Source organism: Leuciscus leuciscus, assembly GCF_965113295.1.
Source record: "Leuciscus leuciscus genome assembly, chromosome: 1".
NCBI classification, from domain to species: domain Eukaryota; kingdom Metazoa; phylum Chordata; class Actinopteri; order Cypriniformes; family Leuciscidae; genus Leuciscus; species Leuciscus leuciscus.
Genome location: NC_138725.1, coordinates 46,356,368 through 46,623,102, shown reverse-complemented (window position 1 = coordinate 46,623,102; position 266,735 = coordinate 46,356,368). Strand labels below are relative to the sequence as shown.

General features: G+C 38.4%; 9 protein-coding genes and 2 long non-coding RNA genes across 21 annotated transcripts; 7 read left to right on the top strand and 4 right to left on the bottom strand.

Moving 5' to 3' along the window:
* Nucleotides 1-1,495: 1,495 nt before the first annotated feature.
* Nucleotides 1,496-14,125, top strand: slc29a4a (solute carrier family 29 member 4a). Of its 3 annotated transcripts, none has more exons than XM_082167898.1 (11): nt 1,496-1,598; nt 3,421-3,638; nt 4,171-4,302; nt 6,838-6,951; nt 8,395-8,523; nt 8,639-8,713; nt 8,865-9,130; nt 11,590-11,713; nt 12,688-12,875; nt 12,974-13,214; nt 13,368-14,125. In XM_082167898.1, the coding sequence occupies exons 2-11, from the start codon at nt 3,476-3,478 to the stop codon at nt 13,499-13,501; spliced, it is 1,566 nt and encodes a 521-aa protein (XP_082024024.1). In that variant the 5' UTR covers nt 1,496-1,598; nt 3,421-3,475; the 3' UTR covers nt 13,502-14,125. The 3 variants fall into 3 exon arrangements, with proteins under 3 accessions (XP_082024024.1, XP_082024023.1, XP_082024025.1); XM_082167897.1 differs by having other exon boundaries at nt 1,509-1,691; XM_082167899.1 differs by having other exon boundaries at nt 1,510-1,691; nt 8,865-9,121; nt 13,368-14,124.
* Nucleotides 14,126-38,634: 24,509 nt separating this feature from the next.
* On the top strand, nt 38,635-109,791 carry tnrc18 (trinucleotide repeat containing 18). 5 transcript variants are annotated; one of them, XM_082167568.1, is made up of 30 exons: nt 38,635-38,793; nt 40,162-40,497; nt 60,461-60,607; nt 68,066-68,170; nt 69,707-71,455; nt 73,041-73,140; nt 79,419-79,624; nt 80,166-80,312; nt 80,483-80,667; nt 80,874-81,300; nt 82,002-82,964; nt 83,421-83,572; nt 83,798-83,931; nt 84,052-84,207; nt 84,292-84,469; nt 84,734-85,106; nt 85,783-86,043; nt 89,380-89,616; nt 90,347-90,750; nt 91,141-91,269; nt 92,623-92,764; nt 93,778-93,895; nt 100,881-100,956; nt 101,398-101,506; nt 102,043-102,159; nt 102,614-102,772; nt 103,099-104,393; nt 105,345-105,581; nt 105,718-105,792; nt 105,878-109,791. In XM_082167568.1, exons 2-30 carry the CDS (start codon nt 40,287-40,289, stop codon nt 106,082-106,084), a joined length of 8,799 nt encoding a protein of 2,932 aa, XP_082023694.1. In that variant the 5' UTR covers nt 38,635-38,793; nt 40,162-40,286; the 3' UTR covers nt 106,085-109,791. The 5 variants fall into 5 exon arrangements, with proteins under 5 accessions (XP_082023694.1, XP_082023692.1, XP_082023693.1 ...); XM_082167566.1 differs by having other exon boundaries at nt 92,620-92,764; XM_082167567.1 differs by having other exon boundaries at nt 81,999-82,964; nt 91,144-91,269; nt 92,620-92,764.
* A 15,771-nt stretch (nt 109,792-125,562) lies between these two features.
* On the bottom strand, nt 125,563-129,335 carry actb2 (actin, beta 2). Its single transcript, XM_082144946.1, has 6 exons — nt 129,181-129,335; nt 127,751-127,880; nt 127,385-127,624; nt 126,640-127,078; nt 126,357-126,538; nt 125,563-126,253 (listed from the first exon to the last, which is right to left on the bottom strand). The coding sequence occupies exons 2-6, from the start codon at nt 127,871-127,873 to the stop codon at nt 126,110-126,112; spliced, it is 1,128 nt and encodes a 375-aa protein (XP_082001072.1). The 5' UTR covers nt 127,874-127,880; nt 129,181-129,335; the 3' UTR covers nt 125,563-126,109.
* A 2,833-nt stretch (nt 129,336-132,168) lies between these two features.
* LOC309480524 lies at nt 132,169-145,858 on the top strand. 3 transcript variants are annotated; one of them, XR_014199672.1, is made up of 4 exons: nt 132,169-140,377; nt 140,909-141,065; nt 141,217-141,294; nt 142,115-145,858. It is a non-coding gene; the product is annotated as an uncharacterized lncRNA (long non-coding RNA). The 3 variants fall into 3 exon arrangements; XR_014199673.1 differs by having other exon boundaries at nt 141,217-142,603; nt 142,731-145,858; XR_014199674.1 differs by having other exon boundaries at nt 141,217-145,858.
* A 7,513-nt stretch (nt 145,859-153,371) lies between these two features.
* Nucleotides 153,372-160,872, top strand: fscn1a (fascin actin-bundling protein 1a). The gene is made up of 5 exons (XM_082164186.1): nt 153,372-154,322; nt 157,013-157,169; nt 158,543-158,664; nt 158,840-159,007; nt 159,096-160,872. Exons 1-5 carry the CDS (start codon nt 153,500-153,502, stop codon nt 159,299-159,301), a joined length of 1,476 nt encoding a protein of 491 aa, XP_082020312.1. The 5' UTR covers nt 153,372-153,499; the 3' UTR covers nt 159,302-160,872.
* A 5,381-nt stretch (nt 160,873-166,253) lies between these two features.
* rnf216 (ring finger protein 216) lies at nt 166,254-192,373 on the bottom strand. Its single transcript, XM_082189212.1, has 17 exons — nt 192,243-192,373; nt 190,997-191,137; nt 190,765-190,904; nt 188,687-189,271; nt 188,520-188,596; nt 188,323-188,425; nt 188,034-188,195; nt 187,128-187,242; nt 186,896-187,032; nt 186,706-186,756; nt 184,506-184,643; nt 182,748-182,896; nt 182,325-182,403; nt 171,450-171,547; nt 169,391-169,613; nt 166,893-166,968; nt 166,254-166,809 (listed from the first exon to the last, which is right to left on the bottom strand). Exons 2-17 carry the CDS (start codon nt 191,061-191,063, stop codon nt 166,514-166,516), a joined length of 2,496 nt encoding a protein of 831 aa, XP_082045338.1. The 5' UTR covers nt 191,064-191,137; nt 192,243-192,373; the 3' UTR covers nt 166,254-166,513.
* Nucleotides 192,374-196,249: 3,876 nt separating this feature from the next.
* Nucleotides 196,250-198,308, bottom strand: uts2r5 (urotensin-2 receptor 5). Its single transcript, XM_082178706.1, is given in 2 exon segments — nt 196,250-196,863; nt 196,865-198,308. Coding segments are annotated over 2 exon segments (1,083 nt in total). The 5' UTR covers nt 197,911-198,308; the 3' UTR covers nt 196,250-196,826.
* An 11,360-nt stretch (nt 198,309-209,668) lies between these two features.
* smurf1 (SMAD specific E3 ubiquitin protein ligase 1) lies at nt 209,669-248,224 on the bottom strand. Of its 3 annotated transcripts, none has more exons than XM_082189340.1 (18): nt 247,941-248,224; nt 225,614-225,652; nt 223,184-223,292; nt 222,885-223,018; nt 222,674-222,739; nt 222,158-222,233; nt 221,475-221,713; nt 220,636-220,720; nt 219,003-219,149; nt 218,485-218,686; nt 216,692-216,795; nt 216,289-216,403; nt 215,922-216,100; nt 215,108-215,245; nt 214,632-214,752; nt 213,113-213,314; nt 212,651-212,735; nt 209,669-212,040 (listed from the first exon to the last, which is right to left on the bottom strand). In XM_082189340.1, the coding sequence occupies exons 1-18, from the start codon at nt 247,993-247,995 to the stop codon at nt 211,941-211,943; spliced, it is 2,196 nt and encodes a 731-aa protein (XP_082045466.1). In that variant the 5' UTR covers nt 247,996-248,224; the 3' UTR covers nt 209,669-211,940. The 3 variants fall into 3 exon arrangements, with proteins under 3 accessions (XP_082045466.1, XP_082045467.1, XP_082045468.1); XM_082189341.1 differs by having other exon boundaries at nt 212,651-212,726; XM_082189342.1 differs by lacking the exon at nt 219,003-219,149.
* LOC309513973 lies at nt 239,104-240,346 on the top strand. The gene is made up of 2 exons (XR_014211578.1): nt 239,104-239,859; nt 240,001-240,346. It is a non-coding gene; the product is annotated as an uncharacterized lncRNA (long non-coding RNA).
* A 6,784-nt stretch (nt 248,225-255,008) lies between the features above and the next one.
* Nucleotides 255,009-259,355, top strand: arpc1a (actin related protein 2/3 complex, subunit 1A). The gene is made up of 10 exons (XM_082137630.1): nt 255,009-255,184; nt 256,524-256,613; nt 256,718-256,822; nt 256,919-257,141; nt 257,222-257,329; nt 257,435-257,647; nt 257,778-257,853; nt 257,944-258,137; nt 258,744-258,834; nt 258,953-259,355. Exons 2-10 carry the CDS (start codon nt 256,550-256,552, stop codon nt 258,989-258,991), a joined length of 1,113 nt encoding a protein of 370 aa, XP_081993756.1. The 5' UTR covers nt 255,009-255,184; nt 256,524-256,549; the 3' UTR covers nt 258,992-259,355.
* Nucleotides 259,356-259,736: 381 nt separating this feature from the next.
* Nucleotides 259,737-266,614, top strand: arpc1b (actin related protein 2/3 complex, subunit 1B). Its single transcript, XM_082137639.1, has 10 exons — nt 259,737-259,895; nt 260,449-260,524; nt 262,697-262,801; nt 262,892-263,114; nt 264,489-264,596; nt 264,677-264,883; nt 264,996-265,071; nt 265,149-265,345; nt 266,088-266,178; nt 266,286-266,614. Exons 2-10 carry the CDS (start codon nt 260,461-260,463, stop codon nt 266,322-266,324), a joined length of 1,110 nt encoding a protein of 369 aa, XP_081993765.1. The 5' UTR covers nt 259,737-259,895; nt 260,449-260,460; the 3' UTR covers nt 266,325-266,614.
* The last annotated feature ends 121 nt before the right edge of the window (nt 266,615-266,735 follow it).

Below are 266,735 nucleotides of genomic sequence, written 5' to 3'. Positions count from 1 at the left end.
ATATTTTTATGTATTATATATTATGTTTTGACTTTTTTTTCTATAGAGGCTAATGTAGAGGCTAATGTAGAGGCTAATGTAGCCTTCCTGTAGCTCAAACAGTAGAGCTTTGGCGGTTGCAACGCCAAGGTCATGGGTTCAATTCCCAGGGAAAGCAAGAACTGATATGAATGTAAATGTGTATCTTGAAATGCAATGTAAGCTGCTTTGGATAATAGCGTCTGGCAAATGTAAATGTAGTAATGTAATAGACCGAATAACATACTGAGCTGCAAAGCTGAATTTTCAGCATCATATCTCCAGTCTTTAGTGTCATGATCCCCAGAAATCATTCTAATATGATGATTTGATGCTCAAGAAACATTTCTGATTATTATCATTGTTGAAAACAGTTGGGCTGCTTTTTGTGTAAACCATATATATTTTCTTTGATGAAATTAAAGTTTGAAACAGATTTTTTTTTTTTAAATAGATTTGTAACAATTTAAAAGTCCTTAGCACGTTTGATCAACATCCTTAAAAGTATTAAGCTAAAAGTAGGCTATTAATTTCCTTTTTAACACTTCTATTGCATTCAGGTCCATTTTGAACTGGAAGAGGTAGGCTACATAATTTTTAGTACAAAGATGAATTTTTTTTTATAAAAGAGATATAACCATTTAAGCTAATGCCTTTGGGCTAATGCCTTTGGGAGATTCAAGCTGTTTATCATAATGTTTTCATAAAAAAGTAAATGTTTATGGAAGTAAAATGAATATATTTTGTTTGAAAACATTTCAGAGTAATATTGTTGTTGTTTTGGTGATGTTGTTTTGTTAGGAAAAGAATATGCAAGTTTAACAAATTTAGACTATTTTGAGCAGTCATGATTTATAAGTTTCAAATTAATTTAATTATATATATCTGTGCTCTGTGACATTTTACATTTCAAAGAATTTCTTGATTTTTCAATTAATAAAAAGGGGGTAAATGAATTAATGGTAAATACATTCAAAACCGTTGTGCATTCACTCATTAATGATAAGTTACTGATTAGATACATACAATATGGTTTTAGTCCAAAAATATTAATTTATGACTGTTTTATAAGCTTATATTCCACCGGGTCCAAACAGACCCGGCAATGCAAAAAGTGTGTACAGGTTTTTTTTAAGCATTAGGAGGAAAAAATGAAATCGTACTGATCCCAAACTATCCAACCAGTATATTATTATTACAAGGACTTGAATTTTTTATCTATTCAGAAATTATGAAAACAGCAACTGACCAATCAGAATTAAGCATTCCATATATAGGCATATGTATTCTAATTATTTGTTTATAGTTTTAGATTTTCCGAAAATATAAAAATTGTGAAACTGCATGATAATCATTGATTAGTTTTGCATGTATTTTTAATTGCATTATAAAATAAGTGCTCTCAGAATCATGAAGTGCACTAAAGCAGGTTTCCTTTAATAAAGCGATAATGAAAGCTGGTTTGCTAGGCAGACAGCTGGAGGCTTGTAGACCGATACAAACGCGCTGTGTGGGAGGGAGAATGACAGCGGCTCTGTCAAGGAGGATATTTACACCGGAGAACCGAAACATCACCGCACGTATGATGAAAATACTTTATATGTAAAGAAGGGTTGTGGTTACACCGAATAACATGCGAATAAGGGAGTAAAGAGACATTTAACTGCTCGGGGGTAAGATTTAACCTGTTGTCTTTCTGATAACTGTATCGCTTTTGTCTCTTTAAATGATGCATGAGCGCTGCTAGATGAATAATGGAAAATATACGCTGCGATTTGATTGTGTGACTATAACAAGTCCCGTGAGAGCAACAAAGCACCTGAAAGAAAGCAGCCTACAGATAGCAGAAAATGATTTGAGATTTTCTCGCAAGGATGGTATGTTTTGAAAAGAAGAAAGTGATTAAATTAGTGCTCACTGAAAGGTGCGTTGACTGCTGTTTTTTTCTCTCCATACTGCTAATTATAGTGCACTACTAAGTGCACGATTAGTTCATTTTTCATACGTAAGTTTTCATACTTCGTTTAGATTTAGACTTTCATAAAAAATTTGAACACAAATGTCCGAGATTTAACTTGTGCTAAACACACAACAACACTAGGCTATCTATCACAACAAAGCACGCGAGCATCAGGTCCTTTGATTGTTCCTCTTACATCATTCGTCAGCGTTCATCAGCCCATTTTCTATATTATTGCCTCTCCGCATCATTTTGGAAAGCTTTTATACATTTCTTGATATTAATTTCCTTGTTTGGGCTTATCATTATCATCTAGCCTTTAGAAAATAAGCAGAGTAAAATGAGTATCGACAGACATTGACAGTTCGTTGGAACAAGTGTTGCTCTGTGCTTTTTATTTGCATGTTTCAGCACTGTTGACATACAGTATCTTTGTTAAACAGCATGAACCACTATGATACTATGACATGACAGCTTGGTGGATGTGATGTACGTCTTTGTGTTTGGTTACAAACTCGTACGGTGTAAATTATTGACAACGAACAATTCCATTTGGTTTGTTCATCACTCACTCAATGCAACACAGTCGGATAAGGCACAAAATGAGCCTAACCGCTCTCTAGTCGGTGACGTAACACTGATATCAAAGATTGCTTTTCTTTTGATCCAGTCATGCATTGCAAGCCCAAGCCTCCTTCAAAGGATGCACTGGCAGATTTCCAAGATGAAGAAGATTTCAGTAGCACGTCCAACAGTGGCATCTTGGCCAAGGCTCTGCTCGCTAGAAGTGCCTGATTTGCATTAACAGAATAGATTTTTTTGAGATAGCCTACTGTCCCTTCCTAAAATAGAACACATGGGATGCAATATATCCCTTGACAATTCATCAGTAATGATACACAAATGCATATGCAAACAGATATAAAGAGGACGCTACTTGGACACTTGCACAAAGGCATACAACATATAGCCAAAAGTGAAATGTCACATAGCATGGTCGACTTAACAGAAAGTGGCTTGAGGCTGCTCTTCACATGCTTTTATTACACTTCACTGTTCAGTCGCTATATTTGACATCACAGGCCCCTTTCATCTCAACTGATAATGCCTATAATATTGCCTATAATGTGTGCATTGAACTTTATTTACATCAGGAATAAGTGCAAAATAAAAAAACAAAATACATGTAACTATCTTTAAGGATTATTTATTTTGTGAAGATATTGTTAAGATTGATCAGAATGTCATCATCTCATGATGTGATTATGTTACATGGGCTGTTGTATTATTAAAATACTTTAAAATGAAATATCTTAGCTACTTTACATTTTGAGGTAAAGTAAATTTTAAAAATCTATATATTGATAGTTTTGTATGTAATGTGTTGCATTTAATCTGTTTTGTAAGTTGCTGGCACATGAATAATTCTCATCCTCTTACAGATCATATTTCTTGCACTGTTAAAAAAAGGCCTTTTTGAAAGACATCTCGGGGACTATGGGCTCAAAAGGAGTAGAGAGACGTAAACAGGCCACCCCTGGCCAGACCCCTGAGGGCAATGTGGTGATGAGCTTCAGTTTCGAAAGCTATCAGCTGGAGGAAGAGGACTGCCAGGTGAAAGACATCTCTGATAAAGGAGTGCTGGCCCTTTCAGAACCTGGTGAGTCTCTGCTCAATGTAAAATTGTCACCTGAGTCACTACTTCATATTTGGTTGGGCAAGGATGAAGACTCACCTTGGTTGGAAAGGTTACATTACTTGGCATGTATGCAAGATCTAATCATGTTAGGTGGAGAGTCTGTTTTCCCCTCATGTTGCCTGGTTACAAAGGTCATGCTTATTAAATCAAAGGGATCAGGAGAACAGGTTACTCCATGATCTTTGGTAAAAGCTAAACATATAATAAGTTATATTTTACATTTGATACTATATGCACTAAAGACAGCAAGAGGCACAAAAGTGCTTCCATCAATCAGTTCCTCGTCCAGAGAGAGAGAGAGAGAGAGAGCAAAATGTCAAATGTCTCATACATATGCATACATATACTTCAAAGAGACTGCAGACAGGCTGGGAGCCAAATATTTAAAATGCATTTATTTTGAAATGTCACACAAATAAAACATAGATGGGACAGTGTTTCTAACTCTGACTTGTTGTTTGAGCATACAAATGTGTGTGATTTCTGTGCGTAGTGTTTGAAGAACCTATTCCAGACGACCGTTACCATGGGATCTATTTTGCCATGCTCCTGGCTGGAGTGGGCTTCCTGCTGCCTTACAATAGCTTCATCACAGACGTTGACTACCTGCATCATAAATTTCAAGGTACTCCATTATATTTATCCCTCATAACTTACCAAAACTGTGAAATTAATGAATTCACTTGATTTATGTTAATTTTTGTGATTTGGGACCCAGGAATACTCTTTTGTCCACTGAAGTGGACATTATGTTTTAGTGAATTTCTCTGACGCCATACATGCCACGGTTTGGATGTCCTGTAAAGATACCAAATGTTTGGAGGTTTTACCATGACAACAACTTTTACTTGGTCTTTAAATATGACTGACATTAATTTGGTGATCACATTTAGCACTCTTATGGAAATATGATGATATTTTTCTAGACTAATTTTCTAATTGTTTGCCATAAATCAACATCTCAGGAAAATGTTATGGGGTTTCTAATCAAAATATGACTTTCTGTTACAAAACAGGGCATTGATTTCATACATGTCCACTGTAGTGGACACCAGGGGCCTCATTTATAAAACTTTGCATAGGATTTGCGTCAGAAATGGCGCACGGATGAAACATAGGACGTGCGTACGCACAGAAATATTCGGATTTATAAAACCGTGCGCACGCACATCCTACGCAGTTTTCCCTTAATAAATCACAATCAATTCTAAATTTGCGGCTTCATGTCACGCCCATAGTTGCCCATAAATAGTCCGTGAAACGCCCACAAGTTAATATTCATCGATTGCGAAATCACGGCAAACACAGAGAGGAAAACCAAGAAACGTAACTTTCATTACGTCATTACGCAATGTGATGGCATCATGGCATTTTATTACCATCCATTTGATTGCATCTGACAAGCTACAGATGTGTTATGAGGATGAATTGCATAACATGCCAATAATATTGCAGGACATATTTCACTTTTCTTTTTGCAAATATGTGTTCATTTGTATTTCTGTTATAATCTTCGTTTGATTTTGTGTGTTTTACACTGCAGATCGATCAAACGGGTGTTCGTGTAGGCTGTTAATTGTAAGACTTGCTTTGTGAAGTCTTAATGTTATTTATGAGAGGCAGTATTGCCATTTCTTTTACACAACGGTCTACAGTTTCACACACTTTCCCACACTTTCATGTGTTTCTTCCATCTGCAGACGGTGTCGCCATTTCTCATTTCACCCGTTTTTGTGCGTACGCCTGGGTCAGAGTTTGCGTGAAGGACCGCACATTTTCCCGTCAAGTTTGCTTTTTATAAATACCAATTATTGCGTAGAGAGCGGCGTACGCCTTCTTTTGTCCGTACGCAACGTTTATAAATGAGGCCCCAGGACTTTAAGCATGTTTATCAGGCATATTGGGAGACACAACAAGAGAATAGCAAAATAATAATTATATGTCAGTATTCAAATGAAATATTAGATATTATTATGAAAAAGTTGCCAATTATTACTCCCATTACTACATTTCTTTTTTCATCACATGTTGCCCCAAGAACACATTAATATGCAAAATAGATACAGTCTATAAATACATGGGTTTTGAATGGGTCTACCCATGTATGGCCATTTTACCCACATATTGCATAAAGTAAAATGATATATCAATTAATTCCCTTACATCTTTCATAACATAGTTGATAATCATCTTTATACAAAATTTGGTTAAAAAAAATCCTGAAAACCTAAAAATGTATTGGTGAGTGAAAAAAGAAAAAAAAAATCCTATTGTTATTGCCTATACATGTAATTGTATTGTCCTCTACAGTCCTGGTGTCCACTACAGAGGCATAGCATAACATTTGAATAAAATATATTTAAAAAATCCATTTGTTTGTTCCATCCAATGCTCAATTCGATTTTTTTTATTTTTTTTTACAAATGTATATATACAGTACATAGTATATAATAAGATGTGTATAATATATATATATATAAAAAGTTTGGGGTCAGTATGCCTATGATTTATTTTTAAAGAAATTCATATTTTATTCAGCAATTAAATTGAACAAAAAAAAACAGTAAAGATATTTATAATGTCACAAATAAATGCTGTTTTTTTACTTTCTACAGAATCCTGAAATAATGCATCACTGCTTCCGTTTCACAGAAATAATAAGCAGCATAACTGTTTTCAGCAGTGACATTAATAACAAATATATTAAAATAGAGAAAAGTTATTTTAAATGATAATAATGTTTCACAATATTACTGTTTTTTACTGTAATTTTGATCAATTAAATGCAGCCTTTGAGAGCAAAAATCATACCGACCCCAAACGTTTGAACGTGTAGACTGTAAACATAATATAAATCAGAAGATTGGTGAATTTTGATGAATTTTAAATATAAAACAAATGATCAGCAGAAGGTGCAACTTGCAACTCAGGTTGTGAATGGGTGATTTCTTCCACAGCTCTTTTTGTTAACATTTTAATCTTACAATAACTGTTAACTTGTTATGACTATGATTTTTCTTTTAAAACAAATCCAAAAAGGCTCAAACTTCTGATTATGTTAATATTTCAGGTCTGATATCTGAAAATGCATGAATCTTCTCTTTGTGGTTTGTGCATTCAATTTGGAAGTCATTTCCCCTTTGTCTTCTGTGTCCTTCAGGAACATCTATCGTGTTTGACATGGGTTTAACATATATTCTAGTGGCCCTAGTGGCCGTGATCCTAAACAATGTCCTGGTGGAGATGCTGAGCCTGCACACCAGGATCACTGTGGGTGAGTCTGTTTATCTAGAGAACAAAGGGATGGGGGAGGAGGCCGCTGATTGACCTGAGACAGCTGCTGGCCTGAGGGGAAAGCTGCATCACTCATCTGAACCTGAAGAATAACACTCGCAAAACACAGCGAAATGCACACTAAGAAGATGGATCACATATAATGGAAACAGGACAAAAACAAAGGGAAAGTGGTTGATGACACCACAAAAACACACACTGCCACAAACCCTTCACTAGTGACCATCAAGAATGGGAGCAAACGGAATAATTTCATGCTTTTAAAGAAATAGTTCACCTAAAAATGAACGTACTTACCCTCATGTGGTTTCAGACCTGTAAGGGGACGAATAATGCTACCTATCAGATTGTGCTACCAACACTATTTGCATTGTTTTAAGGGTAGGTTTATGGTAGGGGTAGGTATGGGTGTTAATAAAGCCTCAAACCACATGAATATGATTCTGGCAGTACAATCTGAGAGGCTATCGAATTCTGCTACCTACTGTTTTAATGGGAGGTAGCGGCTAGCACAAATCATCAGAACACCCGCCCATACAGAACGTGTTTTTTTCCATTCCACTGCTAGTTTTCCATTGTTTTTCAATGTAAACACGTGCTAGTCTTTAACCATTGTGCTCGCATCTTTTGCAGCGTTTCGGCACTCAAGTTAAAATAAGTTTAACTCTTAAAATCTCTAGACTGTGCATTTTTTACTCAACTGTCCCGCGTCTCTGTGTGAATGGACCCTATGCATTTCTTTTTTCTTTTTTCTGTGGAACACACAAGATGAAAATTTGAAAAATATCTCAGAATTTTGTCTTTAGGCTCTTTGGCTAGAGAACCTTTGATTCTTGACTTTTTGGATTCTTGATTCTTTTGCCAAAAAGGTTCTATATAAGGTGAAATGTCCTTAACTATTGCATTACTTTTATAAAGTGATAAAGTATATTTACGATCTGTTTATTTCATGAAGTTTAGTTTAAAATAAAAATTAATTAAAACAAAATTAATTAATTAAAGCTAAATTCATAAAATTACCCCATGATGGGAGCCCATAAAAGGTTCTATATACAGTATATAAAGCACCTGACAGAATCCTTTAAAGGTTCTATAGAACCTTTTCTTCTAAGAGTGTACAGTGTAAGTCAGTAGAGTCCAGTATTTGTTTTGGACCCCATTAACTTTCATTACATGGACAAAAACACTAAGACATTTTTAAAAATGCATTTTTGTGTCCCACAGAAGAAAGAAAGTCATACAAGTTTGGAACGTTAGGGTGAGTCAGTGATTTTTGGGTAAACTATCCCCCCAAAAACAAATCAGGCCTGTTAAAACATCTACTAAAATATAATGAAATATTCAATGATATTACTTGCAAACATAGTTTGATTTTGAGCTGTGCTATGTCAGATTTATTTATATCTGAGTTCATCTCTTGCAGGTTACCTCTTTGCACTTGGACCTCTGTTTTTTGTCACTATTTTTGATGTGTGGCTGGAGAAGTTCACCACAAAACAGGCATATGTCGTCAATCTGATGTCTATGGGCACTGTGGCATTTGGATGTACAGGTATTAAGTCATATTTTCCTTTCCGCAGAATCATGTTGAGGTTGAGTTAGGCTCAGAACATTGTGTTCTCAACCATTTCCAGACATAACAGTCTTTTACCCTGTTGTGTCTCCAGTGCAGCAGTCCAGTTTCTATGGATACATGGGAATGCTTCCCAAGCGCTACACACAGGGCGTGATGACTGGAGAGAGTAAGAGGCTTTTTGTCATCAAATGTGGTAATGAAAAAAACCATGATGTTTGGGCAAACTGCAAAAACAAGATTCACATTGCTTGTTTTGTGTGTGTGTGTGTGTGTGTGTGTGTGTGTGTGTGTGTGTGTGTGTGTGTGTGTGTGTGTAGGCACGGCAGGAGTAATCATTTCACTCAGCCGAATCTTCACCAAACTACTGATCAAAAACGAAAGGGAGAACACCATCATCTTCTTCGTCATTTCCATCTGTATGGTGCTGGTTTGTTTTGTCCTGCACATGCTGGTGCGACGTACACGTTTTGTCCAGTACTACACGAGTCTGGCACGACAGGGCCTGTCCCATGCCAAAGACCACTCACACCATGGAACCCAGTACCAGGTCCACCATGATGTAATTACAGAAGAAGTAAGATTTGTAAGTTTTGCATGTCAAATGTGAGAAGGACATATTAAGATGAACCTGTTTGTGGCCTCTCTCCAATAGTGATTCTGTTGTTGTTCTGAACTAGCAAATGGCATTTTCATCACATCTCAAATTTTTTTTTTTTTTTTTTTTTTTTTTAGTTTGTGGTGGACATGAGATAAAAAAAAAAAAAAGAATAGTCTCAGACTCCTTTGATTTCTGTAAGGCTAACTTTTTATGAATTCTAATTAAATAACAATTTCTATCTTTTTGCATAATTTCACAAAATTACAGCTTGACTGGCAATGATGCACATTATAAACATACATTAATATTAACATATATTTTGTATTGATATGTATTGATGTAAATATATTAATTAATTAATTATAAAATTAAAACATTAAAAATACAATTTGTACATATTAGCTATATAATACATCAATACATCATAATCTAACAATATATACAAAAAATATACGAAATGCAATTTGCTAATATACATCTAAATATATATATAATACATTACATAAATAATATGTAGATATTTATATAGATAGCTTTATATTGAATTTTCATTTCAAGCATGATGTTCACTGTTTACTTCTTTGAAGCCCAAGCCAAGTGCACTAACTATTCTTAGTTAGGAACAAGGGTAAAACAATTAAATATAAATCCGACAGGATCCAAAATAGAAGCTTAGCTAAATTAAAACGTTTATTAGAAAGTAAAAAGTGAATGTGCCTGTAGTCATCAAGGCCCGTTCACATCACAACTATAACGATGACGATATCGTTGGAATAACTTTCAGAATGATTTTTTCCAGCTGATGAATGATAAAAACCTTGACAGCCAATCAGAATCCATGCTGATTTAAAGAGCTTGAGCATTTAAAGCACGACAATAGCAGACAACAAACAAAACATTATCGTCAGCTGGTGTGGACACTAATATAGTTATTGATATAGTTATCTTTATAGTTATCGTTCTTGTTATGAACGGGCCTTTAACCCAGTCATATGGTTTGAGTGTGTCCACAATGTGCTCTAGCTTTCTCATACTTTTGCTTTAAGTGTTTTGGTCACAATTACTGCTGTCCAGTCCAACATCTGAGGTCAGTTTTAGCAGGCGAAAGCCCCCAAGAACTCTGTGTAAATTAAACAACAAACTTCTCTCTTTGTAACGGAGGCCAGCTAGTGAGAGCTGTGCAGGTAAACCTCACTCCCCTGATCTCAAGAGCGACTGCCGCTAGGTCTTTAGCATCCTTGTTAGCGTGCCCACTTCCCATGCAGGAGATGCCGCTCGAAGTTTGAGTCCGCTCGAAGCAGGGCGAGTATCAGGCTCTGCTGGTAAGTTAATTGAAAGGTATAGTTCGTAAATCTATTTAACTTAGCTGGACTCTGAAAAGACTGTTTTAGTAATGCATACTCAGCAGTGTTTTCTGTAAAATCCCACATAACTTCATTCTATTTGTGCCGGTCAGTGCTCTCTGAGACTGAGAAGGACACAGGGAGAGCATGATTTAAGTGCTCACTGCTCACTCAGGTACAGGCAGTCCAGGCAGAGTAATATATGAAAGCACTTCAGAGTAACCTCATGTTTTTCCTGTGGGTGACTGAGCTCTCAGCCGTTTCTCCCCTCAAGATTTCTTCATCTTCATCCAGAAATTCCTAGTTTAGAAATCCTAAATGATTGCTATGATGGATTTCTATCATAATTTGAAATTGATCCTAAATTCTCCATAAATAGATATGTTCTAAGAATCAAAACAGATTCTAATGGATTCCTATTTTTATTCCTATTATTAATTATTTCTTACATTGATATTATTATTTTTATTATTGTTCGATCTGGTATTTAGAATTGGTCCAAATTCAAATTATGAGAAAATAATGAATGAACAATCCACTACAAATTAAATTAAAGATTTTTTTGACTGGCCAGAATTTACGGCTGATTTTTAAAGTACAGCAAAGACAAAATGACCCAAAATGAGGCTGTATTTGTATCTTAAAGATTCTCTCTGATAGTCATTGCTGTGTATTTATTTTTGATATATGCAATGCTCTTCTATGCTAGAGCTTAAAGGTGTAGCTACTCTGAAGGGGTATTTCTGCTGAGCAGTTCCCTGTCTGTGCTGCTGTGGGACCTGAACGCTCTTGTTTTATTCTCAGCAAATTAAGGAGAGTGGTTTTACTAGCTCAGCCAGACACTTAATCAAGTAATGGCCCTCCTCACAAAGCCCCTGCATTTCTGCAAGTTCATCAAAGGAAGAATTACAATATCTGAATTCAGTGCACGCTCTTACAAAGTTGCAGTAACCTGCTTGATGTGTTAGAATTTGCTGCATGTATTAGTGAATGCAAGGTTGCCATACTGAACTAAAAACAATTATTGATGGTCACTCCACTGTCCTATGCAGATATAATGTATTCAGTATGAATTGTTCAGATGTCCTGTCTGTTTTCAAGGGTAATGGTGCAGTGGGCTCCTCCCCAGCTGAAGACGGATGCACAGATTTTGCTGGAGGAAACACTTACGTAAGATTTGACGTTCCCAAACCAAAGATTAAACGGAGCTGGCCAGGCATCAAAGGTGTGATCTAATTTACAATACTTTATTTTACATATTACTCCTCATGCATGTTACAAGGAATGTATGATTTAAGGATGCATCAATATTACAATTCTAGCCCAAACTGATTATTATCAATTATTTTCATGTCATGGCCAATAACTGAGTGGTTGATATCAAAAACCTGTATTATTTTGTCTAAATAAATAAAAATAAAAATAAAACACTAAAATGCATTTTTTAAATACTACAAAATAATTAAGGCACAACAACATTATAATGTACAATTTGAAGTCATTAGAAGATCTATATTGGTTAGGTTTTTTTAAAGACTGACTATAAGTAAGCATTAGATCACCTCAAACGTAATGTAAAAATATAAACTGTAAATGTGTAAATATGTAAATGTGTATATATATGTATGTATTATTTTCAGATAACTTATGTTATTGTTAATGATATATTGTGCATTCCTAATAAGCAAAAATTTGCATATATTCTACCATTTAAAAGTTTGGGTACATTTTTGGTCACTTTTTGAAAGAAGTCTCTTATGCTCGCAATGGCTGCGTTTGAAGGTAAAAACAGTAATATTGAGAAATATTACTACAATGTAAAATCTTTTTTTTGATGTAAATATATATATTTAAAATATAATTTATCCATGTGATGGTAAAGCTGAATTTTCAGCATCATTACTCCAGTCTTCAGTGTCACATGATCCTTCAGAAATCATTCTAATATGCTGATTTGTTGCTCAAGAAACATTTCTTATTATTATCAATGTTTTTTTCAGGATACTTTTGATAGAAAGTTCAAAGGAACAGCATTTATTTGAAACATTATAAATGGCTTAACTGTCACTTTTAATCTAATGCATCCTTGCTGAATAAATCTTACTGACCTCAAACCTTTGAACAGTAGTGTAAACTGTCAAAAGCACCTAATTCTCATGTTATTGGGTTAATCGAGTAATGACCCCCCTCGGTTTGCAGACATGATCCTGCATCGCTATGTGGTTGCCCGGGTGATCTGGACTTACATGCTGTCTATTGCCGTCACGTACTTCATCACGTTGTGTCTTTTTCCTGGACTGGAGTCTGAGATCAGGAATGTCACAATGGGGGAATGGCTGCCCATCCTGATCATGGCCATCTTCAACATATCCGACTTTGTGGGCAAAGTATGTTCAGACACATGGTGACATAACAGTATTTGTCGCTTTGAACATTCCCTGAAATCATTTGCTGTCTAATCTCGTCTGTCTGTCTGTGTGTGTAGATCTTGGCAGCCGTACCGTATGAATGGAACGGAACTCGTCTTCTCTTCTGCTCCTGTGTGCGAGTGGTTTTCATCCCTCTGTTCATCCTGTGTGTGTATCCCGCTCAGAAGCCCATCTTCAGTCACCCGACATGGCCTTGCATCTTCTCTCTCTTCATGGGCATCACTAATGGCTACTTTGGCAGTGTTCCCATGATTCATGCTGCAGGCAAGGTGGCACCTGAGCAGAGGGAGCTGGCAGGTAAATGTATCACTCCGTTTAGATGCATGGAGTATAAATGCAGATGAACAGGTGCTTGTAGACAAGTCTAAACCTTCAGAAAGATGCATTTATAATCTCCTCTCTAGAGATGCAGCAGGCAGTAAATTTAGTTTGCGTGTTTTTGTCCCACAGGGAACATAATGACTGTGTCCTACATGTCTGGACTGATGTTGGGCTCTGTGGTCGCCTATGCTGCCTACAGTTTCACCGCTTCAAGCTCCATCTTCCACTCAGAGACTGGCTACAACTTCACCCAGGGGTACTAGTACCCTATAGTCCAAGCCAAAAAAAACATATCTGTTCCTGTCATCAATCTCATCAGGCAGCACCTTTGCCACACTGTGTAGCAACTCCGCAGTTCCCATAAATCAGACCTCTGCTGCAGGCTTCTTTTGGCCCACCTGCAATGCTGTGTGCCTGTGAATGTAGTCAAATAGATGAAGAAACAAGCTTTGACACTGTAAAGAGTTATATATACGTGTTCTAAGTTGTGTTGCCTCTTTTGTTCTCTGAGAGTGTTTTCTTCATGTTGCCAAATGTTCTTTGACGGCGCTTTGGTCAAGATGCCAAATGTTAGTTTTGTTGTGATAAAGCTGGCAGCACTGTGAAAATCACTGTGGGGTTTCTTCTGGGTTAAAGTCTGACTCCACATTTTGTGTTGTTATATGGTATTGACAGACAAACATGAACGTACATTCTGACAAGACTGAGGAACTGTACTAGATGAGGGTCATTATGTCTGGACGCATGTAAAAGGGATTTGCCGAAAAGAAAATCATAGTGCAATATGGATACTGGACCTTTTTGCAAAAGCTAACTGAATGTAAACATGTCTAAATAAATGTTTGTTTTTTCTTCTTTGTAAACTTTCCTGCATTTTTCTTTTAGATTTTTTTTTTTGGTAAAGTTATCTTAATTTGGGGTGTGTGACAGTATTATTTTAAAACTGCAGTCAAGTCAAGTCACCTTTGTTTATATAGCGCTTTATACATTACAGATTGTTTCAAAGCAGCTTTACAGTGATAAACAGGAAAATATTGATTCCATGATGCAAAAAGCAATGATGCTGTAAAGCAGTTCTAAAAAGAAAATAGTATCATTGTTCAGCTAAAGTCAATTCAGTGTTGATTCAGTTCTGTTCAATAGCTGATTAAAGTTCATCAATTATGGATTGAGTTAAATTCAACTATAGCTAAAAGAGCTCTGCACAAAATAGTAATGTCATCTTAAAGCCCAGTTCAGTTATCATCCAATAGTATCAGTGCATCAATAATCAAAATCAATAATATTGCTGAATATTAAGTGTCCCTAACTAAACAAGCCAGAGGCAACTGGCATGTAACCCAAACTCCATTGGTGACAGAAATAGAGAGTGAGAAAAACAACTTGGGAGAAACCAGGCTGAGTCAGGGCCTGTTCTCCTCTGGCCAAACGAACGAACAAGGTATGATTGATTCCCGGCTATATCACAAGTCAGATTATGGATTGATGTCATTCAGTATATTTCATCCAGTTCATAAAATGCCATCACAGTGACCAGAACATCCATTTTTCATATGACAAAATCCTTACATGAAAGATTAACTGTAAGATTTAATAAACCTGATTGTATTTTGCAACTGCAGTTCACTTAATGACATTAGGCCTATTCATTATAAGAAAATGTAATGCAGAAAGTAATATTATGGCTCCTTCCCACACAATTTATATGACGTTAAAATAATTTAGAATAGCATAGATTCATATTTAAAAGGATAGTTCATCCACAAATGGAAATTCTATCATCATTTATTCCCCCTCAAATTTATCCAAACCTGTATGAATGTTTTGCTTAAAGGGACAGTTCACCCACTGTCAAATGAAATTTGAATGAAAATTCTAGAATTTTCTAGAAGGAACTATCCCGTTAAGCTTCCCCTTTTTTGAGACTTGAGTTTAACTTTTTCTGTCACAAAGCATAGGCATATGTCGCTATGTGTTTGAATGTAATAATTCTCGTTGTTATATCATTCCTAGAGCAACTGTGAGCGATTTCTACATCACGCATGTTCGTTTGTTGGATGATTGGCTCACAAGAGCGGGCCGTGGTTATTTCTTCTTCTTCTTCTTTTCTTTATAGAGCCTAGGGCTATCACAGAGACATATAAAATGTCTATAATAAGACACACATTTCAGTAATATCAATTAGATATCGGGCCATTTTATGTAAGGTATTTAAACATGCAACATGTACAATCTTCAAGACAGCAGATGGCGCTGCTGCACTAAGTACGTTTTCAGACTAGCATACATTACATAAACACTGTCCAGTGTTCTTGGCAAAACACTAAGTTTTATATAATTTTGTGTTGGCTGCATGCGTTACAACTCTGTTTACTGATAAATCTGATTAAACACAAATTATAACTGGCCTATACACCACGACCAACAGCTCATGCTATATAAAAAATGCTGCTCATATCCTCATGTGCTACTGCAGAGAGAGCAGATGATTCACTGGTTAACGGCAGGACATTCTGGAGATACTCTGTACTGCGGTGATATGCTGCTATACATACAGGGATAGTGGGATAATCAGCCAAATCCATTACAATTTACAGCGACTCAGTGAGAATAAAAATGCAATTTGCAATCAAATTCTAGGCAGTAGATCCCTGTCTGGATAGCAGACACAGTACAGATTTCCTCCTAATTTATCTGACATATTCTTAGCTAATACATTCACACAAAAGCTGCTGGGTTGGTATTAGCCCTCACCCAATTATTTTTACTGAATATAATGACAGTAGTCATGTTATTAGGTTTTAATTGCATGCAGCAGGAAAAGCTTATTTCCATAATTTTTTAATATTTAGTCACTATTTTTGCAGTAGGCCAACTTTTACTAAATGGACAGGACAGCCCTCCTGTGGCAACCTGAGGCTGCTCAAGGGCACAATGGTGATGATGGGAGATCCAGGTCACTCTCCTGCGCATCAATTGACTCTACTGGGGGTTTCAAAATAGCAACCCTTAAAGGGACAGTTCACCTAAAAATGAAAATTCTGTCATCATTTACTCACGCTCGTGTCATTCATCTTCGGAACACAAATAAAGATATTTTTATAAATTCTGAGAGATTTTTGTCCCTCCATTGACAGCTATGCAAACCACTTTGATGCTTCAAAAAGTTCATAAAGAGATCGTAAAACTAATCCAAATGAATTGAGCGCTTTAGTAAAAAAATTCTGAAGAGACTTAATCGCGTAATATCATGAACAGATTGAATTTAGGCTTTTATTCACATATAAACATCATCAACTCACATGTCAGTTGGGGTAAACTTGCAAGAACCAATGACGTTCATTCTTGTGTGTTACGCAGCACATTTGAGCTTCTGCAAGAACCAATGAGGTTTGTTCTCATACGTCAAGCAAGAGTTTCTGTTTATGTTCGCTGATCAATGTTTATATGTGAGTAAAAGCCTAAATTCAATCATATTGTTCATCATATTGCCAACGTTCATCATAAAGCGATAGTGTCTCTTCAATTCATATGGATTAGTTTTATGATCTCTTTATAAACTTTTTGAATCGTCAAAGTGGTAGTTGCGTAGCTGTCTATGGAGGGGCAGAAATCTCCCAGATTTCATTAAAAATATCTTCATTTGTGTTCCAGTAACTCCATAGTAAGTACATGTAGTTAATTAATATTACTCAGTACTTATTTGAGTAAGTACAATGTAACTACATCACCTTAAAATAAAGTGTAACCAAAATGTTATACCACAATCTGACTTTCCCTCAAGTAGCCTATAAAATTACAGAAATGTCTCATGCGTGAGGATTTATCTGCTACCATTTTCCCACACACTCTTGTTTTCACAAAACCACCTGAGCGTACCGTAGAAACATTATGTATTGTAGTGTTGTAACCACGCTGGCCTAATTAACTCCATAGAGAATTAAAATAGGGTGTAGACTTGGTTACAATGAGGCTTCTAATTTTGGTCTAGCCGCTGGAGGGTTTCTGGGGTCTAATAGTACAGTTCCTGAACATTTTTCACTCTGCTCCAGTTCTCTGGCACTTTGTTTTGAGCAGCCTCCAAAACTCTAGAGGAGATGGATCAACTCGTTGAAAGTTAAACGGGCCAGGATGTGCCAACTGACGTCCAATTCATCACTGGGAATCATCTTCTATCCTTCGTTATAATCCCACTTTGCTCCCTGTCCTCCAAACTGGAAACACACCACAATGTCAGAAGCGTACCTTTTTCTGACCTTGGTTATTTTGTTTAACTACACTGCAACTCACTAAAAACATGTTTAAATAAAATATTGATTTAACTTGAAATTATTCTTTAAACAAAAATTACATTCAAAAGTTTGGAGTCTGGAAGATTTTTTTTTATGTTTTTGAAAAATGCATTTATTTAATAAAGAATTCTGTAAAAACAGTAATATTGTGAAATATGGTGGCTATTCTAGATTTCTATTCTAATATATTTTCAAATGTAATTTATTCAGCAAAGCTGAATTTTCAGCATCGTAAGTGTCACATGATTCTTCAGAAACCAATCAAATATGATGATTTGATGCTCAAAAAAAACATTTATTATTATTATCAATACTGAAAACAGTTCTGCTGCTTAATATTCTTGTGGAAACTGTAAAACATTTTTTTCAGGATTCTTTGAATAGGAAGTTAAAAACAGCATTTATTTCAAATAGAAAACTTTTGTAAAGAATATAAATGTCTTTGCTGTCACTTTTGATCAATTTAATGTATGCTAGCTGAATGAAAGTATTCATTTCTTTCCAAAAGCTTTGAGAGAGTGAGTTCACCAGAGACATGAAAGTAGTTTCAGACAGGTTTGCCATGGACGATGGTGAATATTAGGAAATATCTGACAGCAGGGTGCCACAATTGACCAATGAGAATCAAGTTTTCCAAACTGCAGTGAAATAACTCATTTCTAAATTACACTGTTGGCCAGTAACAATTCAGAATCTGTCTGTCTCATTGATTTATCATTGTTGTCATAGTTTTGTTATCATTGTTGTCACTGACTATCTAGTTTACTATGTTTCAAAGCTAAACATTATCTCATAGTAAACATGCCACTTAAGAGTCCTTCCCTTGGGAAAGTAGGTGCTTTTTATTTGTGTTTCCAAGCTGTGGTGAAATATTCTTTTTAGCTAACTTCTCAGTTAGTCAAGGACATTGCCAAAATTGCATTCATACTCTTTCTCTGACATGCACATACTCAGGACTGCACAGTATCTAATAGCGGTTTCATCTAGTACAAGTGTCAGCACACTCAAGCAAATATTAGATGTGTATGTGTTACTTTCCTCCAGGGACGATACAATAAAAATGTACACTGGCAATGGAGTTATTTTGCTTGAAGGTTAAACTCATGAAAAAGACATGTGAATGGTTTAAATTGTGAGTATGTCAGAGCGAGAGTCTCAGGCGTGACAGACATACTGATTACAAGGAGGTGCGCTCTCAAGGGATGGAGCAGATCGTGAACATCATACCAACATACTACACATTTTTCCCTCAATGAGACCTCTAATCGAGACAGTGTTGAATGTTTAATGACATGCCAGACACTGCGGCCCCAATCTTACGACTTATGCCTTCTTAGCCAGGAAGTGCACTGAGAAGTCCCATTTTAAACTGAGAGCTTTCTAAAGATCATAAGGATCTAATTCGACAGCAAATTACATATTCAAACCATTTATGCTGACCAAATTTTTTAAATGACTTGTTAGAGCGTGTAAGTCAATTGATTTATACTTTCTTTCTTTTTTTCTACACTGCATTGCAATAAGCATACTTTTACTAGTATGTATACTTCTAAACTATAGTACATTGTTAGTGATGGTGAAAATACATATATATGCACTACCAGTCAAAATTTTTAATAATTAAGTTTCTTATGTTTAATGCCATATTAGAATGATTTCTGAAGGATCATGTGATACCAAAGTCTGGAGTAATAATAGTGAAAATTCAGCTTTACATCACAGGAATAAATAAGGCTACATTTTAAAATATATTAAAATAAAAAAAAGTTAATTTAAATAGTAGTTATATGTAATTTTTCATAGTATTTCTGTTTTTACTGTATTTTCCATCAAATATTTGCAGCCTTGGTGAGCATAAGAGACTTCTTTTTTATTCTTAAGAAAGTTCTTAATTATTCCAAACTTTTGGTTGGTATTGTATAGTCCTTTATTATGTAATGAGACAGTAAGCAAGTACTGCGACATACAACATCAAATTGTAAAAGACGGTTTCTATTTCAAACTAAATAATAGTGCAAAGAAATCCATCTTTCAAACATGTTTACTCAAATACACTTTGATATATCTATAATAACAATTAATATTTTAGAGCTGTCAGGACGGATGTAGCAGGAAATAACATAGCACTGGTTGTGGGTATGGTGAAGCTGAAAGTTTGTTGTCTTTATATAAAATAAAAACTTTATTTATTTGTCCATCTGCTCTGATAAAATGTCCTATATTCATCAAACCACATTCATCTGCGTAAAACAACAGAGCCGAAGCACAACCAAGAAAATGCTCTTCTGCAAGACGCATTTTAATGGACAAAAGTTATATAGTGTAGCTTTAAACATTACCTTAACATTATTTGCCTAATATTCAACTTTTGGATTCATTTATTTAAAAAAAATGTGGATGCAGCTTTAGCCTTGCATTCCTCAGCACTTAAAAAAAAAAGAAAAAAAAAAGGACACAAACTTGTAAAAATACAATTTAAAAAAGCATGCACAGATACACACTTTGAAGATTCCAGAAAACTTTGGTATACTTATATTTAAGTGTACTATGATTTAGGACACAGACACACTACTTCTAATATTGCATACTGTTCAGGAAAAATATGTGGCAAACTGGGTCTAGAGTCATTCATTTTCGACTCGGCCAACAGATGGGGTGCTTCTGAAGTTTGTTGGGTTAGATGTCTTATAGCAGCACATTCATTTCCATGCTGGCTGGTTTGAAGTTATTGTACAGTCGTCTTGTAATAGCCACTTGTGGGTGTCTGAATTACCATGAACCAGTTAATGGCAGGGATACAGGGACTGTAATGAACAGACTTACATTTGACACAGCTGCTCCAGACAGTGCTAAGAGTCGGACTTGACTGTGAAGGTGCTAATGTGGCTACACTAGATGACTCATAGAGCAGGAGAAACACTGGGAAGGACAGATGCAGCTGAAACTGAAGACAAAAACACATTGTTTAAGAAACGGAAATATCTACACAAGCTTAATGTATCATGCTATCAGCTAAGTTTTCCCTGCTGAAAAGACCAGCTTAACATGGATTTCCATGCTGGTCCAGGCTAGTTTATGCTGGTTATTGCTTATTTTCAACAAACCGGCATTCTATGGGAGGGACCAGCGTCCAAAAGACATGGTGGTTATCAGAGTTGGGGAAAAGCATTACAAGTAACACGAGATTCAAGTTACTAGTAAAGTAACGCATTACTGTTAAATTTACAACAACATATCTGAGTTCATTTGTTTTCCTGTTTATTCCTGTCCCCATGTTGAGAGAAATCGTGAATAAGTGCAGAAGTGTTGTGTCGCTGTGTAAACATGATAGGCTACTTATTGTAGTTCTATCTAGACTACGTGTGAGCAGGCATTTACTCATCTCACTTGCACAAAAACAGAATCAGTATTCCTCAAAATTAATAAAAACTGTGAAAGGCAAACTAAGAATATTATGCAAACCTGCAATAATTCAAATGTTAAATAACACAAATATACTTTTTGTATTTAATCTCACTTTATCAACCGCTGTCTTTGCTGACCTTTGATGATACAATTCAACCATGCAAATAAGTAAAAATGACTTTAGATCAACATCACATTTGTGTTTCTTTTTTAAATTTATTTGCTGAAGTAAGAGGCTGTGTCCGAAATCACATACTCTCCTAAATAGGTAGGACTGCTTATTTTAATTACTTTACGAGATCACGACCGCTAAAAAAAGTACATTCTATAGTATGAATGTGTGTGTTGAATGTAATCTGGACGTACTACATTCGCCATGTTGTCATTATCATCATGTGACCTACCAGCGTCAGTTACGTCGCTTCACTGCCATCCATAAATCCTCTCGCGTGTCAATCGTATGCACACTTCAGAATCTCGCCAGAAGAAGTAGGTAATCCGGCTACTTTTTGCCTAATCTTTTATCAGTAGGCCTACCGTGAATTTAGACATACTTCTTTTGTCACGTACTGTTTTTCGCCAACTATATAGTAGGGAAGTATGTGATTTCGGATACAGTTATAGTATAGGATGTCCTTTCTTCTGCAATCCAGAATTGGCAGCACATAGGTTTGTTTGAACTGCGCCCTCTACTGTACAACCGTGAATTTGCATTTCCTTCAGCCTGAGGCTGAATCATTCCACTTTTGGTGTGAAAAAGGGCCTTTACATTTGGCAAAAATAGAACTTTTGTTTTGTTCGTTATTAAAATCAAGTAAGCAAGCCCAGCCCAGGTGAGAAAAAGTAACACAGAAGTAATGCAAGGCATTATTGTAAGGCAGTGTCCTTGCACTTATAGTGCAAATAGACTTATAGTGCAAATAGACATTTCGATATGGGGGGCAACTTTCCCCAAACACTGGTGGTTATCAGCAATGCTTGCTTTTTATTTATTTGTTTTCACAGGATTTGTTAAAAAAAAATATATTAGAAATAATATGAATGTGTTGTCAGTGATTAAGATGAAAAGTAAAGGCAGTCATTTCCAAGGCAGTGAAACCAATTAATTTGTTGCTTAAGAGATATTCCAGAAAGTGATCGACATTGCGTTTTTGCTCTTTGATTTTTACAGAGGAATCACACTAGAGACCACATGCTGGCTCTGTTTTCTTTTCTTTTTTATTCTTTTTCTCTGATAGCACCGCATCCTGCCTTTCTACTTCTGGATTATGAGATAAGCGCAGGCAAAATATCCACTTTGAGCAGCAAACGCAATCAGGATTATGGTTGTGTTGTATGGTACTGAATACAAATCAAGTGTCATGACTATAATTCAGGTTCCATTCTATTCGCATGCTAAACCTCTTTTACGGTTAAAAGTGGTACAAACCTGATTTGGGATATCATTTATGAAGCTCTTTTTTATAACACACAAGGCATTAGCTGTAGTTTACGGGGCTTTTTGTGAAAACCAGGCTTATATGGGATTATGCATTTACTTTTCTATGGCTTCAGTGGCAGGTTATGGATTGGATTATGATTTGACAGGAAGAGACAGAGGTACAGATTAGTATGACCTCAATTTTCACTTACACATGCACTCAATATGGGATTGAATTTCAAGTCAGGTGTTACACAGGGAGCTTTTTTTTTTTATCTGGGCCAGGGAGTGTCTGATGGTGTTGAATGAAGGCGCTGAGCATGTCCACTGACCCCTTACTTTCTCTTGGCCAATTTATTATATATACTTATATATATATATATATATATATATATATATATATATATATATATATATATATATATATATATATATATGCTATTGGTGCTTATTATTTTCAAAACAATTTTCAAAGCATTTTGTGGAACCAGAACCATTGTTCCCTCCAGAAAAAGAAAATAGGTTTCCCATTAGCTCTCAATATATAGTTCCCCATTTTACAGCAACCGGCATGACTCCACTGAAATGGCTGCTGGTAGGATTCCTGTATTGTGTCGAAAAGGAGAGCATATAAACCTTGTGACGTCCCTTTTGGTAAGCCAGCATTCAATGAAAGTCAGTTTATGAATTGAAGCTGTGCTGTAACTCTTCTCTAGTCAGGCTTCACAGTTGAGTTCAAGTGCGTTTTATTGTTCTATAAACCTGGTTTGTCAGGCCAACCACTGTTCTCTTCTTCCACTAACAGTTTTCACAATGTTAATGGTTCAAAAAAGGACTGCATGTACTGTAGGAAAACTCATATTTAATTTCTATTAAATGAGTCAGTGAAAGACTTTAGCTGTAGAGGTAACAATTGGGCAGTTTTGTTATTAGAAACAATTCTCAGTACAAAAGGAAAGTGATTCTAAATGAAAGGAACATTCTAACACAGCTCCTACATGCAATATTTTACATTATAATATTTAAAAAAATTATATTTATAGTTTTATATCAATTAAACTTTCCCTTAGTCAAAAAAAAAAAAGAATTCCAATTTCTGTCATAATTTGGAACCAAATCTAAGGGTTTCCAATAAGATTTCTTTTAGGATTAAGGCCCGATCTAAAAGCTCCTTTTTGTTCTTCATTTAGGGGTAAAAACATACATTTGCAGCCAGGGCCGTCCCATGGGGGGGTCCTTTCGTGTTCCGTTGGGGCAGCGGTATACTGTTCAATGTTTACCATCCAGAACAAACTTTTCTGGAAAGTTCACTTTGGCAAGCTGTGTCGAACTCCCAAAATGTACTTCATTTAGCCTGATTTTCATCACACCAGTTCATTCTTCGATTTTGCTTGAAGTACATCGAGGCTTTTACAGCATAACACAAAATAGAAACCTAGATATCTTAGAACACATATGGTTTCCAAAGATTATCTGGATAAAGTGGTTCTCAACCTTTTTGGCAGCAAGACCCTACAACAATATTCAAAGGCCCCATGATTTTTTTTAAATTTGTGATCTACTGTATAAGAATAAGGAATAAGGATTTTATATAGGCCTATGTTTTGTACTCAAAAATTTATTTAGAAATATCTTGATTTGTAGTTGGTTTTGCTTATTTTAATGCTTGTTTTGTCTTATTTTATTAAATCTTTTTAGGTCATCTTGAGTCCCCCTTTGTAAGTTTGCTGAGGCCTCCTTGGTTGACAACAACTGCTATACAACATCAATAGGAATTTCAATAAAACCTCTTCAGGATTGATTTTAAAGCTCATATACTTCCCATGTGGGTTTTTTTTTTTAAGTACCAACAATACGTCATTTAAAACTACTAGAAGATTTCTGATAAAGATGACACAATATCCAAAAAGAACTCTTAAGAATCAACTAGAAATCAAATAAACCTGTATATTCAGTAGATCACATTTGACTTGACCCCATTAGATTTAGAAAAAATCCTTAGGGATTATTTTTTTTTACCATAATATGAATGCTTTAAACAATCCTTGTAAGAACAGCAACAATTTCAATCTTGACAAATGCTCTGTTCAAAAGAAGACAGCCAAGTCACAGGAGTATTTAGATAATGTTGTTTCACTGAATACAGCTGGCACAGCAATTCAGACGGCATCGGATCTTGCCATGCGAATTGCAGGGTGTGTTTTCAATATCCAAGCCACATTTACTGTCACTATAAAGCACCCCCAAGGATGTCTGGGATGCCTGTAAAAAATTGCATCCATCAATGCTCCGTTCAAGCGATCACAAATCCAGGAAAAACGATTCGACAGCAAGGACATGGGTGTGGGTTTTTGTAATAAAACATGTTGATTGAATCTGTGCAAAATTATAAAAAAACATTCTAAGGTCTTCAGATGATGGGATGGCTTCTGTTTGTCATGCTCCCGGCCTCTGCTCTGTTAAAGGCCATGCAGGCTGGGCTGGTATGACCCAGATTTGCAGACAGCTGTTTCTATGCATTGGACACACCCCAGAGAGCACAGGAGATGGAGCCATTAGAAATTAAAAGGAAACAAAGTGCGATCAGCCTTGCTGGGCTTGAAATAGCATATATGTTTTACTGCTCCTTCCTGCCAATCCTTTATTCAGGTTTTATCATTTTATTCTCCCCACACAGCTGGGAATCTCGTTCTGGAGAAGGGGTGCTGGTAACAGCTTATTTGGTCTGAGCCAGAAAGCTCATAAGGCAAAATGAGTAATGAAGGTTTCCACCCATGCGGTATGACTAACATTTTAGAGACATTACATCTTTGGAGGAAAAACACTGCTTGCATGTAGAATTCAAACATGGCAAGGGCTGCTTCACAAGGCTGAAGTAAATGTGTTTGACAGTCAATCCCTGCAGACATGAGCTGCAATTATATAATGTGTTGCTTGAGCTTAGAACCACACAATGCCAAAGGTAGTTGAAATTCGTGGTTTGCGTTCACCACACATGCTACATTTTAAGCGAGAACATTATTATCCAGCCGACATATTTTCTACTGCAGCCCAGCAAAACAATTACGAGTGTGATAATGCTTTTGTACAAGTTCTAACTAGGAAACTAGAAGTTAATGTGAGTACACTTTAAAAAAATAAAAAAAAATAATCTGTGAATTTTACAGTAAAAAAGGCAGCTGTCGTTGCCAGAACTTTCTGTACAAATACGGCAGATACATTTTACATTTTGACCTTAAATTTACAGTAAAAACAAAACAAAAAAACATGCATTTCATCAACTGAAGTCATGTTAACTACCAAATCACTCAAATCAGTTTTTTTTTTTACTTTTATAATACTGACAACCATCATTAAAAAACAGGTGGTTAGACAAAAGAAAGCCAAAGTTCATCACATGTAGCTTTTACTCAAGCTGAGGTAAAAGCTGACGCACACAGTGTCATACACACAAACACAAAACACCATCATGGTAACACACACGACACTAAAATAATGCAATAAACATGAATTTAAGTAACAACATAAAACGTAAAATAAAACCCTATATAGATGATTAGAAAAAACTAAGAAAAGAAACTTCTTAGTAGAGTATTCTCTGTATAGAGTAAAGTCCCATTAACAGGTTTTTACTGTAGCATTTTTACGGTCTTTTACCATTCAAATTACAGTAATTTTTTAGAGTGTAACTTACATTTTAGACACAATATTGACAGTTACTAAGTGTTTTTTGCTTCATCAAAAAAAATTTACAAACAAAGCTACAACAGAATGAACTGTTGAGTCTCTGTGGACAGACAGTAACATTTCTTTTCCAAATGAATCAGTGGCTGTGTCCGAAATCACCCCCTATACCCTTATCCACCTTATTTTTCAGATAAGAGCGGGCGCGGCCATTTGTAATTTTAATGTGTCTGGCTTCTACTGTCATCCGCTTCCAGTTATTTTTAGATAAGTGTTTTTAAGATCAGAAAGTGTTACAGAAAATCCCTGCTTTCGCAGTCACACAGACAAAACACAGTGAAAAGTCTCTGTGATTTCTGTCTGTGTGTATCAGCACTTTTGAAGCAACAAAAAGGTATATACTATTATAGCCTACACCTTAATCAAATAGAAGTTATCGTGAGAAATGTGACTCGAGAGTCTTTATAAAAGCCAACAGGATTTCGGCAAACAGCAATGCCATCATTCATCTGAAAGTGTTGTTAGCAACATGCACATGTTTCCTGAGCATTAGCACGACACCGTCAGCTGGATATAGAACATCTACAGTGACAGTTTCATTAAAGTCTTTCAAACATTTGTCTCTCATTCTTGTAATATGAAGTTGCTTTTGTGCCAAAGCGGCAAAGCTTCTCTCTCATCTGCGTGCACTTGTCTACTTTGTGGAGTGACACGAGCAGCTGCATCTGGGCGCCTTTTCAGAGTAGGAAGCCGATACTCATGATGTCATGATTAAAAGAATGCTGAAAAGACCGAGTGTAACTGTAAGGTATTGTTTGGCATGCTAAGTCTCGGCTCCTGGGGTGAGCTGTGGTTTTTCATGCCCTGAAATGGCATGCATGTTGCGGTTGATAGAGGCTGACGCCCGCACTCTAGAGGCCTCAGATTCACAGACTACGCAAACCACACACGGGTAGATGAAAATGGAGTGTGGGTGCATTCAGAACGAGAAGACGGTGCATATTAACGGGAGTTTGTTTTTGTCATGCTATGCTATTTTTGCACAGTCGCTAGCAAACTTCAAAGCCACTTCCACGCAGGGTTTTTGCACACGGGTACAATGCACATTGCTCTTTGTTGCATAAAACCTAACTTCCTTTTATTCCAGCAGCTGCTGAACATGATGATTACTGTGATTTAGTAATGAGTCAAACGTTCGACTGTTGTTGATTTCAGTGGTTTTGTGCAGCAATGTAGCCTGTTTGTATTAAGCCATCATCCTCTTTCTGTCAAGCTTTATGCTGACTTCCTTAAGTATATATGTCAACATTTCACGACACATTTACCAAACCGAATAAAATATATAAAAATAATAACCTTGATCGTGGTCAGGAGCAATGAAATATTCATTTTTATCCCTAATGCATGCACTTGATATTTGTCAAATCCATGCAGGTTTACAGAAATTTAGGCATCCATCATCCCGGTCATAGTTTCCTAGATCAATAATGCAAAATGACACTTTTTATATGCAGGCTCAAAGCGAAAGCCTTCCATTTTCTGTGTGATTTATTTCTGTGCTAGAAGCTGTCACCTTCCATCACAGCAGCTTTTATCACTAAATAAAAAGCTGTGCTATAAATCGCAAGCATCGTGGGTCAATGTATCACAATGCACTGATGCTCACGCTGTGCCACAGCAATCCTGCTCTTCATCTGACCAATTTATTCAAAGCATCAGGCCTTTATTTAACACAGGAGAGGTCAGATGATCTTCCAAGGTAGGTGCGCCTGGGTTAATGGCAAACAGCTGAAGCACATCACATTGTATATCCCAGAATTCATGGCCAGCTACACTTACCATCCAGCTCTGAGTCACCTTCATGCACATAAAGACTATTCAGAGACTAAGCATCACGGTAGCACAAAATCAATATTGTGTTTTTGTTGTTTTTTGATAAACACTCATTTGTGGCACAGTCTTTGATTGCATCACTTGAAGACATCATGCTGAATGTTTATCTTTGTATCTTTTAGAATGTAGCTTAAGGATGACATAAAAAGTCCACACCTGTTCATTTATTTACGTACTGCTCTTGTATTACTATCATGCATTTATAACCATTGGCATTTATAATGAACCATTTAATGTGACTAGGTTCCCATAAACTGTTTATTTACGATACCATGCTGCATTCGGCAGCAGTTTTAATCTTCTATGTATTGACACAGAAAGCAAATGCATCAAACAAAATTATTTCTATTGTATGTGATTGATGACATGAAGCAAAATGAGAGCAAGTCTGATGGAGTCCAGTAACAAAGCAGAAAATGACTGTCATTTGTCCCTCTTCTATGGATCAATATGAATACAATGAATTCTGAAAATGTCATAGGAGGGTTTTGTTCCACCGCTTGTTTGTCACGGCTCTCATAACCAAATAAAATAAGCCGATTAACACTTTAATAGCATCTCATGCTCCTTTTTTAGGGTCTCTATGCTGTTAGTACATTCCACTTTTCAACCACAGTCAGTTCTACTACAGTAAGAAGTCCATCAAGAGTGGGAAGCTCTAGCGATGGCATGCAACACTGGCATGTATGCACATTTAAGCATTATAAAGGCAAAAACAACATGTTTTGTGGTAAATTGAATCATAAACGGGTTTTGCTGAAACTCTATCCCAGTGTACAAATGTACATGGTCTGGAAATGTAAATAAACAGATCTAACTCGTATTATAAGCCATTATAAGACAATTCCAAACCTATATTTAAAACTTCAAACTTATATTATTGTATGAAAACAATATAAGCAGCAGTGGCAGAGCTTGTGGGTACCTGAATAGGTGAAATGCCAGGGAATAAGTGAAAACTAAAAAAATTATTTCACTTTGTGATTATTTGGTTGTTTTCAATCAGGTGCAGGTTCCCCTGTTTAATATAACATTTAGTTTTTACCTCAGCGTTTTATGTAATTGTTGAACATTTCATCCAACTTTTTTGCTGTTTTAAAAGACTTTTTTTTTACCCTTTTGAATTAAAGGGTTAGTTTATCCAAAAATGTGTAATTAATTACTCACCTTCATGTCATTCCAAACCCGTAAGACCCAAGTGGTTTAACCTAAATTTTATGAAGCGAATCGAGTAGTTTGTTTGCACAAAATAAACCCCACGTTATTTACCACTTTATTTACAAAGTATTTATCTTCAACGCGCGTTCACGAGAGCACAGCGAAACATGCGTGTTGTGTTGACGCGAGAGCAGGGGCCTGCACCATGATGGTAGTTGAACAAACTCAGGATTGCGGGATTGGTTTCGAGTTGACAAAACCAAACCAATCCAACCAGGCTTTGTTGGTACCATGATGTTGATCATCAACTCTGTCAAGTCAGGCTTTGATTCTTAGTTTAGGAGTTTAGGTGTGACATCAGTAGCGAATGGCCAATCACATGCTGAGAAAGAGTGAAACTGCGATTCATTTCTCGCGAGAGAAGCAGCGCAATTCACTTATGTAAAAAAAGTATAAAAATATTAAGAACTTAAACAAATTTACACAGCAAGAAGAAAATAGCTGTCTATGAAAGAGGACAACTAAAAGAAAGTCTCGCAACTGTATATCAGTGCAAGTAAAAGTTGTGAAGTTAGTTTATACAGGTGATAAAGGTATAGAGAGAATTGAACATTTAAGCTCACATGTAGTCATTTTATAGCTTCATCTATTGATTCTAAAGCGTATTTATATTACCTTTATTTATTCATTTAAACTCTTCGTAATAATAATTGATGAACTAAAATTGTACATGTGTGATCGATTAAGGGTATAATAATTACATAAATAATATCTAATTCATTCAAATGTATTATTCTAAATAAACATTACTAAAAGCCAGACGATTTTGTCTTTAAAAATCATTTGCTATGTAATGATTTACATAATTTGGAGTAGAAACAGGTGGAGTGACTTTATCGCATCAGACATGCTTCACTTTGCTCACAGCTGATTGGTCTAAATTCGGTTTGCAACCTCTTACCTGGAACATAACCTGACCCGCACCAGGGTAGCTGTGGAGCGTATTACTATGGCAATGAACACAGCTAAAAGCCAAACCACTTTCATGGTGCCTAAAACCCAGGGTTGGCCCAAACTAAACTGAAACCTGGCTTGCCACCTAAACCGGCTTCATGGTATAGGCCCCAGGAGTTGGAGATTAATATTTTGTAAATAAATTGGTAAATTATGTTGTTTTTGTGTTTGTTTTGCGCAAACAAAGCACTCCCGTCGCTTCAGAAAATGTAGGTTAAACCACTGCATTCACATGGATTACTTTTACGATGTAGCCTATCTACCTTTGAAAGTGTGTCGCTGTCAATGGAGGGACAGAAAACTCTCAGATTTCATTAAAAAGATCTTCATCTGTGTTCCGAAGATGAACAAAGGTCTTATGGGTTTGGGTGAAATATCCCTTTGAAAAATGAATTGGGTGGAATTGGGGGAAGGGCCTGAAGGGGGTTGGTTTAAAAACACAACTTTTTATATTTAAATTGTAATTTAAAAAAAATAAAGTAAAGTAAAATAACTGCGTTACAGACATTAAAGCAAATCATTTTACAACACTCCCTGGTCTCCCCTATTTAAGACCTGTAAAGTAACCTAGAAAAAATGGCTCATGGCATTTATTTAATTAGCTATAGCTATTTTTCCCCAAAATAATATTTCTATTCAAAAGCCATGTTCACTTAATTGACTGTGACACCCACTAAAACTCCACCATAGATGAGCAACAGAGATAAAGCATGTTTTTTTCCCTGAAAATCAACCTCTTTCTTCAGAATCTTTCATGCGTCTATTTACGGTTATGTTGTTCCCATGACTTATTTTTTTCAACCATCGCCGTCCTCAGAACACAGTGCCAGCTTTGTGCTATTTAAAGATGGTGGGAACAACAAAGTGCGTGAACATTCTGATTTTGTGTACTTTTCATTATATTCCCTTTGTACCTAGCAGCTGTTTAAAAGTAACAAGATCTTTTTCCCATCAAAGATAAAGCAAAATAATTCCCCCATATCACGGAAACATACGGTCCAGGCGTTGAAAGATACAATAGCATACAATTAAAATCAGAAGCACTAGGAACATAAATATGCATGGTTGTATTCTACAACATCATCTCATCTCTAATCCACATCAGCAAGCATGTAATCAACTAGTCTTTCTGTGGAGTTTGTTAAATAAATAAAGAAATTACTTTAAAATGATACTATTCTCAACTCCGAAGCCCTAAAGAACTCTTTTGATATTAAGGTTTAATTGCAGCTCTGATGTGCATCAGATCAGAGTGTTATTTGCATATAACAAAACACAAACTTGCATAAACGACATCATTACAGCAACAGTGCATTTAATCTCGCTATTAAGCGTCGGAACCCAAGCACACTTACAAGAGGGGGAAAAATGGCTTAAAAAGCCAATCTGTCGTGATATGTTTATGATCACAGAGCTTAAATCAAAGCACGTCGAGGGACTCCAAATGCTCCGTGCTGTATTGTGAATAATGAATGGTCAGATAAGTCGCAGCCTCTTGAAACTGGCGGGGTGCGAACATTGTGGCTACGACAGTTGTGTTGCGTGAGGGCCTTTTTTCACCATGCTGAGGACTGAGTGTCATGTGTGTGCGAACTCAGCCAACGCTCAAGGGGAGAAGATGGACTTAAATTCTGCTCTGGCAACAAAATTCTATTCTGACTGACACTTGAGGACCAGAAGTCAGTTGAAGCTGGCAGAAAAAGAGAGCGGGAAGGTCACGGGAGGTCAGGCGTGCAGGGTTATTGGGGAAGAGCTCATGTATGTGCGTAGTTCGGCTCCGGCTCAAACGTCTGAAGCATTGCCCTTTTGAAAGTCTGCATCTCAACTACTGAGGTACACTGCTGGTTTGTGATGAACCCAGGGATAATACAAAGCCTGAGTTAATTAAAAATGTCAAACGCTCTCCCACCCACATTGAACACCCCTTCAATAGGGGCTGATTTGAACTGCGTTTAATTTTTCATTGCAATAAGTTTAATTTCCTGAAAGCTCTCTCTGACCCTCAGTCTGATAGACGCTTTGTGTTAAGTCCCTGATTGGATTTCACTGTAAAATGTTTAAGCCACAACAACATTCTTATTCACAACGTTTCTTTCCAGAGGAAGATTAAGGTTTTACAAATGGATTTGCTGTAGTCCTTGTACTAAAAACTGGAAACTAAGAAATATTTTGAAAAATAAGTCATGAGTTATAGATGAATTTCTTTCTCTTAGTCTTTATATATTAGATTATTTTCTTGATCATTTCTAAAATTATATAAAAAAATATATTAAAAAAATGTAAATGTATGAATGTCCAAAAAATGTAGTCTAAAGTTTTGAGGACTTGGAATTTAAATATAATATAACTGTCATTAATAGCTTTCATTTAATGTTTATTTTCATGGCTGTTGGGGCAGATATAATGCTAGTAATTAAATACAATAATTTACAATAAATACAATAATTCAGAAAATTAAACTGTAGGCTATATGTTCCAAAAGAAATAAAAAATGTGTGATTCCAAAGAAAAATTATATGATGCAGGTTTAAACAATACATATAGACTTTGGCTTGTCTAAAGAATGAGACTGTAGTAGAAAGGAAAACCTTTTCACTAATATTAAAAAGTATCAATGGTAAGCCCTTACAAGATTATTTTCATTTTTTATATTATATATTTTTTTTTTAAATCCATTTTTGCAATTGCCCTCAACAACTGTTAAAAAAATGCATGAATGTCCAAATTCAGTATTCTGAAATTCTTATTATAAGCCTGTCAAAAGTACAGCTTTTGACACATTTCTTGAACCACAAGTTGGCAGTTAAATATAGTTTGTGAGTTATCAAAAGAAAATGATCTCACCTATTGATTTCCTTTTAAAATAAAAATACGATTATTAGATCTAGTGAAATATGCACCATGAATATCACATCTCACTGTATGATTTGATGTGTAATTCTTTTTTGCGCGTTTAGATCAGTCTGGTCTACCGGCCGTTCTCTTGTCACTCACAGACAGACGCTGCACAGGGGAGAGAGCAGTCTGACAAAAGGCAAACAAACTCATGAATAAAAGAGCCATGAATATATGTGATGGTGTAAAGTGGGTTGGGACACGCTGGCTGGAATGTGAATATCCTGGGGTATATTTGATCCAGCGCCCATAGCACACACAGACAGTGCATGATGAATGTTGCCCAGTGAGAATTAAAAGCTGTCATAGGAGCGGCCCACCACACTGAGATTAAGCCCCAGAAGGGCTCGACATCCTGGGAAGGTCTCTGAGCTCTGTGGCAGGTTGTCTCACTCGCCTGTCAAGCGCTGAGTTGTCACTGCTTATAAGACCGAAGGCACAGGAAGGCAGAAAGCTATGTTCCCTGAGGATTTCTACCAAGGATCTCTTTTTAAAAAAATGCGAGTCTGTAAAGCGCAATAAATTCCGTATCCAAACATATATTTCACATTAATGCTATTCAGAAGACAAGCAGATTTTCTCTTGTTAAGTGATGTAAAATAGGGTTGTCTTTTTTTCAAATTTTTTTTTTTTTTCAGTAGAGATCTCTAAGCTGTTTATTTACCTTTGGATGCACTGGAGTATTTTCCCAGTAAGCAGTTGTGCCTCCATAAAGTGCAGATAAAGCCGTAAAGTAGATTACATCTGCCCCAGGCAACCAATGTAAAGCATTTGTGTGACTGAAATCACAGATATAGGAAAACCAATGGAATCAAACAGGCACGACTGAACTTAAGGGCATCATTTTTACTTCTGCATGCCGATTCTTGAAAAAAATTTTTTTTATAGGTTTAGCTCTGCCAGATGTAAGTGGTCAAACAACCACAGAAAAATACCTCTCTTAAAATATCATGCTGGCATTCCCCTTGCACTGCCCATCTCTGCTTCATTTTCCAGTCGTTTAACATAGCTGTCAGCAAATATGATTAAATATATATTTAAAGAGAAGGTTTTCATCTTTTACACAAGCAGAAATAATAGCCGGCTTCATGTATGACATCATCATTATAATAACATGCCTGCTGAAATATATAAAAATTTGGATTTTTTTATTAAATTTTTTGCTGTGAATGATTTTTTAGTATAATTTCAAACACGTATGGCTTTATTTGTCCATGTAATAGTGAACATATGACTTTTAAATAATTAAATATATAAATGGGGAAGGTTATCACAACATCTTTACAACACTTAGTGCACAGCACTGGCATTACTTTGCCCTTGACTGTAAATTATATCTGTTGATAAACAGTAATCTTTATTGCTGATGGAGTAGAAAAGATTGCACTTTTGGCTAGCATTCACAGCACTGAGCTTTTCTGTTTATTGCAGAGTTAGTGCAAAAGTAGATTCTTTGGTTTGTCTATTTTATGGAGGTTTTTCCCCATCCACACTTTTATGAATAGGGAGGTCTTACCTTCCCTGAAAGAGAGGTGAATTTCTTTTGCATGTATTGTATGAAAATTATAGGGTAATAAGTTAAAAAAAATTAGTTTAGCCAGCTGTTAAAATATCAAGGTTAGATACAAGTATGTTGAATTGCATGGCTGGCTAAGGTCAGCTTTCTCCTCCCCCCCCTTTTTCAGGACCTTGAGAACTGAAGCCCACTGACATACACTACAGTGTGTGGCCGCTACCTTTAGATGGCGCTGTTTCTCATGACACGTTCACATTTTTGCGTTGAATCACGATCTTTTCATCCTAATAAAGGGCGTATTTTATCCACAGTAATCATTAATGAGCTGGTGACATAATAATAGTGCAACAATTTCGACTCAATAGTATGACAGCAGGCAGGGTGAAATCATCACGAGTCGGTCTTCTTTACCTTCCACAAGCCTGTGATCGATCATCAATGAGGTGTTTGCTAAAGCTAGCAATTATTTGCCATTTTATGCATAATTATCCACTGAATTTACACACAGTGTACCAAACACTCCCATTCTATAAAAATCCATTTATTAGTATTCCACTTTTCTCAAACCACCCGAAAGCATGTAAAACAAAACATCTACGGAATCAGATATGTTTGAGATTGTTAGAGATTGCCACAACAATCTTTTATCTCTCTCTCTCGCGCGCGCACGCACGCAAGCACACACACACACACACACACACACACACACACACACACACACACACACACACACACACACACACACACACACAGTGGCTGCTATGAGTCATCTGATTCAAAAGCAACAGAGGCTGTGGGAGGCAGATCTTATCTTTATTTTATAGAATTGACCTTTTGCTAAACTGGCAGAGGCAACATTATACTATCATATCTTTGGTTACAATAAGTTAGGGCTTTTGTTACTTTTGGAACCTCTTTTGATAAAAATGTGTCTGCCAAGAACATAAAGTCTATTGTTTTAGGAAACTGATCCCTCATGATTGTAGGATATTTTCCCAGCATGCTTAAAAATAATAATAATAATACAAATTAAATAAATAAATAAAAATTCACCCCAGTCGAGATTGTTTGTTTACCTAACATGCATACTTTTCGGCTATATATAATATGCCATATATATTCCTCATAAAAATCCTGCCAAAGGGAGTAAATTGAAAAACACTCGGACATCAGCCATTTTTAATAATCATCGAATATACTTTCTGCGCAGTAACGGCTGGCATATTTACTAGAAATTTGATTATTCATAACATTTATTTTCGTGGAATTGTGAACACATACCATATTTCAAATGAACTACAGTAGTCAACATTTTAAGTGGATCAAAAAAGTTAATTAAAGTCGTCATAAAACAAGAACGGTATATTGTTCAAAATTGATGTATAACTTTGCTGAAAGGTTTTGCTCCACTTCAAATGTTTATATGTAGTACATGATGCCTCAAGTCAGATGTCAATAGTGTCCAATACTAATAATGTTTGCTTATTCACAAATGTGTATGTATCTATTTATATATAGGCTTATATAACGGTATGGCTTGTCGATGGTGATTGTGTTTCAATACTTTAATCCTGTCATGAATTTTCTGGGAATTTGCTTTATAATTACAAACACACCATCCATTTCATTGTACAAAGGAAGTACAAACCAGTCTGACTTGCAAATTCAGGGCATTAGTTGCTTATATTTGCAAATTTCAGGAATAAGGCCTGTTACGCACATCATGCAAAATGTGTGTTTGTTTACATCTGCACTTTGCTTATTAAATTATTTAGTTCCCTTCTGATCTGAATAAACAAAGATTTGCATCGCTCAAAAGTCTTCATATAAGCCCTGCATTACAATGCTCATTTGATCTGAGAATTGTATAGACTTAACCATTTACTTATTTTAATTAACTAACTTGACGAGGAGAGGATGGACAATGAAACTGGCGCAATTCTCATATAATTTTTCATTTTATTTTTGCCCTCATCTGAAGCATTCAAAGACTCAAACATGTTGTAAACTGACTACAAGTTGAAGCAAAGCGTGTTAGTAAATTAAATACACCAGACATTTATCTTTTTAAATGTATTTAATAACTTTTTGTTTGGATACATTGCACTTTGCTTTGAATCATATCAAATATTCTGATCAAATATAAATATTTGTGTAATAAAATAATGGGTAAAATCCAATAGGCTCATGCGAGTCCCTCAACATATTTTACATAATATAATATACTACTAAATGAACGCCTACCCAGCTTAAATGCTTCAAAATATTTAACAATTATACATTTCCTTTAAACAATAACCATGAAAGGCAGAACCATTAAAAACATAAGCCTGGTATGTGTCAAATGTTTATTTCCACGACACGCATTCAACACCCACCTTAACAATAGAGATGATGGGTCTTCGAGAACAATGGACGAAAGAAAGGATCCTAAATCAACAATCCATGCTGATATTAGGTAAAGGCGCAAGTATGCAACCAACATCCAAAGGAAAACAGGTATTTTATCAGTAGAGTTAACATTGCCAACACGAACAAACCCGACTGCGTCTGCCATTTACTGTCGCTCCGCTGCTCATTAATAACAAACGCGTTCAGAAAGCCATGAAGCTGTAGGGCTGCACTGATGACCATGCATCGTCTCGAGACCAACGGTTTCCACAGCAAATCAGCGCTATTGTTCCCGCTGGTCCTTGGAGAAAACCACCAGTCCTGAAGCTCAGCTTTTCCAGAAAGCGTTGTCATTTTGGTAAGCCTTGCAACTGAGGCATGGTCTTTTAAAACCTGACAATTAACGTAGGTCTTTTCCTCCTGTGTGACCCGTTTCCACTGCCTTCACGAGGACGCCTTGAAACCGCCTCACTGGTGAGGCGCACCAAGGGGCGGTTAGAAACCGCACCAGTTTTTTTTTCCTAATCATCTTCTTTTTTTCTTCTTTTTTTTCAGTGTGGAAAGGTCTCGTGAACTTATCGATTGATCACCTAGAGTTTGCGGTTCAAGTTCAGATGAAATCGTGATGTTATGCTTCAATGACTGACTTTGGAAGTGAATGGGTGGTTCAGAAAGCTGGAAAAATAATCTTTGATATTTATTTCTTGCTTGTTACACAGGCGGTGATTTGTCGTATGCAAACCATCACACCCGGTTAATTAAAATTAAATAAATAACACGCCTTCGGTAAAGTGGGTTAAGGAATCTCATATGTGTTCACATTATGGATTTTCAAACTTTTTATTGCCAAGATAGAACCTTCAAATAAGATTATATTTTCATGTATAAAAAAAAAACATTTATACTTTGTGAAAAATATATTAAGCTAGTGATAAATTAAATAATAAAAATTGCATGGCCATTATACAAAAGCCAAAGCTTTTAACAAAAGCTAAAAACATTATCTGGAGATATGGTTTGACAGGTTATTTTTCCGATTGTCTTGCATCCTTAATGTGAAGACGACAGAATGAAGAGACACTCGATAGAAATTTAAACCTATTACAAACTATTCTTGAATGTATGTGTCGCTAAACTAAATAGGCTATACATTTATTCATTTAAAAACTAAGGCTGTCAGTAGGCTATAATAAATTATTTTTGCGATACCGGAATGGACCGGTAATAAGATCAGTTAATAAAATATAAAGTGTTGAACATAATAAATATATGATTAACGTGTAACTTTGGCTAACGCGGAACCCCAAGCCCCCATTGCGATACACGGACCCAACTTCGAAAATCCCTGGTTTGAGCCTACTACTAGGCCTACTACTACTACAACTCATGAATGCTTTAGATAGTGTGTGTTCATTGAGTTAGCTATAACCCAAGTCCGCATCCGTCTTTTTTTAATGAGTCGAATTTGAGCGGCCTTGAAACTGCCCTACAAAAATTCTTCGCTTGTTTTTGATCATCGAAGTCTTGAAGGAAGGGGAGCTTGAAACAGTTCAACCTCCTTGTTCCATAATTGGTTTTATAGAGCTGGAGAGGAGCCAAAGTGTTTACATGGAGTTGATTGACACGTCTGTAGACCAATCATATGCTTCGCCGTAGAACGTGTCGGGTGAGATTCGCGGAGGCGGAGCTTGTTAAACAATGCTTGTTTCATTGCAGAAGAGTTTACCGAGAGCTACAGTGGTTTGAACGCAGGGCCTTCCCCCCCGTATGTGCTTTCGCTCTGCGTAACTACGGATGGTTTGTAAATGGAGTCTAAGAAATTTTCCACCACACGTCTCACGGATTTTGCGAAGAAACTGGATTTTATAAACTGAGTCGCCATTTCAAGTAAGATGTCGCCAGCCTTATCTCCGCCACACAGTAACATGATGTTTATGAAGCAAAATCGGAGACACTTTTAAAAAGAATGAGCTGCTTTCGCGATGAAAAGGCGGGGGATAGTTTGACTATCAAGCTTTAGTACTGCTTTATCTTCAACGCATTAAACCGTGTTTTCGAGCGATTAACGTTTGGGCGTAAAAGTTTCGTTGCTGGAAATGGAAACGGGAAAGTTTGAAACGTGGCTGTCGATCGGCTTGGTGTTGCCATCATGAAGCATGGCTGTATAACATACGCGTATTTAAACTTTAATTCGTCGTGATTTTCATTCGTGTTTGTTTTCGTACCGATTACTTAACCTTGCCATTTGCAGCAACGTTCAAGCTACTAAAAGTTGCCGTGCGAAAAGGTCAGTCGAATAAGGCGTTATTACAATTCCTTAAATAAAAACACTACAACTTCATAACGTAATGCGTTTAAATCATAATAGGAAAGGAAGAAGTGGAACCGCACAAATTATATTTTAGTAGCTAACGTTAACGTTACCTGTTTGAAGTTAATAACGCCTAAAATTACGATGAGGCTGCAATGACATACTGTTCAGCAGGGTATTACATGATTCAAACTGTTTGTATCTGCATTCAAATCTAGTCATTAGTTTTCTGGGATACTACCGTCATAATTTATATATTTATATATTACATACGTATGTGCATTATGCCGTAGCAGCCTATTTGCAGTAGACAAACCTGGTTTGTTTTCATAAACCTTTCGCAGAGGTAAACAACAGTCCGTTAAAAGGTAGCCTACAATAAGCAAAAAAAGAAAATAATAGCCTAGGGTTTTATAAGCATCAACATGTTTAGTTTACCTAAATGGACACCAACCAGACATTCGTAAATGGTGGTTGTTACATACGTCCGTTTTCTCGAAATATTTTGTTTTTGCTATTTCGTGCGCGTTGAAGCGCATACACAGACTGTTCTTGGCCGTTACTAGCCTACGAAGAATATGTTTGTAATGCGTTTAAATGAGCCTATAGTTCACTTATTGCGCGAATAATCGGCCAAGTCCCCACCAAAAGGCTTGGTTTTCGCCCAATATACTGCCTTCATGCAGATTACGCGAGGCATTGCCGTCTGTTGATCCTAAAACAGACTTTTCGAGAGTGATATTAAACGTTTTTTTGATGCCTGTTTGCAGCCTCACCACTCGCACTTGAGAAGATTACTCTCTTTTTCCAATGATCTAGTTGAGAATAAAACTGCGTCATTATTACAGCACTGCTTGTGTTCATCTCCCATGTAATTTTGGATTCAGTTCGGTAGTGATCCGCAGCTATCAAGAATATTTTCTTCTTCTGTTTTGTTTTTGTAGGTCGGCAGAATGCCGGATAAGGACACTGATTTCCCTGGGAATCTAGGGACATTATAGCCATTAAGACTGGCTCATTCGGATTACCCTGATCGGACTGTTTCTTTGATCAAGTTGGGTCATTGTGGATGATGGATGGCCGAGACTTCGGACCCCCCAGATCTGTTCACGTACCGCCGCCCCATCTCTCGGGGCTGCCCATGGAGTCACACCGACTCGGCGCGGCCGTTGCGGCCGGCAGAATACAACCGTCTCCCGGTCATCTGGGCGCGGGCCACCCGGCGGCTCTACACACTGGGAAATATCTCTCATCGGCCATGAACCTACATTCTCACCACAGTAAGTTCAGTTTTAATTGTCCTCCTTTCAGTAAACAGCATTTTATTTGTTTTTAAAGTTAAAACTATAACGTCGCTTTCTAACTTTTCTAGCGTCTTGTAAACAATTTGCTGTGCTGTTCATATCTTCGCATTTTTATATCGCTTGCTAAGACTTTACCGTAAAGTCTAGTTTACGTAAAGTTTACGGAAATATTGGAAGGAATAAATAATGTTTAATAGTGTTAATGATTATTTAATGCATTTTTTAAGATTATGCGGAGGGTAACGTTATATGTGCGCTAACACTTGTGTAAAATACGTACAATAATGAATATTCACAAAGCAATACTCGCGTTCGGCTACAGATAAGCTCTTTCTCATTAGCGTTCAGCTGGCGTTAAACATTTATGCGAACAGTAACAGTTGTTTTTAAAAGCAGTAGACTAGCAGCGTTTAAATCACCCTTGTAATAATTCTTCTCTGTTCGCTCGCAAACATAAAAAAAAATACTAAAACCACGGAGAGTAGCCTAATGCATTTTGTCATGACTTCAAATTCAGCTGTTTGAGTAAAGCACGAGGTGTGTGTTGTGCAAAAGACCTAATGTTTTAACTAGAAAATAAAAAAAATAGCAAGTATAGATTTATGACTGAAATTGCCCCATTTGTTTTCCATCACTCCCCCTCCACTGGCTGGGGCAAACACTACAATTATTGCTCTTCTCGAGTGAACTATTGCCTTCCCTGTCACTCATTTAAGGCGCAGTGTCTGACCATTGTGTTTAGAAATGCTCTTTGAAGTCCACCCTGTATATTATGTTTGCTGAGATGCATTTTGTTCTGTAAGTGTTATGAAGAACTTACGCAGAATGTATGGGGCTGAATTTACTGTTGTAACATGTTGATATGTATAATCATATGGGATTTAGTCCTGATATTTGTTGTAGTTCTTTATTAGGGGAAACATCTGTGTGTTGTGGACATTATAAGATGCCTAAAGAGTAACAAATTATTTTTGAAGTTAAAATGTCATACCTAATGATCCTATTCTGGCAAAATCCACTAATTTGTACTGCATATAGACATAGTTTACTGTGTTTAATTGGGTGGTGAGGAGAACATTGTGTTTTAATGTCCCTTCAAGGATGCAAAAAAGCTTTATTGTGAGGATATTGAGTTCAGAGAAAGACCTCATGGTGTATTATGTATTTCTGCATAGATTTGTGTTTCTGTTACTGTCTCTGAGTTATTGTAAAATGGTGGCTTCTGTCATGTGCACTAATTGAAATGAATGTGTTATAGCTTATATCGCTAAAATAATTCAGTAGCTATTGTTGTTTATTGTTATAGTTGTTAAATTCTAAATTGTAGGTCTTCATTAAACAAAGAACAGCGTTAATGATGCAACATAGAATAGCTGCCTTGTGTCCCGGGGCTGGACCCAATGCAAATTACTTGTAACAAATGTAGAAGAAACCTCCATAAGGCTGTCACAAATGACAACAATGCTGGGATTGTTTGGGGAAGAAGAAAAAATCAGTGATGTTCCAGTTTTAAAATAAAAAAGGTGTTCTGTGTTGTATCACTGTATCTCTTTTTATATAGTGATTAATGAAGTATCAGACTTTCTTTTCCTTTTACCCCCATCCACTAGATGTTACACTCTGCAGATGTCAAAGAACCTTTAGATCTCTTAAGAAAGGAGATTTCATTTTGTTTAGGGGCGTGTATTAGATGTCGACAGTTTACCCATCTACCGAGAGAGCTTTGTATTAGTTTTAGTCACCCTCACCCTAACCTTCGACTACAATGACATTTTTACATCATGTTATTGGATGCATTATACTGATAAGATTTGGGTAGTGTAATAAATTATATCACTGCATCTGACAACACCTTACCATTGGATGATTAACTTTCAGAGATTATGGTTTTATTATTATTGCCTTGAGCTTTGAGTCATCTATTTTTTTTAAGAATTAAAAAAAAAAGAACTTTGTTGCATTGTACAAATACGCATCTAACTTTTTCTTGCAATTTCTTACAATAATCATTAGAAACAAGACCTTTAAAGGGCACGTGAAGCTCTTTGCTCGCAAGCCCAACTATATGCTCTTGTTTATTTTTTGATCTTGCCATTATGGGTGCTAAAACTGCATATTGAAACTTAATATGTTGTAAGTTGTAATAAAAAAATACAACTGAAACTGTTTTTGGCACTAGTCTACCACACAATGTCTTTGTAATTGTAATTCTGTATAAAAAAACATAATTCTGACAACATTATATAAGAGCATTTATTTTATAACGTACCTCTTCCAAGTGGACATCACACTGACTTCTTTCTCACTGAGATGTTTGTTTGTATTGTATGACCCCTCCCCTAGTCATCTTGCGTAGTTGTAATAAGTGTCGGATACATCATGTGTTTATAGAATGACTCAGTTTCCTGGGAACTGCCTGGACATTCCATTCTTTCCAATAATAACTGTTCAATAGCCAAATTTCCTCTGTTTGAAAGAGAAAACAGATTTCAGTCTCTTGTTCTGCCCTTCACCAGATTCTATGGAATATGTTGTTTTTTCGTGACTAGATACATTAGTTACTGAACAGGATAGATGGAAGAATTAAGAGCAGTATGTAAGCATGCTATAACTCAAATTTGTTCAATGTTCAGTATGCTGCGCAGTGTCAGGAAGTGAGGTTTTTAAATTATATTTTCAAGCGCTTTATACACGGACATGTTGAAGTTGTAAAGGAAGGCTGCTTTTGAACCCCAGTCTCAGTGCCAGGTTACGAGTAGGGTGGCTTCTGGTTTGTTGGATTTAAACCAAGTCACATGGTGGGACTTGAGGAGGCATGTGAGCAAAACTTCATGCCTGAAATTTCATGTGGAATATATGAAAATATGTAATTTGAGTTTTGAATGTACATGACCTTGTACATGAGGGGTGGAAAGAAAGAAGCAATCTCATTTTGTGTCATGTGTGCTTCCCAACAGATTCAGAAGTATACTGGTTTTAACCCAGCCGTTGGTAATGCTGCATTACTTACTACTGCTCTGCTGTTTGATTCTGTAAAACTTTGTAGAATTTTCCACTGTTCAGATTCAGAAGAAAGAATAATGCAGTAGTTCTGGAGAGGATAGAACCGTGTAAATTAGTCATTTAGTTTGTTATATTGTTTGTCTCTTACATGAGGAAAGTAGCTAAAGCTATATTAAATGTAAGTGTCGCTCTGTTTTTAGAAAGGGGTGGTTGAACCTTTAGGAGTTTTTGCACCAGCTTGTGAAGCTAACATGCACGACATTGAACACTCGTTCCAAAAATTTCACGCGTGAATCCAAGTCACCAGATGGTTGTTATTCTTGGATTTCAAAGTGACAACATTCTGTCCCTTAACTTTAATGCTTTACATTGCTGTGATGGAAACCTTTTTACTGAAATGTAGTTGCAGAGCATTTCTATAGGAAATGCTTTTTTCCCACCACAGATTTTATCTGTAATATGTCCTAATAGCAACCAATTTGTTTTTTGCAATCTGACAAGGACCCTATGCATTATGAACTGTAAATCATCATAATGTTAATAGAACTAGTTATTTTCTTTCCCTTTTTTTTAGATGTATTAAAATGGGAAAATGTTAATTTAATGGCCTTTTCTCTTTTTTTTTACTGAGCATGTTTTTCTGTGAGTAATGTTTAGATTCTTAGAACATTGCACATTTATCTACTCGTTTGATTGGCTTCTAAAGATCAATTGATTCAAATATGTTTTGAACACCTTGATATTTACAGTGCAGCAATTTAAAAGCATCCCGTAAATACTGCAGAAATTATATGAATCATCACCCAAAGGGCCGTGTTTTTGGGCGTCTAGAAGGAAATGCCAGCGGATGTTGAGAGCTTAAAGTGATGGTTTGAGAAACATGAATCCTGGAGCATTTTATTGGTATGAATCCTGCCCATCTGCTGGTCTTCACATTTAACAATGAACATCACATTGAAAGAGGAATGTAGCAAAGCATTATGCATAGCACTATATGAGTCCCCTTTATTTTATATATGATACAATATGACAGTGTAATTAATGCAATTGAAAGTGATTTGCATGGGCACATTGGAACTTAGTGAATTTACTCACCTTCATAACTGTAGTTTAGGGACAGGAGCATTAACATGGTTTTTCTGGAAGGCGGATGAAGGAGAGCAAGCTTAAATTGTGTAATACTCAATTTCTGGGCAATGACTGACATGTTCAGAGATTGTTAAAGGATGTTAATCTACCTGAAGATTATCTGGCTTTCTAAACTTCAGAGAATGATTCACTAAGTTCGTTTTGACTTGCATTTTCTGGTTGATGGTTTTTCCTTTCTCATTGTCTTGGAGTCACTAGTTGTCTATTATTCAGATTAAACAATCATCCATTAATTTTTAATTTTTTTTTACTTCCTTGTCTTATATTAGTAATGCTAGCTTTAGCATTTGTAATAATCTTACTAATAGGGGGATGTTAATGTTTGTTCGACGTGCTGAACATGAAATGTATTGCATGATGAAGCCTTTCTACTCCACAAAGCACTCGTTTAACAGGGTTCCCATGCAACTTGAATTACTGAAGCATCATGGGAAAATGCAAATCTTTGCTTGATATGCCTTTGAAGTGCGCTGCCTTTTGGAATGTATGATTGATCGATTTTCATATGCCGCATCAGAGGATCCTGGAGTTGCAGCCCTACTGGTGGTTTATGGGCTGTTTTTAATAGAGGACCCTGGTGTTTGGCCTCAAGATAGGAATGACTGCCTCCACATGGTTCACTCCCCTTTAGATTTTGGGGTTGGTTTTATTGATTCCATTTGAGCACCCTCTTTTTGCTAAACCCCCAAATGGCAACTCAGTTTTCTGTAAAATTTTCTATTTTTGAAGAACTATCTTTGCACTTTCCTGTCGTTCCACTAGCTTGCGGGTATCCAGAGCTGAGCATGAACGTTCCTGTTGTGTTACATTTGTTATTTCAGCCTTTTCTGTTTAATAAGCTATACATTATACCGTCGTCTTGATGACTTCACCAGAAATGGCTGCGCTGCCTTAATCAGGAAGAGAACAAACCCTTATTTATACCCTGCGGCTGCTTTTAGGGGGGAAAACCACTTGTAAAAATGGCCTTTGCCATCCAGGTGTTATCCTTTCCTGCTCTGTATGCTGAGGTTTCAAGGTTACAGGAACCTTCCTATGAAGTGCTGAGAGGGGGAAGGAGCTAAACCAGTGATTTGTTGCTGTTTATTTAGCAATGGGATGCGGCGAGAGCCGAATTAATGTGTGACCGTCCTCTGTGCTGTCTGGTTCTATCACTGCAGTGGAACTTACTCTGTGGTCTGCCTGCAGCGTGGGCCGGTAGCGGGCCGTAGTAGACAGTATGAGACCTGTCCTTCATTGTGATCTGCTGTGACAGGCGAGGAGCTCGGCTGAAAGAGTGAATGGTAAAATGCAGGAGTCCAACCCCCTCTTGTCCTGAGTGGTATGGAAGGAGAGAAGGGACTGATGGAAAGAGAGCAAGGGGGGAGGATGTGTGTAAACGTCCTGCAGCCTTGACTTTCCTCTGAATTAAACATAAAGTGTTTAGTGTCCTGCCGCGTAGACCCCATTTGCTCATCCTGCATGGGTTATGCGCTGCGCACATTTGAAATAAAATGCCCCGGCTGTTAGACATGCTCACATGAACGTGTTTTATGAGGAGTGCTGAGAGTCTCACTGGAGGGTGTTTGCCGCTTTATTTTTCTGTTTTAAGTGTCCGGATGGTTCTGAATTTTCCTTTTTTTTTCTCATTATTTGAAGCTCTTCTCCCTGAGTGTTTGATCTTTAGTCTTTCTTCATAATGCGACCCAAAAAAAAAAGCAGAATTTCCTTTTAGAATGATCCTATTGTACAGCAAGAGTGGGAAATGGAACGTCCTTGATTTAAAATCTGCAAGAAGTGGGAAAAATGTTATTAAAATGTGATTTGACGTGATTGGAAGGGTGATTATGGGGGCTTTCACACGTTTGACAGGGTCCAATCCCGAGTGCGTTTGTTCCAGGCACACCCTGCAGCGTTGGTCTGGTTTCACACTCTCTTGATTCTATCGAACCCCGGGGCATTTGCGATCATCTTACGTCATCACAAACATGATTACAGGACGTGGGTCAATATAAAGTTGTTTTTTTGGGTGCTGTTATACGCAGCGGAGTGAATGACACTTGCATCTGTGTGTTGCAAGAAGGTGTCTTTCTGCTGCTTGTAACTGACTGTTTTGAGGAGACTGCAGATTGCGAGCCATTCATTTGCCTCTCAGATTGCACTCATGCGCGATTACACTGCACGCTCATTCTCGCTCGTATCCCAGGGAAATTATCACCATTGTCATTCCCTACATGTGTTTTGTTGAACTAATGAAGCCGTCATCGTCTAAAACACATGTGCATGTTATTTTACTTCCCATGTCCGAGTTGCTTTCACATTCACCCGAATTGCACCACGGTTCTGATGTATCCAAACTCCTATAGGTAGTCTCGGGTTCGGTACCCCGATGCACTCCGGGGTCCGTATGACCGCTTTCGCATTACCAATTTTTTATGCAAACTGTGCTGCGTTTCGAACAAAACTGCCAATGTGAGCACCACCCTAGATCAAGGTTTTTTTTTTGCATTTTATAATATAATATTTCTCATTATTTATTATTATTGTGAGGGTTATATTATACTTTTATATTTCTTTTATATTTCTCACATTTTTTGTGCAGGTTTGATTTTCAAACCTTTGCCCCAATGAATGCTTTGCTGGAAGTTCTTTTGTAAATTGGTATCTAAAAATTATTTTATAGGCTGATAATGACATTTTACAGTACATTGAGTCACTAGCAGTAATAATTAGTGTTCTCATTTGAAGTTGCTGAGGCTGCATGTGCACACGTGTCTGAAGGATGGGCCAAAGGGCAGTGAGGGTGGTGTCGAGACCGGTCTGCATGAGGATGGGGTAGTTTGTGTCGGGGGAAGGGCCATACAGGGTAGCAGTGACCTGACCTCGGATTAGGCCGTGCCTCTGAAAAGCTAACAAAGGATGTGAAATGAAAGCCAGCACTACAGCCCTGCTCTCATATCACTGACTCCAGTTACAGTGCCTGGAAATAAGTGCTGAAGACGCTTGTACTATTTTAGCTTGCCCAGCTATGGCAAAAATTTGCCAAATGCATACTGTTGTATTCATTTTAGTTTCATTTACATTAATTATTTGGTACTTTGTTCTTTAAATGTGCAGTTTTGGGTTATGTAACTACTTTTACATTGAGTAATCTTGATAAAGCCATCCATTTATTAGTATTATTTATTAGTTACATGGCTTCTGATCAGCTGTGAAGTCTAAGAAAGAAAAAAGAAAATTCCATTTATATTGTATTAGAACTTCTAGAATGTTTTCCTGTTACTTACTGTAAATGGTCGTTTTTATTTGTTTAAATAATTGTTATTTTTATTGAATTCATTTGTTTTTTAAATGTGATCATCTCATGAAGAAATGTGCTATTTTGCCTTTTTCTATGTATTTTTATTAACTATGATTAATAATAATAAAAATGGTGAAATAAAAATAAACCCTTTGTTTACTGAGGGTTTTTCTCCTCAGGCATGTGCCATCATGTGCTAATTTGTCTGAGGAAAGATGAAAGGGTCAGGTGAAATCACAGCTCCCTGTGTAATGTCTGAAATGGTGGGATCTTGAATTTGGATACAAAGCCTTATTTTCCATGTCACTGAAGATGTACAATGTTGTTCTTGTGTAATGAAAAGGTGATGAGCAGCTTTTCTTCAGTGCAGATATTAATGTTAGAAGGGCAGTGCGTCACATCGCACAGCTGTTTGAAGTAGATATGATGAGAAAGCTGTCGCATACTACTACAGAGCTGCCTCTGTGTGTGTTTCATGCTGGGTTTTTTCATGTTTCATTGTGGGCAAGTAATTTCAAAGAATTTCATCCCATGCGTACACCGTTCATTGGCCACAAGGTCACGGCTCTGTTCGCTGACAGTACCTTAAAAAGACACACTGTGAACAAATGCTACTTTTGTAACTTTAACAGCTTTCTGTCTTGAAAGGAAGGATTGAATGCTGGTGGTCATAAATGTGCTTGACCTTTCTATTGCTGGCTCATGTTTCTCCCTCTCCTGGTAACCAATCAGGCGTTGGGTGGAGCTCAAAGGCAAATCCTCTGACAGCAATAGAATTTTTTTTTTTTTTTTTTAGATGATTTACTTGAGTCTTTGTATTTCAAGTCTGCTTAAATAGTAAAGAAAAGTACCTTTTGTCCTGAATCATTTACTTCCCAAGTGCTTTGACTAGGCCTGTCATGATTATGAAATTTGGCTGACAATTAATTGTCTAAAAAATAATTGCGATTATGCCGATTAATTGCCAGTTTTAAGGGCTTTGACGATTAATTGTCTGTTTTAGGGCTTTGTCATACATTTTTTGTGCTTCATTCAGTAATTGTGATGAATTTAATGCTTTGTAAGTTATAATTTTGCAGTGTAAGTTTACAGTTAACACCTTAAATATTAAATAAATATATTCAATAGCTATGACAAATTTTTTTTTTATTAAACTTGGTGTATAAATCAGCAGCAAAAAGTAATTCTTGAAAAAATCTGCACAGTAATTTTATAAAAATCTAAACGCGTTAAAGGGGTCATCGGATGCCCATTTTCCACAAGTTGGTATGATTCTTTAGGGTGTTCATGTAAAGTTTGTAATTCCTCAATTGTTGTGTAAAACAGCCTTTTTACCTCCTCAAAAACAGCTCTGTTCACAGTGACCCGTTTCGGTGCATGTCTCTTTAAATGGTAATGAGCAACTGATCACCCCACCCCTCTCTTCCATGGGGGGTGTCGAATGTCTGAGGGCAGAAATATGCTAATACAGGACAGTCCTGCCCTTTTTCAAAATTAATCAAAAGTGCCCTTCTCAACAAATATCAATGATAATTAGGGATGGGACGATTACCGGTTTCACTATAAACCACGATAAAATGTACTGACGGTTAGTATTATCGATCAAATTTTAATTATCATTAAAACCGTGTTTGATTATCGCGATTTTAATAACTCACTGTAAATCCGCTCCAGCCAGCAACAGTGTGACGCAGGCGCAGCGCGCAATGTTGTTTTTTCTATTCGAGAAGGAATGGCGAAAGGCAATGACCGTACTCGGGAGATTTTTCAGCGTTTTAAGAGGACCAAATCTGAGGTGTGGTCATATTTCGGCTTTTGGGCCAGTGACAAATAAGGTTTTCAACTGATAAAAAATTCAAAAAGGTTAAAACTGCACATCAAAGTAGTTATTATCTTTATGGGGATGTTTTTTACTTATTACTAAAATCTCAATTTTAAACAATGTATTTTAAGCGGTTTAACTGAGAATCATGTGACGACACCAGTCAAAATGTCATACGGGATAACGTTAATGCATTTTCTAAATATTACGATATTAAAACTTTTCAAATCAATAATACTTAATTAATATATAAAGTGATGCAGTAAACAATATTTGGAGCACAGAAAAAAATGTTTTGCACAACAATTTTTTCTCATTATATTGTGATTTCTTTAAACGTGACCCTACTTGTTCAAGTTCTTTACTCACATTTTAACACTGCAATGTGATTTAAAATGTGAAATGTCTGAAAATGTTTTACAGGACTTGGTAACATGTTATTATTGTTTCCTCAACTCCATGAAGTGAAATAATGCATTTCAATGGAAAAAAACAGCGTTATCCCGCCTGACTTAAGTTGTTACTCGGTATGACACCATATGAGTTAACACATGAATTGTCATTTTTACAACACTTAATAATGTTCATAAATAATTAATGTTTATGTTATGCAATGTTTTTCCAAGGAAATTAATTAGGCTCCACTGTAAAGAAATACAGATGTGGTTTTCAGTGTGTAAACTGTTACACACAAACTCAGTGTAGTTTCTTCCCAGATTTGGCAAGTATACAAATACATTTAAAATTTTTTTCATGTTTATGAATATCAGAACAGCACAACTTTTCAACATTAGGTTTAATTTAGTACTGAAAAGTACCCTGAATCATTTTATTGATGATCATAGTCACTCTACATCAATATTCATAAATAATGTAAAGGGTTAAAGTAGGCGATCTTCACTCATTTCACTGAACATCATTTATTTGAACAACAAATTTACAAAAGCATGTAATTGAACAACATAGGCCTATTTATAAAGAAAAATCTTATTAATGGGTTGAAGTACCTTGAATCACTAAATTTCATTAGTTTCATTAAATGAACACTATATTTTTATAGACTTAAAGGGGCTGATTCCCCAATATGACAGGTTGGACAATAATTAAGTGTAATTGAATATTATTATGAATTATATAATTTGCTAATATTTAACTAAACAATGTTAATGATATGTTAATATCACAATTTTAATGGAAATTATACAAATTAAAGCTGAAAACTGTATAATAAAATATTGTCAAACAGAAAGTAACTGTTATCCTATATGACAAAATTGTTATCCGGTATGACAAAACTCAGTTTAAATCTTAATCAGGCAGTATTTTTGGCTACCTATAGAAATCTGCAACCTTTACCTTCAACTTCCAAATATGTAAATTCATGCTAAATAAACATATTTACATAAAATCCACATTATATATGTTATTTTAGCGTTATCCCATATGACAGGATTTTACTACATAGTGTGCTAGTGAAGAAAAAGGGTAAGTTAAACACATTTTATGAAAGACATACTTACCTTTCACCATTGTTTGGGGGTCCATCAGGGTCTTCCTGATTGGGTAACATGCTATCTCACATCGTGTCAAAATAATATTCACAATAAAATTGCTCCAGTTTGCTTGTTATCCCGGATGACATTGGCTGACAACCAGTTTTGGGACAGAATGCTCCAAAGCATAACAATCAACTGGATGTCATATTCTTTGTAATATTTAAATATATTGTTGTCAAGACTCATACAATAATGCCTGTGGCAGAGATGTTAGGGTTTATTAGATTTTTTACAGTTTGTTTGGCTTTTTTGTATGTCACTCTAAGGTCCGGACAGTTATCCGGTATGACATTATGTGACTATAATGTCTAATAATTCTTACACTTTGTAATACCCTCAATATATGTTTATATCATTTGATAAACAGAGATCAATAGATTCAATAAATGTGCTTTTTATTAAACATTTCCTTATTTTGACTTCATAAAGGGGTTTGGACATCAAAATTGCACGTCACGTCATTGGGCCTTTTACAAAAGTGTTGAGTGAAACTTAATCGAGGATGGTCACTACAATAGGGGGGAAACACTTCAAATCTGCCGAGTCCTCTTGTGTGACCATCACCCACTGTTTATAGCGAACGCAAGGCAAGTTAACTTACCAAAAACTACGTCTGGGAAATAATTGGGCACAAATGTTGTTTTGAGTTGAAATATTTGAGCTCACTCACTTGAAATAAACGTGAAGCTTCCGCGAAGAAAAGTTCGCAGCAAGTGGCTTTGAGCCAAAAACGAACAAGTTCAAACAAGACTATCATTGTACACTTATTACACCAAATTTTTTTATTTTTTTTTTACCACACAATTACAGGGACATATTGAATTGAGATTAACGTTTTAAATCTTACCTGTTTATAAATCAGTTTTGTACAGCGTACAAAACAATCGCCCAAGAATTGAGATGCAAGACGGCAAGTTGTATTTGAATGAAACGAGAGAGCGCGTGCGCGTCCGTTGCGATACATGGATGTGCGCTGTGTTATAATGCGTTGCTATTGACGACGGTCATTATAAGGAAGGAAATGCCTTTAAAGCAAGCTTTAAATATGCTTTTAAGCATATCTTGCTTAAAAAAGTGCATAGAGCTGCTTGTTTTATTTGTTGTTTGTTGATTTTCAAATACTAAACTGTTTTTAGTGTGAGCATCAGTTCTTTTTGAACACTTTAATCTCGTTTTAACAAAACCGTGATAATATTGATAATCACGATAATTTTGGTCACTATAATCGTGATATGAAATTTTCATACCGTCCCATCCCTAATGATAATATATTGGTCAATAAAACAAAATGCATTTGATTATAATTAACATGACCATGTATACAAAACTAAAGTAGCCTAAATTCACGTTTATTTTTACGTTTCTGTCAGTCTGAGGTGTCGTTGCCATAATGCGTTGCGTCACTTGCGTGTGACTGTCTTGCTTCAGACTTGACTGAAGAGGTCAGTCTCCGTTTTCGAGGGTCGGTTATGCGTTTTAAAATGTAAATGCACTGGTGTAAACGTATAGGTATTATACGGTCTGCTCGGGAACCGATGCTCTCGACCCAAATATGGTTCTTTCAGTGAGTAACTTATATGGCTCGACGGCAATAAAATTGCTTTTTTCAATAATAAAAGATAGTGTGTCGATTCAATTAAATATCAACACATGACATTTTAAAATATTACATAATTCATTGAAGCCTGTTTGTCATGTAGAATACACTGACCAATCGTCATCTGGCACAACAAGTTCAAATTTCATTGGACAATGTGAAGTGGAGCAGTAATTTCATAAATCGTTGGAAAATTACATGGACAGACGAATTTACATTTATGAAGCGATCTGAATCTGCGTCGTTGAACTAATGGATGTTAATTGACTACAAAGCACTGCACAAAACCAGCACCAAAAGTAGCATTAATAGTAAGTAGTATTCAAGTCACTTGTTTTTTGTCTTTGTATATTGATACACCGTTTACTATGCAGTAAACATAATTATGCTAGCATAGATAATTATGCAGCAATAGTATAATAGTACAGTACTATTGGTCAAATGTTTTTTTTTAAAGAAGTCTCTTATGCGCATCAAGCCTGCATTTATTTGATCAAAAAGACAGAAAAAATTATTAATGTTTTTAAACTTTTTTTTTTATTTACTTTAAAAAACAAAAAACAAAAAAAAAACATTTATTTCTGTGATACAAAGCTGGATTTTCAACAGCCATAACTCCAGTCTTTAGTGTCACATGATTCATGAAATCATTCTAATATGCGGATTTATTATCAATGTTGAAAACCGTTTTTTAATTTTTTATTGAACCTGTGATACTTTTTTTTTTTTAGGATTCATTGATGAATAAAAAGTTAAATGGAACAACATTAAATTAAAATTCTTTTATAAGTCTTTACTGGTTTTTAGAAAATAAATAAATTTAGCACATCCTTGCTGAATACAAGTATTAATTTATTTTTTAAAAAAGAAAAGAAAAGAAAGAAAGAAAATTATTGACCCCAAACTTTTGAACGGTAGTGTAGGCTTATATTGGTACAAAATATTTCTATTTTAAGATGCTGTTCTTTTTTTAACTAAGAATCCTGAAAAAAGTATTAAAACAATTATTTCAAATTGTAGTAATATTTCACAATATTACAGTTTTTTTTCTGTATTTTAGATCAAATAAATGCAGCCTTGATGAGCATAAAATGCTTCTTTCAAAAACAAAAAAAATAGTTGTTCAAACTTTTGGCCAGTAGGATACATTTATGCCCCTGAGGAACTCTCTGCATGTCCCTGAATATGACACGGAGGAAGCATGATAATTCGCTTCAAAACAGAACTTTTGGTCCATGACTACCCCTTGTGCCGTAGGCCTATAAAAGAGCGCAATAATCGTGGTTAGATCAAATAATCGCGATCAGACGGTTATTTAATTATCACGACAGGCTTAGCTTTGACTACATCATATTCTGCTCAAACCAAAGGACAAACTCTGCATGCAAAACTAAACATTCACTATTGTATACAACAAAGGGCTATGTATAATCCTTGCCATTTTCTAGGATGAATTGCTGCCCAGACACATTGTTTAACACAGTTGTAGGCTCGGTTGTTGAATAGGCAGTGATGCCTAAACTTGACGCTTAGAAGCTAGTTTATTAGACAAAGATTACCTCGGTATGTTGGATTTACCACTATAGGTAGCAATTATATTGTCACTCTTATCTTGTCAAAACATCTGAACAAAAATTTCAGTTTGAGCCCTGCAGTGCAAGAGAGATGCGGGAATTCAGTGTATTATATAAGATCCAGGTTGACTTGTTAGAACTGGTACAGTTTGACATGTTTTTGTTTCTTTGCAGGTGATGCATTGAGCTGAGATAGAATCCCAAATTACTCGTTTTCCATTGGGCCATAAAAATACAACAAACTTCGTGGATAGGAATGCTTCCAAAAATAACTCTTCAAAACATCTTAAATGTATACTTTTCCCAAGTGAATGTTACATTGCTCAACAAGGATGGTGTTTTATTCTTAATAGTAGGCTAGTTGTAAAAGTTGAACAGCTGTTTTCCACCATAATTATTGGCTACCAGTAGGGTTAGTTAAAAGGAACTGGCATGTAAACCTTTTTTTTTTTTTTTTTTTTACATAACAAAACTAGTGAGGAGCTTGTTAGATCGCTGTTTTGATTTTGTTTTTGATTATATACTTCTGTTATATATTTGGGTAACAGAAAAAATAATTCCCTGACCATGTTTTAAAAAGCCACATGCTTGAGTGGAAGATGATATTATAAGACATTAGGGTGTGGTGTATAAAAAAGTAATTTCAGGTCCACTAGTGTCTGCTATTGGTCAATAAAAAGATGTTTCAATATTTTCGCACCTGAGGAAAGTTTTCATAGTCCCTAAAACGAATGGTGGAAGTACCCGCTTTATGCCGTGTTCGCAGCGCAGGAACCGGGAACTAAATTAGCTGAGAGAAGTGTCAGAACTACCAGTGACTTGTAAGTGTAAGCTGATTGGCCGAATGCACGCGAAACACCAGCACCTGCCATTAAAAAAAAAAAAAGAAGCAGTGTACACAGAGTTTATAGCCTATATATTTACTTCTACGAACATGGAAAACCGTGATTGATGGACCTCTCAACCTTTAAGGAGAAAATCCAAGGTGACCATGATTATTTCTGCTCAGCTAGCGACATTGGGCATCATACACATGGCAAACGCTAATACGGTTTCAAATACGGTTTACTTTCTTTGTATAACAGTTCTGTCAAGTAATAACAGTTCTGTCTAATAACGTATTAGACAGGACTGGTAAACAGATCGTAATCTAATGAAGACGGAGAATGGGAGCACTATGTGCTCAGGCTCTGGCGTTCTCAGCGCCGTCAAAATAAATGTCAGCCACGCCGTCAAAATAAGTCACAACAATGAACGCGGTTTACGTCACTTCAGAGATCCTACTGCCGGTGTGAATGCAACCAGGAAAATGGCTTTAGGGGAACCACTTTAGTGGCTAGTTCCTATAACTAAGTTCCTATAACTACCCGGTGCGAAAGTCCCTAATGTTGCTATGTTGGACTAATCATTGCATGTTATTGTACTTAATTACTTAGTTAATTATTTTTATAAATTGAGACCAACTTCCGTATTTTAATGAATTGAGTGAAACCATGTATAAATGGGTTAAATTTAGATTTTATGACTATGAAAAAAATTTATTTAGGTAAGAAATTATTTTAACTTAAATATGCACTTCACCATAAATTTTTTTTGTATTGTGTATATTCACGTTTTGCATTCTTGTGTAATTCCGTCATGGTTTTTGCTTTAAATGACACTAAATCCAGTTTCAGTTCCCCTTGATGTGTGAATTGGTTGACTTGAGCATGCTTTGTCTACAGCATTGCAATGTCTATCATAATGTCATCTTTTGTCGTGTGGGAGTGCTCTTTATGTTTTTCAGAGCAGGTGGTGTGCTTTGAAGGACCAGTTAAGAGCGGCTCTGAGTATTTTAACGGCCCCGTTTTCTTTGCCTCAGTTTAAGGCCTTATTCTAATTAGTGTCTCTCTTTTCTCTAATTTACAACAGTTCTTTCTGAATTGTTTTTAAGAGTCTGGCTTTAATTATAAGGGGTGTTGGTTGGGGAATTGCGAAAGCTCAGTGCAAGGCCTGTTGGGTTGCAGTTAAGTTGAGCAACGAGCAATTAGGAAATTCCTGTGTCCTATTCAGCTGGTCTTCTGACAGTGGCCATTTCGTTTGGAGGAGGGAAATAGTTAAACTCTTCTAAAAATGTTGTTCACATCTCATGTTAAGGAACTGAACTTTTTTTGACCTACTGAACCCCTTATGTTTTTCTTCATGCATCCTAAATGACGACTGAGCGCTATAAAGCTGAATGATTGGAAACAATTAACATGCCCTGCAAACTCTGGGTTCACAGGGATTATATGGCATTGGGAAATGTTTGCAGATGGGATATGAATATTTCAGAGATAATGTGAAACAAGTGACTTCGTAAATTCCCATTGAGACCTTCTTGGATGTACTTCTAGGTAAACGATCTTGTGGCACTGATCAGGGCAACAGTTTTATGGTTGCTGTTGTGTTGTGGTTTTCACACTGCGCCTGGAAACTACACAGAAATGATGCTGGCTTTGAGGATTTAGTTATATTTATTTGACAGGAGCTGCTGCTGCTGCTTATGTTACAGGCTGTGGCATAGGCATAACTGTGATTCCTTTTGAGTGGAGCATTCACCCTACATAAACTTAAAGGATACTTGTACTCAGTCAAAACTCAATTTGCATGAATGTATCTTTGCATGATCAAAAGTCTGGACAAACTTGTGATTCAGTTAATCCAGCCTTACCCAGCAGTGAAGTACACAGCCATAGACAAACATTGCCAGTGGACCATACTTTAGGATGTGACTTGGATAGGGTGGACAGACAGGGGATAGCAAATAGCAGACATGTTACAGGACAGTCATGTCAGCATACAAGGGTTAGATAGGTGAAGTGTCGATTTTTCTTCAGAAAAATTTATTAGTTTTGGATAAAAAAAAAATATATATACTGTAAACCCTAATAAGTTTGCAAAACTTTGAGGTAAAAGTTTTGCTCTTAACTCAAAATATTTGCGTAAGCTAACTCATGCATTTAACTTGAAATATCATGTTATTTCAACTTAAATATTTTAGTAGAGGAAACGCAACTAGCTAATTCAGTAAATGCTGACTTGCCAAATGGCAACACAATGCTTTGACTAGCATTAGCATATCATTGCAATTGCTGAATGAGTAAAGCAATATAGAACACTTAACATATACCTGTTCTCAAACCAAGCTCATGCTCCATTTGTCACCATGATGGTAACCCCCACAAAAAACCCCAACATTACTGAAACTTTTCTAAATTAGCATAGCAAAACATTAAACGCCACTAGAAATCCCAGCTCAGATGTTTTAGACTTTTTGTACTTTTTGAAAGAGTTCAGACAAGTCCCTTTTCTGTTTTGATGTCAGTACACACATTTACAAAACATAGCCAGTGCAGTTGGTTTGTTGAGGTGGGAATTGAATAGCTTGATTTACCTGCACAGAGCATTGAACTGAACACCTTAGGGATAAAGCTGAATGCCAGCATGACTGCCCCATATCAATGCCTGACATTAATGTTATTGAGCTGAATGGAGCCAAATCCCATTCCTACTTCTAGTGCAAAATAGCCATTAATAGAACATAGGCATGCAAAAATTCATTGTGATTTTATTTATTATGCATATTTGGAGAATATACTTAAACTACTTTTTATGCATGTCTTGGGATTATTTTTTTATTTTGTTGCATTCCATTTTTTTATTGTTAGTTATTTGTATGACCCTGCATGAATTCAGTCATTGAGACATTTGTATAGCCTGATGTATTTTGTTAATATTCGACTGTAGTGCAAACCAACTCTCCAGTTACAATTAGTATTCAGCTTATTTTTGCAAATAAATATGAATCGTTCCAAAACAATCAAATCAGACTAAATCATGACTTGGTTTCAGATTTCCCTAACTTTAATATCAATGCTTATTATTTTATATAAGCTGTTTGATGAACAAGTACCTTCATACTTTTGAAAATCTTCAAAGGAGTGTTGGCGTAGACCCTAAAGGTTCTTTATTCAAACCACATACGGAATGAACTGTAAACTGGACAATTGCTGAGTTACCCAGTAACCATTGCACTCTCGATGAGAGTATGACCCTGTAGTAAAAATGTACCGCTCTTTGCTTTGGATTAGAAGCATCTCCTAAATGACTCCTCTCTCATTCTTTGCATTATAGGACTGGACTCAAATGGGTTAAAAAAAAAACATGACCTCTTGTCTCATGAACCATGCCATAGTCCAGATCTTCTGTTTGAATAAATAAAGCAGTGCCCTTGCTGTGTGTTTGAAGGAAAGGCTTAAGAGCACCCCTGGCCCGGCCAATAGACCCAGAATCACAAGCTCAGTGGTGTGCAATCCTGCATTTAGAAAAACTTTTTTTGAAAAACTTTTTTCTTTCTTTCTTTCTTTTCAAAGCAATGTGGTGTTGCAAATGCAATCGGTTATAGTGTTTGTCTTGCATACTGCACTATATCCTTCCACATCTCCCAAGTATGGATCTCCTCCTCCTCTACTATCTCCTCTCCTCCATTTGCACCCCATCCAGAGGTCTAATCTGTCCTGTGGTTAATGTTTAGATGCAGTCCAAAGGGTTCACATCTGCTGTTAGCGATGTGCAATACAATGGCCCAACGGTTCATCAGCAGAGCAAGACTGCTTCCCTCCTAGGTTAATCGCATGCTAACCTCTTCTACAAAAGGCTCATGTTGCCGTTGATGCCTTGTTGTTCCTCCTCCTCTTGTCATGCTAATGCTCTATTTACACATGCAAAAAATGGACCCATTGTGCCAAGGTGTCTGCGGCACAGGAGGAAGTGCTGTGTGTATGTGTATCTGTGAAAGTGTGTCCGAGTCCATCTCTGGTTTGAGTAATAAGTGTGAAGTGCCCCTCCCACGCTGGATTGAGGAAAGGCATGTGGGAACGGAGAGCGGTTGAATTGAATTGGGGGAAGGGCTCATTAATTTCCACTGCCATCCGTTTATACGTCATGCTTGAATAGTTTGGCATATGGGTTTAATTCGCTGATTTAAAGGGATAGTTCACCCAAAAATGAAAATTGTCATCACTCTCCCTCATGCAAACCAATCTTTGAAACACAAATTTAAATTTAACGTCCATTGACAAGTCCAGGTAACCAAAATGTAAGAGTTTTATTTTTAAAAAGTATTGTGAAGAGATATAGTTCCTTAATATGATGAACAGATTTAATTTATACTTGTATTTACTGTTATGAAAATATCTGTTGTGTTTTTAATATTAACCTCATGGATTTGGAATGACATGAGGATGAGTAAATGATCATAGTTTTCATTTTTGGGTGAACTATCCCTTTAAATTCAAGCAATATCCCCACTAGGGGGAAATTTGAACAATTCCCATGGAATTTTAGTGACCCGTCCAGAGTCGTTATGGACTTGAACTGCATTTATAAACATTTCTGCAGATCTCAGTGGGGAAACCGCATGTCCTATCGCTGTTGTTTTTATCTATTTGACTTTAAAAGCTCCAGGAAGGCAGTGGACCGAATACCATACGCGCCTCTGCGTCGTCTCCTGCTCCAATGTCAAAGCTGGCAAAAAGAAAACACACTTATTTAGACATTCCCCCTTTTGAAGCTGCACATCTGGTGGCTATTGTAATGACAGTTAACATAACATTTAGGATGAGTAATAATTATTCATGACATTTGTTTACAAGCAAAAGCAATTCGTGTTTGTGGTTTTTCTCTGCCTCTCGGTAAACAATCTTCTTTTGAAGGGAATTAAAAGGCTGTCCGGCAGTCGGAACAGGTTTGTGACTGTGGTTCCTGAATTTCAAAAGAAAACCGCAGAGCTTCACAGACTAATCATTCCACTTTTGCCAAGGCTATTCTCCTGAGTGGAATGTCATCATATCAAATGACAGCGCTTACTTTTTTTTTTTAATGGCCTCATTTTATGCTGTCACTTCATAAGCAAACGTTTGATCCTCTCTTTTGCAGGTGATGCCTTCCCAGGTGCCTCGAGCCCATTCCTTGGCGGATACGTCAGCGCCTCCGGCGCTCACGGGTCGTCGGATCCGGCCTTCCGAGCTCCCAGCCAAGCCAGCCTGCAAATGGCCCAACTCTGGGCCTCTCACCCTCATGAAGGTAAGAATCACTGCATGTTTTTGTGCCGCAAAAGGAAGGTAGAAACGTCAAAGCATGTCACTGCTTCAAGCGAAGCGGGACCTGCATTTGCGCACGGCATCTTGAGCGTATTGGGTTTAACGATTAGGTTTGTTGGCAGATCAGTGAACTCAGACAAAGGCTGTAGTCAGAGGTCTGTGTGACAGGCAGGGCCGGGTGGACGGGCTAATGGAAAAAACACACCCTCTATGATACAACCCACAGGGACTAGTCGGCTTTATATTTTAAGTTAATGGAAATCGACTTGGTATTGGGAATACGAGCATGTGGTGTGGACTGTGCTTAACCAGATAAAGGTGCAGTATTTTTTTTTGATAAGTGAGTGTGTGGCCGGTTAAGGCTGTCGGCTGGTGATGTGTAATATGCAGTCATGTCTGAGATGGATCTCTCTCTCTCTCTCTCTCTCTCTCTCTCTCTCTCTCTCTCTCTCTCTCTCTCTCTCTCTCTCTCTCTCTCTCTCTCTCTCTCTCTCTCTCTCTCTCTCTCTCTCTCTCTCTCTCTCTCGAAGTCAATAAACTAGATTTGCGTGAATGGTGTGCAACGACTGTAGAAAAGACAATAAAAAATCAATTTCAACCCTGCAGTCCTAATGTAGAATAGTCCACATCTGACAGCTACTCTGCTGCAATGTAATTGTAACCAATTCCTTTCTTGAAATAGCTGGTGTCAGTCAATAGTCAATATCCAAGAGCTTTGAGAGAGCTTAAGACCGATATTAGTGCTGCTGTCCTTTGTATAACAGTACTATGTATATTATAGCATTATGTAACTAAGTTTTCTAGCAGCTTATAAGGTCTCAAAAATAAGATTTAAAAAATTATTTATTTTCCTCAGCCATTAGTCCAGTCTTCAATCACATGATCAATCAGAAATCATTCTAATAAATCCTTCAGAAATCATTCTAATATGCTTTTGCTGCTCAAGAAACATTTCTGATGCATTGTTCTTTTTCGGGATTCTTTAAAAAATAGACAGTTCAAAAGAATAGCATTAATTGGAAATTGAAATCTTTTATAAGCCATAGAAGCTGGAATGGTGTTAAGAAAGGAAAGAAAAAAAATATTTTGTAACAAATGTCTTTACTATCACTTTTGATCAATTGAATGCATCCTTGCCGAATAAAAGTAATAATTTCTTTTAAAAAATAACATTGTGTACATTTTTGAAACATTAAATTTAGGTTTATAAATGGCAATAAAATCTGGAACTATACAAGTATAATGCAACTCTGTGGCACGGATGGCATATGATGATTAATGTTTTTTTCCAATCCATTTTAACCAATGCTTCTAAGGCTATCACAAATCATTATTGCAGTTTTTATAAAATCTCATCTATACCTATTGTCTCAATCCAAGTAAAAAAAAAAATACACAAACAATATCTTATCTTAAACAATATCTTAAAAACATAAAAAATAAAGCAGTGTGGTAGTTTGTGCATGCCTGACTGAATGAATAAATCAACTTTTTATTTATTCATTCATCCACCACAAGCAAAGTTTTATGCACATTCGGGAATTTATTCATATCTCGCTTTTATCCAGCATTTCCTGAAATTCACACAAAAATATGTGGATGAAAACCTGGCTTATATTAGCTGGCTAGATAACTTTACCTGATATATAATATAATGAAATATTATTTCAGTTTGCACAAGACCTGAATGTGATCAACCACTGTAAGCTTTAGTGTCAATGGAGTAATAGTTCAACAGGGCCAATGACTATTACGTCAGCTGGCTTAAAAGTCAGCCATACTTGTTGAGCCTTGAAGACTTTTGAGATTCTGTAATTTTTGCCCTGCAGTTGCATTACACATTTCCTTCATATTCTCTGGTCCTCATCTTGGTGTATAAAGTCAAGACCTTATCTGTGCTGTATCTTCAAACTTGCATGTTCAAACAAGATGATTCATTCGGCACTGAAGCCGTTCCAGCCCCTGCCATTTTGAGAAGATGGAGATTTCAGCTTTCAAAATGGTTCACGTGTATTCCAAACAATCGAAAGAAAAGCAACGCTAGCTCTGTAAAAGGGCGTGGGTGGATTATTAACATGGTTTGTTGAAGGGCCTTGTACCCATAGGCCTTTGTTTCAAGTCCCCACAGAGAAAGTACAAATGAATTGTCTAAAACCTTGGCACAGATCATAACAAGCCTGCCTCGCTCTGCCTGTGTAGAAATGCGATGAATAGCTGACATTGAAGTGTACTCTGTCTCTGCAGCCTGTGAAAATATTTGAACATGCCTGTTTATTCTGAAGGGTGCACCTGGCTCTTATTAACTGAAGGAAGTCGAAGTAGCAGCTGTGGAATTTGGCTATTTTTGCACGAAATGTGTGAAACAATCAAGCATGCCGCGCTCGCCCCACTGTGGATTGTAAATATTCCATAATCAGAAGGAAAAACCACTGCCTTGCTGTCAGTTTTTCTTTGAAGTTAAATTAATAAACATGAATTGCAGCGAACTGTGAAATGTTACAGTTTGTTTGACGTGGGGCTTGTATATGCGCTGGGTCTTTGCGCGATAACCCCTTGAAGCGATGGTTAACTTTAAAATACACAATCTCTCTATACGCTGAGATTTGAGGATGAGGCGTTCCACAACACTTTTGTGGATCAGGCGAGCGCAGATGACGGTTTGAACCAGTTTATATTAGGCAAGAATCAGTATCCCTGGAATGTGTCCTCCCTGGTCTTAATTCACGGGCTGCTGTGGCTTCGCAGCTGCACTTTATATTATTATTATTTATTTATTTTTTTGTGCAAGCATGTGTCTGTGGACGTTATCTGCAGCGGTTTGTAATCAGATGCGTGGCCCTCGAGGTCTGCTCACCTTTGGACTGTGCAGGAGATGGTTGTGGCTGCAGGGCGGCGCTCTGTGATTGATAGAGCGTCCATGCCTGTTGCTCCTGTCACACGTTGGGCTCGGCTCAGAAAGGAATGCCCCTCTTTGACTGATGATGGATTTGCGGGCGCAGGTAGCGCTTTGATGTTCTGCTGTGCTTCCTGTGGCGTCCCTGGGGTCCAGATGACGGTTTTGAATGCTGATGTGTTTGTGAAATTGGAGATGTATAATAAATATAATAAAAAGAGGGAGAGTGGAGGCAGATGTATGTTGACCGAAATTCTGGTAGGTGCCTCCTTCTGGTGCACATAAATGGGTTTGTTGAATTTGGTGCAGCTTCTTCTGACCTTTTGCAGGCCCTCTGTGTCTAAATACAGGTCTTGAACCACATCCTCTCCTTCAAAGCCTTTTCCATGACTTTTATATAGTCCGAACCTCAGGGAACAGTTTTTCTTTTTTATGTCAGCAAGGGTATGTCGTAGCATCTTTGCTTTTGAATGTTAATGGCCTGCTTTTTTTTTACTGTTCCTTTCTGAGCTTTTTACACGTAACCTTCCACTGTCCTTCGTCATAGATCCCTAAAGAATGAGCTAGGTTAAATGGTTCCTGTGCTCCAGATACACACACACCTCTTTCCCCTTTACAGTCAACCAAATGTAATGGGAAAATGGCATTTTCTCTTTCTGGTTTTCATTTCATTGGATTATATTTATTTTAAGTATTTTTAGGATGTTCTCTTATCTACATTAAATCCCACATCTGTGGAAAACCTGAACTTTTAAAATTGACTGGAAACTTCATGGAAATTAATAATCTTAAATAAAAAATTCATGCATGGGGAAAAAAACAAACATCATTATTATTATAGTTTGCGCTTTTTGCGTTTAAATTGGCTTGATATTGCTGTTTTGAACTGCTTGGGTAGAGTGCTGTAAACAATTGTGTTTGTCCAAATGTTTATTAGAGATAAAAAAAAAAAACCTGACAATTATAATAGTTATATTCCTTTTATTAAAAAAACTGCAGACCTTGTATACAAATGGATATTCTGTCCAGCCACCCATATAAAATTATTCTGAATGATTCTTTCCAGTAATCATGAACACATGGAAATGGCACTGAGAATTCATTGGTCAACTGTAGGAACTCTTTATCTAGCTTCCTGGTTTGTCAGGAAATTTCTCTGCATTAGGCACATTGTGTTGCAGAACTGTAGGAAATGGCAGTGGCAATCAAAACTAATTAGTCACCAGATATCATGTAGGTTGAGACTTTCTCTCGATTTCACATGAGAGAAACTGAGATTAACTGAGATTTAGATGTGCTGTACATTGAGAGCGTTCCTGCCTCCACCACACCCCTCCCGAGGCATGCAAAAAAACACAGAAATAAATGTGGCACTGCAGTTCTAGCCCTGTTGCTAAGAGTAGGACGCCTTCAATCATCTCTCGGTATGGTGTGGGAATGCAATCAACGGCATAGCACTACCCGGTTACCTGAGATGTACTAAATAAAGTGACAGCCTTTGAACCACCACTCTTCTTACTTGTAGTGCCATGAAGAATCACATTGTGTTCTTTAAAACAAGGTTGTATTTTTAGTAGGGCTGGGGGAATTAACGCGTTAATCTTTGCGATTAATTTGAGATGTTTAACACATAAAAATAAAAAAAAATAACACAAGTGACGCAGCACCTTTTTTTTGTGCCTCGTTTTAATGATTTCCTGTTGCGGCTGCTATTGAAAAGGCAGAAAATATGCCTTTTCGGCGATCAGGTTTCATTCTCGCGCAGCTTGTTTAGTAACTTCACGAGCGTGTCTTTTCCGCTCCGTGTGTGCGCCGTTCTCTTTGTTCCGTGTGTGTCGGCGCGCTGCGCTCTCTGCTCAATGTTCCGCTCCGTGTTTGCGCTGCGCGTTCTGCTCTGTCGTTAACGGCCCAAATGCTCGAATCATGTACCGATAACGCACGGGAAAGTCCACTCAAATAACGTGAAATTTCTCAGTAGTAGACTTCTGTTTGCTGAGCTGGTATAGCCATGCTGAGTAACAATGGTAAAATTACCTGCTCTGATCACATGCTCTGGTAATAATAGCTTTGTATGACTATACTTTATTTTGATAATTAGTCAAAAAATAAATCTGTCAAATCTGAGTATGTTGCATAGAACTGAATGAAGAATAATGTATTGATATATTGACGTTTAATATTTTTAATATAGGGCTATTTTCTGTCCAATTTGTGTGGACATTTTTCTTTGTGTGTTGTTTAATTGAATTAGTGATTCTACATTTAAATATGGATGATTGCAAGTTTGGGGGAAATGCGATTAATTGCGATTAATCATTTTAATTATTAAAAAAAAAAAATGTACTCGATTCCCAGCCCTAATTTTTAAACGTTTTGTTTTTGGACTGTCGATAACACTTAATGTTCTCATGTTACCGTTATCACTAATTACAAAGACTTTGCTTTGACTGCGAGGCTGTGATTGTAGGTAAGTGTTGAGTAACCCTGGTGTTTTATGTACAATGTTTGTCTCTGACTCTCAATGAATGCAGTTTTTCCGTGTGAATGTAGTTTATTTAGACAGATAGACAGAAGGAGGTCTTTGCCACTCATGCAATGCATAAATAAACATCTCAACCACTGGCATTTTGGCAAACATGTGACTAGATAATATTACCACACTAGCTTTGTGGGCTGACTCAGCCCTTTATTTAGCATGCTGTTGACACTACTTGTTTTAAGCAGCACTGTCTAGTCTATCTCAGGAATTTAATCAATGGCATATGAGATCCACAGTTAGACCACGTAGAGGCTGAAGACACTGCTTCCTTTTTTTGAGGTTTTGAGACCGTTTCAATGTGCCCCCAATAAACCTTGCTTTAGAGCTCTGGTAACACTCATTGAAATGGTGCCGACCTTTGACCCTGCCCCTCCAGGACCCTGTATCTGCTATCGCTCTCTAAACATTGCTTTGGAGAACTGACTATTCCAGGCCCTTGCAAGTCAATCCATAATGGTTGATGTGACCTGATTTAAATGGCATTGACGGTAAGAACTAATCCATTACACCCAAGACACTCTTGCTGTTGTTCATAAACTCAACTTGTCAATATCCTAACACAGAGGAGACTGTTCATTCAAATTTGAATGCCAAGAATGAACAGTTTGCTATGCATGGACAGCTGTGTTGTAAGTATTCTCCCTTAATCTCTGTTTATTTGGACATTATTCCTAACCCTCTGCTTTCTGGTTGTCTTCAGTTGCATTCATTTGTTGTGAAATCATAAAAAGTGTTTCAGCAGCCATGTGCCCCTGTAGCTTGGCCAATATAATGGCTGCTTGACCTTTCTCCAGCAAAGCCTCTCTGATTTTGTTGCAATTTTGCCAAAGGGATGGGAGAAGTGCACATTCCAGCTTCAATTTGCTCAATTCATTTGCAGTAGAAGCCGCTCGTCTCGTTTTCAGTAGTTCGCATTAAGCGCGAACACATTGTTTACTTTGCGTGGTTACTCATTTGTTCTTATGAGTCCTTCTAGCACCACCTGACCTCTTGCCAAACCGCCACGCCTGCATGACGTAGCTGCTAGTGTTCTGAGTAACTGCGTGCTTTAAGACGCAGCCATCTGAAAACAAACATTTCAGTTGCCTGTCCTCATGCAGAGTCTTTCTCGGATCAGCATGCACCGCGGGCCAGGGTGGTACATGCCTGCCAAGCCGCTCTGTAAAAGCAGCAACAGGTCTTGAATGCACCTTGGGTCTTGCTGGTTTTAAATGCAAGCATACCCCACCCACAATCAAAGTCTCACAATGGAGGTTCTGAATGAAGGATTTGATCCACTCCCATTTGAATGTATCTTTTACAGCTAGGAATGATGAATGCACTTACTTGATCCTCTACTCCAGAGGATAATGCTGTAAATATTTCGTCCTCCCCTTTCAATGTCAAGCATTTCTATCTTTAGAGGGCTGTTTGTTCTTGGCTCTGACAACCCTTTTGTCTTTCATTAAATTTTTTTTTTTGTAATGTTATGTGTCAGCACTATTTGTGTGTGCCTTTTGTGATTTTGTTTAATGGATGTTTGTGGTTATGAATGTGCATTTGTGCTCTTGGTGAAATCTTAGATGGAATTCATGACTTTGCATGTGTGAATGGCCGCTCTACGGTTACCAGATGTCAGATGTGAGAAATATTTCTCTCCATTTGCTTTGGGTGGTGGTAATAAGTCAATTTTATGATTGGATCGAGGTGAGCTGTTGCCCTGGCTATGAAGCAGATTCATGAACTGATAAGATAATAAATCGTCAAAACCATGTGTTTGTAAATTAATGACACAGGAAAAATTTTGTTCAGCTGGAGAAAGGTATTGTGGACCGATGTGCAGTCAATGACTCAAGTGCCACTGTCATAAACTATTTTCAAAGATTATTGTACTATCGTTCCTTCTACCTGATGATGGCCAGATAGAGATTCTACATTAAATACTGGAAGCAGAACTGACGGTGTGGGCTACTGTCTAATTCTCTTGAATAGTAAAACCCTGACATGGCCATACTCTCTCTCCTTTTTAGGTTTTTCTCACTTGCCAAGCAGTTTGTACCCCAGCCCTTACATTTCCCTGGGCCACATTGAGCATCCACAGCTCAGCCAGCATGCACTCTTTGACTCCCAAAAAGGTCTGTATACGTCTGTAAAATCATGTTTAACCATTATCTCTGTGATTTATGGGTGTGTGTGACAACCATCATAACATTTATGCCTAATGTTTGTATATAAAGTGAATCTCTCTAAACTGTGCAGAAATAGCCAGGTCAGATTTCACCCCAAAATTGAAGGGGGAATTGTGCAAAGAAAGTGAAGCCTATTATAGGACTCTTGATGAATAACAACAACAACAACAGTCGGTTAGGTCTTAAGTGAAAGTAAATGGTTAAGAAAGAAATCAGATGTGTATCATTATATCGGATCTGTGCTTAAAGTGACGGCAACCGTAAATATCTGCTCTTGTCATTGTTAATCAACAAAACACCGCTTTATAAATTTAAGATAGCTGAATCTTTGTTAAATTAGTAAGGGATAATGTATAGAGAGGCGGTCATTATAGCGAATAACAACCCCGACAGGCTGAACGGGACCGGAGGGGTCTTGAATCAGCCTGAAGGGGGGGTTGTTCGCTATAACGACCGCCTCTCTATACATTATCCCGCTTATTACATGGCTACCTACAAAATAAATAATTTGACACACATTGATTTAAAAAGAAGTTTATTGATTTAAAAACGATTGTATTGCTTCCGCCAAAGAAAATAGTTCGTTCCGCGTCCATAGCAACGCGCTGTTTTTCATGGCAACGGTGTGTTATAGTTCGCAGCGGTCTGTTATCAAGAAATAACAGACCGCATTCTACATTGGAATTCAACCAAGCCATGTAATAAAAACCTATAATTTTCTTTTACTTTTAATTATTACTTTTCTTTACCTGAAATTAATACTACTGTTAGACCTTACTTTTATTTGTAACTTTGTTATATTGTATTTATCTATGCTTTAGTGTATTTGTTCTTATTTTTTACTGACTGTTCATTTGCCTTTAATAATGTTTGAACTTTATTAGTTAGGCAAGTACTTTTTGCTGTGGTATCATAGTACTTTAAGTGTGCGTCACATAATAAATGGAAAGCAAAGTTACCCCATCCCAAAATGTTTTTTTCTTGCTGATCCGAAAAATTATCCGATCTGTGGCTTAAACGTAATATCAGTTGAACCACTATTTAGAACTAAAGTGTATGAATGAGTGATTTGATTGATTGCTAGCTATAATACTAGGTGGGCTACTTAAAGCAATTGCAAAAATTGCATGGTTTTAAAGAAATAGCTCCATGTCTAAAGCCCTGTGTAATTTACCTGTGTCTCAGTAAAATATTACCAAGTAAAACTTTAGACTTTATTCTGCCTCGGAGCTGAGGGAAAAGGGCAGCACTTTGTTTTTGTTAGCATTCACCAACTAGCACATGAACTTTTCAAGTCCTTTGATTTCTGTTCTGCTGTACTCGCAGATAGTGCCTTATTTAGAGTGTTCTAACAAGTTAGTTTATGGTCCATATTTTTATATACTTTCTGCAGTTTAGGGCCTTTGAGCAGTCTTATCTTTTACACCAGATGTCCTAAGCTTTGTCGGGCTCACTCTTTCTACTTTGTTCTTATTCTTTCAGAGGGGTTTTACCTGCCAGGTTCAGTGCACTCCCAGTCTGCACTGGCCAGGAGCCCAGTGGCTCACATGCCCTGCTCCTTCTCCAGGGAAAAGGAGGCCCTACCTCCTCACAAAAGCTCTAAAGACTCGAGCAGGGATCTGGGAAAAGAGAAACCCTGTAAGAGTGACCTAGGCCACTCCCTTCCAAGGAAGGAACGAGAAAGGCCAAAAGAGGAGTCACGGCCCCACAGCGTGGTGGACCTCACCTTGGATGTCAAGGCAGAAGATGAGCGCAGAGCAGGCAACTCAGAAAGGTCTTCAAAGACTACGGAGCACGCTCGGCCTTTCTTTCACCAGCACTCTCCTGCTCTGAGCACCACGGACACTAAGCCCAAACAATCTCACCAGAGTTTACTTGGAAACTGCGGGACAAGTAGTGGCACGCCAGCCAGACACCTGAGTACAGAACAGGACAGGAGGGACAGAGACCGGGATGACGAAACCAGCCGGCCAGGGGGCCACCTTTCCACTGACAAGCAGAAAAGATGCGATTCAGTTGCTACATCATCTGGCACGCTGCATGTGTCGTATGCCAGTCCCTCTTCCCTGCAGCCGAACCCGTCCCATCTCCCGCCCAGGCTGGTGTCCTCTGGCACCTACCCTCCCCCTCACCACATGCCGCCCAACATGTACCCGCTCTACTCTACAGCGAAAGAGCCAGGAAAAGAACAGAGAGTGATAGCTCCTACTTATGTGCCTTCTGTCGAGGTTTACGATGAGCGAAAAGGGCCAATTCAAATTGCCTCCCAAGCTCGAGATAATAAAAATGACAAGAGCAGGGAGAGGGACTTGCACAGATCAGCCCTGCAGGTGGGGAATGAGAGAACACAAATGGACCATGGTCGGTCCTCCATTAGGAGTGAGTCGCCCCCTCATGGGGACGTCAAGAGAGACATTTTACGAGAGGAAGGCTCGATAATTAGGTCAAACGGTTTGGCCATGAAAAAGCCCTTGCATTTAGAAATGTGCACGAATAAATCTGGAAACAGCCCAGATGCCAGAGACTTAACCAACACTACATCTAAACACATAATTAAAACGGGACTCGAAACTGAATCCCGCAGCCAAGAGCGGGATAGGGTTCAAAGGTCTGCCCATCCGTTCTCTGGAATGGATACAGGTACACTTCACTCGGAGCAGCATCCGTTGAAGGGCTTGGGTTCTGCTGAGCCCAAATGGAAGCCTTTCGAGATGGGCAATTATGCTACCAGTCACATCGCCACATTGGCGGCCCAACACAACCATGGCCCCCGAGGTGAGGAAGAGGGCAAGCGAATGTACCTAGATACTACTGGCTTGCACAGACCGGTAGGCAGCGGCAGAAGTCCTGAGGGCCACAGGGAGGTTTCAGCCATGCAAAGCCTCATAAAGTACAGTGGCAACTTTTCCAACGAGTCTGGCTCCAGGCACGGATCCGATAGCCATAGTCCATTTGGAGGACTGGGCAGCATGAAACTGGAGGCTGGTTATCCCGGAGTGTCTAGAGTTCAGCACCTTCCACCCCAGCAGCCTGGAAAGCAGTTGAAGAAGGAGCCTGAGAGACCAGAGAGTGCTAAATCCTTTGGCAGAGACGGAAGCTCTTCTCAGGGTGAAGCTGAGGTTCGTCATCCCCCGGTGGGCATAGCGGTGGCTGTTGCCCGTCAGAGGGACAACAGCAGCAAGCACAGCTCCGTATCAGACAGGGACAGGCCAATTGGAGGATCCATCAAAGGTGCGTTGCCTCATATCTTTGCATGCTTTGTTCTTAAAGGTATAGTTCACCCGATAATTAAAATTCATTTAAATTCACCCCCATGTTTTTCTAAATTTTATAAATCTTTTCTAATTCTGAACTTGCTTTCTTCTGTGGAACACAAAAGGATATATTTTGCTAAATGACTTGTCATTTTCTCTCCATACAATGAAAGTCAGTGGGGTTCAGTGTTGTTTTGGGCACTATTGACTTTCAGTTTAACAGTTGCAAAACAGGCAAAAACAGTTGAGACATTGTTCAAAATGTCTTGTGTTCTGCAGAAAAAAGAACAACTAACCCTACAAGGTGCGTAAATTGTACATTTCTGGCCCCTGTTGGTATGCATTCGCGCCTTTAATGGAATCGAAGAACAACACACTGTCTTATTTTCCGTTGTTATAGCCCATTTACATTGGCCTGCTCAGCAGCAAGGTTTCTCCCACTTTTGTTTTTGTTTCTTAAACAGCATGAGCTTTGCTATTGCTTTGGCCCACAGTGTTTCCTGTTAGCCTAGGGAGTGTGTTAAACCTTTCACTAAAACACCGCATGCCTGACTGCTTATAAACATAATTTACCAAGCTCTACTAAAGGTGGCAAACAAGCAGTGCATTCTAATATGACTTTAGTTTTGTTGCTTAGCAATCGAATCAGCTTCAGAAAGGGGCAGAAAGAGAGGTGGGGAGAAAGGCATTAATTTATGTCCTCTTGTGTGCAAGGAAATTGCTGTAATAACATTAGTCTACACACTGAGTTTGAATTTACATTTAAAACAAGTGTTAGGGACAGAGCTTTGCTTGACTAATTTGCCCTCTTTTTGATGCAAACGGATAGCATGTCCGACAGGCTTTTGGTAACCTTGGAAACAGACTGAAACCTTTTCCCTGGAGCATGACAGAGATCTGTGTGCACTTTCGTCCCCCTCCTCTGCTTAAAAGAACGCAATCTCTTCTCAGCCACTGTCAGTACTGAAAGGTTCAATACACTACTAACTAAATCCCGCTCGGATAAGTTCTACGCGTTTATCTTTTACAGGGCTGTGTTGTTGAAGTATTTTGAACACAAACTTCAAAGGCTCTTTTAGTTTAGTTCGGTATGTGACATACTGCTTGTTTTGTCTGATGATTCTCCAAATGGCTGCTACTCTATGAAGAGCAATTTGAACCATGGATGACGCCACAGTGGTGTTGAAACATTGATAAGTGATTGATGGGCCTCAACGGGTTCTTGTAAATGTGATATGTTACTCTGCATATGTTCTCAGTGTTTTTTCTTTTTCCTCTACACAGTCTCTCTGTAATCTCATAGATGTGTAAGACACTGAATATGACTGGTGCTGAGTGTTAGGACTGATAAACACCCTTAGAGTTTGGGCTATTTATGGAGAAATGTATTTATAAAGAGAAAACGGTAACATTTTAAGCCTAAGAAAGGTCTGAAATGTGTAAATTGGGATTAAACATCTGAAATGGTTCAATTGTATATCATTGGCTAACACTGAAGTTAGCTCATTTATAAAAAACTGTTTGTCAACATCTGTAATTAGTGTAATGTCGTAACCTTGCAGGCCCAATCCACACAGTGGAAGAAGGAGACGAAAGGACGCGCCACCGTGACGAGCGCCTGCTGTCAGGACGTGTGGAGCGTGAGCAGGAGAAAGTATTAAGGTAAGATGAGTTTATAACCGCTGACATAAAGCACCCTGTTTTTTGTAACTTGCAACTTGTAAAATGATATGTGTATGTATGTATGTGTATATATATATATATATATATATCTATATATATATATATATATATATATATGTGTGTGTGTGTGTGTGTGTGTGTGTGTGTGTGTGTGTGTGTGTACACACAATATATACGTACACATAATAAATATAACATACATATATATATATATATATATATATATATGTATGTGTGTGTGTATATGTATATCCTCATCTGTCAGTCATCTCTCCTTACTCTCGTCGTGTGATAAGTGAAATCTTACTCCTGCTGCACTGTACTGCGACTCTGCAGCTCGTGCTGTATGGAGCAGAGCAGACGCTTTCAATTTATAATGGTAGCATTTGTTGTACAACTGAACTAAATGTTTTTGTTTGTTTGTTTTTTATATAAAAAAACATTTAGCGAAAATCCTGAATTGTTTATGTGCCAAAATAGATGTTATCTTTGTTCAGGTAACTCTAAAAAGATGTTAGAAGCCTGGATGAAAGTCTGCTAATTAAGGCACCCTTTTATTAAAATCATTCACCTTGTAGTAAGGACTAAGCATATCCATCCAGTGTGAAAGGATTCTTGTTTCTTTGATTCCACATACTGGCTAAACGGAGCAACATTTTACTTTCATTGGTCACACTCTCAGCGTGGTTTTCTTTAGAGTGGACAGATTTATGGCAACAGTTCTCTGCAGATATGAGCCTATTTTCAAAGTGTGGCTCTCATTTCGAGGACTAGAAAAAGTCAGTCTTCCCCACTGGGGAAATTGGTGCTTATAAAAGTGACTGGCTCTCTCAGCAGGATTCCGCCCTCAGTGCCTGTCCTTAAGTGTAAGGCAGAATAGAAGTCATAGACTGGGGAATTTGTGTCACAGTTGGGGCTAAATGGCCACCAGTCCTACTTTTGGCCTTAAATAAGCATGAATTTTGCAATGTCGAAGCATCTATGTCATACATTTTTCTGGTTGTCAAATGCGGGCACCTGGATATTGGGCAGACTTTTAAAGAAATAGTTAAGCCAGAAGTGAAAATGATTTGCCCACCCTCATATTGTTCCAAACCGTTTATTTTATTTATTTATTTATTTATTTATTTGGAAGATTTTTAAGTTGGTCTTTGTTGAGAATAACTAACCAAATTCTAAATATTTTATCATTTTGTTCTTCGTTCAGGCAGCATTACTACCATAACATTAAAGGTAGGGTAGGTAATCCTTTTTCTAAAAAAAAAACATTCCAAATTTGTTTAAACTGTCTTTATATACCAATACATAATTAAAATGTAAGTACTCTGAAAAAGAAAATATAAAAATCGAGTGACTGTAGACCTTTTAATCTGCAATAAACACAGCTCATTATTTCCATTCACTCCACCCCCTCCCTTCTGAGCTCCTTCCAAAGCCACGCCCCCAAAACACATGAACGCGCGACGCCAAACGCTCAGGCTGGAACAAGACGCATTTATTACCTGAGACGAGTGGAGAGGAAGGAGCACAGTACATACAGTGACATCATGTCAGAATCACATGTAATAAAATACCTAACTTTATCACTATGAATATAAACAAATAAGATTTATTTTAGTACTCACTATCAAGCTAGCATATCGATAATGGTAAAGTTTGATTCGGTAACGAGCTATATTTATAAGGCAAAACTAAAAACAGGTTGCATTGATACACGTTTTTCCATTACCATCAGTTACACTGTGATGAAGGTGAATTTCGTGTAAGATTCATAACATATACGGTGTTTTGCATGTAAGAGTTTCCATGATGAAAACATTGTTGACTCTAATGAAGACTAACGTACACTCCGAGTCTGGAGACAAGTACCGCATCGTCGGTTCGAGGACAGGTCCGGGGTCGAGGGCGAAGCAGAGGAGGTCGTTCAAGAGTGCGGGCAGGGTCCGAGGAAGTAGTTTTTGCCTTGTTTGCCTTCGCTGACTGCATATGCAGGTGCTTTGAGCTGAATATTTCCGGGAACGGTGACATGTGATGAGTGCACGCAGGGCAGCGCGCGCAGTGGGGCTCGGGCACGAGACATGAAGGCATCTGATTGGTTCTTTACATTCGCACCGAATGGCAGTGATTGGTCAGAGTTTTTACTGTCCTGCAGCTGCTACAGAGGTCTGATTTTTTTCATTCCTTTTTCTAAACACATAATGTATTGACTACTATCAGGATGGAAGGACCATTTCACCCAGTATAAAAAAAAGTGTTTCTGAACAGGATTACCTACCCTACCTTTAAGGTTCTACCTCATATTGGGGGGGGGGTTGTTTGAACCTTAAAGGTAGGGTAGGTAATCCTGTTCAGAAACACTTTTTTTTATACTGGGTGAAATGGTCCTTCCATCCTGATAGTCAAGTGTTTAAAGGTGCCCTAGAATGGATTATTTTATTATTTTATAATGTTTCCTAGTGTGCCCTTATAATGTTAGTATGTTTTTTAGATCAAAATTTGTTATAATTTAGAAATAAAAGGCATATTTCCTAGCCTGATTTTATCCTTTGATTTGAACACTCAGTTTGAAGGGGCGTGTCTGCTGTGAGACTTCAGTGTAAACGCCCTCTGCTGTGATTGGCTGACATGCTTGCATATGAAATATATGGCATTAAATGTAGAGCTATCAGGAAAACTTTTACTATTACAGCTTTTATACGTTTTTACTATTACAGCTATCGGGATTAATAAATCGTGAGAAGTTTAAGTATTTAGATCTATTCCCATCACATAAAAGGTTGCAGTGAGCATTGAGCAGATGACAGTCTGTTGATCGCGTGAATGAAGATCTTATCACTGCAACGCGATTTACTGATGCATAAATAGTGTTGAACGACTTTGAGAGAAAGATTATCTGTCTGAATTTGAACAATTACACATCAGAAATTCACATAACCCACTGGTTCTCCAGAGGCTCGGATGAAGGAGCTAAAAAATATATGTTTGTGTTCATTTGTACATCCAAACACTGAGCAACTGCCATGCTTCGTTCGCTCGTTTGCAAGCCACAATGTCTCTCGAGTAAAAAAACAATATCGCGCTGGATCTAAATAACACAGTGTAAATTACCGTTAGTAAAATCACTACTTACCGCTTGCGGGAATATAACGTTAGTTGAAATTGCCCCCTTCGTCAGTTTGAGACGCCGAGAGAAGCCTGGCTGCTTGATATTGTTCCAGGTTAGAAAAAAAGTCCGCGGTGAAATGGGCAGAGCAACTAACAACTTCGAATTAAACTGTAGCGGTATCCGATTATATATAGATAGATTATAGATAGATCTGCCATTTTCCCTATGATCCTCCTCCTGCTTGTTTCTTCACCTGCAGAACTTCTGATGATTCGGCTGTGCAGTTTCGCCTGGCACTGAGCATGGGCTAGCATATGCACATTTTTGGAGGCGTACATATTAATGATCCCAACTGTTGCGTCACAGTTGGTGTTATGTGGAGATTCGCCTGTTTTTCAGGGGTGTTTTTCAAAAACGAGATTTAAATAAGAAAGAGAAAACTATGGTGTTTGAGACTCACTGTATGTCATGTCCATGTACTGAACTCTTGTTATTTAACTATGCCAAGATAAATTCAATTTCACATTCTAGGGCACCTTTAAGGAATACACAGCAAAGCTTTGCCTATGGAAGTAAAATAATGTCAAATGTTTTTGAAATAAAAAGCCTGTTGAATTGCACTACTTGAAAAAAAATAGGCATTGCATTAACCATGCTTGCTTTTTAATGCATTGTATTTTTAGAGCTTGCATTTTTATGGGCTGAAATTCAACATGGTTGAATATTTAAGCTGTGAATATTTCAATTAAAAACATTTCAAACACCTTTTCATTATTAAAAATTCAATAATCCATATTCACCTTTCATATTTCACTTCCAAAATATTCAAACTGTTTAAAAATACAACCAATAATATTCAACAGGCAATTTTCGGTCCATTTTATTTCGCTTTGCAAATTCGCTTGCACAAATTCAGTGGTTCAAATTCGACAGTAAATTCAACATTGACGTCCAGGAACTGCAGGAAAAGCAGTAGATTGCCGAGCATACTCTCCATCTGCTGTTAGTCTACCTCGCCAGCAGATGGTGCAAAAGCGCTTGTTGTAGACGAAGACCAGCAAAATTAGAGCAAGTCATTCATTAATAAAACTAATTTACAGCAATGTAAGTGTATTTGTGATTATTATGAAAGCTGTTTTATGTTAAATTCAGTGCCTTCAGTTCACGGTTACTTTTCCTGTGTAGCCTACATGCATCTTTCTCTACCGTGAACGAAATTAATGTTATACCCCAATGCGGATGTACAGATCCAATGTTACATTTTTGAGGTTGACATATATTTCTCTTGGTTGTTTAGTTGCCTTAACTTTATATTGTGGCAATGTGCTGCATGCAGGGTTTCCCTCAATACTTCAGGATTCCCCTGCTGGACATACAACGCTTAACGTAGCTTAATGGACTACAGTGATGTAAAAGACCAAACTCGCAGGCAAGCAGATGGACTCAGAATAACGCGCAAAGCTTAATGCTGAGCGTTTCCCAGTGATAGACTGGCATACAGATGGCTTGATGTTGGACATTCGGACATTTAGGGACCGTCTCTAAAGTGTATACGACTTTGGTATACACGTTTCTAACTCCGATAGCATTTGAAAAGAACGACTTACAGTCATAAAACCAACTGTAAAGTGTTCATGTAGTGTCAGGCATAATGCGCACCCTTTGGATTTTTGATATTTATTCAAATAAATTTAAGTTTGCTATTGAAGTTAGAAACATGTATGCCAATGTTGTATGCAACTTTAGAGACGGTCCCTAAATGTGCGAATGTCCAATGTCAAGCCAATTTTACATTTAGTCATTTAGCAGACGTTTTTACCCAAAGCAATTTACAGTTAAACTAACAATAGGAGGACAATATGCAAGTGCTGTGACAGTTTAAGCTAATGCAATACACGTAGGCATACTATATATATATATATATATATATATATATATATATATATATATATATATATATATATATATATAGACCTATATAGAGAGAGAGAGAGAGAGAGAGAGAATAGAATAGAATAGAATAGAATAGAATAGAATAGAATAGAATAGAATAGAATAGAATAGAATAGAATAGAATAGAAGAGAAAGTGTTAGTATTAATTGATCAAGTGTTTTATGTCAGTATATCACGAAACGCTCAGCATGAAACTTTGCGCGTTAAGTTCATATTCTGAGTCCATCTTCTTGCCTGTAGCCTATATAGTAGCCTACATCCCCAATAAGGAGCAAGATTGGTCTTTCATATCACTGTATTAGTCCATTAAGCTACGTTAAGCGTTTTGTCCCAACGGAAGGGGAATCCTTGAGTATGAGACATATTGAGGGAAACCGATTATAATCCCGTTCATGGTAGAGAAAACTGATGACATGTAGGCTACTGGGAAAGTAACAATGAAGTTATTGAATGAAACATAAACACAGCTTTTGTGTGTTTATCATCTTTTCCGCATATACTGACACAGATAATCATTTTCATTTTATGAATGAATGTCTTCGTCAACAGCAAGCGCTTTTGCACCATCTGATGGTGAGGTCGACTAACAGCAGATGGAGAGTATGCTCGGCAATCTACTGCTTTTCCTGCAGTTCCTGGACGTCAATGTTGAATTTACTGTCGAATTTGAACCACTGAATTTGTGGAAGCGAATTTGCAAAGCGAAATAAAATAGACCGAAAATTGCCTGTTGAATATTATTGGTTGTATTTTTAAACAGTTTGAATATTTTGGAAGTGAAATATGAAAGGTGAATATGGATTATTGAATTTTTAATAATGAAAAGGTGTTTGAATTTTTTTTTATTGAAATATTCACAGCTTAAATATTCAACCATGTTGAATTTCAGCCCATAAAAATGCAAGCCCTAAAAATACAATGCATTAAAATGCAAGCATGGTTAATGCAATGCCTATTTTTTTTCAAGTAGTGCAATTCAACAGGCTTTATATTTCAAAAACATTTGACATTATTTTACTTCCATATTTGCCCCCCAAAAAGCATGTTTTCTTTTTTTTTTTTAAGCAAAGGCAAAAAAATTATAATTACAGAAAATGTTATGGAGATTGACACTTTAATGTGTAATTAGGAAATGCAAACTAACTGACATTGCCATAGATTGGTTAATCACTAATAAGTAAGTCTCTTCATTCACAGAGAGAATAAAGAGTTGGCAGACTACACTCAGATGCATCCACCTATGGTGTCTGCTAGTGGACTGAACCCCAACCTGATGGTGACTGGTGGACCGAATCTGGCTGGTGCGGGCCGCTGGCCTGCTGACCCCGCCTCCCACCTTGCCTCCCACCCGTGGCTGCCCCGACCAGGAGCCCCCTCCATGTGGTTGTCTGGCTCTCCATATGGTACCCACATTTTTTTTTATGCCTATGGTTGTAGTGTAAGAATTATGTCATGTTACAACAAGCAAATGATCAAGGGTCATGCAGTCTGGAATGCTGCAGAACTGGGTTGTGAATGGGATTTGGACACCAAATTATTTCCTTGAGGCAGTCTGTTGACCCTGCCAGACGGCCCAAGCATTTTGTCTAGGCTGAGTGTTTTAGTCATTCTTAGAAACAATCTCACTCCACAACTTCCATCCAAGAATAACAGCAAACAGCACTGTCAGTTCAATTCTCTGACGTTCGAGTTTCTGTCTAGACTTTACTTTTAAAACAAAAATGTCCTATAAGAAAATAGCTGTAGTTAAAGTGCTGTGCATCTTGGCAGGAATTCAACTAGGTCTGTGCTCCATGCACAGGGGTGAGATTATGCAGGGAATGGTGTTTCTCTTGGGGATTAACTCTTGAGTGTTCACAAAGCTGCCAGAATGCAAGTGCAAATGGACCATCAACTACAAATATGGTGAACCCAACCATTTCTTGTCCCTCTGTTGTTGAACAGGACTGGGTCCCCATTCCCTTCATCAGACGCTGCCTCCAGGATATCCTCCTGCCTTGACGGGTTCCATCCCCCCACCTTACCAGTTTGCCCGAGATCCACAGACCGGACAGGTGGTTGTTATTCAGACAGAGCATCTGCCACACTATGGTAGGCCCCGTATATTCACCACAATTTCTGTTCATATTTTACCATCTTTCCATTAACACATAAAATACAATGTGCATTTATAAAAGTGAGTGGTAGTAATATTCCTGACGTGTAGCAGAATAAATATACTTGATTCGTGATGCTCAAATATTTCTCTTGTTCTTTAAAAGCTGAGATGTTAGAGCGAGGCCCCCCGCTGTGGTCGGCCATGTATCCGCCGGCAGGAAGCTCTCTGCAGCATGCCCATCAGCTCCAGCTCCTCTCCCACCAGCAGCTCCTGCGGCAACAGGAGCTTTACATGATCCAGCATCAGACCGCACAGGTCATGGAACTGCAGAGGAACGCACAGTTAGTGGTATGAGATTCTTTCTGTCAATGTCATTATATTCGTGGGAAGACTCTCCTGTATTTTCCATTTTGTAGTCCTTAAGGTCTATTTGCACCAACTCTGAATGTTCAGCATGGAAAACAGGCATAAAACCAAATGCATAAATAATGCCTTCCAATCAAGTTCATAATAGAATTCAGATTTTTTTATTAATACATTTTTTTCTGGTGCAGGAGAGATTAAATGCAAGTCACTCTAGGACTGATTTGGACGAAAAACCAGACAAGAGAGGAGCTGAAGGGGCCAAATCCAGTCTCTCGGGCATCCCCACTCAAGTCCTGCACTCACGCAAGCCTCCTCCACGCTCTCCAACCCCCTCCACCTCGTATAGAAAAGCCCTGACGCCGCTGCCCGTCCCACCGTTGCCTTCACCTGTCACTGCACTGAAGTCTGAGGAGAGACCCAAAGTGGAGAAGTCCCTCCCTCAACAGCCCTACTCCCATCCATCATCTCCTGTCCCTCATTCAGTCAGCCCCGTTTCGGCATCGCCTCTTCCTACATCCCCCATCCAGACCAAAGAGGAATCTGTGGAAGTGCCTGAGAAAGAACCACTCAGTCTACTGAAGCAAACTTCTACTCCGTTCCCATCCATGTACCATGGTAAGTGGGAAGGTCCGCTTTCACTAATGAAATGTCCACGATTGAGCTTGCTTAATTTGTCAAAATTGCAACAACTATGAATTTGCTTGATCATATGGAGTAATTATTGTTTATTTGCATATTGCACAATAAATGAGAAGGAAACTAAACAAAATGAAAGGAAAGCGTTTTAATAATGTAAGGCCATTAATCTCCATATTGCTATTTTTAAGGAAATATGTTTGGGAGGGGACCGAGTATACTCACAGGACAGCAATCAAATGCAGTGCGCTATTCTTCATGTCAGAATGTGCAGGGTAGTGCAGTCTTAATGAGTAGTCTGCAAATATCTCCACATATGGGATTACCAGCTGTCTCTTCACTGGAATAGAGACTTATGACAGCAGCCCTTTTGTACCTGTATCCCCTGGCGGTTTCCCTTTAAAAATGTTCAATGCTCAGGATAAATAGATTTTCTGCTCATGGTGCATTCTGAATGTATGAGTATGCATGAGCGTGTTGGCCTATGTGTATATAAGGGCTTTTGGGATGCTTGTGCTGGGGCCATTTGGTTCATGAAAGTTTCATAAAGCCCCTGTGCCGAAGAACATGTGGGGTTATTAATCACTTTGTCACTCTGTCGCAGGGAACTAAAGGCTTTCTAGTCTTTGCATAAGCACTCCTAGTCCCTCAAATTGTTCTCTCTTCTGTTTCTTCAGCAGAAATTCCTCCTGGCTACCCATACCAATCGATAACAGCACCGTTTGGCAGCCATTACCCCTACCTCCTCCAGCCAGCCGCTGCCGCAGATGCTGACGGCCTGGCACCAGATGTGCCATTGCCGGCTGAGACATCCGAGCACTTGGCGACCACCGCAGATGTCAAACCCCAGCACTTGTGTTCTCCAGTGGTCGTGGAGTCACTTCAGGCATCCAGAGAGAAAGAGTCCATGGATGAGGGCAGCACTGTGTTAAAAAAAGAGCCAAACCTGGACGACAACAAAGACGTCCTGAGCCAGGACAGCCTGAGGCTTGCACCCATAACCACCCAAGACCCTAGAACCCCCACAGAGGCTGAGGCCGGCCCTAGAGCCACAGCCACACCATTGCCAGAGGATGAACCAGACCAGGGAGATGGGGAGGCTGTCAAAATGGAAGCTGCCACCTCAAGCCATCCAGGGCTGTATGAGACAGATACTGAAAGAACGACCAGAGCAGAAACTGCAGAGGACTCAATTGGTCTGGTAGACCAAGTTTACAAATCTTCATCAAGTTACACTGACACACACCTTGTGGCTTGTGACATCCAGCCAGCAAAACCACCCTCCGGTCTCTCTGATAGTTTGAACCCAGTAGACCTTAGAGATCCTGTCCCTGACGCTCCACACCTGGAATCCAAACTTGACAATCTTTTCCTGCCTAACAGCAGCCCTCCTCACCTTCAGCCCTCTTCCGTACCGGTGGCCATCCTCCCTGAAGACCCCATGGCAGGCATGTTCGCCCTGGTCACGGCCAGCGAGCTTCCGCAGGCCGGAGCAGTGTCCATCCTGGCAGATGCGTGTACCTCTAGGTCTGAGCTCTGCAAGGGCGTCAGTCCCCTAGAGTCCACTGCTCTGGAAGGCATGGCCCTGCTTAGTCAGATGGCAGAGCTGGAGATGCAGAGGCAACCCAGAGATGACACACAGGGTGAGTCTGATTTCAGAGAGAGGAACGGTAATCTGAAGGATGTGGGACCTGATGTAGCATGCTCTAACAGTTCAAATGGAAGTGGTGATTAGGGAGGAAGGTTTGCTCACTGTAGTGTGCTGTAAAGTAAAATGTGCTGAAACAAGCTCAGGACTTGTTTCAGATCTAGTGAGTATATTCAGGAATTGTTTCAGATCTATTGAGTATATTCAGAATTTGCTGGAGTGATGAACAGTGTGCCAGTGCTGTTCATCTATGAATCTTTTAGAGTAAATACGTTTGTTTAAAGTATAAATAAATGCATCTATCTGGTATTTTGGATGTATCTGTATGTCAAATGCGTTATTGCACTGACACAAGAAACACCCATATACTGATGTATTGGAGAATGCGGGGCTGTCCCATGCTCCCTAGAGGTAATTAATGTTGGTATCGATCGTGTGTTTGTGTGTGCAGCTGTAATACTCTGTGGACTGGAGAGTCTACTGGAAGCTGGCAGGCAGGTTCTTCTGGAGGCCATCGAGTGTCAGCCTCAGATTATCATCCGCCTCCCCCGAGAGCTCAACCCTAATAAGAAATACAGCTGGAGACAGAAGAAAGATGAACCTGTATGCTTGCCTATTTATGACTTCTTTTCTTCTCCCTCTTAAACCAGTGCTCAAGAAGTTAAGATTTCTGTTATCAGAATGGTAATTCTAGGATGTTTGTCCAGCCTCTTTACACTCAGATGCATGTGCACTTGATTTCAGCCAGATGTCCATAGCCAGTGTTAACAGCTGCTGAGAGATCTATAGAAGTTAAACCACAGATGCTAATCTTGTTCTTGCTCTTAGATGTTCTCCAAATCCTCTTTGGAGGGAATGGACACTGTAGAAGTGGACTACCGTGTGAGACTCGCTGAGCTGCAGCAGCGCTACAAAGACAAGCAACGAGATCTTGTCAAACTGCAGAGACGGAGAGACAAAGAGTGAGTCTCTCAATTAGCATTAAATCCCTTAACATCACTTTATTAAGACCAGTAATGCCAATCTACCTCACTTAATCCTACTAACAATCAAACAATTTATGATCCCTGTGTGATTCACAGAGAGAAACGTCAGCAGCAGCAACAACAACAACAGATCCAGCAGCAGGAGAGGAACAGAAGTTTAGCCCGCAGGGGCCCGGGGCGTCCCCGAAAGAGGAAACATGCCCTGTGTGCATTGTCTCCACCTCTCAGCAAGCTGGATTCGAAGTGTGCAAAGTGAGTGTGTAGCTCAGGCACCGATAAGGCCCAGCTGTGCTCACCACAGCCTGCCCTGCAGCTGAACGCTCTGTTGTTTTGCAGGTTGGGCAGAAGCGTGCTGTACTCAGAGGACTCTGAGAGTGGGGAGGTGCTGAGGAAGCGCTTTCGGGCATCTAACAGAGATGAGGAGGAGGAGGAGGAAGATAGCAGTGCGTTGAGATTGAAGAAGAAAAAAAAGAGCTGGGGCGAGCAGGAGGCATCTTCAAGCTACTCTCATGAGGTCTGTCTGTATTATACTGGAGTTGAACAAAAGCCCATAAATATCTGAAAATGTGAGTTTTTGTTAAACAAACATGTTCCAGTTGGAGCCATGGTGCAATGGTAAGTGCACATGCTCCAAACATGTTGAACCCACATCACTCGTATGTGCAGCACAGCTCAAGTCTTGCTTGCAGCGTGTCTGATCCCATTCCTGCTCTTTCTTTCAGTTCCCTGTCCTATTTGTTTAATAATATACATTCAATGCTTTTATCTCTTTGAACAGGCACCTAAAATGGTCGTAAAGAAAAGCCGAGTGAGCGAGCAGGAGCAGTTGGCATCCAAACTCGACAAGGCCTTGTCTCTCACTAAGCTCAGTAAACTCAGCAAGTCCTCTTGTAAGTTCATAGAGGGTTCCTCAGGGAAGTCCAGGGTTAGCTCTGGAAGCAGAGTCCCCATGCTCACCGATTTAGACATGAGAGTCAAGATGGGAAAATCCAGCCTGTCAAAAGATCTCAGCACCTTTCACAAGTCTTCCAAAGGAGGTAAAAGCAAAATGGCTGCCAAAACGAAGCCTTCAGATCCATGCCTTAAGGGAAAAGGCCAGCGAAAAGCACCTTATTCTCCAATGAGGTCAGAAATCAGCAGCTTTTCTAACAGTAAGTCATGCTTTTTGTTATGACAGTATTTATCACAATATAGGAATTTTTGTTGTGTAAAAATAACAGAAAGCTGTCTTGATATCAAGACATGCATTTATTTGATCAAAAATAGGATACAAATATTTAATATTTTAATAATTTTAAACTTTAATTTATTCCTGTAATAGTAAAGCCTTCAGAAATCAGTCTAATATGCTGATTTGCTGCTCAAGAAACAATTTCTTCTTATTATTGATGTTAAAAACAGTTGTGTTGCTTAACATTTTTGTGGAAAAGGTCATACAATTTTTTCCCCCCCAGGATTCTCTGATGAATAGAAAGTTCAAAAGAACAGCATTTATTTGAAATGGATTTTTTTTTGTAACGTATGTCTTTTGTTGTCACTTTTTTGCTTTTTATTGTTGTTTAATTAAAGGGTTAGTTCACATCAGAGTTATATTAAAATGTATCCTGGCTCTTCAAAGCTTTATAATGGGAGTAAAAAGTAACTTTAAAGCTCTTTAATGTGTCCTTGCAGAATAAGTATTAATAAAAAAAATACTGACCCCAAACTTTGGATTTGTATTGCAGTGTAGTGCATCATGGATTTAAGTATAATTGTTTTAAATCAGTTTTTAGTTCATCATGCTTTTGGTCCTCCATCCTGAGTGAAGTGTTTTGTGATTTGTGCCAGACACGGATTCAGAAGAGGAAGATTCCCTGAAGGATGGCTGGCCTCCCAGCTCCTTGTTGGGGAGAACAGTGTCACGTCCACAGCTCCCCGGCCTGTGCAGCACTCCAACCAAGAAAAAGCGCTCATCGTCCAAGAGAGCCTCTTCATCTTTGTCTTCATCACTCAAGTCCAAGCAGGCGGCCAAAGAGAGGAAACATAAGCACTTTGCTTTATTGCTACAGGAGGCAGGAGTCAGCTCCTCTGAGGACTCATTTGACCAAGGTTAATAAAGCATACCTCACTATGCACAAAATCGAGATGGCAGCTGCTCGGTTTTAGCTTTTTTATTTTTGGTCTGTCTTGTATTTTTAACCATGACTATCGGTCATGGTGAAAATGTTTCATTGCATCAGAATTTGCTACCTCACATCCTGTATATAATTTAATCGGCTCTTGTTAGAGTCCCTTTTAAATGGTTACTTTTATAGGAATGTCTTGCCATTGTGCATTAAAATGTGTGTGGCTGTGTGGAAAGTGTTCTTTATTGTATTGCAGTTTGGTACCCAAGCTTTATTAAACATGCTGATTTCATTTTTACTGAAAGTAAAGAAACGCAGTGTTCTCTGTCTCTTTCGCTACATCTCCTGCTGTAGAGTGTTAGATTGCAACGCTCCACACTCCTGATTTCCTCTGTTGTTCAAATATCCCTTTCATTAGTGAAGAGCTGTCACAAGGAGATCTCTGCATAAATTCAGCGCTCCTGAGCAGTGCTGATGAGATTCGTTAGGCCAAATGACTTTGAGAAGCATAACTAACTTGTTAGGTTCTCCCAAGAGATCAGATTTTTAACAGATGAGAAAATGCTTAATTGATATTAGACAGATGTTGGATAATGTTTATCTGCATTTACGATATTGTATACATTATCGTTCTGCTTGGTGCCATAAACCAAAGTGAAACTAATGGCAGTAGAGCGTACTACCATTATAACAAAGTTTTAGTCACTAAATCAACATGTACACAACCAGAATTTGTAGAACTTTAAAGCATAAATCTTGAACCATTCCAGCAATGTTTTTTTAACTATGACGAGTGAACAGGCAATGCATTGTGGGATATTTGAAAAATAGGGAGATCCCTGATTTACTAAAAAAAAAACAAAAAAAAAACAATGAATAACCTAGCTTCTCCAGACTGCTCGCTCTCTCCCTGCAGCTGCTTGGCCACCCCTCCACCTCTGACCCCTTCTCCTACACATGATGCTTTTGAATGTCTATCGGTCTGTCCATTTGCTTGTCCTGCCGCAACAAAATAAGAAGCAAAGGGCTTGGCTGGGAGTAGGGCAGCCAGCTGTTCAGCGTGAGGTCACTATCCATGTCACCTGAGCCTTGAGCATTGTTCTGTAAGTAGGCCACCATCCTCTTTTGCTGTGACTTCTCCATAATTTTTACTAATTTGTGCTTACACTGTTACAGAACCAAAAAGCAAACAAAAAAGACTGGATAACAGATTTAGGTGTTGAAAATGCCTTTTTAACATGCTCACCTCCTGTTACATGACCTCAAGCCATGGTTATGTTTGTATTTGGTAGGAAAAGTGTTTTTATTTAAATTTTTGATAAAGTTCAGGATAATCTTCTCCCTCCTCATTTTCCTTCTTGGCCATATTAATATTATTTTGTTCGTATTAATAATTTAAGGTCTTCTACAGCTGCTGTTTGTTTATATATTTGCCATTGTTGCACAATACATAACTGAGTAATATTTCTCGTTGATGTTGAAACCAGTTATAATTAAGATTTTGTTAGTTTCTATATATAAGATTTACTTATTCATTTGATTTATTTTTTCTTAATGAAGACAGTCTATTCATTTTTTTTAAATTATTTACTGCTAAGGAAGTAAGAGGATTGAATTGAAAGAGAAGAACATAACCATGGCTGAAGTGGTGGATGGTCTGAGTTGCGTCCAGGCCAGACTGAGTCTCAGGAGCCATGGAGGACTGTCCTCACAGAGCCTGCTTTGTTGTTCTTCAGCTTCTTCCTGTACACATCCTTTGCTTGCTGTCAGTCCATGTAATACATGCTTCAGGTCTTAACGCTGTGGCATCTTTAAAGTTATGTTCACAACATAACCAATTGAAGTCCTTGTCTGCTACACAGTCCTTGTCTTTAACAAACTCACCTCTGGCTTTGGCTACTCACAACTGCACTCAAACATCCTGTGTGTCTGTTTACATCAAACTTGTTCCTCACCCTCCAGAGAATGGGAGAAAATGGGGTGTTGCTTAAAGTGGGTACCTACTGTCTTATAGTTAGTCCTTGAGAGGTTTATTTTTTATTTTTATCAGTTTAGACAAGCTCCGAGCTGAAGAGACTTTTAATAATTGATGACTTTCTTAGTCAGGGATTCTGCCAGCAACCTTAACTTTCTGCAGCGCTTGTGGCTTATTCTATTCCCTTTTTTCCTTCAGTGATTCAGCTCATTCAGCACATTGGGCAAGGCCACTTTACTGGCTTCTCTTATTTGGTTTGGGCTTTTGCATTCCCTGCCCCTCTCAATTTGGAGCGAGCCAGCAGCCATGCTGATTTTAAATCCTGCCCTAAAGCTCTGAAGGTTTGAAAGCTACGCTTGCGAGATCCTGCCTACCCAGCTTAGTATTTGCTGCCCGCATGAAACTAGGCTTTGTCCCCCACCAGTAATCTTATGTAGCAGTGGGTGGGCTGCAGTATTTGAGCAAGAACACATTAATCTAGAGAAAGTCTGCTTCTGCGGTGCTAGATTACAGTGGATACGTAAAAGTGAGAAAACACTACAGCTGGCAGAATGATTGATTAGGGCTAGTCATTTAGAATTCATCGCTATGCCCATCGAATTCAATGGGTTTATTGTTCTATGGAGATAGCTAGTTGGGAAAATGGTATTTAGATGTTGGATATTTTTTTTATTTAATTGCATGGGATTGAGGTTTTAGTTTTAACAAGGTATGGTTGAAAGTAGTAGTTCACCCAAAAATGAAATGTAATCATTTACTCACCCTCATGTCTTTCCAAACCTGAGTAGATGACAGAATTTTCATTTTTGGGTGAACTATCGCTGATTCTGGGCTCTTCAACTCCAGTCCTGGAGGGCCAGTGTCCTGCAGACTTAAGAAACAATCCCAAATTTAACCCTCCTGTCTGTACACTCTTTAAAATAAAGGCTCTTTATTGGCATCTGTGGTTCCATGTTGAAACCTTAACATCCATGGAACCTCCACAGCACAAAAGGTTATTTATATTATTCAAATGTTCTTCACACTAAGAATTTTTTTTTTTTTTTTTTTTTTAAACTGTTCACTGAAAGGTTATTTGGTGATCCCAAAAGTGTTCCTCTGTGGCATCACTATGAAAATACCTTTGTTTTAAGAGTGTAATTTAGTTGTCAAGTAGTTCTGAACGCCTTTATTAGTTTGTTTGGGGTTAAAGCTTAACTCAATAGGACACTGGTCCTCCAAGACTGGAATTGAAGAGCCCTGCTTTAAGTAATGGGTCGTGTCACAGGCTTCATTTTCATTCATTTCTGAACCTTATATATTTTGTCAAACATCCTAAATGATTTGTCTTCCCATTGTTAACAGAGTATTTCACCGAGCGGGATGATTATGAGGATGACGAGGATGAAGATGGGTATGATTATGAGCTTGATGAAAGTGACGGCCTGTGTTCGTCATCTGTAGAAGAGAGTGGGCTGGGTCTTCTGGCCCGCTTTGCCGCCAGCGCTATCCCAAGCCCCATTGTCACCAATCCGCTCTCCATCGTCCAACTGGAGGCTAAACAGAAAGCCAAGAAAAAAGAGGAACGGCAGAGTCTACTGGGTAAGGAAGTGCTCTTCCAGAATGGATTGCATCTTTTTCTACACTCTTAGACTCCTCTTTTATCTCTCTGTGACATCAGCTGCTTTTCCAAGTCCGCTGGGACTTAAATTCCCTGGTGACAAGGTGATGCATTGTTATTGGCTGTCTTTTGTTGAGCTGTGTCGTGCATGTGCATCGGCGAGTGAGGGAATTGAAAGGTGCTGGCAGATGAAAACACATTGTGCTTGGAGCATTCACTCAGTAGGGGTGTTATTCAATATAGACACCCATCAGTTGAGCCCCACCTTGAGAATGGAGTGTCATTATCCCCTAGCCGCGTTTGTGTTTGTGTGTTTGCTGCGCCGCTTGCACTCACTGAGAATGTGATGCTGACAGGCCTTGCTTTGATGAGGTTGGGCTGTGATCCTGAGCGGGTACCCAGCAGAGCACACGACAGGCCTGCCAGCGGAGACCAACAGCCCCCTTCATTAACTATTCCAAGGCCCTGCAACAATGTTCAGACTTAATTCTGCTCCCACATCTGGCCCTGTTTATTTCTTACATGTGCACATTATATTGTCGTTCTTTGTTGGCAAATGAGTTGACCACATGTAGATGGTTTAAATTATTGCAGATGGCCTAGTATTTACATTACTGTTGTGTTTTTCATAAAAGACGCTTTGCGTTTGTGCAAGTGCATTTCGTTTGCATGCCTTATTAATAACCGAAGGTTGTATCTTCTGGATTGTAGGTACAGAGTTCGAGTTTACAGATTCGGAGAGCGATGTTAAGATGAGAAAGAAGTTTCCGTCACTGTTGCACGGCAAACGGTCAGCTCCTGAGCTCCCTCTCTTGCCGCCCGCGAGCGTCAGGCGTGACGACTCCAGCCCCAGCAAGCGTGGACGCAAACCGAAGAAACCCAAGTCTCCGCGGGAGTTCAGTTTCGACCTTACCGTCGACGGGAGCGAAGACGAACAGTGGACACGGCGGAGGAGTGAACGCATCTTCCTCCATGATGCTGCCCAAGCCACCCCCATCTCCCCGTCTGGCAAAACTCCTCTTCCACTCACTCCCAAACCTGCCCGTGGCCCCAAAGCGTCTCCGCAAAGCCCCAAAGAGCTGACCAAAGCCAAGGAGGTGAAAGACCCCAACAAGGTAAGCCCTTGTTTTATTGATGTAGATTGAGTCCTCTGTGCCAGCCCCAATGAAACAGTGAGGGCGCTTGATACCAGCTGGTGTCCTGCTACATTTGTCGGACAAGAAAGCCTCCCGCTGTGAGTGTCATGTTGTTGGACAAGAAAGGATGGCTGCCGCTTGCCAGGCTACAATTACCAGCCATCACCGTTCCTCACTCCGAATCCTCTATTGTTTTTTTTATAGTGTTCAATACATGACTGCCTATTAATGTTTACTTGTCTATCCAATGTTGTTGAATGGCTCTAATGTCTGGGAGGACTGAGCCCGTTTGTGTCATGCATTTGTATGAGGCTTTTCACTCTTGTCCATGCTGATGGTTTGGCTTTGTATCTGGTGTGAATGTTTCAGAAGAAGAGGATTAAGGAGACCCCCTTGTGTCTGCCCCCACCCCAGCTCTCCAGCACACCCTCGGAAAGTGCCGGAGCTCTGCCTGTCAGCCCAGGCCGCAAGAGCAAGGTGAAGGCCAAATCCAGAGAGGTAACCTAACTCAGCTGACATTGCAGTGCTAATTAGTGATGAATTGGCCAATATTTTACAATATTCTGGCTGATGAACAGAAATTATATTTACCCCTTGAGCAAATTCCAAGATCTATCAACATCCATCAACTGGGATAGTAATTTTTTTAATTGTTTATTAAATATCATTAATAAAAAGCAAGTGTTCAATACATTTTTATTTAAACTCATAAAATTATATTTTGTAGCAAGTATGGTATTATAGCAATCTTGTGCCTAAATTGATTAAAAAAATATATCATATTAACCCTCAAAAGTTTGGGGTCAGTATATATATTTTTTAATAGAGAAATTACTTTTATTCAGCAAGGATTCATTAAATGGATCAAAAGTGTCTGTAAAGGCATTAATGTTATTTAAAATAGAAATATTTTGATAGATGCTTTTATTTTAAACTTTCTATTCAAAGAATCCTGGAATTTTTTTTTTTATTGGTTTCCACAAAATGATTATATAATGATAAAATGATAATACTAATCAAATGTTTCTTGAGCAGCAAATCAGCATATTAGAATGATTTCTGAAGGATCGTGTGACACTGAAGACTGGAGTAATTTAAATAAAAGTATTTTAAATTCAAAAAAATTCTGACCAACCCCAAACTTTTATATATTAAATTTACTTCCATTTTTAGCATGCTACATAATAAATATTTGAAACAGACCTAGTGTTGAGCAGCCATTTTGTGCTACACTGTGACTCTAAGGAGAAACACCGAAAGGGATTAGAATAATTTTACCTGGCAGGCTCAAGGCCTGTTGGGAGAAGCCTTGCATTTAAATGAGCTGCCCCTTCCTGCTCCCCTGTCCCATTCTGTATGGGCCTGCTCTCAGTACCCACCATGACCGAAGGGAGGGAGGTGAGGGGGAGAGAGAAAAGGGGAGAGCGCAATAGAGCAGCAAGCCTAATTAGACTGCACACTCAGCGGGAAAGAAGTGAAATTAACCAAACGACATCTCGCTCCATCCATTTCTCCGCCCCTTATGCACAATTTATTTTTTCTTCTCAAGATAAATCTCCACTGCATTTTAAAACTCTCCACCGCTGCTGTTTTGTCATTGTATGTATAAATCATGTTATAATGCACAGTGCAGAAGCTCTGGAACTCCTCTGGGTATTTGCCCCATTCGAAATCAAGAAATCCTACATCTCGCGAGCCGAGCTTGTCAGTCATCTAAATAGGTTTTACTGAATCAATTCTCTAGGAAGCACATGGGTCTCATCTTTAGAACTGAACCAACTATGGCTCAGTGTTCAATATTTCATATTGTCACTGGAATTGGGGCAAAATGTGCTTGAATTCCCCCAGCAGGCTCGAGGGAAGGGCGGTGCTGTCAGTAAACTGATGGAAAGTATGGCTGCTGATGAGGACTTTGAGCCCAACCAGGACAGCAGCTTCTCCGAGGACGAGAATCCCCCTGTGAGCGCTCAGCCCGAAAGACCCTGCACCCCCGGTGAGACTCTTTTCTCATTCCCTCTTGTCATCAAGGCCGTGGAGCTCTTTTCCTTCATTACCTCCCCATTTATAATTGCTGTTTAATGACTAAACCAGACTTCATTTTCTTGGCCATGCATGCAATTAAAAGTGAATGTCTTTTGAATGACGTGAGGGAGAGATCATTTCACAGCATATCTTATCTTAATCCAGCATTAAAAATCAGAAAATTGATTCGGCCTGATTGCATTCATACGTTAATGGGACGAGCTGAGAGGTATTGCACGCATTAGCTCCGTTTCAAAACCTTGTGAGCTGCTTGCTACCTACACTGACAGCATCGTAACCGTCATGAAACCTCATAAATGACAGATTTTGAAGGTTCTACGCAGAACAGCACACATAGACTAGGGGGAAAAATGGACAGGGCATCTCTGCTTCCTTCCACTGTAGAAAGATGAAGCCAAAATATTGGCTTTATTATGTAGATTAGATTATGTAGTTTGGAACCCGAGTCTTCACAGTTGTGGAGCCGCAACTTCAAGGTCCAGCCCACACAATCTTTGGACAAAATTTTTTTTGAAGTGTAATTGGATTTTTTTGTTTGGCTTGCATCCCTTTCGATTACATGGAGAGGGCGGGGTTTATGACCTATACTGCAGCCGTGTGTTCTGGTATTGCCTTCATCGAGATACGAAGTACATTTATAATTGACATTCATTTCATTCACCATATTTTTTTTACTGATCTGGTCGGATTAACTTCTCCACGATTAACATATGAAGTTGTCTTAGAATTTGGCTATAATTGGGTATCTTGGAAAGCAGCATAATTAAGCTAACCTGTGGGAACCGTTTTCACATTAAAATGCTGAATCCATAAGCAGCTCCCTGTCTTTTGGAACACAGCTATTTTCTCTAACATTTGCAGCTTTAAGGTGGCGATGAGAATTCTCATGTTATTTAGGAGCACAAGTTTCGACATGTCTCTTTCTAACACTGCTTATCTCCCTCTGTTCTGTTTTTCACCAAGCCCCTCGGAACTGTGTCATCAACAAAGATGAACTGCAGGATGGATTACGGGTCCTCATCCCAATGGATGACAAACTCCTGTATGCCGGCCACGTCAGCACGGTTCACTCTCCTGACATGTAAGAGACCGCCAGCCGGAAATGTTTTCATTCTCTTTTTACCCTCTGCTGTGTATTCAATAGGGCTGGGTATTGACACAAATTTCACGATTCGATTTTGATTCACAAGCTTTTGATTCGATATTTATTATTTTGGATATATTTCAGGTACAGTGCATGGCAAATTGTCTCAAGAAAAAAAAAAACTCAACTAATGCTGTAAACTATACACGGGGGAGTCAGTTGGTACTACATTACTATAATATTAAAGGTTAAAATTAATTGATTTGTATATAAACACTTAATACACTCAAGGAAGTCTATTTCTACTCCAATTCATGTTTGGAATATAAATATTAAATGGTGGCTGTCAACTTGATGGATTTATTCAAACATGCATTAAATATTGAAGAACATTAAAAATTATAATGAATATATAAAGAATCAAAAAATTATAATGAATTTGTAATAGTGCATATATTTAGCAAAATGCTTCTCTTGAATAATTTTTCTCTAGCTGTCTAACGAGTAATGGTCACTGAATATGGTTTTTCTGAGGCAAATGTGACGTTACGTGACATTGTTTACAAGCTGTTTTATTGACGTCTTTCCATGGTTGAAACTGATTGATACATGATACATACCTTCAGATGTTCATTCATGTTTATTTGTTGCTGTAACTGGTATTATAACGGAGGAGATGATCAGTTTGCGTGCACTCCGCGTTGCCGCTGCTTTTAAACTGAGGCGCTACAGCAGCGATCTGTCACACCACATTAAACAGCGCCAATACTGTTTATATTTTGAAAATGGACAGAATTTTAAATGAGACTTTGTTTCATATCAAAAGTAACAATGCACAAAGCTTATTGCGATTTATTGGATGGGAGGAGCACTACAATGTTCAATTTAAGAATCGGTATCGGTTCATAAAAACGAGAATCTAATAAAATCGAGAGATCAATTTTTTTTATTTTTTTTTACCCAGCACTAGTCTTCCATATTGTTTGCCTAATTAAGAATCACTATAGGATGCAATATCTTGGTTTCTGTAAAAATAATCAAATATATAAATTGCAGCCAAGACTCCTATTTACCTGAGTGGGGAAATACTGAAATCTCTAACTACTTGCCAAATTCACATTTAAATTATGTATTTGAAATGAGCAATAAAATTGGACAAACTCTGTCCATTAATGTTTCTTGTGCTCAAATCATTTAAAAAGCGTGCATTTCATATTGGTAAAGCCAATGCTCATGTGCAGTCATAAGCGAACGTTTTAGGACATTGACTATTTCTATGAAAACTGGTGTGCAGTGATGTAGTAATTTTACTGATTGGCTTTTATTTGGAAAGCTGGATTTTTTCTGCCTTATTGCGTGTTGCGATTTCTCCCGTTTATAGTAACTAGTGAACCACCTTGGTATATGAATGAGGGTACTCTTCTGTAGACCCAATAAGTTAGTGTGAGGTGTTCATTAACATTTTTTTTTTTTAAATTGACAAATTCATTGTAACATTCTCAATTTTGATCTCACAGTAAAGGTATCTAGGTAAAATGATCTAGATTCCGACCTGCCTAAATCTGATTTGATGCATTAAAGATCAAAAGTATTTGTTTTTTATTGTATGAAAATACATTACAAAGACAAAAATCCTGTGTTCATTTAATTGCATAATTCTCAGTGCTTTATGGGAGGAGAGTTGTCTAGTTTTGCTCTGAATCAAATGTAATGTTTTGATTAATCTCAGAGCTGGTTGGTTTAGTTCAAGGCTTAGAACCAAGGTCGCTAAAAAAGTTGGCTGTCTTTCCTACGCTCTATTTAACTGTAGCTCCCTGGCCATTTACAGATTATTTTTACCGAACTGTTTACTTGAGCCACTTAGTGTTACTGCGAGTGAAATATTGCCAAGTTTTTCCCATTGTAAGGTCCATTTCAGAGTTCTCCATGGAAAAATTTGGAAGTGAAACATTTTGTTTTCGGTCAGGAAACAGAAGGGGTGTGAAGTGTCTTGAGGGAGGCGATGACAGAAATGGGCAGTTTTGTTTGGTCTTTGTATGCTTTCTGTAGTCTCCCATGGCCTATTATCCACTTGGATGAACAAGTTTTAGTCTATTGAAGGGCGAGAGAGTTCCTCTCAAAGTCATCCCTATAAAGAATAATCTAATTTAGTGAAAAATGTCAAACTGGTGCAGCATCTGTTAGGGGGATCTTTAATGAGAGGGGCTCTGTTGCATTTCTGCCCTCTGTGAAATGTTGTCTTCCATTTTAGTTTCATTAGAGCGGCGGCCCACGGTTGCTCAATGAATGTGTTTAGCATTCAGCACAGAATCGCATCTTCCTCTTATCAGTCCGAGAGCGAGGAGCAGCCATCCTTCAAACTCCCATCACAGTCCTTCTCCCAAATTCCTGCGGCCTGAGAGCCAGAGGTCAGTCAGCATGCTCAAAATCTGGATGCTAGTTCCGGTTTAATTCTAAACGTGTATTCCTAAATTAAGGGAGCAGAAAGGTGGTGCTTTATCTGTTAATTTGCAGCACATTTGCGTGGCATAATGAGATACGTTTGTCATATTTTGGCAGTGGAATATCTCTCCCTCAGTTGCTCGCTCTGCATGTGCCTCTCGTACTAAAAATAGCCCGTTCCAGCCAAGGAAAGGAAGGTGCCTTTGTGCAGGACTGTGTTACCGCAGCTCTTCAAAGCGGGTAGTTCAGTGTGACGGTGAGAACTGGTTGCGAGAGGATTTAATATGACGAGAGCAGGCGTTAGTGCGGAGGGCTTGACTGCAACAGATCGCTTGTTGTCCACCCTGCCCTCTGGAAATGTAATTCTGTGATGGCTTGTGCTACAACACCACCTTTAACGCATCCAGAGATTGAAAATCCGTGCTTGGGCACTCAAATGTTTGCATACCGCCAGCGACACCGCTGCCTCGCCTGTCTTCATTAATTGAGCCCCGTTGTGGAGAGCCTGGACTTCTGCAGACATGAACATACTTGCTGTCTATGAGAGCAGGCTGGTTAATTGTGCAGTCAATAACTCACACAGCCGGTGTCGAATTGGAACTGAAATCTAGGGTAAGGAAAAGTGTCTGTTCTCAGCCTGAGCCTCGGCTTTCATGAAGCCTGTGTGTTCTGCTCAGAAAAGTCCTTTGGCAAAGCCATTGTCACACTTTCCGACGTGAAGACCATGCTAATGGCACTGGCCCATTATTTATGGGTAATGGAAAACTAATTGAAGCTTTCACTCCATCCTTCGCTGGCTCGCCATTTTTTTGTGCCTTTAATTATGCTTTAGAGATGTGGTTCTATGTAAAGAAGGGGAAATGTTGGGGGGGGGGGGGTTTCCCAACTAAACTTCCCTCTGTCTTACTGCTCCAATAAAGATTTCTGAATGCCATCATGTCGTCTCAAAGCGAAACATAATATTGGAGAATTGCAACTACAAAAAAAAAAAAAAAAAAAATCCTTTACTTCAGATGCAAAATAACTTAAGATATTAAATATTGCTTTCTGGGGAAAAAATCTAAATATAAGTGAGTTTGTGCTTAAAACAAGAAAAATATCTGTCACTGAGGTGAGAAAAATACACTTAATTTAAAAGGAAAACAGCTTTTTTGTTCTTTACCCCTTACAATATTGTATCTTTTTTTTTTTTTTGCATAAACTCTCTTCAGTAAACAAGACTTAATATCTTAAGTCATTTTGCATCTCAAGTAAATGTATCTTGATTTAAGAATGTTTATATATTTGTACTGGAAAACAAGACCGAAATACTGAGAAGGAATTTTTTTCTTCTTTTTTTTTGTGGTCTACTCCTTTCTTTTGAGTGGTTTTTACCAATGACATGTAAACAGTCATTTTTAAACCTCCTCCAGTATTTCAACCGAACAGCATAAAAGGAAGCATTTATTTATATGAAGTGATGTTTTGCAGAGTGTGTGTGAATCATCAAGGACACTTTCAAGATATTCAACAGCAAAATAAACCCACGCAGGGTGACTTGGACAAGGCTACTTCCAAAATAAATCAATAGATGTGAAAAATTTATCTGAGCTGAAATTATTTTTATTATGTGAGAAGAAAGAGACTGTGGAGTAATAAAAGACAGCTATTTAGTAAATTAGTTGTGTTTTTTTTGTGGTCATTATACCAAAATATGCAGAATGCGGAGTGACCAGTCGAAATCAAGTATTTCCCAAAGGACATTTTTATTACAATGAAATAAAATTACTCCATACTGACCTTTACTACCAAATACCTTCCCTTCCTCTTAACAGACAAAAACAAATTTTAGGGTGACCCTTCCCATGTCCCAAGCCCACATCAGGCGAGCAATCCACAAACATGACAGATATTTAACCCTGCTCGGCCGGTCAATCTTTCTCCCCCCTGAGGCAGCTGGTGTGAATTTATCCCAGGCTTTGCAGACAGAACCAATCAGGTTTGGCCAGCAGAGTCCTCCCCCTCAGGCCAGATCCAGGAGGAAGTGATCTGGGGGAGGCTGTCCCACATCACCTCCCAGGTTCATGTCACAGTAATAAGGCTGCCACTCGGTGATGGACACCTCTGAAGCCTGGCTCTGGGTCCATGCTTGAACTGCAGGCACCCTCATGAATCCAAATGAAAAAAGGCCAAACATCCAACTGTTTTTTTTTGTTTTTTGTTTTGTTTGTTTTTAGCACAGAAGCCCCGTCTTGGACGTCACACATGTTTGCACCCATGCTGATTTATAAGGCCCATGTACTTGCCTCCAATAATAGAATGACCTGCACTTTAAAGAGCCGGTCATTGTTGTTTCTCTCTTTCTCCTACAACCAATAATACTCTGATTGGCTTCCTTTTTTTTTTTTTTTTTTTTTACTTCTAGAAACAAACTTTGTTGTTTTAATTTCATGTTATTACTGTGAAGCTGCTTTGATACTACCTCTATTGTAAAAAGTGCTATATAAATAAACGTGACTTGACTTGACTTTTAACAGTATTGATACGTTTGCATGTTGGTTCACTTGGTTCTCTTGAGCTGGAAGAGGGCGTTGCAAATTTTTCAAAGGTGAAACCTGCCAATTTCCATAAATAATATTCCAGATCTGGAAGAGAAAAACCTATGTTTGGATTGTGCTCCGCCTACACACTGGCTTAGCCTGGTCTGCTTCTTTTTATTCCTTTTTTTCCATTTGCATCAGAGACCATTTTGGATCTCACATGTGATGTCAAGAAACAGTTTGACTTATCTTGCATATCCCCAGGGCTCTGACTTCTTGACAGTAAAGACAATAAAAACGCTGCAAAAGGATAAATTTATCGGGCAAGGATTTTTATTTTATTTTATTTTTTAAAGGGTAAGCCCCTCCAAATTGTGTCCCTGAGGAGGGGGGAGAGTGAGGGGAGATGGAGAGAAAGCCAAGCTCAGTTCAAAGCTCAGTGTATTTCTCAAGAGAGCTTTCTTCATGCTTTTGGGCTGCTGTGTCTTTTGGTTTAGACCCTCTGCATCTCCCCTCTATAGCCTACTACTATGTCATTTTAGACAAAACCATTAAGCTCTGGGTATAGACAGGTCCTTTCCACAGTTGACAAATTGACCCCATTTACTTTATTATTACACCTTTCATTAGTGAATGATTCATCAGTGTATGTTATACCAAAGAATTAAAACAATGGTATTCTTAATCTTTCATCATATTTTAATAACTTGGTTGACTTTCACTTCTTGCAGATATCAGCTAGGGATGTGCAGCCTATTAGTTTGTTAACTGATAGCCATAGAGTCTGTTGTTGTTAATGCAGCCTTTCTAAAATATATTGTCTATTTAATGTCAGCATTAAGTTTCATGTTCATTTTTTTTTTTGTCCGGTGAAATAACCGATTTCTCTCTGGTGACTTATGCTGGACTTCTCCGATCATTTAGTCCTCTTAAACTAAATGACTATGGCCTGGTTTCACAGACAGAGCTTAGATTAAGCCAGGATTAGACCTTAGTTAAATTAGGACATTTAAGTATCTTTTATAAACGTGCCTTAGACAACCTGTACGCATTTTGCGTAGCGGATACGCATTTTGACCTCAAAGTACGCTGGTACGATTTTTCACTCTAAACTACGCAAAAACCTGGTGACGCCTCTGTGCACGTGCATAGATTCGATTATTACACGAGAGTGATCGCATGGATTATCTTAAAATACTCCGTCATTCATTAATGGTTACTCCGATAAGAGGAAGACATCATTCAGCCATGCAAATTATAAAATACTCAAGTAATGCTGAACAATAAATCGAAATAAAATTTTAATCGCTATGGCTTAGTGATTATGAAGGTGCTGTGATATGTGGATTACTGATAAGCGTGAGTCTGGAGAAACAGGCGTTTATTTATTCATTCTCAGTGTTGAGAAACGTACTCATAACGTACTCATGTACTCATAAAATTTCTTCAAGGTTGGCAGGTCTGTTACTGGTGTGCATCCTGAGACAAACCAATGGCGTTGACATATTTTAAGAAATGTCAGTGCAAGTTGCGTTCAGTTAAAACGGCTCAAACGTGCATTTTAGTCTGGGACTATAGGCTTTAGCCTTGTCTGTAAAAACCGGCGGTACAAATTCACATTTAGATCTGCCTAAATCCAATCAACAACCAATGGATAGAACCAAGTACCCGCCCTACATTTTTTTCCCTTTTTTAATTATTGCTCTCAGATGTACGTCACAATGTGGAAGAAAAGATCTGTCCCTACTTACATTTAATGTCAGATAACCATCTGAAAACTCTTTTCCTTTATGGAACGAGCACTTTTCGCCATCCGGTCATTTCCTGATGGATAAAATAGTCTTGTCCTACATATAATTTTTTGTTGTTATTGTTGTTTCCATTGAATTTCCTGATACATAACTTACATTTGAAAGTAGGGTAATATTAACATCAAAATGAAATTTGCAACCCATTCTGACATAAGGATGTGTAGTCCCTAGATTTTGGTTTTGGGCTCATGACTGTGTCCTGTCTTACAGATACAGCGTGGTGGTGGAGGGCGAGAGGGGGAACAGGCCACATATCTACTGCCTGGAGCAACTGCTACAGGAGGCGGTCAGTACGCCACACTGCCCTACACCGTTCGTTGACCCATATACACGCTACGGCTCACCACAACAGGCCTGTGTGTTTTACTTCGGGCACACTCCTCAGTTTCCTCTCTCTGCTAACAGGCCCGGGGCACGCAGTAATATAGAAGCTGTTTAGCACCTTCCCCTGCTATTAAGCTAAGGGCATGTTTTGCTCCAGTACCTCTGTCTGTTGGTTTAGGCACATGCTACCGCCTTTCCTTCCTAATGTACCGTTGGAAGCGGACCTCTGCCAAGAGCAACCTTAGCCATTACGGTCTCTAAGATGGATTATATATACAATATATACGTTTCCTCGCCAGAAAAAGGATTCATTAGTTATTCATTCTAGAAGATAGATGACCGCGAATGCACACAGGTGTTGATTTAATAATCCTTTCTGATCCACACTTCCTTTGTTTTACAGATTATTGATGTGAAACCCCCCTCTGTCAGATACCTTCCCCAGGGGACCCGGATCGCAGCCTACTGGAGCCAGCAGTACCGTTGCCTCTACCCTGGCACGGTCGTCAGAGGTATACCTTTCCTTTTCCGCTTAATTGAGCTCCTTTCACTGGCTATTACAGACTATTAACTAATGCGTTTTACTGCATCTATGTCTCTCGAATGGAAAAATATGCACAAATGTCCAATGTCCTCCGCACAGAGGTGCAGTAAGAGAACCTTTCAGGGTTGTTTCATTTCCTTTAATCTAAATCTTTTAGCCAAGCCCATAAGCACTGCCAGATAAACTGAGCCAGGGAATGAAGGATGGTGTGGTTAGCTACATGCAGAGCTCTGCTCTATTATTATTTATTTTCCCTCCTGCTGGGGAAGGAGGGAGCTGGAGGCTTGTCAAGAAACTCTTAAAGGGAGGTCGCTGCTACTGCCGCTGTCAACCAATGAGAATGAAAAGGCCCTGTATGAATCCCTGCAGCCGCTGCTGCACCACTGAGAAATATGCGGTCACTCTTTTTGCGCAGCAGTATTTGCTGTTTCACTCAGTGGAAATGAAAATTGAGGTGATGCATGTTCTTTTGCATCAGTCGTCAACTCTGTTACGTGTCCACAGGGAGTCCAGACATGGAAGACGTGGACGATTTGATTACAGTGGAGTTTGACGATGGAGACACCGGCCGAATCCCTCTCTCTCATATTAGACTGCTGCCGGCGGACTACAAGATTCAGTGTGAGTATTCAGATAAGCAGGGAGTAAAAGCCAAGGCATGAAAGGGTACATGAAACGTTACCTGAATTTCCAAGTTATGTAAACAGCCCATATGTGCTCTGTTTGATTTGGAGTCCATGCAGCCTCTGATTTTTGTTTGGTTTTGCTCTTGAAGCTTGATGATGGATTCAGTAAAATGTTTTTCCACTAGTTGCCAGGGGGTTGCATATGATTGAGGGTGAGACTGATATTTTTGAAGGTTTGTGTATAGTATTTAAGAGCACTGGATAAATATTAATGTGTGTATGTGTGTTTGACACTGAAAATGTTTATGTATGATCATTATCAAAATATATGAGGCCGAAAAGCACATGGGAATGTTCCAATATTTGGTATTTGCTATTATTTTATCAATTGTCAAACAGAAATGTCCCAAAGTATGTTATTATTTTCAAAACGAAATGTATCTGAACAGGTGCGGAACCGTCCCCTGCCCTCCTTGTGGCCAGCACCAAACGGCGAGGAAGGAAGTGCAGTAAGGATGTACCTGATGGAAAAGAAACGCCACCCAAAAACACAGAGGAGTCTGCTCCAAAAAGTAGAGGCAGAGGAAGAAAACCCAAACCTAAGCCTGGTAATTTCCACTTCTTTTGAACTAAACATTTACCGTCATTTACATTTTGGCTGGCATAGAAGAGACATATTTTTGTAAAAGTGGTTATTGCTTTAGTTCAGATTAAACATCAAGCAGTCAGAACTGGTGTTACTGAAATGAGAAATGCAGTAATCTTACAAAAGTGTACTGGATTGGTGGTTTCATAGATAATAAATCACATTATTTTTCTTGGAAAGAACTTACTGTCAGAACAGGAACAGCTTTTAGCCTCCCAGCATTTTTATAGAGGTAAGTGTGTTTTTGGTCTGGCATATTAAAACCTTCCCTCCTGTGCTGCTTTCCAGAGCCCGAAGTCGCTCCAAAGGAGCATGAAAAGCCTGACACACCAACCCTGACGCAGGTCCCTGAGAGGCCCCTGTCCAGCCAGAAAAGCGGCCCACGGCCAGGTAGAAAAATTAAGCAAGTCGGCACAGCCAGCCCCTCCATTCCCGTATCTAATGAAAGCCAGAAGAAAACCACAGGAATCAAGCCCCCAGCCAAAGTGCGTTCCCAGCCCCAGTCTGTCTACTCGCAGCCACTCTATGGAAAAGTTCTGTCTGTGGATCTCTATAATGAGCCCTCCACTTCTCTGGCCTCCTTTATATCCAACAATGAGACTCTGAGTCCCGCAGGGAAAGGAAAGCCAGTCAAACGCTTGCGAAAGCCTGAAGAGGAGGCATCTGGGTTTGGTGTGAAAATGCAGCGCAAGCAACCTCAGACAGAGATTCTTATCAAGCTGGACCATGAGGGAGTCATGTCACCCAAAACCAAAAAGACCAAAGCCCTGATGATGATGGAGGGCCAGAACCTCTCCAAAAGAGAGAATAAGTCTGTGATGGGTGTCAGCTACACTACGATATCCACTGCTGACAAAACACTAAAGGCTAAAAACAAGGCGGTTGAGGCAGAGCCGCCTGCTGCTGAGAGCGTGTCCACCTACAGCGTTCGTAAGCTAGGGAGCGGCAGCGAAGGTCTGATGAAGGTAAGCAACTCAGGGGAGAAGGACAAGAAGGAACTGGAGTGTCCCAACTGCAGTAGCAGTAGCAGCAGCAGTTCGGAGTCAGACGGAGAGGAGGAGCGAGGGGCCTCACAGGACAAGAAGCCCAAACAAGACTCAACCAGCTCCAATAGCTCGCGGGCATCAAGCCCTACGTCTTCCAGCTCATCCACAAGCAGTTCCTCATCCTCAGCTGGATCCCACTCCTCCTCCTCATCATCCTCCTCCTCCACCACCAGCGATGAAGAATCCTCCTGTAGCTCAGATGAAGAACTGGTCGCTGGTTCTCAACCATCCCCTGCCACAGAACATGCACCTCCTCAAGAGGATGAAGACGAGAAGGCCAAGGTGAAAACAGGGCCTGCTGCCAGCATCCAGAAGCTCCAGAAGCAGCAGGCATCTGCTACTCAGCAGCAGAAGCCCCATAAAGAGCAGAAGGTTAAGCAGGGCGTCGGTCGCCCCAAAAGACGAGAGGGAGTCCACCTCCCAACTACTAAGGAGCTGGCAAAAAGACAGAGGCTACCCTCCGTCGAGAACAGACCCAAGATCTCCGCTTTTCTTCCTGCCAGACAGCTGTGGAAGTGGTTTGGAAAGCCTACTCAGGTGAGCCACATCTCAAATCATGTGTTGTTTAATAGCATTGTGTAAAGTCTAAAGTAAACGTTTAGCTTATGTGTACAGCCAAAAACATGCCCTTTTAAAGTATACTTCATTTGTTAGCCGTTTCTATTCAATTGGGAAACGACGAGTTGGGCCAGCTAACCAATTAATGAATTAATAAAAAAAATTCAAGGGACATATGAGAGCTGAACATACGGAGTATCTGCGGTTAGAAAAATGTAGATGTGTGTGTACTATGCTGATGAAATAGATGGCATGCACACTGTTCGCATATCCTAGCATATGCATAAAAAAACCAAAGTATAATTTGGACTTAATGGAAATGACGGTGATGGTATTTTTGGCATAAAATAGTCAACTCCTTTGTCTTGCCAAGGCTAATTTTAAAGCTAGAATTTCATGTATACTAAATACACAATTAAATATTCCCACACTTTTTGCGTATTTTGACTACATTTCAGCTTAAATGGAAATTATACATATTGAATATATTATGTTCTAAAAGTTATATTCACCTTGATTTATTTTTTTATTCACATATCAAATATGTCATATTTTATCTCAAACATACTCCTCATTGAAGCTGTTCTCTCATTGGTAAACAAGTAGGCAAATTTTTGACTAATTTATTTGTGGCATAAATGTTTGGTGTTGTGGAAAATAAAAAATGATAAATCATTTTATCCCAAATATTAAAATGGTTACTGTTAATTGCACTATTTGATTAGATTGGTCAGATTTTAATAATTATATTTTGAAAATTGACAGTATAAATGATGACGGCCTGGTAAAAAGTTTCTAAGACGATTTTAATGTGACCTTCATACAATAAAAGGAAAATGTTGAAATCTGTTAGTTTTTATAAAAATCAACCCCTGGGGCGTAAAAGTGCCCGAAGAAACATCCTTTTGCTTTTCCTTCAACTTCTGACAGAGGCGGGGAATGAAAGGGAAGGCAAAGAAGCTTTTCTACAAAGCCATAATGCGTGGTAAGGAAATGATCCGTATTGGAGACTGTGCTGTGTTCCTGTCTGCTGGACGACCCAACCTCCCATTTATTGGACACATCCAGAGCATGTGGGAGTCCTGGGGAAACAACATGGTGGTCCGTGTCAAATGGTTCTATCATCCAGAGGAAACCAACCCTGGGAAGAAACTTCATGACAAAAAGGTTACTTTTTGTTTCCCTTTCCTAAACATTAATAATGGTTTGTGGGCATAGTAATATGAGCTTTTGTACTGTACTTGTACTTGTCCCAGTCTTGCCTTTTATCTAGGTTTGTAACTAATCAAATTTTTTTGGGCAGAACTGGGATCAAATGTCCGGCCAAAGTCTTCCTGCTGTTCTGCATGCTTCCAACCAGAGGAAAGACTTCATGGAGGTAAAAAAAACAATCAAGGAAATGGTTTGATCATCTTCGTCTCGTTGAAAACAGTCTGATTGATCGCTCTGCTTTTTCTTTTCAGCGGGCACTGTACCAGTCCTCTCACATTGATGAGAATGACGTCCAAACCATTTCTCATAAATGTCTGGTGGTCAGCCTTGAGCAATATGAGCAGATGATTAAAACTAAGAAGTACCAGGACAGTGAAGACCTCTACTACCTGGCCGGGACTTATGAACCCACCACTGGAATGATATTCAACACAGATGGGGTTCCAGTAATCTGCTGAGAATCAACAAGTGAGACATGTGGAACAAAACCAATGAGACATAAGGGCTAGACAGATGTGTTGGCTTTACCCAAAGCCTGACTAATCAATCAAGTATGGAAACGTCCTGACAAAGATACAAGCATCAGTTGAGATCAGAGACTTCTTCAACAGATGTCATGTTTGCACATATTGTGAAATTGCTCTAGTAGAGATTCAATTGTTTGGCCTGTTATTGGAGCAACCCTAACCTTGTTTTGACCCAGTGAAGTGATTGCAGTGGACAAATGATGTTCAGGAATCTCCAGTTGAAGAGTTAAACATGTCAAAGAAAGTGAAGGCACGTTGAAAATGTCTTGAAGGTCAACTGCATCTGCTCTGCTGAGCACAGCCATCACCGATGCGGCTGGAATGGAGGTGACACCACTTCTGCAGGACCTGTTCTCCGGGTGAGAAGGCCTGGTTGGATCCCGCTTCCTTGGCCGTGGGACCAACAACAGAAAGAGTAATTGAAGCTGACAGGATGTATCACACTTCTGTCCAGTTACTACTGGTAGAACCCTGCCAGATCTTCAAGGGCTGGCTAATGAACAGGGAAAAAACGAAACCAGACGTAGAGCTGCGGCCCATGTAAGAAGCACTTAAAAGAATGGACAGAACTGTGGTCTGCGAGCCTGCAAGGACTGTTTATTAATAGGAAAGTGTGAGTCACTTTTCCACTGAGCGGCCCAGAAGATCTATCAGAATATTTATATGCGATCCTCATCCCTCAGCTGCGGCGACAGAAAGGTTTCTTTTTATGAGTGAAGGGCTCTACTGGGATGGAAGCAGATGCAGATGATACCCCTTTGTAAATACATGCATACGAGCTATATATGATATGGACAAATATATTTTATTTTCGTGTACCATAGATTTATGTGACAGTAATTTTTTTAAAGCAGCAAAAGATAAAAAAAAAAAAAAGCTTTAATAAACTGTGAATAAAGTTTAAAACGTTAACAAATATCAGGAACTAGTTTTACGAGTACAGATCTTGTAAGTCGTTACTGGAATCTTAGACGCCCACTACATTGACAACGTAATGTAATCTTGAGATCAAAACTACTATTACAGGACAAATGGTTTGTAGGATTTGACCGTTTTCAAAGCCAGTTGTCCCATAATGCAGTTTTACAACAAAAAGCACTTAAATTCTGCCCTTGGTCTTACACAGGACAGACTTCCCTTGACAATCCCCTGTTCAGGTGGACGTGAAGCGTTTCGCTGGAAAACCATTTTAGTTCTCTCATTGCTTCTCAGGGTTAGTGAGAGATGGAGAGTTTAAAAGCTACGCTTGCTTATCATGTCTGTTATACTCGACTTTCCCTTTTTTCTAGAATTACCCCCCACAGAAAGCAATTACATCTCATGCATGAAAGCACTTTCTTCGAATAAACAAATAGCAGCGGTGCAGGTGACGTTATCTGTTAGCGCTGAAAGTTGAAAGCCGAGTTGTTTCTTGCCTTTCTCACGTCTGCGTTTTTCTTCATGTCGACTCTTTACTCTCCGTTATTCCAAGCCGTTCTTTGGTTCATTCTTAATAGCCTTAACCTTGGTCCCTAAAAGCTGCCGTATACCGGCAGAATCAAAGTCTGAATGTTGTCTTTGAAAATAGGTCCTACTGATTGATATTGTGCTCCGGAGAAAGTGCCATCAGTCATCAGAGGCTGTTAGGACCAGGCTATGTATTCGCTGCTTCTCTAATCAAGACCAGTGAAATGTATTTGATTTATGGCGTCCTTACATGGATGAAGAGACTAGCGAACACCTTATTTGCTTAATTGTAATTATGGTTCTTATTTGTGCCTCGTTTTTATGGTTCAAAGGGGGTATGAATGTTTTCTCTTTTCTTTTTAGACACGTGTTAGTCAAGTACACGTGTTGTTTTTTATGCTGTAAGGAAATCGTTTTCCTTTTAAAAAAAAATGTCTTTGTATATCTTTTTTAAGTAATGAAAGAAAAACAATTAGATGATCTGTACTGACTCTTTTTTTTTTTTTTTTTTTTTCTGTAGTTGCCCAGCCAAATTTTTTTAACTGTTATTCTTTCTACCTCCCACGTTGGTTCAACGTTTCATGTTTTTTTTTTTTATATTTTCTCTTGGTGGTATCATTATACTTAGTGCACATGGGCTTTTAAACCATTGCCTGTTTTTAATTATTTTGCCATGATGAATACCCTCTGTGAATGATGTTGATTTGATACTTATTGATTTTTTTTCTGTCGTTTTGTTTAGTTTTTTCCCCCGTTCTTTGAGGGAGGATAGTGAGATCAAGAAGGGTATGGACACTAGAGCCTTCCAGTCTTTGTGATTGGAAAATATTTGGCCTACTCAGTATTTCGGAAATTTCTTTATATTATAGAAATGTTGACACTATTGCGTATAGTAGAGCGGTATGAAATGTCTGAAATATATTTTTTTTTCATGTACGTTTCATATTACATTGCCCAGTCTCTCTTAAAGAGATATTATCTTGTTGATATTCAATAGGTTGTATTTCTTAACATGTTTTATCATTGTATGTGTGTAGTTTTGAGGCTTAAAACGATATTCAGCCTATTCCGGTTTGGACTGTTTTTCTAAGTCACCTAATTTGGTTGAGAATTTTACACATACCCAAAGCTAATTCAAATGCCAAATGATCTTCAAATGCACAGTGAATCTGAAGCAACATTAAGCGAGCTCTTTTTGATTTGACACAGTCTTTTGTGTCAAAGATTTTAGCGAGTTGTACAATTTAAGTGCCCCTCAAAACAAAAGTTTACTCTGAGCTTGAGTTAAGCTGTAAAGCACTTTTTAGAGTATTTTTGTCTGCATGTTTTAGAAACCGCATATATGCTTCTAGGAATAATATTAGAGCAATCTACAAAAGTATATTTTGCTTATTGTGATGTAATGTAACGTGAATGGAGGTCTGAGTCCATTCCTTCCCCTCGGGTCACTGTATGAGACAGTGGCCTCTGTTGGTAGCAGTCATGTGGGATGAATCGCTCATGTCCTCTGCTACTCGTCCAGGGTCTGTTTGAGTGTATCTTATGACGTATAAGGTTTAACTGGCTTATTATAAAACCGCGTATAGCCGAGTAGAAGCGTAATAGAGTTCACTGTTTGCATGATTCTGTTCAACCTTTTCCTTTTTTTCTTTCTTTATGACATTCCCCCTCTCTGAACAATCGTCCTCCATGCTTAATGTGCAATACTGCTGAATTTGGATTCTGTGAGGTAGCTGCTAGTGAGGGAAGGAACGTGTTCATGAATGTGGGAGATGAGAGAGAAAGTTAGTGTGGACTGGAGGCTGGTCCTTCACTGGTCTTCATCTGCTGTTCCTTCAGCATTGGTATGGTCCTGTTACAAAATAAAATAATAATAAAAATTTAAAAAGCTATAGTTTTGAAATTATTATTTTGAAATTTTAAAGCATCAAGGTTTTGTAAATGATCCTTTATGAGAGGGGGAGATGAATGCGGATATACTTTGTACACATTTAATCTTGTAAAAAACAAAATTACTAAATCTTTTTTTTTTTTTACTGAAACCGATGTTAAAGATTGCTGTTGACTTGTGTGTGTAAACCTAATGGGATTGGATTTTTTTTTTTACAGATGCAACCAGCATTATCAGTGTTTTTCAATTCTTTTAGTATCTCAGTATTTTCTAGTTCATCAATAAATGTCATGAAATGGAATCGAGTTTGTCTCTTTATTCGTGTATTTTTTTCATTAATTGAGTGTGTCGAACCATGTGGCTCTGAATTGCAACTATGATCCATCTATTTGAATCTGTATTACTTCAGATGAACAAATCACCGGATCCCGAACCTTTTAGGAGAACTGTTATTACAACCTGGTGAGCTTTTTACAGCTCCTGTCATTTGCTGTACAAGTGCTTCTTTAAAATGCCTGTGAGAGCCGAGCAATATGACTTGGCATATATGACCACCATCATACTGAAGTTTTGGTCATGTGACCACAGGAACGCTGTAAATGGGATTCATCTCACAACATGGCTGAATTGCATATTGTCCACATTGAGGAAAATTAATGTTGTCCTCAGTGAAAATATTGTGGCGCTCTATTGAATGAGTGTTATTTTTGTTATGGTAGTCCTTGAGCCATTTAACTTGCAATGGAATGCTCCCCTCCCTCCACTCCCCCGTCCTCTCCTTTAAAAATCCCATTTCTGAAAGAGCGTTTTTCAGCATGCGTGATGATTCATTGCACACTCTGTGCTGTTCACAGTGGTGCAATAGATTCAAAAGGTCACCGGGGTGTTTTGTTAGGCAAGAGGCGGTTTCTGAGTCTCCCTCGTGGGCAATCACATTCATCAGGATACCATTTTTGAGCTTCCTGGAACAATTTACAATTTATAGTAGCTGTTAGCATTGAACTGAAGCTGAGCTCAATTTGCTAATGCTGGTGCAACATCTTTAGTGAATTCTCCACTCGCTGACAGAACGACTCTTGCTTTGAGGGGGAAAAAATGGTATCCTGAGCAATTAAAGGGAATCGTATTTGCTTTGTTGACTATTCATAAATTAGCTCTTCAACTGGAATGAGCCGCCAAAAGGCAAAACATGTTTGCGACTATGCATATACGCTAATCCGTGGTCGGAAATGGAGCTAAAGTGAAATACAGGGAACTCCTATTATAAGTGTGTTGGTAGACTGTGACCTCACGGTTTGAAACCATCTGAGCTGCTGTTCCCCCATCCTAGTCTAAATAAGGAAGGGATTGCATTTTAAGTACTCGTGAAATGGGAAAGAATGCTTGCATTGTGTTGTCACAAATCATGTTGAATTTAAACCCCTTGGCTTATTTCTTATCCATCAAAGGCACAACTTCTCAATTTCCATTAACACTGCAGATGAGATTTGAAAATGCATGTCTTTGATTTTGCCTGCAGTGGCATAAAATTAGCATAATGCAATCTAATGGAAGTGCTCCTTAAATTTTACTACTGACAAAATGCATCTTGCTTGAGGCGCACGCATCATGAATTCTCATACTTTTTTAATGTTCTCAATAAGCAAAAAGAATGTTTATGATTAAACACGACTGCAAAAGTGGTGTAACTGAAATATTGTACCTTTAAAGGGATAGTTCAGACATAAATTACAATTCTTTTAGCATTATACTCACCCTTATGTCATTCCAAACTTTTGCAGAACACCATTTTTTCAAAATATCTTTAAGTACATATTTTTGGCCATGCATTGAAAGTCAGTCGGGTTTATTGGCTTCCATTGTATTGACAAAAACAGTTAAAAATGTCTTTAATATATTCTTTATGTTACACATAAGACAGAAAGTAATACAGGTTTGGAACGACATGAAGCGTGAGTAAATGATGACTGAATTTTCATTTCACCCTGAACTATCCCTTTAATTCCCAGATTTGGGTTCGCTCCATTTCAGGAGAGTTTCGCGATCCTTTCATGGATCACTTTCATAAAGACAAAAGGGAAACAAATCCCTCCATATCTCCAGTGTAAAATTCACAACCGAAGTGTCTGATGTGCTGCAATACATTCAAGCTAAAGATATGTTTGAACCTGTTGCTTTGATGTCGTCAACTCAACAATTCAGGGAGTTTTTATGTCAATCACTTAAGAAAAAAAAAAATAGTTTTGTGACCTCTGCTTCTCTTTAAGCACACAAACTTGCCGAAAAGCACAATCCGAGTAGCACTTGCACCCTATGATGTGTAGTATTGGTCTATGTGTCTTTTGTGGGGGGGCTGAATCCAGTATATAAGAAATTACACTAAACTTACACTTACATCAGACTAATGACTTTACTTACATTGCTTGTGCTTTTAGCATGAGAGAAGTTGCTTGTGACTAAAAAAACATTCAAATGTGAATCACCTCTGAATTATCATGGAATTTCATTTAAATAAATAAGAGAACAGGAGCAGCTACAGCTCAATGTGCCCTGAGTAATCTGCGACTCGTGCCATGTGTGAAAATGACAACAGTCAAAGGGAGCACACATTTATACTCTATGGCTACATGCATTATCATGATGCAAAAATAAATAAATAAATAAAAAACATTGAGTATTTTTAAGAGCAGCACTGTGGCCTTGCGGGAGTCAACTGCTGCTGTCAAAGCTCATAAAAGCAATTAAACCCTCCAATAAACCCACCAAAGACCACCTTCCTCTCTCTCTCGACAAGCTATGATTCTGTCAGAAGGGGCCACAGCGCAACGCAAAGAATCATTATGCTAATAAGTCCAAAAAAGCAGAAAGCAGCCATGCAATATTCATACCCTCCATCATGATAAACTATTCAGGAGTCATTTAGCTGGAATGCTCATTTAACGAACTGAGGCGTGGAACAATTAAAGCGCGCCGAACGATGGAAGCGTACTGTGATGGAGAGGACGTCGGCAGCTCAATCTCTCACCAGGGATGCCATTTGAAGTTCTACACACTAATGGTTGACTTTTCCTCAACACTTCCCCTCAATATCCAGGGTCCATTTTGTGTCTTACATCACCAAGGACACCATAAAATGGCCTCCGAATGAAAGTGTGGCTGATTTTCGCTGTTACCCTTCACTGCTCAATGCAGGCTTCAACTGGAGATATGATTGAGTATTCGTTTTAGGACTGCATTAAACATTAAGGTCCTCAGAGCAAGGGTCGTCCATATTGCGGGAGCATTTTACCATTTATGACCCATTAAAATGATTGCAGCATAAAAACAAACATTTGCCGGCAGTCTCAGTCCATCAGTTTAAAAGGGAAAGTGGAATAATTCAGAAGTGATTGCTGGTTAGAAAATGGCTTCATTTCAGCGAAACAGTGCTTTGACCCTCTGGGTCTGTGGAGAGGAAGGAGTCTCAGTTCAGAGCCTCTGCCTTCCTTCATTACAGCGTGTGCTGACAGCAAACAAGCCGACCAGCATTGCTCGGGGCCACGAGGCCCAGGACCCGGTCCTGTCATGGCCCATATCGCTCTCCCCACCAAATTGCTTCCCCCTCAACAGGAGCAGGATTTATGGCAGTATGAAGCGCGGAGATGCATGTATGACCGCGCTCTCGGCTGTACAAACTGCTTCAGGGAGGGAAACATTCATATCATAATCTCAGGGGCATAGCAATCACTGCCTCAGCATTAAGACAAAATGAGAGAACAACACTCAGCCCCGATGCATGTGCGTGCACCTGTTAGAAATAAACCAAGAAAATGTGTGCAATGGACCTCAGCTACTCACAGGAGAGCCATTCGCCTTGTTGTTCCAATATCCTGCTGTGTGGATACATTAGTAGCCAACTCCCCATTCAGACTGTCACCGAATCTCCGGGCTCCCATTGTGGGGAGAGAGAGACACCCAGAGCCTTGGTAATATCACACTGTCATTTTGCTTGAAATGGTTATCTTTTACAGGAAAAAGATGGCATTTTTTTAGTAACTGAAAGCAATAAATGACCAGTTGTATTGTGTTTTTGTACGTTACAAGCTGAAATTGCATGTGTTTTTTAAAGGAAAATTACAGTAGGGAAATTGCATGATGGAAGTGAATTATAGTATCTGTGGGTTATTCAGCCCTCAGAGTACTGAACTTATTACCAGACTTCATAATGAAATCTGCAGTCAAGCGCTTCCAATTTGTTTCGCAGTACTTCATCGGAGAGGGGTGTTTGTTTAGTTGTGCTGACGTGCAAAGATGTATTTACTCTGATGGCGCCTTTGAGCACGCGTTGGCTATCTAGTGGCGGCATATGCTTCATGGCAATTTAAAGGCGAATGTAAAATGTAGTTCACAAGCATTCGCACTTGGTTTTCTATTGGCCAGTCTGTTGCTGAGTAAGTTGTATGATGAACTTTGCATGCGACTCACGTCAATGAATTCACAGCGTTCAACCTAGTCGCACATGCTTTGCTATTGATTGCAACAACATCATCATCAACAACTACCACAGCTGTGCTGGTAATAAACTGCAGGGCAGATGTGCCAAAGTTGACTTATGGAGGTGAAAAGCCACGCTCCAGCTCAGCGTTTTCTTTCAGGTTGACTGTGCGTGAATGAGAACTAGACAACCGGAAATCAATGTGAGCAAAATGGCGGTTTAGAGGGGGAGGGGGAGGGGTGGTTGCAGTGGTTGGATCAAGAGCCATTATGTTCAACAAAATGGGACCTTCAAACCCCGCAGAGCACTTTTCCCAAAGATTGCTAAAGTACGCGATCTGAGGGGAGACTGGGTGGGGAAAAAACAGATCTATCACTGGGAGGATTGCTTTTCCTGCTGCCTTCCTATCAAGTCACTGTTCACAAATTACTGCCAATCTATTCGGGAATTAGCAGTTGGATCCCTAGAAGTGAGGGGCTGATAGACAGAGGTGTTAATAAAGGCTGCTCACCTCCTCTAGCTGTGACGATTGTGAAGGAGGAAGGCGAACAATAATCAGCGATAGGCCACCTACACGTTCCTCTGCCAGCAGAGCGAATTCAGTGGCCGCAGGATCCACAGGCACGCCGCACACACCTGGGAAGAATGACTTTTGAAGAGGGCCATTTAACAGTAATTCTGGCTCTGTGTTGCAGAGAATGGTTTGACATTGGTGGGGCTGATGTCTGTGACGCCCCTTTTGGTTTGCTGTCGAGGAGGAGGAGGAAATCAGCTGGAGGAGAATTTTCGCCCTCAATAAACTCCACAAACCATGCAATCAAGGACTGGTTTCTCAAGCCGTCCATCAAAGCTTGGCCTTGGAATTCGGCCTAAGTGTTTTTACACAGGAAATCACTTCAAATTAAGTTATTTCCAATCAGTCCAGTGAACATACTGCCATTTTGACTGTCACTGTTTTAAACGGTGGGACAAAATGAAGCTCAGCTCAAATGCCAGTATACATTGGCTGTTGTCTTTAAGAATAACTCACAAAAGCTGCTATTACATTCTGTCTCACAGCAGTGCCAGGTTTCATTTAGGACCCATGAGATTGTGGGTTCAATCTGGTGAAGATTAGTTGGTAAATCTTATTCTGCAAAACTCACAATTAAAATGCAATTAATATTTAGATTTACTGCAAACAAAATTAGGATTAATGTGACCCACTCCATCATTTAAGTCATTTTGAGCCAGGAACTTGAATTTTATTTAATTTTTTATTTAATTTTTATTGAAGTTATTTTAATTAGTGTCTGACAATAAAAAATAAATAAAACAATAAACTTGAAAATGGCCACTAAATATATTTTTTTTCACAGAATTACATTTATTCAACATATTTATATAATTAAAACATCAATAAAAGGTGAAGTAAAAATAGAATGCATTTATAGAACATATATCCAACATTATATTTACCATTTTATTTATTAATTTTATTAATAAACTACATAATTTGAACCCCTCCTCCTCCCTCTCATGATTCTCCCCAACCTCTGGATCAACGATGTCCCCATTTTGAAGAGCGATATTGTGGAGCGTATACAGAATAATAATTCAAAGTAATTTACGTAGAAAAGGAATTAAAATAATCCCAACAGGTGCATGAGAAATAAAGATTGACAATAAAGGCAGATAAATTATTATTATTATTGTTTCCTGAATTGCCCCTATCTAGAGTGGTGTGAAAACTGAGGTTTTGTTTCATAGAAACAATATAAAACACAAAAGAATAAAAATTCAATGTTTTTGCTTTTTTTCCCAAAAATGGCGTACTGTGATATATATATATATATTTTCCCCTCTGTGTTGTCATGATTAAGGTATTTATGGATTGATTGACTGGGTCTTTTTTGTGTTTAGTTTTAACATATACGTTTAGCTTAGAACAAGATGCAATCCTCCTCATCCCACAGCTTAACAGCCTGAATTGGGAATAATGAAAACTGTTTCCATCTTTTTCCATCGTCTTTTTTTCTTTCTCTCTTTCTCTCATTTCCATTATGTGCCCTTTCAAATGTTTTGATTGTGCGAGACATTTTCTTTTTACTACTTCATAATAAAGAAGCGGATAGAAGACTGCTGTGTTCTCAAATGGCTCACTATCTGGTTATTAATCTGACAAAAGCATCTCCACCAAGATCAACTGAAAGTACTTGCAGTGCAGCTCCTTTGCCAGTAATAACAAAGCACGCTTTTTTAATATGCAGACCGAGAGTGCAAGTGCATAAGCAGTTTGCACTCAGGAAAGAGCTAAGACGGTTTTGAATTTTAATCCAATCTTGACTAATATATAAATATTTTTTGCCGTGAATGCTCTGGAACTACACACACTGAGGTTCTGAGCGCTCTCGCTGCATGCTAACATACGATGCATTCATCTGCTCGAAGAGAGGCAGAGGAGGCCATTGATCTGTGTTGCCTGGAGGGGCGAGGGTCTCCATTCCTGCGGGATCCATTGGGTCTGCCTCAAATATTCTAACTGGAGTCCCAGACGGAGCTCTCCCATCCCACTGCTGCTGCGCCCCTAAAGGGAACAAACAGTGAAGAAGAAGCTGTCAACACCCAAACTGCCTGGAGGTTCTTCACCTTCTTGCATTAGATGGTCCAGGCCGCTGTAAACACACCTGAAGCACTGAGCTTTATCCTGTAAACTGTGTGTTGAAAGCAGAGTTCACTCAGCGACGACTGACGCCAGGATGTGAAAAGTAAACCTCGTTCCTCTTTTCCTTTCAGCTGCCCTGCGGTGCCAGGCCTGCCGAGAGAGTTGGGCGGAAACTGTCTCTCTGCTCCCTGCAGGCAGGTAGACGGCCACTGTGATGTTCAATCAAGCCTCGCACAGCTCTGCACTTTATAACTTGAAAAGAATCTAATCCATCATAGTCACCATAGCCTTTTTAGTTTTGCACAGCATTCACAGGCACTGCACTGAATGTATAACATCTCTACCTGTGGTACTAGTGCTGTCTCTATACATGCAGCGAACAATCCACAATAACTGGATCAACTGACTCAACCCTGAGTAAATGAACAGAGACAGGCAGAGAGGCCAAAAGGTTCAGTGTTCCCTCTGAGCTCATTAGTTTCATTCTATACCCAATGTCCTTACGGATTGATTGATGACCTTCATCTGTAGATCACAGCATCTGGAGAGCAGCAGGATAGCTGAGACTGTGCTGCAGCACAGGGTCCATTTAGTGTGGAGTCCAGCTGCTCTCTGTCACAGAGTTTGGAGTGAGTGACCATGAGCGATGTGGATTCCTCCCCGTTTCTGGAACATTTCTGACAGCTTTCAACAGCTTGACGGGGTGAGTCACATAAACAAAGTTGCAGTCTATGACAAGAATCCATTAGCTCCAAAACACGTAAAGGAAGAGCTTATCCAAAAATGAAAGTTCTGTCATCATTTACTCGCACTCATGTCGCTCCAAACATGACTTTCTTTACTCTTTCTATGTAGAAATTTTGAAGACTGCGTTGTTCCCACGCTGCTGAATCTATGCCACTGCTGCTGAATATTTTAGCACCATAAAATCCTATTTTAACTTCGTTGTATTGTGAATACGCAGTTTAACTTGACAGTGATTCAGTACAACATGATTTAAGGATAAATAATGGCGAGAAACGTCTTTATATTGAGTTGTTTAACGCGGACTGCAGGCAACGTTACCAGAATATGTCAATCATAGAAACGCTACTGAATGTTTGTATAAGGGTTTGTGAGACGGTGCCCAGATGGCACAGCAGGTGCAGAGTTAAGAATGTGTATGTTAAGAATATACCTGTCAAAAACACACTCCATCCCTGAATCTATACATCTCCACCCTGTGTTTTCACTCACACAGCTGGAGGAGACATCCCTGCAGCATCCAAGACATTTACAGTGCAGGCACGAGATTGGAAGGTTGAATTCTCAGGAAATGGCAGACAGCCCCCAAAAAAAGCTGAATTATTTTTTGCTTAGCGGTCAGCCTTTTTGTCACTCTCTTGCTGCGTGACATTTGCAGACAAAATGACAGAACAGAAGCTATCAGACAAATAATGGTGTGTTTGTTGAGGCTGGCAGCATCACAGTCGGACACAATGGGCCTCGGCAAGCACGTCACAACGTAGCACTCCACTGGACTGAAGCTTTCAAGCTTCTAAAAGGACACAACAGCACCATTAAAGTAACTGCACTCTAAAAGTGATCCATACTTTGCACTCTATTACATATTCTTTTGAAGCCATATGATACAATAGCTTTGTGTGAGAAAACAAGTTATTATCGTTAACTAAAACTATTAAAAACTTTTTGTTAATTAAATTAAATTAAATATATATTTGATCAAAACTTATTTTAGTTAACTGTCAATGCAATTTTTTTTATTTAGTTTAAGTTGAAACACTAAAATTACCAAGTAAGGGTTAATGCCCTTCGAGGTGTCCATTGTCAGGTATTAATGGACACCGTCCGACACGCAGCGGAGTCCATATATACCTGACAATGGACACCTCGAAGGGCATTAACCCGCTTATACCATGGTCACTTGCCAAATAACACATTTTTAAAACATTAGTTTATATTTTAATTAGTTTTACAATCGAAATCTAAAGTTTTTACAAACAATAACTTGGTTTCCCTGGTTACGCCTGACGGTTTATTTAGCAACCGGAGATATTTATAGTCCGTATAGATACTTTGACTGCCTGTTGCTATGGTTACTCACAGCTGATGTAGCCAGCTCATTTATTTATTAATTTCTAACGGTAAACAACAGTCAGTTTCACCAGAACTCCTTTACTAGGTGTCCTCTATCACTTTTTAATGGACACCCTGCAGCAAATCAGAATCGAGTATTCACCCAGACCATGGTATAACTGGAAATAATTAAAAACTAAAACTGAAATAAACAAATGACAGAAGCACAACTAAAAATAAACAAAAATGTACGTATAAACATCATTTTTAATTCAAAAATATTAAGAACTAGAATTGCTAGATTATATAAATAATAGCTAAATAACTAGTGAGAAATGGGCTAAAAGTTAAGTCCTTAAATCATCTGCCCTTCATGCAGAATATTGTTTGGTAACTCTCGCCAAAATGAAATTAAACTTTCGTTTAAAAGCATAAGTAGAATGGAAACTCAAATTTTAAGTTTGACCGTATTTTCGTTTTCGGTCAAATTGCCTTTTGAATGGGAATGCTTGGGGCACTTCTATGATAGCATAAAAAATCGCTATTTTTAAAACACTAAGAAGGCTCGACACAACATGAAACTTTGCTCGAAGTATCACCAGGGGCTCTACACATGAACTCGAGCATTGAGAACATTGTTTCTGTACACGGAGTTTACTAAAGAGAAAGATTTTGAACAGCTCACTGTAGCTGTGTCTGCCCGCCGGCATATTGTCAGTCAAAAATAGTCTATATCGTATTACCATATCGTACTATAGCAGAAATAGTAAGAATAGTGTGCTATTGTGCGGTTCTGAATCCAGCAAATGGTTTTATTGGTCGCGGCGTATGTTTTTGATTCTCTAAAACGAAGGGTTTCTGCTTCACGTCTGTCCTACATAAAATAAATCAGTGTAACTTTGCCGAAGATTCTTATTAAGCAATGGTAGGGTGATTTTACGCTGCCCATCAGATTGTCCAACCAGTATGAAATAAACGGGTAGGATGATTTTACAGTGTACCGTTGCTATTAAAATGGTATATGTCTAAAAAAAAAAAATGGCACATGGTGCTTTTTGGTAAATCTCCCTTGACAAATGCAAACTGAGCACAGAGAGCTGGTGTTACTCACTTATGTGCACAACTAACACAACACTGTGTTTAAATGAAGACAGCTGGTCAATGGGCTGTGAAGAGATGAGTCAGAGAGGATTAGGGCCTGTAGAGAATCTTCCCATAAGAATATTCAGGTGTCATTATAACACAAATGTTATAATAAGATAGTCATTAGTGTGGAAGTACTCATTTTGTCTCAGGACGTGATTACATGTCTTTGTGTACCACATCAAGGTCTCAATGAAGCAATAAGCCACTTAAAGGGACAGTTGCCCCTAAAATAAAAATGGAAAATTCTGTCATCATTTACTCATCATGTTTCTCATGATGTTTTATAACGTCAGCAACAACTTATTGAAAATGATTGAAATGATTGAATATAACATTAATAATAATCAAAATAAACAATTATTCTGCAAAGTAATATAGTTTATCAGATTTATTGATCTGGCACATAAATACAGAAGTCAGCTGTTATTACAGATGTGCACTTTAAAATATTACTACTTTTAAAAGCATTTTGAAATGATATTGTTAAGATCTGTCAATTATTTAACTGAAAATCATACTGTACCCCTTACTGTACACAATAACAATAACATTAGATTTAACAAGGATGATGCATGTAACGTCACTGTAAATATTATGTTAATATTAAACCATTTGATTATCTTATTTAAATAGTATTATTGTTAATGGGTTTTTTTTCAGTTAAGCGCATTTTGGTTATGTTTCATTGTATGTCGTTCAGTCAGTGTTTATAGTCGTGTTTTACACTGATGGCGTTTTGCAATAATGCATTAGCATAAGCCATTGTTCATGGAAAGGGATATTATGATGAATTCATAATTTTGTTTTATCAGTATTTTGTTATGGTACAAACCAGATTTTAGTATTTTAAGAAGGCTGTTGTATTTTTATTATATTGGTTAATGAAATATGGGCCTAAGGAGAGGTCAAATATAGGCACCAAAATTCCTCCTGTATGCCTGAAACATTGTCTTGTGAATATTTTTATTCTTTAACACATGGATAAATGAAACCTTGGTTTGATTCTTTCTAAAGTGGCATGACAGTGTTTGTTGCACAAGTCAAAGCAAATCAAGGATGATCACAACACCTTGACTTTGTGGAGTGACAGTGTAAAGCAACTTCCTGCACATCATTCAGTGCAAGCTGTGCGGAGCTGTAATGAAAGCCATGATGAATGTGACATCCAGTGAATGGGGACATTGTATAGAATCCCTCTGACGGCTCAGAAAGCCTCTAATCCGCAAGCAAATTGAACTTGGAATTAAATAATCTATTTATTTGCATGATTTGATTTATTATTCCAAGACTAAAAGATGAAAGATGAGATATTGTTTATTAGAATAGCTGATGATTTGACATCCAGATGGCCATAGTTAAACTGCTCAAAGGACAGACTGGCTTGCGTTTGGTTCTCCTCATGGATTATCCATTACTTCAGACAACATCTTTCTCAATTTCCTTCACTGCAGCACATTCCTGATGCTTTTAATGAAATATTTTAGTTTATATTGGGGTTAGGTGACATAGCAGATTTGATCTATAAAAACATTTTACATATAAATCTGGAAGGAAAAATGCAAATAGTGGTGCATTTTAATAAAATGCATAATTGAACTTATCTTTTTTTCCGGTTCTTTTGTGCATTCATAATTCATTTTGTGTCATGCAGTCATTTAAAAACTATATTTCACATGGATTGAAATAAAAAATATATGGAAACAGAAGCATCTGCGTCTCATAAGTATTGTAACATGAAGTGAAGTGTGTCCTAATGATGAGTTACCTGCCATTATAACTGTCCCCTGGGCTCTGCAGGAAATGGGACTCTGTACTAAAAGTGGAAGACGCTCTTTTCAAATGAAACTTTACAAGGACACTGTAACCGATCAATTATATTTCACTGGATGATGAAAAGATTTATTTCTTGAAGTTAGAAGGCTAGATCATCACAGATACTGAGCATATGGCGTCCCAGATTTTTCTTTTTTTTTTCTTTTTTTTCCCAGATTTATATCTGGTCAAAGATATCAGATAATTTCTCCTCTTCCAAGGTTTCAAATGGAGAATTAGGGTAGATACAGTGTGTAAAAAAAAAAAAAACTGAACTGAACTGAAATAAAATAAAATATAAAAAACTTAGTCACCATGAAATCAAAATAGACATTTCTCTTTTTTTAAAGGGGTCATGTAATGCCATTTTTGTACAAGCTAATATGATTCTTTAGAGTCTAAATTAAAAGTTTGTAAAATCCTTTAATTCAAAATTCTCATTAGTATTGTAAGAAAACACTAATTTTACCTGGTCAAAAACAGCTCTGTTTTCAGCGCCGTTTAAGTGCATGTGTCTTTAAATGATAATGAGCTTTGCTCATCGTCAAAAACGATAGTTTTATTAAAAAAAACGATAGTTTTATTAAATGAAATGGTGAAATTCTCGTGAAGTGACTTTCATACCAGCTCTGCGATGAAGTGCACATATGTAGCCTACATCATGTCTCAATACAGTGAATCGCTGAAAGCACCACGAGCGTGAGTCACGCGTGCTTCAGTGTGTGTGTGTGTGTGTGTGTGTGTGTAGCGCTCGTGTGTGTGTGTAGCGCTCATTCCCAGAGACGCGTAGAACAATTGCAGTCTCTTCTAACTTTAATATTCACAGACACTATAACAGTTAGTCCATATCGACATTTGATTCATTGTACAGCCCTACTTTTGATTTATTCGTTCAAAAATAGCCAAATTCCGTGACAGGATTCCGCGATTCTATCCGTGTCGCTTCGCAAACACAGACGGGGTGAATTTATGAATGAAAGTGTGAAAGTTCTGACACAAAACTAAGTTGTTACGTATCCTCACGCTTTTTTTAAGTGGGTATACGGAAATCCTTGGACTTTTCTAGTGGGTATACGGCGTATACCTGCGTATCACGTAGACTACACTGATACACGGCTAGAGAATACCTATAAAATGAATGAATGAATGAATGAATGAATGAATGAATGAATGAATGAATGAATGAATGAATGAATGAATGAAGTCCCGCGTCTCGCCAGAAGATGGCGCCTGCAGCTGAATCATCCATCCATCCATTTTCCAAACCGCTGATCCAATGTGGCTTGTAATATCACACAGGTATAAATCCCTTTTTAATTGATAATTAAATAGTTGAATTAAGGTTTATACATGCTAGTTTCCATGATATCTAGATCAAGATACATCTTTTCATTTTACTTCTAGAGCTGTCAGTTTGCTATTAAGTGTCTAATGATTATTAAGAAGCTTCTGCCTACTCCGTGTCCGAATCCACTCACTCGTTTTCATTCACTCCCTCAAATGAACTATATTAGTGGACTAACGTAATAGTGAATAAGTTTCGGACACAGCATTCGTTTTTTCCCTTGGTTAAGTAGCCTGCATGCATCATCCGGGTATTTAAAGTGTACTTTTTCTTTTGCCAATTTTCAGTATGAACACTCTACTCACACTAATTGTAGGCCTACTACAAAACGTCATAGAATAGTGCATAAGTATGCAAATTAAATTGGAACACACCTCTAGTTGCCAAGGCAACATCTCTCATTTTCAATTAGGTTGACATACTAAAATAAATAGAACTGAAATAATGATTAATAAAATAACTCAAAACTAATAACAAAAGCATAAAACAAACTCTAAAACTAACTAAAATTAAAAAGAAAACAATATATAAAAATAAAAACTAATTAATTTTTTTTATTGAAAACTAGGCTATAATAGTATCTCAATGAAATGAAATAAAATAACACTGGGTACAGACAGAGGGTCTGTCCTGGAGGTGACACCTCCTACACGCTCAGTAGGACACTGTGAGGCACCACACAATTGCTCTGAGACCTCCTGTGAGGGGCCCCGAACACAATGGATCTAATGACACGGGAGTTCGTCCATATCACAGACACTGACACAAAACCTCCAGCAGCACCCCTCGATTCTGTTCATTTTAAAAACACAACAAAAATAAAACATGACAGTGTCTTTTGCATTAAGCAATCAATCATAATGTCTGATTATTAGACACATGTCTGTGGGATAGGACGGAATGAGTCTCTCTAATAATTGTGCAATCACTGAGAAACAGCACTGTGAATGCTGATGTCTCTGTCGCCCACTACTCACTTATTAGTGGCTTGTTTCTCAGTGTAATTATTTCATCATGAATGGAGGGGAACATTTGTGCATGGCCTGCATCCCTGCGTGAACATACCCCACCACAATCAAGAGACACACACGTCCCCGTGGGATGTATGAATGTACGTGGGAAGCTAAATTAAAGGGATGAATGACATTTGGTGCTTGTGTTGGGGGTAGGGAGCGAATTCACAGTAACTCGGCTGATTATGAGATTCACAAGATTCATGCGTTTCATTTGTAAAACGTTAGTGTTAGCTGCTTAATGAATAAAAGATTAAAGGCAGGCTAGTTTTTGAGACAGCTTTACAAAAATAACAATTAAATGGTAGGCTAAGTGGTAATAAAAGATACAGCTAAAGTACATCTAAAGAGAGCTATGTAGGTTTGATAAATAATGAATATTGATTAGTTTTATGTTATTCAATAAAAGGCTACCTCGGCTATTAGGTACAATCTGTATTAGGCTTCTCTACACATGCACAGATGTACACAGCAGGAAAATCTCTTGATCATTTTTCATCAAGTGCTGTCAGATGAGAAGCAGCTTGCAGTAAATCATATGCAACTAGGGCACCCATATTTATCATCAATAACCAAAGTTCAAGCACACCAGGATCAACCTAAAAACAGAAGCCACTTATTAAGTGTATATTTTTAGCACAAATTGGATATGTGCCACGTTTTGTTATTGTCATGTCACTTACTGAAAAAATAACAATTATTCTTCCAAAGAGAAAACGGTTTCTTGCACCTTGATTGAGTTACCATGAGTCTCTCAAATTTAAACCATTTCATTTCCTGTGCGTGTAGCGCCATCTGCTGTACAGTGCAAATTAAAATGGAGTATCAGCTGACCATGAGGCGGCATAATGCTCTCATGATGTTCAGACTTCAAACTAAAGGCACAAATATAAATGTGTAAGCATCACAACAGCTCCCTAATACTAAATGCAAGACGTAATGAACCGTTTAATAAACTGGTCAGATAAAAATGAAGCTAGATGTAATTTAACCTTTTAATATAAACCTTGAGGTTTAATTTAACCTCATGTTAACTAGAACTTGATTACTTTCCAGTACTTCAGATGTCCCAGTCATGCTGACATTAAATTTGATATATGAGTTTATATGCATAAGCAGTTCTATACCCATATCTAACATTTTTTGCACGTGGTCCTCAAAGCATTTGTGTAGTTTAATCCCATGTAAACAATACCAATTATGAAATACTACGTTTTTTTAAAGGAAACCTTTAGATAATTGATTAAAAGTTCTTATTTCTGCTAGTTTAGTCTGACCATTTGAAAGCATTTTAGTTTAGCAAGTTATTTTGCATGTACACCATTTTGATCACTTCAAAACCATATTAAGTTTGTTAAAGCCCCCTACAATACCCAACTTAAGTTGGGTCATGACAACCCATTTAACTTTCATTAAAGTCCTCTAGAACTGAATGTTAGAGAACAGTCAATTTATAAAATGGATATAACACCAAGAAAAGAGAGACTAGTTTTATTAAAAGAGTCTACCAAGATACTTCAGAGCAAATTCATTCAGCATCAACACAGGAAGTCACACAGGAATAGGATGTCTTACACATGTGCACTTTTATTGGAATTGAATTAGTCAGTGTACAGGTTGGCCCCACCAAGTTTCTGGCACCGCCACGTTCCACACAGCTTTTACAATATGCCCAGGGGAATGGAAACCTTAACATCTTGAATGGTAAAGCTTCGTTTTTTTGGAACAAAGAAAAAAAAAAGTAACCCAAGATTTTAAGGCTGAAAGTACAAAAACCAGACAGTTTTGTTACATAATTTACATACAATACTACAATGTTACGTATGCTCCCAATTACTGGGCAGCCTTCATAGAGGCAAATAAGTTTCGGAACAATGCATTTAACAAACATTTGGAATGACTAAAGAAACAAAACAAAACCATTGAGTCCTCAGATGCATTGTAGAACTTCGGGGATGCTTATTTGCCAAAAAAAACTTGCCGTCACCTTCACCGTTCCAGTTTTTAGATCCTGAGTCAAGCGCCAAAAATAACAAAAGCCATGCCAATGTTGTCGTTTGAAGTTTTTCTCTGCGCATTTTGAGTCGGCGTGAAGTGGTAACAGTCCGTTTAGAAGCATTTGCGGTGGACAATGGATGGTCCAGACTCGTCGTACTCCTGCTTGCTAATCCACATCTGCTGGAAGGTGGACAGGGAGGCCAGGATGGAACCTCCGATCCAGACAGAGTATTTACGCTCAGGTGGGGCAATGATCTGAGGAGAAACAGACAATTAGCACAATGCAGAGTTGCCATATGCGCAGAGTTGCCATGTGTTCAGTTACAGACTGATATAACAGGCAAGGGTCAAAGCTCACCTTGATTTTCATTGTGCTAGGGGCCAGGGATGTGATCTCCTTCTGCATCCTGTCAGCAATGCCAGGGTACATGGTGGTACCACCAGACAATACAGTGTTGGCATACAGGTCCTTACGGATGTCAACATCACACTTCATGATGGAGTTGAAGGTGGTCTCATGGATACCGCAAGACTCCATACCTGCAGAGCAAGACAAATGGTTAATCAGCATTCTTGTACTCTCCTTCAAATGAAATCTAGTGTACATGCACACACCAGGTAATGTTTGTCAGGAAACCTACCCAAGAAGGATGGCTGGAACAGGGCCTCTGGGCACCTGAACCTCTCATTGCCAATGGTGATGACCTGTCCGTCAGGCAGCTCATAGCTCTTCTCCAGGGAGGAGGAGGAAGCAGCGGTGCCCATCTCCTGCTCGAAGTCAAGAGCCACATAGCAGAGCTTCTCCTTGATGTCACGGACAATTTCCCTCTCAGCTGTGGTGGTGAAGCTGTAACCTCTCTCGGTCAGGATCTTCATGAGGTAGTCAGTCAGGTCACGGCCAGCCAAGTCCAGACGGAGGATGGCATGGGGCAGGGCGTAACCCTCGTAGATGGGCACAGTGTGGGTGACACCATCACCAGAGTCCATCACGATACCAGTGGTACGACCAGAGGCATACAGGGACAACACAGCCTGGATGGCAACGTACATGGCGGGGGTGTTGAAGGTCTCGAACATGATCTGGAAAGAGAGGATAGGTTAACTGATGCTCAAATATTTACGGCACACCATCCACACATCCATGCAGGGGTTAGTTGGAAATCCAGAGTAAAGAAACAAAAGTGCACAAAGAATAAGAGTGCAGGAGACTGCAAAACAGGCAGGCAAAAGTATAGATAACCTGCTGCTTCCAGCAAAAGATGAGAAACTCAGGAGCTCAGAGGAAACAAAGCCTGGAGGAAGTGAATGAATGAAGAGGAGAACTTAAAATGACATAACAGGACAGACAAGAGACTTCAATGCACCATTTGCTAGCAAAAAACCAACCTGTGTCATCTTTTCCCTGTTAGCCTTGGGGTTCAGGGGGGCCTCTGTGAGCAGGACGGGGTGCTCCTCTGGGGCAACACGCAGCTCATTGTAGAAGGTGTGATGCCAGATCTTCTCCATATCGTCCCAGTTGGTGACAATACCGTGCTCAATGGGGTACTTCAGAGTCAGGATACCTCTCTTGCTCTGAGCCTCATCACCAACATAGCTGTCCTTCTGTCCCATACCAACCATGACACCCTGTAACAAAGAAAGCAATGTTAATTTTTGTAAAATGTTTAGTAACTGGAAGTTAATTCACTTTTAAAGTATGAAAATAATTCTCGTTACAGGTTAGCCCAAATCTATTTATCCTCTGCCTCTCACCTGATGTCTGGGGCGACCCACGATGGATGGGAAGACAGCACGGGGAGCATCATCTCCAGCGAATCCGGCTTTGCACATACCGGATCCGTTGTCAACAACCAGTGCGGCAATTTCATCATCCATGGCTAAACTGTAAAAGAGAGCGAAAACGTTTTAGAGGTGCACTGCTGCCATGAAAGAAAGTGTCAGTGAGCATGTGACCATGTGGCGTCAACTTCCTGTTTCGTGCTGCATTCTACAGTCTGACCGCTAGCGGGTGCTAGAGTGACAATACGCGCCTCAGATATGCCAGACAAAGGAAGTCCCTCTGCATTCTCTAGTTATTACCATAAAAGGCAATGGATTGAGCCGCTTTGCGGCTGCCGGCGGTGTGGCACTCAGCCAGAGTCAGAGTTCAGTAAAAAGGAACAGATTTCGAAATTCATCACGCCAGGGACACTCCCTAAATTCTACAAGAATTAAGTTTTACATCCTCTTCCATTCTCGCCTGGTATCAATTACACAACCGAATTTCGACGGGTGTCTGCCCAACATTACTGCGTCACAGATCTGCAGTCAATTCAATGACTCCATAGAGCAGACTTCACACCAAAGCACCACCATCAGCCGATTCAGTTTGTATTCTAATCTTATCAATGAGATTTAAGCGAAGTTAGTGTTCGACACAATTATAAAACTTTAATTACAACCAGAACAAAATTTACACCAACTGTTAAAATTGACCACACCTTATATTTCGAAACGTGAATATGAAGTGCTTCACTAATCTTCAGTCTTAATGAAAGACTGAGGGGCTGCATACTACGATTTAAAGCGTCAATACTCACTAAAACGGTTGGTTGTGATGAAAGTGAAATAATTAGTAACATTTGATTATTTAGAGATCGAATAACTTTAAGCAAATGTCAGATTCACAGGAGGTGAAAGCTGGTTAGCCGGCTAATGTTAGCTAAAGTAGGTCACACCCTGCTGCAGCACTGCCTGCTGCACAAAGAACTTCCCATGCCGGCTATCCATCAAGTGTATAACATGCCTCACGAATACCCTTAAAACTATAAAGACATGTTAATAGCTGTTAAAGCACGGTTAACCAGAGCGCATCTTAATGTTGAGAGACGAAACTTAAACGCTTATTTCACACCGGCCCATTCAATGTCGTGTCTACAACGGTTAACATTACCGTCACTTCCTACTGACATGTCCAGGACATTAAGTTATGATAATACAGCAATAATTTACATAAAAATAACCACATACTAAAGAATAACTGCCGTTTTTAAGCAGAAGTTAATATTTAACAGCAAGAAGACCGGTAACTTGGTCAAACGACTTCATACAGTTTTATTTATTCATTCTAGTTAAACATTTAAATTAATATTAATGAACTTAAAATACAATAAAAGGCTTTAAAAGCTGAAAAATTAACTCACCTTAGGTTTGGGGGGGTTTGTCGACTTAAGAGAATTGGTTACAAGCTGATGATATTCCGCACTAGCTGCGTGTGGAGGAGCTCAAAGTGAGGATGAAAAGCTGGGCGAGCTCTTTTATATGGCAGTGTATGCCCGGCTCTAGCCATAAAAGGTAAACTTTCGAAGCTCTGCTCTCTGATTGGTTTAGCGTCACACACCCGGCTGTCGCGTGCACATTGCTACACTTGCTTTCTTGCAACTTGAGAGTGAAAGAAGGGGAAGCTAGACTAGTTGAAGTAAAAGGCCTAGGAGATTTAGATCAAAAGTGACCATTTTATTTGCGAATTGTAATAAATAGTCATACGTAATTTCGTATTTTGTTGTGATAACGTCGATAAGACTCTTCAAACCTTTCAAAAAGTCTGAAAAAAAGTGTGCAAGGTTACTAGTGCTAGTATTGGTCAACATAGTGGTGGACAGTGACACCTTCATGGTCCTGTGCTGTGTTTTCAATCTAACAGCAGCAGCTCTGTAGGTCATTTACTTCTTATTGTATTCACAATAGTACCATTATACTTCTGTGTGGGAATCTACCAAGTACTTTTCTATGCAAAATAGGGGTATTTTTCATTGCAATTATGATAACCAAGATAACTAGCAACTAGCTGGTCTGAGCTCATTAGGTAATGTTTTCAAAGAAATTGTAATGAACCTTGGAATAAATGGGGCTTTGCATTCCTGTTGTGTAATTGTGAGTTGCCTAAGCAAAACTCCCTGTTTTACAGGAGTAGTATTTTTACATGCATAGGTGTGTGCATGTTACATGGTGATGATGATAAAGGTACAGTAGTTGTTGATCTCTGTAAGTGGGCCTAGCCCAGGTTTATATTAGACATGACGTCAAATGTCAGCATTCAAGTCTTGGTCTTGACCAATTAAATGTTGTCTTGTAGATGTTTCATGGCCAAGTCTGGTTTCTCATTCAAACATATATTACACATTATTGATGTATCATCATACAGGCATATGAACTTTGACTTTTTGTTTGGACAGATGTATAATAATGATAATTCTTCAGAACATTGTTTTTGTTGTTTAAAAAAAACGGTAAAGATATTCATGGTCAACTTCATAAACAAAATATTTCTTGCTTATTTCAGATGTTGCCACAGTTTGAATAATAGATAAGGCTGTGATTGAGCAGAAGTGATGTTGGCAAGCTACATGTGACTTTGTAATGTGTAACTTGGGAGTAATGCACATGGCCTTCATGGGAGTTATAAACAAAAACAGCTGATGTCAAAATCTCTTGCTGATACCGAGGACAGTGTGGTTTTGTGAATTATATTTATTTATTTTGCCTTCAAAACATTTACAGCACATTTGACAAAAGTATTTTTACATTTCAAGTGCTTTTTTTTGTAAAAAAGTACAATGGGTTTCTTTGATTTAAGTTCTGAGATGTGATGAGTTGAGTATAGATTATGGCTTATCAATGCACAACAAAAATAAATATTTTTGTATTATTATTCTAGCATCAGTAATTAAACAGAAATGCATGGCATTAGGAGATTTAATGAAAAAAAAAATGGTTATAAGCATAAAAGTAGGAAAGATTTATCTACAAACAGGACATCAATAAGGACTCATCTGGTCTCTTCCTCCCATCCCCCAACATTTCTTTTCAAAAATGCCAAACATCCGTACCCCCTTATAAACACACCATTTGCAAATAGAAACTAGGCATCAAACTATGGTTAATGTGATGTGATATAAATCTTACAATGCAGGCAGTTTTGTTTTACTTTGAACAACCATGCTTCTCTTTGTAACTTTTGTAGGATGGACTGGGGTCTTGTTACAGCAGATGTGCTTTTGTGAGTCCATAGTTCCCCTGAGGACCACCACCCTTCCCTGATAGCAGCCTGCCTTCCCCCATTTCAGCGCTCCCATTTATCTCTAAATAAGGTACTGTCCTAAAGATCTTCAGCTTTGCCCCATGACATAAGATATCCAAAGCAATAAAAATTATGCTGTGGGTTGTCACCATGATAATGTCATTGTTCTTTAGAGTTCATGAGTTCTTATCTAACTTGTGATACCAAAGCTATCCTAACACACTACATGATGATAAGAAATATATTCATGAAGTTCTTCTCAAAGGACCACTTTCTGGGCGTGTTGCTTTTGTGAAATCTGTTGCATTTAGTAGTTTGTTGTCTGGCATGAAACTCAGTTTAACAATTCAAATCACCAAACTAGCCTGTTTTTTTTTCCATTGCTTTTAAGTGTTGAACAGAAACACTTTCATCTTGAAACAAGCATTTAAGCTGAGCTGAAGGCCACCATTTGCCACAGATTGATTTTAGATTCACTTATATTTGGTTTCTTGATGGCGTGTAAGTAAAGTCAAATACTCAAGCTAGAAAGGAAGTCACATTTATACTGCCAGCTGGCCTCTTAGTCTAGAGATTGATTAGCCCCCATTTTATGGCCCAAATGGATTCGTATGCACTCATCTTGTCTCCTTATATGCAGTTTTTGTTCTGATTCAAGTATTATGTGGGAAAGCTTGATTTGAGATACATTTATGGTGGTTTTACATTCAACCAAATGATTTCCCAAAGTGACTAAAGCAGACAGTGAATGTTTTATATCTTTGTTTATGCTGTCAAACCACTTGCAACAGGATTTGATACTGACCAAGAAAATAAAACACTGTTCCTCATTTTTGTGTTCCTCAGCATAACAGTTGTGACTGTTCTCTCTTACCATACCAAATTTTCATTTCCTCTTTGCTGTAATAACTATTAGAGAGTTTCCATTTATGGCTTTCTGCACACATTTTTCAACATATAGTTTTGTGTACCCACATAGTGTTTGTCATTTTCATCGTTTAAAGCAGGAAGTAGTTCAGCAAAAATGAAAACTTTGTCATTACTCACTGACCCTAATGTTGCTCCAATCCTGCATGCCTTTATTTCTTGGAACATTAAAGAAGAATGTTTCAACAGTTGAATGATTTGGTCCATAAATTCCAAAACATTCATTCTATGGTCAAAAACAGTTCTTTATAAACATTCAGACAAAAACACCTTCTTCAAAATATCTTCTTTTGTGTTCCACAGAGGAAAGAAAAAGTCATACAAGTTTGGGATGACATGATAATTACATTTTTTGGGTGAACTCTCCAATTAATGCTGCATATGTTTTGGCACCTTCTTGTACTAGAATGTGTACTAAGAAAATTCTGCTCACTCCAGTGCTGACTGATCAGTGGAGATCAGTGGCTTATTAGCACCCCACTGTGACTACTGCAGGGGGTCATTCCCTGTGACTGAGATATAAATAACTTATATTGATAGAATATATGCGTGCTGCTTAATTTGCATTAAAACCATATTTACCATTTTAAGTCCAGGCATTCTCAATGCATGCTTATGATCATTTAACATACTGGAATGCAGGATTCATTCATGGCTAGTGGCTACTTTGGTATACTGTGTGGCCTGCAATTTTCTTCTCAAAATGCACTGGGATTTACCCAGAGCTAGAGGGGGATGTGAGATGGGCCTACAGTGTGGGTCTAGCAATATCTGCTTTTCTACTAGGACCCTAGGCCTGCTAATCTACCCTCCACCATCTGTCTGCTCGCAAGAGGAGGGCTGAGCAGGGATTGGCCCTGGAATGAGTCAGACGTGCCCGTCCACACTCCAGACTTAGTCAGCCTTTAAACCAGCATGGGAGAGATTACTGTGCCAAGCAGCATAGCTTAAGTCTGCCACAGGAAGTCGAGTAATGCCAGCAGGAAAGAGATCCTGCACTCTAATAGAATTTTATATATCTTGAGAGCATTTTCGACATTCATGACCTTTGGTCAAACATACACTTAATGCAAAATGGAAATGATCCTTTCAGAACATTTGCTCTCATCAGTTGCAAATCATTATTTCATACACTGAATAGCACATTCAAAATGTCATGATTAGTGGGGCTAAAGCATCATGTGCCCCTACTACTATTGCTCATAGCGCTCATTTTCAAAACCCCTTAACCATAATTCTCCAACTTTAGCTGATAATTGGTCCTGCACAGTTTATTCTATGGAAATTGCTGATGATATTGATGATATCATGCAAATTTCTATAGAAACATTATGGTGGGCTCTGTTAAATTGGGCAAGTTAAGAACCACTTAGCAACTATAACACAAAATGTATCAATCAAAAACTCCCTTAAACTGGACAATGACTTTCTTATAGAGCTGGTGTACAGCCAAAACAATATTTGTTGCATTAATTTCCCATTATCACTGTAAACAATCTGTATTGTAAAAAAGCGCTATATAAATGAAGGTGACTTGACTTGACTAGACTACGTAGAACAGCATAACAGCGCCCTAGCAGCAAAGCAGAATACTGTAGCATAACTTCAGCAAGTTTAGCACAAGAAAGCTTTGTTTTTAAAAATGACCAGACTAGCCTATGCTAATCATGTCAGTCATGTTGGCTCCACCAGAACCTATATCTAAATATTGTAATGAAAACTTGCTGTCATTTTGTAATTACCCTATTCATCAGACCTTTTATTCTCAAGAGTTTCAATGAATGTCACTTGTGCATGAAATATCTGTCAATCCTGACTGAGTGATGCCTGTGTGAAACTGATGAGGTGTGGCACTCACAACATCTCTGGCTAGACTAACAGTTTTGTCTCAAGTCCAACATTAATATTGGCAGAGACCTATATTGGCTCATCTGTGCACAAAACATACACCAACTCTCCACTGAGATTTAATACCTCTGTCAGTCTAACCAACAGCTGAGCATTGACCTTATAATTAACTACTAAACAATTGTCATTCTCCCTAACACAGATTTTTCTTAACTTTGACTTTAAAAAGATCCAGATTTGACCCAAGAAAATATGTTCATTAAAATACAGCTCCTTCCTTAAAAGATTCAAATTCCACAGCCTGAAAACTAAAGGCCATTGTTAGTTGCCAAATAAGGAAATGATCTACGCATGTCTTACAGGAAGTGATTTTTTTTAAGGGATGTCATTTCTTTTGCAAGTTTGCACAGGAAATCACATTCAAATATGTTGGTGTGGAGAGAGCTTTACTCAGGAATGTACATCTGAGTAGTATGTGCCTCTCTCTCATACTGATGTGTAAAAAGCAACATTACAGCACACAAACTGTTTTTTGATGACTTTGTAAACAGCTGCCCACCTAATTACTTTAAGCTGAATCTGGTCTAAGTTTATAAAGGCATATATGTACAACTCATTTTATCAGTCATTAATGTAATGCTAAAAAAAAAAAAAAACTTTATTTTGTGACTTAGCTGAACATAACATTAACATAACCTTATACTGAGGTTTTGTTATGACTGGTAAACTTTTGCCACAATCCTTACAAGTCTTTTGCTCTTTCTTCAGTGACTCCAGAGGCACTGATTGTGAATGAGAAGCAATAGACAAGTCCTTTCTTGTAGAACAATTTGGGAGCTTTTTCGGCACAGGTGTGGCGCAGAGCTCTGAATAATGGCCGGCGGAAAGAGTATATTTTGTAAATGTATGAAAAACGTACACGTAATGTACATTTAACTAGTGTAATATAACGTCTTTAACATGTAAATTAGTATGAAAAGCATGTTTTGTTAAAGTAAAATATTTTTATACACATTCAGGCCTGTGAAACTATATATGTCATTTAAATATGACAGAAACCCATGACATCACCAGATATGTTAAGAATTTAGATGTCGAGAGATAAGATACAATATAGCAAGAAATCCTGCTTGGCATGTGCTGCATTTTTCCCCTCTAACTTTGTCCGCAAAAGGATTCTTCATATTTATTTCCTCAAGGGCTTTTGCTGTAGAGCATTTGTGCACTTTGGCTGTGATAGGCCTCGCCCTCTGGTCGATGTAACAGCAACCGCCATAAAAGGAAATCTTTAAGTGTGTCACATGGTAACAATGTCAAGAATTCAAGGCCTTTGTCACATGGGGCTTTCTCATGGAAATCAGATTGAAACTTCTTTGCCTAATGAATGAAGCAGCGCTTGGTCAAAGATACTGGGGAGTTTTGATTAAAGAAATACGATTTTTTACTTCTGGATTAAACCAATAGAAAACAATCTCTTTCATTCACACATACTTGCATATTTTAATATCTTATGTAAATCCAACCGTCACAATATACAGAAAAGTTCCTGATATCCGTTTATAGTATTTACTTAAGGTTACAGTTGGATTTCTTTTTTGTTTTTTGAGTGTTCCTCGTTCATTCTTTTAGTGAAAAAAAGAAATGAAGGTTTGCCTACAATCTGCCTCACTATGAGTAAGTAGGAAGTGGTTTAAAATAATGACAGCGAGGTCATATCCATATATAGTCAGCCTTGGCAGAGCAATGATGACTGATGATGTCTCAACTTCAGATAGCTGATTTCATCTCTCTGTTTTTTGCTATGTCCTATCAACAGCACTCGCTCACATTGCACTTTCACACACTTATGCTTGACACAATTAAGGCCAGATATACCATCAACAGTCTCTTATTCCCTTTCAGAATCGGTCTCACTCTTTATCTGCCTCTCCCAAACATGCACGCATTCTCATTCTTTCACCATCCCTCTCATACTTGTCCCCTCCTTAAACTGTATAGACAGCAAACAATTGCTAGTAGAGAGCCGGTGGGCGGAGCTTAGCTTTAACTCCAACTTCTCAGGCTCCATATATGGAGAGGACTAGCAGGTAGTGATTGCCAAACTTAGTCATCAAAGCATGCATCTCATTCATTGCACACTCAGCTTGTGTTTTGCTGGGGCTCCGAAGGTGTGCGACTCTTGCCTTGTAAGCTCGGACAGCTCTCCGATTTGCCTATTTCTTCACAAAATTCCATGACATAATATGCTAATAGTTTCTTCAGCGGCTGAGGTTTTTTAAAGGAGTTTGGGGTCGTTTGTCACTTCCTTCAGCTGGATTTGCGAGAGGAAATGGCATTGTGTTGCAACAGAAGTCATATATCTTCAGAATTGACTTGTGGATGTGACCACAGCAGCTTTTCCTTTGTGTTATGAGGCGGTAAATTCCTCTCAGCAGATTGTTTAATTGCTGTTGATTATTGACTGAACCAGAGTCATGTTTAAGATTGAGAGACAAAAGATTTCCCTTCGGCCAAAAAACAAAACAAAACAAATGCAACTGACCACGTTAGCCAAGAAAGATCCAGTTTGGGTTGTAAAGAATTATGTTTAGGTCTCAGCGTGTTCATTGCACAATGCCACAACTGTTCTGTAGAGAGGAAAATTATATGCTGTGCACATGATTCTTGACTCAAAAGATTTGCTAGGGTGAATATGGTTGATATTCATGGTAATCATCAACTTGACATAGTGGGATAAAAGTGTGGTTTTGTGTGAATGCTTGCCCATGTCAAAGTCTGCTTTTATGGAGGCACAGTAAGACGTTCCCTGAGCACCCACTAGAATTACCTGCAGCTCTTATGTAACTAAATCTTATAGGCTCATGGAAAGCTGACCCTGACGACCCTGTAATTAAGAGTTAAGCACTTGTATCAGTCAACAACACGTCAGCGGACAGAAGGATACAGGTAATGTAGTAGACAATGTTTATTAATGAGCAGGCGAAACAAACAGGTGAGTAGATGGTATGCAGATCGTTTGAATTAACTTAGCTCAATCGTAACAGTCTCTGTTTCTTTATAGATGCTGATGAGTGGAAGACGGATGATCAGAACTGAAGGATCATATGTGTAGCAAACAGGTCGAGAGTCAGGTAAGTTGAACGGTAGGTATCACCGAGACCGGACAATGGTGAAGGGAAGTATGACTGCTTATATGTGGTGTACTGATGAGCTGGAGGAGGTTTGTGCGATTAGTATTCAGGTGAGGCTGAACGAGTGGGTGCTGAAGGGTCTGGTGTGGACGATGGTGTAGCCTCCGTGACACAACCACTCAGCAAAGTGTACAGTACCACTCAAATGTGCATTAACCATTTAATGTATGTGAGCAAAGTGTACAGTATTAAGAAACATTGGGAAATATTTATTTATTTATTTAAATATTAGCTTGTTTCTGCCATGGAATAAAAAAAAAAAAAGTAAATGCAGCTTTTTATCTCACAGTTCTGACTTTTTTGCAATTCAGAGTTCATAACACATTTTTATTTGTATTTTTTCTCAGAATTGTTAGATAAAAAGTCACAATTACCTTTTCTGTGGAGGAGACAAGCTTCCATATAAACCTGATTAGTGTTTAAACGCATACAGCTCATGTAGCCAGTAAAAAAAAACCAATAAAAACACACACACACACACACACACACACACACACACACACACACACACACACACACACACACACACACACAAAATAATACCTTAATGGATCCAAACATTTTTTCTTTAAGAACTTATTTTTAAGGTCTCCAAATGATGTGACTAAACACATAAACAAACTAAACACAGTGAGAGTGAGCACTATAGTTCAAGAATGTAGGTCAGGAATAACATTCCCCCTTCCACATGTTACATAATGTTCGTTTTACACAGCTGGAAGACGGGGGCCCGTTAACAATGTAATGAGGCAGCAAAGTGCGCATAAAGGCTGCTGATATTTAGAAAGCTTTAAACCTCACTGACTTGCAGTTCAGGAATCATGCATTCAAGTGGGGGCTTAGCATTTAAGTCTAATAATTTGATTCACGTCATCCATTTAATGCTATTAATTATTCACATTCAGACTTTGTTAAAGCTCTAACTGAATCTTCCATATCATGACCTACTTTTTGACTGTAATGCAACCAGCTTTTCACACGCCTTCTCTGGGAAGCACTCTTTCCAGTGCATGAACAATTCGAAAAAGGGGAGGCACGCCTGATTTTAGGGGCTCTGCTGTTTTCTAGGGTATTACAATTGAGTTATTTAGTATTCTGGCTGGCCCTTTGCCTACCCTCTCTCTCTATTAGCTCTGCCTCTGCACTGGAAAGGATCTCCGCCCTGATCCCCTCTCTTTCAGCAGCATTTCATTCTCTCCCTCCCTCCCTAAAAACACAGTCAAGCCAACTGCCGCAGGCAATAGAGGGTCAGTCAGAGGCATTTAAAGGTACCTTGACTGCAGCGATAATCTTGCTAAGCCATAGAAAAGTATTTATTTTCCTACAGACCAAGTCTGGGAGGGTCTGTGTTCATACTGTGTGCCCATCCCCACCACAACTCTTTATGTGTGACTGACTGGCTGATACTCTGTTTACTGGATGAGGGCTGACGTCACTTCACCTGTTTTTGACTCTGTAAATATTGCTTCCTGTAAGAAAGGAAAAAGAGCACTGTGGAAAACCATTGTCATGTAAAGTGTGGATGGAGGTCATGAATGTTTAAATGAAATATTAATTTGCAGAGAGAGTTTTCCTATTGTATATTGATGAAACATCAACATTTGTGTCAAGGAAAGAGCTGACTAAGTTTGTTTTGATTACAAATCTGCAAAGGCAACCTGGGGCTAAAGGCCCTGGAACAGGAGTGTGACTGTGATAGTGATATAGTTTACATACAGGGACAATAGTGACAGGGCAAATTTCTTCCAAATCCTTTTCATATTTTAAGTGCATATTTTGCCTAAGTGAACACTTCAACAAATAGTGTACATTAGTGTATATAATAAATTATGTTATATTATTCATTTATTTTGTTTATCTCAAGAAGTTCTGTACATTTAAACTTGCATTTTGATATACACTCACCTAAAGGATTATTAGGAACACCTGTTCAATGCAATTATCTAATCAACCAATCACATGGCAGTTGCTTCAATGCATTTAGGGGTGTGGTCCTGGTCAAGACAATCTCCTGAACTCCAAACTGAATGTCAGAATGGGAAAGAAAGGTGATTTAAGCAATTTTGAGCGTGGCATGGTTGTTGGTGCCAGACGGGCCGGTCTGAGTATTTCACAATCTGCTCAGTTACTGGGATTTTCATGCACAACCATTTCTAGGGTTTACAAAGAATGGTGTGAAAAGGGAAAAACATCCAGTATGCGGCAGTCCTGTGGGCGAAAATGCCTTGTTGATGCTAGAGGTCAGAGGAGAATGGGCCGACTGATTCAAGCTGATAGAAGAGCAACTTTGACTGAAATAACCACTCGTTACAACCGAGGTATGCAGCAAAGCATTTGTGAAGCCACAACATGCACAACCTTGAGGGGGATGGGCTACAACAGCAGAAGACCCAACCGGGTACCACTCATCTCCACTACAAATAGGAAAAAGAGGCTACAATTTGCACGAGCTCACCAAAATTGGACCGTTGAAGACTGGAAAAATGTTGCCTGGTCTGATGAGTCTCGATTTCTGTTGAGACATTCAGATGGTAGAGTCAGAATTTGGCGTAAACAGAATGAGAACATGGATCCATCATGCCTTGTTACCACTGTGCAGGCTGGTGGTGGTGGTGTAATGGTGTGGGGGATGTTTTCTTGGCACACTTTAGGCCCCTTAGTGCCAATTGGGCATCGTTTAAATGCCACGGCCTACCTGAGCATTGTTTCTGACGATGTCCATCCCTTTATGACCACCATGTACCCATCCTCTGATGGCTACTTCCAGCAGGATAATGCACCATGTCACAAAGCTCGAATCATTTCAAATTGGTTTCTTGAACATGACAATGAGTTCACTGTACTAAAATGGCCCCCACAGTCACCAGATCTCAACCCAATAGAGCATCTTTGGGATGTGGTGGAACGGGAGCTTCGTGCCCTGGATGTGCATCCCACAAATCTCCATCAACTGCAAGATGCTATCCTATCAATATGGGCCAACATTTCTAAAGAATGCTTTCAGCACCTTGTTGAATCAATGCCACGTAGAATTAAGGCAGTTCTGAAGGCGAAAGGGGGTCAAACACAGTATTAGTATGGTGTTCCTAATAATCCTTTAGGTGAGTGTATATTGACGATTTTACAGATTGATAGCAGTTACAGAAGAACTGTTGATAAAATCACTTTCAACAACAACAAAAAAAAACACACACTTTCAGAGTCTTTTTTCTCTGAATATCTGTGATCATCATTTCAGAGACTCGTCATTTTCGTCATCGTCACTCGTGCACATACTGGCCTCATGGATCAGGACTATTGGTGCGTTCAAGACCTCCTGGGAAGTTAGTTGGGAATTCGTAATTATGATGTCAGGTGTGTTCAAATTAGTTTGTTCTGAGCAAGATGGCCATGTCCATTTTCTACAAAAAAGGTGTTTTAACTCTACTTTTACAAAATGATGAATAAAGAATGTGCATCAAGTGTGTTCAATTTATAAAGATTCCGTAAACAATTGTTATATATTATACTATCATATTATTCACATATATACTATCACATAGATACTATCACATTAATCAAATATATCATATTTTGTACTACACACAACTAGTTTTATTGTAAATAAAAAATTGTAATTTCATACATTTAAACAAATTTACTATCAACTACAGCTGCTGCATTAATCACGTCCACTATCATCCATCACTTCATTGACTCTCCCATCTCAGAAACTCTCAAAGAAAATCCTGAGTTTCCAACTCATAAATACAATCTTTCTGACATGACTTGAATGCACCATTATTTTGCAGTTTATTCTCAGCTTTTCTGAGATGTTTACCATACCAATAAAACTTGAAATTAGCATCAAATATCTTTAATTGTATGTTTCTGAAACTTTGACAGATTCCGACAGAAAGAGAGAGATGGCAAAGGATACTGTGAATTGAATAGGAAAGGAAGCAAGGAGCCTGCTGAAGGTCTGTGACAGCTATGCCCTAAAAAGGAAATCCAGTCTGTGGGCATGATGGGAGGGGCGGAGAGAGCCAGGAGCTCAGGCCAGGTAACCACAGACAGGTTTCCCTCTTGGAGCTGACAGTCCCAGCTAATTAGCTGCCACATTGCTTTACTTTATGACTGTTTGAATTGAGCTGGGGGAAGCCACAATCCCCTAATCTCTTTAGCCATCCCGTTGACTGTTGTGTTTACTACAGGTAAGCACTACCCTCATCCCGCCTATGCCTTCAACACATGCCACACTGCCTAAAAAGGCAATTGAAGGTTGACAGCGGGTAAGTGGCAAAATATGTTTGGAAATCTTTATCCTGTTTTTTTCCATCTCTCTCTTTCTATTTTATTTTTTTATTTTTTTACTTTCTCTGTCTCTCCTTCTCCTCTCTTCTCTCTCATCCTCCTGTGTACCAAAGAGAAATCAGTCTATGAAAAACGGAGTTTGACCAGCTAGAGCCACACATGTGAACATGAAGACTTCATTAGATGATATTTCCGTATAGCAAATGGAATATTTGGGCCAGTTCAAGTGAAGAGGATGTTAAAATAACACATTTTACCATATTCAAATATTTGTTTGTGTTTTCTGTGATTAATATCAGTGAGGAATGCTGCGCTATCTAGAGAAAAAAACTTTGAAAGGGGAGCATTTCTTGTTTCCACTCTTCTTTACATATAGACACAGATCGAATAGGGATATGCAACCATACCCACACTTCATATAATCACATGTAAAACCTACTGTCTTTGTTGCTTTCATTCTGTTTATAGGGTGTTGTCTTTTTATATATTGTCCTACTATGTCCCATCCTATGTAAAAAAAAAAGTTAAATAAAAATTAAATAACTTGATGTATATATTTTTTTAGACCTTCAAAGTAGAAAGTACACATTTTATGTTGAGTATGTTTTTAGTAAAATACTTTGATTTGACAAAGGATTTAAATAAGTTTTATTTCTCAGCACTCTGTATTCCCGACAAGGTAGCATAACAGGTGAAATCCTGGCAATAATTGTCCTTGTCCCTAGAATTTAACCCTGAATCGGTGAGAGGGTTTAAAGCATAGGCCTAATAGTAAAGCACATCTCTTTCTCGTTGTAGAAGAAAGCTGCAGTCAACTCTGCCAGTAGCACTTCTCCACAGATAGATGGCAGAATTCTTCCTTCAGAGCATTTATTGATTCATCCCAAAATACACTCAAATTTTACATATATTTCATAAACCATCAGTTTTGTATGCAAGGAGACTGGCTGTGCTCTTTTTTTTTTTTTTTCAAGTACTCGGATCTTCCCTTTGACCAAATATTGTTTCTCTGATGGGATGTGATGATAACACATGTGGACTGGAGCCAGGTAGATGTGTGCCACGGAAAGCAGATTGCGGTTTGACTAATGAATGAGCGAATGTGTGTTTTTGGGAGCTGGACAGATGGGCAGTGGTAAGCCAGGATCTCAGATCACAAAGACTTGGCTCAGCATGAGATGAGAGGGTGGTGCCTGCAGGCCACTTTCCTTCACCAGCTTCAACCTACAGGCCTACAGCTGGCCGCTGGTCACCCCCACTACTCTCTGATACATGTGGAAAGCATAGGTGGGCTCCATGAGGGCATGGTGGGCTGGTTAATAGCTTTAGGATATCGTATTGGCTTCTATTTTAACGTTTTGTTCATATTTTCATGCATATTTTACCATATGTTTTTTTTGTGTTTTTTTTTGAGAGAGCTGTTCAAAGACAACCCTAATATAGAGAAAGGGATTTTGGCACAGTTTCATAGTAAACAATCAGACAATCAACAAAAAGAGTGTCTGCCGAAATGAGACAATGGACATGAACCTTGCAGATAGTTCTCTGATATCAGTATGTGTTTGGCCATCTGTGCCAGATGTTAATGAACCATCACTCTGAACAGATGTGGGATATAAAGGATATGACACTTGATAAGAGACTCTGAATGGCATCAGTGTCAATGATAATATCATTTTTATTCATGATAGAAAGTTACAAAATGACAATGTTGAGAAGACAGCTTCAATAACTGAGGCAGTTTTAAATACCATCTCCTTAGCATCTTCTTTAGAGCTGCTATAATCTGGTTCTTAAATATTTTGTTTAATTTAATGTCTAATAACTGGCCCAATATATGTGGAGAAAGAGAGCAAACAGCTGGTTGTGAATGGTCTAAAGAATCAGTCCCCACATGAGAGCAGAAGCTCTTTGTTGGACCAGAGCATATCATTAGCATATAAAATACCTTATTTACCCCGTGGAGACAGAGAGCTGAGTGAGGACAGAGGGGGAGGGAAGCCAGCGGGAATCTTCAGACAAGCACATGATATGAAGGCTTTGGTTACACCTCAAAAAGTAGATATGTCATTCATAGTCCTCATTCACAGCATGAATGGCAGTGGATATTATAGGGCTCGCTTGATATTATCAAATTAACAAGCAGCGAAACTGACTGAGTGCATCCATATATATTTAGACATGTTATGCACAATATTTTATTAAAATTATATAACAATATAGTTTTAAAACATTTTACATAGGCTACAACTGCCCCAAAAAGCACCACACTTTAAACGTATAAATGGTTTTGCATTAGATAATAATGCATCAGATCAAATGGCATTTGCCACAAATGACTTTAGAGCTTTCCTTTGTACTATTTTAACTTTTCTTACAAAGTAGTGTAATCAACTGGTCTCAGTGGGATTTTAGTACATGTATGAAGTTATTTCCCATTGAGTTTACACAGATGTCCTATAGCAGAGTAATAACATTGTTGCATTTTTTTTGTGTGTGTGTGAGACTTAAGTGTCCAAATACTTCTTGGGTCCTTGGTATTCAGACATGTGGCCTGGCAGTAATTCTAAGTGATGCAGTTGCACTAAAGGGTCAGTAGAGGGCACAGCAGAGCCCCAGTCAGCTACAAAAATCCACATGACTCTGCACCCAAATGGAAACCATGTCAGTGTGACAACTGGTTCAGTCAGATATTGTGATTGCAGTGTAATTTATCGTCAATAATGGAGCTTAGCTTAATGGTTATTTGTCATTTCTTCTTAATAATGACACATCATGCATCAACTAACTGTTAAAGGTTATTGTCTGTGTTTTACTGCCACCCTGACCTTGAGCTCTATCATCTCTATATATCAGCAGCTTCGAGGACATGCATTCCAGCTCCTCAGATCCTGTTCTTCATCCCTCTGACACACTCTGCACATGAAGATCAATGGAGCCAAGGGCAGCGTGTAAGGGGATCCAGGGCCAAGGAGGAGAGCAGAGTTGTGTTTTATTTGTTCTGTGGTGCAGCCCCGTTTGATTTGACCCTCTCCGGTTTCATTCATCCGGAAAATCTGCTGTGCGTGAGTGAAAACTGAGGGAGTGGGTCTCACTTGATACTCGGATGTAATAAGGAACTGCCAGTCATGATAAAGGGATAATAATTAAAATAATTAAAATTCTGCCATCACTCACCCTCATATTGTTCCAGACTTTCTTTCTTCTGTGAAAAAAGATATTTTAAAAGATATAAAAGAAGATATTTTGAGAAATGTTTTTTGTATTTTGCCCATATGGAAGTCAGTGATCACTAAACTTGATAGGTTACCAGCATTCTTCAACATATCTTTATTGTATTCTCTGCAAAAGAAAGAAATTCTTAAATAATATGAAGGTGAGTAAATGATGAACCAATTTCATTTTGGGTTGAACTATCCATTAAAAAAACCCAGCAGTTTTAGAAATGTATTAGTTGAATGTTTTAATTAATTTAGTTTAATGTTTTGAATGTTTGAGTGTTGAATATTGAACGAAATTTATAGTTGAATGTTTTAATTAATTTAGTTTAATGTTTTGAATGTTTTAAAATAGGCAAAGATGATATGAAAATGATGAGATGAAAAATGATATCCTGTCAGTGATAGAAAAGTGTCATTTTACAGTTCTAAAGTTTTAATATTGGAATCTTTTTAAAGGGGATGTGTAAAATTGTTCTGATCTCAATTTCATATGCACACTCTTGAACATAGTTTCGCTGAAATTTCACAGAAATCTCACACTATAAACAACAGAAAACATAGGATGCAACAAGAAAAAATTGTTTGGGGTCGCTGAGTGCATTGCTTGTTTAGACATGACAGAGATATGACTTTAATCCAGTCTTTTGTAATTAACCTCCGGGCTTTCCTGTGTGCTTCTAATTACTCCGCATAAACAATGTGGGATCAGTGCTAATCTGAAAGAGGCCATTCAGAGGCTTTCATGTGGGGCATCTAATGGGCTCTGCAGGCGGGGGAGTGCAGGCTGATCTGGAGGAGGTGGTGGGGGGGATTCACAGGAGGGAACCATTGACAGATCACCCATACTGGATACCAGGGCTGAGGACATCAACTCAACCTGGTTTCCACTCTGAAGCCATAACCACTAAACCCACACCACAAATGCAGCTTCTGCCAGTCTTGATGCACGCTTAGCGCTTAAGTAAATTGATCATGTGACTCTCTGTACTGATGGTCAGATGTTCTTCATCCATTAAAGCTCAAGAAGCTCTTTCCAATTTATCCCAAATCATGCTGGAGAACATCATCTTCAGATTTTACACAAACTCACGGAGTTCATGCAGACCAAGTACTGCTGTCATCGAGAGGGAAGACAAAGAAGGACAATCCAAATAATGAGACATACATTTGTTCGTATATTTTGTAATGGAAAAGGAAAATGAATTAAATGATAACGACGTAAAATGGAAGCATGGAATGGAATGTAAATGGAAGTGGTCCCAGACGTTTGGATCCCACTATAAGCATCTTTGAATTGTGTTATTAAATTAAATAGACATGTCATTGTTTTCCTATTCTCTTTTGGTAATGATTTCACTGCCAACAGTTTTCTCAGTATGTTATTTGGACACATAATGATCACCTTATCTCTCACACCATGGGATCTACTTTATCTTTCTATTAGGAGAATGCAATCAGCAAGTCTCAAAGACAGCTGTGCTGATAAGAAAACCATTCATTAAATCGTAAGTGGATTATTTGTTTACTATATCCACATAGTCACAACAACCTGGATTAGGAATGTAATGGCAAACGATATCCTTCCTGAATGAACTTAAGATGGTTCTAGTATAATATGTGAGAATGTACTAAAAATGTGTTTAAACAAACTTATTTTTAAGAAACTGTCATATAAAACCGCAAAAAAACAATAAATGTACTTCAGTTTAATAATGTCTGCTATGTGCAATATTTTCCATCTGCCGAATCAGACATCACAGTCTCAGGCTCCTTGTATAGCTTTATTTGATCATGTGATGTCAGCACTGTAATCCGACGGCCCTTTTTGTGTGTCATGAAATTTAATTTACTGAAGTGGAGCATGCAGGGTCAGTAAAGGCGATTATGATGCTCGACATCATCATAAAATGCCTGTGTGCTGAGTCTTGATATTGAGGAAGATTTGCATCTACAGGCACAGAAGCCACCTTCCGACGGGCTCGCGCATTTACTAGTTCATGCGGTCAGTGGCGCACACTGCAGTCACCCCTCCCCTCACTCTCTCCTCATCTCTGCAGTACGACCGCCTTTCCTCCTCTCTTGCTGCCCTATCTCAGGGTCTGACTGACCTATATCAGCCCGCTCGGAGCGTAATCTCTAGCGCTTTCTGCCGCCTGCTGTCTCAGACTCACTCACGCCACACTCAGGAGCCCCTGCTGCAGATGTAGGGCAGCCCCGTCAGTTATTCAGCACTTCGGAGTACTGCAGTCTGGGTGGAGGGGCTAACCCACCGCTGCTGGAGTGATGAATTAAACAGGACACTCACTCCCCGCCTCTCCCTTTGGAGAAGCTTTGCTTTTTTTTCCTGCCGGCTTTGCTGCTTTTGGCTCAGGCAGAGCAACCGTTTTCCTGCCGGCATGACAATGGCAGGAGGGAAAGAGGAGCCGAGTGCTCTAGCAGACTTGGGGCCTCCACAAAAACAAGCATGTGACCTTTCACCCCAGCCGCTGGAGGTGTGGAGAGCTCCCCAGTGGTTTCGGGCATGCCCTTTTGTTGAGCAGTGGAGGCCGTGATGAAGGAGCTGCAGTTGGAAAGCAGTTCATCCAGTGCTGCTCCTCTGAACTAAACAAAACAACACCATTCTTCACCTTTGAATACCATTCTGATTAGGTGGCATTGTTTTTGACTGGTATCACATTGTGGATCGTTTGCGACTTGGTGCATTTAATTAGATAAATCTGATCATGCAGCTGTTTTTGTGGGTGCTCCAGTCGTATAGCCATGGCTCACTTGATTCCCTATAGGCAAGATAAAACATAATCTAAGCAATCATATGTGCCAGATGTGTTATGTATCATACTGCTGATATTCAGTGTGCAAGGAGATCCAGACAGGAATTCAAATCCCAACCAAACATACACTACTGTTCAATAAATTAAAGCCAGTAACATTTGTATTGCTTTTGAAAAAGTCTCTTATGCTCACCAAGGCTGCATGAGTTTGATCAGAAAAACAATAGAACACTAATAATGTTAAATATTGTTACAGTATAAAACAATGTTTTCTATTTATATATTTTAAAGTGTAATTTATTCCTGTGATGTCAAAGCTGGATTTTCAACATCATTACTCCAGTCTTCAGTGTCACATGATCCCTTAAAAATCATTTTAATAGGATGATTTGATGCTCAAACATTTCTTATAATCAATGTTTGAAACAGTTAAGCAACTTAATATTTTTGTGGAAACTGTGACGCATTTTTTCTGAATTCTTTGATGAATAGAAAGTTCAATAGAACAGCATTTATTTGAAATAGAATTTTTTTTTTTACAGTTTTTTTTTTTACTGTTTTGATCAATTTATTCCATCCCTGTTATATCAGTGTTTGTTTGATTGTTTTTTAAATATAACTGAACCCAAACTTTTGAACAGTAGTGTTATGTAGAAAAATATACACTAATTAAAATTGCATCAAAAGACAAAGACAGCTCTGATACTGTGATAACTTGTTTATGTTCCATGAGAATAATAATGTTTTATAATGAAATAAAGTAGATTTAGTGGGGGGCAGTGAAGGTTACCCTCTCTTCCTGCTCCCCTCACCCCATCCCGATGGACTCTCTCTTCTTCTTCCGGTGCCCAAAACAATGTCATTCCACAGTCTCCAGCATGTGGAATAGTCATTAGAAAATCTGCCTCGTTGCCTCGTCTGGCAATGAGGTCTGCCTGGTTATTATTCATATTATTTTGTGCATAGTACAAATCTGGGCCTCCTATAAAACCCTTTAAAATTAATGGTGAATAGAAACCTGAAAACATCAAGGTTTAGTACAAATTGTAAAACCATAACTAGCTCTAGCTTAATGTAATTCATTTGCCTGTGCCAGATCATCATGTTATGTATAGATGTGAGCCAACTGCTTTCAATGCCTAACCCACAAAGAGCATCTCGCTGTACTGTATGTAGGTCAGTGAGTCAGTGCAAACTTTCCACAGCTCAGATCTGTGGGAAACAGGGCAGTCAGTGTTCAGTCAGCTGAGAGGAGGAGACCAGGAGTTGTGAGAGCTGAGAGGAAAAAGTGCTTTTAAGCACCTCATTTGGGTCAGTGACCTTCTGATGTGTTTCTGTCTGATTTGCCTTGCTAAGTCACCTAACCTGCAGTTGAGAGGAAGTGTGGCAGAAACACACGCCCATGCAGGAAACATCCCTTAACATCCTCTTAGATTCTTCCACTGTGGTTTGGTGTCCAAAAATAAGGGCTTTTGAGCCCGAGGCTGACGTGCAACAAAGATTCACAGTACACGTCATGTTCCAGAATGCTATACAGTGAGCCCAGCTATATTTGGTCAGATTTAGGAACATGAATGGGATTGCATTACAAACTATCAAACCAAGTGGTATTTAAACCCTTGTGAAAAAGAAATACACTTCAACATACCTTAAAAAACGATGGAAATAATATACGATTAAGGAATATACGCAAGTGCAAACTTAATGTAATGTTTTTGGACACTTAATGTAATGTTAATTGCAATTAAATGAAAATGTATTATAATATACATTTATATTAAATGCAAATAGCTGAACTTTGAGTGATGAGAGTGATTTCCCCCCCCCCCAAATTAAGTAGGACTTAAGTATCTTTATGTGTACTTTCTTAATTAGCATTTATGGTAATCTAAAATATTTGATGTTCATTTTTCCGTAGAAACTTGTATATCATATTTAAATATATTTGTAATTACACGCTTGTTATGATAAAGTTGCAGTTTAGTACATTTAAAATATATTAACTTTAAATATAATATCAAATAAGACTACAATTAAAGTTAATATAATATTTTACATGTGCGTTAGTATGTTAGTCAACACTTCAAAATAAATGTAGGCTACTTCTTAAATCATGACAAAAGACTATTATAATGATTTAAAATGTACAAGATTTAACTTTAAAAAAGTGTACTTAAGTGTGTTAAGAAACAGTCATGAATACTCTCTTTTTAAGTACATTCAAATGACCTTTATTTCATTAATAATACATTTTCTGCAAGTACACTTTTGTAAAAAATATTATTTTAAGATATAAATTACACTGCAAGTGCACATTCAATACAATTAAGTGCACTTCTTTTTCATAGGGAAAGAGAACGCAAACACACTTTCCAAGCAAGTTTTTAAATGATAAAATATTTGCTATATTGCAGATGTAATTTACTGTTCAAAATCAGGACAAAAATGTAAAAAATGTTGATGGTCAAACTTCGTGGAATATGTGAGTTCACGTGTTGAACCACACCTTAATCCACGTGTCCAAATATTGTTTGCCACTGTAAATCATCTTAACATGTTTGACTATTGTTTCATGTTTTGTTGTAAAGGAACATTTGAGTTAATGTGCATATGTTGTGTTTATTGTAACACAATCACTATTATTCGAGCACATGCAAAGACAGAAGTGCACAGTAACAACTGTTTTGCTTACTTTGTCAACTCACGAAGGCTCTAGTGCCTGGAAGCTAAATGTATTGCTGGAATTAGAAATTACTCATCATGGTGAAACACAAAGAAGCTCTGTAATGCAGACTCTGATGGTTTCACTTAGAGGGAGGGGCTACACAAGGCTGTGTCTGATTGGCTGGGCTCCAGAGGGGTGTGAGTGTCAAGGATGTGAGTCTGCAATCTCTGCATCTGCTCAGAGAGATGCCAGGTCGCATTACTGATGCAGTACTGCAGCGTGGCATAAAAACGCCGGGCACTGCACCTCTTCCTCGTCTTCTTCAAGTGAGACAGAGGCAAAGCAAAATGTTTCAAAAGATTTCCATGTGCACATCTGCTGTTTGGAGAGAGAGTGGGTTGAATGTGAGTTTGTGTGCTGTTGCCATGCCGCGTGGCTTCAGGCATCTGCAAAGTCAGCCTCACATCAGCAGTCATGCCCACCCCGCTCTGCCGCTCTTAGCACACAAAAGACTCTGTCTGGATCAGACGGAACATTATGCACAGCTGGGGCACAGTCAGTGCTTCGTTGCTCCGCTTACTTAATATAGGCCTATTTGTTTTTCTCAGTGTGCTTATTGAGGCTTTTATTAAGGTTTAAAACTTCCTCCTTAAATGTAAATTAAAGGATGATGATAGGATGATGGGGTTTATGACATGAACCCCCATTTAAAACACCTTGGCCTGGTTTCACATACGGGGCTTGGATTAAGCCAGGATTAAGCCTTAGTTCAATTAGAACATTTAAGTAACTTTTATAAATGTGCCTAAGAAAAAGAAAAGAAAAACATTACTGGTATGCATCCTAACACAAAACAATGGCATTGACATATTTTAAGATATATAAGTGCAAGTTACTTTCAGTTGAAACAGCTCAAACATGCATTTTAGTCTAGGCAATTGTCTGCGAAACCAGGGGTAAATGTTGGTACAATAGCATTTCTGGTAACATGTTTTGACCAATATGCCATTGCTTTCTTCAGATTCAGTGTCTGCTTTGCTGTGATCAGCTTTCAGTGTGCTAACGCTGCAGACCTTGGTTTATTTTAGCACAGCAGATTGAAGCATTGTCTCCATGGCAACTGCTCTGGCTTCACACTGTTAACAAAGATAGCCTTCACTTAGAAATGCAGATAGATTCCCGTTCATTCTGAATCCAACAGCTTTTGGAAGGATTAAGGTGAAATTCTGTGCGGTAGACATGAAGTGATTTGCACTTAATCTCTTTAGGTAAACATCACCCTAGACAAATGCCATAACTGTCCGCCATTATGCACGAGGATCTAAAAGGAGATGGCTTTGCTAAATGGGCACTTCCTTTTACATTTGTGTGAGGTAGACGGCCATTCTCAGCTCGTCAATCACCCCAAGTAATGTGGAAGCTAAATTGCAGTTGACTGGAAGTTGTAGATTTCATCTTTCTTTCTTGCTCCTTCTGTCTTTGTGAAAAAAAAAAAATTTTACACGCCATATAACAATATTACTAAAGCACTATACAAAAAAGGTGAAAAAAAAGAAATGCTACTAATATGAATACAAATAACAAAACAGTATGCAGTAAAACATGATTTGTGACCCTGGACCACAAAACCAGTCACAAGGGTCAATTTTTTGAAATTGAGATTTATACATCATCTGAAAGCTGAATAAATATGCTTTAGGATAGAACAGTATTTGGCCGAGATACAACTATTTGAACATCTGGAATCTGAGGGTGCAAAAAAATCGAAACATTGAGAAAATCTCTTTTAAAGTTGTCCATTTATGTTCGCGATTTTGCTGCATTCACTCACAAAAATAAATGTTTTAGATATTTACGGTAGGAAATTTACAAAATATCTTCATGGAACATGATCTTTACTTAATATCCTAATGATTTTTTGCATAGTTTTGACCCATATAATGTATTGTCGGCTATTGCCACAAATATACCCGTGCGACATGTGACTGGTGGTTTTGTGATCCAGGGTCACATTTTAAGAATATTATATTGTATGGATGTATGTGTACAACAGTGAATACGGTGATCAAAGCGGTCATTGGTTTCTAAAGGGTGCGCAATTTGATGTTTTGCAGCAACAAACTGAGCAACATCATTTTTATTTCCCCAGCTAAATCTGAAAATGTGTTCTCTTTCACTCACACATTCACCCGTTTTTATTTTCCTTATCTACCTCGTAATTATACACCAGAATCCACTACTTTACTTTTCAGAGATATTTGAACTGCTCCAAAGCTGAATACATATAAATAACCATACAAAATGAATTCTGTTTTGGGAAGCCAACACCATTATTCACATTTTAACAGAAGGTCTGATAAATATCTAATCTGACATGCAAATAAAACAGGTGACTCATTGTCTGATCCAATTTCATATGCTCTCCTTTGCATGTATTTCATTAAATAATCTATAATAGAATTTAGCTTTTTATGTTAAAATAGTTTTTATTGAAATTTCATCTCAAAGTCCTCTCAAAGGCAAAAAGTGTTCCAATCACCCTGAATTCACCCCTACATGTGCTTGTGTATTTACAGTAATGCATTTTGCATAGTTCCTGTAGTAAATGTATGCCACTAAAGTATTTCTTTAGGAAAATGCGATTGATGATGAATCATATGAAAGAATCATAGAAACTACAAAGACACTGTGGAATGTTTGTCCTGCATCATTTTCTCAAGCCTGTGTGCTGCTGTTGAAACTGAGCCAGTGGTATTTGGATGAAGTTGCTGTTTATTTGACTAGACCTTCCTGAACCCACTGACCAACATGTGCAGCCTATGAATATATCTTTGTGCAGAATAAACACTGCATTGTTTTTCCTCATCCTCTCACTGGCCAGTGAAGTAGCATTCCTCCTACAGTAAAACAAATGCTGAGAGATATCATTGGAGCATGAACATTATGTAAATGCATGGTTTATGTAAATCCTACACCAAGATCTGTTATGTGATTGCCGTTTTAAAAATAAAAATAAATATAATAAAAAACATTTACAGCTTACTGCTCTGCATTACTCAGCAGCATATCTGTCTTCTGCCTGTATAACACAAAAGAAGATATTTTAAAAATATCAATTTGGTTTGAACAGGTTTGTAAAGACTTGTAAAGGGGGTGAGAACTTTTTGAGAATTTTCATTTTTAAGTGCACGCGAGAGTTCGATGTCTCCAAGGATGCTCGCGTCTGTTTTACGCATTAGAACCACTCGAAAAGTAGTAGTATGTTAAACGCCTCCACTGGTGATCATATTATCCAATTCTGTGTTTCCCAACTTAATTTGGGATGTGTGAGTGTCCTGAATGGAGGCGGGACGGCGCGCGTGACATCACTCGTGTGTATAAAAGCCACAGCTGTGTCTGTGCGCTCGCGCTGTGAGGCTGCAAAGACAGAGGCGCGCGCACGCTCGCTCCTTTTAAAACAAAGAGACCCATCAACATCATCCACAGTGCACCAGCAAAACCCATTCCAGGAAGGCCAACAGGAACCATGACTGAAAACGGAACCAGCGACATGCTTAAAATCCAGTTCGGATTGATCAATTGTGGGAACAAGTACCTCACGGCTGAAACGTTCGGCTTCAAGATCAATGCATCAGCCACCAGCATGAAGAAGAAACAGATCTGGACCTTGGAGCAGGACGGCGATGACTCAAACATGTTCTACCTGAAGAGCCATCTGGGGAGGTACATCGCAGCTGACAAAGACGGCAACGTCACGGGTGACAGCGAGACCCCGAGCGAGGATTGTCGGTTCGTAATCACTGCACATGATGATGGGCGCTGGTCCCTGCAGTCTGAGCCTCACAAGCGCTACTTGGGCGGCACCGAGGACAGAATTACCTGCTTCGCCCAGACCATCTCCATCGCAGAGAAATGGAGCGTGCACATTGCCATGCACCCGCAGGTCAACATCTTCAGCGTCACCAGGAAAAGATACGCGCACTTGAGCTCCGAGCAGAACGAGATCGCCATTGACCGAGATGTTCCCTGGGGCGTTGATTCCCTCATCACCTTGGTCTTCCAGGACCAGAGATACCACCTACAGACCTCCGACAACCGCTTCCTGAAGAACGATGGAAGCCTGTCCCAGAAGCCCGACAAGACCACGGGATACACTCTGGAGTTCAGGTCCGGGAAGGTTGTCTTCAGAGATTGCACTGGGAAGTACCTGGCTCCCTCTGGCCCCAGTGGAACCATGAAGTCCGGCAAGAGTTTGAAGGTTGGCAAAGACGAGCTTTTTCTTCTGGAGCAGAGCCACCCTCAAGTGGTCCTCACCGCTGGCAACGACAGGAATGTGTCCACCAGGCAAGGTACACGATGCTGCTTTATTCATACTTGATGAGTTCATCTATGCAAGAGGGACCATTTTATGTGGCATCATCAGTCAGGGTTGGGTTCCTGTAAATCCTCCATAATTATCTACAGCTCATTCTTAATTATAGGTTTTCAACTCTTTTCCCTCTCTTGTGGTTCCTCTGTGGATATAGGCAGAGCACAGGGGTGGATCAGTGCAAATGCGGGAAAAAGTCAGCAAAAAAAATCCATATGCTTCACTTTGCTGCAGTTTAGTCCACTCACAAATGTTTCCTTAACATAATTTTAATGGTTAATCTGGTTGTGTATTCAAGTGGGGTTCAATATTGCTCCCATTTTTCTGTCTGATGGCTCCCAGTGGGTTACAGTACTCTGGTTATTGCCACAATGGAAATGTTAGCTGAGAATGAAATCCATACTCAAGCCCTTCTCTGCAGTTTTGCACAATCATTCTTCTGTTAATTCTATAACGCTGTATTTTGGAGAGTCCAGCATACTGTAATTAAGTTGAGACTGAAGGCAATCATTACTGTAAACACCCAGAGGAATTGACCTGAGACTGCCAGACTGAAATAATGGATCAAATTATATAGTGCTTGACTGGTGAAATATTGCAATTTTCAGTGTCACCATAACAGCTCCACTACCCTATTACTGCTCAAAATGAAATGAGGTGTTCTGCTATGTTTTAATAACTTCTAAATTGGAAAAAAAAATGGTATCATTAAGAGAGGATGTCTGGGATTTATTTGGCAATCCCAGCTCTGGTTTATCAGTATTGCTGGATGGGGCAGGACAGTGCCAGTGTGTTGGGCCTGTGCCAGGAAGCACTTGGTCTCTGCAGGTAATGATGGGCTCTTCTATATGTCCTTTGTTTCATAATTTCTGCCTCTGTTAGGTTTGTGATTTGTTTAGCTTTGTGGTATTGCAAGATTTCTATCTTTATTGCGGTTCATGCCAATTGCTCACAGCAAGCTGGACTTAATTTTGATCTACAACATCCAAATCACATCTTACTACACTGAGACCCCCCCCCCCCAGTCCTCTCTATGTACGCTGTCCTAAATCAAATATTTGCCTTCATGGATACAATCCCAAGGTTCAATGTTTGTGGCATGTTCCTTTGAGCCCTTCCTCAGAGAATTTGCGAGGGGGTCGAGATTTCAGGCGTGTGCTGAGGGTAGAAGGAGAACAAAGACAGCATGCTCTGGGCCCCAGCTCACCATGCAGCCCAGCTGCTGAGAGTCTTTTAGGCAGCCCAGCACGCAGAACAATAGAGCCTCGCTATGCACAAGTTTAGCCATTTCAGCATGCACAAAAAACACTTTTGCTTAAATGCATCTGTCTTAAAAGATTAGGAGTCTCCCTGCTCGCTTGCCTGCTTTTCCTTCCTTTGTGGCAAGGACATCGGATGTCTGTCATTCCATAAATGCTAAAATGGTTTCCCAACCGTTAGATTTTGTGTTCATTTGAGAATTGTTTGTCCTTGCTGCAATATGATGGCGGCTGCTTGGCCGATGAGCTCATTTAAGTGTTTGGCAATTCACCGTAATTGTGAAATAAACCTAAAACATCCTAAATATGTCTCTATGATATTTTTCTGCCAAGGTTAAAGACTCCCTCCAGTTGTCGTGTGGATGAATCGAGCGATGGGGGTTGGGGGTGTGTCTGCTGGTGGCTTAAGATCCTCCCAAACAATTTAAATGCTGGTTGAGGGATCCGTACCTCCCTTAGAATGATTGAGGGAATTTCCCACCCCCTTGTCCTGCCCGAGACAGATTTAGAGCAAGTCTCCGGGTGTCGTAGTCATTCTCCTGTGCAGATCTTCCATTTGCTGCCATGTGTTTCTCATCTTGGTCATTTATTTTCCTTGCTCATTCAGGCACGCATATTTCTGTGGAAACTCAATCCGCCTTCTTGAGGCCAGGCCACGGCGGTGGTAATACGCAATTTCATGTATTAGGAGCTCAGTGAAATGGGAACATGAAAGCAATCATGGCGAATCGCAGATTAAAAATATAGGTTATGTGTATGACAGTGTTTTTGAAAGAGTTTTTTTTTTTTTTTTTTTTACCAACCTTTTTTGGAGGATCTATTCTTAGAGTAGAGATTAATTAAATGATGGCTCTTACATGTCATTTCATAGATGTTTACCTTAATGTATCTAATATTTCCTTCCAAAAACCTGAAATTAAATTATGTTTTCCTCTTTAAAAAGGTTTAGACCGTAAATACAAGCTTTATCTGATGAATGTCTGTCTAAATGCATGAAATGGAGTTTAATTACATTTCCTGCAGTAGAGGACTGGTGGTCTGGTCTTTCAACAAGCTCCATGAATCAAAAATACAAACCGGATGCATTGACCTATTGTTGTCCTGAAGCCTCCCACTAAGCATCCTGGCATATATGACAGTCCAAAATTCCTAAGAAGATTAACTCTGTGTATGTATGTGTGTGTGTGAGAGAGAGTGTGTGTGTGAGGAGGCCAAAGCAATTGCCAGAGTGATAGTCCCTGACATTCAACACTCTTTAGTCAAGTAATCACAAAGATTATCATCCCTAAACTGCCGTTAACTCTGTCTCCGCTCACTCAGCGTGCCTGATCCAGATCAAAGATGCGTTGTGAGAGTCAGGGGTTTGGTGGTTTTTATAATGGGTTTCACAGTATGCTTTTGTGTTTCTCAGGCATGGACCTCTCTGCCAACCAGGATGAAGAAGGTGACCAGGAGACCTTCCAGATGGAAATCAGTAAGGACACGAAGAAGTGTGCCTTCAGGACCTGCACTGGCAAATACTGGACCCTCACAGCTAACGGTGGCCTCCAGTGCACTGCCTCGACTAAGTGAGTGTGAATCACTGAAACGTACCACAATGCAGAGGATCATTTGAGCTTAGTATTGTAAATGTTTTCATACTAGCATTCATACTAGATGGTGGAGAAAAATAAAAAAATGTATATCATCATCTTGCATCCAGTTTGTTGTGGGTCAATCATTATCAAATATTTGACAGAAAATCAGCTGACATCTACAAGTAGTATTCTTATCTCCTCTCCAATTTTCTTCAACATCAGAAATAACCATAAATTAAAATTATAATAAATGTGTATTTATAGACCCTTTTAAAAAATATTAAAGTGAGACCACATTTAGTTTAAGAGTTTGTGATTAGACATATGTACACCGTTCAAATTATGGGGTTGGCAAGATATTTTTTGTGTTTTTGAGAGTGTCTTATGTTCTGAGGCTGCATTATTCAATTAAAAAAATACAGTAAATGTCAATATTGTGAAATATTATTGCAATTAAAATTTGCTTTCTGCTTTCTATTTTAATAATTACTTAAATGTAGGCTAATTTATTCCTGTGATGTCAAAGCTGAATTTTCAGCATCATTACGCCAGTCTTCAGTGTCACATGATCCTTCAGAAATCAGTCTAAGAAGCTGATTTGCTGCTCAAGAAACATTTCTAAATTATCAATGTTGAAAACAACTGCTTAAGATTTTTGTGGAAAACGTCTTTCTTTCTTTCTTTCTTTCTTTCTTTCTTTCTTTCTTTCTGTCTTTCTTTCTTTCTGTCTTTCTGTCTTTCTGTCTTTCTTTCTTTCTTTCTTTCTTTCTTTCTTTCTTTCTTTCTTTCTTTCTTTCTGTCTTTCTTTCTTTCTTTCTTTCTTTTCTTTCTTTCTTTCTGTCTTTCTTTCTTTCTGTCTGTCTGTCTGTCTGTCTTTCTGTCTTTCTTTCTGTCTGTCTTTCTGTCTTTATGTCTTTCTTTCTTTCTTTCTTTCTTTCTTTCTTTCTTTCTTTCTTTCTTTCTTTCTTTCTTTCTTTCTTTCTTTCTTTCTTTCTTAAACACTGAACCCACACTTTTGAGCAGTATTTTTTTTATATTTTTTTTAAATATTTTTTTACCTAGCAATTTTTTTTACCTGGCTCCCACTTTTGAAGTTGGCATGCCATTAAAATACAAAGAAACAAATTATTTAATTCTGTTAATGTAATATAAGAGCACTTTAGAATATTTTTCCTTCACAAACACATTCTGTGTTGCAGTAGAACTATCTACATTCAACAATTTTTCATAGGTCCATTTTTTTTTTTTAAACAAATTGTGTTTTTCTGTTTTAAGGTTTTGATAATTATGATGACGATGTATGAATGTGGAGTATAATTTCCAGATTTATATTTCATATTTTCATGTATAATCTCTTCACCCAGGTCTGCTAACTGCTATTTCGACATTGAGTGGCGTGGGAAGAAGATAACCCTGCGTGCCACCAATGGAAAATATGTGGCTGCCAAAAAGAATGGACAGCTGGCTGCCACTATTGACTCAGCAGGTGGGGTGGAGTGTTGTACACTATTTTCAACCTTTTGTTTGGCAACGATACAGTGATTTAGTTAGTAGACCGTATGTTGATGGATTGCCATTCAATCTGTGGCCATTTTAAATGAACCACAAACATTTGCTGCTTGACTGTTGTGAGCCTTGATTTTGAGAAATGGCTTTTACAGGTGAGAGCGAGGAGTTCCTGATGAAGCTCATCAATAGGCCCCTCATCGTGCTGAGAGGAGAGCACGGCTTCATTGGCTGCAGGAAGGTGACGGGCACCCTGGACTCCAACCGCTCCTCGTATGATGTCTTTGGGTTGGAGTTTAGAGATGGAGCCTACAGCTTACAAGGTTTGTTTGCACTTTAATAATGTTTCAATTTTGACTTTACCTTGTTGAAGGTTTAAGACTTTCCTTGACCCCTTAAATCTCTTCTCAGACTCCACAGGGAAGTACTGGATGGTGGCCAGTGAATCGAATGTGATCAGCAGTAGCGACACCCCGGTGGACTTCTTCCTCGAGTTTTGCGACTACAACAAAGTGGCCATCAAGTCAGCCGAGGGGAAATATCTCAAGGGCGATCACGCAGGTGTTCTGAAGGCCAACGCCGATGATCTGGATGGCTCCACTATGTGGGAGTACTAAAAGCACTTAAGTAACCACTGTGGCTTTTTCTTTCCATTTTTTTTCTCTTTCCTTTCTGTTATGCATTTTGAATATGGTTTTTGAATGAGTGAGCACAGGGGCCAATAGCAGAGAAAAACCTACAGGTGAAGGGGTTTACTTTAGTCACGTATTCTCGATTAAGTCTGCGTTTGTGTGCCACAACATTACCGCAATGTTGCGCGTTTTTTATTGACAACGAGTGGCCACAACTGGGACTTCTGGGACTTAACTGGCATCTAAATTTGTGTTTGTTGTGTGGTTAAAGCACACCTTGTGTCATCTCTTAAGCTGTCCTAATATTTGACTGGCATTCAAATCGGTCCACTCTCTGGAAGATCGACTATGCGGGCGGGTGCCACACGTCGAGCCACAGGATTTTGATGTACCAGATTGTAGTGTGATCCCTCTCCCTTGTCTTTGGACAGTCCTGTATGAGCCTCACACTCCTAATATTAACACATAGCAAAATATGTTAAAGAACCTTGTGACTGTGAGCTATTGATGATGTAATGCCTCCCACTGTATTGCCAGTCATAAGTACCTACCTTCATGATCCGAGGACAAAGGCAATATTTACAGGTAAATGTATGAATGTTTATGTTTTTTATTTTTTATTTTTGTTCTATACACTTGACAGAGTTATGAAGGAAGCTCTTGGACGACTGAAATGGCCATGAGCTACACTTTTGTTTTTCGTATTTGAAGTACGGCAGTGATGGAACTGCCTCACTATCTGTGCCATTAGAAATCATTTTAATGTTTAAAAAGAGGAAAAACCAAGAGAACTGGATTGGTACCGTACAGTCCCTCATCTCATAATAAGGGATGTGCCTGGAATTGTAAATGGGCGGGGGGAAAAAATAGATATTAAAATTGGAAATAATTTCTGCAACTCAAAGTGATGTCATCAGTAATTTGTGTGCTGTGCAGCTGTGGGTGGGTGATACCGACGTGAGGTATGTTGTTGCAGGTTCAACACAGTATTTATGGTAAATTTAAACCACTTTTCCTCTTGATCCTGACAAATCCCAAAGGAATGGCGGGGTCTGAGTTCACTGGACTCGTGCAGTGGTCTGATCTGGAAAAGTCACTGGAAATGTCACCTTACACTTTGCTGCTGTTTTTGAAAAGGCACAGACATTATCATAAACCTTGTTCCATTATACACACACATTACAGTGCATTAAGACCTCAGTGAAAAAGCCAAAAGGAAGACATTAACACCACACACAAGATTGACTAATTAAAGATTTAAACTGGTGCTTAATTAGATTTCAGGTGTGCATCAAACTAACACAGCCACTTTGAGCATAACTGCTCATAATTTAAGAATGGTTTATTCTACAGCTTGAATATTGATCTTGCATTGCTATGGGAATGATAATGACTGTGCTTTAGAAGGCCATTATGGGGGGGAAAGACATTCCACATCTATACTTTGTAAAGTCTTTACAAATGTCTTTTTACATTGTTTTGATATTATGGTTATGTTTCCTTATGTACCATGGGTACAAATGAAATCCTGAAATAAATACGGTTTGAATATGAAACTCTGTCAGTGAATTTGTTTTTAATTCTGAAAAATTAACATTCAAAAATCTTGATTCTCTTTAAGTGGCAAAACGACCATAAAGATTGTGATATGGCTTTATCTTGCTAATTGTCACAAGGGTTGACTGCAGAATTTGCTGAAGTATGACCACAGCTCCCAGTTTGTTTCGAAAGCTTACCCGGCTGCTGAAGAGCTCAAAATGAGAGAAATTGGTTTTCTCTTGAGACCTCAACTCCATCTTTTTTTCTTTTTTTTTTCGCTGGCGGCCACTCCATCAATGAGGCTTTTGTTCTGTGTTATTGCTGGAGCAGCAATTTGCAAAATGATTTCGATCCCATCTGCCCAGTTTTTGAAGAAACAAAAATATCATTTATAGAAGATCAAGTAGTCTTAAATGGTGAGTGGAGGCTGTACTGCCAGATAGAAACACAAATTCAAAGCACGTGATCCTTCCTGCAAACCGTAAATAGATTTAAAAAGCCAAATTTCAGTAAGATCCTAAAAAAAGCAACAAAGGAATGTGAATATTAATAAGGAAATGGAGATGGCCAGATCACGTATACCCAGCTAACAATGGTTGGTTCCCAGAACAATCTTTTTAATGTTTGTTGAAGGAAAGGTTTCTTAACGGAAATAGAATGTTATTCTAAAATTATTTTAACGTTCCAATAATGTTATTCTAACCTTCCCCTGGTTAGCCAGGAGAGTATTCTTAACGGAAATAGAACGTTAATTTTTGGTTTGTGGAACGTTTTGTAACGTTCCCATAACCTATTCTAACGTTCACAGAATGTTCTTTTTTTAAGGTTTGGTTTTAGTCAAGGAAAGTTTTCTTAACGGAAATAGACCTGAAAATAGTGTGCGTACGCTACAATCATTTAACGTTCATATTTATCTTTGACGTGGAAAAGCGCCACGTCAGGTTCTAAACTCGCGTAATATGCATTTTCCCTTGTGGCAGAGCGTCGGTGTAGATACTGCATGTAGGCCTATTTGAAAATCTAAGCCATTCGGCAAGTTCGCCATTCTCAAGTAAAGGATTGGGACTTTGTCTGCTGCTCTTTTATATGTTAATGACATGAATTAGGTGGCATTTACAAGGCGGAGATCTGAAACCATTCAGATGCGCTGCCTGCGCACAATTTCAAGATAATTTGCAATTCATAAATATTACTTCTGGAAGAGAGGCGTACGCTTTTCTTCTTCTGAATCACACGTACACGTAGGCTACGCATATGTGAGAAATAATAGGTAGATCAAATGTACGACAGTTTCGACGCAACAAATCATAAATGACCAGTGCATTTCAAATGTGTATTGTGGAATAGCATAGCCTAACTAGGCTACTAATGCAATTCTTAAAAATGACTAGATAAAGGTTTTTTAAAGCCAGACCACCAGGAGCATGCAGGGTCCTCTCTACAGCTTACACCCACAAAGACAGTTTTGCCTCGTATTATTTACGCAGGGAAATTAGGTTTAGGACATCGAACCATTTGTGAGTTCAATAAATAATTATACACCAAATGTATTGGTACACCAATTAGTCTTCATGAGTGTTATGTATAATTCCAGGACATCCGAATTCCAGGACATCGAACCATTTGTGAGTTCAATAAATAATTATACACCAAATGTATTGGTACACCAATTAGTCTTCATGAGTGTTATGTATAATTAGATGACAAATACAGCCTGACTGCTGAAGATGACGCCCATTCAGGCTTTCAATGAAGTAAAAAAAAAAACTGAAAGGGTTAAATTATCTAGTCTGGCTGACACGAGGACCAATGTTTCCATGGCAACTCAGACCATGAAAAATTAAGGGGGCTCTGTTGAGGGGGTTGATGGTGGGTCTGCAGCTGCAGTTTTTCAGGTGGGCAGGCAGAGATTTTCTTCTAGACAACATTTTCATCGATGTATGTGGCGGTCGAGATCAGAAGCTGAATTCAGAATCAGACATCACGTGGGTATTTTAAACGCATCAGAGCAGCACAACAGCTTTTGCACAGATGTGTCTGTAGCGGTCGGTGTAAAGAGAGAACAATGTTTGCACTGTGCGAAATGTCATGAAGCTTCTTTAATGCGCATGTGGTTTCAATGTTTCCATGTATTTGCATTTTTGTTATATTTAAAGCAATTTTTATTTAAACATGAGCTGAGTGGAATAGAATACTACTGTACCCACTCGTATGGCACACTGACACATCCTTCATTTCAAACGGTTACTGTACTAGTCACGTGACCTCGTCTTGCAACATTTTACGTATTTAGTATTTTTATATCTTCAATATTTAATTGTGTGTGAAAATGTCAACATTGAGTTGTCAAATTTTTTTATCAAATAAAGTCAAGCAATTCAAATTCTAGTGTTTAACATGATCCTCCAGAAATCATTAAAATATGCTAATTTGCTGCTCAAGAAACATTTCTTATCAATGTTGAAAACAGTTATGCTGCTTAATAATTCTATATATATTTTAGCTTACCAGTTTTTTCAGGATTCCTTGAAGAATTTTTTTTTATTTACTGTCCCTTTTGGTCAATTTAATGTGACCTTGCTGAATAGAAGTATTGAAAAGTCTTACTGACAAAAATACTGAATTATGCAAATTATATCCAAACTAATTTAGCTTGTTATATTAGGTTCACTCACTAAAATAAGCTTTACTGATCGGCTGAATGCAAAAGAAACACACTCAATGCATACAGAAAATGATCACAGGCACACTCCAAAAATGGTTTAACACTGAATTACAAAGACGATGTCGTGTCTGTGAAGAAAAGAGCTGAGAAAACACCAACGACTGTTTCCTAAATGCCAGACAGTTTTTTTTTTTTACAAGCTTAGTTATAAGAATAAGACAGCAACAAAAGGCAGATGAAAAAAACTAATACTAATACAGGAATAAGAATAGTTTCCTTGTTTATATGCTTCCTAACAAATAATCTAGTCTCTGGGAGTTTGATATCATAAGACATGGACAGCAGCTCCAGCAGTCACATGACCATTGCTGATCCCGGGAAATCATGTTTGACCACCGCCTTGGGCATCACAACGGGGGATGATGACACTCTCGTGACTGCGAATCCAGCCCTTCACGCCAGGGGTTGAGTAACACAAAAGAAGGAAAACTTAACATGAGCAATTATAACATACTCTGAACATCCCTCTGTAGATCATCTGCACACTATCATATCTTCATAATATCTTGAAGAAAGGACGAGGAATATTAATCTATCTTCAGGCAGACTTACATTGACTTGACTTGTGACAGTGACTTCATGAAACATAAGGCAGAAGATTCAGGGGAACAGATCCAGTTTCAGGAAGCTCTTAAGCGGTGGGCGCGTTGAGCTCAAGCTGCCAGGGTCGACCCCTTCACACCTGTAGGCCTACAGGCCTAAAGATCTCCCATCTGCTGGCCCATTAGGAGGTTACAATGTCAAACTGAGACACCTTAAGAAACAGCTCCTGAGTAATTTTGTCAGATGGTCAGTGTCTGATTAGCAGGTCTACATGGATTGGGCCTGTAAAAACAGAAAAATCTGAAGATTTCTGCAGAATTGGAATGGTTGTCATTTATGTTGACTAATTTGATAGAGCTTGTTACAGTCTTACTGGTAGATGAAAGCACTGTGTAAGGTTATGGTCACTTTTGTATGGTGAAATTCTGCAGCCAAAATGCAGTCATCTGAAGGAATATGCACAATTGGGTATTTTGCATGAGGAACGTTTGAAGTTTGTTCAAATTTGAACACAAACTTGTCACGTTGACCAATATAAAACTGCTTAGTTTGGAAGTGACCTCTGAGTAAAATGGCGCTTCACGCAGCACTACACTATTGACAATGGACCTTCATTGCTCAAGACATTTCTCATTTGCCTGCACCGTGCCAGGTGTGCCTCAGATGTGCCACTGACAACAGATGGGTGAAGATGGCCAGATTATCCTGATATTTTCAGGATTGTGTTACACCTCAGGCTGCTGGTTATTTCTTCTAGTTTGATTGACACTCGATGGTCTCCACACCACCAACCCTTACATTTCATCAAGAAAAGGCTTCTGTAAGTGCCTTGTGCTCTCTGTGAGGGCGAGTAATGTGCTTTAAGAGGCATGAGGGGTCTGAATAAGGCCTGGGGCAGAGGGGCTGGAGCCAGTGCGGAGGAGAGCTGGACCTCTGGATCCTGCGGGCTCCATTAATGGACAAGAGCTCTGGCTCTTTGTTAAAGCTCTGGGCAAGAGGACCGGACTCTCTGCAGGAGTCTCACTGCACTGCAGTCACGCCAATGGACGAGTCACGCAATACAACACAATAAACAACCCTCTCCACAGGCATTATGGGCCTATGTGCTAAATTATTGAGCAGCTCCATTACACAAGCCAAAAGCAACAGTTCCTGAATCATTTTGTGAGATGATCAGTGTCTGATTATCAGTTCCTCATGGATAGTGCCTGTAAAAACAGCAGATTTCTGCAACAAGTTGCGAATGCGTGTTCATTTATTAAATATATTGACTAATCTGACCAATATAAAAGTGCTTAGTTTGGAAGTGACCATGGATCGCTACACTATGGACGTTCTTTGCCCATTACTTTTTGCTAATGTGACCAACACCTCAAGGCTAAATCATGCTTACATCAATATAGCAGAATACTGAGAACATTTGTCTGGAAAATTTCATCTGGGCTTGCTGATGTTCAGCTTCAAAAAGAACAACCTGAGAACTGAAATGTGGACATGTATGAACATGGAAAGCAAGGAATTATAATCAAGTTTATAAAAATAACTCAACAGAAGAGAGCGTCAAGCTCACAGTTTGAACAAAGAAATGTCTATCATCTAATTAAATTAGAATATTCTCCACCATCACATTTACATCTACAGTTCCTCCATCAACTTTGATGTGATACAAATCAGATAAGATCCTAATTTTAACATTTTCTTCAGGAATCTTTGATGAACAGAAAGCTAAAAGAACAGCATTTATTCGAAATATAAATCTTTTTTAACACTAAATGTCTTTGTTGTCATGTTTGACCAATTTAATGTATCCTTGCTGTATAAAATTATTAATTTATTTGAAAAAAATGACTGACCCCAAACTTTTGAACGGTAATGTAAACTTTAGTAGCAGACTGACGCTACAAATAGTACGTTTGATTTATAGATCAGAAATGGCATCAATAGTCATCAAAATGATAATCTATTCTAGGCATTTGTATTTCCAGGAGTAAAGACGTCAAAATAAGACAAACCCTGTATTAAAACAAAAGAAGTAAAATATTAAACCTCATGGTGGAAATTGCAGCCAAACTCAAAATGTATTTGTAATTTCAGAAAAGCGGCCCATATTGACTGATTTTGCAAACAATGTTTAAATTTAAATCAAGTACTTTGTTTTATTCATCTGAAAACTAACAGGCGTTCATATTATTCACTCAGTATGTTGTTCAAAAAAATGACTTTCAACAAAGAAGCCAACAGGCGTCCTTATAACTCTCCAGAAAAATCAGTTTGGTTCTGGTTACAAAATACGTAGAAAAAAAACAGCGAGGGCTAACGGTTAAGACAGAATCTTGGAATCTTTTTTTTTTTTTAGTAGTTTGAATGTGGCTCTCTGTACCATGGTGTCCTCAAAGAGGTCTTTGAAAGAAGCGATGCGGTGGTCCATAGTGCATAGGCATATTGAAGTCAAAGTTCATGTTACGTGGGTTGTAATTTACTGGAGGGAGGTTGGGCAACGGGGGCACGTAGGGGGCTGGAATGGGCTGAAGGAAAAGATGCTGCTGCGGCCCGGGTAGCATGACCTGGGGGATGAGCAGAGGGGCACGTACGGCCTGAGGAGCTGCGTTGGGGACCTGCACTGTGACCCGAGGGCGCTTCGCTGGGATGGGCTCGGGGGGAGGACCCACTCGCTTCCCTGTGGTTTCTGAGGGAGAGGTTACAGAATATCATTTGACAGGATTTGGGTTTAGGTGGCCGACTAAAGTTATCCAGTTTAGGAACACTGACCTGACTGATTGGTCTTCTTATTTAACTCCGCTTCACCTTCTTTTTGAATCTCCTGAATGATTCGCTCATCATCTTGCTGTGGATTGAAAAAGACACAGTAAATGAGAGGGGCAGAAGAGATACAAAAGTGGAGAAAACAAAAAAGCCTTTCAAAAAAAAAAAAGAAAAAAAAAAGGGCACAGTAATCAGGCTCTCCGGTTATTGTTCAATCATGCAGAAAGACCAGCAAACCCCGCCAGAAACAATCTCATGCCAACGTCCACGTCAGACCTTGGCAAAAACGGGAAATCAGATGAACTTGGGAGGAGTCCACTTCATCGGTCAAACACAAAACAGCTCAAGTTCACCAGTTAGCCTAGTGTACGGTGCCAGGTGATTAGGCACGGCTCTGAAAGGAGGGGTAATTGCAGCCCCCGGGCTGTCAGCAGGACGGCACCCTGACTGCATTCTTCACACAAAAACAGGATTCAAATGCCTTAATCGGATAATTAGTGAAACGACTGGATCAACCGGAAAAGGATTTCTCAATTATTCTCACTGCTTAGCGATCACAATAATACAATTGACAAAAATGACAATTCCATTGCCCTCTACTCATCCTTACGTCGTTCCAAACCCTGACTTTATTGTTCCCATGAACAGCTAGCAGAATTGGATGGTAACAACACACATCAAATACAAAAACTATCTCTCCAATCCAATTTAAGTTAACCTACATTCAAACTTATCATGTAGATTATGCACAAAGTCTGAACTTATGAAGCTTCTCATCCTCCTTTTATGGTGAGGAGTAGAGCTGAGCGATTGCTTGATTTTGGATTCCAACGATTATTTAAAAAAAGGTAATCGAGACAAAATTATCATTATTCCATATTCCAATGATACTCTCATTTTGTCGTGTTATAAATCCAGCACACCCCTTTCCTTTATGGCGATCCGCCGATCCCCTTTTGCCCCTAACTAAAAGCCCAAATATATAATATAATATACTCATATATATATATATATATATATATATATATATATATATATATATATATATATATATATATATATATATATATATATATATACACACACAGTATATATATATATATAATTTTTTTTTCTATTCTTATTTTTGTTTTTAGCTGAATTATATTTAAAGGGATAGTTCACCCAAAAATCAAAATATTGTCATAATTTACTCACCCTCAAGTTGTTCCAAACCTGTATGAGTTTATTTCTTCTGTTGAATAATTTAAAGAATGTTGGTAACCAGTCGGTTGACGGCACCGACTAACTTCCATAGAAGACAAAAAATATATATACTATGGATGTCAATGGGTGCCATCAACTGTCTTGGTTACCAACATTCTTTAAAATGTCCATCTTTTGTGTTGAGAAGAAAGAAACTCATACATTCTTGGAACAGCATCAGGGTGAGTAAATGACAGAATTTTCATTTTTGGGTGAACTATCCCTTTAAAATCCACAGTTAAAAAATTAACAACTGATAAAAAAAGTTCTATAAATGCATGATGTTTTTTTAAGTCATTGATTAATCGGGTTAGATATGATGTGTGTTACATGTGTATTTACATGAGCAGAAACATTTCTGAAAGCTAGGCTGGAAAATGAGTCTGGACATTGTATTAGATAACTTTTTTTTAATTAATACATCTTAAAAATCATTTTGAGCAAAATGTAGGCGATAAAAGTAGGCGATAGGAGGATGTCTTAAACTATTGTGCCATCTACTATGAATGTACTCTAACAACTTTTTATGATTAATAAATGGGAAAATTCTCAGTGTGTTGTCAATAATGAATGAGCAATTTGTGCTTTAGTCATCATAGTACTGAGTGATAAAGATGCAGAAGCAATGAGGCAAATACTTGATGGTGCTAATGCATGAATACTGCAGTTACCAATCCATCAACATACATGAGACAAACATGTTTCACTGACGTACCTCTCATGTGTTAAACTCTGAAAAGCCCTGTATACAAAGCTGACACAAAGCCATTACACCACATATCACCTGGTGTTTATCCTAAGACCAAATTACTCTTACAATGAATACACTATCAATGTATCACATTTAGGGCATTATTTAAAAAAATAATGCAATTAAAATGTAAACGTATTGTGATGTCTGTTTAAAGCTTTTGTCTATTAATTTTAAATCAAATAGAAGTCATAATTAAAAAAAGTAAAATAAATTAAATTAAAATCAATGCAAATGATGTGATTTGAATTACAAAATTAACACCTACAATTCCATTCCAAAATAAGGCTCAAAAAGGAGGAGCAGGAAGTACGTTGTGTAACAGGAGTACTCTGTGTACCTTGTGTAACCCAAGTGCAAATACCCTCTGGGTTGTTAACAAAAGGCTTGAAGATATTTTACAGGAGGATGTTAAACCTGTTGTAAACCGAATGGATGTATAGAAACTAAAGGTGTTTGCTGTTTTACAAGGATGATCTCATGCTGAGGTGTAAAGTGTGAGATTTACCGTGGGGTCCGTCCACAGCGAGCACTTCTTGCAGTGTCGGCAGGGGGCACCGGGCGAGCGAGCGTGCTGGCAGAAGTGGTTGTAGCCGTTAATAGGGTCTCGGCAGAGGTAGCACATGAAGGCGCCGCAGCGACACGACATTCGGTTGCAGCCCTCTGACTTCACCAGACCTGTGGCACACTTGTGGCACTTCCTGACACGGGCAGCGGTCATTTTTTCCTCACTGGCCATAAAACAAATGACATATGTGTTCAGGTTTATATGAAAGCTCTGTTTCAAAACCTAGTGAGCTGCCTGCCTATACAATGTTGCTTTAAATTCTAAATCAGAATGGAGTGCTATAAGCTCAGTGTAAAAAAAAAAAAAATTTATCAAAACACTTTACAATAAGCTCCCATTAGTTAAAGTTAGTTAACGCATGAACTAACACTAACAATGAGCAATACATTTGTTGCAGTATTTTTTTATGTTTCTTAAGTACAACTGCTCATTGTTAGTTCATGTTAGATCAGGTTTATTAAATAATGTAATAATAATATATATATATAAAAAACTTTTGATTTTAATAATGTACAAGTAAATGTTAAAATTAACATTAACTAAGATTAATAATACTTATTACAGAGCCCTGCACATAACATGCCGGAAAAAAATATGTATATCGTGGCCACAAATTAAACAAATTGTTCCCACGAATTACTAATTTACAATTTAGTAAATCTTGGCCATGTTTTACTAATTCGTTCCCTTGTTTTAAGTAAATCATGCGCACAAAATAATAATTAGGTCTCTCGTTTTACTAAATAGTGCGCACAATATATTATATTGTGCGCACGATTTACTTAAAACGAGGGATTTATTATGTTGTACCAACGATTTACTTAAAACGAGGGAATTAATATATTGTTCGCATGATTTACTTAAAACAAGGGAATGAATTATATTATGCGAACTATTTACTAAAACGAGGGAACAAATTCTTAGTTTGTAGCAATGATATATATTGTTTTGTCCGCATGTCACATGCAGGGCTCCATGAATAATAATGTTTTAAAAGTATTTTTCATTGTTAGTACATGTTAACTAATGTAGTTTACTAATGTTAACGAATGGAACCTTATTGTAAAGCATTACTAAGAAAGGTCATATAAATGTACAAGTTTTTCCATTCAAAATAAAAAAAAAGTGTTACATTGAAAACTTACTCTTAATTATTTCCCCAGCAGATTAAAAAATAAAAATAAATAATCAATGGCGGGAAAGCATGGTTTCATAAATTATGGAAAATTCATGTATTTTGCAAAGCATCGTTAGCTTAGCAACATGCAAACATCAAACTATTTTGTGCTTCACATGAATAGCTCTGTTTGTATTGCTGCCTATGAGGAGCATTACAAATGAGCTTAATGCGTTTCATTTCAGTTAAGGATGCTGCCTAAGTAGAAAGCTGCTGTTCACTAGCTACATATAGACAGCAAGCATACTGGTACTGAAGCAATCTCTTCAATAAGAGATTATCTCACTGAATCGTATCGATGTGAAAACACAATCGGCCATTGTGACACCATATGTAATTCATTCTCTCAGTTAGTTTATTTTTATTTTTTATCTGCCTCTATAAATGTAGGCAAAAGAAAAGGGTTGGGGTAAACAGGATACACAGTCTTTGTTTGATCCATGTGTATGACCTATCCAATGACAGGAAGGAAAGCAGGCGATCATATCCTGTCCAGTTTAGAGACTGACCAACAGTGATAGGCTGCCTCAGTTTAGACAGACACTCGTGCTCCAGTACACTTCCTCATGAATGCCTGCTGTGCATAGGGGCAGCTCTGGATGATGTGTATTTGCAAACATAACACTCAAGGGAATCCGTCAAATACAGCGAGTGTTTTAGTGTGCCATGAGAAAGGCCTGGGGAAACGACGGCTGACTCAGCATCAGGCTAATGCTAATGATCTCCCAGGTGGTTCACTACACTACCGAGTGCCCTCAATAGTGCACGGATGCATTATTAACAAGCTTGCTCTATGCTAAGAGTTTTCAGTCGGGCACTTACAAGGCCACCCGTAGCCGGATCTCGTCCCTCTCCATCACCTGCTCGCAGGTCTTTCCTGCATGCTCCTTCCACACCACATGGCACTTCCTGCAACTCTCCTGAGGAAGGGAACACAAACAAGCATCTGTGTTATTGATCACAATCGAAATGCAGAGTGGAACGAGAAACACCTGGACTACACTTCATTCATCCAGTGGGGGGAAAAAAGTTTCTGTTGCTCGGTCACCTCTGTTTGTGCATACGGAAGGAGACAGTGTTCCTTGCATTGTTTCAGAGGTGCATATTGCTTCCTAGTCCTGTATAATCTGCTAGTATTGTGGGCATGACCCTTCTGACCAAAACGCATCTTAATAGCAGGTGTAAACAGGGCCTTTGACATTTGGGTCCCTTGATATGGCACACATTCCTCTTTCAATGCAAGTCTATGGGATTTTCGGCCATTTTGACTGCACACCAGGTGAAAATGGTAGGTCTGATGGCTTAGAAACCCACATCTCAACAGAATAAACGGTAAAGGATTAGTCACATGTATAAGTGTAACACTTAAGGTTAGAGGTTTGTAAACATCCCTAATCGTAAGTATGTGCAATAGCTTGCCTTAGCAAACAATCCAAATAAAGGAGTATCCTGGGCCTGGAATATGACTGTACATTTAAAAGCCATAGAATTGTTCATTAAAACAAAGTAATCTAAATTTTGAATCAGAGCTCGTTGTTAACTTGACAGAAAGCAGCTCCCGCAGACTGAGGGTCCACAGATCCCTGCCCTCCACTTTGGATGTGATTCATTTGTCGGCTGTCTGGTTGCCTAGGAACAACATTTTCATCTGTTCCACTTTAGCCATGCCTGCCCACAATGCTTTGCCTTTCAACTGACTGGAAAGGACAACTGAGTGCAACATGCAGCTAAACATTAAGAGCGTGAAGACCATGTAAACGCCTACGCATTTCACAGGCACAGACATAGCTATTACAAAACATTAGGAGGCAGTGGACATCTGAAATTGCTATGGTCCATCACATTTGACAACCCAGTATGGACTGCAGCAAAGTATAAACATTCCAAAATAGCAGAGATGCCTGCCTTTTTGAGATAAATACTAGCTGAAGTTTCGTGAAAAATATTAGTTGTTTCGTGCAGATGCTTTACTGGATCCAGCCCCTTCCTCCTCAGTCTGTACCAACCAGAGAAAGAGATCCACTGATGGAGAAGAGGCACATGTGGCCACTATCCACCGAGTCTCAACTCTAATCCCATAACCCAGTGTTGCCTGGTAACAAATTCCATTAGCATAAATAATTAAAGATAAAGCTGAATATTAATGACAGTGACAGATGATAAATGACAGGTTAGTGATGCAGAAAACATCAGAACAATTGCTCCTGTCCTCTGGGCGTCATCTTAAGTGGGAAATATATCTATATGAGGAGCTACACCAGCAAAGTGGCTTCCTCAGAAATACAGTAATGAAATCTAGCCTCAGGCTGAATGTTGTAAAAAACAACAACTAAAAAACATAAATAATCATTCAACAGTATTGTTGTGAAAAAGCTGTATCAGAAACTACAATGGAAATGGTGAACGATGCAGACATCAGGCCAGACAATAGCCATGAAGTGTGACGCATGAAGACATGTGACCTATAGTATTACAGTATTGTACTGCCCCCTAGTGGAGCACAACAGCACAGCATGGGAGGGTCAACAAACAACGTTTAACAGATTGTTTTAGAAAACCCAGAGTTTGAGATATCATTCTCAAAATTTGAAATAGAACATGGTTAGACTTATGGCTTTAGCGGCATTGGGTTTCTAGACGCCAACAAGATTTGTTTAAATTCCTTGTGTGAAACTTCTTAGCTTGGCGAATAAAGCTCATTCTGATTATTTTCTAAAAACTTTACAACACATTTTAAGTCATGATTCTTTATCATTCTAATTAAGTCTGACTTGATAACAAACGGCTATGTGAGACCACAATGATGTTTTTAACTGTAACTGGCCCTTCAAAGAATAAAAATGCAATTTGGAGATTAAGATTCATTCATCAGCTAATGTGACTATTTCCTTATTTAAAAAAAAAAAAAAAAAATAATTTTCAAAGTTTTACTTTTACAAAAGTTATAGGCATCATATTTTAAATCTCCTAAATTATCTTTAACCATCGATTAATGTGATTGTCACTGAATTGCATGTATACACACAGAAAAGAAGTTAACAGGAAGTGACTGCAACTCTTCAGTTGAGGTGACTCTCGCAGTCAGAGGTGCGAACACACACTGGTACCTTCGTTTATATATGCGACTAAAAATACAGCGGTGACATCACACTGACATCACTTTAAACAGTGCTTCCTGGTACAAAGTATACCTTGCAAGGCCAGGCTGACACTTCCTGATCAACAGGGCGCACACTCTCAGACACAGGGTGGGGTCAGCCTCAGATTCACACAGTTATGCAACGGCTTATCTCTGTTGGCAAATACTGCAGATTCCTTCACAGCAAGTGTGTAATTTATGGAGTTTATGAGCAGCCAGAGACATTTATAGCCCCATTAACATCACGATATGTAAACTGTCATCCAACCTTTTTTATCAAAAATTTCTACAGAAATGAACAACAACAAAAAAAGTTCTTGCAGGAAAAGACATCAGGCAGCCTGGCTAGTGTGTGCCATGAATCAACACCGAGCGCTGCACAGGGTGATATATCTAATGAGCGGAAAAAATGTGACTTTGAAGATATATAATACTGTTGCAGATGAACCACAGGAACCTTTTACCCACACAGGATGCATGTAGCTTTCGCCTGCGCCTGTATAAGGGTCTATTTTGTGTAATAAAGATAGATGGGTGACATCTAGCACAGCGATCAAAGTACCACAACAAACTGGAAAAACAGCATCTGCGCTGTTAAACGGCTTTAACGGCAAGTCTTTATCTCAGAAAAACAAGCCTAGGGTGACAATTGGGGTCATGCCGCACATTCTTGTAACATAAATCTGATTCAACAAAACACATAACTCTCCATTTCCTGTTAATCGCTGTGTGTATACCTCTCATTTAAGCTGAAACCTTATAACCCGAACCACAGTTCTAGGTAGTCACGCTAGTTTTATCTTGGCTGAACATATTTTTGTGTAAACAGTCCATTCATCTGGTGGACTCAGCTTTCATATCACAGCCACATCCCCTCAGAAGAGAAGCCACAAGCCCTTTTTATTTAGGTCTACTTGACAAGGCATCAAAATATTATTTGCTTCTTTCTTTGCTGTGGCTGAGTATTGTAACCAATCACAAATATGTCAGTTATGCATAAGAATGCATTGACCAATCAGAACCATCTAAATCGGACTATAAGCCTATCAGTAACAACATCTTGTTCTAGTGAGTAACAAAAAATATAACTTTCTATTTTAATAATGTATTAGTAAATGTTAAAATGAACATTAACTAAAGATTATTAAATGCTGTAGAAGGACTGTTCATTAACAACTTTGGTCGTACAATCATTGCATTTAGTTCAAATGCAATGATACCATAGACCTTATGTAGCCCCGCCCCTTTTCAGCGCTGCGCTCGTTGTCTTTTGTCTTCCTGTCTGTATTTTCACAGCGATCTTTCGTATTTATGAATGAACAACTCGTTTTAAAATCTTCCCGGTCTACTGACATTTGTTAAGACATCTCATGATAACTTTCGTTAACTTTACATTAAGTAAATGCACTTCAAAAGCGAATTACTCCTGGACAGCAATGGCATAGAAATATACAGAGCGACCACAAAACCGGAAGTTCAAAGACAATATTCTAAAGATGGCGGCGCCCTCGTTTCTCTGGCACATAAGGCCTAAAGAATGTCCTTCCTGCCACTCCACGTATGTATTTCTATACCTCCGCGCACCCTGCATGTGCGGACATCACACGTCATCAGCGCGCTCCGTAATGCAGAGTTGTAGAGAAAGTCACTGAGCGCCGCAAAAACAAACAGCAGCCGCCTTTTACAGTTTAGCAGCTTATGCTGCGTTCACACCATGTCATAACCATAATTACAAGATGGCAACCCTTGACGTTCTACCCGGGGATGTTCACGTCCTCAGACTCGGATTTATGCGTTTCTATGTCAACATTATCAATGACAAAATTAATCTACAGCAGTCAGGTGGTAAAAGTCCGAGCTCTGTAAGTGGTTTACGTTCATTATTATCGTCATGTCCTTTGAGACATGAGGTGATATAACGCCGTCTCTCGTCTCGTCTGCTGTGTGCATTGATGTTTTGAAGACGACGTGGCTTTGCAGACGGTCTGAAGGGATGGTGCGATCTAATGCTTTCAAAGCTAGCTTGCTATTGCTAGCCTCTCCGAAATTGCTTACCCTACTTTTAAAGGTGGTAATGTACATGTATGTTTTAATTCAGAAAAATAAAATGGTGTAAAAAAAAATATCCCTTTAAGGGGCTTGTCGCAGCTGGCTGTAGGTCTTTGAGTTTGCGTCCAATTTCGGGACACAAATTGTCACATGAACTTATGTATTTAGTGTTTATAATGAGATGGGAACATCAATTATTGCATGTACAAATGTATCATATAGAATAAAAGCATTTTGTTGTAAATTCTAATCATCTTAAATGGCAATATCAAAGCAAATAAATAACATTGTGATTTTTTGTCAATCATGCAGCTAACAAGACCTATTCCAGTGCATGCGCGACTAGTTCTCCAAATTAAAACAGCATAAGCTAGTTACAGAGTGTGAACTGTTGCAACATCTGTTGAGGCACTCTGTGAATAAGCTCAGTCCTTCTCTCCTGAACAGGCGAGCAGCAGCAGCAGGCCTTATAAGGCAGAAGAGGAGATTTGCTGAGCATCTGATTGGGGGGCTGCTTGTTCTGGAGAAGCACGGGCCTGGATGAGCCTCAGGGACACAGCGACGCACCCAAAGCGTGTGCTAACACACACACAACCATCCCTAAGCCATGGCAACATATCATAAAACTAGAACACAAAAGTGTTTTTAATGAAACGCTCATAATTTGAGGGTTTGGCTCATGATAAGTACAATGAGGCAGGGCTGAACAAACACAGCTCCCTATAAACTCAACTAGTATGCAGCATGTCTGAACTGGATCTGTTGGATGGAATGCAATCCAGAGCAGAATATATACTATATATGCTACGGTTAAAAAGTTTGGGTCAGTAAGATTAAAAAACAAAAAAGAAATCAATACATGTGTTCAGCAAGGACTCATTAAATTGCTCAAAAGTGAGAGCCAAGACATGTATATAGCTATTTCAGATAAATGCTGCTCTTTTGAACTTCCAATTCATCAAAAAATCCTGATTTTTTTTTATCATGGTTTCCAAAAAAAACACAATGGTTTATTTTTTTAACAATCAATTAATTAATTAATTAATTAATGCTGTCTTGGTGAGCATAACAGACTTAAGATATTAACAAATTTGAGCAATCTCAAACTTTTGAACATGTTGGATTATATGAAAGTTACAGTAAAAATATTTAATATTTACTAAAACTCTTGAACTCTTGCACAAATCCATGAATTATAGAAAACATGCTGCAGCTGCTACAATCTATCAAAGTAAAACTGAGAACATGGATACATGGAAAATAAAGTGCAAACAAAAGTCAGTCTATTGAGCCAGAGAGAAGGGAAAGTTGCTAGATCAGCATGTGAAAGCCACAACTAACCAATCACAATGAGAAAAATGCATTTTTTGAAATGTGAAAACCTAAGAAAAAACAAAAAGTAAAATCTGGGTCAAATATAAACTGTACCACATTTCAAATTTGAAGGATCTGGGTCTAGCCAATGAGTGTCCTGCATTCACTATGAGGGGTGGAGCCACAGAGGTAGCGGAGAGGGAAAAGTGTGTCAGTTATACAACTTTCATCTTCACCTAGGGAAAAGAGACGAAAGAGAGGAGCAGAGGAGAGGACGTCTCCTCACCACATCACAAACAAATGGGACATCAGAAGTGAAAGTGACAGGAGGGAAAAACTTGTGTGCTGAAACACGAGCACTGAAGTCATTAATGGGGCACTGGGACTCCAGAGTTTTTTCACATCCGACTGTTCCTACCATGGACATATGTGGGTGGACAGCTGCAAACATCTCCATACACAATGATTAGAGCAGGCACATAACCGTCACAGACACAGACGGGAAGACCCTCAATATTCAGAGTACAGGTGCATCAATAGGGCTTTTTAAAATGGCAAAAAGAACTGTATTATAAAGACTTAAAAGGGATACTTCACTGATTAGCATTAAGCTTTGGATCAGTAGAAACCCGGTAGTATTTTAGATTGACCGTGCTTCCCTCCCTCATGTCCCCCTGAGACGAGAGATTTCTGTATTGGTGTGTCTGGGAAAAACCCTCCGCGGACGCAAAAATCGTCATTTTGCGTCATTGGAGGCTTTTTTGGCCAGAGGCTAGAGACTACAGCCAGTAGAAGGAGCTCGTTCCGCATGTTTTCAACCCGCCCATAGGGGGTGGGATCTCACGATAAAACGGCGTCTTTTCAGTTTCGAGTCGACTAGTAGCCTAGTTGTATAATTGCTTCCAATACTGCCCTCTGTAACCGGTAGGCGTGGCTTGGGAGTGGCCTCATAGGGCAGCGAAGCAAGTGCATTCTGGGAGTTGTTGTCTTTTAGCCACATGAGCCAAAAATACATTTTCTGGCTTTTCTCAGTCTAGAAGGCACCAACTTCTAAAATAATTTCACATTTCTACTACATAAATGACCCAATTTAAATACACATTCATCTTTCCAGCGGTGAAATATCCCTTTAAGTCGAAAATCTAAAGGTGTGGTCACATTTACAGTGCTCGTCATATTTTCACAGGTGAAATCCAGTCATTTCAATAGAAATCCACATGCGAATTTCATGCAAGGGTGTAAAGATTTCCCCATGCAGATTTTGCAGGTTCAAGTGGGTCATGTGAATTTGCCACATTGACCAACAGAAAGCTGCTTGGTTTGAAAGTGACTTCTATGTGAGCTGAGCATCATATTTCATATACCTTTATACATATACCTATATAAAAATTTTGCTAATGAAGCTACACCTTAAGAATGAGAGTCTGAGCCTCAATGATGTAATAGATGTTTCTTTTTTTTAGTTGACGGTTTCACAACGACTTTTACTTCAGTGGAAAATTTACCATCAGAAGTTTCTATTTCTACAGAAATGTAATCTGCTGCCACATGGAATTCTGAAGAAAACACAAAAGAAAAATTATAATGCAAAAAAAGTAATATTTAAGATAGGTAATATCTAATTATAGAAAGCAAATTTAACACTATTTATATTCATTTTACCTAGTGGTCTAAGACATTTAGCACTGTGCTCTATTAAGTGCAGTGTCTTAAGGTTTTTATGACAGTTTGTGGCAGTTTTATCAAGAGACAAGCTTGCATTCAAAGGTGATTGTTCATAGATCAACCCTCTGAAACCTACATCCTTTCAGGTACCAAAACCCAGATGTTTAACCACTAAGCCACAACACTACCTATATGCTCACTATAATACACTATATCAGGAAGGTGTCATTTTATAGAGACTATCTCTCCAACAAATTTGTTCCAGAGAAGCATGGCTTTGGAAAAGTTCTCATGATGCTGGCCAAGTCAAGGACTGCTGTGCAAGAGAGCCCAGTTCTCCATCTCGATAGGAATGCCACACTGAGGGCCAGAAAGAGGAAGTGAAAGTGGGTCACATTATGAAATCATACCACACAACTGTTCTCAATTTCCCTCTCCAGTCCTGTGACACCACCAGGAGAAAGATGTATAGGAGGTAGGAGGTCCTAAGCACACTTAATCCATCAGTGGTACCGAGAGGAAGGCCAAAGTTATGGGCGTCCGAGTGGCTTCCCCTGCCCCCCTCTCCCGTCCTGCTGTGAGCTGCTGCAGAAGTGAGGCGGGGTTGAGCGTGTAATCAGCAGCAGATGTGTGTAACAACAAAACTGCACTGCCATTATAGAACAAGAACGCCACCAAGAGGACAACTGGTATACTACAGGAAACACAAAAGTACCATGTTACGTATGCCTGATGGTGGGCTATTCAAGTCTTTTCAAGACGGCCAATCTTATAACATTGATCTCAAAGCATGTTTCAGGTTATTGTGCCTAAAACCCTACTTTATCATATGTCTATCGTTACATCCAGGAGTGTAGTAATATTTAGTTTTTGTTGTTATTCATGTGAGGAGTGTTACTGGAGAATCTATGTGCCTCTTTCTTTCCTTGTGCTTGCTTCCCTAATAGATTAACAGTGATTACCCGTTTTCAATCGCCTACGCGAGCGCTGTCCATGCACTGATTGGAGCGTGCTCGAGGATTTCAAGATAAAGCTGCAGACAGAGAGAGTGTTGGGGAAGGCAAGAGACAATGCAGCATTTGAGGTTTTCCACCCTACATTCCCAGACTACTTAGCGCTCCTTGCTGTTGAGTTACAATGTGTAACAATGTGAAAAAAACAAGAATTCAGATTTTATGGTGACTAAACATCCTGCTTAAAAAAGCTAAAGGAGACATGACATGAGAAATCAAATTTGCTTTGATCTTCAGACATATATGTGGTCTTTGTACCATTAAAACATCCAGCAAGTTTTATAGCTTACAACTCATATGATAGCTTACAACTTAACTCGAACTCATTAAAAACAAAGCTTTTATTTTGCAGGATATTGCAGGATCTGTGACATCACACGGGCAAATACATTTTCACATGCCTACTTCCAGATCAAAGACATAGTTACACATCATCGCACCGTACTGGCCCACTGGCTGACATTTGCCTACAATGGATGCGAGCGTCTCGTCGCATCAAAAGCAGATAGAACCTATTATAATCACTGATGCTGTCTACACTGGATACAGTATACAGATGCGTGCTCAATTTCTGACATACTCCACGTGCTTGAGTCTGTCGACAACAGGACAAATGGAAGCGTGAATGAACGTTTGCTTTGACGCATCCAGTTTAAACAGCTTGTTTGCATCTTTACACCGACTTAAGAAGAATTCCAGTATTGGAAACAATTGGATTATTTTAATGTCGTCCCGGATCACGTTGAAGGATTATATGTTTGTTCGGGAACATTTTGTTTTGTAAATGAGACACAGTGTAATGGAGAGTTTGCAAAGATATATTTGGTGAAAGATAAAGCAGCCAACTGTATTGAATCTGACAGCAGCTGCATCACAAACTGTAAGTAAATGATTTCATAATACCTTGTCCGTAAATGAGTTTCATATGGATAGTGTTTTAAAAACACTTACTCGCGTGCAATAGCGAGTGGGCATTGATACGGTTTCCTATGCAATGACGTTAGCCAATCATAACAGTGGCCGTTTACTGATGAGCCTCAAAGAAGCCGCCCTTTAAGAACGGATCATTTCAGACAGAGGGTCTGAAAGTTGAAAATAATCATTTTTACACAGAAATATATTATACTTGTATACCGTACTCAAAGTCTTCCTCTCAGGCCTTTTTGAGAGAGTAACTGTGAGTTCAGAGTTCTTGACATGTTCTGCCTAGCAGCTGAAATCCACTAACATCCTGGCACTGCCTGATACATTCCTCACAGCCCAACACTGATAAGACTAAAGACAAAACATCAAATGTAGTTGTAACCAGTGTTGGGGAAGCTACTGTGAATCTTGTCAAGCTACAAGCTACTAACAAAACCTTTGGTGCTTGACCCCTAACTAACCAGTTTTTGATATACATCTTAAAGCAACTGCACTTAAGAAATTAAGATGATCTACACTACCATTCAAAAGTTTGCGGTCATTAAAAATGATCTCTTATGCTCACCAAGGCTGCATTTATAAATCAAAAATACAGTAATATGGTGAAATATTACAATAAAATAACTGTTTTCTATTCCTGTAATGGCAAAGCTGAATTTTTAGCATCATTACTATGTTACTTCATACATCATTACTTCAGTGTCACATGTGCTGCAGTGTAACGGTCACTTTTGATCAATTTAATACATTTTGCTGAAAAGTAAATTAATTTATTTATAAAATAAGTACCTTACTGACCCCAAACTTTACAAATTTGCATGTCTTTTCCATGATTTAAGTTTAGATTTCAGTCATTTTAATGACCTTTCCAGGCCTGGAAAGAATCAGATTAAAAAATATTCCCTGATATTCCCTGATATTCATGGTGGACCAAGCCAATAACATAGTGATAAACAGCATAATTTAGCAAATAGTTCACTATCATGAAGAAAGATGAATCAGTGAATAATATTTATAGAATCAGTTAATTTCTCATTAAACCAATTCGTTAGAATGAAAATACAATGTGACAATAACCAGCAATGTCATGTTTTTTGTCGCTACTTAGAAAAAGACGATTATTACTGGAAAAGCTTCATTACATTTTCCAACAGTATAATAGTAGTTCAGCTGTTTTCAAAATAGTTAAGTTAGTCTTTAACTGCTTGTAACAAACACTTGATAATATCCAGTCTGTTTTCTAAAATCTTGGTTGTATCAAACAGGTTGTTGTTTTGTGATTCGTTTCCTGAAGGTATAATCCACTTTTTTGTGGTTATGTTGAGACAGTGATATACTGGAATACTGATTCATCTAGTTGTGCTGAACTTCTCAACCCTTGTTGAGTTCTGTTTAGGGTTCAGAGTGCTGAACATTTATAGCAGACATGATGAATGCCTGTCTCTGTTCCTCCCCTGACCTGACTAATTCCACCATTCGGGGGCTCAGAAATAGAAGTGGAAAGGGAGAGAGAATTGAACCAGCTCATGTCCATACTTTTATAAAGAGATCACTGCAAAGAGAGATGCATAACACTCAAACACACACACTAACCTTTCTGCAGCGAGGGTTTGGGCAACTGAACAGAGAAATGCCTTTATCCAAAAGTGCTGGGAAGTTACAAAACGGACACCTTAAAAACAAAAAGTGAGCAAAATAATGTTGTCAGGAATTAAAACAATGAATCATTTAAATCTGAAGAATGTCATTTTTTCTCTGTTTTGAATTGCTTTTTCTCAGTCAAAGCTATCACACGGCTGTCTAATTTCCCCCCCGAAAATACAGAGCACAAGTTGTATACTATGGACTACTTTTCTGTCCTTTTTGGAGCCTGACAGCTTTAATTACGATTTACTTTCCTTGTGTGAAAATGAGCAGCCTGGACATTCTACAAAACATCTCCTTTTGTCTTTCACGAATAAAGAAAAGTCATACAGCTTTCGATCAACATGAGAGTAAGTAAAGTGTTTAACTCACCTGACCAGTTCGTCAGCACAGGTGGCTGCTATGGCCTCCTCAGCCTGTCGCTCGTAATATTTGCACAGAATGTTTTCAGGTAAAACTTTCTCCAGCTCACTGGAAGGGAAGGAACAGGTGCAGTTCCCATCCATACAGCTCAACTCCGACTGCAAACAAACACGAAGAACCATTTTTACTTTATGCATAGCCAAAATACCCAAATACACTAACTGTAAACAGTTCAGTGAGTGTTTGTTGAGACAACACATATACACTGAAACTACATACCTTACCGTTCAAATGTTTGGGTTCAGTATTGGGTTTTTTTCTTTCATATTTGATCAACTAGATGCATCATTGCTAAAAACAACACTTATTAATGCTTTAACCCTCTGATGGTCTTTATTTATGTCTAAACTCGTGTTTTTTGGGGTCTCCAGAGACCCCAGACAATAACATTTAATTTTGTAACAAGATAATAGTTTTTTTTTTTTTTACAAATGTAATTTTATTCTGTTTGTTAATGTTTTTACTCAACATTTGTGCAGTTTTTGGAGAATTTATGATATCTTTTAAATTTCTATAAATAAATAAATAAATATTTATTTAAATAAGCTTTTTACAAAAAAATAGCATTTGATGTAAAATTCACTTTATAAAAGACCCAGATTTCTAACTTTCATTCATGGGGATAACATGGATCATTTTAAATGGTTTAATGTAACATTTATGCCCATTTTTTGGAAAATGCAGTTTAAAAAAAAATAAAAAAATCACTTTAACCACTAGATGGCCATAGAGCTCCACTATATGCTATTTGCTATTTGACTACCTGAAAGATATCTTTTCACAAGTTGGATTCAGTTGGATTCATATCTAAATATTATAAAATCACAATTATAACAAAAATAAAATATTTTTGTCAAAGTTTAGCATTTTTTTGTACTGAAAGATTTTTTTTGTAGATCTAGAAAGTGTGGAGAGCCGTAGAAGGTTTCATACCATTTGGACAAAGGGAACATTTTTTTTTATTTGAGCAAAAGTCATTTGGGGTAAAAAAGACCCCGTAAACCATCAGAGGGTTAAGTCGATCAAAAGTAAAGAAAAGACATTTATACTGTTACAAAAAAATGCTGTTCTTTTGAACTTTATATTCATCAAAAATCCTGAAAAAAAATTGTATTACAGTTTTCACAAAAATATTGAGCAGCACAACAGTTTTCAACATTGGTACTAATAAGAAATGTTTCTTGAGCAGCAGATCAGCTTATTAGAATGATTTCTGACAAATCAGACTCAAGCCTGGAGTAATAATGCTAAAGATTCATTCCTTAATTTTACAGTATGTTGATCAAATAAACACTGCCTTGGTAAGCATAAGAGACTTGGTTATTTCAAAAACAAAAACAAAATTACTGACCCCAAACTTTTGAATGCTAGTGTGTCTAAAAACACTCTGTATGATTGAATTTAATTCCATTAGACATAAAATATCAAACTCTGCAAACAAATTATACTAGAACTTGTTTATGATTATGAAAATGAAAGAAAGATGGGAGAAAAACTGGGAAGAACCTTAAAAGCACAAGGCAAAGTGAAACCAAAATACAGGGGATTTTTAAAAAACATAAGAACAATACTGTGCACAATGCCTGAAAACATCATGACATCATAATGGTTGTGACCGCATATGCCTTTTCCAGTAACTCAATTCAAATGAAACAAAGGTAACCTCGGAGACCGAATGTCCGAACTATCCAGCCACAGATGACTTACCCGTCCTGAGCCGAACACTGCCTCCTGGGCGTACTTTACCAGGCATTCCTTGCAGAATAGATGGCCATCCGTGCACTGGGTCATCTCCTCAAAGGCAAACTCCCCACAACAGCAGCCACATTCAATCAACTGCCCGTCCTAAGGGCACAGGTCAAAAGTGTCACATGCTCTCAAATCACAAACTTCAGGATTATAATCTAAAACACATTACCAAGCTGAACGAGGTCACTCTAATCTGATTTTAGAGCTGGACTGGAACTGTCTGTTTTATACAATATTTTCCAACAATCAAACCATTAAAAAGGATAAAAATGTAATGCTGCTGTTTGAGCATGAAAAGGGTCTGCAGAGTAACAAAGCACATAGTCACTCCAAAGGGAGTTATTTTCTAAATGAGTAAGCACTGTTTCTGAACTCCCTCAAACGTCTCGATTGTAGTCTTGAGTTTACTACCGGGAATATACTAGGGGTGTAACGGTACACAGAAGTCATAGTTCGGTACGTAACCTCGGAAATAGGAAAAATGGTCACACTTTAGTTTAGTGTCCAATTCTCACTATTAACTAAGACTTTTGCCTCAATAAACCTCTAATTACTACTTATTAGTTAGTAAGGTTGTTAGGTATTGGGTAGGAATAATCTAGAATAAGGTCATGCAGAATAAGGCATTAATATGTGCTTTATAAGTACTAATAAACAGCCAATATCCTAGTAATTAGCAACAAATAATAAGCTTATAAACAGAATTGGACCCTAAACTAAAGTGTTACAGGAAAAAGCAACAAATCCACAATGCTAAGTTACTTTTATTTTATTTTGAACAGACGGTAGTGCAAATTACAGTTTGTTCCACCAACCAGTCCCCCTGAGGTGGTCGGTATAGTCAGAGCCCGTCTACGGAGAGCCTTGGCACTTCCTATTAGCCCCATTGTATCGATCTTGGTTGCAGTTCCATTAGAATTCCACTGGAGGTGATCGCGGGCGATCTGAATGGGAGTCTATGGGGCTAGACGGCTAAATGTGTCTCTTTCACCCGATTGCCGTTGAGAAATCTCAGATTTGATTGTAGGTTTTGCAAGTTCAACATGGGTTATAGGTCGAAAATTGAATGAACGAGTACTTATGTCCTTTCGATTTCTTACAGGCTGAGTTGTTGTTGCCCGTAACACGCTAGCATTCTGCTAATGAACGCTGATTGGTCAGTGAAGGACTGATTACGACCAGAGATACAGCTTGATGGCATCGTGGCATCCGAAGCGAGACCAGAAACAAACAAAACAAAAACTCATCTAGCACGTGTATTTACCTGTGTCAGCTGTGTTGTCGATGCCTCGAGAGAAAAGAAAGTGCAGAGCGCGAAAGACCAAAGTGACTGAAGGATTGCCGTAAAGCAGTATCTCTGGTCGTATGATGTGTATGACGTCATTGACATTTTAAAAGACTTTTTAAAGCAAATAAGTGACTCTAAAAAATCGAACACCCAGCAATGTGTAATTTCTTTGCATCTCCTTTCGAATACAACATTCAAATTACTAGACAAAAAATGATATCCTGAGAAAAGTGGATTTTGATGGCCATAGACCTCCATTCATTCTGCACTCGCCTGCGAGCGCCCCCGCATGGACAGAGACGCGTTACTGCAGCCAGTCCAGAAACCGGAAGTAGCAGAGAGTGCCAATTCTCTTCCTATTAGACATTCTCTGGTATAGTACAACCTACCTCAGTGTATTAAGCACTAAGCAGTAAACAGAATGCACTCTTGCATAGGTCATATTTTTCATCTGCTCTTAACTTTATAAGTCAAGCATTAAACGTTTATTCTGATCTTTTTCCTGTTGTGATGGTTAGCAAACAGCGTTGCATTACCGCACACGCCCCCTTCTGGACTGGAGTGTGGATCGCATGTGAATGACTGCATGCGTCGTCTGACTGTATGCACCGAGCCGTGGCATCCATACCGTGACGAATACATATACCGGTCGGTTATATCCCTAGAATCCCTGTGACGAGCTTCATAGAGACAGGAACTAAACGGATCGTTTAGCTCCAAATCTATTCTAGTAGAGCCCAAAAACAAAATCAAGACTTTGTAAAAGGGCATAATGTGGCCTCTTTCAGTTGTAATTTGTTTCTTATGATGTGGTTTGACGTCATTACAAGAGCATCAAGAGTGTGTAAACAACTGGTTCTTCACACCCACCTTTTGATACTGCTCCTCGTTCACTTGCAAAGCCAAAAGAAAATCTTCGTGCTGAAAACGGGAAAAAAGCCCTGGTAATTATTTGAACAATTAACAGCCTGTCAGCTCAGTTCCACTCAACCCTGCTTCTTTAGGTTGTTTCAAGAGGAACCATCAGAAGTAAATTGAAGAAGTGTGCCGTGTGAAGTACCTCAGCCATTTCCTTGGCTTTCTGCTCATAGAACTGCAGCTCTTTCACAAGAGACGGCTCCAGTGTTGTCTCGTTACCGCGGCTCCATCTGCGATTCTTCTCCAAAAAGTACATCTTTCTTTCCAGTTTAAAAGAACCTGTGACGAATGAGACAAAATTGGGTATTTCACCTTTTACCTGGTTTAACTTTGCATTTGAAAGGCATGCAATGGACAAAAATATATGTAGTCACCCTGCTCAAACTTGAAGTCTATGAAGATGCGTTCATTTGGCTCTCTCCTTCTTTTCTTCTTCCCTGAGGGATCAGTAGAGTTTTCTTGCCACTTCTTGAGGGCTTCGAATAAGGCCTTCAAGAGATACCAGAGATATTAATGCCATACAAATGACTAACAATACAGCAAAACAATATGGGTTTTGCTGTGGCTGATGCAAATGCCAATATCTTAAGACAGTTGGCCAATGACCAATACAATAGTGTTAAATTTAATTACATTTTTATGATAGCAAATGACATTTTGCAGGTGAAAGAAAGCAGGACTTGATGTGACAAAATACGATGAAAGATAAATAAACATCCAAAGCTATTCTGCCAACTAGCAAATGAACCAACCCAAAACAACTGCTTTTCAAACCACCTCTTTTTTAATGGATCATTATATAGTGTTATACAAAACTGGCTGAGAGGACAAGCGTCAATATGAGCGCTTCTTCCATCAGTTTTGCTCCGTAGCTATTTTATGAATCTACACCCACACAGAGGTCACGGCCGAACCAAGAGGCTTGATATTATTCGGCACTGTGAATTTGTGTCAAGTTTACCAAACTTGAATCTGATGCAAAATTCACACAGGGAAATTTCTTTGCCAGTGAAGTCCACCAGGCGAAATTCTTCACCATGCAGATTACCATGAAAATACTGGATTTCGCTCACAAAATGTTGCCAAGCAACAGTAAATGTGAGTGTGACCACAACTTTACACAAAATAGTTGAACTTAAATCAATATTAAGTATAATAACTACACCTGACATCAGCAAGCTTCATCAATACTTATTGACACTGAATGATGTTGAATGTCAACCTCCTGACATAAAGATTACAGAGTTCGTAGAAGAATTCTAGTAGGTATGAATAAGCACCTTTCGTGTGATTGCATAGTGTCCTTTGAGGCAATTCAGGGCCCATTTGATATCCTGACAGCTCAACATTCTGAAGTCACCCATCAGCATGTCTGCAGCCTGAATGACAACCTCTGGGCCAACAGTCTTTAGTTTGAAATAATCAAAATAATTTTCACTTTCCTGTATGACAAAGAAAAAGTTATATCAGATTAGTTATTTTTTTTATGTAATAAATTCATAGTAGCAGCACCCAATATATCTATGACTAAATAAATATGGATATCTGATAAAAAATAAAAGTGCAAACCTGCGTCTCAGAATCATTTGTCTCGAGGAGAACACTGCTTTGTGTCAAAACTGAGTTTGCTTTCTTCGGATAATCAGGGTTTTCCAACAATATATTGCATATTCTGTGTTAAAGAAGCCAAACGATGTCTCACAAACATCACATGTGAACAAAGTACATCTGAGCAAGAAATGAGAAGATAAAAGGCATGTGCTTACACATTTAAATCTTTCAGGTCACCTCTCTCTATCAGTTCTGCTACATATGCGTCCTGCACATCAGGGAAAAGGTCCATCTGAAAATTTGAGTGAAAACAAACCCCACCTTTAATGCAGGACATGAACAGTCGAATACTATAACGTGAGGTGCTAATCAGAAGACTCACCACCCCCTTCACCAGGTTATCAAGGGACGTCCGGTCAGGGGCCTGCTGTATGAGGGGTTCTCTGGGTGCTGACGGCCCAGGCCTCTCGTTGTCAGCCGGTCCGGGGAAACGTGCAGGAGAGAGAGGGGCTGCCGGCTGCTCATTTTGTCTGACCTCTACAAGCACAGTGTCCTGTGGCGTCCGAGGCCTTATTGTGGGCCTTTCAGTTCTCGGCCAAACAACCACTTCAATTCTGCGGGGCAAGTCTGACTGACCTGATACAGTGGTGGGTGGAGCTGAAAAAACAGAATTTGCCTGATTCGCTGAGTGTGCACTAGCTGAAGGGTCCTTATGAATGGGCAGTGAGTCCTTAACAGGCAATGAAGGTCTGTGCAAGGCATTTTCTCTAGACGTCGAGGGTACAGCATTCTGGTCCGTGGTTAAGACACCTATGGCTTGGTTTCCTAATGCAGGATGTGCGACGACTACAGAAGGATGAGGAACGCTGGTAGGATGTCTGTTGGACCCAGATGCCTGGCCTGGGAAGGTGCTCGCACTCCATTTGGCTGCAGGTCGGATCAGCTCACGTTGAGGTGAGGGCTGTGGCTGCCAGATGGAAAGAGAATGTATATGATTAATATTTGAACATCACATTATATTGCAGTACTTGCACATACATTTTCTAGAAATTTAAGCACTGAACAGAAAACAAACAGTGGTCCAAAAAAAAGTATTTGGGCTTTTAAGGCACACTTAAAAAACATTAGACTGTAGACTTGCCAAGATACTATAGAATTAAAAATGTTCATATTCGGTACAGTATGCACATTCAAATCGGTTATACAGGTATTATGCTTTTTTCTGTCTTATTACCTTCACATATTTGCCTACACATAATAGGCAGTTTGATGCTACACTTTGATTTTTTTAATTAACTACAAATTTATGAATCTGAAAATTAAAGGAAATTAAATTATTAATTTGCACACTTAGAGGATTAGTTTTACCAAAAATGAATGAAAATTTTAGTGGAGCATCAAAGTTCCTATGTGGATCAAGGAACTGCCCATATGTCCTCAACTTGGGTCCTTCAGAGAAACTAATCTAAAAAATTATGTAGAAAAATATAATTCGCACTGTTGCTGTTTTTCCTTATTTTACTCTCAATATCAAGTGGTAGCTTCAGATGAAGAACATTTTCACTGATAAGTAGGCATTATATTGCTTCTTACCATGGCATGTTGAATGTGCTTCTTGCGTATGAAAAGTACAGAAAAAACATTCATAATGTTTCCATCTTCAAATCCGTACAAATTGCGTCTATTATACATGGCAAGTCTATTAGACAGCTCTTTGAATCACTTGACTAGTCGACTGTGACATTCTGCATTGTAATATTTTTATATAATGATAGCTTTACTAGTTTCATTTCGCTCAAAGCACTCTGTGGTCTCTGTCTCCTCACATAACCAAATAATCCCAATTCAAATAAATGTACTTACTTACTTATTTATTTATTTATTTATTTATTGACACTTTTATCCAAAGCAGCATACATATGAGAAGCAATTTATAATTTGATCATTTATTTACTGATTTGGAATGTAACAACCATGTAATAAGCAGGATAACATACAGTCATCCAGTCAATATTGCAAAATAAACCCCTTTGGCTTTGCTTCAGGGTTATGATGATCACCTTAACATTTTACGTTACTATATTTTACATGAATATTTTTAGGAAATTAAGAGACTGACCACCATTTAGAGAAAGTGCTGTAGAATCAGGTTGATGCACAAACCATTATTTCTATAGAACAAAAACGAAAAAGCAAAAACAACTTTGCAAAGTATCAAAGCCACACGCAGATGCAATCTTTACTCGTGTCTTTTTCAATAAATCACAGTTCTGAATGACTATCAATTTTCTCATATAACCCATTTGACATAAAAATCATATCACCAGGTCCCTGCTGACTCCCACCACTAGTAGGCTATATTTTCATACTCATGAATTCAACAGATATGCTGTGCTAAGTGTGTAGGGAGCAGTGAATACTCCACAAGGAGCCTGTGAATTGGAACGCAGCTAGAGTTACCTCTAAGATGCTCAATTCCTCCTCCTCTTCATCATCCTTGACCACAACAGGGGCATTTGGTACGAATCTGACAGGTTCATCATCAGAATCCGACGATGAGGATATGGTTATGTAGGATGTCTTCGTCCTAACTTTCTTAGCTGACAAAAAAAAAAAAAACACGACACCAAAAAAAGGGGTCAGGACATACAGAACGCCACTCTTCCTTATAATAAAGCCTTAGTGTTAGTACCTCGACTGCGATGGGTGTTGAAACTAGCCAGGTGGATGACATCATCATCACTGGACCCGTCAGCCATGATAAGACACACAGACTCCCTGAGTCGTCCACCTTCTCTCTCTCACACAAACACCCATGCACACACACAGGAACCTGAAATGAGACAAGCATAATCCCACATTAATTACTTCACATGGTGCATTCATCACAGTTTTGATCCAAACACAGACATAGTTCATTAAAGTCAGCATGAAACAGCAGTTGCGATAGTCTTTTCTTCCCTATTATGACGGATATTTGAGTGAAATGGCTTCAAAAAACAAGAAAAAAATGTATGTTTCATGAGTGACAAGTTGCCCCGCTCTCGCGCCTGTAAACACGTCATCAGAGGATTTTTGTCGCTGCAAGGAGGAGGGGAAGTAATTTTGATTGAAGATTAGGGCGCATGAATTAAAAAAGAAAAAAATCGCACGGATAAATCCTTTTTAATAAATACTGCAATCCATTTTGATTTCATGCTGACTTTAATGATGCACTAGATCGGATAGGCTACGTCTGTGAGGCTGCGCGTGCACATAAGATAAAGATGTCACGTAGTTTCCAAACATTTTTAAAGTAGCCTAGAATGACAGATTCACACATCAACATTATATTCATGACCATTATTTAGCTTGAGTTCACGTACAAGACAACCAGTTGAAAGTAAAAGAGTTAGAAGAGTTGATGTCCTTGAGAAATAATGTTTATATATTTTAAATGCGTGCTGTCACGGTGTATGTCTGTGTGCAGACATTTAAATGTATCTATGATGTTTCAGATGAAACGCGCCTGTGACACCCAAACGTGCTGTCTAAGTAACGTTAGTCAGCTTACAAAAAGGTTTTAAAACACAGCCTGTTAACGTTAGTTCCAATAGCCTGTCCACAACAGACTAGCTGATCTCACATATAGCAGTGCTGAAAACACTGTTGATGTTATAAATGTGATCGTTCGTTTTCCTTTCTCTTTAAAACACGTTGACATTGTTAAATACGTGATATATACAGCAGGACAAAAGAAACAAACAAATCTGTACTCGCTAAAGTCCCTAGCCAGGCTCAGCTAGCTGTTTGGCGTTAACCCTCCGCGCCAGCTGACATCACTTAAACAAGACAGATTTTCATTATTAGCCGGGTATTTCATCCCAACTTAATGGCGAAGGTAAACAAGCTCTAATAAGACAACAACACACGAAGACTGTTTCATGAATTGCACGTACCTCTCAGTCACAATTTCCAGCACATCGAAAGCGTTTGATCGCCGGATATCGAAACAAACGGCCAAAACAAGCCAGAGTGTGACGTCGGACGCAGACGCGTCGTGCTGTAGGCGGAGGATCATGAGAGTTGTAGTTCTTCTCCGTTGTCTGTTGTTAGCTTCCGTATATCCTCTAGAGGTCTCTGTTTTCCTTAATACAAAGTGTTTGTACCTTGTACCATTCACTGTGTCGCTAATATCAAAACCTTATGTTATTTTTCAAAACTCTTGACATAAACCTCCGACCAACCAATCGATTATCACAGTGTAGCCTACATTTTTCAATTAGTAATTGGATACAATTTCATTTAAACCTTTAAAGATATGAACACACAATGCAAAGTTTTGAATATTGGACAGCCTGAGATACAAGTGAAGACCGTTTTTGAGTTTTGTATGCAGTTTTGCAAATGACTGAACAGATGGACAGATCACCTCAACCTCTAGGGGTCAGCGAAATGACGTGCTTATTTCTGTGTCCAAGTGCATTCTTTTCTTTTAAAATAATGATAAGTTCATTACATATATCACTTTATTCTGTATAACCTATTTACTTTGAATTCATTTTAGTACATTTAAATTATACGTATTATTTTATGTTTTGTTATCATAAACCCCCAAAATGTCAGGTGGTGCAACTGTCCGAGCAAATGAACAGACTAAATAATTAAAAATGAAATACCATTTTAGGCTTGAAACCTTTCATATAAACAAATTTTATAAATATAAGTAGTTTTAAAGTTGTTGAGATCATTGAAAACAGCAATTTGTATATTCTCGCAGTGGCACAACTGCAAACATGGCTCTTTTATTATGAATTGACAAGGTATAGTAAACATAATGCATTGTCCAGAGGACCCCAACTGATCATTGTGGCAGAATTAAAAGGTTTGTAGATCTCTCTCAAATACTGGTAACTGCTGATTTCAAGTATGGGTAGGTTGGTACCACTTATATAATTGATATATATAATCTAGATCAGTGGCGTGTACACTTTCCATTTCAGGTGGTACAACAGTATACAACTGGTTGAACCGCCTGACATAAAAACAGTCAAAAAATGAATTTAAAGTACACTTTGAAATGTTATTTAACAAATAAAACAGTAGGGGTGGTGGTAGCGCAATGGATAAGACACATGCCTTTGGTGTGAGAGACCCGGGTTCGAATCCACTGTGAGACACCAATGTGTCCCTGAGCAAGACACTTAACCCCTAGTTGCTCCAGAGGTGTGCGACCTCTGACATATATAGCAATTGTAAGTCGCTTTGTATAAAAGCGTCAGCTAAATGTAAATGTAAAACTTATTTAAACATATTGTTCATTACTCAAAAATATGCAATACATCCGTTTTTAAAAACACCTTTTTTGAAGCTTTATTTCTAGATAGATAGATAGATAGATAGATTGGTGACTTTAAAGAGGCACATTTATGCACATTTATGCCCCATATCTTAATGTAATGACCAAAAATGTAGCATTAACTGCATGTGTCCAAAGACTAAGAAAACAATTACCTATCAGCCTCTCCAACAAAGTAAGTCTTTATTCTGAGTGGCACAGATCCAAGACAAATAAAGTGACCATCCTAGCTTCATTTTGTGAAAGTGGAAAATATGCTGGCCCTGGGAGAGATGAACAGTGGCCAATTATGCTCAGACTCCCTTAGGATGCAACAGGCTCTGCGGCAAAAGGTGATGATTGAAATGATGAAGACATTTCAAAGTAGGTCAGTGTAAGTTGAAAAGCATGCATCCGAGGGCCATGACTGGCGTCATATGGAAGAATGAACTTGAAATCTAAACATGGGATCTTACCAATATAAACTGCCACCACAGTCGTTGCTTCTCTAACTCAAAGAGAGGAATGTAGCACCTGTGGGCTTCAACTCATGTGCCATAATCCAAAAAGCTTTTGTATCCTCATTAAAAAACATATTTTTGTTCCAGAATGAATGGTTCATTGGCAAATGGCTACACAAACATATCAGCTATTCATAAAAGTCAGAAAAAAAATTATCATAAAAGGTGGTTTCACCCAGTCAGTCGTCAGTCAAATTCAGACATTAACAGCTTCGTAGAAGGAAAATCTATTGAAATGTCAATCAATGAAATCAGAACCCTGCAATTATGACTGCCAAGCCACTAAAAACCACAGCCAACAGATCTATTCACTTGTAGATGGGATCTCCTAAATCAGACTTTCATCAAAATAAGAAATAGAAAATATTTGCTCGATTTGAGAGGTTTTCTGTCCAAAACATAGTTTTAAGAATCATAATGTTTTTGATTTCAGATTTCAGAGAAGTCGCACTAACTGAGATTGCTGGCTTGCAATGGTTCAAATGGTTAATCTGTTGGTTTGTTAAGAGAACAGACATAGGCCTGTGGCTAATCAAAGTGATAATGGTAAATTATTATATGGGATTGCAAAACCCATATATTTACAAAATAATCTACTTTTTGGAATTTGAAAAAAAAAGAAGAAAAAAAGAAGTAGATTATTAAATCACCATCAATGCGTACAGTAAAAAAAAAAAACAATAATTTTATAGCTTTATTTTTTATTTTTATTTTTTATAGGCCTATAGTTAAAATCCATATTATATTGGATTTGAAAATATTGTAAAGTGCAACTCCAAACGGATATACAATTACCTTTATCTTTTTATTTATTATTTTAATGTTGCTCAGTTTTAAAAAAATCGCATAACTTTTCCAGATGTCTCTCTCTCATTGTATGATTTTTTCGTGCTTTTTTAAATATCTTTTCTGAAAATGTTTCATAGAATGAAACTTTTACTTTTGGTGTTAGTTGGACTTTTTGTGGCTGCTCCACATGTAAGCTAAAATATTTATGTGGGAAAAATATTGCTTGGTATGAGATCATTGCACAACTTAAAGAGAGTCGAGAAGAAGTCCAAAAAGCATTGACTACCGGGATAACAGCCACATATATGGTTTCAATTCTTCAACATAAAATAGAACAGTCAGTACATAGATAGAATAAGCGTTTGGCTTCAATTCCACTTGACCGTTTAGAGAGTACAAAAATGATTTAGACCATGAGAGTCCAAGAGACTACTGGATGCTTAACAATGTACTAACCTGTTTATGGAAAACAGCCTGAAGTGACTCATTTGTTTATTGGTGGTGTAAACCTGTATGAGCTGCTGAAAGTGATTTCACAGCTCACTGCTCAGCACTTAAGAAAAGTTTACTCAGGCCATGAATACAATACCTCATTCACTGCTATGGAAATTCTTGACCGTGCTTTAAGTTTATTTCCACAAAACAGGAGAAGAATAAAATTAAGAGGAAACATACAAATAATAAAATCAAGCTAAAAAGTCTTTCATGCATTATTTTTGACAATTTAGTAAAACAGAACACAAAAGGCCTATATAAGGATGTGATGCATTGATAATATTCCAGTTATTGTCACTTATGGTAAGACTATAGTCTATATGCAATATGTGGACATTTTTCCAGGTCTGGTCACATATATGAGCATTTCAAGCACATAATCTGCTTTCTCTTTTATCAATAGCATGCAACTGAAAAAGTTTTTAAACTACAATATAAAGTACTCAAGAACAAAATATTTAATATGTAAACTAGCCTTTTTAAATAACAAAGCACATTCAAATACAAATTATATTGAAGGTCATGTGTGATTTTAAATAATCAGAAACTGAATATCAAGCTTAACATACTATTGCACATTAACCTCTTTCTTGATTGCACACATTTTCCACATAATAATCTAACAAAGAATATTTATGGTCCTTTAGTTCAGAACAAGTCACCATTTTACTAATATCTATTTGGTCAGCGATCTCTCTAGATGCATAAAAAGAAATAGTGCAAAATGTTAACATTCATATTTATGAACAACTTATTAATCTGTACAGAAAATTCCTTTTCTTTCTTTTTATTTTATTTTTATTTTTTATACAATTTGAGACAACCTAAAAGTAACATGTTCCCAAATGGTTAATTTTAGGTTTTATTTTTACAACCATAAAATAACTCTTACAGAACGTTCCCTCATAATTATTTTAGAACAAAAAGCCATTCTACATCTGTAAATGATGCATTCTAACTAAAAAGCAAAATTTAAAAATGCAGGTTTAGGGATTCTGGGGGTGCTGGGTTTAAAATTGTATGTTCTGAGAACGTTCTGGGAACCAAAAACTAACATTACCAGAACGTTCTGAGAACTAATGTTTTTTGGGACAGGGCTATAGCATGACGGTCCATTTCTCTGTGCCCAATAGCCTACTGTCCTTTTTTTTAAAGATAAGAAAAAATTGATATTGACGCTATTTTTGTTAGAAGATTCAAACATACATTATACAAAACATTCTATTTTGCTGTAATCTGTGGTGGATGTTTGCCTGATTGGTTGTGTAAATAAAAGAAGGGGGAAATGAGTGACCCCTAAAACCCTTCCTTTCCCCATACAACAATCAATTATCCAACTGCCATGTTTAAGAAATATTCTCAAAATTTGCTAAGCATCCAGAATGCCATTAGGGTGCGTATTAGTTAAGTATTCGAGAACTGTTGACTTCCAGAAGAAACAGACCTTTGAGATGACAGTCTGAACCTTTTCTTTAACTCTTTGCTGTTTTTTTGTCTATCCCTCACATATTCCTGATAATTCCTCGTTAATAAAGTGTACAAGAAAGGGTTGATACAACTGTTACTGTACGCCAAACAGGTCACAACAAAGTTAATGCACACCACCGTGCTGCTCAAGAGCCTCCCGTGCGCGTTATAATAGATACTGAGCAACTGCCACAACCAGAAGGGTAAGAAACACGCCCAATAGGTCAGAACTATACCGAAGATCATGTATAACACCTTTTGCTTAGGACACTTCTTCATTCCTCTGGATGGGAATACAGAGGTTTGCGACAGCCAGTAGGTCCGGGCTAACTTTAGATAGAGATAACCGATGATTAATCCAGGAGCCAAGATGCAGGTGTTGAACAGAACGGTCAGATACACCCTGTACGCGGTCATCTGCCAGGTCGGGTGGCACATGCGCTTCTCTACTCCATTGTGCACGTCTCTCTTGAGGTCAATCATGATCATGGTCGGTAGAGCCAGGATGAAGGAAAAGAGCCACACCAGGCATGTGACCGCGCGCCTGTAGCGCCGGGACCGGCCGAAGGTGTCTAGCGGGTTCACGACGGCCAGATAGCGCTCCGTGCACATGGTGGTCAAGATGAAGATGCTCGCGTGCATGGTGACGAAATCCAGGCTGAACAGAACGCGGCACCCAATGTCGCCAAAGTACCAGTCCTTCGCAAAATACGTCCAAACCACGAACGGGATGGTGGAGAGGTACAGCAGATCCGCCAGAGCCAAGTTCACAATGTACACATACATCGATCCAGTTACGCGCGCAGAGGTGTTCACAATGACCAGAGTGTAAACGTTTCCAACCACTCCAACCAAACACATTATGGTCAAAACTGTGCCGAGTATGGATGTAATAAGCATATCGTAAGAGGACGCGGGCGCGTGCTCGTCGGGTCCTGCTATTGTTGGTGATATGTTGGTAAAAGGAGCAGAGATGTTCTCCTGATTCCTCACACCAAGTGCATCATCTGATTCCATTTCAAAAAAGCTTCACTTCATTCCTCGGTGAATTAAGTTCAATTGAACTGTTTGAGGAGCATTGCAATGAAAAATGTCCCAGACTTCAGAGGTAACTGAAATTTTCATTATACAAAATATATTAATAGCTATTAACTGTGTCCGCGTTCTCAGCATGTGCGCGCAAAACTTCTCAGGCTGCAGGTCCAGCTGGTGTAATATTGTCATAGCTGCATGTGCATGGGTGGGATTAATGAGAATCGGGTCTAGTCCGTAGTGCATCACCTAGACCTAGAGCAATAAAGGGTTCTAGACTAAGTGCGCAATGCGCACTGCGCGCGTTTCACGATTGCTTCAGTTCCTTCTGTGTATCAGCAACATGAAAGGAATTTGGCCTTTCTTAATAAAAAGAACAAAGAGAGTTACGAGAGAGTTAATGATTAAAATTACTTAAATGACTAATTATTAAAATGATTATTAATATACCTAGTGCAATTCATATTTAAGATTTAAAACTTGAATTTGATTGAATTTAAAATATGATGTACTTTTTATCTTTTACACCACAGAAAGTCTTTTCATTAACTATTACCACAACATCTTTGTTTCTATATATTTAACCATGTAACTCATAAGGATTTCTGTTATGTTTTGGATTCTCAATGATTTATTTTAAAGTGGCTGTAAGTGTAACAAACATTTACAACTTAGATTTTAAGTTTTCAATCATATTTGTCATATTCAGTCGTATTTGTCTAAGTGAAAGTGATTTTAAAAGTATAAATATAAATACTGAGATAAAATGTAAAATAGCCTTTTATTTTCAGTAACTGTGCAGACAGTCATTAAAATACATGTATGGTGGGCTATGGATTTTGCAGCTCATACCATATTTTAAACTTTCTCAAAATATTTGACAGCTAATGTTAAGACAGCACTGAGATTTGTGTTTCCTAATATAACATTTATTGTAATGTATTATTTACATATTTAGAAAGTCTAAAATGGCTTTACATATGGGAAATCTCGATACAAACATGTCAATGCAGATAATTATGTTTTCATTACAATAAAAAGGTTAGTAAATTGCTGGCAGAGAATATGGTTTGTGCTGGTCTAAACCATTCAATTCAATTCATATTTATTTGTATAGCATATTTACTTTTCACAATACATATCGTTTCAAAGCAGCTTCACAGAAAATGCATGTGTCTAAATTATAACTTAGAGTGATCTGTTATCAGAGGTGACTGTGTCCAAGTAATGGATTTCAGACTAAACAAGTCTATAAGAATAGCAGAGTGAAATGAGCCAGTGTCAGCAGACAGAGAAGTGTAGAAATAGCCTGGCACCATCTGTGTTAAGTGTTTGCTGGGTGGAGACCTGTCATTTCTGCACAATTATCAACTTTTCTGGAGCTCTGACCACCTGAATTTTATCAGCAGGGAGCAGACGGCTCATTTGCCCATTACGCTGAAAATAAACTCTGGTGCCCGTAAAAATGCATCCCATCAAGAAGTAGTATGAAACTGTAGGTCCTTAAAAGACTCTTTTCTCATGATTCATTTTCATACCTTGTTTTTCAGCTTATGCTTTTTCAGTAAACGGTGTTTGGATGTTGAACGAAGAAACATCAGACATTTAATTGATAACACATCCACTGAAATAAATACATCCGTGAGGGGTTCAAAGACGCCTCCACACATCATAAGCTCTGGATCTTTTCAAATATAGATACACACACACATATGCTTGCGGTGTGTGTGTATATATATACACTCCCCCTGCAAGCATTTAATTGGGAGACAATTATTTGCTCTCTGTGATGCCCTCAGCCAAAACACTGCAACCTTTTCACTGAGAAAAACTGTTTGAAAGAGCAGCAAAAAGGAACATCCCAAAGCCCTGGTCTTTGACATTATCCAGACCCGTAGCAGCGGCACACAGCTTATCTGCCATAAATATGACAGCAGCTAAAGCTCCAGGTACACAAAGCAGAGAGAGATCCAGACGTACATCAGTGACAATTCAGTGTAGGAATGCATCTCTGTCAGGTAACTTACAAAAGTCGCATTCATTTTCCTTATAGCCGGAGGAATTTATCATGGTGAAACTCCAGGTGCACAAAGCAGAGAGAGATCCAGATGTACATCAGTGGCAATTCAGTGTCTGAGACTGCACTACTGTAAGTGATCTGACAGTAGATGAAAAGTACTAGAAAATACCAAAGAATTGAATATGAACTCGGTATGCAACACAATACAGTATAATGTCAATTACAGTACAGCAAGAAATAAATTAATTCAGCGTATCACTTTCTTGGTATTCTGAGAAAAGGCTTTTTCTCTATTATGAGCAGTATTTTTCTCAGTTCTGCAAAAATAGAGTACATGTAAAAAAAAAAAAATGGCTTGACTTAGTATAGAAAAAAAATATTTTTGTGTGTGTTCAGCAGAAGAAAGAAATTCATACAGGTTTGGAACAATTTGATGGTGAGTAAATGATGACAGAATTAAAATTTTCTGGGTGAACTATCCCTTTAATGTTGGTAAATGTGTGCTGTTTTAGTTCACACTGTGACACTTGAGTTAACTATAATATTTGCTTGTGTTTTATGAATGAGAACGTGGTTAAACCTGTGAAAAATTCAGGCATTTTTGTGTAGAGTTTTTGCAGAAATCTACGAAAATTGGAATGTGTATGAAATCAGGTGAAATATGTTAAACATTTGGAGAAATGTTTCTTTGTTTTGAGAGCTGAATGAATGGTTTGGGAAATTGTCCAAAATTAATCAGTTATAGTGTGTTAGCAATATATATAATATAATATAATATAATATAATATAATATAATTGTTGCACAATATGTATATTTTTTACAATAAACCAAAGGTAAAATAAAACATTTATGTAGCCCGTTCAGCATATGGTTGATTGTGGACACAGGACACAGAATCTGTGGAAAATGGACAGCATTTTTTTTTTATTATCAAGAGCAGTTTAATGTTTCCTGGTCATGATGTTTTTTTTTCCCATTTAACACTCTAATAAAAGTTCACTCCACCAGCTCCTAAACAAACCTTCAGCAGGAAAGCTGTGGGAAAAGATGATTAGATTTGTGGATCATCAAAGAACATAAAAAAAAAAAATTAAAAAAAAAAAATGTAGGGATCCCCAAATATTTTAATATCTTTCATTGAGCTTATCAGAGATCAACAATTAAAGATGATTAAACCTAAAAAATTTATATAATGCTCTTCTGTTAACTTGTGATCATTTATAGAAAACAAATGAGAGCATTTCTGTCAGGACTATATCGCCAAGGATGATTAGCATACAGTTTGGATTGGCGGTATGGTTCTGTTCTGGGGAAGAACTCCCTGCCCAGCAGGGTAAGTAGCGATAACCCCTCCAGAACAGAACCAATGTATTGCTGTTCTTAATGACAATTTTTTATACATGACAACATCATTTAAGAAAAATGAGTCTGATACAAAGAGGTATATCAGAGGTCAAGTCCTGACTGGAGAGAGGAGGAGCTGGGGATGGAGGAGGGTAATAATTAGCTTGTGAGAAAGGAGCTTATATGTGTTTTAGACGTGGATCAGCTGAGAGTCAGGAATGCGAGCTTGACTAACGTGACCTGCCAGAACTTCAAGAATGCTTGATTTGTTCAAAATGCTTTTTATTTGTACACATGTAAGGGTTGAATTAAATGATGGGGCATTTAATATTTATTTGTAACATTTGTTGACTGTTCTCATACTGTGTTTTCCAGTATTGCTTCATTAACAGGGGTATTTCCCCTATAAACCGAGTGAAGCAAAGAAACGGGTGTAGGCTAGTACACAATAACATCAGTGTATATTTTCAAGTCTTTAGATGAAATATGATGTAATACTTTTAGCTGTTAGTCTGAAGAGAGGGTGTTCTTAACATTTCCAAATAAAAAGCAGTCAAGGTAGGCTATCTTTATTGTCCCGTAATAAACCTTTCTATAAAGGAACATCTGGATTTCTTTAATTTACGTCTTTCATGGCAGATGATGTTGGCAACGTGAAGAAAACGTGGCTGTTATTTGTTGTAATTTTAGATTACACAACTCGTTTTTATTGAGCAGTAGATATGATCCTGTAGACCGTTTTACTGCTCTATCTCCCTCTCTCTGGGAGTATAAGGATCAGATGCTTTTGGTGTTATATCACATTTCACAAAAGGCAAATAAAGGCGTCAAAAACTGAAGCATGGACCAGCGTCACACAGCCGACGCCAAAGGCGCCCCTCGGCGTCACTCTATGACTAATTTGGAACTCCGTTGCTTTCAATGGGAAACCTGTGGCGTCAAAAACAGACGCGAATTTTATCTTTAAAAATCGCGTTGAAGAAGTCTCATTCCGAACACATCGCGATATTTGGCATCAGTTCACGTGTGCCAGATGTTGGTAAGTAGTGTAAATATCATAGACATAATAAATACATAGACGCCCTATTGGCCGCTGGATCGTACGTCAACGGCGCCGCCATACTGCGGAGGGCAACTTTCCCATACCTCTCATAACGAGAATTGAGAAAAATGCCTATTTCGTGTGCTGCTTGGGGCTTTACAAATCGCCACACAATTGAAAACAGGTCTCAGGGAATTACCTTTCACAAGCAAAACTGAAAATTTGTTTCTGGTTGTATTTCATTTACTATTTTTATTTTCAGAGGAGAAAGGCCGCGAAATTTTAAAATACTACGGTTATTGTGTCACGAAATGTAGTTTTAAGAGTTTTTCAGTCGACAATGTAGTTGTTTAAAGCTCAAATCTGTGGTTTATTTATAAAGATAGCGCCTATTTAAAAATGTTATCTGAGGGTTTCGGAGTTGTGAGATCCAGCGATCACCGGGCGCTCAGCGCTCATGTACGTTACCCCGCCGAGAACAGCTTACCTCGGCTGGTCCTTCTGACGTTCGCCGCTGGATCTGATGTCTTTAGTCTAGTGGTTAAACATGAGAATAATTAGTCTTGTGTATATCTAAAAGGCTGGTTCACACGGCAGGATAATTAGGCAGATTTTAGCCCCGATTCACCCCTTCCGACAATCTTAAGGATGCTCCGATTATCGTAAAATAATCTGATCAGATATTCCTGCCGTGTGTGGTGTGTAAAGGCTGCTCTCGTCTGCTCGGAAGGACGTCGGGACCGCTCCGATCTCAAATCGGGGATATCCAACATGTTGGATTTATTTGGCCCGATTTCTTCTCGTGTGTGGTGTCCCCCGAGCACGCAGCCTGTGGACTGTGGAGTGTAGCCAATCAGAAAGCGAGGTGACGAGGCGGCGAGGAAACACCGGGAAATATAATCAAAACAGCTGGCGGCATGGCGCACCAGAAAGTCCGGTGGACGTCAGAGATCATCGCCTTTTCTTTTGATAACGTTTTTTTTCGGTTAAAAACAAACTACAAACTATTGCCACTGCATCCTCTTCGTCTGCCATGATTGTTTACTCTGAAGTCACGTTTGATCTCGAGGTATTTTGCGCGATTTCCCGTCTGATCTGGGAATGCTCGGGAGTCAAATCGGTTCGTGTGTGATGTGTTGATTTTTCCGTGTGGCTGCGCACCACACACTGTACGACCAAAACTGTTAGACCCGTGGTTTTTTATCCCCGTGTGTGGGGTCTCTCAGGTTTGGAAAATCGGCCGACAATTTTAAAATCGTCCCGTGTGAACCAGCCTTAACGCTTTTTTAACCACTTGCGATTATCAATCTATTATGCTGTTAAATTATTGTACTATTCATAGTAACTGTTTAACTTATTATTTTTTATTGTCTATAATATTCTGTAATTGATATTTCATATTCTATTGCTATTATTATAGTATTATACATAAACTATATGCTATTATCTATATATTATTATTATTATATTATAGTACTTATGATATTATATAAGTATACTTTTCATTACTATTTTATTTGCTGTATACTGTTTGTTTATTTTATTGACTAAACTATTTACTATTAGCCTACTTCTCACTTTATTTTATATTTACTATTTGCATTGCACTGTAGTTGTACCATATCATATGTATTACCATAAAGGATCCATCAGTTATCTTTGTTATTGCTAAAATCGGGGCAATGACAGAATATGCTTTTTCCACAATAAGAAAACTTTATTTAATTTAATGTGAAAATTAAATTATATCTCAGTTGACAATTCTTATCCAAGAATAAAACGCCAAATACATGACAAGCCTGAGCTTTGGCCATTCCTTATTAAAAAAATATTTTATAAGTCTAACTATCGAGATTTTAAATAACTAGAGATGGAACTTTTTTGTACACCACATACAAACCACTGAAATCGGTTGATAAATGTTTTTATCCAGAAAAACCACAGCTCACCTGTTTACTTGCATTTGATTACAGCGCAGTCTTGCCCTCCGCAAAATGGCGGACGCGTTGACGTATCGCAGCAACGTTCTAAAGCGGCCAATAGGGCGTCTATGTATTTATTATATCTATGGTAAATATGCTGTCCTAGTAATAATGTTAACGGTCCAATTTGTAATAAATTAAAAGAAAACAATGCAATTAATATAAACTTTCTGACAGTGTGTGGGACATCCGACTACTTTCCAAGAAGGGGCGCAACTGATTTACAAATATCACGATAAATATGTACAGGAATTGAGGCAGTAGCCAATGACAGCACTAGGAGTAAAAGCTGCAGGATTATGTACGAGTATACAAATATGTAAGAGTATCGTATGAATTTGACAACTTGTTAAATCTTGTGAATTATTAAGACTCTGAGACTATGTTCGTACTGATTGGGCTATGGGTTTTGTAAGAAAAGGTTTTAAGAAACAACAAATGCTTGATAAAATGTTTGATTAAGGTTTAAAACCAACACATATACCATTGCGAATATTTGCCTTTGCAGCTTTCCATCTCCTCCGTTTACTTCTCCTCAAACAATAATGGGCTGACTGAGTCCGAAAGGCCTTTTTGGTCTTTTCAGCTGAAAAAAGAGGAAAGAAAATATAATTATGTATAATATATAGGATTATTTAAAGGAAAAAGCACTGATGCATGATAAGTGTTGTGGTTACTATGCATCTACAACAAATATCACATTAAAATGACCAATAATTTGGTAAAAGCATGGTAAGTTTTGTGATTACTGTCCTTTACTACACCCATCTCAGTAAAACTAAGGTTACTAAGGTTTAAAGCATGTTAAGTTTTGTGGTTACTGTCCTGTTACCACAACTCTTACAGTAAAACTATGGTTACTGTGGTAAAAGCATGGTAAGTGTTGTGGTTACTGTGCATTTATAATAAGTATCACATTAAAACTACCAAAGGTGTGGTAAAAGCATGGTAAGTTTTGTGATTACTGTCTTTTTACTACACTTATCACAGTAAAACTAAGGTTACAGTGGTAAAAGCATGGTAAGTGTTGTTTTTACTGTGCTTCTACTACCACTTTGGAACTAATGTACTACTTTAAACCTGATATGAATATGATTAACTGATTGAAGGTCTAGGCCTATAGCACGTCACGTGACAGACAGTGTTTAATCACCCTGTTTTGAATTAGAAAGTAATGAAATGCAAAACCTCCGTGGAGATGACAGATATAATGCAGTGACTGAACATGAGCTAATCTGATTAATATCAACAAACAGAACATACATTATCAAACATTATTACTAGGACAGCATATTTACACTACTTACCAACATCTGGCACACGTGAACTGATGCCAAATATCGCGATGTGTTCGGAATGAGACTTCTTCAACGCGATTTTTAAAGATAAAATTCGCGTCTGTTTTTGACGCCACAGGTTTCCCATTGAAAGCAACGGAGTTCCAAATTAGGCCCTGTCCCAAATCGCACACTCCGGACTTGTGGACTTCCTCAGAGTCCACACTTTGGTGACGTCATGTAGTGCAGATCTATAGGGCCCTTGGCGCGAGTCCACGAGGGCGCATTGAAAGGTATTTTTGGGACAGACTCGATCGGCACGCCGGAAATAACGGCCTGGTTGTTGTTGGACAGAAGAAATCACATTTTTGCGCTCCGACGTCTTACCTCCATGTCAACTACACAGCCTAATTTTACAGTTCTATATTTTGATATTGTGCATATCACCTGGGCATTATATATCATGCTTATTTAAATGATGTATACAGTTGTACATAATAATACATAATGTTCCATTTGAACTAAGATTACAATTTTAAAACATAATTTAAACATAAATTTTTTCAATTTACAGGTTTCAATATTCATACTACGTTTACATATGACTAGCCCTGCCATTCGTTCTATTTATTTAATGAATCATAATGCGATCGTATTATTAAACGCGCTATTATTATGTTTGAGACATCAACCACTGCTCGATGACCATAATGTTTGTATAAACTGTAACAACTGATAAAATGTACATTTAGGTCATAAAAACCATAATATTTTCTTCTCAGCCATGTCAACAATTATCCGTGAGTGAAATCTCCTCCCATCTGTTGTCTGATTGGCCTTTCGCAAAGATTCCTGGGTAGTTAGTGAGTGGAGCCTGCTTCTATGCGGGCTTCGTGGAAGACCGCTTCAAGGGTACAAAGGGAGCGCTGCTGAGCACACTTCAGAGCGGTAAAATGCTGAATGGGACGCTCTAGGGATAGGCAACTCCGGTCCTGGAGGGCCACTGTCCTGCAGAGTTTAGCTTCAGCCCTGATAAAAACTCACCTGCCTGTATCTATCTAGTAATCCTGAAAACACTGATTGCCTTGTTCAGGTGTGTTTAATTAGGGTTGGAGCTAAACTCCGCAGGACAGTGGCCCTCCAGGACCGGAGTTGCCTATCCCACTCGTAGACTCAGCGAGCACGCGCAATTCAAGTCCACGAGACCGAAAGTCCGCATGAAGTGCGCCATTTGGGACAGGGCCTAGTGACACCGAGGGGCGCCTTTGGCGTCGGCTGTGTGATGCCGGGGGCGCTGGACCATGCTTCAGTTTTAGACGCCTTGGGAGTGAGAATGAGTTGCATAAACGCACTTCTACGGGTTTGTGATGTACCGACGAATATGAAATTTTTTTCAAAAGGTATGTTGGCAGGTGTTAAAGTCCCATTCCTGCTGTGAACATGTCCTACATGAGAAGTAAAAACAGAGTGATAAAATGTCTCTTAAAAATCACACCTGAATGGAAACAAGTCTACATTTCATTTTTTGTTGTTGTTGACATTTTTTAAAACAAACAGAACAGATGAAATAGAAGCTCTAAGTATATTACAAGATGTCTCCCTAACACTTACTCTGAGGAACCATACAATTAAATAGCACATAAAGAACAAAGTGAACCATCTGGTGCATTTAGCAAGCTAGTCTGCCCTTTTTGGTGGTTTAATGCCAAGGTTTAGGTTATGTGAATTAACAGGTAAACATTTCAAGAACAATTAAAAAAAAAAAGAAAAGAAAAAAAAGGGGAAATAGTTCACCAAAAAAGAAAAGAAAAAAAGACATTATTTACTCACCCTCGTGTGGTTTTAAACCTGTATGCATTTCTTAGATTGGAGAAACAAAAAATGAGAAGTTTTGAAGAATGTTCACGCTGTCTTTAGTAAAAGTAGATTAGTGGCTCTCAAGCTTAAAAAAACAACAAAAAAAACCTATAATTTTTTATTAAAAAGAAGCACCATAAAATGGCCACTTGAGTGTTTTAAAGCCATCTGATAGCGTTGTGTTAGAATGAAACAGACTGAAAGTCATAATTCACTATTAATTTTGCTTCACATCTCTCTTTACGATTCACATTCACTGTCTGAGAAGAGCTGCTCGGACGGACACCCTGTTAAATACCTCCTTTTTGTGTTCCACAGCAGAAAGAAAGCCATACAGGTTTGGAATGACATGTGGGTGAGTAAATAATGACAATTTTCATTTTGGGGTGAAAATTCCTCCCAAAATCCCTCATGATGTTTGCTAGTGTTCAGCAACTTGTGTAACATAAAAGGAATGATTTACAGGAAAGTATAACCACTATTTTTGGTCTTATCTTACCTATCAAAACTCATTCCTAAATAGTAAAAAAGGTTAGGCTGTCTTGTGTCTTATTATGTTGTCTGAGCCTGAGGACAGACTTCATGGTTCTTCTGCCAAACCAAAGCTCTGGCTTTCATCATCCTGACGGTTCCAACACCGATCTGCGTTGATCTCATTACAGATAGAGGAAGAACTCATTTTCTTAAAACTGCAGGAAATAATCTGGATGAACACCTACTTCTATGAGCATCAGAAATTTCTGGTTTGAGTTTTGCCTCGGTTAAGGTCACGGGACTTTATAATGTTCCTTCATAAAGTCTTATGCTGTCTGTTGCAGGATCGTGGCACCACTGTCAACCTGGCTCCGCTCTCCTGTCTGCTAGCTTTTCTCCATGGAGATCATTTTCAAAATGCTTTCAGGAAACTGGGCAGGGAAGACCTCCAAGGACATAGCATTTTTTTTTTTTTTTTTTGATTCATAGTTTAAGTCATCTACTCTCTTAAATTTTCCAGACATTTTAAATGGTGGAAAAGACACAGAAAACGTTAGCAGAGACACTTCATTTAATGTGGAATTCCTAATGAACTTTTACTAGTGTTTTCTTATTTGCACATTTTTCCCCCCAGAGTGTTGGGCAATTCAGAAAACATATCTAAAGGTAATAAGCTGTTATTATGCCATGTTCAAATTACCGTAATTACGGGATGACAACCCGTGACGTTTTACACGGAGCTGTTCACGTCTTCAGAATTGTTCTTGTGGCAACACTATCAACGAATCTGCCACAGTTGAGTGATCGGAGCGGTAAAAAAAACCTCAAGTTTATAAGTTGTAATTACAAGTTCTACAATGACGTGAACGCTTTTTACAAGTCGGAATCTTGTAATTACGGTAAATCCGACATGGCATTGTTGGAAACTTTTCCTTCATCAAAGCAGAGACCAGGAGACGTTGAGATATCTTTCAAGCAGAAGTTTTTCTTTATTGAGGACTTCGCTGTGCGTTGCTGCAGTTCGTCCAACAGTCTAATCTAAGGAACGTTGCCTTGCAATTTTATATACATTTAGGGGGAGGGATTTACATTGAGGTTGAACAAAGCATGTAAATGAAGTATACAGGTTGAGGAACCGCCCTAGACTCCAGAGTGTTACCAGTCCTAATCCAATCAGCCTAACTATTCAACGTCTGGGGCTGGGGCTCTGGCTCCAAGAGCCATTAAAGACAAAAGATATCATCATCTTAACCTTAAAAGCTAAATACAATATTCTTCACTGTGATGTTATGTAAGGAAGCATATCTGAAATAGATTCTTAAATTTGTTATTCCACAGCATGAACGCACCTTTATTATAATTATTACAAAACAGCTGTATTTGCTCGGACGTAAAACATAAATAATTCTATTTTCTTTTGGGAAAAAATTATGTTTTCCTTCCTGACAAAATATTTCACCACCTTGCTTATGGAACGTCTACATATTCAGCATTCACATCACAATCTGAATGTAATTTTAGGCCAGCACTGTGAGTGGCTTGGACACAAGGCAGCGCTTGTGCTCTCAGCACAGATGCCAAAGAAATCACCTGATCCTTCATTATTTTTGCAGAGAAATAAAACTGAACCATGTATAATTATGAGGGGCAGCTGGCTTGCTTTTCTTATCGTTCATTGCTATATAAAATTCATAGTATATGCAAACAAAGACAAAAAAAAAAAAAAAAAAGCAATGAGAAGAAGTGTTTTGCAATTTAGTTTCTTTAATATAATCTTATTTACACTGAATTTTTTTTCAGAAATGTTTAGTACATAGTAAGTTACATTACTCTTGCATCGAATAAACAATGACACTCAGGACCTAATAATTGTACAATGTGATGATACTGGTCACATTACTTGGAAAAAAGGGTTTTCTTAGAGAAATATGAAAACAACTGTAACTTCAGGCAAAGTCCATACTCATCTTCAAGCTCATTAGTCATTCCCACAATTGCACAACATTAAACGTCACCTCTTTTGTGTTTTATGCAAGTTTAAAAACAGTTCACCACTCTAGGCATTCACGGTCTTTTGGGAAAAACAGCAAACTTCATTTTTTGCACACTTGTCAAAGACACAAATTCCGACCGATCCGATACACATTAAGTGAGTAAAGAGACATTTTAAGACAGAACCAAGAATATAAAGGTGATGGATTTTATTGCATATATCACAAATATGAACATGACCACCGGGGCCCAGCCTACATCACTCGCTAACTCCATCCAGGTCAAAGGTCGGGTGTCCACGTCCTCTTAACGTCCTGAAGAATCAGCAGCAGGTTTAAATACTTTGATTCATACATAAAATAAAAGAGATTAGTGTACAGCTTTCACAAGAACTCAGCCTTCTCTGAAAACTACGGAATAATGGTAATAGCAGCAATACTTAAAAAGGACATTACATGGTAATAAATAATTGGTTAAAAAAAAAAAAAAAACAGAGCGAGAGAGAAACAGACAAAAGTGGTTGAAGAAACACTATGAGGTTGGCTCATTCATTACACTTACAAAGAATAATCTGGTGCCATGCACAACAAGCACTACATAATGAAATCCAAGACACTCCCCTGCTCTTCCACCACACCAAAACCTGGACCAAACACCTCTGTCAAAGTCGAGGAGCCGAAGGACGTCAGCGTTCGTCCACAGGACAATAAACACTCCATGATGGGTGATTGTACACATGCCAGCCAAAGTGCTGAAGGTTACTCGGAGCAGTGGTTTCAATAAAAGAGCCGCGAATAACAGTCTGAAGGTGATTTTTGATAGTACGATAAGTTAAAACAGTTTATGCTAAGTTACCATATGATTATGGCTAGATTCATTTGGAAAAGATTAACAGGGTCCATCAAAATTAAGGACAAAAAGAGCTCCTTTAAAACATTCGACATCCGTTTTCTTTGCGAAACTAAAGTAACGAGTCCAGTTTAGGCGTGTTAACGGACACAATGGATCCGAATGTTGTTCAAGAAGGTGACATAAAAGTAGACTTGCTTCAAAATCGGCATATTAAAACACCATTCATTTAGCATTACCTTTAAAAAAGTAGGTATTTTGTTGACAACGGAGGAATGCTCATTGGATTAAAAAAAAATTAAATAAATGTATGCAACGAAAATACTGGCTCACTCTGGGAACCGCTGACTTTGCAAGGGCTTTGAGTCCTTCTCTAGGCTGCACATGATCGTTGTGCTTCAGCTGAAGAACATTAACACATGGGCGCTGTTACATTCACAGTTCCCACAAGAGGACTAAGACTCGCCATTAAGCATGTTCTTGATCTTAGACAAAAACAAAACAAAAAAACATTTCAATAATACATTTCAAGCAATCGAGTTAAAATTTCTACAATGAGAACTGATGAGTACAGGAAATGGATACCACTGAAATGCCATCCTATAGTACTGAACAGGATGCAAGGAAATAAAATAATTACGGAAACAATTGAAGAAGTTACGAACATACAGAGCATGACAACGCAGACCACCCTTGTCCTTCGAGACACTTGCTGTAGGTAAACTGGTTTAATGGTCACAGGCTCTGCGTATGTTAATATACTCCACCTAGACTAAAACATGGGCTCTACTTCATGTAGACCACAGGCTCAGCGAGGCTCTACGTACTGCAGCACAAACATACTCGCGTTACAGTCATACGCTATCAACCCATCGCTTCAGTGACAAAGACAATACAAACTGCATTTTTGAGAAACAAAATAAACGTTGATCCGATTTCTCCGTAACTTATGTGGTAATGTGAAAACAATTACCGAATCACACCGTGAGGAATCATTAGTCTTTGAGAGTTTTGCCCTTCGCTCCCCTCCGCTGCAGTCTCAGACTGGCGGGTGATGCTAAAGTCTGTCAGGAGACACCAGTCTGTCTGTCCTGGAGAAGGGGAGGGGGTGAGAGGGATGGCTGGGGCTGTTTGGTGGGTTTGCTGCCATTGCTGGCTGGCTGGACAGGGCACTCGCTCACTCCACTGCAAAGCCACACGTCTCCTCCACGGCCGTTAGGAGCTTCTCATAGAGCTTCTCGTAGGACTCGTAAGGCGGGATGTCGATTCGGTTAAAGCTGAAAGAATATGTGAGAAGTGAGTTCAGTATTTCAGCAATAGCCCTGACTGCATTCCATCTTAAATGAGTCCCATCATGCATTTCTGTAGTTTAATATTTATAAACTGACTTTTATTTCAGTAAAGTGCCAAATAGTGTCATATGACCACTTCCACTCTCTCTGGGCTTTTTTTATTTTATTTTTTTACTACCATGCCTTTAAGAAACATACATACATTTAAATGATCAAATATGCTAATTTGGTGCTCAAGAAACATTTCTTATTATCATCAATGTGGAGTTCAAAAGAACAGCATTTATTTAAAATAGAAATCTTCTGTAACGTTATAAATATATTTAATATCACTATAAATCAATTAAAAGCCTCCTTGCTGAATAAAAGTAGAAATTTTTCCAAACAAGGTCATACTGAAACCAAATCTTTGCATGGGACATTTGAATCACAAATAAAATGAAAACTTATTTTTAAAATAAAAAGATCAAGGAAAGATGGATTCATCATATGACATGCACCCTTTAAAGACAATAGCAAGTGTGCATTTACATTTTTTGAAAACATAACAACATCTGCATCTTTGATTAGTTTGAAGTCTTTAGCTAAATCTTACCATGTGTGGGCTTTGGGTAAGTTGTCTGTGTTGGCATCAATTAAATGAATAGTGAAGAGTCTTGGTCCTGCAGAACCTGTAGAACCTTACAAAGATACATTCTAGTTATCACTGTTCTCCAAATCATCACAACTCAACAGAAGTGAGCATGAACAAACTACTTTAAAAAGACACATTCACAACTGTAGATTCCATATTGTTAAAAGTGAATCAGATTATTCAGCAGGATGTAATGTAGGGTTGGGCTTGAGATTTGTTTGGTAGGGGAACCTGTGAAACATGTTAAGTCTGCATAATAAGAATTTTGAGTTTGGGTAAATTTGGGTTTCATGTTGCCTTTAGTCAGGGAATTTTTCATTAGGGTTAAGGCCAATACAAACTAAATAGTGGCAGACTAGGAAGTTTTGACAAGCACAATATGTCAGGTATATTAAAAGTGCACATGGCTTATCCATTAGCCACCTTGCAGTGCTTTGAAGCCTTGTAGAGGGACGCGTGTGGAGCCTGTGACGAACTGTAGCAGTCTGCCTCTCCTCTCCTCATCGAACGATTCAACCGCCTGCCAGAACCACTTCACTATGTTACTGTCAGCCACACAGTGCTTCAGCCGCGTGTTGGCCTTCCAGTCGTTCAGATCGATCTTCCCCAAACCACCAATGATCAGCTAAAATGCAGAGAGAAACATAAACATTATTTTTGAGAGAGGAAGGCCTATATATGAGCAATTGTTTATTATACCTTTTTGCAATATGTTTGATGGAGATACACTACCGTATCTGGTTGAGGTCAGTAAGATCTTTTTTTTTTGTTTTTTTTTGGGAAATTACTTTATTTAGCAAGAATGCATTAAATTGATTTAAAAAAAAATTATCACAACTGTTTGCACCATTAATAATAATAAGAAATGTTTCTTGAGCAGAAAATCAGCATTTTAGAATGATTTCTGAAGCATCATGTGACACTGAAGACTGGAGTAATGATGCTGAAAATTCAGCTTTGACATCACAGGAATAAATTACATTTTAAAATATTCAAATAGAAAAGAGTTGTTTTAAATTGCAATATTTCACAGTAATACTGTTCTTACTGTATTTTTGATCAAATAATTGCAGCCTTGGAGAGCAGAAGATATTTATTTCAAAAACAATTTTTAAAAAACGTACTACCCCCAAACCTTTAAACAGTAATGTATGAAATGAAAAAAGCAATATGAAAATAGAAGAAACTAGAAAATACAAGAAACTAGTTAATGCTGCTGTGAGGGTGTCTCTATGTGTGAGTGATGGTAAAATTAATATCTTTCTTCCGACTGCGGTTATCAATATCTATTTTTTTTTTTACTCTTTTTGAAAGTTGTGAAGACCCTTTTCTGGGGTTTTTCTTTTGCTATTTGAGCAAATGGGAACTCGTATACACATACCAAAACTCATAACTGTCAACACTATTGCATTAATCACATTCACATGCATAAGAGAACACACACACACACACACACACACACACACACACACACACACACACACACACACACACACACACACACACACACACACACACACACACACACACACACACACACACACACACACACACCTTCCTTTGTAGTAGATCACTTAATTAATGCTGTTTAATAACCTACAGGCAGATGGTCCACAGCTTGGCATTCTTAACCTCCTACCTGACAGTAACATTTCAAATTCAGGATTCAGAATGTGTTTATTTGCTGTTTAATATCTTGCTTCTGTGTTTATTTAGTGTCGAAAGCATGCCTTACTAATTTGATTAAACTTCTTATTACTGTGTTGTGCTTCTTGCATTTTGCTAATCGTTTTGAAGTTTGTTGGCTATTATAGTTGTTTGGTTGAAATGTCATTATTAGTGTTACGATTCTTCTATTCTCCCCTTTTAAGGTCTTTGACATTATTCAGAACAGTCTCTTCATCAGCCTGTCCATTCAGCGTGTCTGAAATGTTTGAATTACCTCAAGTTCCTTGTTGTCAAAAGGCTTGAGCAGATGCTGTGGTATGAGTTCGTTGAAGCCCTTCTGCAGGGCAAGGAACTGGGCCTCAATCCCTCGCATGAACCTCCAGTTGACATATAGCCTAACAGAGACACAATCAATCATTAGAGATCTGCAGTGGAACATGGAGAACACTAACAGGCGACTGTGCCCCACAGTTCTCCATTAACAACCTCAGATTCTTTTCTATTTGGCAATGACTCGCACACAATAAAGACTCATAAAAATTGACATCCCACTAACATTCTTGATCGGTAGCTTATATATCCAGGGTTCACTCAATCAAATTGACAGGGGAAAAAGCAGTGAGGCTCCTAAAACCTCTGCCAAGCCCCTTTAGCCAGGGTGAGTGCTGCCCTCTGCTGGCTGTCTGTCTCTGAGAGAGTGGTTATGTATCTGCTGTGCCTGGCAGTCCACAAGCTTGCTCCTCTTCATACCTCACATATTCTTTCTTGTTCTCCTCTGTGACTGGGATGTTCTTGCCGTTTGGTTTCAGCTCATGTTGGAGGAATTTGCCAAAAGCATTATGTTCTACGCAGAAGGTATGGTCCAAAACAGATGTGATGTCATTTTCTCTGAAAAACACAAGAAAAATAGTTTGCAGTTATTCATACTGTTGCTTACATTCAACAGGCTACCCATTAACAATCCACAAATATCAAGCTGTTTGTTTGGCCACACTGAACCCAAAATATGCCAGTGCATTTTACTTCGTTTTTTTGTTGTAATTTCATTTGCAATGGTGATTCCATCATATTATTCTTCTTTTTTTTTCTTTTTTTTTTTAAGAACAACCTATAATAACAAGAGTTTTTACATTTAAATGAGAATACATTAAAAGCAGCACACACACACAAAAAAAAAACCCCTTTCAATTCTTAATATTGTAATGTGTAGAAACATTATAGACACATAAACTGCACACAAGTATGAATTTCTCTACAAAACAAACTTCCTATTCTTGTGTCATCACATAGTTTTGAAGACTTTATTATAACATTTGGAAAATCATAATAGCAACAGGCTGGTGTATCATTTTAACTTCTTGTGTAGATATTTAAATTAGTCTTCTTTTAATGTATTTATTTTAATGCTAAACAATAAGAATTAGAGGTTACTTTATTTTTTTAAATAATAATTATAGTCTTTCAAGTGTGACAGGAACAACAGTGGTGTAGAAAAGTCTGTGCGAGATAAGTCTGCACTCTCTCTTTAGTCTTAAAGACTTGATATCGTATGAAATTCACTCACAGGATCCAGACGAGGCTCTTGTGCAGCTCTGGGTCCACAGTCTCAAGGTCACAAAGCTGGATGGGCTTCCCCAGGAGCTGCTTGTAGAAGGGCAAGGTGAATCCTCCATTAATGTAGTGCCCGTGGAAAACAGCCAGACCCATAATCCGCCCAACAAAGTGGAAGTACGACAAGTGGTCCTGAAAAAACAGCAGAGGGCGTGACAGGAAAGTTAATGAGACCCTGCAACAGAGTCGATCTTTTAAAGCACAGATGATGACCACAAGGTCCAAGCAGCACTGCCTTTGCTAAACTTCTTCATAGCATACTGATTTACTGGGTCGTGTTATAGAGAGAAATCCCAAGCATAGGTCACTGAATGACTTACAGGGTTGATGGATGAATCTGGGTTTATCTGTAGTGTGTAGATGTTATCAGTTGAGTACTGAAACAGGCCGTAGTATGGATTCAGCATCTCATGGCAGAGAAGATATAACCATTCCCTGGAATAAGACAGGAATTCAGACAGAGAAGTCAGATTGACTTTTTGAGAAGATGCTCATATTTGAGTCTTGCTGGCAGTAGTTCAATCTAAGCTCTGTGCTCAACAGGGGAACACCTGCAATATCGTGAACATGATACCCTGCATGCTGATAAGCCTGGCTGAGATTCAGCTAAACTGTTGAAATTATAAAGTCAAGTCTGGTGTATGAAAAGAGATGGGGGAATAATGAGGCACAGGGGAAATTAATTAATGAGAACCTTTCATATGGAACAGATTCATATGCTACCTAGCAACACCACCGTAATCCAGCCCCTCCTCTCCTCTAAACTTCACCATCAGCCGCTTCTTCAGGTCTTTGGGTCTCATCTTCATGATCTGTCTATAAGACTCCTATTGCACAGATAGAGCAGCACTTAGAGCAGTGACATAACAAAACATTTATTTCCATAATAAGATGCAATTATGAGTGAAACATTAATTGACATAAATTATACATAATTAAAGGGATAGTTCACCCTACAATTAAAATTAAGTATTTTATTCACCCTAGGGCCAAAAAGTCAAGATCAACAAAAACGTGACATGAAATACAACCCATGTACCTTCTTCTATGAGGTGAACATATCCGTTGTGTTAGTCGTAACAAGTTATCGCGTTCACATGTCAACCTGTCATCAGACAAATGGAGCTCCGGTGCGGAGATATTTAACTCAATGAAGTAAGTGATCAAAGATACTTTTTGGGGATTTCTAGGCATTGTATTTCATGTTGTGTTTTTGTTGCTCTTGATTTCTCACAACTTGTGTGTTTTTCTGAGCGAGTCGGAGTGAACTGCAAAGCTAATAGAGTCTCACGAACGTGCGGTCCAGCACAGAAGACCAATGACCAAAGTCAGGATTTTCATTAAATAAATTACATTTTGTTTTGTTTTTCACCAAACCCTATTGGTATTCCCCCAGAACACTTGGAATATACGGCACGTGTCGCATGGGATCATTCTGTCATACTTTTACGTCTTTTTTAAAAAGCTTGAAGCTTGAGCAGGACATTTTTTGTTAAAATGTCTCCTATTGTGTTCCATAAAGAAAGAAGGGCATACAGCATTAGAACAGCAGGATGAGTAAAGTATGACTTAATTTTCATTTTAGGGTGAACTATCCCTTTAAACAATAATAAATGAAACAAATTTTAAACCAGCCTAAAATGAAGTTTACATTGCTATTTGGCAATTTTTTTAAAGTCACAAAAACTAAATCAGATGCAAATTTTAAAAGGATGTTTTAAAAAGCAAGTAATTACATAACCGTTCAAAAGTATGGGGTCTTTTACTCAGTAAGGACATACAATTTTTGATCAAGTGATAATACAGACATTTAAAATGTTTTAAAAATGTATACAGTGTGAGTGCTGAGATAGAGAGAGATATATATATATATATATTTTCCACAAACATATAAAGCAGCACAACTGATGTGCAACATTGATAATTAGAATCAGATGAACTGAAGACTGGAGTAATGGCTGCTGAAAATTTTGCTTTATCACAGGACTAAACTAAATTTTTTAATATATTACAGTTTTATTGTAATAATGTTAGTTTTCATTGTATACATTTATCAAATTATGACTGTTCTAACTATATTTGAGCAAAAAAAATGCAGTCTTGGTGATCATAACAGACTTCTTTCAAAAACATCTTACTGACCCCAAACTATTGAATGTTAGTGTACACTGGGATGAAATTACAAACACGTTTTTTCTTTGGAATAACGTGCAGCGATGAATCTTATACAGTAAAACCAGCAATGTGTATTAAAGTAAATAAAGTAAAAATATACTCTCCTAAAATCATCTGTCTCATGTTGCTATGGCCAAAAATTGCAGAGTAACTAAAGATACTGAAATTGGATCCTACTCTCTAAGTACATCCTACTCTCAGAGACCAAATAGAGAGCAAACCTAATCGTGATGCATATATCACAGTCACTTCCAATGACAAAAACAGTTCCACAGTGCTGTTAGAACTAAATTACGCATGTTTACATGACTGCCACTATTCAGCATTGTGACTGTGAGTACCTCAAAGATCTCCTCACGGGACACTTCAATGCGGCAGTGGCCGGCCTGAGGCTGCTGCAGGGAGAGCTCATGACGGAGAACTTTAAGTTTCTGGACCAGATCTCTCTCGTAGCGCACCGGTAACTCCCCGTCACCCTCCTCAATACCAACCTCCATCTGTACGGGCAGAGCCTGGCTCGACTCCTTCACCTGAGAGTGCTGGCTGCTCATCACGTGCAAAACACACACAAATGTCACATGTGAACCAATACCTCCGCACTTTCATAGCAGTTTATCAAACCACTGGACCATGTAATTTTCATGCATCATTCGGGTTACACTCCCACTAGGGACGATTAGGAATTAAATGTCGAGAATTAATTTAATAAACCCTTATACGAGCAAGCAACAATCATTACTAGCAAGTTTAATTACACAAGGATGATTTATTCATTGTGGTGAATAATTAACAGGATAATTTAAGAGCTGGGATGAGTAATCAGATGTTATGAGCAGAGCCGATGTGAAAGATGTTTTACCTCATGATGTGGTGTAACCTGGGGTCGGTGAATTGCGTGGTTCTATTATTGTGGTCGACAAAATAAATTCGTCCTGACACAGTGCTCCTGATCTCCCAGCCGGGCGGCAGAGGGCCCAGCTCCTCACAACTCACGCTGTTCAAATCCCTGAAGGAGCAAGCGCACCCATCACACCTGCTGCTCAATACATATATAATGGCGACCTAAAACTCTGCCTCTTTACCCTCTTCCTAGGTGGGAAATTAACTTATTTTTGTCCACCAGCCACAGTGGTGAAATAATATTACAATTTAAAATAACTGTTTTCTATTTTAATACATTTTGAAATGTAATTTATTCAATTATCATTTTTTTTATAATTGTTTAATTATTATTCAATTTATATTTTTTGATGAATAGAAAGTTTAAAAACACAGCATTTATTTTAAATAGAAATCTTTTGTAATATTATAATGGTATAAACTATGACTTTTGATCAGTTAAATGCATCCTTGCTGAATATAACTATTGTCCATTCAAGTAGAGCTAGAACTTATAACCCAAATAGAAAAAAGCTGCAAGGCATTACATGACAAAGATGCCCACCAATCAGACAGACTTTTCTTATTTACAGAGATGTTGGCGCAACTAAAGATCCAAACAAACAGTCGACAGCGTTAAGCTAAATTTGAAATAAAGATAAAATGAGTAACATGTTTAGACCACAGATTAAAAAGAATGGAAACTATTGGTTGTGAGCACATAGTGCAACGTGGGAGAAGCAAAGAATCTGATTGGCCAGTGAACGTGCACATGTCACACAGGAGCAGGTGTGTGTGAGAGTCCAAGCGTGCAGAGAGATCTTTGTTTGTGAAGCAGACGTGCTTTCCCTTCCCAAGTTGGTGATACTGGTTATAAAACCAAAGGAGAAAGATGCTCAAATCTGTATGCTGAGTTTGTTTAAGGACAGCTGGGAAAAGCCACAATGTATTCATCAACTTTATGATACACCACTGGTTCAGCTAAACATATGAATTAGCACTGAATTTAAGAAAATTAATTAAGATCATCAACTTCTTGTCTGGAAGATCTTCAATAAATTTCATAAGTTATCAAGAATCAGATGTTTTGAGTTTTTCCATGCACCCTCTACAACTGAGACAAGCCTTTTTCAAGTTTGGACAGACATTGAAGCTGAGAATCCCTGTATAACTTGAAAGACAGTACTTTTTCAAAACATCACAAGTGCATGTTGAATATACAAGTATGTTGTTGGGCCAATCTAAAAAAAAGGCCCATTTGAGGTCACACGCTACAGTGACTGATAAGGCATAATAGCCTGCCAATGTGCAATAAGCACTTGTGGTGGACTAGTGGCTTGTGTTGATTTCCCACCCTGTGTTGATCCCATCCCTAACAGGCTGCTTCTCAAGTCTCTTTCCTGATGCTCCTGAAATCATTATTATGATGACGAGTAAATTATTAAGCTTCGCAATGTCAACAGTAGCAGCTATTAAGTGAGATTGCTGATTATTAAGTTAGCTGATTGTGGACATTAAAGAGCTATGATTAGAGCAATATCACAATAGCAGCGAGGAGAAATCAAACAGGGGCAATCGTTATTTCAGCAAAGGCGGGTGGTGATTAAACCTACCGGGGTATTCTGGGATCATGCCAGGTGCTCACGCCAGTCTGTGTGTGCAGAAAATAGACCTGGCCCTGCACAGTGGTCCTTTGCTCTGAATTAGAAAAGAGAACAGACACATGTCAAGAGTGAAAGAGCAACAGCTAACTCAGAGGTTTACACGTAACCTGAATGAGAGCCAGGGCTATTGCAAAGCATCCAGTTCTCAGACTGCACACAGCTAGTGTGGCATGTCTAGTCTGAGATTTAATTACACTGGCGCCGTCCACTGGTCACGGCAGAGGACTCGACCACAACACCAGAAGGGTCAGGCACGGTTACACTCCAATGAGAGGCTTTACCACAGCCAATCCACCTGTATATTGCAGGCCGCAATAGCCACACAGCTCAGCTAAAGCAGCAGTGCCACATAGAATAGACTTCTTTCAGAGCTCAGTCTCTCCGGTTCACTGCACTTCAGTAGCCTCTACCCGGAGCGCTAAGCTGTATTAGTCTCAGTGGACTTCAGCAGTACTGAGGGTAAGAGATCATGTATACACACTGAGAAGAGCAAAACTGCATGTTTTTGTGAAATATTTACAAATAAATCTTTTATTGCAAAACTATCACTTAAAAAACAACAGTGACTTACACATAATGACAGGAAAATTGCTCACACCAGGTGATTTGAAGTGTATTGAAGTAGGTGAAATTTGTTACAAAAGCAGTGTCTCGATATCAAGTAGTGTTTTAAAGCACCGGCACTAAAAATACAGAGCTAAAACAATTTGATTAAAAAAAAACAAAAAATCTAGGTAAACTTCATTAACTCGACCATGCTGACTCATTGCTAATATGCACACACTTACCGTAGCCCTCAGGGAGGTCGGGGGACTGGTGTCCGTGTGGTCTGTTTTGAGGTGTGTGTGTGTGCCCTCGGGAATCTTGGTTTCTGATCCGTTGTGCTTGGAGTCGTTGCTCCTGATTGGGTGACTCAAGTGCACGGCAGTTTCCTCCGCCAGCGGCCCCTGTGGGATCTGTGTATGGCATGGGCTCCTCCATGAAGCAGCTGAGAGGCCGTCCAGGCCCCGAATCCTCAAAAACTGGCCTGAAACATATACAGATCAGATGTGAAAACACAGCTACATCAGCACACAGACACACAAACATTTAGGACAACATAAAACTAACCTAATATTTTAACAACTGTCTCAGGACCTATCCTACACAAATAAGTCATTTCATAATCTACCATGACATGTAATAACTTTCATGTATCATTTCCAAAATTACTTTTCAGATGATTTAACACAGGCCACATAGGTGTGGATAGGTAATATCATAATCATCTTACACAAAAGAAAGTTCCGCCCTTTATTATTTTTACAGGCTGGGCCAAATGTTCTGACTAAGTATTGATGATTAAACAGTGATGAACTGTGAAACTAACTGGTCTTTAGGAAGCTCAAATAAAGTGCTTTCTATCTGGGCAGGAAGCCAGTCAGTTCCAGTGCTAAATAAATGTGCATCTTCAGGACAGAAGACGACTCACCCTTCATTCTCTACTAGTCCTCTACAGTCGACCACAGGCCCTCCGCTGCCAATTCTGTCTCTGGTTTGCAGGCTCACTACAAAAGTGAAGAAAACGGTAAAGAAAGGTCTTCACATTGAGGCTCTTCGTTAAGCAGAAAACACTGATTTAGCGATGAACAATTGATTTTTGTTTGAGAATTTATATTCAATTTTACACAGTGGTTACAAAGTATTTGGAAATTTAAACCATATAAAAAAAAGTATGAACTTTATTGCATTAAATACAAAATATCCAACTAAGTGGCATCTGCAAACAAATAATGCTAATGCTTTTTTCAGAATTACACTTTTATGAGGAAAATGTCATCTTAAATGTTTTGACTACTTGTGTTATCTTTCTTCAAAATTAACACTTGGTTTGATATTTTGTTATCCAGTGCAAATACATCCATTTAAAAGTGTTGCTAAATACATTTTGGGGCCATTGTACCCGAAAAGTTCTGTACAAGTTCTACCTGCACTGTTCAATACATACCAACGATTTGCCCACGGACGGCATCACTGTCAGATGGGTTCAACTTGCACAAGTCTAAACGCTGGTCTGATGGTGAGACAGATAATATGGTGTAATCAAAATTTTGATGTATGAGGTTATCAAACTTTTATAGACTGCAGAGAAACGATTAACAACTGTGATAAGGCACAATGAAGAGATTACGGCTGGCTATAAAAAGTGTCAAACTCACAGCCTGTGTCTTTTAGTCTGCTGATGGCGTTGGACAGGAGCCGAACACAGCCTAAGAAACCTGCCCCCTGCTTCTTATGGATCTTCTTATGGTTCCATACACTAATGGTGATTGAGTCTGTCTTCCCAATATACCTGCGGAAAAAACTCCATTTAGCAAGTTCCTCCAGTGAACTTCTGTTTCAAATAACTAGCTAACATTATTTTAAAGATTAACTAAATGACTGAAACTGCACAACATCATGAATACCACTAAGAACATTAAAAGAAAATCTGCCGTTAGTAAGAAAATTTGCTCACAAGTCGTAATGCTGATTCCACTTGGGGTCCAATGTGCTTTTGACCGTGTCTGTAGAGTGGCATTGACCCGAGCCATCCACCACCACTTTGGCGAAAGGATCAGGCAACCCTGCAGCAGAACGACAGTGTGGCAGGAATACAAATAAACAACAGAGGACAAACTCGGCCGTCACACACTGTCCTCACTCTGCCCTCTGAAAGAGTATGTACAATCTGGACAGCTAAGCAGCTTCCACAATGACAGCTCCAAGAATTTAGATAGACTGCAAATATTTTGATTTTTTTTTCCCCTCCAGAGTCCTAGACCAAAAAGGTGACGTGGCGTATAGCCAAGTATGGTTTCGCATACTCGGAATTTATGCTCTGCATTTCACCCATCCAAGTGCACACACACATACCAATGAGTATTGAACACACACCCGGATGCAGTGGGCAGCCATTTTTGCTGGGGCGCCCCGGGGAGCAATTGGGGGCACAAGGGCACCTCAGTTGCAGGTAATGAGGGTGGTAGAGAGCGCTGTTCATTCTCTCTCCAACTACATTTCCTGCCAGTACTGAGACTCGAACCAGCGACCTTCGGGTTACAAGTCCGACTCTTTAACCATTAGGCCACAACTGCATGATATAAAAAATGTTTCCAGCTAAGTTATATAAACTAAGATGAACAACTTGAATGAACAACTCACGCAGAAGCATGTACCTCGTTGTTAGGAGATGTGTGGCAAATGAAATCAATGTGTTCTAAAATCAGCTCAAAATATCAAATATGTTTGCCTGGGTGTATTCATAGTCTGCAGCAAAAAGTAGTATAAAAGTGTAAAGTTACATGATTATTTACTGTATTTCGATGTTTCTTAGTTAGATGTTAGACTATTCATACTGAAAACTTAGTATGAGACTGATTCGTGAAGGTGCTTGACTGATTTATTAAAACAACCAGCTCAAAAGAGTAATTTCTTCGCAAACATTACATCATGGGTTAGATGAAATCTGCTAAAAGTGCATATCAACACTCATTTTCCAGTTTATCGCCAACTGCAATTATATTTAAATTACTGTTGTGAATGTTTATTTTCATGTCACATTTCTAATAATTTTAGTCCTGTATTGTGTTGCTTAGTTATAGACTTGGCAATGCATTTTGCTTGGTGTAACTGAAAGTCACATGATCTGTGAACCGTTCATTTGGTGGCGTGATAATATGTCTTTTAACTGAAATTATTTGAGTTCGGAGAAAAAGACTACTGAAAAATACATGCTGCATCTGTTGTAAAACATAAATACTAATAATTCACTGTATAATTACCAGGGTACAATTGGCCTTGTTTTGCCTGTCTTCGTCATACGTTGTCATGTGGCCTTTTGTTATACGAGAAGCATAATGGCCATGGCACAGAAACAGGATCTATGAATGACGCACACCAGACATTTGAATAATATGTGGGACACACAATGACGAGGCCAGTGGGGCAAACAACCCTGTCAGTCAGAACAGCTGGGATCGAGAGCCCAGGCTCCAGAACAGTGAAGTGTGCTCATGTTGTAGTGGGTGGAATCTGATGAGGAGCCACTGAATGAGGATGTGAATTCCCCCAGTGATAAAAGCAGCCAGTGGGCGGCTCTTACAGGAGAGAGAGGCTCTAATGTTCCAGCGCTACAGAATCACAAACAGTTCCTATAAAGCCATTTCTGCGAATGCGAAGGATTTGAAGTCGAGTAAAAGTTCACCCAAAAGCAAAATTTAGTCACATACTTGACATTCCAAACTCCTTTGACTTTATGTGAAACAAAAAAGTGAATTTGAAGAATATCCTGGCAAATCTTTTCAATATAAATGTGAATTTACAGTGAAAGTGAATGAGGACTGGAGCTGTCAAACTCCAAAATAAAAGCAAATGTATGCATTAACTGAAGTGGTTACAATGCATGCTCTACATTTCAAGTCTTCTGAAATAATGTGATAGCTTTGTTTGGGAAACAGACCCAAATTTAAGTGATAATTCACTGATAATCCACTCAAACTCTCCTTGGCACATTTATGAAAGTTAAAGAGAGAAGTAGTCCTATTTGCAAAGTGAATTGTTCTTTGAGATGGACATTTTCAATGAAATGGTTGGTCCAGTTCACAAAATTGATTTGAATGATTTTGCAGCAGTATTTCTCTCTCACAAAGTTAACAGATTGCCTTCCGAAAATTCAATTCTCATGGACTTCTTCTAAGAAGCATTTCTGCCCATTTTTTAAGGATAGAAAGCCCAATTTATTGTAATAACATGGAAAATAGCACCCAGCATATTATTCAAAATCTTTCCTCTTGCAGGTCTGAAGTGAATGAGGGGCAGTAAAATGAAACATTTTAAAGTAAACACATTTTTAAGGTACACAAAGGATGAAAATAATGAATAAGGAGGTGAAATGAGTTATACTTACGGAAGAAGTCTTTCTTTGCCAGATTCTTGGCACATAATACTGAAAGAAAACAAAAAACATCAAATTAGTCAGATATATCAACAGATGCACCACTTGCTCTGTTATGTATGAATTTGGATAAAATCTGATGCATGTAAATCTGCTCTGAAAACAGCCTTTATCTGAAGGGCCTCATTCCACAAACTAACTGACATGATCAGGATCCCTTTCCTCTAGTACCCCAAGAGGGGAAAAAATATATAATAAACATAAAAAAAACACCATCACACACACAGCACCCCAAATCCACAGCTTTTCCCTGAATACGTAAAGCTTAAGCGTCTGCCTGAAAGTTTTTCTTTTCTTTGCTAGCCTTCACCTAATGTGAAAATATCAAAAGGTCATTCTGTTTAAGGCTGAAATGTGATTTGATGCTTTTCAATGGGATTTGGCACACTTGAGAGAAGCAGCATTTGTGAAGAAGTTTGGTGTCAGCTCATGTTTGACACGCCGTGGTGTGAGAGGGAGCAGGTCTGGTCAGCAATATTCATCTTATCAAAAATGCACTGTATACACAATGGACAAAGTAATAGGAAACCAATGACCTGCATCATTTTAGACAAGAAAAATGAGCATATCAGTGCAAAGTGCTAGTAGCAGAGTGTAAAAGCCAATACTGCACTGCAGTCACAGCACAACAGGAAACAAGTGAGGAATCATATGCAGTGCAGCTTGACAATGGTTGATTCTGAATTGTGTGGTTTGAGTGTGTTGCTGGACAAACAGAGTAAGGCTGTGTTCTAACTCTAAAGAGGTTTTTTTCCTCCCATGACTAATTTGTGCGTGCTGTCAGAACAGGAACAGTACAAATGAATGCCGCTCAACACATGACATTGCAAACAATTTTGTCCAATTTATGAACGCTAAAACATTAGAACGGCTGCAAACTGTCCCTTTCATCGGTTTACACGATTACCTAAAAACATTTATCTGACAGCTGTGCTACAGTGCTGAAAAACCTTTTAAGTGCAATCACTTATATTGCATTGTTCAATAATGTTGGTGTAATTATTACATAGGCGAACAGTTAAAAGGACAGTTCAGTCAAAAATGAGAATTGTCATTTTCTGCAGAACAAAAATAGAGATATTTTGGAAAATGCCCATGTCCACACACAACAAAAGTCAGTGGGGTTCAATGTCGTTTTGACTTTCATTATATGGACAAAACAGCTGAAATATCTCCTTTTGAGTTCTGCAGAAGAATGAAAGTCATTCAGTTTTGAAATGACACACGTGAATGATGAGTACTTTTTGGGTTTACTATGCCTTTAAGTGCTGTAAAGGCACAATGAAAAAACGCTGCATGTGAAGCACAAAAAATTTATGGCTGGATCCTGCTGATGACAACAGAAGTATCTTTCCTCAATCCCAGTTCGCACATCACAGAAAAGCTTGCCAGTGTTTCTGTTAAAATCGGGATCCCAGAAAAAAGAAGCAAAGTAAAGACAACAAAACATACTTGCTTCCTTTATTTTTTATGTATTATCGGTGTCATTGCAGAAGTTTATTTATTGAAATCCAACTGACAATACAGTGATGAAGAAACAGGCTGAAAAGGAGGAAATGCAGCCAGTTCCTGCAGAACAGGAGTCATGCAAGATCAGCCACTAATTGGTCTACGCTGAGGTTTCATGCTGCCCTAATGCTTGGTATAGTTTATGCCCTAATAATGAGCCAAGAGGAAAGGATCTTCAAAAGGTCAGAGAGCTGGAAATTCATCGCTGTGGACAGAAGAGCCAAACAGCATACCTCTGTTAGCACCCACACACAGCTCCATGACTTGGGGAGGGCACTGCCTCATTAGCTGTGAAATTCATCTCGGCATTCACAGGGAGAGAAGGAGAGAGTGGGGGAGGGTGGTTCCATAGTCCATCACGTCTTCAGCCTCCAGGCTGTCCATCACCTCCCAATAACGGTTACTGTGGCAACCAATAACCCAAGTGGAGGTGCCGCGCTGCATAAGAGGCTCAGATCAAAGTCCGCAGGTATGACGGAGCTGAGGCAGATCCCTTAGGAGTGGCAGAGCTTCAGCTACAGCAGTCACAGAGTAATCAAATATACATGCAGCAGATATTTCAAAGCTTCACCACCCTAGCTTCCCTTTAGGAGCTTTCCACATCTGTAGCCATGGAAACAAAGGAGGAACGGAGGCAGAAACTTTGCTGTCAGACAACTTTTATCACCGGCAGTCAGGGCTGTAACAATAACATCCCCTCCATTTAAAGAAATTACATCACAACAGGATTTTATGGGCTCAGCCCAGCAGATGGATATTTTTTCCATTAATTATTGAGTGCAAATGTCAAATGTAACCAATGACTTTTAGCCAATTTTTTACAGCTGCAAATCAATAGGTATCTATTTATCCTATTTACTTACCGTTCAGGCGTCAGCAAAGGTTTATAATGTTTGTAAAAGTCACTCGCCAAGGCTGCATTTATTTGATCAAATGAAATGAAAATGCATAGTTATAGGTGGCAACTATTAATCAGTCACTTATTTGAGAAAATAATGAGCGCTAACATTTAAACATTGATTTTAAATCCTGAACAATCCACCGTGCCAAAAACCTCAAAATGACACTGTGTGACCGATCACATGACAATTACTAACAGGAAAACACATGAGTGCCATTCTCAAACACTGGCAGAGCTCCCGAAAAGCTCATGAACGGTACACACTGGAGTGGGTCCTTTAAAGAGGGTTTTTCCTGTTGCTCTAACTGCTGCCTAATCATAGGATGAGTGACTGGCAGCACAAACATGCACAACACTTCAGAATTACTGCAGCCCAGCTGCACAAACTGACAAACAACCCCGCCGCACACGTAAAAGCGGTGAGTTCGGAGGGTGTTATTTGCCCAGTGCTGAGCGTGGAGAACTGCCCGGAGCTGTACAAACAGAACTGCCCATGCACTTTCATTAAGCCCTTTGATAGGAGGCCAAACAGTCTGGTATGGTGTTATCAGAGATGGGAGATCATCCATCGTCTTAACCATTTCATTACAGTGGATTAGGAGCTCGAAAAGTGTGTTTGTAAAGTCCTATAGGTCAATTAGTGTTGTCAAAAGTATCGACTTCGGTACAAGTCAGTACTGAAATTTAAACAATGTGACGATACCAGATGTGATTTCCCTCTAGCATTTTGAGTTCTGTAGAACGGATTCTTAAAACACCTCTGATTGGCCGTTGTGTGCACAAGCTTAACATTTATGTCTCTGATTGGCCATTGTACTGACGCGCTCAACATATATGTCTATGATTGGCTACATTGATCAACGCTTCAAAAACATGTTGTCTTCGAAGAGCGCTTACACAGATACACACAGGAGCATTTGAAAACAGGCGTCTATCAGCGGATCCGTCTATCAGTGGATATATTAGGGATCCGCTGATAGACGCCTGGTAGCCAAATTAGGCCGAGGGCAGGCTGTGTGAAATGCATCCTCAAACACTACACAAGGAAAAAGAAAAAATTTGCCAGACTACATTAAATACAGTTTGCTTGTAATAAGGACATGGTCAGAGGAGCTGACTGAAAGTTTCTAAAGTGAATTATTGACTAGCAAGAGCATGAAGCCATCGAAATTCAATTGTGCATGACAAACAAATCTGGTACTGAGTTGCCCATTTAAAACCCCAACTCAAAACCAGACAGTTCATCATCTCTGCTAGTCAGTGCAGAGTATCCTCAATACCTTGCATTAGGACAGCTGGTGTAGTGACTGATGAGGGTGGGTGCATGGGAGACAGAAGAGGCTCTATTCTTGGTTTCCCACCCACTTATTTCCTGACTTTAATATAAAAGCACTGCTTTACCTGACGTAATGGCGGAGCTAGTTCACAAGCCATTAGACAGTTCACATAGTTAATTAGCAAAAGAACACGTGTGCAACCAAAGGAACATTACTCAGTAGATGGGAATGAGTCTCTGGCGGGTTCTGCAGCTGTTTGCAAGGCAAGTAGTTTGCTGACATATGAGGTTAAAGCTTGGGGGTGGGGAGGGGGGCACCGTAAAGCTGACATGCAATGGTGTAACTCACCAGAATATGAACCAATGGTTATTTATCTCTGTATTTCTTCAATATGAGTAAAGCATCCAGTGAGCAGGGGTGGAGAATGCAAGGCAGGTGCATAGCGAGAAGAGAGGAAGTGTGATCTCCTTCTCTATTTAACGTGGGTTTCAGTGCAGAAGCTCACTCGCTTTTGACGCATTGGAGTCTGATGACAATTTTCTCAGCATTCTCTGAAAAAGGCTTGGAAAAGGTTCAGCTCAGTGTCTGAACAAAAAAGAATTTACATAAAACAACAGACTACTGAAGAACAATATTATGAACTTGATGTAAGGAGATAAAAAGATGCCATTTTTTCATTCTAATCATGCACTTTTTTGTACTGACGAATTGTGGTTTCTTTTCTGAAAAGAATTGTGATTTAAAAAAAAAAAAATTCACACACAAAGTCCATCCGGATGTTGCTCACTTATATAAGAGACAGGTTGCCCTGCCCTCACGCCAGTAAACACATCAGAGGAGGAGGAGGAGGAGGGAGGTTTTTTTTTATATTTAAAAAATGTGCATGGATAAATCATTTATAATAAAAAACCTGCAATATTCCATAACAATACAAGACAAAAATTGTCATGGTGACTTTGGAGCAAACCTAGCTTTCGACAAAAAACACTTAAAGGGATAGTTCACTTTGAAATTAATTTTTGGTATGTTTTAGCTTACCTCAAGGGCATCCAAGATGTAGGTGTCTTTTTTTCCACAGTAGTTTCAATTTTTCAATTTTTAGGTCAAACCGTTCCTGTCTGACAGTCATATAATGCAGGTCTATGGTCATTATCTCAAAACACAAGCACAGAGTCCAAATTAAAACAATTCCCCGTCGTCCAAATTAAACAATTCCCCATCGTAAGTACACATTGATGGCCTAAGACACGAAACGAGCGGTTTGTGTGAGAAAACGAACAGTATTTATATCGTTTTTACCTCTTATACGCAGCCATGTCCAAGTGATCTGATCTGACGTGTGCGCAGACTGGTGCATAGATATATACACACTAGATGTCGCCTTGTCTACGGCAGTTCATTGGAACGAATGTCTTTAAGGCGACATCTAGTGTATATATCTATGCACCAGTCTGCGTACACGTCAGTTCAGATCACTCGGACATGTCTGCGTATAAGAGGTAAAAACGATATAAATACTGTTCGTTTTCTCACACAAACTGCTCGTTTCGTGTCTTAGGCCATCAACGTGTACTTACGATGGGGAATTGTTTAATTTGGAAGACGGGGAATTGTTTTAATTTGGACTCTGTGCATGCTCTTTGAGACAGTAACCATAGACCTGCATTATATGACTGAACGGTTTGACCTAAAAATATCAAAATTGAAACTACTGCGGAAAAAAAGACACCTACATCTTGGATGCCCTTGAGGTAAGCTAAAACATACCAAAAATTAATTTCAAAGTGAACTATCCCTTTAAGAGCTGCACGTCTGCATATATGCACATGCACAATGCCGCAATTCACTCTGCAACACACAGCAGATGAATGTAAATATAACGCACTAAGCCACGTTACGATTACGATTTTACTATTAATCGCTCAGCCCTAGTATTGACATACACAAGCCATCACTGTAATTGAGTTATGAACCAGACTAATTTTGAAATGAAGAACCAGGCAGGGGTAGAAGAATGTGGCCTACTCGACTCATTTCCTGCCAGAATCAGAGGTGACACTCCCATTCACAGCTTAGGTTTGAGTTACAGTGGTGTGAGGGCTGGAGGGATATGAGAAAGACTGTGTTGCACACACTCATGCAAAGCCCTACCATATGCAGGGTTGAAACACAAGACGTTGGGCCCCCAGCACGAATAAAATATCCATGAGCTTTTCCGGAGATATCCTCCACCCTCCTTCCTGGTTCTTTGTTTCTCTTTCTCCCACTTTCCACTGCCAAATCCTCGCTCTGTGCTGAAGATTAAACTGTGGGAAGCCATTTTGTTAGGTCGATCAGAATGCCAGAGGCCTTTAAAAATATATCCCCATCCAACCTCATACAAATGACTTGTCAGCCAAGAGGGTAAACTGGAATGCTAAACCTCCTCATGTGCATGAAGAGACAAGGCATTTCCTTGGGCAAAAATACAGTAGGTCAGCCACTCTGACTTCCACATTGGATCCGCCAAGCTCTCCTGGTAAGAAGCACAAAGATGTGGACAGGCGGACAGACTTCCCCATCACTGAGTCACCGGGCACAGAAACGAAGGGAAACCGGAGTCATACCTTGGGGGAATGAGTGGTTTAAAGCACAATACAGAGGAATGAGAGAAATGCACTCAGTCAGGAGTGACTGGAGGAGGAGGACATCCTGAATCTTGTGTGTGGTGTATTAATCACAGCACTGAGCCAACACCAAAGAGACTGCAACCTTATGGCAACAATGCCGACAGATGTCCGCCTGTCTGCGCACTTGACAGCTTGTCTGACACCATCAGAAGTCCTCAAATACAACACGCAATGATGATGATTATGCTTTTAAAGAATCTTCAAACCGGGTCTGGTCTGCAATGAGAAAGCTAATTGGTTCCAGAGTGCACTCAACTCACACAGAGAGGACCGGCAGGAATCAAGGTTGAAAAGAAACAGGGTATTTATGTCGGCCCTTGGTCAATTGTCATCCAAGCATCTGCCCCGTACAGAGACAAGAGGATTTCTTCTACCAAAAAAACAAAAAAAACCACCCTAATATCGACCTGGCCTACTTATTCGCCGCGTCAGAGCGTGAGAAACATTATACTGAAAAGTACAGTCTTAAAGACTGACAGGCTAAAATAATCCCTGCATTTAGAGTTTCTTGTTTACAACAGCTGAAAGAACGTGTCCTTCTGCAATATGTGTGTCCGGCAGTAACCTGGGGGAGGTGGCTGTGTGACCCCTGGGTGCTGTTCAGTAACCTAAATCCAGACGAGGCGCGTGGGAGCCGGCCAGGCTGCTGAGGGAGGCTAAAATCACCATATGAGCTCTTCATCCTGTCTGGAGGCCCCACAGACTTACTGCACTGTATTACACAGCACTGTCTGCAGCTTGACCACAATGCAGTCTCACACACACGGACACAGAGACCTACCATGTCACATTTTATCAGGGCAACAAGCTGCACGACTCTTTATATTTGTAGAGATAAGGTTGTTTTGTCAGGACATAAAACAGAAGTAGATAAAAGAGGCAAATCTGACAGCTTAGAGGTTTGCATTTCTTACAAATCTTTCCACCATTACTAGCAAGCTGTGATAAAATATGCACGGCAATTTCTATTTCTTTGAGCTTAGAAGGTATAGGAATGGATCAGGAAAGGTTTGTGAATTAATGAGTTTGACTAGTTTATCTAGTTTTCTTTCTTATTTTTTAGGGTCTGGGCTTTAAAGGGGATGAATTTAGAGACCTCATCATTAAATAGTGTAATGTGCATTTAATAATCTGCAATTATACTGCAATTTTTGTTTTAAAGAAGTGTTTTATTGTTGTGTTCATTTGATTGATAAAATCCTATAGTGTCTTAATATTCTAATTCAATTTGATTAAATGTAAAAATGACAAAGCACAATTTGACAAGGTTAAAAATTGCACTAGGTAAAATGCCCTGGAAATCAATTTAAGACTCTAGTACATTTCATTTGTACAGAGAGTCTGGCCACTCTCCATTGACAAGCATTAACTTCCTCGAAGGCGGGTACTCTGTTGAAGTTTAAAACTATTGGATCTGCCATAACCAATCGCTAACGTTTGGTCGTGACGTAACCCTACAACTCAAACTAGCGCACGACCTCAACGTCATCGTTCTCAGCCACTCCCTCTGTTTGCTGATTGGACCAGTAAAAATTTGGCCGGAGAAAACCCACGAATACACCGCAAACCCAGACGGAGTACTGAAGGAAAAGGAAAATTGAGCAGAAATACGTAGGAGGGCGGAGCCAGGCTAAAATATCACTCCTGAAGAAAAAAGAAAAAAAAACTTTTGAGTCAGCTGTCCACGACAGGCCTAATCCAGTCATGGTACCAGCACAAAACACTCAGCAAAATATTGTCTAATTATTACCAACCAAATTTTGTGTTAATAATCGCACACCCCTCCTGTCATGCTAAAATCTTCTCTGAGAACTAGTGTCCCCAAATTCATCCTCTTTAAAACCTCATCTCCACAGCCAATGCAACACTTTGGTATCATGACATTATTATTTGTATAACTTATTATTCATAAAATTATTATTAGTATCAGCATTATACAACATTATCAATGTAAGACATTGTGTCAAGTTATCATCGTGTCTTATGTATTTGACCATAAACCAATTATGCATATCTCTAGTCTGAACTCACACTTGTCTTGAAAGGGGTGAGCAACAAATAAACTTACTGTCCTAGGTTACATCTTGAAATACTGCAGTCATTGCTTTAGTTAACAATTAACCCAGTAATAAAGATCACATAATAGAGGTCAAAAGATGCCAGAGGTAAAGGTTGCCAGACCGAGTGACCATAATACAAAGTCTCACACTAATTATTCTCACCTTCATGACTCTTCAGTTCAAGGTGTAGTGTTTTACATAAGGGCGAGACTATCGTAACACACAAGGTTAAACGTGTGACTTCAAGTGCATAAACATCACAAATACATAACAAAAAAACTTGAGTTCAGAACAGTGGTTCAACAGTTCACCACATATGACTCAAACCACTATAGCATTTATGTTGTTTGGTGTGGACAAAATGTCCATGAAACGGCACTTTAACATTGCCACATGGTTTAAACATGATAAATGTAACAATGTAGAATACATAAAATACATTAAACAGACATAGACTTTAGAAGTTACACAATCGTTAAAAAGTTAGGGGTCTGCGAGTTTGAGTCTCTTATAACGTGCATTTGAAAAAGCAACATGCGTCCAACATTTTCCTAAACTTGTAATGCGAAGCGTTCATAAACCCGTTGTCCATCAAAACACAACGTTTAAAACAAGTGTTTGAAATGTCCCTTTGTGAGCTGATGTGGCTTCTTATCACAGAATGAAGCACACAATATATTATTTTACAGTATTCTATAAAGTGATAAAGTCTATGTCGATTAGCATTGCATTATAAATACACTTTATGATTATGAAAATACCCAAGGCGGCTTGAAGAACTCAAATACACAATATATTGTCTTCATGTTTAATCAAAACGTTCCTATCATCTTTTTATTCAGCTACAGCGTTAGCTTCATATGGATTTCCTGAAAACGTCATTATATCACTTCTCTGAGGCAAATGTGGAGTTTCCGCTCGAGGGCGCCCTCTGACTTCCAGTATGAATGGAACAAAAGTATGTTTATCGCTCACTAATGCTCACTCCATCCTATTTTGGGTAAAAAAAACAAAAACAAACTTATGTTCACACTTAGCGTCTTTTTTGACAAGAAAAAGTTGACAACGGCGTTTTTTTAGCAAAAAAAAACGCTGGCAGCGTTCGGTTACAAATAGCAGCCGAGCGCGTCTTTTGTGGCTGGCGCATATACTGACGCGTCTTGACCATGCGTCAACATACGACGAAAAGGGTACCCCCATAACGTCCATATGTGACGATTCGGGTCATGGGTAGGTTTAGGTATGCGTTAGGGTACCGCTAGGAGGCGCTGCTGGTGCGCTTCTGTCTGCGTCTCATATTGACGTTAAAGGGGTACCCTTTTCGTCGTATGTTGACGCATGGTCAAGACGCGTAACGGCGCTGCAAGCCACCTTTCCACTGCGCACGACATTCGCATTCGATTGTTGCATTTCGCCCCCTGGTGTCAGTCGCACGGAACTTTGAAATTGGTCGTGATGCAACCGTTACCCTCGGCTATTCACAATGGTCAAATTAATGATTTTAATGAATGTAATGCATGCATGAATATATCCACACAAAACAAATGACCCTCAATACATCTTATATATAAAAAACAGTCGATTTTATAGAGCTAATCAATATAAATATTGATTTAAAGCAGCACTCAGTAGCTTCGGGACTTCTTCGCTGTATTCTCGCTTTTTGCTCGCAGGTTTCTCTCTAGAGCTCCCCCCACAGCTTCGGAATAGATATTTGACAACACTGTCGTAAAAACTCGTTGGTGATTCTCAGACACCAGAGGCTATAGATCAACGACATCAAAGCAGATGGGACGTTCTTTAAAACGTCTTCTTCATTCGGGTTCGGACAGCGTGAGGGAGCGCAATAATGACAGCATTTTAGCAGATTTCTTTTGGCCGTAAAGCAATTGTTTACATCGCGAGACCTGATATCACGCGAGACTTCCTGACGCAGCGGCCGGCGGCCCGCCGGCTCAAAGTTGCAAGTGCGTATTTTCCGCTCACGGGCACCAGGGGGGTGCGAAACGACCACCATTCAACCCGAAATAAGTCATATAACCATTCCAATGACTCCGAAGCTGTTCAGTTAACCCTCTGGGGACCAAGGTGTTTTTGGAGCCCTTGAGATGTTCTGACATGCCTTGAAATTTGTGCTTTTTTCAGTTATTTATAAACATGTTAATGGCAAAGGTGTAAAATCACTCTATATAGCACAAACAGGGCTACCAAAATATGCGAGCAATGTGTATGTAGATGTTTGTATTTTTAAGAGAATAATGTTTATGCGTGGTTATTGGAAAAAATAAAAATGAAAGTGGCTGAATTAAGACCACAAAACACATATTAAATATGTGTCCACAAGACTTTTGTCTAATTGATGTTGTACCTTTGAGTACTGGCTTCAAAATTATGTGAAAATAGTCTTGCTTTATCGTTCACAAAAAAAAATACATTGATTTAAATGGTGTAAAACAGGTTTTGCTTGGAAAGCCAATATGCGAGGGGGGCGTGAAGGAGTAGTTTACACCTGGGATGTCCCACCCACTCTGCATAATGACTCTGAATAGCCATTCATTCAGGTGTGACACTGACTGAGCCACAATGCAAGGACAATGTATTTAGAAGAATACTTATATTGACCATTTAAGATTTCGCTTACATCTATCTTGTAAATATGTTTAGCTATTTTATAAAAAAATTTACAATTACAACAATAATTACAATTTCAACAATATTTCAAGTGTACTCTTTCTTTGTAAAAAAAAAAAAAGAAAGAAAAAAAAGATTATAGGCCTACATTTTATCATATGTATTCATTAGTTTGAATATAGCCAACAATGGAACATCTAACATCTTAGTCTATGACTTTATTTTTGACAAAAATAGTGTGACTAACCCCTGACTAACGTTGTTTTATTGAAATATCAGGGCATATAAATGTTCATTTACGTTGCTTATACAAATACATTTTATTTCAACATATTCCATTCGATTTTACTCATCTCAGTAGGCTATAGCAAAGCAGTTTATTCTTTCACACACAGACGCGCGATTCATATTTAGGCTAAACACTCTTTACAAATATGTACCCTTCATTCATCTCACAGAAACGCGAGTCATATTATAGAAATGCGATTCATCTTTTTGCGGTTTACATAGGCCTACACTAACGTTATTCCATAACGTTATTCCACACTTGAGAAAAGAAAACAGCCTACCTCACTCCTCAGCGCGATCTGCTGCTCATATCAGGAGATATTTCTCCTCATCAGCACTGTGGAAACTTTTCTCCATAAAGGCTATAATGTCTCACTCGCGACGCGCTTTGTTTACAGCTGATGTGGGCGTTTCACAGATCTGAAATGGTTCTCGGAATTTGCATTTGAAAAGCACGCGCTCTCCGGGGAGTGGTCACATTACTGTGAATCATCTCGTAATGAGGTCGACTGGAGTCGCTCTCTTTGTATACAGATTACAGAAACTAAGAATATTTGTTTTTTATATAAATGACTTCATTTAAAAGATGCGATCTCAAGCTTTATGCCCGTGGGTCTGTTTGCCTGTTTGACTGAATTTTCGCGGAGTTATAGATAATTTTCGAACGCGTTTCAAACGGGAGTTTACTGACAGAGAGAAGGCAGAAATCGCATCATGTTAATTTTTCTTTATTTGTCAAAAAGCAAAACACTTTATTTTTATTGTGAGTATACAGAAAAAAAATAGAAACTGAACAGGATCGATTGATGTATTACACGAAAATGAAAGATCAAAATTAACAGAGCATTTAGTGTTTATTTTCATTGCTAAAAAAAAAAAACGAGCAAAACGCGCGGGCGCGTTTTTGGTCCCCAGAGGGTTAAGGTAAAAAAAGTTACTTAGTTCACCTTTAATATGATACAAATATTTTTTTCAGCCATAATTATTAATAACCGTCATTTTGCAGGAATAGCGTTTACATTAAAGTATTAAAATATTGGTAATTCAAGCTTCGCGCTCATAGTTTTGATTAGAATACATCACATCCGGTCGACCGGTCGCATACGGTCTAGCCGCAGAAGTTCAGATATTTCAACGCATCCGAAGCTCAAATCGGATCCGAAATTTCCGCATACGCATATGATCGGAACTCCCCGCAGCTCCCGTACGTCTCTCCATAGGAAATGAATGACTTCCGGTCCGACGGCTGTCGTTTGTCGTTTGCAGTGGAAAGGCGGCTTGATCCACTTGTCCGACACGACTGTCGCGTGGTGTCGCGACGCCTCCCCACATTGGTACGTTGATGGGGGTTTACCGCTATGGGCGTGGTTTTGACCCAGCGGGAAATGTAGCGTATCAGAACAGAGGACCTGCGAGAGACTTCCCTCCGTCTCCATATGCTCTACTTCTATTGGATAGACGCGTCGCGTCTGACGGAATTCATTTGCATAAAGATGGGCATCAGCCAGCTTTTTGACGCGCAGCATTTTTTCAAATGAAGCGCCGCCTTCCCGGAATGCTTTGCGGGCGCGACAAAGTCGCTTGACGTCACCCATAGGAATATAGTGGAGCGCGGCGCGACAGAAGTGTCGCACGGACAAGTGGATCAGCGCCGTAAGTATATGACGTTTTGGGGTGAGACCGGGCTGCTATAACAAGAGCTGCAACAGTAGCCTAGTGCTGTGTGATGCAAAAAATGTCGAGAAAGAGAAAGTTGGCTCTTGCGTTGGCTTTTGAAGTTACCGGGGAGGAGAATGTCGGTTCACAAAGACGTTTGTGGGTGCACGACAGACAGTTGTTCTTGTTGTTATGGAAACGACAGGTCTCGCTACTCGCTTGTCATTGGTCAGCTGTCAAAAAGGCGCTTGACGTAGGGCGTTCTTTTCAGAAAAGTTGAACTTTTTTCAACTTAAAAAGACGCTCTGAGCTGCAGAAAAAGACGCCGGCGGTGGCGTCTAAAAAAGCGCTCAGGACTTTTTTGAAAAAACGGTTTACTCCATAGGGTTATAATGTAGAACAGACGCTGGCAGTTTGAAAAAAGACGCTAAGTGTGAACATAGCCTAACACTGCCTGAAGTTTTTCGTAAAATAAGTTTTGTAAAATATAAATATTATCATGATTATATTGTTATGTTTATTCTTAAATACAATATTTAACATTTTTAATAATGAAAATGTTATTGTAATAGAAATTTCTTATTTTGTCAAAAAAAAATTAACAACAATAATAATAATCATCATAATTATTATTAGTCTATACACAATTTTATTATTGTGCTTGTAATATACAAACAAAATGTTGGTCCGAATTTTACAATACATACGTATGCGTTTCCTCCTTTTGCAGCCACTTTGCATCCACATTTTCTGCAAGCTGGATATCGATCCTTGAGGACAACCACACATTTGTTTTTTCTATATGCAAATTATTCCCAAACTGCACATTTTAACTTCTTTTTCAACGGGGGGGATAAAGATTAGAGATAACAGCCTCGGTCTCTGACATTTTCTCCGCTGTACGTGTGTGGTTGGAGCAAGTTGAGTCTCTAAGCAGTCAAGTGGAAAGAAGTTGCTTATGCGCAGGTTAGATTCTCCATCTGATTTGTTTTTATCAATACCGTGGATATAATAATCATACGTGTTCATGTTCATACCGTGATCTATCGCCAAACTGGTATACCGCTACAATCCCAGTGTTTCCCCTATATGGATTGACCGCCACAAATAAACTTTCCTTTTGAATAACTAACTATTTACATTTGATTACAGTTTTTGTACCTGAATACCTGAACATCTTAAAACACTGTTTATTTCGATCATATATGTTCAGTTGTATTTATTTGTGCAATTACTAAATTCTTTATTTGTTCTTTTTTAATTACTGAGTGTTTACTTCTCTTTAATAATGCTTATAATGTATATTAGTTAGGCTAGTTGTTTTTGCTATGGTATTTTTAAAGCATAGCCTAGGCAAAAGTTCTGTGTGTAATTGTTCTTTATAGCCTGTTGATTTTTGTTCATGGTATTCAGCTTCAATGAAATGTTTTGCAATAAGACTTATATGTGAACGATATCCACGTTTTTTTCCCCCTTATTGCAGAGGTTCTCAACCTTTTGGAACTAAAGCTTCCCAAGCCTCCCATATGTGTGTCACGATTTGTTTGTTTCGAACAGAGATCACAATTCTCCCATGATTCTGACCAGACAACTAAACAAAATAACATGTCATTTACTAGAGGTTCTGACTAAATGTTAATGGCTGAAGTCTATTTAAAATGTTTAATTAATCTGAATTAATTATTTTTTAAAAATGAATTATTCAATGGCTCACTCATAAATACTTCACTTGTTTCATTACTGGATGAATCAGCATTTTTGAACGAATCTCTTGAACGATTCAATGACAAATTGTAAAATGTACAATGACATTATTTAACAGTCACTTGTCTTTAGTAGTAATCACTGGTATAGGTGATCGATACAATTGTCATTTGAAGCATTCATCGTTCAAAAGGTGATTTGCTCTATTTTGATTGCTTCCGTAGACATCAGTGTTTATATCTGAACTATACACTTCTATACCAGACAGTACTGAAATACTGATACTGTGTGGTTAAAAAGATGTTTGTGAAACAGTACCAACGCAGATTTGAATGTCCCAGTGTGATTTTGTAAAGGTTTAATAGACACAGACGAATCGTTGTCATTTAGGAAAGAGATCTTCTGGGTGACTGAATCAAGATCGCGATGTTTTAACAATAAATTGTGCAGCTTCTAGCTTTTTGCAAATAATTTCAATAGTTAAAAAGTTTACATTATACAAATTATGTGGCATGAAAACACCCATTTCTTTTGCAGCAGGTTTCGCTTACAGGTGAGGAATACTAGCAGATAATCACTAAAAGCAAACAAACACAAGCTCAAGCGCATTTCCTCTGTATAAAAACTATCAGTTGCTTTCATTCCCAGTGCTTAGAGGCACTTATTTACACAGGACGGGTGACGGCCTGGCTCTGATCAATAGTGTCAGTTTACAGTGCTGCAAACGGTCCGAATAAACAGTATCCCCAACAAACCCCCAGCTGGACTTCACATCAATATCATGCACAGGAATGTCTGAGAGGCCACATGCTCCACATACCTACACAACCATGAACATGAAACACTCACGTGCAAGTGTGCGGGAGGACAGGGAGAGAAAAAGATAAGGAACAGGGTAAAAGAGAGAGAGGAAACAGGCAAGCAGACACCACGTGACACAAAAACGATAACAGCAGACCGCTGCAAGTGCTTCTTAATGAATTAGCAGGATTCCCCAGTGTCCAGCCCTCTGGTTCTAGCACAGGCACAAGGGGCAGTAAGTCACTTTTCACGCTGCTTCTTGTGCCTGATGCCTGGCCATGCCATGCAGATACTTCGTACACAGAGCAGAAAACAAACAAAGAAACAAAACACACACTATTGGACAAAATATTATGGAGAGGGATGTTTCATTAATCATTCATAGTGTCTACTCTAAAGTACGCACATCAAGCCAACATAACAGGCAAACATGGGCTGCATTTACACAGCAGGACTAAATGCACACAGTTCCCATTTTTGTGCCATCTGTTTATATTCACTTAAGACATAAATGACTGTGCTTACATTAATGACCTGCCAAGAAGCAGTGTTAGAAATATGTTAAAGAAATGACAAAACATCACAATAATGCAATTATTAACCAATAAATAAGTGATTAAGCAATTAATAAACCACCCCTTTCAATCCGATCGAAATTTCATTCGGATCGAGCTCAATCGGACAGATTTTTTAGTCCGATTGAGCCGTCAATCCGATTATAATTGTCCATGTAAACGCAGCTAGTGATCGCACTTCCGGACGGTGTTTGTGTTTATTCATGCTCTTTTCTTTTAATTTCTTCTCACTGCAAAATGTAATGAAATTTCAGAAATGTTTGACATCTTGTAACATCAGAATTAGCTAGGCCTATACTTTGCTTGGACAAATGATTGATGAAAAATTGTGACAAGAATCTGATAAACCGGAGTCTTTAGGCTTATTAGATACATATCAGATTCAGAACATATAAAAACAGCTGAATTATATGCACACACAAAAAATCAGTTTTGGACCAGGGTCGAGAACCACTCGTTTAAAACAAGACTTAAAAAGATCTAGCATTTAATAATGAGTAATTGTTCAACTATGTATTTAGATCGGCTTGAACAACACACCTGGGGTCTGGTTAAAAAAAAATTCTAATTGTGTAAGCACCAACACATCCTTTAATCTATAGAGACTTTAAGGAACAGCTTTGCCAAATCACCTGGTAGCTTTACAGTTTTTGGAAGTATACAACAGAGTCTCACAAACACCACAAGTTAAACACAGCTGTTTTGCAGTAACAAGCAAACATTTTTTGAAGCCTGAATGTTCATGGCCTCAAAGTTTACTATCCCCATGTGTGTGTGAGTGTGTTTATAAGTAACAGCAGCAGTGAAAGAAGTTATAATAGAAGCAGAATACAAATCAAGGACCCTGTAATGTTTTGCATTTTTTACAGTTGCATTCAGACTGCCTTATTCATTAACACAACAATAAAAACCAAACAACCCAACTAATCCACAATCCCTTCAGGGTGAAACACAGTAGAAAACATGTGAAGTCAAGTACTTTCTCAGGGCATTATCAGCAAAGACCTTTCCAAGTAATGAGGAAACAACAATGAAAAAATAAGAAACTTGCATTTCTCCCCGATTACTCTGTAACCATATCAGGGATGGAAATTAACTTTTTTGTCCACCGGCCACTGTGGCTGGTGGATTTCAAAATCTACCAGCCACTCAATGTTTTTACCAGCCACTTTCTTGTTTTTAACCGACAATGTGTAACTGCATGTGAAAATTAATACTACAAGATCTACAATACTTAAGCAGTTTATTTAATCTCAAGTCTCAATGAAATACTGACATTTTCTCTTTCTCTCTTATATATATTTCTCTTTTTTACCTGGATGTGGCATTTGAATGATTCGTGGTCTTTTATGGCTTCCAGTTTTAGGTTTTTAGTCCCAACAATGAAACTAGGGCTGGGCGATATGGACCAAAAGTCATATCCCGATTATTTAGGCTGAATATCGATATACGATATATATCCCGATATTTTTTCCGCAAAGTGAGAGCAAATGTTCAGTCAAAGTCAAAGCCAAATATGACATGTCACAAGTAGTTTTATTGAAACCGGCTATTTCCACACACACAAGTACTGTCCCCCTTTACTTAACATAAATTGTAAGAATATGACTAATAGTAAAGACTAGTACTAATAAATAAACATTAGGCCTATGCTAAAGCTATTAAATAGCAGTCCCAAACTAGTTTTTGTTAATACAATGTTGGTATGAGCCACTAGAGTCATTTAAAAATATTAAAAATAACACAAAGAAAAATAAAGTGGCATTTTTGGGGTTAATATGGAAACGACAGTTGCCATGGTGAATACACAATATTAACAATAACTGTTAATGAACCATGGAAACTGCTCCTGGTGAACAGAATGAAAATCATACCTGCATTACTTTTATTTTGTGTAATTTACAACGTAACGGCGTTGCATGCTCGTAGTTTCTTGTGCACTTTATATGCAGTGAGGCGATACACAGCGCGCGCCGCCGCATTTGCGCGTGCAATTGAAGAGTGTGCGCTCCGAGCACAGGATAACGGCTGACGTGACAGGACAAGAAAGTCCGTTTTTCTGAGGTGAAAGACTTTATTTCAGCGTACACTTATGTCCTCTAAAAGTGTCCGCCGTCTGTGTGAAACAGTATATTTTTATTTACCCGCCACGGTGGCCGGTAGGTGAAGCGAGTTTACCCGCCACAACACAAAATCACCCGCATTTGGCTGGTGGCGGGTGCTAATTTCCATCCCTGACCATGATGAAGGCAATAACTTCTGAGCGAGCCAAAAAAACCCAGCAAGAAGTGCATGCTTCAACGATGACAAATATTTACAGATTTCTGCCCCTCTTTTTATCCCTCTAATAAAATTTCTGAAGGATATAATGAGGCTACTCAACTCAATCTGACACCAGGTTCTTTAATTCAGACTATTCACTGTGACAAAACATGACATTAACAAATGTATGTTTTTATTGTTGTGGTCTAATAATTATTTACTTGTGTTAAAACGTAGAAATACGTAATTAAAATGTGGTTCTGCATATCAATTACTGAACACATAACACAAAATAGGCTATGTATTACTGAGCGTAAAAATCAACAAAAATATCCTCCACTATCAGTCGATCGCTTAAAGAAGATATCTCAGAAGCCACACCTCACTTCCTGTTGTGTGAAACATGAACCCAAAGAAAGACGGACATACTAATAGACTGAAAGAAGGAAAGTAACAAATAGAAAACTAGTGCAAAACTACAATTAACAGATGCAAAATTGACAAAAAAAAAAAAAATAGAACTTCAGAATAAAGTCAAATTAAATTTCCTGAATTTCCTGTAGGCCATTAAACATAACGCTATATATTTCAATGTATTGAAAAACGTGTCAGCGAGGAGGACTAAAAAAATTTATAAAAAAAATTTGTTCAAGGAACTTGATCTGATCACTGCATTGTCTTCCTCAGGCACAACGACTTACTGTCTATGAGCCATTGCTGATAAAGTCACAAAAAGCAAACTGACGTCAAAGCTTTCTAGACTCTAGTGTGAAAGTGTTGATTGTCAACACTTGTCAGATGGCATAAAGCTATTACACTGCAAAACTACCAGGAATCTTTGTGTAAAAAAGGTGATGCAAGTTGACAAAAAAAATTTTTTTGAACCATTATTGACGAAAGATCACTTTTTAGGCTAGCACGTGGGGTTAGGTACAAGAACCAGTTATTTTGTCTATACTGAAATAATCTGACTCATGTACCATATCGCACTGAACCTCGTGAACCAAGAACTGTCAGTGTTATGTTGCACATAAGGCTCATGAGACTTCATTGTTACTGATTGGTCGTGCATAAGCCTTTATGAAGTTAAACATGTCATGAGTTGTGTGTTAATATGTTACCACAATATTGTTTGTTTTTCTTTTCTTTTGTTTTTAGTATTCCACTATAGCCTGAAGTTGGGGCCAATTTGGAAGGACTGCACCTATGTGCCACCAGTAAAGAGGCTGTGAATATTCATATTAGAAATTGCACAAATTGCAAGAATAGCATTCATTTCAAGAATAGCATGAAGTGTATTCACCAATATCTGTTCTGCTGAAATCTGAAATGATCTCATTTGGCAACACACTGTTAAATGGATAGGGGTTAAATGGATTGTAGTTGATCTGTGATCCGTACGGACCAGGCCCCACGGTTCGGCACGAATGTAGCCTAATTCATGGATTAATTGCAAAGTTGAACTATTATAAAGTGAAAATGTATCATTTCCACATGTTTTTTTCTTGCCAATTTACACATTCAAGTGATTTTAAACCATTCCAGCACACCATTCTCAAACAGCAAATTGATTTATCTTCTGCATGTTCTTGTGCTTGAACAGACACACACACACACACACACACAAAAATGTATATACAAAAAGTGCTAATGCAATTAATAAAGGGATAGTCCACCCAAAAACAATAATGAAGAATTTTCATGTCGTTTCAAACTTTCTACATGTATGACTTTCTAGAGTGGGAACCAAACTACACTGGAGCCCATTGACATTTCTCAAAATATATTTTATGTTTCACACATGAAGGAAAGACAAGGGTTGGAGCAACATGAATGCAAGTACATGTCATGAACTATCCCTTTAAAGAAATCGTTGAAGACCTCGAATCATTCAAAGGAATCAGAAGCAGAATCATTAAATTCATTACAATTCCCTGACTTCCTAAATGTTTAGTTAGCCTAGAAACAAGATTAGATGCAGTTCCTTCTCATTTACACAAACTAAACGATATCAGTTTATGTGAAACAACTGAAAACATACCAGCAAACACAAGCATTATTTTGCTTGGAATAAAACAGAAAAATAATGTTCTCTCACCCAAACGCCTAAAGGGAGCACTGCTGAATCGACTGATACCATCAGATACAAATCTTGCAAGCTTTTTTTGATTACCCAAATCCTCTGGACTTAAACGCCCTGCGAGACTAAACAGTGAAGCAGCCATTGAAGAGATTCAACACTCATTGTTTCATGAGACAGACATTCCTTGTCCAATTAGAATTCCTTTCATGGGCCCAGGGGGGAGAGCAGCACAGCTGGAGGCGCTGGGTTTGTCTGCGGCCCCAAAGCTATCCACCTCTGCTGTGGACATCTCTTCCACAAACAAACTCTCAAGTGGTCACAGAGGAGATGTTGTGAGACACAAACACATCTGCGTAAAATAAAGAGCAGCTCATTCAGAGCTATCTTGTTTGTGCGGGAACAATGTCTTTATATGGTGTCATCATCACCTCCATCAAAGTAGTTCATTGTATGTTTGATGTCAAAATAGTTCTGTCAGATAAAAATGGGGTCATGTGCAATGAAAATAAAACCCCAAAACAAAACAAAAAAAACATTATGTCCAACTAAAATTCTAACTTTCTCACATTTAAATGACAACATGCTGATATAATCCACTTGTTCTAGTGGCACACATCAACGGTCAACCGGAAAGACAGGAAAAAAGCAGTAACACTTCACAATTCCATTTAGCATTAGTTAACTACATTAATTAAAATAAACTAACTACATTAAGAATACTTATAAAGCATTTATTAATCTTAGTTAATGTTAATTTCAGCATCTACTAATACACCATTAAAATATATCCGTTAATGGACTTGAGCTAACATTAACTTACATTAACCGATTGGTATTTGTTAAATAACATGAACAAATATTAATAAATAACACTGTAACAAACATATTGCTCATTGTTAGGTAATGGTAGTTAATGCATAAACTAACATCAACTAATAGGACCTTATTGTAAAGTGTGTCCAAAGATATAAAAAATATAAAAATGAGTATCCTCTATCCTTGTCCCTGCTAAGTCTATAATGTGATACAAAGCACATAATCATGTACTTTTGCGATCGTTCTAATCTTTCTATTCCACAGACACTTTAAAAGGCACTGATATGTCAACAGTAGATTTGGTTTACAGAGGCAATTGTAAATCCAATCCTTCAGGGCACTGTCACTATGTCTGTGATGATATCATAGAGATCAGTATGCATCAATCATATCCTGTTCATTTCCAAGCAAGGAGTGATTTCAAAAGAGTAGGGGAAAAAAATTCCTTCCCAAGAAAACCCCATCAGCGCATTGTGAAACGGTATAGCAGCGACAAGCATAGAAATATCAAGCACTGTAACCCTTTGTTAACTTGCTTCAGTGAGCGAATATAATAAGCAAGACACAACACAAAATATTAACGAACAGTCTGCCACACATAAGTCTTAATATCTTAATATATAACGGAGACACAGCCATCCAGATGAGGGGAACCGAGAAAACAGCTGCCTCTGCTTCCTTCATCCGGTATACACTCAGCTGATTTATGACTAATCCAACCTAACAAACCATCCACGGGGAGCTGCTTTCGGCTGATAACGTTCACATAAGTGAAAATAAAGCATGTCCACGGACTATTGTGCTGTTTATAGAGATGTTGATGAAATAAAGAACTGCTTATCGTCTTAGCATGCGTTTAGCATGAAGAGCCAGACTGCTGCAACTCGCCCCAGCAGAAGCTAGCAGGATAGTCGGTCGCTTAGCCTTCCACACACACATGAGCGACAAACACACAGCGATAATAACCTGACTAGAAGTATGAAATGATCATTAACTCCGTAAAGATTAAATTAAAACGATAAAGGAGCTTATTTGTAGTCGTTTTACCTGTCAGTCGGATTTTGATGCTTGACCCGTTCCTTCGAGTCCCAGGATTCGACATCACTCCCACAAAATAACCAACGAACTTTCTCTCAGGATAAACCCAAGACGCTCGCTTCAAGCGGATATAAAAACGTATAAAAACGCGCTACGCTAATATGTGGGTTGTGCATGTGTTTCTATGCGATAAAACGGTATTATTTCCGTCTGGCAAATCCCCTGTAGCTTTCAGACTTAACAACACAGGCTAACATTTTTTTGAGCTCAACGGCGTTCTGACATCACGTTAGTACAGCGGAACGTGCACGTACTCGCGCTTGGGCGTGCGCGCGCTCGCTCTTCCGTCTGGCGCTGGCAGTACATTGTGGGATGTAAAAGGATATTAGTCATGTCATGTGCGTTTTGATGTTGTCCAAAGCTGAATTACTTCATGAAAAAATGTACGTTGGCTGATGTCATTAAAAGTATTTTAATTTGTATTTTATTTTATATATATATATATATATTAATAGACAGACAGACAGACAGACAGACAGACAGATAGATAGATAGATAGATAGATAGATAGATAGATAGATAGATAGATAGATAGATAGATAGATAGATAGATAGATAGATAGATAGATAGATAGATAGATAGATAGATAACCCACAGACAGATAGATAGATAGATAGATAGATAGATAGATAGATAGATAACCCACAGATAGATAGATAGATAGATAGATAGATAGATAGATAGATAGATAGATAGATAGATAGATAGATAGATAGATAGATAACCCCATAGATAGATAGATAGATAGAGGTTGTTGTTGTCGCTTGTAATAAATAGGCTAACCAGATGATGATTTACATTAAATTTGCATGATTCCTATTGTCGCTTGATAGTTGTCATGTGGTAGAAGCAAATAAGGTTGGTCTGAGCAATAGGGGAAAGGACTGAATTCAAGGACATTAGCAACTGGAAACAATAGAGCCATTTAATAGTGTTGTGCAGAAGAAAAGCCAATCCACACATAAACAGCAGGCTAATGAGGGAGGCAGGCCACACACTGGCCCTTTTCTATCCGTCACCACTTTAATGAGAAGAAAGGCATTGTGCTCTTGGCATTAGAATGAAATGTATTTGATCTGAAGACTCATTAAAATGGAAACAAATACTAATGCAATTAATCAGTTCTTTGTGTGATGCAATGTGGTTTGATGCAGAATTCAAAAATGAAAATGTTAAATTAATGGACACATTCCAATGTACTGATAAATTATTTAGGACGTCATGTAATTATGGCTTGACACTTTTAGAGCTCATCTCTGCTCATGCAGATATATTGATCATAATATTGCTCATTTTGAAAATTCAATGTGACTATGGACCAATTAAAACTATTGAAACTAATAACAACTCTCTTAGAAAAGGTTCAATGGTTAACCAAAAAATTTATGATTCAATTTTAAAGAACCCTTCATGCCTTAAAACTTAAATTATTGCATAATACTTACTTTTATGTTTCGGTTTATTTAAAATTTTACTCAGTAAAATTATATGAAAAGTTATGACAACATATGTTTTACATTGCTTTAACTCATAAAAATAAGTTAAGCAATTTTCATCTTATCAAGTTACAAGATTCAACTCATTTTTTAAGTCAGTTTTTCAGTGACTTTTTAAGTCAGCGACTTTTTTTTTACAGTGTAGTAAAGTATGTTTACAAGATGCTTAAGTCTTAATATTTTCTTTTATATTTACATAAAATATTTTATAACATTACCCAATATTTTATAAAATGAATGAATTAAAACTAAATCCATAAAATGATCCCATGATGGGAACCCCTAAAATGTTATATACCTGAAAGAACCCTTTAAGGTTCAATAACTTTTCTTCTAAGTGTTTATATATTGTTTGCCCTTTTAACATATTTGTTGCATCAAAGGGTTTCTCAATAATAATGTTATGACAATTAGTTAATTTGAGTAAATTTGTATTGTCTTAGTATTTGTGTGCTTTGGATTTTAGAGAGTGGTTGCAAGGGCTTAATTAAATGCCAGACATGAGCTGAGAACAGCAAAGTCATCAAGGAAGTCTAACACCATTCACAACTAATTATATATGTGAGAATGTTTTAGAATGTGGTACATATGCTGGAAACTACCCAAATATGAAATATGAATAGATGGAGTAAGAATCCCTTTTGGCCTAATTTTCTTAATCAATGAGATGTTGATGTAGCTCACTTCTGCCATCTCTTGGTCGTAACATGTGATAAATGCAGGATTTGATTGTTTGCCAACTGAAACAGCCAGAGCCTCTGAAACCAAAAGAAAAAAAATCTACTAACTGACTGAACAATTGATGAAGTAGAGAAGGAATTGAATGAAAGTGTGTGAATGAATAAATTCACATGGGGTTCCCCCTCGGTAGAGATTGCGAGTGGGGTCTTAAAGAATTCCTTTAAGAAATATGCTAATAAAAAGTATTCGAATATTACATATATAAGCCTACATGTGTCGAGGGAGAATGTGTTGGGGTGGACATTGGAAATCAGATTGGCTGCTGCTCTCTTTGTTGTCATGTGAGCAATAATAAGCATTCGAGAGTCAAAAAATACCTTTTTATACCTTTAGTATTTTCTGTCTATTTTATGCAAGTGGATAATATGTTATGCAAATGAAAACTCACAGACTCAAAAAATATATCATACAAAAATAGACCATAGTTAGATGAAAATTGGTTCACCTTTCATTAAATGACTCTTCAATGCATTTTACATTTACAGCTAGAAATGTTGCTTCAGTCCTCCAAAATTGTTAAATTATGTTAAAATGGTTCTGCTAATTGGTGATTTTATAGGCCTATTTATAGGTGGATTCATACTATTTGTATAGTATTTATATACGTTAATACTAAAGTGGAATTATTGCAATATAAAAATATGAGAAATATGAAAAACTGTTAACCAAGCATACTTTACATACAAGTCTTGAATGCGGCACAAATGGAGTGTTTGAAAGAGAGGGTCAAAAACAGGATAGAAAATAGCTTATTACTTCTAAATTAGGAATTTTTTTTAATGTAAAAATCTTGCTTACATTATAAGTGGATTTCAAAGAACATGATACTTTTTTTTTAAATGCAGTTCATGGCCCCTTTTAGAAGGCAAATTTAGCTATCTCAGAATATGCCGAGTTGTGTGTTCACAGCTTTGTGTTAGCACTCTTGATGAACCCTTCATACATGCTTACATATGTATGTGTAGTGTTGGGAGTGATGCATATTGAAAATAATCATACATTTTTGTATTTTTTTTACTCAGTTGGGCAACTCATCCACTTTTTAAAAATATAAATCTAGATTCTAATCTAGATTTATATTTTTTAAAAGTGGATGAGTTGCCCAACTGAGTAAAAAAAAAAAAAAAAAATTATGATTATTTTCAATATGTAAATATTGAAAAAAAAATCACTGGTAACCAAGTCATGAATGCAAATCTAAAAACAGTTTCTAATTGATATATATTTCTAATATATATATATATATATATACACATACATATTTACAAATGATTGAATCATGGATGCTTATATCCATTTTAAGGATGCTAAGATATTTGGACTAGTAAATAATATTTTTTTAAATTTTTTTTAGGTGTTAAGAATGCTGTGTTTCTATGCGTGGTCTCAAAAATGAATGAAATTAGATTAATATTAATTAATAATAAATACCAACTCTAAAACAGTCATTGTGTGTTAGAAATATAATACCAATTAAAATATCACATATTCCTAGTGGAGAAATTGGTGCCGGCAAGACCGGGAACACCAAAAAGGTCATGCAGTTCTTGGCAGCAACTGGAGGAAAGCCAGCTTCAGATTTCAAGGCAAGCAAATGGATTTGATGTCCTCTGTTCTATAGGCCAAGATTTTAGACTGAATCATGTCCTCTATTCTCCCTGTCCTAGAAGCCAATGCTAAAACCACCAGGAACAACAACTCTTTTCCATCATGTCCTGAAACAACATGCAAAGATTACAAGTGCATTAAAGCAGTTTCTACTTAAGGCAGTTCTTCTGAATCACAATGTCATATTTATTCTAGGAGAAATTTATGTAAATCCACTGCTTAGCTTAGTGAAAACTTTGAGAGCTATGAGTTGACTGATTATTGTCATACACTAATTTAGCAACTCAAAGCTGCAGTATGACAATCACCTGGGCAAATCTGGCAACTTCCTGAAGCCAAAAGGATGGAACAAATGTCCAGAGGCCCATTTTGAGCTGGTGCATTATCCTGGAACTGTAAGTTTACATTCAGGAAAAAATATTTATATGTTGTTGCTAGATTGTCAAAGAAAGAATAAGGTCCCATGTTGATTACACATCCCGGGTGGGACACAGCTTGCAGGATGGCTATACAAAAACAAAGATCCACTGAATGAAACAGTAGTGGGCCTGTTGCGTCCTTGCCTCTTTTGGCTCAGCCCTACAAAGCAGAGGAAGCTGCACCAGGGAAAAAGAAAAAGAAAAAGAAAAAAGAAAAACTCAGCTCTTCCTTCGAGGCTGCTTTCTATAGGAACTAGTGTCCTATAGAATAACAATTACAAGTAAACAAGTATAACAATTTGCATGAACATTCCCCCAAAACATGCACTTGTTTAAATAGATCTTTTCTTTGGCTCTCCCAACAGGAGAGGTGAATAAACCGATGACCCATTTACATCCATGTTTTGCATTTTATTCATCTTTTTTTTGTGTGTGTGTGCATTTTATTCATGTTCATATTTATTCATTATTTCTATCAGTTACTTTTTTATTGATTACATGATTACTTGATATTCACAAAATGCCAATTGTTCATAATTAATTGATTCTCCCTTCTGCTATAATTTTATCTTTTAAAAAAGAGAGGTATATGTATCCTCAAATACGTTCACCAATGCACATCCATTAAGCAGCACAGATTGTTATTATTTCAGTATACACCCAGTGTTTTGGCTTCAGTATTTCAGTGTTTAGGTGTTTGTGATGCATTCTTAATCCTGCACCTGGCAACTGGCATGTAACGGCATCCTAAAGGGAATCTGCATTTCCCAAAAAGGCTTTCCTAACAGACCTCAGTTTAAGCAGTTGTCCCTGTTAAACAGTAGCTATCTTTTAGTATACTTATTAACCCTTTGTCTCTCCCTATTTCAGAAATGTCCTCATTTAGAAAATTCCTTCAGCTCACTGTGAAAAAATAATATAAGTCATTAGTTTCTATCCTTTTCTTGACTGCAGTGTTTTATTTTCAGGTTAAACCTTTGCTCAGAGTGGCTCTACAAGAGAACAAGATAAAAGCCAAAAAAGTGAAGCTGTGAGCTGCTCTGGAGAAAACAACAGAAATGGTAAAAAATATTAAACTTGATTAAAAATGTATCACTATTTCCAAATAAAAGAGTGATGCCAAGAAAAAGAGTATATGACTGTCTCTGTGTGGTTTTAATTTTTAATGAATTGCATTTTTACATCCTTAGGAACAAAAAACACTTGCAGAAGCTGAGGAGCGCGGATGAAGCAGAATATCAGCATGAAAGAACAGATATCCAGAATATGAAAGAGCCTTTAGAGGAAAAGAGCACTGCCAATGCTTGAAGTGCTCAAAAGCGCAAACTAATGGACCTGAGAAGGGACTTGGAAGGATAGGAGTCGACTCTGGCAAAGTCAGAGAAGGAAAAACAGTTGAAAGCAATCAAGGATTTCACTAAAATACGGCTGTAAATTCCCTTCACATCTGTTACCATGTGTGAAATCAAGCAAACACATGTTATTGATTGACAAATTAAAATAAAGTAACATAATGATTTGAAATTACTCAGTTTATTGGCTCCAAAAAAACCACTATGGCTCTTTAGGGCCTGGATGCAAAGCACTCTGACAGCCAGGAGACCTTAACCAATGGGATGAAAATTGCCAAGGCACAGAAGGAAAAGAAAGATCTAGAGAAGCTTCAGTAGGTAAAGAAAGCCAGATATTACTGATAACTGATGCTGTTATCATTAAAAAATAAGATCCAAAGAGAACAACCAATCTAGAAAATCACAAGAAGCAAAGACTTGAAAGATCTCAACATAAAGCTTCATCAACCATTGACTTTTTTTTTCCTACTATGGAAGTCAATAGGGACCAGACATGCACCAAAAATTTTCATAATATCTTTTTTTGTGTTCAACAGAACAAAGAAACTCATACAGGTTTAAAACAACATGAGCCTGAGTAAATGATGACAGGATTTTTATTTTTGGGTGAACTATCCCTTTGAAATACACTCAATGTGAATTTCTCATTTTATCTGCTCAAAAGTAACCCTTTTTTGCATCTGTAAAGGAAACAACATCAGAGTAAAATAGTTCCTCTAAGCTAGTCTGGAGGAACAGGTCAGAGGTCATGCTAAAGCTTTGAGGATCACAAACAAAATGCAGTCAGACTTGAATGAAATGGAGATACAGCTGGATAATGGCACTAAGAACAACAGTGATACCTTCAAGAGAATGTAACAGCTTTGACCCCACTTGTGAATGAAATTGTGTTTTATATGAAATAGAAATCTTTTGTAACAATGCAAGTCTTTCCTTTCACTTTTGATCTGCATCCTTGCTTAATATAAGTATTCATTTCTTTCTTTTTTTTAATTACTGACCCCAAAAACATTTGAACGGTAATTTTGTATTGTAATATTTTGGAATTTTGTGTAATGTGACCGTTGCTATATTTTAGACTTATGAAAGTGTGAAGAATCCATCCCACATTAATCAAAATCGGTGAGACAGCAATGTACAAGAAAAGGACTTAAGAGAGAGGTTATATATAAAAATAAAAAAATCCATACAACGACATTGTAATATAGCACATATTTATAAGGACGAGTTATCAGAAACATAATAATAAGAATAGCCTGAATCAGTTTAAGATTTAAAGTTGCACACTCTTTTGTTTTGAACCTTGGCCTGCTCGTACTCTCTCATCCCTCACCATTGTCTTCTGAATGACTTGCACACGGACACGCCCACCGTTCTGCCGTGCGTACGCATGCGCGCTGAGATGTGTGCCATTTCCTGGATTCCTTGACAGGCCGAAATCAGGGAGCGAGAGAGCAGTCGGAGTGAATTCGTGTCGACTGTCCAGAGTCCGCGAATTCAAGTCCGTCCACCAGCTGAACAACTAAGAGCCAACATCCTTACGAATATTTCCACAAGAAGCGGAACATCGGTTCAGGTAAATGAGGACCTTGTCATGCCTTTTTCCGACAGCAGGGAGCGGACTGAACCGGCATCTTGAGCAAGGCCTTCCTCATCCTCAAATTTAACAGACCACGAACATTGTGTAACTTCACTCGCATTATAACCGTGATTACAGTTGTATAAGGTGCTACAGACGTTTATCTTTAAATCCGGCGTCTCTTTTCCTGCATTCTACGTAATTTTACTTGAAATAAATCGGTTTTTCGCGTTAGCTTTCGGCTAATGTAGCAGGCAGACAGCTCCCGCACAGAAGCCCACGGCATCAGATATTGATCTTCTGCCTCGCCCACGCCCTAAAACCGGGAACTGACAGCCGTCATCAGGTTTTGCCGGTTGAACAGGCAATTTTTGCTTTAGTATATGATTATTACACACACAAATAAATATTGCATTTATTGGTTAGGGACATAGACTGATGGATGTGATTTAGCCTTGGCATGCCAATTTATCAGTGCTGGTTTACACTGTTTTTGAAACTTATGAAGTCATTTACAACTAAATCCAGAGTGCATGATTATCCACTATTGCGAGTGTGGTACTTTTATCGCACTCGCAATAAATGTTCAATTACAAAATAATTAATGTTAAGTAAAATTCGGCCAGTTAATTCGTATATTTATTCTCCGCCAAAGTAAATAGTTGAAAAAGAAGCCCACACATTAAGCGACACACACACACTAAAATCCGGACTGGATTGACCTGTATGAGTGGAGTGGACTGAGATTGAGAGAGAGTGGCTGCATCCGATATCACATACTTACCTACTATACAGTTGGGTGGCAAAAGAAGTGCGAACGAATTCACAGTACTCATAAAAGAGTAACGTTAGGCAATAAGTACCCAGATGACCTACTTCTTCCTGCAAGATTTTGAAGTGTGCATATGATGGATACTTCACTATCCCATGAGGCCACGGGAGAGGATTTATGAATGGCAGTGAAGCGACATAACTGACGCTGGTAGGTCACATGATAATGACAACATGGCAAATATAACGTCCAGATTACATTGATACTACCACAAACTCATACTATAAAGAACAAAACATTTTAGTAGTCATGAAGTAATTACTTATTCAAAATAATTTCGGATGCAGCCAGAGATTCCCCTCCTGGCTTTCGTAATCGCTCTGCTCCAGCTCCACTCCGGGTTTTTAATGTCCTCAGCACACCAGTTAGAGAAACCTTACATTTTTCCTGCTAAATAAATGAATAAATGTAAATATCAAAACTAAACACAGCTCAACCAACAAGTATACTCTTAGTTATAATATTACTGGCATAGCAATCAAATATGGTTATGTTTCTTTTCAGGCTGAGGTGCAAATTATTTGAAGATAATGTCACTCCACCAGTTTTTGTTGGAACCCATCACATGCCACGCATGGAACCGGGACAGGACCCGTAAGAAAGCTTCTCATTGCTATTTATTCATAGATGTTGTCTGTATCCATGCTTTTATCAATTTTGAACTTACGCCCATCTCATGTTTTGTTTTTCAATGACAGAAATTGCTATCAGTCCAAACAATCACGAAGTCCATATATACAAGAAAAGTGGAAATCAGTGGGTGAAAGCTCATGAATTAAAAGAACACAATGGGCACATTACAGGTAAAAGTCCCTGCAAACTGAATATTGCATTTCTTAAGGTACTCTCAAAAATTATGTTGAAATGGCCTGTTAACCATTTTTTTTGTTCTTTTCCAGGCATTGACTGGGCTCCTAAAAGTGATCGTATTGTGACTTGTGGAGCGGACCGGAATGCTTATGTATGGAGTCAAAAGGACGGCGTGTGGAAACCCACCCTTGTTATTCTCAGGATCAACCGTGCTGCCACGTTTGTGAAATGGTCTCCGCTGGAGAACAAGTTTGCAGTGGGGAGCGGAGCACGACTCATATCCGTTTGCTACTTTGAGTCTGAAAATGATTGGTAGGTCACAGCTGATATATTGGGCTTCATTGATTGTTTTGCCTTACAGGTCTTATACGTTTTTTTATATGTTTTTTTAGGTGGGTTAGTAAACACATCAAGAAGCCCATACGTTCAACTGTCCTCAGTTTAGACTGGCATCCAAATAATGTGCTTCTGGCAGCTGGGTCATGTGACTTCAAATGCAGGTGCGACTTTGTATATTGAAGCTTGGTAACACTGTCAATGTCTCTGAGCATAGAAATAAACCATTTATTAGCTGTCTGAATCATATTTGTGTGTTTGTTTCTTAGGGTATTCTCTGCATACATCAAGGAGGTGGATGAGAAACCAGCCCCAACTCCATGGGGGTCCAAGATGCCCTTTGGGCAGGTGATGGCAGAGTTTGGCGGGGCAGGAAGTGGAGGATGGGTTCACAGTGTCTGTTTCTCAGCCAGTGGGAACAGACTGGCTTGGGTCAGCCATGACAGCACTGTCACTGTAGTGGACCCCACAATAAGCTCAACGTGAGTGTCGGAAATGGTTGGCGTGTTTAGAAAAAAATGATTTCTGATTTGCTGGTGTAGACTTTTTAAACCGTCCTGGTTGTAATATGTCATGCTCACTAATGACTGATATCTTGCTTCTGTTTTGCAGGCCAAGTCAGTTGAAGACAGAATTCCTTGCCCTTTTGAGTGTGACTTTTGTTTCTGAGAACAACATTGTGGCAGCAGTAAGAACCCTTTGTTTAAACATGTTTGTTGTGTTGTACTTTAAAGGCGACTGCCTTTTTCAGGACCTAATCTTGAGTGTTTTCCATTAGGGACACGACTGCTGCCCTATGCTGTTCAGTTTTGATGATGGTGGAACCTTGACCTTCATATCCAAGTTGGACATTCCAAAGCAGAGCATCCAGCGCAACATTTCTGCCATGGAGCGCTTCCGCAACATGGACAAGAGGGCCACCACTGAGGACCGCAATAGCACCCTAGAAACCCTGCATCAGAACAGCATCACGTAGGCCAAATTATTTTAAAATGATATATAAACACTACCTTTCAAGAGTTTGGGGTACGTTTTTTTTTTTTTTTTTTGCCAAAAGAAATTACATTTATTTATTTATTTAGTTATCAAAAGTAAAAGACATTTTTATTGTTAAATGCTGTTCTTTTGAACTTTCTATTCATAAAATAATCCTTAAAAAAAACTATCACAGTTTCCACAAAAATATTAAACAGCATAACTGTTTTCAACATTGATAATAATTGTAAATGTTTCTTGAGTAGCAAATCATCATATTAGAATGATATCTGAAGGATCATGTGACACTGAAGACTGAAGTAATGATGCTCAAAATTCAGCTTTGACTTCACAGGAATAAATCAAATTTTAGAAATATTAAAATATAAAACAGTTATTTTAAATTGTAATTATTTCACAATAGTATTGTTTTTACTGTAGTTTTGATCAAATAAATGGAGCCTTGATGAGCATTAGAGGCTTCTTTCAAAATTTCTTAAAGTCATACAGACCCCCAAACTTTTTAAATTTATACATAAATTATTATTAATTTTGTTTGTTTTTGTAATTGTGCACAGTTATACAAATATTTTTACTTTGCAGCCAAGTGTCTATATATGAAGGAGACAAAAGAGATTGTCGCAAATTCTGCACTACAGGGATTGACGGAGCAATGACCATATGGGATTTCAAGGTTTGTATTTTTTTTAATAAAGATGCCTTTAACTTTTATGCAATTCATTTGCTTCCATTTTCCCCTCGAGTCACAGTTAACCTGATGTATTACCATGTTTGCTTAATTCTTTCCACAGACCTTAGAGTCTTCAATCCAGGGCCTGCGGATCATGTAAAACTCTCACCGATCTAGCATGACACGGCACAAGCAATGCAGCTTGAAGACTAACAAGGAGATTTCCGATAACACTTCTGAAAGTTTTTAAATAAAAATAAAAAAGCACTGAGCAGTGGTGTGAACTGATGTGTGACACTCTTAAAAATGGAAAAACACTAATGGAAAAGGGGGTTAGGATCTTTGTTTTCTTTTTGTTTGTTTTTTTAATAAAAAAAAATCTATGCCAAAGCTTGGCACCCCAGGAGTGTGTGATGGTTGATCAAGATGTTCTGGCTCTCCTGGGGAACTTGAGAGGAGTTAAATTAAAAGGAGAATTTTATGTAAATGGTCTGCTAGAAATAAATTACGTATACTACACACCATTTGCGAATGTCGTCTCATTCTGTTTGATTCAATGCCTTTGTATCACTGAGATCGATTGCTTTTTCCATGCTAACAAGAAACAACTCTGCTTTCAGACGCAACTAGATATGCACAGCTCTCATTGTGTAACCCAAGGTTGGGTTATACAGTTTTTGATGTAACTGTTTTTGCAAACTATGACCATGCATATAAGGATTCATTCGAAACAGTATTGCTTTTGTTAGTAACCATAAATCAACTGTGCAGGGCTTAAAAAGAACAAGCGTTATTACATGCAACCGAGGAGAATGTGAAGGGGAGTTGAACTGAAAACCCTCCTCACCAGCAGACAGCCGCCCACACAAGGAAGTGGTTATATGCTTCTAACAGGGAAGGGGAAGTAGTGCATATTTGGAGAGAAAAACAACCAAGGAAATACTTTAGTTCATTCAGAGCAAAGCCAGCGTTTGTGTTGACTGCTCAGAGTCCACGAACTCAGGCTTCTGTTGCAGACTTTATCAACCCCCACCACACATCTCTGTGTTTTTACGGTTTCCTGGGTAAGTAGAATAACATATGGTTTTGTTTATCTGAATTTGGAAGGAGCAATCTAGTTTTTGAATGCTGGTATTTGTGCAACCTCACTAACATGCAGAATGACATCTAGAAAGTATGTTTCTGTGACTTTTCAGCTGTAGCAAGAGCTTTTACAGGTCTACCTGACATTTAAAACTCATTGCTGCAGACTCCCCCAGCAGAGAGGACCGTTACATGTTTTAAACGGAAACTAAGATAGTTGAGGTGTTTTATGTGTTTTTCTTGTAAGTGGACAACTGAGCATCTGGCTTTGTCACATTCCTTTCTGGTCTGGTTTTAATTTTCTCCAAACATTAAGGGGGAAAAAGTTTGCAGTTACAAAGACAAATATGACCTACAGGGGTAGAAGTCAAAAACAGGAAAGAAAATTAACATTTTTAGTAGGAAGTTCTACAGTTCTCCATTTTAGTAATGTATGTCTCTACACGGAAGAGTTGTTGTAACCGGTAAAATGGTTTACCTCGAACATCGTTTTTACCATTTCATCTCAAAATTACTTCTATTTTTCATTTGCAGGAAAAAGTAATCATGGCTTATCACAGTTTTCTTCTTGAACCTATCAGCTGCCATGCCTGGAACAAGGACCGAACTCGTAAGTTCTCATACTCCTCGCAGCATCTTTGGAGCAGTTCCCAGTCTCTAGGGCTAAAGATATCCTTCAGCATCTGAACTGTGTAATCTTGTGGGAGAATCATTGCTGAATATACAAATGATTCTGTCTCCAAAGCTCATTTGATCACGAATCAAGTACGTTTTTATGAGGGTTTTTTTTCTGAAAAGAGTCTAATGAGACGTGAACGGGGATTTTCATGAACATTTCCTCTCAAAGATTGTCTTCCTACCCATATTACTTGAATTTTAACTTTTGTTTTTGTAAACTATCATGTGAACCACCATTTGGCCCTTGAGAGCCCATTAGACCCTTTACTGAATGCTTACATTATTCTGCTGAGTCCTGCATTTTGGATGAGAAGCTGCACTTCCTTCTGGGAAAGTACATGGACATACATGCAGCATGCACTCTTGTTTTTATGGTTTTCTGTGGATGATACCAGTTAGAATCCTTCAGCATTAAAAGTTAAATGTGGCTGCTCTCAAAAAGCCAAATAAGGACTTTTAAGGTTTAATTAAGTTTAAAATCAGTCTGTTTTTTAAAAAAAGAAAAAAATATAAATGTCAAAGTTGTCTTTTTACTGCTGCCGCCCTGCTTTTCTTTCCGTGCTGATGAGAGAAGCAGTAATGACTAATTCCCCCCAGACTTCCTGTTTTACCATGAATGGTGCTTTGTTGCTGATGTCGTACGTCTTCAGCAGACCGCAGAGCAACAGTGGGGAAATGAGACGACTCAGAATGACTTTTAAGTTTAACTGCTGCTTTTAAAACCATGCATGTTTTCTAGCTCACCTATGAAAAAATGTGGGAACACATCTGCTGTAGCTGGAAACAGACACTGTGTCTGAATTCAGCATTAGGCCTGACCCAATACCCATACTTGTAGTCTTTGCTGCGTGACATATTTCCATTACGTGGGCCAAGTGTTCAAGTGTTGGTGTGAAGACTGCAAGCGTGTGTAAAACTTCTGATTACCCGATGGCACACACTTAAAAAACTGCAAGTAAAGTTTTTACAGAACTTTATTTACACATTTTGCTTTTCAGTACTTTGCACTTTAAAATAAACTCTGGGCATGTGAGTTCCTGAACATGATGTGAATGATGGGATACACTTAGCCTCAAATTCCCTTCAGAAGCAGTATTAGTGATAGTGTGGATTTAGCGAGCGTCAAGGCCACTAAATGAGCAAAAAGGCCACAAGTGAGCATCTTGCGCACTTGCTTCCTGTTGCTTGCAAGTGTTCTCAACTTGCCAAGAATGCAATTGTGGGTATTCGGACAGGCCCATTTTCTTTTAAACAATATGGACTCTTTTCACAGATTGTGATAATGCATTTTCACAACATCGCAAATCTATAAAGTTTTTAATATTTTAATATTTGAAAGAAAAAAAATACACATTTATAACTCTATACTTGGTGTTCTGGCAGTAAATGACAAAATATATATTAACGCTGCTGCGAGGGTGTTTCTAATACAACGGCTGAGGGAGTGACAACAAATTTGACATCTTTCTCTGACTGCTTTAATCTCCCTATATTTTTCCCTTCTTTTGGAAAGTCATGGAAACGCTCTCATGGATTTTTTCTTTTGCTATTGGAGCAAACGGAAATATAAAAATGATATTTGCTGTCGTCTCCCATTTACCGCTATAGAAGTTTACCCAGCTATGGCGACTTCCGCTTCAGAGAACCCCCTTAAATGTGAAAAGGGTCCATTCTGCAGAAACATTCTGTCTGCAGGATTAAATGCTGAAAAAGAAAACATTTCTGAAGAAAACATGAGCGATGCCTGCCATAATATTAAGGTGTTGTGGGTGGTTGCCAGTGTGTTTTTGCATTGATATTAAGGTGTATTAAGTATTAAGGTCTCTCACCACTCCAAAAAGAGCCCACCCATTGGTCCCTATGTAGTCCATTTCAATGGTAGATTATGATTTTTTGTATGATAGTCAAAAATCCCAATCTTACATTTCAAAGTTTAATAATTAGGTTAAAAACCCCCCTAAACCTCAGTATGACCAATAGTGATGTTAGCAATTGTTTAAAGTTTATTAGTGGCACTAACAAGTACTAACTAATAAAAAAACTTAGTCTGTTATCCAATCCATCAAGCCAAAATACTTTTGTCTTATATTTCTGTCTCCTTTAGAAATAGCGCTGTGTCCTAATAACCACGAAGTCCATATCTACAAGAAGGACGGAAGCAACTGGAACAAAATCCATCTGTTGAAGGAGCACAATGGCCAGGTTACTGGTAAGTTTAGAAGGTTCATCTGACCTACACGGTCACAGAGCATTGATGTGAACAAAACAATGTCATCCAAGATGTTTCCTCATCAACCAGGCATTGACTGGGCCCCTGAGAGCAATCGCATCGTCACCTGCGGCACCGACCGTAACGCATACGTCTGGACCCTAAAGGGAGACGTATGGAAGCCCACCCTGGTCATTCTCAGGATCAACCGTGCTGCCCGCTGTGTGACATGGTCTCCTAAAGAAAACAAGTTTGCTGTGGGCAGTGGCTCACGTCTGATCTCAGTGTGCTATTTTGAGCAGGAAAATGACTGGTGAGTATATCAGGCAATAGAAATTATATTAAGCCTTTTCTGACAGAAAAAAGCTGATGGTGGTTAATCTACTTATGAGGCAGATGGGCTCTCTCTTATCTTAAAATGACTCTGCTGTGCATTTCTAGTCCTATCATTCTAAACACTGCTTTAATCCGAGGCTGCTGGTACTAACCAACAGCGCTGAACCTTTCTCAATTGATTCTTCACTTCCAGACTCTTCCAAGTGCAACAATGTTGGATTACAGGTTGCACATTACACATTAAATGATAAAACATTATAGCATTGAGCCTTGGATGTCTACTCAATGCAAAATATTTATGACATCACAGTTTTGGTTGCAAGCAATCATATCCAAACAGCGAGTGTGATATTAGCACTTTTAATTGTTCAATAAACATTGTTAATACTGAATAACTTTTTGCCAGTAGCTGGATCTATTTTTGTTGATGCACGGCTATGCATGGCGGAATTTATAGAACAACAGTGGTGGTGGCATTCCTAAATTAATCTTTCTAACGAATGATTCTATAACTCACTCACTTGTTTCATTCCTGAACGAATCCGTGTTTTTCAATGAATCATGGTTTAATGACTCAATCAACCATAAATGCTGAAAGTTGATACTGCATATTAGACTCATCGAAAAATATGGCAAAAGTATTAAGAGTAGTATACTAGTATGTGGTTCCGAATTCAGCAACGGTCACTTGTTTAGTTCCTGAAGGAGTCAGTGTTTTTGAATAAATCATTTTTAGTGAATGATTCTATAACTCACTTGTGCAGTGAATGAATGAACCAGTGGGTGCTTTTCAATTTGAAGGCTGTGCACTAGTAAGGCTGCATATTTAGGTTGCCACGTCATCAAGCTCCTTCAAAGGCCGTCTCAATTTGAAGTATCCTTGGAAGGCAGCCATTGTCCTTCATTCTGATTATTTTGAAGGATGCATCAAGCGTATCCTTCACATCCTCCATTCACCCACAATTCTTTGCACAGATGCCAGTTTAAAAAAAAAGAAGGAATTAGCGGAAAAGTAATCAGCACAGAGGTCGTCTAATTTCATTGTGTAATACAAGACCAAAAATTATTTAAGAGATGAAGACATTATATTTTGTTTTTATGTAAATTAATATCAAAATGCTAAACTGTACATAATGTAAAACACTATGAGAACACAGACTTTGTATCAACAGAATTCAGTTAGTATAAAGATATTTAATATAAGATATTTTTCCAGTTAATTTTTATTGTATTTTTGTGCCACGGGGTGGAAACAATGGCGTAGCGGACAGGGACCGCGTGTTTGGACCCCGTAATATCTGTTATTACTGGCTGTATCTAAGATGCTTAAAGTAATTTCTCATTATTCTAGGTGGGTGTGCAAGCACATTAAGAAGCCCATCCGCTCCACCATCCTTTGTTTGGACTGGCACCCCAATAATGTCCTTTTGGCAGCTGGATCATGTGACTTTAAATGCAGGTTAGGTTGATTCTGATCTGCATTGTAATTTATGAATATGGCCGTTATATGAACTTCCTGTCTGTTAAATCCCCATCCAGGATCTTCTCTGCTTACATAAAGGAAGTAGAAGAGAAGCCTGCTCCCACAGCATGGGGCTCTAAAATGCCATTTGGAGAGGTCATGTTCGAATCTACTGGTACTTCAGGTTGGGTGCATGGCGTCTGCTTCTCGGACAGCGGGAATCGCGTGGCCTGGGCCAGCCATGACAGCACCGTGGCAGTGGCCGAGGGAGGAAAGACTGCTGTGTGAGGATTGCCTTTCAAATCTAGCCCTCCATATTTTTGCCTTTAAAAAAAATCATATTTACTCAATTATTTAGGATAGGATGTGATCAATTATTTCCTTTTATCTCGCCAGCTGCACCAGTCTGTCTTCTGAAACCTTGCCTCTTCTGTGTGTGACTTTCATTACTGAGAACAGCCTAGTGGCAGCTGTAAGTATCTTCAGATGTCAGACCTTGATGCCAAGGTAATCTGTTTAGATTGTCCCCTGATTTTCATATCTTTTCAGGGCCACGACTGCTACCCTGTGTTGTTTGTCTACAATTCAAACAATGCAGCCCTGTCTTTCGGAGGAAAACTTGACGTGCCCAAACAGAGTGCTCAGAAGGGCATGACAGCCAGAGAACGCTTCCAGAACTTGGATAAGAAAGCCTCTGTAGACAGCAAGGAAGCAGTCCTTGAGTCTTTGCACAAGAACAGCATCAGGTACAGCCTTTTCTTCATGATAGACTTTACAAAAGAACACAATTTTTAAGCTTAAATTTTAATTTTGAAGCCTAAATTCAATTGACAGAAGTAAAAAACTAAATAAACCAACTACACCATGGTCGAATGACTTCACCGTCACCATCACAAATATTACAATAACTCTTGCAGTCTTTATTTTAAAAAAACAAACATTTACCCTGAAATAAATGTTTGAAAAGCTTGCTATTATAAACACATTAAGGCTATAAATGTTTACCTGTTCTGTGTGATTACGTTTAATGTCCCCGACAACCTCTGTTGTCCCACTGAGCCACTTATTAACAACCTATGTTAACTTGTTAACTTCAGAACTTATTTCAGGCATTTGACCAAAAACCCATTCAAAAAACCCATCGACTTCAGTACGATAGAACCCGGAAAAAAATGCTAACTAGTTTCCGGGTTTTGGCCTGCAAAAATATGTCATCCCTGCCGTATACATATCTATGATCCCTGCCACACTCAATCCGCTTATTCAATCCTAACAAATTGTAAATCGACATAAGGAATGCAAGCAGATTGATTAAGCATAAGTTGAAATGCCCCGCCCAGTCATGTTGCGCAAATATATTGCAGTTCAATTTGATGCAACTAGTGACAGTGAAAGTACACACTTCAATATCAAACATGCACCTACAACAATAAACCTATAGGCCTAGATTTATTAATACATTTTGTTGTGTTGTTGTTCACTTCTTAGCCAAATCTCAATCCTTAATGGGGGAAAAGCCAAGTGTGCCAAATTCTGCACCACTGGTATGGATGGAGGCATGGCTATTTGGGATGTAAAGGTAAAACTCGTTAAACTCTTGTGCATTTCATAATCATTTAGTTTGTAAACAGTGGTCAAAATGCAAATGTGCATAAAGATGACTAATTCTGTTTAATTCTGTTTCAGACCCTTGAATCTGCAATGAAAGACCTCAAGATTGTCTAGAAACAGAAGACTCCAGAACAAAATGTCTGCGGTTCAAATTGCTTGCTTTTTAATAGGCTAATCCTTTTTAATGCAGCTGTCTGTACGTTTTTACAAGATTATGTTTTGATGTGTATGAGGTTTAAGGATTTTATACTGATGATTCAGGAAACTGGTTCTGGATGAACCAAAAACAGAATTTGTCTGAATTTATATGCTGGTCATAGATTGCTTTTCTTTGATTAGTGCAGGTACCTTGCATTGGATTTTAATAAACTGCCGTTGAAACCAATAAAGTAAATTTCAACATGCGTTCCTGCGTTAATCCAATACTTTCAGTGCAACTCTCTCTTTGAAATACTTATTAGATGTATAATGAACATAAAAGATCAGCACACCACTCTCTAAATTGAATTTAAAATGGAATGGAAA

What these genes read in the sequence shown, in the direction of transcription:
- slc29a4a (XM_082167898.1), top strand. Translation starts at nt 3,476, where the DNA reads ATGGGCTCAAAAGGAGTAGAGAGACGTAAACAGGCCACCCCTGGCCAG. An exon ending in GCACACCAGGATCACTGTGG is followed by an intron (nt 6,952 to 8,394) that starts GTGAGTCTGTTT and finishes CATCTCTTGCAG; the next exon opens with GTTACCTCTTTGCACTTGGA. An exon ending in TATCCGACTTTGTGGGCAAA is followed by an intron (nt 12,876 to 12,973) that starts GTATGTTCAGAC and finishes CTGTGTGTGTAG; the next exon opens with ATCTTGGCAGCCGTACCGTA.
- tnrc18 (XM_082167564.1), top strand. Translation starts at nt 40,287, where the DNA reads ATGATGGATGGCCGAGACTTCGGACCCCCCAGATCTGTTCACGTACCG. An exon ending in AGGTGAAAGACCCCAACAAG is followed by an intron (nt 90,751 to 91,140) that starts GTAAGCCCTTGT and finishes TGAATGTTTCAG; the next exon opens with AAGAAGAGGATTAAGGAGAC. An exon ending in GGTTTGGAAAGCCTACTCAG is followed by an intron (nt 104,394 to 105,344) that starts GTGAGCCACATC and finishes AACTTCTGACAG; the next exon opens with AGGCGGGGAATGAAAGGGAA.
- actb2 (XM_082144946.1), bottom strand. Translation starts at nt 127,873, where the DNA reads ATGGATGATGAAATTGCCGCACTGGTTGTTGACAACGGATCCGGTATG. An exon ending in GTTCCAGCCATCCTTCTTGG is followed by an intron (nt 126,539 to 126,639) that starts GTAGGTTTCCTG and finishes CTTGCTCTGCAG; the next exon opens with GTATGGAGTCTTGCGGTATC. An exon ending in CTAGCACAATGAAAATCAAG is followed by an intron (nt 126,254 to 126,356) that starts GTGAGCTTTGAC and finishes GTTTCTCCTCAG; the next exon opens with ATCATTGCCCCACCTGAGCG.
- fscn1a (XM_082164186.1), top strand. Translation starts at nt 153,500, where the DNA reads ATGACTGAAAACGGAACCAGCGACATGCTTAAAATCCAGTTCGGATTG. An exon ending in CAGTGCACTGCCTCGACTAA is followed by an intron (nt 157,170 to 158,542) that starts GTGAGTGTGAAT and finishes CTCTTCACCCAG; the next exon opens with GTCTGCTAACTGCTATTTCG. An exon ending in TGCCACTATTGACTCAGCAG is followed by an intron (nt 158,665 to 158,839) that starts GTGGGGTGGAGT and finishes TGGCTTTTACAG; the next exon opens with GTGAGAGCGAGGAGTTCCTG.
- rnf216 (XM_082189212.1), bottom strand. Translation starts at nt 191,063, where the DNA reads ATGGCTGACGGGTCCAGTGATGATGATGTCATCCACCTGGCTAGTTTC. An exon ending in CAACACCCATCGCAGTCGAG is followed by an intron (nt 190,905 to 190,996) that starts GTACTAACACTA and finishes TTTTTTTGTCAG; the next exon opens with CTAAGAAAGTTAGGACGAAG. An exon ending in CAAATGATTCTGAGACGCAG is followed by an intron (nt 188,196 to 188,322) that starts GTTTGCACTTTT and finishes TTTGTCATACAG; the next exon opens with GAAAGTGAAAATTATTTTGA.
- smurf1 (XM_082189340.1), bottom strand. Translation starts at nt 247,995, where the DNA reads ATGTCGAATCCTGGGACTCGAAGGAACGGGTCAAGCATCAAAATCCGA. An exon ending in CGTCCGTGGGCAAATCGTTG is followed by an intron (nt 222,234 to 222,673) that starts GTATGTATTGAA and finishes TCACTTTTGTAG; the next exon opens with TGAGCCTGCAAACCAGAGAC. An exon ending in TTACCCAAAGCCCACACATG is followed by an intron (nt 212,041 to 212,650) that starts GTAAGATTTAGC and finishes ATATTCTTTCAG; the next exon opens with CTTTAACCGAATCGACATCC.
- arpc1a (XM_082137630.1), top strand. Translation starts at nt 256,550, where the DNA reads ATGTCACTCCACCAGTTTTTGTTGGAACCCATCACATGCCACGCATGG. An exon ending in TTTGAGTCTGAAAATGATTG is followed by an intron (nt 257,142 to 257,221) that starts GTAGGTCACAGC and finishes ATGTTTTTTTAG; the next exon opens with GTGGGTTAGTAAACACATCA. An exon ending in AGAACAACATTGTGGCAGCA is followed by an intron (nt 257,854 to 257,943) that starts GTAAGAACCCTT and finishes GTTTTCCATTAG; the next exon opens with GGACACGACTGCTGCCCTAT.
- arpc1b (XM_082137639.1), top strand. Translation starts at nt 260,461, where the DNA reads ATGGCTTATCACAGTTTTCTTCTTGAACCTATCAGCTGCCATGCCTGG. An exon ending in TTTGAGCAGGAAAATGACTG is followed by an intron (nt 263,115 to 264,488) that starts GTGAGTATATCA and finishes TCATTATTCTAG; the next exon opens with GTGGGTGTGCAAGCACATTA. An exon ending in TTGCACAAGAACAGCATCAG is followed by an intron (nt 265,346 to 266,087) that starts GTACAGCCTTTT and finishes TTCACTTCTTAG; the next exon opens with CCAAATCTCAATCCTTAATG.